The 288,358-nt window shown below is 40.5% G+C and overlaps 4 protein-coding genes and 2 long non-coding RNA genes across 18 annotated transcripts in view; 4 read left to right on the top strand and 2 right to left on the bottom strand.

The window, feature by feature from the left end:
- Positions 1-75,858, top strand: part of usp43a (ubiquitin specific peptidase 43a) — a 379,969-nt gene extending 304,111 nt beyond the window's left edge. The window contains exons 8-17 of one of the 4 annotated variants that reach the window (XM_069929601.1): positions 18,510-18,621; positions 31,248-31,351; positions 32,111-32,143; positions 50,281-50,358; positions 56,688-56,829; positions 59,369-59,488; positions 61,856-62,084; positions 69,318-69,476; positions 70,261-70,419; positions 71,780-75,858. In XM_069929601.1, the coding sequence (XP_069785702.1) occupies positions 18,510-18,621; positions 31,248-31,351; positions 32,111-32,143; positions 50,281-50,358; positions 56,688-56,829; positions 59,369-59,488; positions 61,856-62,084; positions 69,318-69,476; positions 70,261-70,419; positions 71,780-73,038 (2,395 nt within the window). In that variant the 3' untranslated portion in view covers positions 73,039-75,858. The remainder of the gene's footprint in view (positions 1-18,509; positions 18,622-31,247; positions 31,352-32,110; positions 32,144-50,280; positions 50,359-56,687; positions 56,830-59,368; positions 59,489-61,855; positions 62,085-69,317; positions 69,477-70,260; positions 70,420-71,779) is intronic. The other 3 variants (XM_069929602.1, XM_069929603.1, XM_069929604.1) reach the window with 3 other exon arrangements.
- Positions 75,859-87,039: 11,181 nt separating this feature from the next.
- On the top strand, positions 87,040-177,728 carry pik3r5 (phosphoinositide-3-kinase, regulatory subunit 5). 4 transcript variants are annotated; one of them, XR_011354803.1, is made up of 20 exons: positions 87,040-87,244; positions 101,930-102,036; positions 115,605-115,705; positions 120,249-120,317; positions 121,776-121,914; positions 130,259-130,328; positions 134,175-134,349; positions 137,546-137,699; positions 144,258-144,341; positions 147,048-147,741; positions 148,975-149,119; positions 151,878-152,009; positions 162,935-163,063; positions 164,865-164,958; positions 165,428-165,504; positions 168,281-168,374; positions 168,672-168,754; positions 171,028-171,143; positions 172,555-173,272; positions 175,267-177,728. XR_011354803.1 is itself a non-coding variant. In XM_069929589.1 (20 exons), exons 3-20 carry the CDS (start codon positions 101,943-101,945, stop codon positions 172,700-172,702), a joined length of 2,598 nt encoding a protein of 865 aa, XP_069785690.1. In that variant the 5' UTR covers positions 87,040-87,244; positions 99,876-99,979; positions 101,930-101,942; the 3' UTR covers positions 172,703-177,728. The 4 variants fall into 4 exon arrangements, 3 of the variants coding, with proteins under 3 accessions (XP_069785690.1, XP_069785689.1, XP_069785691.1); XM_069929589.1 differs by adding an exon at positions 99,876-99,979 and having other exon boundaries at positions 172,555-177,728; XM_069929588.1 differs by having other exon boundaries at positions 172,555-177,728.
- Positions 148,948-157,503, bottom strand: LOC138759361 (uncharacterized). The gene is made up of 4 exons (XR_011354805.1): positions 157,407-157,503; positions 152,899-152,988; positions 151,985-152,174; positions 148,948-149,879 (listed from the first exon to the last, which is right to left on the bottom strand). It is a non-coding gene; the product is annotated as an uncharacterized lncRNA (long non-coding RNA).
- Positions 177,729-182,188: 4,460 nt separating the features above from the next.
- On the top strand, positions 182,189-271,676 carry LOC138759359 (phosphoinositide 3-kinase regulatory subunit 6-like). Its single transcript, XM_069929599.1, has 21 exons — positions 182,189-182,588; positions 216,579-216,742; positions 218,643-218,726; positions 221,376-221,483; positions 224,642-224,733; positions 226,618-226,683; positions 231,349-231,481; positions 232,460-232,529; positions 234,106-234,289; positions 235,621-235,777; positions 237,169-237,255; positions 241,246-241,705; positions 241,783-241,885; positions 243,604-243,726; positions 246,042-246,152; positions 246,956-247,049; positions 248,617-248,687; positions 254,123-254,213; positions 259,334-259,404; positions 263,379-263,497; positions 269,620-271,676. Exons 2-21 carry the CDS (start codon positions 216,730-216,732, stop codon positions 269,771-269,773), a joined length of 2,391 nt encoding a protein of 796 aa, XP_069785700.1. The 5' UTR covers positions 182,189-182,588; positions 216,579-216,729; the 3' UTR covers positions 269,774-271,676.
- LOC138759360 (uncharacterized) lies at positions 270,984-273,115 on the bottom strand. Its single transcript, XR_011354804.1, has 2 exons — positions 272,528-273,115; positions 270,984-271,253 (listed from the first exon to the last, which is right to left on the bottom strand). It is a non-coding gene; the product is annotated as an uncharacterized lncRNA (long non-coding RNA).
- On the top strand, positions 272,581-278,240 carry mfsd6l (major facilitator superfamily domain containing 6-like). Of its 7 annotated transcripts, none has more exons than XM_069929594.1 (3): positions 272,848-272,955; positions 275,889-276,028; positions 276,226-278,240. In XM_069929594.1, the coding sequence occupies exon 3, from the start codon at positions 276,268-276,270 to the stop codon at positions 278,188-278,190; it is 1,923 nt and encodes a 640-aa protein (XP_069785695.1). In that variant the 5' UTR covers positions 272,848-272,955; positions 275,889-276,028; positions 276,226-276,267; the 3' UTR covers positions 278,191-278,240. The 7 variants fall into 7 exon arrangements, with proteins under 7 accessions (XP_069785692.1, XP_069785695.1, XP_069785694.1 ...); XM_069929597.1 differs by having other exon boundaries at positions 272,902-272,916; XM_069929595.1 differs by lacking the exon at positions 272,848-272,955 and adding an exon at positions 272,962-273,071.
- Positions 278,241-288,358: the final 10,118 nt, after the last annotated feature.

Genomic DNA, 288,358 nt, shown 5'->3' with positions numbered 1-288,358 from the left:
AACTTTTTATAACTGACTGTGACAGGAGAGAAATGGCATTTGTCACCAGAAAAGAACCTTAGTCCAGGGAAGGTGTTGGTGTGGGGATAGGAGAAATGACTCTCAGTTGAAATGTTGATCATTATCTCCTTTGGGTAATTTTTTTCGGCATAAGACAGTGCTCTGAGACCAGAAAACATGTGTTTGATTTCTGCTTTTGGATAGACCTTGCAATTTATTTATGTTATTTGGACAGTGGTGATGCATTTCATTTTACTGTTGCCCTGGGTATTTCGTGTATTAAACATTGTTTACAGGAGATCTATTTTCACCTCCTTAAATAAATCACTTCTAAAGCCATGTCCTTTCTCGTGAACTTAGTACTACATAGTGGTGTTGGCTGTTAAGATGGTTCAAAATGGAGAACAGTTTTGCTGCTTGAACATCAATTATAAATTAAATCCCATTCATTTGTGTGGTGAAATAAATGCAGATTCATTAAATATAGATTCAGCTTTTATTAGTGTAAGCACTTAAAAGAGATATTCTAAATTAAATATTGCAGACAGATTTTTAACTAAAAGAATTATTACACAGTTCTCTTGAAAGAAGTGAATATTTTTATCCTACACTGAAACAAAGTTCGCCCATACTCAAACATTCAATATCAGATTCCCTTTTGAACATTTAATAATGTAACATTTAACATTTAATAATGTTACAGCCTCGGACGGTGCTTTATAATAAACAGAATGAGGTACAATTTGGTATGGTCCACCAATCTAGTCATTAAGAAATCATCTTGATAAATAAATGAGAGTGAATCAGTAAAATATCATGCAATATTAATCTACCCAGACCAACTATTTTTTGTGATTTTTAAAAAAGTTCTCTTCAGATCTATCTCTTTGTCTGTATAAACTGACTGCAACTTTCTTTCACTTCAATTTTAATGTTTGAGAAATTCATTTTTTTTACTTAAAATACTTATTTTAAAAGCTAATAAGAAGTCCAACTTATGATATATTTCTTGCATTCATTTCTTCTGAAGACTTGATTAGCTGAAAGTTGAATCATAGTCCAATGGTCCAACATTACTTTGAATCTGCTAGATCTGGTAAGGACAGTTCATCAGTTAAACCATTTTTGTTTATGAATTATATTGATCCTGAAAACTTATTAAAAAGAGAAATTAAATTTTCTATGTCATCCATTTAGAACTTTCTTTTTCAATCTTTTTATTATTATTATAATTTATAAACACGTACAGTTCAAAGAGATATAAAAAATACATAGTAAGTAATGAATTAATACAGAGATATTAAACAATAATATTACAGAATAAAAATATATCATAAAAATTTTTTTTTCGATCAGTTTAGGGTGTGAACTATCTCTAAAAAAAAGATATAATTAATAACAATATATGAAAAAAGAGAAAAAAAAATCTCCAAAAAAGAAGAAAAAACAAATCTGAATTAAAAAAACTTTTAAAAAAACTTAAAAAAAAACCTACAGATATAGCTAAACCACGCCGATCACTCCAATCTCATCTTACAGCCCAATTATCATACATAATCATAGAAAGAAAACAGAGCCAGATCAACTCACCACAAATGAAAATATTGAATAAATGGTCACCAGGTTAATTCAAACTTAGAAGGGGATTCATAGACAGAGTTTCTAATTTTCTCTAAATTTAAACATAGTATAGTTTGGGTAAACCATTGGAAAACAGTGGGAGGATTAACCTCTTTCCAGTTCAATAGTATAGATCTTCTAGCCATTAGTGTAAGAAAAGCAATCATACGATCTGCAGGAAGAGATAAATAAGTCAAATCTATCATAGGTAATCCAAAAATTGCAGTAATGGGATGTGGTTGTAAATCAATATTCAAAACAGTAGATATAATGGAAAAAATTTCCTTCCAATAATTCTGTAAAGAGGGACAGGACCAAAACATATGTGTAAGGGAAGCTATTTCCAATTGACCTTTATCACATATAGGATCGATATGAGAATAAAAGCGATGGAGTTTATCTTTAGACATATGAGGTCTATGAACAACTTTAAACTGTATTAGTGAATGTTTTGCACATAGAGAAGAAGAGTTTACCAGTCGCAGAATTTTATTCCAATTTAGAACTTAAATAAGTTTGGAGTTTCTGTACCAATTAGCTGATCTTAAATCTTGAGGAAGAGTTCATGCTATAGTTGACTTCAGCGCCCCTCGACATTAAGAATAATACCACGACGTTCACTCTTGACTCCCTTGTGTTGAAATAAGATAAAGGATTGTGCTCTTTTCTATATTTGTGCAATGATTAAAATAACAATTAAATAACCATTTAGCTCTGTCTAAGTTCACCATGGTGGGACCAGTGGATTCTATCATGTGAGGAAATAGAACCATAACCAAAAGAAAATAGAAACATAGAAAATATGTGTAGGAGTATGCCATTTGGCCCTTCAAGTCTATACCGCTATTCATTTTGATCACGGCTGACATCTACTCAGTACCCAGTACCTGTCTTCTCTCCATAACTCCTGACCCCCTTAGCCACAAGGCCAAATCAAACTCCTTCTTAAATACAGATAAGGAACTGTCTTCAACTATTTCCTCTGGCAAAAAATTCCACAGATTCGCCATTCTCTGAGAGAAAAACATTTTCTCATCTCAGTCCTAAAAGACTTCCCCCTTATCCTTAAACTGTGATCCCCTGGTTCTGGTTTTCCCCAACACTGGGAACAACCTTCCTGCATCTAGACTGTCCAATCCCTTAAGAATTTTATACATTTCTATAAGATCCCTCCTCAATCTTCTAAATTCCAGTGACTATAAGCCGAGTCAATCCAGCCTCTCTTCATATGTCAATCCTGCCATTCTTGGTATCAATCTAGTGAACCTTCTTTGCTCTCCCTCTATGGTACTCTAGCTGTGGTCTCACCAAGGCCCTGTACAATTGCAGTAGAACCTCTCTACTCCTGTACTTGAATCCTCTTGCTATGAATGCCAACATGCCATTCGCTTTCTTCACTGCCTGCTGTACCTGCACGCCCACTTCCAATGACTGGTGCACAGCAACACTCAGGTCTCATTGCATCTCTCCTTTTCCTAATTGGACATCATTTTAGGTAATAATTTTCTCTCCTGTTCTTGCCTCCAAAGGGGATAACCTCACATTTATCCTCATTACATTGGATCTGCTATGCATTAGCCCACTCACCTAACTTGTCCAAGTCACTCTGCATCCTCTTAGAAAATATGTTGCAAAAAAAGAGGGAAATGTAAACCTTTTACAGTGAAGAAAGGAGCTATATCACAGCACATAGGCACACCCGAACATGCATTCTTATCTTATGCAGAAGTCTTTTGTGAGGCACTTTATTGAAAAAACTGTACTCAATGTACACATGTAAATAAATAGAAATGTTAACAAACTGTGCAATATACAGAGGGCAAAAAAATCAATAAATTGCACAACTAAGGGTCCTTAAACGAGTCTCTGATTGAGTTTGTTGTTGAGAACTCTGATGGTGGAGGGGTAGCAGCTGTTCCTGAACCTGGTGGTGTGAGTCTTGTGGGACCTGTACCTCTTTCCTGAGGGTAGCAGCAAGAACAGAGCGTGTGCTGGATGGTGTGGATTCTTGATGATTTTAATCACAAGTAATAAATTCTGATCTGTTTTGTCTCTCCCTTTTGCCCCCTTTCTACCCCATCTCTCTTTCTTGCCCCCTTTTGTCTCTTTTTCTCACCCTTCTCTCTTTCTCCTTTCTCTCAAAGGAATATTTAACAGTAGGGACAGTGCGCCAACACTTTGTCATCTCCAAGTGATCAAGATATTTCTATGTCTTTTCCAATCCTTTTTCTCTTCCAAAGCTTATTCCTACCCAGTACACAAATTTATTAAGGTAAAGAACTGTCCATCTTTGATTAAGGACAGATTAGTTGTAATGGAGAGGGGGTGGGGGTTCCTTGAACATTCAAGCTCTTGAGGGAATTGGCTACTCATAGCTGGATCTAGGTAGGCACCAAGATATTCTGACATTGATAAGGTTACTGATAGATTGGGTGTTAGGGATGGAAAATTGTTAAGTGGACACCAGAGCCTGTAGTTGCTGGACACCAGAGAGAAAGAAAAATCTGCTTCAGGAATTGTATGTGTGGTCGATGTGTTCCAAATGACAATGAGTGCCCAATGCCTTATAAGCAGATAACACAGCTGCCTGCATTCTGAGCCATATGCTCTGACTGCTATTCATGATGCAAATGAAAAGAAAAAAGGCAATTATGGCCTTGAAACAAGCAGGAGGTTTTCTCCACATATAAATAGAGGGCCTAATGCCACTTTGGTATGCTTTCTGAAAGTGAGTTTCCCTGAATACCAGCTGCATTCAGGGGAACCTAGCTGGTAAACCTGCTTATCACCAGTCCTTGAAGGAATCACTGGACGCCTCCTGCAAGGTGATTTGATTTTTGAAATTCTCTTCCTCCTTGTATCTTCCTCTCTATCTAGATACAGTGTTCCCAAACCCCCAGCACCTTGCTGAGGAATGATGCTAGCATGCAGAAATTTAAATCCAATATCAATTCACCATACAGTCCTTTAGAAATTGCCAGCGCACATCTATCTTAATGCACTTTTGTTTAAATGGTGCCCAAGCTGTCACTTCAGACTGCTGTTTGAATGCAGTCCAAATGCCAGGCACATTTGTCTAGCTATTTAAATTCCCATTTGGAAGCAGATTGATAAGATAATTTGTCCTTGTATTATAGATTTTCCAACATTTGAATGTACAGTTTGTTTTGTATGATATTCAAAAAGGTAGTCCATATTGAAGGCAGCTGGACAGTTTCAATGGAAATGTAATCTCATGTAATTATACTGTAACTTTAAACCTTCATATCCTTTGGCTTGGCTTCGCGGATGAAGATTTATGGAGGGGTAATGTCCACGTCAGCTGCAGGCTCGTTTGTGGCTGACAAGTCCGATGCGGGACAGGCAGACACGGTTGCAGCGGTGGCAGGGGAAAATTGGTTGGTTGGGGTTGGGTGTTGGGTTTTTCCTCCTTTGTCTTTTGTCAGTGAGGTGGGCTCTGCGGTCTTCTTCCAAGGAGGTTGCTGCCCGCCGAACTGTGAGGCGCCAAAATGCACGGTTTGAGGCGATATCAGCCCACTGGCGGTGGTCAATGTGGCAGGCACCAAGAGATTTCTTTAGGCAGTCCTTGTACCTCTTCTTTGTACCTCTGTCTTGGTGGCCAGTGAAGAGCTCGCCATATAACACGATCTTGGGAAGGCGATGGTCCTCCATTCTGGAGACGTGATCTACCCAGCGCTTCATATATCTTCATATATCCAGAAACCTTCATATATCCAGAAAAAAATCACCATGTTATACACAAAATTAAAACTCACTCTACTTAAGATTAGGAAATAAAAGAGGGCATTTGCATGTTTTAAATGATGCACATTGTCACCAGGGTGTAGTAACATGCCAGAATCCAACATCCTTTAAAAAAGATGTATTCCATCTTCTTATTGGGAATAGGCTTTGCAAATTGGGCATTGTGAATACAAATTATGAACATGATCAGAAACTGTGGTCATGGGTTTTGAATCTAAACTGTTGTCACAGCACACTGGCGCACATTAAACAGGCCTAGGAAAACAAATTCCAAAGTGAAGATTTAGCAACGTAGTGATTTCCCAAAGGCAGTTTGTCTACTTTCCAAACTATTTATAGCTGAACAGATTTATTTAGATTGGTACTTGAGATGGATAACTATCCCCTTCCAATGAGCCAGATTATGGCTGCATCAACTTCCTCTGGGAATGATATTCACAGACCACTATATCATTGCGTAGTTGTCAACAGTGCATGTCGCTTTTCCTGACAATATTTCCATTTTTTGTTTGGTTGCTTCTTCCAGCTGTTCATTTTCTATTCCATTGTGACTGAGTTAAATTTCTGAACACCAAAATACATTCTGACTTCAGCCTATGATTTTAAGACGAAGTCAATGTGTCCTTGTTGAGCAATCCCATAAGCAATATTACCCTATATTTTCCCATTGCCTTTCAGACAGCTATCCCTCAACTGCCAAGATCATTTCCAATCAAAAGTTCCATTTGACTGTTTCCCTTACCCCCGCAGGCAACGATTTGCAGATTATAACTACTCATAGCTTTTAGCCTCCAAGTCCTTGCCCTGGCACATGGTGCCTAAAGCTCAGTGGAAAACAGAACAAAAGTTCTGTGAGGACAGAAGAGCTACAAGACACCGTGTTCATCTTTGCTTGCGAAGGGATGGGCCACGAGAGAGAGCTTTTAGCATTTTCACTGCCTTATTTCTTTCTGGAGTCTACACACTTCTATTATATCTCCTACTGCTGAGAGCAAGTTTAATTATTTTGGTGGTATATTTCATTTTTAATTAATTTTTACTCATTCCCAATAACAACATCACCGAATTTGATAATGTTAATTTTTAACTCTCAAGTGTGATGGAATTGTGTTGTTATAAATTTTGGTAAAGTTAGTTTTAAGGTGAACAGGGCACACTTGCAGAGATACAATTACACTCAGAGAGAAGCCATTTTGAAAGTTGAAATGTCTGTTAAGCCATTGTTTGGTGGAAACTGGGTAAACAATTATAGAGCTGGAGTGATTGTCCATTCATTTGCTGGAACAATGAATGTTTGCTGGAGAAACAGCTGTATTCGCAAGAAAGCCATCTGTTGGCTGGTCAGCAGACAGAACGGAGTCATATCCACTCATTTTGGAATTTAAATTTCGAAGTCTGCATTGATGTCCTGTCACATGATTAAAGACATTTCAAAAAAGATATTACTGAAGCCAGAGGACGCCTTACCATCCTGTAGGTAACACAGGATTGAAGCAGTTGCTTGGCCATCCTGTAAGTCACACAGGATTGAAATACAGTAACGAGAAATACAGTATCCTGGTCAAAGGATAACACAGAATAAGTGGCTTTCGAAAGAGAATGACCATTTCTAAGAGAGGGCAGTCCTGCTGTGTCCAATACTACATGGCACTTCGTGTATCCCTTGTCTGGGTTTGTCGTGGGAAACACAGACTCTGAAACCTCCATGCAAAAGAGGGGGATTTGTGAAAAATTTCTCATATGAAGAAAAATTGCTCTGAAAGCAAACTCATCAAGAAATTTGTGAGTTTTAAGGAGGTTTGATGACTTGATGTTTCAAAATACTTCGTAGCCACTTTTGAACAACATTTTAAAGAATCTGAGTTCCAAAAGAAAATTGACTGAACTTTAAAATCATCTCTTCAGAATTGAGCTTAAACTGTAATGGTTTTTGTTTTGTATCCATGCATGCATTTGTGCACAACGGGGCTAAGTAAGAAGTGTTATGTTATAAATAATTAATAATAAAACTTTTTTGTAAAATACCATTGTCTTGGTGAATTCCCATTGCTATTGGTTTAGTAGGCAACACAAGACTATCAATTAATGCCTTAAACAACCTATCGGAAGGCATATCCTTGGGAGTGTGTCTGCACTAATCCAAAGTCACGTCGCTTTCTGAATCTTGATCTTGTGCTGAGTTCAAAAGATTAATTTTGATTAGTTGTTTAAACCTGAAATTAGCACGGTTCAGAGCAGGAATAAAACAAAAGTCCTGAAAAAATTCATCAGATCACGCAGCAGCTTGGAGAACAGGTAACATTTCAGCTTGATGATACTTTGAAGGCTTATTGGAACCACTGTCGTGGGCTTGCAGTGGAAATCTTCTGAAATGGGCATTGAGAAGAGAAAGGGAAAAGTCAGATGGAACCAAGTGGAAGTGAGAGCAGAATGGAAATTGGCAGCTTGGTGATATCTTTCTTTCATATGAGAGCAGAAAACAGCACCAAAACTGTATCACTATCCTGGAAATATAGACACCAAGAAGGGAATCCAAGTCACTTTGAAACAAAGACTGTTCCTCATTTCTGCAGATCTGCCTTTGTTTTGCAGGGAGGTAATGGAGAAATTGATCAGGAGAATGAGGGTAGTAGTGGAATAGGGATGTGTTTAGATCTCATTGTAAAGAAGAAATACTGGGCTCTCGGACCAGTAAAGGATGGGACAGAGGTGTAGTTGGATTGGAGTATCTACGGTGAACATAAGTTGAGGAAACCCAGTAGACTGGAAACTGATAAAGAGGTGGGGGGGCAGCAGTAGTATGAAAGCAGGTGTGAAGAGAAGAGGGAAGAAAGAATGTAGTTAAGGTGGAAGCAAAGAGTCTTTACTGACGTGAAGACTGACAATGAAGCACTAGATACGATTTTATGGGTATTTTCAGTGCTTTGCTTTTGCTTTACTATTTCTCCACAAAGTTAACACACACTACTATTAAAATGATCTTTGTCAATGCTCAAACACATGAGGCCAACCCACCTATGTCAGTGTTGGTTGGAGAGCAAGCATGCTACTGCATTGTACCCAGTTAGGCCTCTCCTGTTTTCCAAAATATGAATTACAGAGAAGTACTGTCCAGCAAGACCATCGCAATAGCAAAGCCTTGACAGCAGAGTGCTTGGGGGAACGAAAGCTGATGTAGAAGTGTAGCTATTGTCAAATATGTGAAGTCGTTTTAACAATTAATAAATCTTTCCATTCAAATATTAATACAAACATAAAAATGGATTAAAATGTTTTAATTTAATAAATAACTCGTGAAAATAAAAGATGGAACTCAAGTAAAATGCTTAAAAGTCATAACTAACCTTTTCCATTTTTGCTGCTTGAGGCTTCTCAGTGCATTCACAGGGAGTCCAGCCAATCAGAAATCATCCTACGGCCAGAGCTAAAATTGTTTTAGCAACTGGCTCTCGTCAATAAAAAAAAACTTTCAATCTCTCAATCTCTCTCTCTCCCTTGGCTTATTGCAACATTGCAGAGAGCCTGCGCTAGTATTGCCACTGGCCTTAATCACAGGGTAACATTCAGGTGCCTCTCTTCGAAGTTCGAAGAATTTACGGTATCAACACACTCATGCATTTTTGTTTTAATTTGGAAAACTGGAGCCTGAAAAAACACTTCTTCCTGCTTGGTCAAAATTTGAATCAGAGACCATTCAGCAAGGACCGGAATGCATTTCTTTGCCTTACTCCTAATGATTTCTTGCTGCTCTTCATCTATGGAGGGGCTTCATCTCGTAGATCCACCAAGAGGATTGGTCAGCCATCAGCTGTTCTTACCGAGTTGTCCAGAAAGTTAGATGCCAGCTCTCCAGTAGAATCGCGATTGAGCCCGTTTCTGGCAACTGTCTGAGGATAGAGGCTTGGATGCTCTTTGCGTCTGATCTCTCAAGTTGTGCTCCAGGGAGGGTGTAGAATGGGAGAAGGTGGCAAGTGCAGGTAAATACCAGACTTGCTTTACTTTTATCCTTTAATATGTTTTAATTAAAGTTATCTTTTTTGAATTAAATTTTAATTGTTTTAAATGTCTCTAGTTATTTACTGACATTTAGAAACTGTTAAAAATATGTTTGTATAGGATTTGGTACCCAGATCTCAAAGAACATAGACATTCTGAGAGAAGGCCTAAGGATATGACTCCAGGATCTTAGTCACTGCTCTCAGCAGGGGAAAGTACAGCAAAAATTCCTGGAATGGGGATTGGTAGATGTCCAATAAGTGAATTTTCCAATTGCTTAAGATTGCGTGTTGCTTGATTGGCAAACTAACTGTGAGGGGGGTGCCAATTTTAAACACATATTTTTTGCCGGATGCTTGAATTCTGGATAACTGGGATTTTACTTTAAACACAAACAAATGGAGCCTGGCAGCAAATGCCGTTGGTGCTCGAGGTTTATATTGAACTGTAATGCTGGAAACCAGGCTGTCGTACACTGCAGATGACATTGGTTTGTCCCGTCCATCCTACTGTCAGCCAAGCTGGGCTTTTGTCGTTCAGTCACTCTTTCTTTCTCCCTCACTCAAAGGTGCCAAGCAATTATAAATCTATATTTGAAGCAGTAATACAAATAAAAGGATTTCACTGAACTGAAATGTTCTCATTGGGAAGCATCTGATAATCTCATCTCCACTATGGTTGATCACAACTGTAAAGTCAAGTTTATTGTCTTCTGAATGCACAAGTACAACCTGATGAAACAGCGTTCTCCTGTCCTTGATGCAAAATGCAGACACACAACCAGACGTAACACATATACATACAGACAACCAATACATATGCAAGACAAGTATTCGTATATACAAATAAATAAATATTGTTTCATTATTATGAGACTCTCGAATGGTCAGTGTGAGCAGTTCCTTTGGTTATTCAGTATCTCACTGCCCATGGGAAGAAGCCGTTCCTCAGCCAGGTGGTTCCGGCTCTGATACCTCTGTACCTCCTTCCTGATGGGAGCAGCTGAAAGATGCTGGGTGCAGAGTTGGAAGGGGCGCTCAGTGATTGTGTATGCCCTCTTTAAACAACAATACCGGTAAATCACATCGATGTGCGGGTGGGGGAGGGAGACTCCAGTAATTCTCTCTGCCACTCTTATGGTCCTGTGGATTGACCTCCGATCCATTTCTCTGCAGCAACCGTACCACTCTGATACAGCCAGCCAGGGCACTCTCGATGGAGCTCCTGCAGAAGGCTGACATAATCACTGGCTCCAGCGATTTGAAAATTTTACATAATTGTACATTATTTCACTATGAATCTTGTAACAATAATATATTTGCATTCCCATGAGATGTACCATATTACTTTAATCTCACTGTCAGCTGCATTTGTTTATTTGAAACTGGTGTAGAGAGAGCATTTCTTTGGTTATGCTCACAGCTTTGTGTTGCAATGCACCTACACTGAAGCCACCTTTTTGTCACCCCTTGCTGATTGCCACATTCAGAGCTGTCATAAAAAGATAGTCATTAGTGGTAAGATGTGGCTATTTTTATTCCATTGCCTTTTTTCTCCCCAACTTGTTATTTAATAATAAAAAAAATTCTTCCTTAAGGGAAAAGCTCATTTGTCTTGTATTTCAAGTCATGCATAAATTAATAATTGTTTCAAACTCCTGGTTTGAATAATTGAAATACGAACAAAATAATTTTTTTTATTATTTTGATCTTCTTAAAATACTTTTGTAGTGCATCTTTTGGGAAAATGTGATTCTTTTGGAAATGCAAAGCCAAGCAAGAATAATCCCAATTAGCACAGTGCAAAGGGTAGAGGGGGTAATGGCCTAGATCTTGCAGTTGCGATGTGAGAAAACCTGTCAACAGTGGGTGCATTCACAGGTGGAAATTGTGCGGTTAGTATCGGTGAAACCTTGCTCCTTTACAGAGGGCACTGATGGGTACTTCACATGGCCAATCATTATAGAATTAGTGACATGAACTCCAATATTTTTCTTTTTTATAAAACTTACTTTCTCCTTTGACTCCACGTGCTTGTTCCAGTCTTTTCTGTAAAATGATTAAAATATGGATGACTTACAGTTTTTTTTTGTCATGGGAAGTCTCCTGGTATGATTGGCTGAGCAGCTTGTCCACCGTTGCCACTGAAGAGCACCAAGTCCAAAGTCAGCTCAAAGCAGGAAATCCTCACCATAGAACAAGGGCCCCCAAACTTATTAGACTATCAACCCCCTTCGTGAATCCTTAGTCTCCCTCATTGACCCCCGCCCCCTCCCCAATGGTGGACAGGGTGGGGGGGGGGGAATGCCGCTACAAAGAACACATACCTCTTTCATCTCCGCTCCGTCTGTCCTCCCGTTTACTCTCAACTTATTAAGAAGCCGAAGCCAAATACAACATGGCAGCCACCCAGGCACGCCCTTGCATGAGGTTGGACACCACTGCCATAGGTACTATTTTCCGTAGATATACCCCTGCCTTCAATCACAAAACTTCAATCGATCACCCCCCCCCAAAGTGTTTATCAGCCCCCTTTTGATCCCCAGGCATTTATTGACCCCTTGGATTGTCCCATCAACCCCCCAGGGGTCGATACCAACCACTTTGGAGCCACCTGCTGTAGAATAAAACCTATAGACAGTATTTTTCTCTAGATCAGTGACAAATGCTGATCCTTTGCAATAGATCTCAAAATTGGTTTTTTTTAGTATGGTAATAAATAGCTAACTTAGTTGCTAGCCCTTTTAAATGTGCAGTTGGTATTCTGTGAATGCAAGCTTGACCAAAGAGCCAAGATTCGTTTGATTCACCACTGCCATCTTTTGGAAATGTATAATGCAGTAACACAGTAACAGTACCAAATAGTTCCATGTTTAGGATGGAGAGAGGAATGTGCCAGTGGGCTGGGATTTGCAGCCATCGTGGGGGTTGTCAGCACTTGTTTTCACTTCATTGTAAAATGGAAAGAATGCTTTGTCTCGTACAGAAATCCAGAAGGTTAAACCACTGTTCCTTCTGAGTATAGAATGAGAGAATTGAGAAAGTGGCTTCATTTAAAACAAAGTAGTTTCTGCTTCTGGGAGAAGAAATTTAACTTTAGGTAATTTCTTAACTCTTTCAGTGAACTAATCTCATAAGAACTTGGAGATATTTTTTATTATATTTGGTTTTATAACCTTTCAGTAGCAGGCATGCTGGAAAATATCAACAAATCTGTCGAGCTGTGTGTGAATTTATTTTCCGATACTATATTCTCTCAGAACATCATGAATCAGTTCTTCTTAATAGTCTTGGCCTATTTTTTTTAAAGAAGGCCAGGGCAAAGATTTAAATGCAAACAAGGGAGAATTTATTTTGAATTGAGTTAAGTAAATAATGATTAAGAAAAAAATATATTGTTCAGGGTGTTAAGGGCCCAGAGAGCTCCAAAACCCAGCAGCAATAGGAATTCACCAAGACAAATGGTTACTTAAACAAAAGTCATTTTTAATTTTCTTTAAACATAAAAAAACTTTAACTTATTATTATTAACTTAACCCCCCCTTCTAATTCTGTGTATGTGTATATAATATGTATAAGTTCAGAAAAGTTCTTTAATTCACAATCCAATCTCACTTCTCCAAGTTTACTGGTATCAGGCAATTCTTATACAATGCATAGAATTTAACATTTATGAATTTTCTCCAAGCTCTAGTGCTTAAAGGTCATTGGTTACCACTCAGGAAGGTTCTTGTTGGTTTGAGAGAGAGATTTGTTGCTCATTGGATACAAGCAAACTGATTCCTTCTGATCAGTCACTTCAGTGTCTTGCCGAAGAAATTTGCCCCATTAGGGTTTTTCAAATGATAACCTCTTCTGCAGGTCACCACAGAGTTCCTTTTGTTTCCCTTATTTCAGGAGAAACACTCTAGTCAGCCATTTCCTCTTGTATGGACCACAAGGGTTTTCAACAGGCTGAACTCAGAACTCACAACCATCTTCAAAATGGGGTTTCAACAAGCTGCCAGCTTGCCATGCTGAAGAAACCAGTTCTCTCTCTCTCTCTCTCTCTCTCTTAGAGAAAGCCTGTTCGGTCTCTCTCTCTCTCTCTCTCTCTCTCTCTCTCTCTCTCTCGCAAAATCACATGATCTTCTTAGAACAGCAAGCTACAACCAGACACATTGTGGAACCAGACCCAAACTTCTGAGTCTGTTCATCTGTTGCTTTCAAAACAATAATCCATTACACCACAGCATGTCCAATTAACACCTACTTGTGAAGTCCTTTTAGGCATTCTTCAAAGTTTTTGCAAAGGCACCCGGAGCCTGAACTGTCTGGCTTGAGCAGAGCTCTGGCATTTTAAATCATTTTGTGAAGTGATTGTGTTTGTTTGTGACCTACACTACCCTCACAATCTATCTCCTTCAAAAACATATTTATATATAATATAAAATATAATATCCGTCACAAGGAATCATTTAAAAAAGCAGTATTTGCTCATTTAAGATGGAGATGATTTAAAATCTTTTTGAGATGGTCTTTAGTTTTGGAAATCTTGTGCAAGTGGAGTCATTGAATATTTTTAAGATAATAATGAATCTTATGACAAACCAAGAGTGAAAGTGTACAGTGGTGAGACTGAGTTAAGCAACTGAGGTACAGTCAGATCAGCCATGCTCTCATTGAAGGGCAGAGCAAGCCTTATGTGGCTTTTAATTCTTGTGCATGTTTGAGTACAGTGTAATGATCACTCTTGATTCATACATAAAAGCTCAGGTGGCCAGTCTGAGTGGCTAAGAATTAACGTCACTTTATGTTAAATTCATAGATGAAGAATAATGTTGGCTTGTCGGGTTCTTGTGAGCATTTTATCATTGAACAATTCCAAAATGTGCCGTAAGAAAACAAAGCTGTTTTTGTGAAGTGCCATTCAGACTTTCAGAACACCAGTGAATATTCATAGTGATGAATAAGGAAGTCTGCACCTGCTGGGGTTGAGTGAAATGCTTATTCCTCTGGATGCTGCGTGATCAGTAGAGTTTCACCAGCACGCTTGTGTATCGCAGTTTTCTTGGTGTTCCTTAGTAGGCAAGTGGTTTCCATTGGAAGGGGAGACCAGAACTAGGGGACATAGCCTGAAGATGCAGAGTAGTAGATTTAGGATGGAGATGAGGAGGAACTGCTTTTCCCAGAGGGCGGTGAATCTGTGGTCTTCGTTGCCCATCGAAACAGTGGAGGCCCACCTCAGTAAATATATTTAAGACAAGGTTGCATAGATTTTTACATAGTAGGGCAATTAAGGAGTCTGGGGGAAAGGGATGACGATGAGCCGATCTTGGTGGAGCAGACTTGATGGGCCAGATGGCCAATATACATACAGCACAGCCATTTTGGGCCCTCGAGCCTGAGCTGCCCAACTACACTCAATTAACCTACAATCCCCGATAAGTGTCGAATGAAACTTTTATTATTTCTTTAAATGTAATTTTTATTTTATTCATGTCATAAAATTTTAAATAAAGTTTAAAAAAAAGTGTCGAATGAAACATTACTGCTTCTCCTGTTTCTATGGTCTTTGCTGTGATGAACAATGTAATCAGTCAGTTGTGTTTATAGGGGTTTTTTTTATTTATTTTTCTTTATATATAAATATATATATATAAATAGACATGTATTTGTAAGTTCCGTAACAATGAGATTTATGATTTTATTAATTGTCATACGTGTTGATTTAAAATAAAATATTAAAATACCCCAATGTAATCAGTCCATTTGCACGCAGCGTTCCCAAAAGGAAATGTTCTCGTACTTTCTTTTTTTGTCCTATCGGTTACAGCATAAATGTTTGCCTGTGTGCATTTTTTTTCCCACACTTCTTGAATTGAACAATCCAGGAGTTCTTGTTTTATTGTTGTGTTTGCAAAGAAAGCACAAATAATGGAATGCTGTCTTGTGAAAGGTTTCACGTGAGGGCTTGAATTTTAAATTTAAATTTCAAATTTAGACTTGCAGCACGGTAACAAGCCATTTTGGCCCCTGAGTCCATACCGCCCAATTTTCACACCCAATTAACTTACACCCTGTTGTGAGTGAGGAAACAGGTTTGGTAGGTCTCAAAGGCAAGGACTCTGAACACATTTTTTTTGTAGTGAAGGATTTTATTTACAGAAGACAAGTGTGGGAACACACACACATGCAATTTACAGCAGCCATGGGGAAAAAGGTAGCGGCAGTGAAACAGCATGTACAGTTTATTAGCGATTGTGGGGAAAAAGGTCGGGTTTGTACTGAACAACACGCATATTTAATTAGCAATTGAGAGAAAAAGTCAGTGAGCGATCAAACATACGCAGGCAACTAATAACGAACGTGGGAACAAACGGCTCACAAACAAACAACCAAGGGAAAAGTCAATACGATCCCTACCACCCCTTAACTCAGTGCAGGCACAACTCTATGCTACTTAGGGACAATGTCATAAACGCTCCCAACCCTGTTAGTGCACAGCTCACCAACCATTTCTCCAGCACTGCTCCATGTTCCTCAGCCTGGAGTGAAGCAGGGTGGTCCCTTGAAGATGGCAAAAGAGGGAGAACAGAGAATACATGACACCTTTGTAGTGCTGGAGGGTAGAGCCCAGGTCATTAGCAGGGTCTAATGGCTCGGTGCCAGGAGGGTTAATCCAATTACAACAGCCAATGGCCCAAGACCAAGTGCAGGCAGGCTGGAGAGTCCAGCCCAGGTAATTTACATGGATCCAACAGCGAGATGTACACTAATTGGTGAGGCAGAACTAAACCTTGATGGGCAAATGGTGTGTCCTCTGACTAGGTGACAGCCACGACCCTTCCCAATATGCACCCTCAGTACGATTTGAATGGTGGGAGGAAACTGGAGCCCCCGGAAAAAACCCATGCAGACATGGAGAAAAGGTAAAAACTCCTTGCAGACAGCACAGGATTTAAACCCCGGTCCTGATCGCTGATGCCGTAAAGGCGTTGCGCTAACTGCTATCTGTAAACCTCTGGCTCAGTGGTACAGCCATGTCACCACGTGAATTCCATTTTATTTTTGCAAATTTTGTTTTAAAATGTAAACCTCTCAGATGTAACAACAAAGGTTACCTAACAGCTTTAAGCCTGAGTGGCATTGTTTGGTTCAATTGTAGTCTGAGTTATTGACAGGAAGACTATTCTTAACTCAAGATTGAATAGTCTTTTTACCCTCGTGGAAGGAAGCATGTTTATGGCAACTGGATTTTTTGTTGGTAATATTACATTGAGCTTGTCAAATCTATTGCCATGTGTTTTAATAACTGTCACAAAACAAGGGAAAGGTGTGGAAACCTTTATTTATGCTTGGAAAAAATTGTTCATTTTTCTCTTTTCTCCATTCACTTCAAACTTTGAAGCTATCGCCTTTCACCAACTGCTTGCTCTGAACTCCTTTCTGGCATTGCAGCCTTATTTACTTATGGCTGCCATGTGGGTCACAGTTTTGAAATGTTAAATCGTGCTGATGACTTTTCCTTCATATGGCTCAAAAGCTAAAATAATTCTCGCCATGTAGACCAGGTTGAGTACACAATGATAGGATTCTCAAAAAGTGGCCTCTTACTCTTCGGCTTGGCTACGCGGACGAAGATTTATGGAGGGGTAATGTCCACGTCAGCTGCAGGCTCGTTGGTGGCTGACAAGTCCGATGCGGGACAGGCAGACACAGTTGCAGCGGTTGCAAGGGAAAATTGGTGGGTTGGGGTTGGGTGTTGGGTTTTTCCTCCTTTGTCTTTTGTCAGTGAGGTGGGCTCTGTGTGTGTACTGCGGGAAGAAAGAACCGGCTAGGTTTCTTGTTCATTACTATGCATTGACTGACCCCATAGCGATGGACTTGAATGACAATGAATTTGGGTCAGTTGTGTTCTCACCTCATTCCTGTCCCCTACTGTTAAATAACTCCACAATACTCAGTATCTTTGGATGGGCAGTGACCATGCTGTTGAGCTCTTCACAATCCACTGTCTCTTTGAGAAGGGGAAAATGAAGAACGTGGGCTTAGGTATGTTTTAGCCCATGTTTTAGTTGTCATGGTATGGCTCTGGATTAACATAAACTGTGGAGGTAATTGTACAAAGTATTGGCATGGTTAAATGTCTGGTGTATTTTTGTTTGAAAATGCCCTTTTACAACACATTGGAATGTGTTGTTCTACTAGAGCCATTCTGACAGTGCAAACTATTTTTGCTGTTTCTATAATTGATCAATACACAAAAGACTGAGTTATGTTACACCTACCTGTCTTTCGGCTTTCTTTGCTTTGAGACTGGCATTGAACATATGTCAGCATTTTGAGAAGCTTTTTTCCCAAATAGTTTGGGTGTTACGATCCCTTAAAACAGGCCCAATACAAATGTAAAGAACTCGATCCAAAACAGTAATGCTTTCTTCTATTGCATTTTGAAATGACAAAATCTTTAACAAAACACAAAATTGCCTTGAGATTTATTCATTAGCAAATAAAGCCTCACTTCCAGAGCAAGTTGGACTACACAAATAATTGATTTATTGTCAGATGAAAATATGTACAAAACATACAAAGCAGAGCTAAATTTATTGCTTTTGATATCACTCAGTCATTCTCAGTACTTCTGTTAATTAAAAAAGTGCATTCACAAAATTTGCAATGGAAATGAACAATTCAGTTCTTTGTGCTTTTGTATTGTGGAGAGCATTCATTGAACTCAACTCTGCCACAAAAGATCTTACTGAGGAATCACTCCATGGACAAGTTTACCAAGTCCTATTTAAGCTGTGCTTTATGACAAAGAAAATCCTCTTGCAGTAACAAAACCTGATATGATGATACTGTTGTTTTAGTTGAATTGCAGCACAGTGGAATGGTTAGCGTAATGGTGGCACAGTTAGCGCAACACTGTTACACCGCCAGCCACCGGGGTTTGAATCCTGCGCTGTTTGTAAGGAGTTTGATTAACGGCCTGTATCTGCATGGGTTTCCTCCGAGTGCTCCAGTTTCCTTCCACCATTCAAAACGTACCGGGGTCAATTGGGCAGCATTTCATGTGTTTGGCTTTCTGCAACTCTACTAACCCAGTCACCAGTATTTTACTGAAATAATTTTATGTGATCTTCTCAGGTTTGGTCCACCATTTTTGTTAAGGGAAGATCGCTCGTTGACTTGGGATCAGCTGCATCATTGCATCCTCAACAAAATGTACTATATGATGAAAAATGAGAACTATTCCCAGGTGAGTGGAGTTAAATGCAAACTATGGAACTTGGGCATCTGAAGTCATCTGGTCAAACAAAATATGAAAATAGATATAAGACGCAGAGTAAAATGACAGTACTTCATTCAAATCACAACATAATTGTACTTCACATTTCATTTGATTCAGGTCAAAGCTTATACCTAGACTGTTAGAAGCAGCCAGGGTGAAAGCAACATTGCAAAAATAGACATGTAGAAAGCACAAGCAGATATGTTTCAAAATGGAGAACTGTCCAGGTATAGTGGGACTTGAACATATTCTGTGGTTTCAAAGATAGACATAATGAGCAGGGCTTCAGAGGCAGTTTGAGCTGGATTTTCAAGGTCACTGAATACTAGGGCCATTGTCCTTTCTTAAGCAATGTGTCTGGTAAGCATCATGGTAAGAAATAGGAAATGAGCAGGAGTCGTGATCCGGCTCATCAAGCCTGCTCTGCTATTCAATGAGATCATGGCTGATCTGATGGGCTCATCTCCACCTACCTGCCTTTTCCCCATAACCCCCAATTCCCTTGCTATGTAAAAATCTATCCAACCTTGTCTTAAATATAGTTACTGAGGTCGCCTCCACTGCTTCGATGGGCAGCGAATTTCACACTCTGGGAAAAGCAGTTCCTTGAGATATGACCCTGTCTTTCATCTTTCCATAAAATGATTAAAAACCCATTGCCTCATACCTTGTAAACACCAGGGAGAAGCATGTATTGTACATAATCAATTGTTGATACTATTGGTCTGTAGCCAGCTAGGGATGAACTGGAAAAAGATATAGTAATAATAATAGATGTTTTGTTTTATTTGATGGAGAAGTTGTCTGCAATATATGCAGTTTTTTTCTCAAAAGGCTATAAACAATAAACGTTCGAAGCTTGCCATGGAATGAGGTCTCGAGTAATTCTTCAGCCATTTGATTTTCTCCCTGCTATAGTGGCCGTTATAGGATCTGCTAAACATCACTGCAACGTAGCTACTAGAAGCTGGACCAATGTACAATTTTTATTAAGGTCACACTCCACTTACACACACACACACACACACACACACACACAATGGTTACATTATATTATGTCTTGTTTAAGTTTAGAAAAAATTAGATATGCCATTAAAGATTCAAATGCTAATTTCCTAAAGACATACGGCCCTTTTATGAAGGTCACGTCTCCAGAATGGAGGACCATCGCCTTCCCAAGATCGTGTTATATGGCGAGCTCTCCACTGGCCACTGTGACAGGGGTGCACCAAAGAAGAGGTCCGAGGACTGCCTAAAGAAATCTCTTGGTGCCTGTCACATTGACCACCGCCAGTGGGATGATATCGCCTCAAACCGTGCATCTTGGCGCCTCACAGTTCGGCAGGCAGCACCCTCCTTTGAAGAAGACTGCAGAGCCCACCTCACTGACAAAAGACAAAGGAGGAAAAACCCAACACCCAATCCCAACCAACCAATTTTCCCTTGCAACCGCTGCAACCGTGTCTGCCTGTCCCGCATCAGACTTGTCAGCCACAAACGAGCCTGCAGCTGACGTGGACATTACCCCTCCATAAATCTTCGTCCGCGAAGCCAAGCCAAAGAAGAAAAGACCACAAGCTATAGTTTTAGGGTTGTTATAAGCTTGGATGCTGTGCTGTCTATTTCTGGGTTGTCGCCACTGGATACCCACACATTAGTTTTTTTTTCCAACCTTGTATAGTGGTCGGGGGTTTGAATTACCGGGGGTGTTTTTTTTTCTTTTAATTTGTATTTCAATATATAATTGTATTGTTTAATTTTTGTATTATTGGAAACTTCCATAAAAATAGGTTAAAAAGAAAGACGAAACTGCAATGGTTGCCCAGTTACACAGCTGTATGCATTATTTTAAAATATTCTTCATGCAGCATATTATTTCTAAAACAGTGATTATATTTCCTGAAATTTATTTTCTGAATGTAGTCAATTATTTCCTTACAACATAAAATAAGGTCCTTTCAGCTATCTTTGATGGGAATACCATCCCTCAATAATTTTCCCTGCAAACTTTTCTCTGATGTTTATCAAGTCTGCCAAGATTCTACCACTCACCAACATAGGAGATACAATCTATTGGTGGCTGATGGATTCACCCATTTGCTCCTTTCTTGGGATGCAGAAGAAAATGGGAGCCACAGGGAAAATTCCACACAGACAGCATTGGAGGTCACCATTGATCCTGGGTTGCTCAATGAGCCATGACAATGAACACCCATGAAACCTACTGAGATTTTCCTACAGTCGATGCATCTGCAGATCACTTCATCACTGACCTGCCCAGAAGGTCAGATGATGTATCAGCAACTTTAATCCTTAGAGGTGGCAGCTGAGCTCTGTAATTGGAAATGCTGGCACGGTAAAAAAAATACATTGCATTACCTTGGTAAATAGAAAACTACTCAACAATAGAACTTTCACATGTGAAATGGCCAAGAAACACATTCTAATTATTGAGAATGAAATACAAGATCTGCCCTGGTTCATAACCTAACATCTTATTCCCCGAGTCATTTCATGATGAAAATTTATGTAAATCACCAATTTACATTCACTGCTTCCTATCTAACTTGGGTTATTTTGTACTTTTGGAGTTTAGATGACAAATAATTCAAAAGTGTATTCATGTATTGACTGCTTAATTTTGCTGTAGCTTGTATGGATGTGCATTTGGTTGTAGACTGACATGTTTGAAGTGGAAATGAGTTCTCTAACCTTCTCTCTAAAATATGTGAAGTTTGAAGTATTGCTTCCAGGAAAAAGAACTGAGGTGTCACAGAGATGGTCTAAAATATTCAATGATATGCATTGATTTAAGCATGTTTACTGGAACTTGCATTAGGATGGCACGTGCTCTGCTGTTTTCTGAAAGAAAGGCAGTTCAAATTGCCTGGACATTTTTTGACTCTTATACAATATAATTTGGATTTATTCAAAGCTGCTAAAATAAGATTAATTAATGCCTTTAGGGACCTCTTGGAATAGAGAACTGTAACTGGTCTTTGATAATTGCCTTTAAGTATTTATTTTCAGTGAATCTTAGCAGAAAAACCAATACAATTCTGCAATGGAAGGTATAGGAACAAAAGCTATTCCTGCTGTCAAATATTAGTACATAAGTATATTAACCACATCCTCACTTGGATGGTATAGTTTCCTTGCCAGTGCCTGGGTGCAGAATAAGCTAGGGATTTTTTGTATGTGCTAGGACAAGTACTAAGGTGATCGTAAACGGTCAGTAGCTCTTCCACAGTTTGAAACCTTTATTTTCAAAATCTGCAAAATGGGGAAAATGCTTGCAACAATCTGTTGTTTTTCTTCTCCTCCAATCAATAGTTTCTCATTGCAACTAAGCAAAAGTGCCAGTGATTTGCTGCGGTCCCATCTAATGTTAGAAATTAATTTGGGCTTTTCAAACCCTTGTCAGTGTTGTTTAAAAAAAAAACATTAGGATAAAAATAAAAATTATGGAATCACACAGCAGAGTATAGGCCATTCACCCCACCGTGCTTTTCCACTGTCTGCATAAAAGAGTTCTGTGTCTGCGTCCACCCTTATGTTATTTCCTCATGGTCCTGCAATATTGTTTTTCCGTTTTAAATAGATATCTGCTTCCACTTGGAAAATTACGGTTAAATCAAATTCAACTGCCACTTCACTGCACTGGTTAACAAATTTAAAAATAACATTTATTTCACGTTATGAGCTGTGTTATCTCTGATGCCATTCACCCTATCCAAGTCACAGTTGGATACCACACACATTCTGATGGCTAAGTGGTAATTATGAGGTGCTCAGTTTTCAGTTTATCGAGAGTAGAAGTTGAGCAAGATGATTTTGGCTGATGTATCAATCGTTCTTGTGTAATGAATCTTACAGTGCATGGAACTGCAGTATTCTGCAGGTAGCTGTTTATGCCACAATATGATGACACCAACAGGTTTTTTAATAAGAAATCCAAATCTCAACCATAGAAATGGTGGTTCATATTTTGCCCCAAATTTAGATTCTTCCTGAACATGTTGAACACTAATGGATCACTCTTATTATAAAGATTGAATGCAATTGCTATGGAGATGGGTGGATTTAACTTATTCTGCTGGGAACCCTGTGGTAAGATCAGTTGCATGTTGGAGAGTTCCGATGTCAAAAGTAAGTCCTGAAAATAAGCCATGATTCACACTGTCGTGAAATTGGGAGAGAAAGACCTGAAGGCACACGTGTAAGGCAGATATCATTACCCAGACAGGACCTCAGTCCACGTGGTGCTGTGCATGAGTTTAGAGCATGAACTCAAGTTCAGGGGTTAAGCAAAAGTAGCCAAGATTGGTGCAGGAATTTAATTAAGATTGCTTTTGGAGAGGCATGTGACACATTCACGTATCATGGTTCTTCATGTCCTTGATGACTCTGCCCAGTGCACACTTGAGCATTATTGGGAGTATTTGTCCAATTGGATTATCCCTTTATCAGGTGTGCCAAATATATTTTCCATGTAGAGCTTAATATCCAAACAATGGTCATCAAAAACTTTTAAAAAATTTGGACTGCCAATGGCTTTTTGCTAGAGGAGCTCCAAGCTACAATAATTGAAGTTGCCATCAGGACCAGAGATTGAAGCTTCTGGCACTGACCAGATCAGTGCGCTGGTGCTTTGATCTGCGGTCAGTATGTCTGACAATAATATTTTCATTTCATCTAGACTGCTTAAGTCTGATATATGCCTCCTTTATCCTGACCAAAGTACCTTGTCCTGTGTCAACCAGGGCTCTTTAAATTTACCAGCGTTACCCTTCTCCCTGACAGGAATGTGCTATCTCAGCTTTAAAAACATCCCTTTCTAGCTGCCCCCTTATCTGCAAGCATCTGCTACCAATCAATTTCTGCAAGTTCTTTCATAATTGCTCCAAAATTGATCTTGCTCCAGTTTAGGACGTGGATCAGCCCCATCTTCCTCCATAACTATTTTAAAGGTAATAGAGTTTTGGATATTAATCCCAAGTGATCCCCCACTGCCACTTCAGTCACTTGCCCTATCCCATTCTTTAAGAGGAGGTCCAGTGCTGCTTCCTCTCTCATATGGCATTTTGATATTCTTATTGATTGAAGATGTTAACAAATTCCACACCATAGCTCAATTAATCCAGAATTCTTACCTCTCAGAACTTCTCACAAATAGCAGCAGTTGCTTATTAATGTGTTTTGGAATTCTTCACTGGGGCCGACACAGTTAGCGCAAACCTGTTACAGCGCCAGCGACCGGGATTTGAATCCGGTGATGCCTCTAAGGAGTTTATACGTTCTCCCCATGTCTGCGTGGGTTTCCTCCCACCCTACAAAACGTAGTGGGGGTGTAGATCAATTGGGTGTAATTGGACGGCATAGGCGGCTCATGGGCCAAAAGGGCCCATTTCCGTGCTGTATGTCTCAAAGAAAATATTCGCGGACATTCCTTTGCCATACTCCCGACCAGATAAGCTTATATATCTTCTCTTACTTTCTTGCAATCTTCCCTTATTTTAAAATCTGAATTACTTAATAAAGAGCAAAACGGGTGGAAACAACTGGGGTTGTTTGGAGAAATCAACATGGCGTAAAAATATTACATCTAACTTGTGGAATAAATGTGCAACTTGATTAAATGCAGCTTGATATTATTTGTTGGAGGCAAATAAAAAGGGAAAGAATGAGCAGAACTAATGGACGAATTCAACACCTTTGTCTCAACAGCAGACAAGCTGGAGAATGCATTTTCCTGGAGAACTAGTAACTTAACCTGCTCAATGCTGTACTGAATCTTTTGAAGTGACCTGGGTCCCATACATTAAAATCCCATTTTGTAGATGGCAGCAAAGGTAATAAAATAAATTCCCCCTTGACAGCAAAGCCATTTAGAAAGTTTGAGCACGTTGAAAACTTATCAGGGAGTTAACCCCGGCAGCTTGTGGTGAGTGCCTCCATCGTGAAACACATTGCAGGAGGGAACTCGTACTTTAAATCAAATTCTGATTGTGTGTAAGCTTGTAAACCTGGATTCTTATTGGTGACAGCATGTTTGAAATTGAGGGATGTTCTGTAGATCCCAAGAAAGCAAAATTTACAAACTTTCTTATTGCCTCTGCCACTTTGAATTTGGTTGCTGCAGGTCCTTTCACTGACAATGGTCAGTCTCTGAAGACTCGAGGTTCAAGCATCCTTTATTGTCATGCAATATTACACTGAGTAAATTTGCATCCTTTATTGTCATGCAATAATACACTGAGCAAATCTGCATCCTTTATTGTCATGCAATAATACACTGAGCAAATCTGCATCCTTTATTGTCATGCAATAATACACTGAGCAAATTTGCATCCTTTATTGTCATGCAATATTACACTGAGCAAATCTGCATCCTTTGTTGTCATTGCAATATTACGTTGAACAAATCTGCAGCATTCCCAGCAACATAAACTGTTGAGTTTGTTTTTAATTTAATTTTAACTCATGTCAAACTGCATGAGTTTTTCAAGCTTTGTTGGGACCAAGGAAAACTGCCTCAGGACCTTCGTGATGCCACCATCATCACTCTGTACAAAAACAATGGCGAGAAATCAGACAGCTCAAACTACAGGGGAATCACGCTGCTCTCCATTGCAGGCAAAATCTTCGCTAGGATTCTCCTAAATAGAATAATACCTAGTGTCGCCGAGAATATTCTCCCAGAATCACAGTGCGGCTTTCGCGCAAACAGAGGAACCACTGACATGGTCTTTGCCCTCAGACAGCTCCAAGAAAAGTGCAGAGAACAAAACAAAGGACTCCACATCACCTTTGTTGACCTCACCAAAGCCTTCGACACCGTGAGCAGGAAAGGGCTTTGGCAAATACGAGAGCGCATCGGATGCCCCCCAAAGTTCCTCAACATGATTATCCAACTGCACGAAAACCAACAAGGTCGGGTCAGATACAGCAATGAGCTCTCTGAACCCTTCTCCATTAACAATGGCGGGAAGCAAGGCTGTGTTCTCGCACCAACCCTCTTTTCAATCTTCTTCAGCATGATGCTGAAACAAGCCATGAAAGACCCCAACAATGAAGACGCTGTTTACATCCGGTACCGCACGGATGGCAGTCTCTTCAATCTGAGGCGCCTGCAAGCTCACACCAAGGCACAAGAGAAACTTGTCCATGAACTACTCTTTGCAGACGATGCCGCTTTAGTTGCCCATTCAGAGCCAGCTCTTCAGCGCTTGACGTCCTGTTTTGCGGAAATTGTCAAAATGTTTGGCCTGGAAGTCAGCCTGAAGAAAACTGAGGTCCTCCATCAGCCAGCTCCCCACCATGACTACCAGCCCCCCCACATCTCCATCGGGCACACAAAACTCAAAACGGTCAACCAGTTTACCTATCTCGGCTGCACCATTTCATCAGATGCAAGGATCGACAACGAGATAGACAACAGACTCGCCAAGGCAAATAGCGCCTTTGGAAGACTACACAAAAGAGTCTGGAAAAACTTCACAAAGATAAGCGTATACAGAGCCGTTGTCATACCCACACTCCTGTTCGGCTCCGAATCATGGGTCCTCTACCGGCATCACCTACGGCTCCTAGAACGCTTCCACCAGCGTTGTCTCCGCTCCATCCTCAACATTCATTGGAGCGCTTTCATCCCTAACGTCGAAGTACTCGAGATGGCAGAGGTCGACAGCATCGAGTCCACGCTGGTGAAGATCCAGCTGCGCTGGGTGGGTCACGTCTCCAGAATGGAGGACCATCGCCTTCCCAAGATCGTGTTATATGGCGAGCTCTCCACTGGCCACCGTGACAGAGGTGCACCAAAGAAAAGGTACAAGGACTGCATAAAGAAATCTCTTGGTGCCTGTCACATTGACCACCGCCAGTGGGCTGATATCGCCTCTAACCGTGCATCTTGGCGCCTCACAGTTTGGTGGGCAGCAACCTCCTTTGAAGAAGACCGCAGAGCCCACCTCACTGACAAAGGGCAAAGGAGGAAAAACCCAACACCCAACCCCAACCCACCAATTTTCCCCTGCAACCGCTGCAACTGTGTCTGCCTGTCCCGCATCGAACTTGTCAGCCACAAACGAGCCTGCAGCTGACGTGGACATTTACCCCCTCCATAAATCTTCGTCCGCGAAGCCAAGCCAAAGAAAGAATAGCATGATAACGGGCCATTTTTCCCCACGAGCCCACACTACTCAATTACATCCAATTAACCTACAACCCCCAGTACATTGCGAACTGAGGAACCGGAGGCTCAGGGAAAACCCACGTTGATGCAAGTATACAGTGGCCAACCATTTCAATTCTATGCCCCTCTCCCACACTGACATATCTGCCCATGGCTTCATGCACTGCCAAACCAAGGCCACTGATAATATTCTGTCTGGGCACTCTCCAGCCAGATGGCATTAACATAGGCTTCTCCAGTTTCTGCTAGTCCACTTCCCATTCTCCCTTTCTTCCTATTCGTCTGAAGATGCAGTAGATCTTAAAAGAAACCTCAACTCAGCCCTTACTTGCATCTACTCCATTTCCTGCCCTTCCCCCCCCCTCCCCGTGCTTAGATGCAACAAAAACAAGATTCTGCTTGTCCTCATCAATCTCCCTTCCAGCTTCCATATCCAACATTTATTATACTTTGCAATTTCTGTCACCTACAACATGATCCCACCACCAGATACACCTTATCCTCTCTGCCTTCCATAGGAACCGCTCTCTCTGTAACTCCCTCATCCACTCATCCCTTCCCACTAATCGCCCCCTTGGCACCTTCCCCTGTGACTGCAGGAAGTGCCACACTTGAGGCCACATCTCTTTCCTCAACACCATTTGGAGCCCCAGACAATCCTTCCAAATGAAGCAACACTTGTGAATCTGTGGGAGCCATCTACTGCATCCGACGCTCCCATTGTGGCCTTCTCTTCATCAAAGTGACTGGACGCAGACTGGACTATCACTTTACTGAGTACCTTCGCTCTGTCCACATCAATGAAAGGGATCTCTTAATGGTCAACCATTTCAATTCTATGCCCCACTCCCACACTGACATGTCTGCCCAAACCAAAGCATCTGATAATATTCCATCTGGGCACTCTCCAGCCAGACACCATTAACATCGACTTCTCCGGTTTCTGCTGGACAACTCCCCGTTCTCCCTCCCTATCCCTTTGTCTCCTTTCCTCCAGCTCTCCACCCTCTTCATTCACAGAACTAACTTCCCTCCTCCTGTTGTGCCCTACCTCCCTTATCTCCCTATTACCTCCCACCCTGTGTCCCTATTCCTTCCCCTGCCCCCTCCTCCCCCCACCAACATTCTATTCAGGCACCTGGTTACATTTTGCTCATACCTTGATGAAGAGCTCAAGCACGATTCATTGGTTCTGGGTCTTTATCTTTACGCTATTTGACCTGCTGAGTTTCTCCAGCATCGTGACTTTACTTCAATCACTGCATCTGCAGACTTTAGTGTTTCGCTCCTTAATTATTTCACTAAGCTGATTCGCAGTTAACATTGGCAGACAATATAGAAGGTGGTGTCTGAGACCAAAAGCAATCTTGCTATGCTGACAAGGTAACTGCCAGTTTGTTTCTCAGATTGTCCAGTGTCTGACTGTGTAATTAGGTGCAGGTACACTGAGTCAGAAAGAACTTAGATTGCAAACCACAGACAGGACTGATATTACAGTGAGGAAATAAAATGTGCTCAATGAACAAAACCCATTTGACAGGTTTAATATGACTGTCTGTGTGCCAGGAAATAGATCTCTCATCCCATGAAGTAAAATGCCAAATGTGTCAGGATTTTAACTTGTATAGAGTTGCAGCCATTTTGTTCAAATTATTTGCAGCATTTTGAAAAGCTACAAATTAGAACCACATCACATGTCTTTCTCCTAATTGCAGCTTTTGTTCCCTTATGACCCTTTGGAACACATTGGTAGAGAACTGCATCCTGGTTCTGATAAATGTTCATATTGAATTCCAAAATTGGATTTCATTAAGGAACAAGGAAGTACATTTTTTAAAATGGGTTCAAACATAGCTCAACAACACTCTTTCAGGTGGCCAGAATACCCCAATGTAAAGCTGAATGCTCTACCCCTATGTGGCTCTCGGGGTACCCACCTGAAAGGGCAGGAGGTGCCTCCGAGGCGCACTTTCTAATCCTCCTCCAGGAGGGATAATCGCTGGAGCACTAAAGTCCCCCTAGGCGCCTGAATGCATTTTCCTGAAAGCAGCTGCTAAGGGGTGGGCTGATGACGTCACAGTGACATCGTCTGCCTGAGATGCTTGGCGCAAATTTGGAAAAAGTGTGCAGGCAGGGTATCTTGTTCTGAACACTGAGAATGGCTGAAACCATCATCAGTATTTCTCTTGCCTGCTCTGGGTCCGCTATAATCCTGTGTTCCTTCTGCTACTCCTTTGTCGCGCTTCAAAGGATGTCATGTCAGTGGACGGGAGTACAGCTACAGTGGACAGGAGCCGGAATGCTCTCCCAGGCGCCTCCCGTGCAGCTGTCCCTTTCAGGTGGACAGTGCAGCGCTTTCAGGGCTGCCACCTGAACGACGATTCCAAAGCTCTGCGTCCACTTCTGCAGGCACATTCTTGGTGGAGAATGCACCTGAAAGCGGCTGCAGTGGGACACATTTAGCAAAAGCAACCAAGAACGAATCCCTATCACGTTCACTCCATCACATGGTGCTTTCCCCCAGTCAATCTTTAGTTATCCATGTTAACAATTACCATCCCTGGTCATAGTCTCCACAGACATCTTCATGATCCTTTTTCACAGCATGGATCGCTCAATATACTCTCACCTTAATCCAGTTCACGAGAAATGGGTGCTTAGAGTGTTCTTGTATTCAGTGTGCTTTATTGACACTCAACCATGCAGCTAATGTCAGATTCAACTATATTTTTGGAGGAGAAGAAAATAGTTTTACATCCACAATCCCTAAATATGATCTTCTGCTTGGATTCCCCCGAGATTCCTTCCACTCCATTTATGTTGGTTCTGGGAAGATTAACAAAGCTAATTTAGAAGCTTCGGACTCCACCACAGGTGGAACTGCCTGTAAGGCCAGGCAGCTGTGAAATATATTGGTGCTGCAACATTACAAGATGAAGTTTTAGTGTAATAATCCCAAAGGTATGATTTTTTTTAAAATGTGAGGTTTGTTTTAAAAGTTGGTTAAAGCTTTCTCCAAACTAGGAAGCACTCCCTTCCCTGCACAGATGCAGATCTCAAATTGAACAGTTGCATTAGTGGACATAACTTTCCATAATCTGTATTCAACAAGCTGTCAAGATGGAAACCGGCAACTCTGTGAAGCAGGCTTGCCACGGGCAGGCCTGACTCCAGAGTTATTTTAATCACTGACAGTGATCTAATGGTGCTCAAATTCCCAAAGTCTTATAGCAACATTTCCTGAGGCAGACTATTTTTGGGTATAAAATAACTTCTTTGAAGCAATATATATATGTTTTTGGCTATATTTTAAAAAGTTTTTTTTCTGTTATGGTGACTCTCTGATTGGTCTGGATTGTAGAATTGAAATGTACTTCAGTGATCTGAATTTTATTCTGCACCAAATGTAAAGGACCTGCAGTAAGTAAATGTGGAAATCTGAATCCTGAATGTTGTAAGCTTCCTTTCACAGAATTGAACTATGCCTAATTCATCATTAACACTTTGGGCTCCGTGTCCCAGTTTTCAGAGACGACCAATAAGCGCATATACTCTGTGTCCCGTTTTTCCAGGGCCAATTGGGTTGTACCAGTGTTTGTAACTGTAAAGGTTTACCCATGGACCCAGTCCAGAGTATATATTATAAAAGGTTAAAAATGGCCAGAGTCCAAAGGGTTAATTTGACTTTATTTCCCCAAAAGACTGAATAGTGGATGATGGAAACGAAGATCTGTCATCGTAGAGAAGACCATGTATATTTTATATAGGACATTAAATATTATACAAAAGTATCACGTTGTTAACATTTTCCTCTGAAGAAAATTAGATGGGCTACCATATTTTATGGCATATAAGACCTACTTTTTCCCCCCAAAATTTGGCTAAAAATATCCCCCAGTTCTTATATATGAAGTTGAAATTAAAATGATCCCCCGCTGTCTGCCTGGTATTGCTGCCTGGCCCTGGTATCGGGGAATGAGGGATCCTCCGCTGTCTGCTTGGTCATGCTGCCTGTCCCCAGTATCAGGGAGGGAGGGATTCACACCGAGTGCTGCCGCAGTTGCTGCTATCGCAGACATACAAGGAGCACATACCGTTTTCTTCCACGCTCGGTACTCATCCTTCTTCCTTGCCCTAGCATTTGCTCTCTATTGTACAACGCCAAACATAATATGGCAGCCACAAGGCCAGGTCTCACAAGACCTGCTTACCCGTAAATACACTGAAATATTGTTTTCTTAATACTCCTTGCTGAAATGGGTGACCTTATATGCCTGTGGGGCTTGTATGCCATCAAATATGGTAATTAAAATTATTGTTTTTCACATCATGCAGAAATGCACCAAAAATCTGCATCCACAATATCAAAAGGAGTCACGGAATTTTTTTTTTGCATCAGAACTTTGGACACTGTTTCCGAATACGAGTGGTTGGCGGATTGACAAGCAGCTGTTACCTCACATCCCAGGACACTCAACCACTTTACCAGCCAGCAGCCGACAGGTAAGAACTGTGTGCTTCCCAACCCAGCTGAATACTTCACTTTCCAAGGAAGCGTGATTTAAAATATTTACAATGGTTGTACTTCACCTTGTCGACCTAAAACATCATGAGAAAATGTTGCAAATGCTCAGCAAGTCAGGCGACATCAGTGGAAACTGAGTTCACAGTTTGGATCAAAGACCATTTATTCCACTTTGTCAATCTGAATGCACTCATGCAATTTTTGTTCAGGAGAAAAAAGTGCTGGAGAAAGTTCATTTTTGTTCACAAGTTTTGTTGTGCGTTTTACATCAAATTAATCTGATAATTATCAAGCAAAGAATACTTAAAGAATGAAAATTTTGTAAAAAAAAAATTAAACTCTACAATTCATACAATCTAAATTGAAAGAAGTGGAAACATTTGCTGAACATTTGGTTGTGATGGAATATATTATTTCTTTAAGGGGAGGGGGGGGTGTGGTGATATGTTTCCTCCATTGTATATAGTTATTGTTGGCTACTGTATATATGGAGCTGGCCCGCCCACTGATGACTCATACCCTATGACTCCTCCCCCCCATGGTCTTGGGCCATAAAGGTCGAGCCACCTCTCCCTTCCCTCCTTTCCTATACCTGGATCCGGGCCAGCAAAGTTCTTCTGTATATTAAAGTCTATTGTTCCCTCAGCCTAGTCTTGGTGGTTACTGGTAGTGCACTACAGGGAGGGGGGGGGGGGTGGTTGTTAAGTTTAATACTGTAAACCTATTGTTTGCTTTAGAAATCGAAATGGGCGCTCCTTTGCAGCAATAAGGTAGAGATGCATTCAATTTTTTTTGATGATAAAAACAACCAAGGCCTATCTGATTCAGTTGACCATTAAAAAAAAAATCAGAATTTGTTCTCTCAAATACTTGAATAAAGACTGTCAAGTTAAAAGCTCGTTTAGCCAGAGAAGAGCAAATTTCTGCCGGTTTCCTTCAGTAAATTCAACCTCTTTTTGCCAGGATCATCGATAGCGCAGGAAAAATAATTTGAATGTAAAACTTCCCCTAATGACAGTGCAGTGCCCAATTCTTTACTTCGTTGTTTAATTTAAACGCATTGCGATGTTCATCACAAAACCAGCTTTTATTAACATTGCTTCCCCTGAAGCGATGATACTTCTAGGGTCGACAGTCAAAGTAAGTTTATTGCTAGGCTGTTCCACAGCGTTGCAGCCTCACTGCTTTCTCCGCATGCCATTTATACTTAGCATCGAATTTTTCTTGCATCTGTGATCAGACTGAGCATATCACGCATGCTTGTCCGTTCGTACAAGTTCTTTTGCTGGATGACATAGAGCTGTAACCCAAGTATTGGATTACGTGGGAGGAGACACAAGAGCACTCATTTCCCAAGACCTTACTTGACTTGGACCCATCTCTTGTTGAGATTTCTCTGACAAGTGATGTCTCTAAATGTTCAGTTTTACCAAGAGATCTCATTGAAATCTGTGATATAGCCTCAAACATATGCCTGACTGCTTTCACAGTTGAACCCAAGGTCATAATTGCTCTGAGCTTCCTCAGTATCATTCCGGATTTCTGTCATTGATTACACCACGTCTCATAACTTCCTGTTCATCACTGCTTGAGGGAGGTCACCCAAGCTGCAAGCTCAAGGAGTGAAGAGTTTACCTTTTCTCCCCTTCATATTTAGGAGGCAGACAGAGTGTGTGTGTGAGAGGACAAGAAGAAAAGGTATGAGCACCTATCTCCCCCCCCCCCCAGGCCTGCACTGATCTCCCCCCCATCCCAGGCCTGCCCTGATCTCCCCGCCCAGGCCTTCCTTGATCTCCCCGCCCAGGCCTACCCTGATCTCCCCGCCCAGGCCTGCCCTGATCTCCCCACCCCAGGCCTGCCCTGATCTCCCCGCCCAGGCCTGCCCTGATCTCCCCGCCCAGGCCTGCCCTGATCTCCCCGCCCAGGCCTGCCCTGATCTCCCCGCCCAGGCCTACCCTGATCTCCCCGCCCAGGACTGCCCTGATCTCCCCACCCCAGGCCTGCCCTGATCTCCCCGCCCAGGCCTGCCCTGATCTCCCCACCCCAGGCCTGCCCTGATCTCCCCGCCCAGGCCTGCCCTGATCTCCCCGCCCAGGCCTGCCCTGATCTCCCCGCCCAGGCCTGCCCTGATCTCCCCGCCCAGGCCTGCCCTGATCTCCCCGCCCAGGCCTGCCCTGATCTCCCCGCCCAGGCCTGCCCTGATCTCCCCGCCCAGGCCTGCCCTGATCTCCCCGCCCAGGCCTGCCCTGATCTCCCCGCCCAGGCCTGCCCTGATCTCCCCGCCCAGGCCTGCCCTGATCTCCCCGCCCAGGCCTACCCTGATCTCCCCCCCAAGACTTAATTCCTGCCCTTAATTCTCAGATCTAAAGCATGCCTCTCCTTCCTCCTTAAATACCTCCAAAGATCTGCTCTCCACAACCTTCTGGATTCACTGCATTTAATAGGAGGAATTTCCTTGCACCTTGTTTACATGTCTGCCTCCTTGTCTTGAACCTATTACCCCTCACTCCAGACTCAGTAGAGACAAGAGCAATGCAGCCTTCCCCAAAATAGAGCCTCTGTGAGTGTGTACTCTCATGGCAACCCTCCTCATAGACACTTCCCTGGTACTTTCCTGCCAAGAAAGGTTGTCTCCAGCTCCTGAGGGTGTCTGTGACCACTTGGTACAGGAAACATAAGTAGAACGTGGAACGTAGAATATTATACACAGAACAGGCCCTTCAGCTCGCAACGATCTATGTAAACTTACTACAAAATAATCTAAATTTTCCCAACCTCGCATCTTGATCTTCTACTTTTCTTATATCCATCAGCATAACTCAGAGTTGTTTAAATGTCCCTATTGTATCAGTTTCCACCACCACCACCCCAGGCAATGTATTCGAGGCACCCATCACTCTGTGTTTAAAAAAAAAGTACTTAGTTCTGACATCTCCGCCAAACTTTCTATTCTTATGGATACTTTTCTCACATTGTTGTTTTAATCAAAGAATAAAGTTTGAAAGGAATTTTTCAGTTCAAATTGTCATAATTTTGAAGGGCAAAATAAATTAACTCAGTGCCCTGCCTGATATCTTTTCTTATGCCAATGCATTAAAATGGATTGTCTTGCCATTATCCTATTGCTCTTCAGGGGAGATTTCCATGTGCAAATTGGCTTCTGGGATTCCCGCAGGAAAGTGACGTGGATAAGCAAACAGCCCGAATGAATGCACATTTTTTCTTTAATTGCTTGGCAATCATTACATATGAGCTCCTCTTTGCTTCTTTTCTGGCATATCAGTGAGGATCAACGATAAAATGGTTGAACCAGCTGTGGCCCCAGACCTTGACCAGTAAATCGGGAGATTCTGTGATAGACCTTTCCAGCTCAAAAGCCATCTTTATCCTCTTATATACTGCAGACTGCCCTCTGACACCAAAGCCCTGCCCTGTATAAAAGCTAGTCCTGAATATTGGCAAAGTGCTCCTTTATAAACGGTTGGACAATTGAATTGGAATCCGTTTTCATTGAACATTCCCACATAAATAGCTTTGTGCCTATTCAGAATCTGTAATCTTTATTCCCATTCTGCATTGTTTGTGTATCCGAATTAAGCTTCAGTTAAACAAATCCAACAAGAATAGCTTGGACTAATGAGCCAGAGGAAATATAAATTAATTTAGTTAACATTCCAGGACATTAAGAGGATAGCACAGAAATGGTGACCATGAAACTAACTGACCGTCGTAGGAATCCATCACAGATGGTGTCCAAAGGAGAGTTTCTGTCTTGCTGACCTTGTATGCAACTCCTAACCCACAATGTGGTTAGCTCTGAAATTATCATGAAAGCCGCTTGGATTCTGGAAAGAAGCGTGCCACCAGTCCCTCCAAAGAAGTTAAGAATGGGCGTGATCTATTGGCCTTGCCCAAAAAGACTGGGTGACAAACCAGTTGCTCTGCTGGGTGAAGTGAGAAGAATTCTGGAATGTATTTGAGAGATTGTTCATGATTTATCATGATTAAAATTTTTTTGTAGCATGCTCCTTAAATCATAACGTGAAATGCTTTAATTACACCTGCATGTTGCCACAACGTTGCATGGATGAGAAACTCCCAAAGGTGAAACAGCCCACATTTTAAAGGATGTTATAGTATATTTCTTCCAGTTTTTATACTTCTTTATTTTCAAACAAGTTCTCTTTAATTTTCATCGTCTTTCTGGTCATTTGGTTACCGTGCTTACAACAGATATTTCTCATTTGTAATTCTCAGTCAAGGTTTTATTGCGTTGGAAAAATTTCTGAAACTAAGAAGCCACCAGTGCCTGAAATTGATTCTTTATTGAGAGAAGTGACTGATTCCCAGGAGTTAACAAACAGGCAGAAAGCAGGAACTCTGGTGCAGACGGTCGAGAATGAAAGAGATGCTAAGTTGTGTTGTGCATTGGTTGAAATAATCTTTCAGTACATATTTAAAAAGCTTCTGTCTAGAACAATGTTTGTGTGCACTACAAATGGAAGCATCTAGGTTTAAAGCAGCTCTACATGGATATTGAAATCTAAAAAAGAGAAAGGAAAAATGCTAAATTAGTATGGTAATTGAAGTAGGGGTTCAGATAAGGGGACATTTGAGAAGTCTGTCAATTTTATTGTGATCTGATTGCACAAGTACTACCCGACAAAACAGTCCTCCAGTCCTCGGTGCAAAACAGGCTGACACAAAACCAGACATAACACAGACAGACAAACTATTCATATGCAGGACAAGTATTCATATATTCAAATAAATATTGTTTTGTGAATACAAGAGTCTCGAATGGCTAGTGTGAGCAGTTCCAGTAGCTCGGCCCGTGGGAAGGATCTGTTCCTCAAGCTGTCTCTGATACTCCTATATCTTTTTCCTGACAGGAGCAGCTGAAAGATGCCGTGTGCAGCGTAGAAGGGGTCCTTGATGATTTTGTGCACCCTTTTTAGACAACCATCTCAGTAGATCACATTGATGGGGTGGGGGGGGGGGGGGGGGCGGGGAGGAATGGAGACTCCAGTGAGAGAGTAAAAAGGCAATAATAATCAGAATGAACTGAGACAAACGTACGCCAGCAAAACTCATGGAGACATTGCAGTGAGGCAACTGTGATGAAGGCAAGCGAGCACCTCCATTTTCTTAGAGGTTTGAGAAGATTTGGCATTTCATCGAATATTCTATCCATCTTCTACGCTGCAGAAAGTACACTGACTGGTTTGACAATTGGTGTGCCCATGAATGCAGAAGGTAGCAAACTTAGTCAAGTCCATCACAGTCCCCGACCTCCTATCCATTGAAGTCACCTATGTGAGTTGCTACCTCGAGAAGGCAGCCAACATCACAAAGGATCCCCATCAACCTGGCCACAGCCTCTTCTCACTGATACCTTCATGTAGAAGGTACAAAAGCACGAAGTCCAGCACCCCAAGGTTCAAGAACATTTTTTCTAACAGCTCTTGAACCTCCCCTTGCTACCCTAACTATAAATCACTTCAACACCACAAAAATATCTCAAGATTCCTTTTATTCTCATGTGATAATACAGAAAATATATTAGAAAAGGAAATTTATTTCAGCCTGCCATGAGGCAAACAAAGGGTGGCCATTAGCATTGCCTGGCACCCCTTACAGTCAGAGCACAAGAAGCAAAAGAGGGTCCCTTCAGAGACACTGAGTGTGGATTTGCCTCACATCCTCTGCAGCCGCACAGTCCCTTCCTTGATTCAGTGAAGCTTTTCTTGTCTAAGGCCCTTTGGGAACCCTTCTTTCCCTCAGCACCCTCTCGAATCCAGGTTCTGATTCCTGGTTCCCATGAGCCAGTCTCCAGCAGCCCATACACAGCCTGTGTGGGTTCTACAACTGCAGTCGCCAACAGCCCTGCAGCCTGTGTGGATCTTTCACCAGCTGAACTTCTTGCTGGTCTTCTGCCGTGGTCACCATCCTGTAGGGTTGTCTCCTATGCTTCTTCTCAACTGGGGGTAGAGGGTGCTCTCCCCATTTCCGCTTCGCTTCTCGCCTGGAATCTGCAGCCCTTTGCAGTCTGCTGCCATCTTGGGTGGAGAATCAGTGCTTGCAGGATTCAAAGATAATATGCCATCAGATCATTCAACAGGCAATTTAAAGCTTGTACGAAGCCATTGTTGGCATTGGAACCAGGTGGTAGGACACTGAAGAAAAGCGCTATGTCTCCACCCCCCACTCTCCCGGGTCTGCATCAGCTGCAGCGATGCTCTGGCAGTGGTGTCTTTTTGTTTGACTTGCACTACTTTAACCGTGAATATTCATTATTTTTTGTATTTATCTCTTCCTATACTGTAGTTTAATGTATATGGGTATTTTTTTAGAAAGTACTTGTTTGGCTGCAGCAAGTATGAATTTCAGTGCGCTTTCCATTGTTCATGTGTGTCTGTCTATAAGCTCATTATCAAATAGAATTTGAGTAAAGAAAAATTATAAGATAGAATTCAACTCTTTAAACGAATGCACACAGCATTTATAACAAATGAATTGTTGACACAAATACATACTGGGAACAGAAAATTCAGGGATACCACTCTTTGAAGGAAAAGCAGTGGGGAGGATCTCTTAATGTGGTAAGGATCAGTTCGCAAGAATTAATGGTGGAATCAGTTTGGTGGATTTAAGAAACAGTCATTTTAGGAAGTCGCCTATGGGAGAGCTAGTTAGAATCCCTAATATTGTTGAATGGAGTATAAATCAAGAAATAACATGGGCTTGTAAGAGAGAGGGGAGACAGAAGGCAGGAAACTTGTGGGCCAGCTAGCTTTGCACCTGTCTTGTAAAAAAATGTGAGAGAAACAAATACACTTCAGGATTTGACAGCAAGTTCAGATGGGAAATAAATGCTGTCGTCACCAGCGACATCCAGACCTTGAAAGATGGGTGTAGAAAGAAAAAAGTCCAGACAAGGTGCTGCATTCTGAATGCTTTAGTGTTTCTGAATTGATAAGTTGTGCTCCATGGTAAGGGATAAAAGACAACACTGCCATCCCAGTCCTACATCACCACTGTGTGTGTTTATTTATTTATATATACGTAGCACTAATTTTAAGAAAGAAATACAGCAAACCCTTGGTATAAGCACCTAGAGGAATTGATAGATGCTGGATAAGTGAATTTGCTGGTTGCTTGAGATTGCATGTTATCGAACTGACTGCTAGGGGTGCCAATAATAAACTTCTGTATTTTTTAATCTTTCTTTTCCATGATTACATGAGGCTACTGGTTGCTTGAATTCCAGATAATGGAGATTTTACTGTAATTTCTTCAGCAAGGTTACAAATAGACTTTTGTTTACTTTATATATTAACATAGGATGAGCTTTAAATCCTTTGAATTTGAAGGCATTTCTACACATTGCAATATCCTGTACAATCAGTGTAATTTAATCATTTAAATTTATCTTTAATCTTCTAAATTAATCTTGCCATATTTGGAACAGTGCTCAATTTGTATTTCATCTCCCACTTTCTCAACATCAATCTCATTTTCCTCTCTTGAGTACAACATCTTGATGATATTTACGGTCATATCTAATTGTTGTTACATTTTCTTCAGTCCACCTGTTAACTTTATGACCTAATTATTGTTTTCCAATTTATTTTTCCTCTTTCCCCCTTCCTTTTGCTTCCACCTCCATTATGGTCTTTAAAATTTGTAGATGTAATATTGTTCTCTGCAGGATGGAGAAAATTGTGACATTTTTACGAGGCCACATGAAAGCTCGAGCTACACAAAATGATTTCTGGTAATTACTGGCAAAACAATCAGGCTTCATCAGTTTTGACAGCAAATGAGTTCTTTATTTGAATTCCCAGTCCTATAGCTCCAAGCTCTGGTTCAGCTGTTGATTTGTAATTCATTGCAAATGTGAGGACAAGGTAATTTAGACAATTACATGGCAGATAAAAAGTTAAGAATTTAGAGCCTGGAATAATATCTTGCATTTAATTTCATCATCATGAGCTTTTCTCACTCGTAGCATTGGCAGGCTTGTGATTGCTGCAATTTTCAAGTCTTTTATTAGATTTACAGTAGGGAGTCTGTCTTCATATAGAAGGTCTCTGTTCCCTGAATAAGAGGGCAATATAGTGAAAAATCCAATCCCTACCTGCCATTGTGCAGAAAGTCTCAGTTCCTGCATTCTGGATTCTCATTTACCATCCTTTTTACTTGTTATCTCACTAACATTTGTGGAGGACAGGAATATCTCTCAGTAAGACGGTGCAAAATTAAGAGTACCATGGATAGTCAGTAACCCAAGGTGCAACAGTGATCTTTTATGAAAATCTATAATGTCTTATTCCAGAAATCACAGATGAAGTGAGTCCATTTTTAAAAATGTGATTTTCATTGCCATCGGTCTGGCTTCAGAAAATATCATGACTTATTGGAGACAAGAAAATTAAACGTGATTTCAGAACTGAATTCAAACCTTTTAAAAACCCAATTTCCATTGGCCTAGTACAGGGGTGGCCAACCTTTAAATTTTTAATTTAGACATACAACACGGTAAGAGGCCATTTCAGCCCATGAGTCAATACTGGGGGTGTAGGTTAATTGGGTGGCGTGGACTCATGGGTCGAAATGGCTTGTTACCGTGTTGTATTTCTAAATTAAAAATTAAAAGATTGGCCACCCCTGCTCCAATGGGAACAGACTCTCGTTTTCACGAGCAATATACAGTTAAAGCCCTGGTATCTGGAATTCAAACAGTTGGCAGCCTCAAGCAACTGGGGGAAAAAAAATCAATGAAAATAAATTAAAATAAATAAGAATAAAATAATAAGTTTTAAAAAAATACTAAGGCTTTAAATTGTAAAAGTAATGTTCTCTGAAGTAGCACATAAACCTTTTGTGAAAATGGGAGCTAATATTCAGCCAGTGGAGAGCCTTGGCCATGCTTTGCTTGTAGCAGTTGTTTGAATAAAGTTGTGTTTGAATAAAATGGCATTGCCCAGGATGAAGAGCTGGTCGATGCTGCTTGCTGTTGGGGTGACTCCATTAAAGTGTCTCCTTATCCCTACTTAATAAGAGTCATCCCAATCAGAGGTTTTAACTTAGGGAAGGGGGGTGGTTAATGATCTATAAAGTTATTGTTCATCTTTTATGCAGCTCCACGGAGGGGGAGGAACCTGCAGCTGCAGCAGCGGTTAAATGTTTTCAAGGAATATGACTTAAATAAAGTAAAATGCTTTTGAGGATTATATGTTCGTGTAAGTGAAGTTGTTCAGTGTAAATACAGTAGAGTTTTTTTTCTTTTAAACTGTTTATTCTTAATGCAGGTGTATTAGTTAGGCATTGTAAGAGTGAGTCTCAAGTAACCAGAAAATACACTTATCCAGCATCTACCAATCCCCATAGGTGCTGGATACCAGGAGTTTTACTATATACTGTTTCTGGATTACCTGCTTCTGGCCTGATCTGCTAATTGTGCAGAGCAATTTTGTTTTATCTGATGAGTAATAAAGACTGGGCGAGTGTGTGAAATTGATAATATTGAGTCAACTGTCAATCATCCATTATTCCTTGACTTTGCCTGTGGATGGGCTGCAGCAAAGATTCACCATAGTAATACTAAAGTTATAAATGTGTAGATGAGGAATGTGTTCCTTCAGTAAAGAGGTTTCAAGGATGACCTGCAAAGCTGCTTAGCTCGAGAGATTTATTGGAATAGATGGAAAGAATAAATTCCTCTGGCTAAGAGTTAGAATAGGGAGCATAACCTTAATGTTACAGCACGTCTGTACAGGGTTATGTCAAAAACCATAGAAAGTCTGGTGAAAAATCTGGAACACTGTCCATCAAAAAGCTGTTTGAACGAGGCCAATGAAGAACCACAACTGAGGCTGACAGATTGTAGTCCTGTAGGGACGTGAAGGTTATGCAACTGAAGTGCAGGCTTGAATTCTACTGTGCAACAGGTTCAAAAGAGCCCACACTTGTATCTGTGATCCTCTTCAGTAAAATTTATGTTCTCCTTCCTTCCCCCCCCCCCCCCCCCACAGTCTCTCCTTTGAAACTTCATTTGAGAATTGATGTGAACTTTTATTTTGAAAAGGGAGAAGAAAATTAAATGGAACCTCTGCTTGTCTTGAACTTAATGGTCTGCAGATGCTATGAATGTAGTTAAAACACTTGAAAGACTCAGCCAGTCTTTCAGCATCCAGCATCATAATGTTATCTACCTCATGCTCTGAGTTGTTAAAAATCTGAACCACAATTGGTGTTAGGGTACATTGGCTTCTGTTTTGTACTTTACCTTACTGTATTACTACTCAAACATCGGTCACTTTCAACAGCCTGGAGGGCTCTTGCACTGAATGGATGATGGCGCTTTTACATGACAATGACTGTCCTGACCATAAAACAGTAGTTATTTAATTTGTTTAATTGGTAGACAAATTCATTTGCTTCAGAAATATAATTTTAATAGATGCAAATACAAAGTAAGATTTGAATTTCAATAATGTTTTCCAAAGCCTTGGTTCATCCAAGATCTCATTACAGCCAATGAGGATGGGCACCCGATCTGCTTGCTCAAGGTTTCCGTCTGGTGGCGAATGTTAAAGTTTGTCCCATTTTCTTTCTCAGAATCAGAGTTCATCGTCATGAACATGTCATAAGATTTGTTGATTTTCAGCACTGTTACAGTGCAATTATTGCTATGAAGTACATTTCAAAATAAATGCAAAAAAAAAATTAGGAGATAATGAGGTGGAATCTGTGGTTCATTGTCCATTCAATCTGACGGTAGAGGGGAAGAAGCTGTCCTTGGATGTTCGTCGTCAGGTTCCTGTACTTCCTTCCTGATGGCAGCAGTGTGAAGATGGGTGGTGAGGACCCTTGAGGATAGAGGATGCTTTCTTAAGACATTGCCTCTTGTAGATGTCGTCGATGGAGTGAAGCCTAGTGCCCGTGTTGTCAAGTTAACAGCCCTTTGGAGTTTTTTTCCTGTCCTGTGCATTGGCCAGTCTATACCAGACAGTGATCAACCAGTCGCAATGCTCTCCATGGTACACTTGCAAAAATTTGCAGGAGTATTTGATGGCACATCAAATCTCCTCAAACTCTTCATGAAATATAGCAGCTGGCAAGTCTTCATGATTGCATCGACATGGAGATCCCAGGACAGATCATCAGAGATGTTAATACCCAGGAATTTGAAGCTATCGACCCTCTCCATGACAGACCCCTCAATGAGGACAGGCTTTTGTTCTCCAGATCTTCTCATGACCACAATCATCTCCTTGGTTTTTCTAATGTTGCTGTTGTGATGCCACACATCCAGCCGATCTCTCTACCTCCCATACTCTTCCTCGTTGCCGTCTTTGATTTTGCCGACAACTGTGGTGTCGTCAGCAGAATCATTTATTCTCTTGTCTAACTGTATCCTGCAGTGCTTCGTCCCTCTATCTCTCATTCTTTGTTTCTTGCACCTTTAACAGAATACAATGCATGAGACGACAGCAATTTGGTATATTGGGCTAACTTAGGCACTGCTCTGCAAGTGCATGATCCAAATTCTGGAGGATTCAGCTTGGAGTCTGGTTAAAATGATCAAATTCAACCCCAACCTGTTGAGAAGGATAGAGGCCTTCAAGAATTATTTTTAATATAAATATCAGTTATTCATTGAATTGCAAACTGAAATGCATCTAATTTTAGATTATTATAATTTCAGTTACTGAATGACAGTAATATATTTTATAAAACAACGTCAAATAATTTGAAGAAACAATGGTCTGATTTTATTGAGGCTGTACAGTTTGACACTCTCATTTTAAAAATATTGCCAGTACTCATCACGAGTTTTTAATTGAACTTTATAATACATTCAAATGTAATTTTATTGCCCAGAAAAACATTTTTACTGACATTCTATCAGAGTACTGAGCAGTGCTGCACAGTTGTAGCTGACATCTTTCAAGTAAATTCTTAGTTTCTGCGACGCAGTTTACTCCGATGATCCAATTGCGCTATTTCAAAGACCATGGGGAATTCTTCCCATTTTCAAGGTCAATAAATTTCCTGCAAGAGTGGCTTCGGGTGCTAGAAAACTGAAGAGACACACAAAATGATGGATAAACTCAGCCGGTCAGGCAGCGTCAAGAGAAGGAAAAAGATAGCTGAGGTTTCGGGCCAAGCCCCTTCGACGCTGCCTGTCCGGCTGAGTTCCTCCAGCATTTTGTGTGTGAACCATAGATTACCTGATTGCATACAACTATTTTTTTTTGTGGAAACATGCTGTGCTACTATTTGGCAGCCCCATTATTGACACTGAAGCAGTGATTGAAGTTTGAAAGTATTTCGTTGGCAGAGGAATGTTTTGTAAAATCATGATGTCATGAAAGGCATGATTAAATCTAAGTCATTCTTTTTGTGCAAAAGAGATTGACCAGAATGGTTTCAGAGAGGAGCTCCTGCATCTACATCAACTCTACAGCCACGCATTCAACTGCCACAACTTCCTATTCCTACCCTCACTGACGCGTGGCACAGGCAGCATTCCTGAGATTACCACTCTTGAGGTCCTGCTTTTCAGCTTCCTTCCAAACTGCTTGAATTCCCTCTTCAGGACCTCATCCCTCCCTACTCTTGCCTATGTCATTGGTATCAGCATAGACTTCTACATTTGGCTGCTCATCCTCCTGCTTGAGAATGCTGGGGAATCAATCTGAGGCATCCCTGACCTTGGCACCTGGGAGGCATCATACCATCCCGGAGTCTTGGACATTGTTCACAAAACTTACGGCCTCCCTTCTTAGCCGAAGGGCCATACTCTGTGCCGGAGACCTGACTACTACAACTTGTCCCTGATGCATTCCCCCCCACCCCCCCAACAGTTTCCAAAATGGTATACATTGTTGAGGGGAGCTACCACATAGGTGCTCTGCAATGACTGCCTGTTCTCCCTCTCTTGACAGTCATTCAGCTACCTGCCTCTTGCCTTTTGGGTGTGACTCCCTATAGCTTCTTTCTATCATCCTCTCTGCTTCCTGAATGATCTGCAGTTTATCCAACTCTAGTTCCCTAACTTGAACGATAAGGAGCTGTAGCTGGATGCACCTCTTCCAGGTATAATCATCGGGACAATTGTGTTCTCCCAGATTTCCCACATCCACTGCCCTCATTGTCATCCCATTACCTAGTCTTTGTAGCCATGCAAAGATCTTACCTGATATTCTCATCCTCTAGTCACCAAAGCCTCTGAATCCTCATTCCACTACTTCTATAACTAATTAAATATTACATTTTATGCTGGAATCTTAGCATTAGTATATTCATTGTCCACTTTAGCATGTATTTTATAAATATGTATATGGATACTTAAAATAAAAGACATGCAGATGAACCCTGCAGTGATTTGGGGATCATTTCTACATTTCTCCCCTAATAAATGTATCTAATGTAGGACAAAAATTCAATTTGTTGCATGTATTTTATGCTGCTTTTCTGTGAGATTCTTGTAATGGTTATAATGAGGTCATTGCTAATTTCCTGATAAATGGCGTCAGCACCATCTACTGGCGAAGGAACAATTATGTTAGCATTGTTAAATATGATATAAACAATACACATTTTGCAATTAGGATGAGGGTCACTTCTACAGCTGAGCACTGGTGGGTCCACAAAGCATTTGGCCAATCTGCGCATGCTTTCTCCAATATAGAGGAGGCCACAGGAATCTGCAATGGTGACCCTGAGATTCCTATTGCCTGCCACTTTAATTCATCTTCCCACCTACTCTAACCTTTCTTTTCGGTCTTCGTGCATTGTTAACAGAAGAACCTCTAATAACTCAATGCTGTTACAGCTCTGGTGACCCGGGATCGAATCTGGCGGTCTCTGCAACGAGTACATTCTCTCCATGCCTGTGTGGGGTTCCTCCTGGTGCTCCGGATTCCTCCTACAGGGTTTGTTCATGTAGGGGTAATTGGGCAGCATAGTCTTGGTGGCCAGAAGGGCTTGTTACCATCTAAATTAAACAAAAAGTTTGAGAAACAAAACCTCATGTTCCCTGTGGACTCATTATCCAAATTCTCCAACTTTAGATAACTTGCTTTCAACTTACCATTCCTGCTGGGCATCATTTAGGCTCAGTGCTTTTTTTCCTTTGTTCTTCACTGCTGCGACACATCCCACAGCTTTACCAGTAGCAGCACTTTGCACAACTAAATAAGCTTAATCTGATCTCAGTAAACCACGGTAGGTCATCGGATGCCAGAGATGTATCCTTTGTAACATCCATCTCCTTCCCCATGCCACCTAAACCCTTGCCCAGTTCTGATGAGCAGACCTGGACCTGAAACATAAACTGCTTCTCTTTCTGCTTTTTCGGACCTGCTGAGTGTTTCCAGCATTTTCTTCTTCCAGCACTTGCAGCTCTTTTGATTTTCGAAGATAAGATAAAGTTTGGCTCTTCTTAATTCATTGTAATAACTCTGATCTCTGTTAGAATTTATTAATTCCTCAGGTCAATCAAAGTACTGGATGACCAATGAACTCCCTTTCAAAGGAGGAGCATCGTGTCCCTTGTGGCCATGTGTAGCAAACAGCACGGCTTTGTCAGAAAGGAATCGGTTCTTGTGTCTATATTGCCAGATGTAGAGAGAAGTTGACTCCACCATAAAGAGCCCCACATCTCTGGTTATCTTTTACATCAACTTCTTTTCTCAAGCACCACATGCGTCAAATGGTTTTCATGAGGCCAGGGTGCCTTGCCTTTAATTTGCATGATAGTGGCCTTTCTCCTATCATCAAATTTCAAGTCGATTATTGTCATCTGATGTATAAATACAACTCGATGAAACAGTATTCTCCGGTCTTCGGTGTAAAGCACGCAGACATACATGTGTGCAGGACAAGTAAAAATAAATAAATATTGTTTCATGAATATGGAAGTGTTGGATGGTCAGTGTGAGCAGTTCCTTTGGTTGTTCAGCGTTTTCACTGCCATGGGAAGAAGTTGAAACTCATGTATCTCTTCCCTGATGGGAGCAGTTGAAAGATGCTGTGTGCAGGATGGAAGATGTCCTCAATGATTTTGCACACTCTCTTCAGACAACGATTCCAGAAGATCACGTCGATGAGGAGGGAGATTCCAATGATCCTCTCTGCTACTATTATGGTCCTGTGGATTGAACTCCAATCCATTTTCTCTGCAGCAACCATATCACACTGTGATGCAACCGGCCAGGATGCTCTTGATGGAGCTCCTATAGAAGGTTGACATAATGGTGGCCATTAGCCTTGCCCGCTTCAGCCTTCTCAGGAAGTGCAGTCACTGTTGCACTTCCCTGACAAGTGAGGAGATGTTGAGTGTCCATGATAGGTCACTAGTTAAGTGATCTCCAAGGAGCTTGGTGCTCTCCACTCTCTCTACTACAGAGTTGTTGATGTGTAGTGGAGGGTGGGCATTCCTGAAGTCCACGATCATCTCCTTCGTCTTGTCCACGTTGAGACTCGGGTTGTTACTCTCGTACCATTTCACGAGATTTTCCAGCTCTTCCTTGTAGTGCGACTCATCAATGTTGGTGATGAGGCCAACTACTGTTGGCTTGATGGCACCATTGGAGCTGGATCTGCCGAGGCATTTGTGGGTCAGTATCATGAACAGGAGCGGCCCTGAGGTGCGCCAGTGTTCAGCGCAAAATTTCCTTTCAGTTCTCTCAAATTTTCAAGGGACCTATTGGAGGTGAACTTCACTTGATACATCTACATCCTTACATTGTTTATAATCCCTCCAGACTGGGTAGGGAGAATTATCCACCGTCAAGGAAAAACAAATTATTCGCAGTAGCAAACTTGAGAAACACAAGGAATTGCAGATGCTGGAATCTTTAGCAAACATTGAGAAGCTGGAAAGACCCTTTTTGAGACTAAGGTGGGAAGGGTCCAATTTTTCTTTGTTTAGTAGCAGTGGTGTTACGAGCCCAGAGGACCCCAAATCCCAGCATCAATAGATATTCACCACGACAAATGGTTACTTAAAAAGAAGTTGCTTTTAATTATCTTTAAACATGAAACTAGAATCAAAGTTTAACTTACCTCTAATGACTTACTTAACCCCCTTTTAATTCTAAGTGCACGTGTATGTAATGTGTGTGTAAGTTCAGAAAAGTTCTTTGCTTCACAGTCCAATCTCATTTCTCATTCCTCCAAGTTCACTGGTTGCCGGCAATTCTTATACTGTGCACAGAATTTAACATTTATAAAGCTCACCAGGCTTTGGTGCTTGAAAGGTAAATGGTTACTGCTCAGGAAGGTTCTTGTCGGTTTTCAGAAAGAGATTTGTTGTTCCTTTTCAATCAGCCACTTCAGTGTCTTGCTGACGAAACTTACTCCTTCAGGTTTCTCCGGATGATAACCTCTTTCTTTCAGGTCACCACAGAGTTCCTTTTTGTTTCACTTATTCCAAGTGAAACATTAGACAGCCAGTCCTCTCCTCTTGCATGAACCACAAGGGCTTTGACCAGGCTGTCTTACAACTGGGCTTTCCATAAGCTTGCCAACTTGTCCTGTTCCAGTCCCAGCTGGTGTCTGCTAGCTGTAACACTGTACAAATGATCTCTCTCTCTCTCTCTCTCTCTCTCTCTCTCTGAGAGAAAGCCTGGTTCTCTCTGCTTGCAAAACCACATGACCCTCCCAGAACAGCATGTTCTCTTCCAGACAGCAGCGGCTCCGACATGCTCTTTCATCTGTTGCCTTTTGTAAACAACAATCCATTAGTGAAGTCTTGAGCACTCTTGCAAAAGCTCTGGAGCTGATACGTCTACCATGGGGCAGAGCTCCAGTATTTTAAATAAGATCTGTTTTAAAGTGTTTGTGTATGACCTACTCTAACAAACCTTTCCCAATTTATCTCCCAAAATTATATATATATAGGTATCAAGGATGTATAAACTGAGAGAATAAAACATGATTTTCTCAATCAATGTTATTGCCACATCAGTAAATGCTGGAATATATGACAAAGGCAATAGGGCACTTAGATAATAATAAATTGAGTAGATTTCAGATGGATTAATGAAAGTGAAATCTGCTATTTCCTATTTTAAAAAAATCTTGTAACCCACAAAAGAGGTAAAGGTGAACCAGTTGATGTGATTTGTTTGCATTTTCAGAAGGCTTTTAACAAACAAAATTATCGTAGTTAATACAATAATGTGGATTGAAGATTAGTTGTGGGTAGTAATGAATAAGTAGCATTATACTGGCGTACATAGCTTTGGAAGACTGTGCCCATCTGCAGTATCAATGCTAGGGTTCCAGCTGTTCAAAGACTTGAACACAGAAGAATACACCACAGGAAGAGGTTCTTCGGTCCATCATGTCTGTACCAAACATATTGCCCAAATTAAACTAAAACTCTCCTGCTTGCACATGATTCATATCCCTCTATTCTCTGAATACGCATGTGCCTTTCTGGGACCCTCTTAAATGCTACTGTTGGATCTGCTTCTGCCACTTCCACAAGGAGCCCATTCCAAGCTTGCCTCACATATCTCCTTTAAACTTCCCCCCACCACCCCACCTGAAATGCATATCCTTTGGTATGTGACATAAAGACTAACTGCCTATACCATCTATTCCTTTCAGAATTCGATGGACTTCAATCAGATCTGCCCTCAGCCACCGACACTCCAATTTGTCCAATCTCTTCCCCATCACTCATGCCCTCTAATCCAGCCAGCATCCTGGCAAATCACATGCGCCCTTTCTACAGCCTGCACATTGTTCCTATGATGGGGTGATCAGAATTGTGCAACACTAGTCCAAGTGCAGCAGCCTTCTACGAGATCAAAATGGGAACGTTTGTTGCATATGGATGTAGAGCAAATAGTGATATCATTAAGTACACATCTTTAGGTAGGAACAAGTCCTGGTGGATCATCACCTGACATTTTTGCAATTTACAGGAATTCACTTGGAAATGTTCGCAAAACGGATTTGCTCCAATTAATAGGTAACGCAGCTCTGCACAATTCACTATCTAAGTCTAGGGATTTCAGGATTTTGATTTTTACTTTAAAAAGGCATGAGCTAGCTAATTTCCACATTCTGATACCAATGCTGCCAACGAATGTTCCTTGGTTGTATGAAAGACCTGTCCCTGATCTGTATTCTGCCTAAATTATCAGACAGCCAGTTTCTATTCTGCAGGCAGATCTTTGCACAGATTATTCAAGGCTGTTTTTACCTGCCAAGGTGACATTTTCTGATTTTTTTTTTGGAGCCTTCATTAATTCCAGATGCTGCTGGTCCTTTCTCCATCAGTCATGGCATTGTATTATAAATTGTAAAGAATCAAAAATTCAATTGCACTGCTTGCCACACTTCATTTGGCTCCCTATTTTTTAATAATCAAGTTCAATGTGATCATCTTCATCTCAAATGTACTGACGTTCAAACTTTCCAATCTGCTGAGGCCCATGCACAGATTGATCTTCTCATTTTGAATGTTCTTTTCTTCGTTCCTCTTGCTGGTGAAGACTCCTCATCTATTGTCCCGGGTGCTGATAAATTTCCTCAAGATCCACCAGTTTAATATTGTCAGTCATTCTCCCTAATCTTTCCTCCATAACCTAATTATACGGACTCTCAGAAAGCTTAGAGACATTCTACCACAGGTGTTGATTGATAGCTATTGCAAGAGTACTCCCTGGAGGAACATCAAACAAATATTACTGTACATATTTACATCCAAGTATGGCACCTTTGAGAGATTGGCGAAGGGTCAGCTGTGCATTTCTTTGCAAACTTTTTTAAAACTTTGTATTTATTTGGTGTAAGGAGAATAATTCTTGTTTCCAATGTGAGGGCCATGCATGAAAGATTTGTCAGTAATTCTGATATGTACTTGTTATTTTTCAAGGGCTTTGCATTCCTCTGGTCCAGGTGGGCCCCCACACATAAAGCTCGTCTTAGAGTGGGATCAAAGGATGAAAGACAGGTAAGTCAGAAACTGTAGACACTGAAGAAATGTAGATTGACAATCAACATTTCTGTAGATGCTGCCAATCTGACATTGAATCAAAACATGTTTGACAGGCAATATCTAGTGAAACAGGGTTTATATTCAGGTTGAAGACCCTTCATAAGGATGAACAGAGAGTGATTAAAAAGGTAGTTTTAACGTACTAAGTAAACACTTGGACCCACTACAATTTGCCTACTGCCAAAATCACAATCGCTCCACAGCAGATGCAATCTCGCTGACCCTTCACTCAACCGCGGATCATCTAGATAACAGCAACAGATACATCAAGCTGCTTTTCATTGATTATAGCTCAGCTTTCAACACCATCCTCCCCTCAGTACTGGCCAACAAGCTTTAAAAACTGGAACGTCAATGTCCTAATCAGAAGACCACAGCCAGTGCAGATCGGTCACAATGTCTCCTCCCCACTGATGATCAACACAGGTGCACCTGAAGGATGCATACTTAACCCTCTGCTCCAGTTTCTCTACACCCATGAATGTGTGGCGAGGTACAAGTCAAATGCCAATGAAAAATTTGCCGATGACCGCGGTTGTCAGTAGAATCACAACAGCGATGACAAAGCATTCAGGAGTGAGACAGATTAGTTAGTTGACCGGTTCGACAACAATAACCTTGCACTCAACATGAGCAAAACTAAGGAACTGATTGTGCACTTCAGGAAGGGGAGACCAGGAGAACACAAACCAGTTCTCACTGAGGGGTCAGCAGGGTAAAGAACATCAAATTCCTGGGTGTCAACATCTCTGAAGATCTATCCTGAGGCCTTCATGTCAATGCAACCATGAAGAAGGCTCACCAGTGCCCATATTTCATTAAGAGTCTGAGGACATCTAATATGTCACCAAAAATGCTTCCAAATTTCTACAGGTGTACCGTGGTGAGGATTCAGACTGGTTGCATCACTGTCTGATATGGAGGTACCAATGCACAGGACCAGAAAAGGCTGCAGAGAGTTGTGAACTTGGCCAGTACCATCATAGACATTTCACTGCATTACAGACATCTGCAGGAAGCAGTGCCTCAAGAAAGCAGCCTCTATCCTCAAAGACCCTCACCATACAGACCATGCCCTTTTCACAAGTGCTACCATAAAGAATGAGGTACAGGAGCCTGAAGATGAACATCTACCAATACAAGAACAGCTTCCTCCTCTCTGCCATCAGATTTTTGAAAGGAGAGTGAACCACAAACACTAACTCACTTTTTCCTCTTTCCTTTTGCATCAATTTATTTATTTATAGAGGAGTGTGTTTGTAGAAATGTAATTTATAGCAATTTGTGGACTGTAATGCACAGTACTGCTGCCGCAAAATAACAAATTTCATTACACATGTTCTTGACAATAAACCTGATTCTAATTCTGATTCAGTTGTAGTGAAAGTAAGTGGAGCATAAGACCTAGGAGCAGAAACAGGCTATTCATCCCACCGAGTCTGCCCCACCATTTAATCATGAACTGATCATTTTCCTACAGCCCCACTGCCTGGCCTTCTCCCCCATAACCTTTGATCCCCTCGCTAATCAAGAACCCGTCACCTCTTCCTTAAATAAGCCCAGTGATCTGGCTTCCACAATAACCTGTAGCAACAAATAACAAATTCCACAGATTTACCACCCTCTGAAGAAATTCCTCTGTATCTCTGTTCTATGCAAACACCCTTAAATCCTGAGTTATGCCCACTTGTCCTAGAGTTTTCCCATCATGGGAAACAATATTTCTACATCTACTCTGTCCACACCTTTAAACATTCGAAATATTTCAATGAGATCCACTTCGTTCTCCTGAAATTCCAATAAATACAGGCCAAGAGCTGTCATACACTCCTCATATGATAACCCTTTCATTCCCAGAATCATTGTTGTAAACCACCTCTGAACTCTCTCCAATGTCAGCACATCCTTTCTTAAATGAGAACCCCAAAACTGCTCACAGTCCTCCAAGTTAGGTCTCCCCAGTGCCTTATAAAGCTCCAACATCACACCATTGCTCATATTCTATTCCTCTTTCATTTAACTTGCCGCCTTCTGTGCTTTCAGGGTATCCTGTATGAGGCCTCTCAGGTCCCTTTGCTTCTGGGTATTTTCAATTTTCTCCCCTTTTAAAAATTAGTCTCCCATTTAATTTTTTCTACTAAACTGCATGACTTTACACTTCTGACATTGTATTTCATTTGCTACTTCTTTGCCCATTCTGCAAATCTGTCCAAGTCCTTCTGCAGCCTCTCTCTTTCCTCACCATCTACCTTAGATGATACAAAGCCACAAAGCCATTCATTCCATAATCCAATTCATTAATATACAAAGTAAAAAGAAGCGGCCCCAACAATGACCCCTGTGGAACACCACTAGCAACTGGCATCCAACCAGAACATGATCTCTGTATTCCATTTCTCTACGCACATTTCATATGTTTCCTGTGATGAGCTCTTATCATGTTAATAACTTCATGTACAGCATCTTGTCAAAGGCTTTCTGAAAATCTAAATGCACATCATCCAATGTATCGCCTTTATCCAGCTGCTTGTTCCTTCCTCAAAGAATTCCAATAGGTTGGTCAAGTAGGATTTTTCCTTAAGGAAACCGTACTGGCTTTGGCCTTTCTTGTCACCTGCCCCAAGTTCTCAGTAACCTCATCCTTGACAATGGACTCCATCATCTTCCCAATCACTGACATGAGGCTGTCTAATCTATAATTTCCTTTCTGCTGCCTCCTTCCAGGACCACTCCAGAATTTATTGATTCCAGAAAGATCATTACCAATGTCTTTACAATCTCTACTACTTCTTTTAGAACCCGATAGTGCAATCTGTCTGTTCCGGGAGATGTATCTGCCCTTCTCTCTTGGAAATAGTAACTGAATTCACTTCCCTTCCCTACTACCCTTCGACCATCTGGCACAGTGCTAATGATTTTCACAGGTGAAGACTGATGCAACATACTCATGTAGTTCCTCTGCCATCTCCTTGTCTCCCATTATTATTTCTCCAGCGCTCTTTTCTAATGGTCCTCTCTTTTACTCTTTATAAACTTAAAGAAACTTCTTGAATCCCTTTGCTAACCGACTTTCACACTTCAACTTTTCCCTCTTGAGTTTTTCAGTTACCTTCAAAAAGCTTTTTAAAAAGTTTCCAATTCTCTATCTTCCTACAAATTTTTTGCTACCTTGTATACCCTCTTGTTTGCTTTTACGTTAGCTTTTACTTCTTTTGTCAGTCACAGTTGTGACATTCTTCCATTTGAATATTTCCTCTTTTTGTATTTAGCCTGCACCTTCCTTCTTTCTTGTGGAAATTCCATCCATTGCTGCTCTGCCATCTTTCACACTAGGGCCCCCTCCCAATCTACTTTGGCCAGTTCCTTTCTCATGCCAGCGTAATTCCCTTTAGTCTTTTCAATTACCGACACATCTGACTTTATTTTCTCCTTGTTAAATTTCCAATTGAACTCAGTCATATTGTAATCACTCACCCCCCCCCCCCCCCACCCCATGGTTACTTTACTCTAAGCTCTCTAATTCCATAACACCCAATCGAATACAGCTGATTCCCCTCACGGGCTCATCAACAAGCTGTTCTAAAAAGCCATCTACAAATTCTCTCTCCTGAGATTCAATCGCAATCTAATTTTGAAAGGTGTTGACAGAATAGATGTAGAAAGGTTGTTTCTTAAATCTATTTGCATGTTAAAATCCCCCATGACTTCCCTAACATTGCCCTTCCAGCACAACTTTTCTATTTGCTGTTGTAATTTGTTGTTCACATCCCGGCTACTATTTGGAGGTCTGCATACAACTGCCAACTGTCTTTTTACTCTTGCCATCTCTTAACCCACGATGATACTATATCTTCTGAACTTATGTCACCTCTTTCTAATGATTTAGTGTTATTCACTACCAACAGAGCCACGCCGCCCCTGTCTATCCTTTCAATACACCATGTGTTCAGCTCCCAATGACTTCCATCGTTTAGCCATGACTCCATGATGGGCACACAACACCATATCTTCCAATGTACTGCAAGGTTATCCACTTTATTTCTTATGCTGCATGTATTTAAACCCTCAGCCCTTTATTTATAACCTTTTTTAACTCTGTCTCCTTGTTGCATTGTAACTCATCCCACTGGCTACAATTTTCCCCTGTCTGCCTGCCCCTTCACTCAAACACCAAACCAGCTGTCCCAAGTTGAACGCCAATCACCTTGTCCCCACTTTGGATCCAACCCCCTTGCAAACCTAGTTTAACCATTCCCCCAACTCTATTATCAAATCTCTCTGCTAGGATATTGGTTCCCCTCAAGTTCAGGTGCAACCCATCCCACTTGTATGGGTCACCCCTTCCCCAGAAAAGGTTCCAATGATCCATGAACTTGAAACCCTGCCCCCTGCACCATCTCTTCACCACACATTTGTGTACACTATCTTCATGTTCTGATCTTCCCTTATTTATGTTACTGGAAGTAATCCAGATTACTAACTTGGAGGTCCTGCTCTCCAGCTTCTTTCCTAACTCCCTAAACTTAGTCTGCAGGAGCAGGACCTCTCATCCAATCCTGCTTATGTCATTGGTACCAATACGTACCATAACTTCTGGCTGCTCACGTTCCCCTTTAAGAAGATTTCAGATTTATTATCAGAGTACATACATTGATGTCACATACCAACCCTGAGATACGTTTTTCTGCGGGCGAGGAAGAAATATTCTCCATCTCTCAGACACATCCTGGACCCGAGCATCCAAGAGGCAACACATTATCCTGAAGTTTATTTTGCGACCGCAGAATCTCCTATCGAGTCCCTTATGACTATCACTCTATGTGACTTCACTTTTCCATTTTGAGGCTTAGGGCCAGCCACAGTGCTATCGGTCTGGCTGCTGCCTGGCCCAAATAGGTCAACCCCCTCAGCAGTATCCAAAGGGGTATTCTCACTGCTAAGGGGAATGGTCACAGTGGGGTACCCTGCACTGATTGCCTATTCCCTTTCCCTCTTCTGACTGTCACCAAGCTACTTTTCTTCTGCCTCCTGGGTGTGTCTACATCTTGTCTATCAACCCCCCCCTCCCTCAGTTTCCCAAATGATCTGGAGTTCATCCACCTCTAACTCCAATTCCCTAACAGTCTGTAGGGAGCTGCAGTGGGTGGACTTCTCGCAGATTAAGTCATCAGGGATACTGCTGTCTTCCCTGACTATCCACATTCTGAAAGAGGAGCATCTCCCTACCCTGCCATTCGCACTGGCCTATTAAAAAGGAAAGAGAAAAACCTGTCCTTGCCTTGCCTCAACTATTACACCTTTATTTTAGCCTCTGCTTTCCGAAACCTCTCGAACCAAAGCCTCAAATTCCCACTCCTATACTGGGCCACTCGCACAACGACCCCTCCACCTGACCTTACCTTCCTTTTTAAATTAATGTAGATATACAGCACGGTAATAGGCCCTTTCAGCCCACAAGTCCATACCACTCAATCTACACCCAATTAAACTAACCCCCAGTACATTTCAAATGGCGTGAGGAAACTGGAGCCCCCAAGGAAAACCCACACAGACACAGGGAGAACGCACAAACTCTTTATAGACAGCGAGGGATTTGAACCCCAATCACTGGCACTGTAAAGGGGTTACTCCAGCCACTACACCAACTGTGCCACCCCTTCTTGACAATAGCTAATTTGTCAATGGAGAAATCTCTCTCTCATGCTGCTTTTTAAATGCTTCTCTAGTTCACAGTGCCGTTCTCACAGTCCCTGACGAGACCAGCAAAACGATCTCTTTTAAACTCTTCTACTCGACCTGATTGTGGCTCTCTCGTTCTGCGAATTGATTGGTCTGCTGCAGAACAATAGCAGAGGAAATTTAATCTCGTTAAATACAAAAGGATTATTTTGTTTGGTCAGAAGGATAGGACATGGAAAATAAATGGTAGGGCCCTGGGAGTGTTAAAGTCCAAAGATTCATGAGGGTGTTGGCATAGCTCTCCGGGGTGATAAAGAAGGATATGAGATGCCACCGTTCATTTGCCATTGCATAAGAGTTGGGAAGTTATGGTACAATTTTACAAAACAATAGACTGCATGAAATAGGTTGGCGACAAAGATTGAAGGGCTTACTGCATTTCGGTAAAAGGAATGATCGATAGTTGATAGGGTTTAATGCAATATGGTACTAAATTCTGGCTATTTGGACTGCAATGGTCTTCCAGTCTTGCATATTCCATCGACACTGCTCTGTGGATGCAATTACAGTGTGTAACCATAGTGGAACGTTTCCTTGTTTTTCAGTTTGTTTGGAAGCATTCAGGAAGAAGTAATCCAGGATGCAGAGAGTGTCCGCATGCAGCAGCTGGGACATCAGCAGGCCCACAGCAGTACGTTAGCTGAGTGCTTCGAACTTTATACAAAGGAGGAACAAGTAAGTCAGGAGGTTCGTTTGTCTGATGTGTAGACTATTCATCAGGGCTGTAGGTGAAAAAAAATCCTTAATAGATTGTAATGGCAGTGAAATTGCATTCTGTGTCAGCGACAAGTATCTCTACGAGTCCTGTAAAAACTGCAGATTTTGATTGAGAGGTTTTCAGAACAGCACTGTAAACATGCTGTGGTAATTTCATCATGTGCTATTGTTTGATGTACTGCGAGTTTCTTGTGTTTTTTTTAAAAAAACAGAATAGCTGCTCTCAGTAACTGGCACTTAGATTGCAATGGAATCATTGGATTGTTGTGAAAATGGAGAGGGTCCTGAGGAGATTTACCAGGATGTTGCCTGGACTGGAAAATAAGTCTTCTGAGGCAAGGTTAGCAGAGCTGGGACTTTTCTCTTTGGAGCAAAGTTGGATGAGAGGAGACTTAATAGAGATCTATAAGGCATAGAATGGGTGGACAGCCAGGGCAAGAATAGCAAACACCAGAGGACATACAGTATGTACAAAGTGAAGGAAAGGATGTTTAGGGGAGACATCAGGGTTAAGATCTTTTTAGCCCAGAGAGTTGTGAGGGCCTGGAATGCCTTGCCAGGGTGGTGGTAGAGGCTAAAACATGAGGGGCATTTAAGAGACTCTTCAACAGGCACATGAATGAAAGAAAAATAGAGGCTTATGAGGTAGGGAGGGTTTTGTATTTTTTTTCAAGGAATATATTATTTGGCATCACGTCGAGTGCTGAGCGACCTGTACTGTGCTGTAGAGTTCTTTGTTCTATGATGGCTAACATACTTTACAATATGGAGTTCAGGGGACCTCTGAATGAAGCTGTCAGCAGCTATCTATTGATAGGTCAGCAGACCAGAATGATCCTGAGGCAAGAGAGCTGAGGGTGCCCGGGACAATGATTTTGTCCTCCACAAAATAGTCCAGGTTCGTGGGAGAGACTGCATTTGAAATCACAGGAAGTGACAGTCACAGAAAGGACCAAGAATCGAAGTGCCAGACCTTGAAATAGCATATTTAAGCAAAAGCTCAGTGTGGAAAAACACAGTAATTTTGTCAGGGATCAAGAACTGCTTTTTCTCAGACCACTGAGGTCGAAAGTCATACAGCCAATGACCTGGAAGGAGGGAGGAGGGGGAATGCAGGGGGTAGAAGTAGATAATATTGGAAAAGAGGTGCTGTTCAAATTAAAAATTCTTGGAGGTCAAATTTCTGGCTAGTTACTAAAATGCCCAGAAATGGATGCATTAGTGATTTACATTGTGTTAAGTCAATTTTCAACTGTACAGAATGATTTTTTTTGTTTAGAAATGTGAAAGAATATCTGTAACGCAGTGCACTGTATTACATCAGCTGTACATCTATGGAAATCGAATTTTGTGTCAAATAAATGAAATTCTCAAAAGCATATCTGGAATTAATTGGGTTTAATCTGGCTGCAAGCAGGTCTTCTAATTTACTAATTTCTCTGATACTGTGAAGGGTGCAGTGATTGACCAGGATGACACCTGGATTGGAGAACGTGTCTCTTGATGCTAGGTTTTGGAGTGAAGAAGGACGATGGGCGACTTGATAGAAGTTTAAAGATGATGAAAGGCACCGATAGGGTGGGCAACCAGCTCCTTTTCCCTAGGGCGACAAGAGTAAATACCATAGGATATCTGTTTAAGGTAAGGGATGAAAAGTTTAAGAGAGATGTCAGGCATAAGAGTAGTGGCTGTCTGGAATGCATCGCCAGAGGTGGTGGTGGAGGCTGGTGCCATAGGGACATTTAAAAGACTCAGATAGGCACATGGATGCAAGAAAAATAGAGTGTTTTGGGTGTGAGGTAGGGAAGGTTTAGATTGTTGTGTAAGTTTTTATAGGTCGGCACAACATTGTGGGCTGTAGGGCCTGCACTGTGCTGTAATGTTATATGTACTGTGTTTCTCATAAAGTTAACCATTCCCCATGGAGGTTTGAGTCGGTGTTGGATCTCTCTCATGCACTTCGTTCCACCAGTTTCCTGGCGGTGCATGAGAGTGGACTATCCTTTTGCAGTTGCTTGTGATTTATCATTTACTTTTTGAGTTTTTGGCACCCAGCTTCCAGCAGTGCAGCTAAATCTCAACTTTACCCATTGCTGAACTGCAGCTCATGAACTCTTGGCTGCAGGGCACTGTTGTGAAAAAGCATGTCAATTCACTCACTGTAGAGCTCGTTGAAAGAATCAAAGACTTGTTGATCCAAACCAAGGCTTTTATTAGCAAAAGACAGGAGCTCTTCACAGGTGGCCGACCAGTCCGGAAAGATCCGACCTGGCTAGGGACACAACCCTTTAAGGCCCAGACAATAGGTGTGGCTTAGCTCTCAGCCAATCGCTGTAAGCACAGTCTAGATACAGTAACTATATACACTATGTACATTGGTGATAGTTCTGTACTATCACACTCACGTAGTACGAAGATGGCACTCTCCAAACACTAAAAATTATTTTCTGGTGCAAGCTGTTTCTCAGTAAAAAACAACATGATGATGCGGGTCTTTCTTTCTCTACAGCTAGCCCCCGATGATGCCTGGCGATGCCCCCACTGTAAAAACCTTCAGCAGGGAATGTTCAAGCTTAATCTCTGGACTTTGCCTGACATTCTTATAATTCACCTGAAACGATTTCGCCAGGTAATTAAATGAAAATTTGGGAGTGGTTTATTTAATATTTAATATCTAGCATACATTACCTGATATTGGATGCCATCGTAAACTGTATAGCAGTTAAGTTTCCAGAATGGCTATTTAAAAACAATTTTTCTCTTTTTTTTAGCTGAAACGTGGTTACAAAGTGGTATTTTGCTTATTTCTGTACTTTTGAGTGATTTGATCCAATTCACTGGTAGAATCCCTGGACCGTGGGGATACATGAACTCTTTGGTAACCATTATTAAACACACCATCATCTCAAATGATGTGTGGTGGACTTAAATTATGTTTTTAAAATGAGCAAACAAAGCACTTGTGAACAGGTTTGTGTACGTTTATTAAAATCGCATGCAGTGGAATTAGATTCACTTACATTATTTGCACATGTGGGCTGGATTCAGTCTGCAACCTCATTCGCCACTTGTAGTTCCCATCTACCGAAATGGAGAGGGTCCCCTGAACCTAAGCAATGTCTTGCATGGTGCAGCAGGCCTTGGTGTTTGGAGTATATTTAAATAAATATTAGTTGGAAAAAATAGGTAATAATTTAATTAAATATATTTTAGAATGTTAAGCAATATGAAACATTTTGAATTGAATTGTTCGTTGTTAGATGAACTAGGATGCAGTGAGAAACTTTGTTTTGCATGCTTTCCATGCACGTCAGCCTCCATGTAGTACAGCAGGTTGTGCAAGAATAAAAACATAGTGTGACAATCGAACAGAAGTATATTATCACCGAAGAATAAAGTGCACGGTATGGTGTTGAAGAGAAAAGTGTGGGTAAATAGAGCAAGGCATCATCTTATACTAATGGCAGATCTGAACAAGGATCTGGTAACAGAAGGAAAACAAGTGTCCAGATTCAAGGACCCTGTGCAAATGGACAGGTTTGCTGTTCTGATATCAGCCAGCCCTGGCAAGAAACCCCAGCGGAGTGCATCCAGATCTCTGCTGTATTGTTGTACCACTGGGATTAAAGGAGACTTCAGTGGAGTTGAAAGCCAGAGATGCTAGTGTCTGACCCAAACTCATCTCAGGTTTCCATGTTTGACCATGCATTAGGGTGTGCTGAACGTGGAGTAGAGGCAGGTGGACGTTCTCATTAGCAAGTCCAGTCTGGGCCTCCCTCAAGCAGTGTGACTTTGACAGCGTTTTGTTCATGTTACTTTGAATGCTCAGTTGGTTTCTGAATCAATTTAACAGTTACAGCACCAATCTGGGAAAGTTCAAAAGTGTTCAGAGATCCCTGAAGCTGGCAGTGCAGGTCAATAATGTGGTCGAAAAGGACTATGGCTTATTGGCCCTCATTAGTTCGTAAACTGAATCTTAAAGCAAGGACAAAATACTCCAACTATATTGAACATGGCCAGAACTTAGCTGGAATATGCATCCATTTCTGGTACTGCTCACCACAGAACAGGATGTGATAGTGGTAGAGAGGGAGATTCATCATGGTGATGTCTGGGAGGGAGCAGTTCAGTCATGAGGCCTATTCTCAATAAATGAGATGAGTTTAAGGAGACAGATGATTGTAGTGGCATAAAATGATGGGGTGGGGAGAGAGGGTATGGACACGGTCTACTGGAGGAAGCCTTTGAAAATCAGGAAAAAATACAGAAATCAGAAAAATACCTTGAAGAGGGGCTAAGGCCCGAAACATCAGTCATATATCTTATGGACACTACGAGACCGGCTGAGTTCTTCCAGCATTTCTGTGCAGTTGCTCCACTGCGAAATCTCTTCTAGGGATGTCTACCCTGAGGAAATACAAGACAATGTGTTTGGTTCAAGTTGTAGCCCCAATCACTTCACACCCACACAAAAAGTACAAATACACCCTTCCCCAAACCGATAAATTCTCAATGCATAACAAAACCTGTCAACCAGAATTCACACAACCAGCAAAAAAAAAAATTGCAGAAAATAAATAGGTAAAAAAATACGGAAGTTTAAAATTGCCATTTGTCCGTCAATCACACAACACACAGCCTCAAGCAACCAACACCGTAAAATTCACTTCTTTGGCATCTACCAATCTCTACAGGGGCTGGATACCAGGGGTTTTTACTGCATTGCAATGTTATAGGTTTGTGGGTTCAATAATGTTTCAAAGAATGCAAAATCGTTTTTGCATTGGTATTTTTGTGCAATTAACCAACATAAGGAAGGGTAAGGTTATTTTTTTGCTCTCCCCATAAATTGTGGGCATTTGAGAAGATAATGGAAACCAATAAGCTATTCACAGACATACTGCTAAAATGTTTTATTATGATTTTTTTTAAAACTTTCACTATTTTGGACAAAGCACAGCAACTTAACACTGCGTTCCATCTTTATATGTTTCAGGTAGGAGAGAGAAGAACCAAGCTGTCCACCCTGGTAAAATTTCCACTCCTTGGCATTGACATGGCTCCACATGTAGTGAAAAGGAACCAAAGTACTAAAAGCTTTTTATCCCATTGGTCACCATGGCGCCGACCACGTACTCCCTCTGGGAATAAAGAAGAAAACTTTGTGTACGACTTGTATGCTGTGTGCAACCACCACGGGAGCATGCAAAGAGGTCACTATACAGGTATTGTACTCGCAGTCTGACGTACAGTACGCATGATCAAACCTGGGACATGCAGATGTGTAAATGTCACATAGCCTTAACATCATTAAAAAAAAATACAGAGTCTCACCTAAATCGTTGACCATCCTTTTGTCTGCCGAGATGCACCACAATCCACTGAGATCCTCCAGCAGTTTGTGCTTTGCTCAGCCTTAAGATCATTTTTAGATTGATATCTATCCAGAGTAAATAAGCACATTTCAATTTTTAATCTTTCTGAACTTACAGATGGTCTGATTCTTCATATCTTTTAGCAATTAATGCTGTGGCCTTAAAAGGGTCAACTTACTCCTATTGTCATGAAGCAGAGAACCATTTATTTCAGCTGTCATCCACCCTGCTCAGGTCTGGTTGCTGACACCATGCTCATTTCTGAATTTTTCTGAAGGTTCATTTCTACTCTGCTACACTCAAAGCATTTTTAAATAAAAAAAACCCAAGAGAGTCGATCGTTAGCAAACACTTCGAGCAACCTGTTTGTTTCAGAATCAGAATTTATTGTCATGAACAAGTCAAGAAATTTATTGTTTTGCGGCAGTGTCACATTCATATAATCCACCGTACAAAATAAATAAAAATGACACAAGAAAAAGACAAAGTAAGGTGGTGTCTGTGGTTCATTGTTCATTCTGATGGCAGCGGGAAAGAAACTGTGCTTGTGCCGCTGGGTGCTCGTCTTTAGCCTCCTTTACCTTTTTCCTGATGGTATTAGAGTGAAGAGGGTGGTGGGGGTTCTTCGGGAAAGAGGCTGCTTTCTTAAGGCACCACCTCTTGGAGATCTCCTCAATAGAGTGAAGACTGGTGCCCGTGATGTGGCAGGATGTGTTAATAACCCTGTGGAGTTTTTTCTTGTCCTGAACGTAGGCACCTCCATACCAGGCAGTGATGCAACCGGTCACAACGTTCTCCACAATACACCTATAGAAGTTTCTGAGAGTCTTCGGAGACATACCGAATCTCCTGAAAGTACTGCTGACCCCTCAATGAGGACTGGGTCATGTTCTCCTGATTTTGAATTCCATTTGAATAAGAACTTGCCTAGTGTCCACCTTAAACATAACTACAAAAGCAGATAAGTGTCAGATGACTGAAATGAAGAAGACTTTTGATTCTATAGGAGTGCAGGACCAAATAACAATGAAGAACTCATAACCTGTGCTCATGAATATATCTCAGTACTTTGTGGTTTCGAGAGGGTTCACCTTAACCACAACAAAGATCAGATCTTGTGCACGCACACACGAATTTATATAAAGTGACACATCATGACCAAACACTGGCAATCTGTTCGTGAGCATTGTTTTTAGGATTGTTATTTAGAGCACGCACTTCCGTCAGTCACTCAAAAGGCCACTTCCTTTTTAGCCAGTTTAACCATTACACTTCAGTATATCCTTTAAATCTGGTGGGCAATATCACATTTTAACAATTCCAAGGATCAGTTTCTTAACACTGAGTCCACTTCTGATATAAAACGTCCTTGCGTTCATTGTGACCATCATTTTAAGCAGATTCGCTTCAGGAGTAATACATGATTACCTCTGGTTGTATTTACCTTTAACTGATGTGCTACGATGTCCTGTAGTAAGGAGACAAACAAAGTTGCAGGTGTTGGAACTGAAACTAAACTTACTCTGCTGACCAGCATCAGTAGGAGAAAAAGAATGGTCGATGTCTTGAGCCAAAACCCTTTATCAAGACTGGAGAAATGTAGCAAAGACACCATTGCCAAGAGGGCAGGGTGGGAGGGTCAATTTGGAATTTGGCAAATCAAGTGAAGAGGAAGCATGACAGAGAGAGGCAGGGCATGGTCGACCAAGGGGAAAGAGGCAAGAAAAGTAAAGGGACCAGGTGGAGGAAGGTGAGTCATGTAGGGTGCAGTGATAAGAAGACTCAGGCTGCCAATTCTGGTATCTGATCAGAAGAGAAGGTGGGAATGGTGGTGTAAAGAGAGACCAGATGGAACCAAGTGGTGGGGAGGTGGGTTGGGGGTTGGTGAATGAAGAATCTGATGGGGAGATGGATTATAAGGACGAAAAGGGATGAGAATGGGTAGGGGCTGGGAGGAGATGGGTGAGAAAGTGAACCAAAAAAAAGGAGTGGGGAAGAAGAGAGAGGGCTCATTATCTGAAATTTGAAATGTCTGTTAAAATGGCCACAGCGCTTGCCGGTAATGATTGTGCAGTGCATGCAATTATTGCAGTTCTGTTTCTTGAAGTCCATTTCTGAATTTGACATTGGCATCTTCCCAGCTGTCAGTTAATTAATATCACAGCCTTAAGGCACAGTTTGGACTTCAATTAACACTTTTATTCAATGATAAATACATCTTCATTTCACGGTCCATGGCTTCTCTGACAGCAGGAGAGCAGGCAATTAATTTAATGCCAGCCACTCTCCAAGCATCCTTTTTCAGATCTGTCAAGAGGTTGATAAATACTGACGAATTATGCAAAGTGGGATTAATAAGAAGGCCAAAATTTAGGCTTGGTGACAGCTCCAGATGTGCGGAACCTTGAGGAGAGCATTCAATTGTGTGGAAGGAGGAATTAGTGTAGTATCTGGTAGAGCACACTAAGGACCTCTAGAGAGATTGTACATGTTAAGAAGTGACTTCTCAGGTTTCTAAATGTTGTCTTTCATTTCCTATGTATATTAGATATGTAAGTTAGCCTTGTTTAGAGAGAGGGGTTTGATTAACAGGGCTTTTTATCCCGTTATTTGTTTTTTTTTATTTTGAGATATTTTGACAAAATAGGTTTAATTAAGAATAGCATACACAATTTATACTATGTATGTTTAAGGTACTATTTAAGAAGTAGAATTTATCTGTTCTTATAGTTCATCTCACAGATTGGATTAGTATGTGTGTATGTTTTTTTTAAATTAAACTTAATATTTTAAAAGGAGGAGAAGTGACTTCTCAACAACATATGGCTGATTCTGGTAGTGGAGGGAACTAAATGCAGCGTGAAAAGTTTGTGAGCACTGTCGGACAGCCCCGGGTTCTGGTTGTGGATGGGAAATGGGCAGACACCGTGGTAAAATGCAGAAGAAGTGAAGCTGAGGTTTGAAACAGGAAATGGTCGTTGGCAGAGTTGAGGGACGGGGGAATTCAGAGCACTGGCCGAGAGTGGGCAGAGTTAGCTCTGTTCAGGGGAGACCCATTTGCTGACTATGTTTCAGTTGTCTCCAGAGGGGGGGGATGGTGCACAAAATGACCAACTTGAACAACGAGAACAAAACTCTGCCCTGTTCCCTCAATGTGCTCTTATGACCTTCGCACAAGAGGCTGTGCTGCATATGTAATAAGACATTATTTTGGAGTGGGGCACAATTCCAATGGTTTCTGGGTTTATCTGCAACAGTTTGAAAATTCTCCCTGACCCCTTTGGTTATGCCTTGTGTTGCACAAGTGGTGAGCACACTGCCCATTCAGAGCGTTCACGGGATGCATGCAAAGCTGGTAATGCCCACCTTAATTATTGCAATTTCTCCCAAACTGAAGAGGCATCAAAGATTCACATTGATGGATCTGAAGTCACATTAAGTCCAGACTGGGTGACAGCCAGTGGATTCCTTCCCAAGTGGACGTGAATGAAATGGTCACACTTTATGACAGCCCTGTAATTGTTGGATTCATTCTACTGAAACTAACTCCTTCAATTAAATTCCAGATATATTTGAGGTGAATTTTAATTCTCCAGTTCCCAGCTTGGATGTGAACTTGTGTTCCTGGACTGAGGTGTGTGGCTCAGATATGCTAGAATTTCTAAGCGATGTCTTCACTCAAGCAATTAGTTATTCATCCTGCTTTTAATTATATACCAGCTGTCCACAGCAGAATATAGATTAAATTGTTGAAACAAAATTGGCTGACATTGACAAGAAACTTCATCTCATCTGAGATTCCATATTTGACAGCATATAAAACTCAATTTTTTCCCCCCCAAAAAATTGGCTAAAAAATACCCCTGGGTATTGTATGTGAAGTTGAAATTGAGCAGGTCGCTGGCTACTTGCCCAGCTTCAAGAAGCCCATGGAGGCGCTGCAGCTGTCCAGGAAGCCGGCCCACTGCTTTGCGGACCACCTTCCCTTGGGTGGCCCTTGCTTTCTGGAGCTGCCTTAGCCGCTCACTTCTCCTGGTGAGTCAACCAACCACTGCGGCCCCCGCCAGCAGTGCAAGGCTGTGCTTTCTGGAACCACTGCCGCCGCTCACCTCCCCTGGTGAGTCAACCAACTACGGCGGCCCCCACCAGCAGCCCAAGACCATGCTTTCCAGAACCGCTGCTGCCACTCACCTCCCCTGGTGAGTTGACCAACCACGGTGGCCCCCGCCAGCAGTGCGTGACCATGGTTTCCGGAGCCGCTGCTGCCACTCATTTCCCCCAGAAGGAAGGCTGAGTACAGCGCCCCTTGCCAGAAGTGCTTGAGATGCTGGAGGAACCCATTCGCCAACATACCTGTAACTACACTAAAAGATTTTTGCTTGATATTCCCTGCTGAAATTTGAGGATGGGGGTCTTGTAGCCCGTGGGACTAGTATGCCATCAGATATGGTGGTTCAACATGTTTGGCATGGTTCTTTTGCTTCTGAGTCTTTTGTTGTCAGATGATGGTGTTAAGTCACTTTGCTACTGAGAGAATCCAATCAAAGTGAGATGTGATGGGATTCAAACCCCGTATCCAGCGTGTGCTCATTAAATCACAGCACAATATAATCCCATCGAAGAAATTGCAAGCATTTAATCAAATATAAAAGGCACAATGAGGTTTAGTAGTTTGAGGCTGAACAACATGCTTGTGCACGTCTGGTTTCTGACACTCCACTTGGAAAAATGTTATTTCTTTACAAATAGACAGGATTCCTATGTGAACAATGGAGTCTGCTCTAAATACCATGGATCAGAACATTTTTGGCACCTGCTGCTTAACCACCAGTTAAGCATGATACTGATTATAAACTCTGCAGTGTTCATTAAAAGCAAGTTGAAATAGCTAACTAAATGGCTCTTTACTCATTTCATCAAATATAAAAACTTCACTGCATATGCTATGCTAAACGTAAGGTTGTAATAACAGGAAGTTACCTTATCAGATTGCGTGTGGGAGAGACTGTTATTGACAATTTTCTGATCATATCTGCATTTAACAAACCACACCTCTATCAGTGTTCTTATTTTCTCTGCATAACAAATTATGAAATTGAATTTGGTCGTCTGTCATCAAATCTTAAGCAAGTTTTATTTTTGTTCTGCTTCTCAGAGAGGGAGGGAGGAAACTTGTCACTTAAATGTGGTTGAAGACAGATGTGTGAACATTTTACTTGGACACAAATTAAGACAAAAATGTTGCACAATGGGCTCATCAAGTTTCACAGTGATGTGTGTGACTTTGTCATCCCTCCTTATCCCCTTAAACCACTTTGTCACCTTAAAAACAGCCGATCAGTGCCTTCTGCTTCCTTTCTGAACACACTGTGTGCCCTTTAACTCCAGTTTTACATTTCGAGTTGGGATGAAAATGCCTACAGCATTGGCACTGGGGACCCTTGTGATCATTCCCAAATTCCTTGGCTATTGCAGCCGACTGACAATCTCATCTGAAGTTATTTATTATGCGGTTCTATGTCTGTGTTGGTTTGTCTTCTTGATTCTCACTGCCCTTCTGTCAGATTGCTCACCTGTCATCATCTTGAATGAACAAGCATTCCCTCTGAATTGACTAACAATCACATAAAGTACCAGCAAGAGGGTCTCTTGTAGCACCGTGTATTCAAGCGGTCTATCTGTTTGGTCCTCAGACCTTCTCATCTTTTGAAAAATAGCCTTCAAAAGTTTCTGGTGGCTGAGACAGTCAAGGTTCTCTCGAAAACCGATCAGACTTTGAACACCGAGAACTAGAAGGCCCTTTTTTCAAGTCAGCGATTTTTTTTAAAGCAGAAACTAGCTAGCATCCAATTTTTTTTATATGCCTTTCCCAAGCTCAGCAAGTCCTAAAGTGATTTGTAATCAAATACTTGTAAATGAATTCTGCTTTTCCAGATGGAAACACTAGCTAATCTGTAGGGACTAGTGTTCATTAAACAATAAGCCTTTAGATAACTAAATTTTTTGGAGGCATTAAATGAGTGATAAATTTCTGGTGTCACCTCTGGGGAAATCCCCCTACTTTAAACATTCCCACAACCATTAAGGGGGAAACTGGATCTCACTTTATTATTTCATTTGAAAGGCAGTATGTTTAAAAGGTCACCATTTGCTTATTTGCTTTGATAATGTCCCAGCATTTCTGGAGTTGCACCATTGACCTTCTAACTCTGAGGAAATTAGCTTCCCATCGAGTGAAGATGTCATATATACGCAAAACACTGAATTTCATGACTTGTTCATGACAATAAACTGTGATTCTGAAATGATTAATTTGGCCAATCCACAGCTCAGCTATGAACCACACTTGTATGGGTGTTCCCTGTGCAGTAACTATTCGTAGAATTGCGACCAAATAGAAACCCATATTTAAGTCACACAACCTTTTTTATTGGGTTGAATGATGCTTGGCTCCAAAGTAAAGCAACATTGGTGGTACTTCAATGCACAGTGCCTTGGGCAAGTAGAAGGAGATTGAAAATCAATAAACCAGCCATGGAGAGGCACACTCTAAAGGTAAGGGATTAACTTGCAAATAAAGTTATAAACAAATTGCTGGCTTGTTACATTTTTCTTCGATTCATAAATTTTTTTAATGACCCACTCAGGGAAATGTGGGTGGTAGGAGAGATTTATGAATAGAAGTATCTGAAATGAGTGACATCTCCAACTTAGCTGCACTCAAAGAAAAACTATGATTTTTCTGTTGTCTTGGTTGTATGCATGAGAAAAGGATAAACTCAAATATTCTAAAAGGTGTGTGGGTGGAACTCAAAAATTAACATTTCTAAAATACAAATGACCTATGGATGCCGAAAACTCGGTGACCAATGTCAGTTCAGTGCTTGCCAAGTGATAAAGGCTGGGTAATGGACAACACAGGAGCCCCAAATGCTTCTCTCTCTTCCATTATAGGTCAGCTTTGAGCATGTCGACAGTGAACAACACTTAATGGGCCTGTTGTGTTTATTGAAATAGTTAGGGAAAAAATTGCTTCTGCATAACTATTTGGTTCTGATTGGTTGATTTCATTGTGTTTGCCAGCATACTGCAGAAACTCTGTGGATGGACAATGGTATGGCTACGATGACAGTAACGTAGAATTGATTCCTGAAGAAGAGATCTGCAATTGCAGTGCCTACATACTCTTTTACCAAAAAAGGAACACCATTCCACCCTGGTCAGCCAACAGCTCCGTGACAGGTGTGTGGGATTTGTTACTGTAGTGGCGTGGTCTTCAATGTGCTCCCTTTTCCAGTCAAAGATTGAGGTCAATGCACCTTGAAATGGCACTGTATTGTGTGCAGTTGAGCAGGTGGGATTGATTTGATAAGGACCTGGTATCCGGCATCCTCAGGGAGGGTTGAGATTGCATGTTGCGCGAATGGAAATCTAACAGTGAGGTGCACCAATTTTAAACTTTTTACCCACTTATTTTCCAGGATTTTTTTTTGCCGGTTGCTTGAATTACAGACAACGGGATTTTACTGTATTCCAGTTAAACAAAGTAATTCTGCAGGCACTGTAATTGTGGTTTACACAAAAACACTGGAGAAACTCAGCAAGCCACCCAGTGTTTTTTATGTAGCAACGGTAAAGGTACACAACCAGCGTTTTGTGCCTAAGCCCTTCAAGGTTTTAATCACAGTCATGTCTAATATCAACTGAATAGAAAATTTACATTGGCCTAATTAGAAAGGTGGATAATTAAATTAGAAAAATTAAGTTGTAAAACTGTAAATTTTTTAGTACTTATGAATAATATAATTTGTCACATCTAGGCAACAAATGGATTTTAGGAAGAGTTTTATTTTGGAAAAGTTATTAAGGAAAGTATGAGCATCGAATTGTAATTGCCTTAATGACTTTTCATCAAAAATATAATCAACAAATATAATTCCCTGCATTGCTAGCAGATCTTGAAATCTTTATTGTAGAATTATACTTCAGCCATGTAAATTTTATAGAATTATTTATTTTCATGCAGGTTCTACAAGTTCATCAATTTCTGATCATTGGTTGAACCGACTAACTGGAGACAACAAACGAGGGAGCTTAGTCTCCCGAGGGTCAATGAATTGTACATCCCTTCCTTCATCACCAGACTCTCCTGTCTTCCCAGATAATCCGACCAAGGATAAAAAAGGTAGGATGTGATCAATGTCGGGACTGTGGTCATTATCATTAGGGTCTGGGAGAAGGTGCCCCAATATCATTCAGCAATTAATTGCATCCTGGTGTAGAAGATTTTCAAGGTGAGGTCAGATATGTGGCCAGAACCGGGGAATAGAAATACAGTGTGGTTGGGATAGGGAAAGTGTTGCATATGCAACTGGGCACAGGAGCTAGTCCCCCGATTATAGTGGGAGCATGAACAAGAAAGGGTGCGAAGCCAAGAGGGGAACAGTGTGGAAAGGCCCCTGCATTTGATCCCACTTGCATACAGGAACAAGTGTGCAGGTGCAGGACAGCTTCAGCATCCCTGTGCAGCAGAGCGTGGGCTGCAGTCATCTTGGAACTCCTTACCACTGGTTCAAGATCTTACTCTGTGAAGCCTATGTGACAACTGGTGAGCAACATTAAAAGAAGCCCCACACAGCCACCTTCTGCTCCTCCACATGAGTTTTGGGACCTGCCATCCAAAGTGCTACTCTATCAGTCCCTGGATTAAAAATGTCTGGGTTACGAACAACTCGTACTTACGAACCGGCTGCGCCCCAATTCGCACATGCGTAATATTACCTCATGAACGCTAAATAAAAACCGTAAGTACCGGTGCACCTTGCGTACAAATTCGGCTTATGGACAGGTCCAGGTAATGGAACTTATTTTTAACCTGGGGACTGCCTGTATAATGGGAACCCAAGAAGCTTTAATGTTAATTTTACCTCCTGGAGTGGGACACAACTGGCAAAAGATGACCAGTTCAAAATACTAGATGGTGGTCCTTTTTTCACAGATTATCAAGCTGCTCACCCTATTACCCCTCACCTGCCCCATCTGTGGAAGAATCTGACTTTTTTTGTCATGAACATGTCACAAAACTTTTGTTTTTGGCAGCATCAAAGTGCAAACATTTATATAAATCACCTTACAAAATATATAAAAATAGTGCAAGAAAATTTCAAAGTAAGGCACTGTCATTGGTTCATTGATCATTCAGAAATCCGATAGTAGAGGGGAAGAAGCTGAGTGCTTGTCTTTAAGCTCCTGTACCTCCTTCCCGATGGTAGCAGAGTGGAGGGCATGGCCTGGGTGGTGGGGGTCCTTGAGGACAGAGGTTGCTTTCTGAAGACATTTCCCTCAATGGCCTTGTGAGCCACCTGACAACCCACCAAGCTACCATAATTGGTCATCTTCAACCCTGAGGTTTTGCAAATATGATCTGTCCATCTTTCTTCGTGTGATTTTTCCAAAATACATTGTAGAATTTGAAAATTGTAAAAAGAAAGTTGTTAAAACTCTTCGGAAAAATCCTTTAACTGATGGTCTTCTCATCTTCCTAGGAGGTTTTGAGATTCGTCCATTTGTGCGAGGTATTCAAGGAAGGAGCATTAGTCTGAAAGGGTCGTCTTCTGAGGCTGTACCTAATGAGGCAATTGTGAAAAACACAACTCTACGTTGGTCACTGGGATCCAAGGACAGGCCAAAATCAATGTCTGGTGCCTTGGTTGAATATTTGGAATCTGGTCGTAGACCCAGGTGCACAAAAGAATCCATTGTCCCAATAATGACAGGCTCTGCAGATGTTGATTCGCTGCCAACCACTGACAGACAAACACAGCTTAATTCAGATTGTTACGTTGACAGTGTAAAGCAGACAGGAATGGGATCTTCTGTAGATCACTGCATAACTTCTGCTGGAAACAGGGATGGAAATCCACCCCTTGAACAAACTTCTGACATTTCAAACAGTCTTCGGAGAAGCTGCAGCAAGGAGAATTCCTTCAATGAAAAGACAGGCACACTGAAGAGAAACGGTAAACAAAGAGGCTCTGGTACCATGCAAAGAAAGTCATCTAAAGTAACAGTTGATAAGTCAGAAGGAATAAAAAGTACATCGCTGGTCAAAACAGAAGAACCCTTACAACCACGAGATGACAGAGTAAGTAAGAGTATTAGTGTATATAGTATTGCTTCTCTGAGCAATGTGACTCCAAGTGATACTCTGAAGAGAAGAAAAGGACATCATGGTGTTGAGAAGCTGGTTAAATCTTCCTCTTTAAAGAGTACAGATCTTGAGCCAATTTCATCTCCAATTCTTCAAGAACTGGAGAAGAATTATAAAACAGAAGACGCAAAACTAAATGACAGAAAGTTTTCATTTTTGAAAACAAACTTTTTGAAGAAGGACTTTAAAAGGCAAGGTGAGTTTGACCAATGCCGGACTGTGGAGAATATCAGTGTATGCAGGATATCACTTTCCAATGGAACCTTGAATGGTAAGCACAGGGCAGACTCCATAAATGAGGGCAGGGCAAAACGAGAAGTGAACAGAACCAAAACCTCTGCCAAATACAGGGAGGAATTAAACAATGGCAGGATCAGCATTTCAGGGGAAGAAATTCAGCGATCACAGAGCTCGTCCAACATAGTGTTCAAGGATGACTTGATCTTGAAGAGATCAACTTCTCTTCAGAAGAATGGACCAATTTCTCAGCAGTCCAGAAACCTACACATGGAAAAGTATGGTACAATACAGAGGATGAGATACAGCACTTCATCACTGGGAAGGAAAAAACCTGTGCCTGAATCAAGCTTTTAAACACCTGTGGATTGATTGAGCTTAATGAAGTGGTTGTAGTTTTATAATTAGCTGCACTAGTTTTCTGTTTCTTCTTTTACCATCTTCAATTAATATCCAATATTTGTAAGTAATGTTTGAAATTTTACACCTTATCTAAAGACAAATGTAAGATTATATAGATTTGTTAATTTTCTGTGTTATGACCTCCAACCTTTCCCTTCAAAGAAATTGGTTCAGTTAATCAGAATGCAATAAGATTTCAACGTAACTGAAGCACTCAAGTAATGTTCGGAACCTACAGCAGTCTCATTATCAAATTTTAATCACTAGTTTGTTATAAAAGAATACTTTTGTAAAAAAAAAAATTTGTATTGTAGATAAATTTTAATGGTATAACCAAAAATGTTAATATTGACAGAAAATTGACAGTCTTTTTGCCTCCTCAAATGGAATGTAAGTTGTTGACATCAATTCTGTATTAAATCATCCTTTCTGTACAAGAACATGGCACGGGGGTTTCATATTGATTAATCACTTTCATTGGACTGCAAACTACCTGAGCTGTTCCCTACCCCTGTCATTACCCAGCTTTTTATCTACCTACGACCTCTTGTGCTCCTCCCCTCAGGCTTTTTTCCTCCCACCCCCGGCCCCCCCATCCTTTTATTCAGGCACCTGCCTGCTTTTTTGCACCTGCTTCAATGAAGGGCTCAGGCCTGAAACATTAGTAAATATCTTTGCTTCTATGTACACTGCATGACCTGCTAAGTTTCTCCAACACGTTTGTGTATTAAACTACAATAATCACAGCATCTGCAGACTTTCTTGTTTAACAAGAATTTTCCCCCTCTTTTCTGAATTTGTTCCATTCTGAATTATAAGTCTAATCAAGAAGCTACGACACTATTATCTCTCTCTCTCTCCCTCTGTATAGCTAACAGAGGATTCTGAAAATCCAACTGATTTGATTAAAAAGAAGAAAGAGATATTTGAAAGGTTAACAAATAGGGCAAAATCAATGTAGGTAACTATGCAGATACCATTGTGAACATGCAGACAAGCTTGTCATTTTGGGTGATTCACTTTTAAAGTTTGAGTTGCATTTCCAATCAGGGCAGTGTGCAACTTGGAACTTGCATAAGTGACACAACATGCACCTTTTTCATCATCAGCCAGTGAAATATCAATGTTGCAGCAGAAACCACACACTTGTGCAAACATCCTGCATCCCTAACTCATGATACCTTGGGTGAACTGACGAGATGAAGATCATCTTTTGTGGAAGACGATGATGTTTTGGCTGGGAATTGAGTCGTAATGTGCCTGTGGAACTGATAGCTTATTTTAAGTGTTCAGCAAATGAAAGTTTGCAATTTATAATTTTTTAATTTCAGATCTGTCTGGTTTAGAAGGGCTGTGTCCTGTTTGAGGCTACTCTTTGAATGAGATGTTCTGATTCTTTGATTGGTCTTCTCTACAAGAAATTCATTTATGGAAAGTGACCTTCCTCCTTTGTCAGTGACGACAAGGACTCTACAATAAGCGGGATAAATTCATTTTGGTCCTGTGTGATTTAACAGATAATATTCTCATGGTAATCCACTAGGTGGTATGCTCATCCTAGCTAGTTGATATTCATGGGTGAGAATGTAAGAAATGCAAAATCAGAATTTGGCATTGCAGCCCTCCAAGTTTGGTTGGATATTAAAAAATAATCACAATTTATTTCCCACTCCTTTCATCTGACCCTTCATAAACTTTATAAATGTATTGATCCCAGCCTGAAAGTACTGGACAGTAGAGATTTATTCTGTACAGAATCAATGCTGAAGTTTCATGATGCTTTGAGAAAAGCAATGTCTTTGTACCTTAGGCCTAAATTCCTCTTTATCCGGAGACTTTACCAGCAGCCCAGTGCTACCCCTCCCATCTTCCACTTGGTCCTTTAGCTTGAACAAATTGCTCCTCATTGTCACTTTCACCCTGACTCGTTATTTTTCAATCTTCTAAGCTCCATAAAGTATGCGCACATCTCACCTCACAGGACAATGTTTTTTAAAAAAAAATTTAAGAAAAATTAGACATCCAACCCGTGTCACCTAATTAACCTACAACCCCACTACATTTCGAAAGATGGGAGGAAACCTGAGCCCTGGGGAAAACCCAGACAGATGCGGGGAGAACGTACAAACTCCTTACAGACACCACCGGTTTCGAACCTCGGTCCCGTTTGCTGACGCTGTAACAGCGTTGTGCTGACCGTGCTGCCTTTCTTTGGAGAAATTAACCCTGTCAAACATGGTTGCGTGAAAGCAAGTAGATAGCAACTCTAATAAGATCTCACTGGAACCTTATCCAATTCCAACAAGATCACAAGAAAAAGGAACAGAAGCAGGCCATTTGGCCCATCGAGTCTGCTCCGTGAAACCTCCCTGAGCTAAACTGTTCTTGCATGTAATTCCAAGTTCCAGCCTTGTCCCCATATCCTTTGATACTCTAATTAATCAATTTCCTCTTTAAATTCCCCCAATGATCCTGCCTCCACAGCTGCACATGGCAACAAATTCCACAAATCCACTACCCTCTAGCTAAAGAAATTTCTCCTTGAATTTCCTTTGGAAGGAAGGTTTTCATAAATGATTCGTGTAGATGTGTTAACTATGTGGTTTATAAATGAGGGCATCCAAATCCACCTGAATGCTAACATTTAATAATTTCTCACCATTTCAAGTGGCTCAGTCTTTCTATTTACCAAGGTAAAATAATCATACATTTTTCTGCATTATCCACTTTTGCTACCTAACGATTCTGTAATTAACATCTTAAAAAAATAATGTTTTTCATCATATTTCAATATTCCAATACCTGTATTACTAATTCAATTCTCAATATATTAAAATAGAGTATATTTTGAAATATGAAGGCGATTGCTATTTTGTTTGCATGTTATTTCCATGTGAAATCTAAACAGGTTTCATCATGAAAATCTGTAGACACCTTGATGGAAGTAAAAACACAAAATGCTGGAGGAGCTCAGCTGGTCAAACAGTGTCCTTGACGTAGCAAAGGTAAAAATGTATTTTTATTTATCAGGATCAAATATATCAGAAAAAATATCCTTGTGGTAATTAACTCATTTTACTTAGTGTTGTTCAATTACATCAGGTAATGTCCCTCCCTCGATACATTTTCAGCTGTGGCAGGCTGCACCAAAGGAAAACACAAGCACAATGCAGTTTGGGGCAACACAGCTTTATTCCACTCACAAAAAGATAGTTGGCTGCTAGATGCTTGCAGCAGTGATCCCGGAGAGAGAGAAAGGGACCACATGTCCCGGATCTTGGCTTTATACCATGGGCCCTCTAGGCCCACCGGTGGTTGGATGTCATTAGGCCGGGTGCCGTGTCTCTAGGCCACCTGTTGTCCGAGTGATGTACCACAGCGTATCATTACCAGCAACTTCCTATATTTTGGGCTTCAATGGATAATTTAGGTGCACAACATAAAAACCAAAAGAACCAAGGATGGATGACAAACTTAGAATTTGAAGTTCATTTAATAATTTGACCATTTGTATTATATCTGAGACCAGGTTCCCACAAATTACATCATATTCCTTCTTTTAATACACCAGTTTTTTTTAATGTTTTCTCAGACTTTTATATTGATCTGAATCAAGTTGGAATATGTTTCTCCCGCAGCACCTCTGCTGATCTCTGACTGCATTCCTAGAATTTATTATAGGGGTTGCCACAACACTGTTACAGTGCCAGGGACCCGGTTTTGGATCCCACGCTGTCTGTAAGGAGCTTGCACATTCTCCCCATATCTGCGTGGGTTTCCTCTGGGTGCTCTGGTTTCCTCCCACCCTTCAAAAATGTACTGGGGGTATAGATCAGTCAAGTGTATTTGGGGTGAAAGGGTCTGTTTTCATGCTGTATGCCTAATTTCAAATTTATTAAATTGAGAGGACAATCTCAACATCTCATCATTCTCACATCCTAGATATTTTACAGAATTATATTTAACTGTATCACAACTTTTTCTCACTGCTACCTTTGGGGAGAAGGTACAGAACCTTGAAGACGAGCACGTCTAGATCCAACAGCTATCCACTGTATTTATTATCTCTTTTTAATTTAAAATATGTATTGTTGCCTTTTTTAAATCACATGCACACTGGACAACGTACATGACAATAAACCTGTTATTGTTATGGAGAATTACTGTTTCTCCGAATAACCCAATTTGCCTTTACTCTTTGAGTTAGATAAATATTGCCAAAGCCATTTGGACATTGTGTGTGTGGGGCCCACTCATCTGCTCCACCTTGCCAGATGCTTGTCAGCTCATTCACCTTTCTACATTTTGGATTATTGCCCCAAGTGGACTCATTAAATGAATCACCATTTGTCTTTCTCTTCATGTTATAAGTGCTCTATTATTCTAGGTAAGTATATTTCTATCTGCAGTCAATTTCATGGTATTAATTTGCAACAGTTATTCTGCTTTGGCGCTGCCACTCTTTAGAAATGAAAATCACATCAGGAAATCAATAAATTGATTTCTGTTTGTTTATTAGCCACATAAATGACTAGTTGAGCAAATTAGTTTGGAAAATCAATGTAGATTTATATATTTTATTTTCATGTGTTCAGAGTGATTGACATTTTTTTTTTAGCTCTTGGCAGTACTGCTGTTGATCAGGATTGCCAAAAGCCTTATTTTCTAGGTGGGTGGAGAGCATAAATTGTCCAGAGGATCTTCTTGAAAGTTTATAATTGTTGTAAATCAAGCACAAGTTTAATTTACTTTCAGTCCCAATTTCTATTTGCTTAAGATCACACATGTTAAACTCTGGCCCGCGGGCCAAATTTGGCCCGCGATATAATTATATTTGGCCCGCAAGATCATATTAAATATATATTAGAGTGGCCCGCTGTCCGCCGCGCCAGTATAGCACATGCACAGCATCAGGCACCACCATAGTAGTTTTTAACACTTCCACAGCAGGCACAGCAGGACACCGATATAGTTAACGGGAAAGTTAATTAGATATTCACAGCGGCGCCGATACAACGGACCCACCGCCTAGCTACAACGGACCCGCCGCCTAGCTCCAACGGACCCGCCGCCTAGCTCCAATGTCTCCTTGAGATTCATCTGTGGGTGGGTGCTGCTGGGCATCGGACTTTCCACTGGGGTGGAGGTCGCGGACGAGTTCCACCGCTCTCACGGTATTCCCGGTGAGATGGCGAGACCAGCGGGGACTCCTTGGGTGGTTGGCGGTGGTTGCGGCAGGCGGAGGCGGGGGCGGGGGAGGGAGAGGGGGCGGGGGGGGATGCCGCTCGGGTTTGCTGGCTGGGCTGGGGAGGGCTCCCTGCAGACCTCCGCTCCCTGGCATGCTTCTCGGCAACGTGCGATCCTTGGCTTAAAGGCTAGAGAGAAATATTATTTATTGAATATTTTATTTCTTATTTGTTAATGCTTCTTATGGAAAGAGTTTAACCAAAACTATTATTAAACATTTATTTTAATAAGAAAAAGTTTAACATTACATATGTTGAGAGAAAACATGCAGATGTTGAAAATTTTCAATAAATATTTAGTTCGGCCCTTGACTTAGTCCAAGTTTTTAATTTTGGCCCTCGGTGAATTTGAGTTTGACACCCCTGCTTAAGATGGATCTTAATGATACACTTCTTACGCAAGATGACAGCTCTGGTGAACCTTTTGTTCAATCTTACCAAATTGGCCGCTCTTCATGGGTAGGCTATTCACATTTACTGTTGGCCCCCATCAAAGCTGATTTTCTGCTTCCATGACATAAATACAGCATGTCAATTAGAAACAGTTGTTGGAAAGCAATTACACTGGACAATATTTTTTTTTCAAAAGCTTAGCTTTCTGGGGGGAAAAATTGTGGATTATGATAGACGACTTCAAGCCAAACACAAAGATAATTTCAGATTTGCTGTATCACGTAGGAAGTTGGAGAAATGTTAAATTAATGTTTTATTGAATTTAGCATGTTTAATAGCATACTGATGCTACCATGCTAGTTCAACTGACCTAAAAATGTTTTGCCGCTGATTTTTATTTGTACTCAGCATCTGATGCCTCTCGTGTCAGTATCCAACAATATCCACCCAGCAGTGATGGATTCCAGTTGCCCCGATACCACTTTTCGATGGTTGCAATGCCCTGGTGAAACCTTTCACCATGTTCATCGCTGACTGCACCAAGATCAGCAGGGAAGACGTCCAAGTGCAAATGCAGAAAATGAATTTTCAATGACATGTTGCATTTCATGGTTTTGTCTGCTTAAAGTAGAAGTAAAATATGACAGGAAATCACAAAAATAGGTTATATCTTTAAAAAGGTGAAAATGTTAAGGTGATTTTTGTGGTCATCAGTCCAAAATCCATAAAATACATCCAAGTATGTAGAAGAAACAAAATCTTTGTTGCTCTGTGTTATGGGTCAAGTTTTCTTTCTGCCTACCCCTTTGGGATCACTCAGTTCGAGAAATGCCACCATTTTCAATGAAATTAGCTCACCCTTTACAAAACAGGAAGGACTATTTGGCTCAGCTCTTAAGTTATTCCTAACTAGTGCCCATGATCTTTTTTTCCTTGTTAAAATGCAAAGAAAGCAGTCAGATGGGAACACCACCACCAAATCAAATTATTCTCCGAATTTTCGGTTGAAAATGCAGTATCTTTCACCATTGTCGGATCTAAAATTCAAGGATCAGTGCTGCCAGAGTTACTGTAATGGCAGCACTGGCGTGGACCAAGGAGAGTGGAGACACAGCGCTGCTCGGAAACCCACATCCCACAGCAGACAACTCCATATAAAGGCTTTCAACGGCTTGTTAAAAGATGCACAGGACACTAGAAATGGGGATAACGGAACCATGTTGAGAAGGAGAGGCAGAGGAGACAACCCTATAGGCCGGTGTCCAAGGCAGTGAGGGGCTTAGCGGCTGTGGGCAACTTGCGGTTGAGGGGACATGCACAGGCTGCGTGCTGCTGAAGACTGGCTTATTGGAGCTAGAATTCTAGAGGGTGCTGAGGGGAGGAAAGGCTCTCAAAGGGACTTGATTGTGTTGGAGGTTTGGATCTGGGGCTTGAGTTGCCAATGGATCGAAAAGGGTTCTGTGTGGCTGCAGGGGTCCCTCAGTGACACTATTACTTCTCTTTTATTGTAAGGGGTTCCAGGGAACACTAAAGTTGAATCTTTGCCTTTACACATTCTGTACTATTACATGACAATAAAGAAATCTTGAATCTCCACAATACTGTTAAAATATTTTTATTAGAATGACTAAAATTGTTCTTGATGGCACCTCACTCTCCACCTCCTCATAGGAAATTAGGCCATAGGTACCATCCTTCCAGATAGGCACCCATTCCACAGAAGGCACTCTGTAGCATAGACCAGGATACATAATCAAATATTTTGTAAAGAACTGCTAAAAGAACCAACATTTGGGCAGAACAGTTGCCATAGCGGTTAGCGCAATGCCTTTACAAGTACCAACGATCAGGCCCAGGGTTTGAATCCCGCGCTGTCTGTAAGGAATTTGTAGGTTCTCCCTGAGTCTCTGTGGGTTTTCTCCAGGGGCCCTGGTTTCCTCCCACCTTTTGAAACACACTGGGGGTGTAGGTTAATTGGGTGCAAACTGGGCGGCACGGACAAATGGCCTGTTACTGTAGTGTCTGTTTGAATTAAACAACTTAACATCGATAAGTTCCAGTCCAAAGATTTTACATATGGAAAAGTAATATCCATCAGAGTGCCTTAAAGTCTGTAGAAATTTTCAGAACCAGTCCATTGTGCTCTGTGTTGTCTCTTTTTAACTTTGTGCTATTTTATGTTTTCAAATAGGTAGCAGAAGTTCAGAAATGCACAAAACAGTTGCAAAGGCTTTCTGGTTTCACGTAGCTTCCTGTTTTTTTTAATTTTAATTCTCACTATTCCTGTTTCTGCCCATTAGGTTTGTTCAGGGTACCTTTTTCCCTCAACATATGGGATTGAACATAAACTTCCTGATAAAATGGTTTGCAGATGTTGGCATCGTTAAATAACATATTAATGAAAAAGAATTGGTAAGCCATATGATTGTGTTTCTATTTGAAGGAATCCAGAACATTGTGTTCTACTCATTCAACATGAAACAAATTTGGAAGAAAAAAATGTTTTCTTGTATTTGTGGTGTTCCAGGATAAACTAGTGCTGCAGTTGACTGAATCCTAAATGTAACTGAGGCATTTTTCTCACCACTGAAACAGGAGGATGAACAACATAAATCAGACAAGTTTTGTTTCTTTTTTTTAAGTCATTTTAGAATTGATAAAATAATTTTGAATGTACCTGTGAGAGAATTTATTCCTTGAGGACCAAGATCAATTGAGAACCAAGAATAACAGAAAAGATAATTTATCTCTGGATGTTTGAAGATCTGCTCAAAGACCCAAGTTTGGAGATCCTGATTAAAAAGGGCACAGGCAATGCAAAGATGAGCAGATACGATTAGCTGACGTGGATTCGGAAGGACGATGCTTCCGTGGTTCAGGGAGTGAGGACTCAAGATTTTATAGCATTTAACATTTGAAGTTAAAGCTGAATCTATACAAATCACATGAAGCGCCAACTTTATATTACATCTGCTAGTTTCACTGGTATGGTTAGGCTTGAGAATATATCAATGAGGTTAAATTTTTGACCAATTCTGCCAAAACAAATGTGAAAATCACAATCTTGTACTGTCTGTAAATGACAGCTTTACAACTTGTTATTGGGATGAAGAATTCCTGGTGTGGAACATCGATGTCAATCCTCGATCCGGGTTTTGGGGTGAGGTCCCACTCAGCAGTTTTCTCTCCTTGAGGAATGGAGGGCTCAGACTTTTCTTTTAGTCAATTCCCTTTATTCATTACGCAGGCATGTGGAAGGTCCTTCGCCTCCGTAGAGGATCAAAGAGCTCTCCAAATATAGAAATTTATGTGTTTGTATACCCCGCTGCAATCTGACTTAACCAATCAAAAAAGCAGTATTCTCTCATGTGACAAGCATTACCCTATCAGCATTAAGCTACACACTATTCCTCTCCAAATTGCATCATTTTTTGTGAATCAATCACTTAACCGAGCTCCCCTTTCCTCAGGCATTGCTCTTGTACGTCAGCTCCTCTGGGGAAACTCCAGGCTGATGGTAATTTACTGGCTCGACTTCTCTGAATATTTGCAACTCTGTATTCCTTTTGCAAAGCTGCAAGGCACACCCTTACTTAAGCCCCTTTCACACTTGCATCCCATTAAATTGGCCATTTAGTGTCCTCGGATAGGAATGGGGGTTTGGCTTTTCACACTTGACCACTCCTAACTGAGACCCTGAATGCTTGCACACTTGCAAGGAGCCATCCCCGGGGTTAGGACTATTCTACCTTCTACCGATGATGTCATGACACATTGAGTGATGGTGGACCTGCCCTAAATCCTGATCAATGTATTATGATCTTATAATTTGAACAAAATTAATCATGCCTAATTCTAACTTAATTAAGCTTTATGTTCAGCACAGTATGACCCCTTCAGCCCCTGTTGTTGTTGTGCCGACCTATATAAACCTTTAGAAGGGACCGTGGGAAAGTGCTAGCAATAAATAGCAATAGCAGATAATTTTTAAACGGGATGAGGAAGTTGGTAGCGCTATAATGAATAATGTATACAGAGTGGGAAAGTTAGTAAAACTATTGCATACAATTTATAAATACTGTGGGAAAAAGTGATGGCAGACCTACCCTCGAAGAATGCTGTGTGCCAATGGGAGGGCTGTATACCCAGCTGCATGCACAGAGCATTCATGGAGGGGTTTCTCTGCAGCACAGCATTCTGGGAAGTCACTACCAACTTTCCCAGGGTGCTTAAAAATTGTCCGCTATTGTTATTTATTTCTCTCCTCTCTCTCTCTCCCCCTGCTGTGACTTTTCCACGGCAAAGTTTATACCTTCATTTTAATCTTTTCTTCCTTCACATTCCTGCACTTGTGCAAAAAACTTGGGTCATTTCATCCCACAGTGCAATTGCCCGTTTCACACTTGCATGATTACAACGCCGGCGTCTGCAGACACTGGGGATTGTACTAGGGATCGAGGCCGTCATCTGAGGCTGGTGTTGCGCTGATTTTGTTTTCATACTAGACACTTCAAAGGCCAATTGGCCGTTAATTCCCGGGATCACTTGCAAGTGTGAAAGGGGCTTTAGTAAAGCAGACCCTTACTTCCACACTGAACTGTGACTCCAACCAGATGTCTCATGCATTGCAAAAAGCAGCTGTAGTCCCTAATGACTCAATCAGCAACTAGATTGTACTGGGCTGAGCAGCTACAGAGCATACACAAGGGCAATGATGGAGAAACGGTGATGAGATGCTAAGAGAGGACAATGCTTTCTAGTTCCATGATGCCACTGGCACTGCCCTGGGAAGACCTCTCAAAGGTCTGTGTTCTGGTGTAAACTGTGGCCATCACAAAAAAGATCCAACCATTGCCTCGATCTTGCCAGTCTTCTCTCTGAGAGCAGCATTTCTCTGCTTCAGAAGAACAGCCGTATTCTTCTGGATGGCCACAGCAAAAGCAAGAACTGGAAAGGATTTAGTCTGCAGAAGCATGCTGACATGGGGTGGGACTCCATCAATATCTGATGGGAAGCAGAAACCTGCTGCAGTGGATTCAGAACTGTGGTCACATTAAGGTGCTCACCATTTCCTGATTGGGTCGGATATGCTGCCAGTTCCACAGAACGTCTTCTGGTTAACTAGAGGAATACATGACTGCTAGATTCTAACAGACTTGTGGTTGTAGTCAATGCAGTAAATGTGCCTTCCAACATAACTTCTTATAGTTTTCATCGAAGTCTCCAAAGGCAGTATTTGGACATGATCTTTCCCTCTGGGGAGCTGGCACACCAGCTTAACTAGACCTCCAGTGGCAATGCTATCCCAGTGTGAAATGTGAGCTTTTATTGTGGCTATGTCTGAGAAGCTGCCCATTCATCCAAGTATCAGCATTGACCTCTTCCTCCTCGAGGACATTACTCCTGATTGGGAAGTGGGACAGAATAACTAGTGTATCCTGAGGCAATGAAGCTAAAGGCAAAAAGTCCAAGACATATGGATGGGAAAACTTTCATTGCCATGGGCAGAGGAGTGACCCACGTCCCCATAAGGAGAAGCACTGTCCTTTCCAGTTAGGAAGCATTTGAGTCTTGGAGGGTGTGGTGAATGTCTGCCCAGCTGCCTGCCTCCCCTCTGCCGAGGCTTGCTGTACTAACGTTGGCTGAGCATTAGCTCTACTGTTCAGGACACTCCCCTTGGATATAACTGTATATGCACCTATTATCTTTCATTATTGTACCATGAGTTTCTCCTAATAAAAGCCATAATTATTGTTTGACCACATCATCTTTGTCTACTTCATCAACTGGCACTTCAGAGGGTCCCTTCTGGCTGCTGGAAGAGTGAGCTATTTCTCTTTACGCAACCTGTAAAACACCGGACAGTTCACGAACAGAGCAAGGAGGCGGTCAAACCTTCGGAATGAAGAAACCAGCAATGTGAGCTCAATTTTCACTAGGCTAACTGCAATTCCATTCAATTACGAACATATTTTAGAATAACATAACTCATCTTATGGACCATGGACTGGCCTTTTGGACTGTGGACTGTCATTATAAAGGATGGATTTCTGCGAAGAACTCTTTGCGACGTGGTAGAGCTGACTCACCAATTGCTTGGAACTTTTGAGAACAAAGGGAGAATCCAGCTGTGAGCAGAGAGTGGCCGTTGGAGCTGCAGAATGGCAGTTGGAGTGGCACAGGGCAGCTGGACAGCTATATGAAATGCACATGCCTCAAAAGTGAGGGTTCATAAGTTTACTGCAACACATCAGTCGTTTCTCTCCAACGTTCAATACAATGTCCTTTGTTATCAGTTAAAGAACTGAACTTGGACTTTGAACTTTTTTTTTAAATTAAATTTTTTATTTTTCACACCGTAAATCACAATAGCCATGATATACACTTTTTCTTTTCCACACATTTACAGTGAATTTTTCTCCCCCCCCCTCCCTCCTCCCAAGCCACCCCCCCACCCCCCCCTCTCATCCATCTCTCATCCATTTTAGGTATACAATCTAGGTTGCATTAATTCAGTCAGACAATGTTGTCATTCAACAAAAATACACCAGAAATTCTACTGAGTCCATTCTTTTCTTTTCTTCTCCTTCCATCAACTTAGGTAATGTTTGTTCCCGGTAGGTTTTCGCTATTGTATTTAATGTAAGGCTCCCATACTTGTTCGAATATTTCAATATTATTTCTTAAACTATATGTTATTTTTTCTAATGGAATACATTTATTCATTTCTATATACCATTGTTGTATTTTCAAATTATCTTCCAATTTCCAGGTTGACATAATACATTTTTTTGCTACGGCTAGGGCTATCTTGACAAATCTTTTTTGTGCATCTTCCAAGTCAATTCCAAATTCTTTATTTTTTATGTTACTTAGGAGAAAGATCTCTGGATTCTTTGGTATATTGTTTTCTGTTATTTTGTTTAATATCTGATTGAGATCATCCCAAAATTTTTCTACTCTCTCACATGTCCAGATTGCATGAATTGTTGTTCCCCTTTCTTTTTAAATTGGTACAACATAGAACTTCTCCAGTATTACACCATCTCCTCAATATATGGAAGAAGATTCATGTAGAAAGAAATAAAATAAATTATCAAATACCAAAACTAATATTGACGCAAAATAAGCTACTCCCTTTTACAATAGACAACCTTTCCTTTAGAAAATGGGAAAAAAAAGGGATTAAAAGGACTTTGAACTTTGAGACTGAATTCTGTAGGCTGTTTTTGGACTGATTTATTTGACTGGCCTGGGGTTTTGGGGGACTTTTCCTTTTTGAATATTGGGCATAGACTGTAGTAGTCTGGGTCTTTCACATACACACTGTTTATAAAGATATGATTTCTGTATACTTGCTGTAGATAATTATATTGGGTTAATAGTGTTAAGACATTATATTGTTAATAGCAATACATATAGAGTTAAAATTTACCCCTTTTGAATTGCGTCTTCTGTGGATGCTGGTTTGAGAAGTAACACTAAGAACAACTAACCTTCGCATTGATAACCAGGAAACTGCAAGATTATTGTAGATGCATATCTGTATCACTAACCTACCATCTTTGCTGGGATTGGACTTTCTAGGAGTCTGAATTGGCTCAGCTAGCCACAATACATGCTTTTAGATTAATGGTCACGAACTGGGTGGTAACAAGGGAAGTTACATATTGAAAAGATGCAAATTCATTCGTTGTCAGATCTCAGTTGAATATTCTGTCCCAGTATCCACAAGGATAGGTTCACCATGAATGTAGAGGATTTGCGCTTCTCTTTAAATTTAGACATGCAGCATGGTAACAGGCCCTTTCAGTCCAATACACCAATGAACCCACAGCCTCTTTATGTTCTTGGAGGGTCAGAGGAAATAGAGCACACATAGGAAACCCACACGGACACACAAACTCCTATAGGCAGCACTGGATTCAAACCTGGGTTCCTGGTGCTGTAATAGAGTGCTAACATGCCAGCCCATTGTAATTTATTTAGAATAAATCTTTGACTTCTGATTTAGTAATTTATCAGGAGCTCTTCTGAATGATTCAGGTTTAATTTAAAAAAAGACATTGAAATGTAAAGAAAATATTTAAACACAAGCTTGATTTCACCAGAATTTATCACCTGTACTCTATGTAACGTAATCATCAAATGGTAAAATAGATCCACGGCAAATAAGAAATAATAATGAAAAACAACTGTATGATTGGATTATAGTGATAAACTCCACACCTCCTCCTGCTTTAGTTTCTAGTCTCCACCTCCTATTTCCTGTTCACGAGGCTATATATTTTCTCAGTTCCTGTTTGTTTTAACTGCAAACATATCAGACAAATGACAGACCGTGGATCTTAAATTGTACCAGCACATTTCTTTTACTCAATATCTTCTTCATCAAGGATGTGGTTAAACTCCAGCTCATTGGGTCTAAACATGGGTGTGAAGCTGTACTGCAGACAAAAAAAGAATTAGAGGAAATGATCCGAGTGGGAATGGAAAGTCTCCAGATGTCTTGAAAACTTCAGGTAAGTTTGGAAACTTGGTTGTTCACATTTGCATGTCACTATGAGCTGCTTCAGTATATTCCTGGGTCATTTCTGTCCATTAAAATAATATGAAGCAAATCTCTGAGATTATTCGACTCAATGCAGATTTCTGTAAAGTTCAACTGGCTATCAAACAACAGCATGTCTTATTTGAGATGTTTCTCCTAACAAGAATGAGGGGGTGCAGATATTGGACATGAGATTGAAGGCTGAAATAAGGAGAAATTACTTTCCCAGAGGGGTGAGCCTGTGGAGTTCTTGATCATAATTGCTGAACATATTTAAGGAGGAGGTAGGCATGAAAGAGTGGGAATCTGGTATTGAGGTGTAGTTGAAGCAATAATGACAGCGCAGGTTTGAATGGGCAAATGGTCTACTCCTGCACCAAATATTTGTGCTTTGATGTCTAACCATGCACTGTGACCACAAAGTTTTCAGTGTAGTGTGAATTTAAGACACGAGTCTTTTTAAAAAAAATATAATAGTTGAAATATAATTTTAGATACTCTGCACCCAACAATACTAACCATGCTCAGCCAACCATGCATCAGATACCTTGATGAAGGGCTCAGTCCCAAAACATTAGTTACGCATCTTTATCTTTGCTATATAAAGTACCCTGTTTGACTTGCTGTGTTTCTCCAGCATTGTGTTTACACTCAGACAACATGTACTGCGAGAACCTAAGTAGTTAGCATAATACTTTTGCAATTAATCAGTCTGTGATAGTACAGATTCTATCACCAATGTGTCTATGTACAGATGGTAGTGTAGGATGACTGTGATTGGCTGAGAGTGTAGCCACAACTACTGGCAGGTCTTAAAGGATTGCTCCTAGCCAGACCAGGTCATTCTGGACTGGTCGACCTACTTGTGATATGCTCCAGTCTTTTAGTTAATAAAAGCCTTGGTTTGGATCAATAAGTCTTTGGTTCTTTCGACGTGCACTACATAAAATGTGATAGTACAGATTCTATCACCAGTGTGTATATGTACAGATTATAGTGTAGGATGACTGTGATTGGCTGAGAGTGTAGCCACACCTACTGGCAGGTCTTAAAGGATTGCTCCTAGCCAAACCAGGTCATTCTGGACTGGTTGATCTACATTTGATACGCTCCAGTCTTTTAGTTAATAAAAGCCTTGGTTTGGATCAACAAGTCTTTGGCTCTTTCGACGCGCTCTACACAGTTTACTACACAGGAGTGAGAATAGTTGATGGTAAATGATTCGGTTAAGTGAGACTGTCTTCATTAAAATCTGACTTGGCCTTGGAATTGGGGAAAATGGGCCAGAGCTGAAGCAGCTGTGTTTACATGAATGCAGTTGTATCCATGTCACGAATCCCCAGCGTAAAACTGGCAATAATTGAATCAAAAATGTCAAGCATAATTTGGCAGAGCAATATCCTAAAAACACTTCATGGCCCAACAGAGAATGTCGTTAATTATGTTTTTCCATATGTTTAAAAAAAAGCAAATCATCATAGATTTGATGATTTATGCTTTGAGGATGGAGCAAAATCTTAATGCCTTGGCTCCTTTAATTGAATGCCTATATTTTTTATGCCTGTCAAAAGGCATTTTTGTGGAATTTTAAACAAAAATGTGTGGCTATGTTACTGCTTAAGGTGGTCTGTGAGTGGAAAGAAAAAGTTGGAAAACCACTCGTTATGTGCATGGTTTCATAGCTCCAAGGGAAATGGGCCAATGACAATTTTTCTCAAGCAAAATACTTCAGTAACAATTGGGTCGAGAGCAGTGACTCTCAACCTTCCCTTCCCACTCACATCCCACTAGTAAGCAATCCCTTACTAATCACAGAGCACTCGTGGCACAGGGATGTGAGTGGAAAGAAAAAGTTTGAGAACCACTGAACTAGAGGTAATTAGGTTGAACTCTTGGAAGTGATAACTGTTGCGGTCAACTGAGATTATTTCTTTGATGCTTCAGTGGGGTTAATTATTTTTCTGACAATTTTAAAAGCAAGGCTAAATCTTCCAATGAAATTGTACTGAAGAAGTGGAAAATACAATCTGAGGTCTTTATCAAATCTGATAATTATGTTACGAGATTTGCCAGGTAGATTATTATCAGATACGCCAGAATAAAACATGAAAATTATATTAACAACAGTGGCGTGGACAGTGTTATGAAGTGAAAAGCTTTGCGTGCACTAACTGTGTCCAGAGACTATTTGAATTGCTTAGATTTGTTTTATTTGCTATGCAGTGTAATCATTAAGGTCAGGCTTGTTGACTCATATTTTACACACGATGTGAATTTAAAAAATGCACAAAGTTGAGAAAGGATTGAAGTGCGGTTGGATTTTTGTTTGGGGGATCAAAAGTGGTGTGATGAAAATAATTCATAATGCATTTAAGAAATTAATGGCATTTTAAAAACCTCTTTAGATTTCAAATTTATTGTCAGAGCATCACATACAACCCTGAGATTCTTTTCTCCTGAGAGCACGGCAGAATTACCACTAATTGGGAGTGCAAAAAAAAACTGTACACAGTGTAAACACGTAAACAAACAAGGAACTGTGAACAGATAAACAAACTGACTGTACAATACAGAGAAAAGAAAATCAATAAAGTGCAGAAGTAATGAGTCCCGATTGAGTTTGTCGTTGAGGAATCTGATGGTTGAGGGGGACCAGCTGTTCCTGAACCTGGTGGTGCAAGTCTTGTGGCAAAGTCTATTCAAATATTGCTGGAGAAATTCTTTCACAATCATAGGAACATAGGAAGTAAGAACAGGAGTAGGCCAAAAATGGCCCATCGAGCCTGCTCCGCCATTCAATATGATCATGGCTGATCTAATTTATGACCTAACTCCACCTACCTGCCTTCTCCCCATATCCCCTAATTCCTCTATCATGTAAAAATTTATCTAACCGAATTTGAAATATGTTTAATGAGGCAGCCTCAACCACTTCCCTGGTTAGAGAATTCCAAACATTCACTACTCTCTGGGAAAAACTATTTTTCCTCATCTCTGTCCTAAATCTACTCCCCCGAATCTTGAGACTGTGTCCTCTCATTTTAGTTTCCCCGGCCAGCTCAAAAAACCTTCCTACATCTATCCTATCCATACCCTTCAAAATCCTATATGTTTCTATAAGATCTCCACTCATTGTTCTGAACTCGAGCGAACCCACCTCTTTGACTGAAGTTCAGACTGGTGCCATTTTGACTGAGCTCTGTTATCTCCTCCACCTTCAATGACAATAAATATTTCTTCTATTCTGCTACTTACAAATCAGGTAGAATGATGAACCCAATTCTATGGAAGGGTCAGTGCCGCCATCTTGATTAATTTTACGCTATTCCACAAAGTTAGAATTACCCACTTATCTGTTCCATTTGGATAGCACCCACTGCTGCCCTGTGGTAGTTCTTGCTTCAGCATGTGTCGTGATGCTCATTTAATGGAAGATCTTTCCCAGAAGAGGTGGTGTCTCTTCAGTGATCTATGGGTGGAATGGTTCTGATTCGAGCTATAGTCCATGAGCTTCTGGTGGGTTACTGCCTCAGATTGGTGTCGCTGCATTTTGTGGTCATCAGATCTCTCCTTTTTGGAGTGAATGATTTTTTTTTACATCTATTGCCTGAAGCAGTTCTTCTCCTTGTATGACAAATTTATTGCAAGAGACACTTATTAAATGCTTTTTAAAAAAAAATTTAGATATGCAGCCATTTTGGCCCACAAAACGATGCTGTCCCAATTACACCCAATTAACCTACAACCCCTGGTATGTTTCGAACGGTGGGAGGTAAGTGGAGGCCACAGGGAAACCCCACGCAGAAGCAGGGAGAATGTACCAACTCCTTACAGACAGCGTGGGATTCAAACCCTGGTCTCGAGCTGTGACGCTGTAATGGCGTTGCGCTAACCGCTTCGCCAACCATGTCGACCCAACACTTACAGAGCATCCAGTGAGTGATGTACTGAACGACACCCTGCTGTGGAATTTGCTTAAGTATTCCTAAAGATTGCTACTGAGCTGAGATGGGTTGTATGTAACATTTCCACAGGTGGGATTTTCTATAATTCCTTGCGGCCTTGCTGCAGAGGAGATTCCTTGTCAGCTTTTTATTTGACCATCAACAATGAGAATGGTGGACTGCAGCAAGGTTTGGGAGATGGCTGAAATCTATCTCGTGACCAGTTCATGGTACTGGACAAAGGATGAAAGCCCATTATTGTTGGTAAGATGATAAATAGTCTTGGAACTAGTGAATGGGGACTGTTAAATAGAGTCGTGATTTGTGACCTTGCTGACGCTGTGAAGATGCCTCTGCTTTCAGCTTGAAATGACTTGGCTGAATAGAAATTCAAGGTTGTGATGACCTTATTGATTAGATGAATTGCAAATGTAGCCGTGGTCGTGAACCTGTAGTGGCGTATGTCATATTACAATGAGAATTATAACCTTCTCCAGCATTGCTTCTTATTGAGATTCAGGTAGATTTCTTGGAGTAGTTAAATCTCATAACTAGATTAGAACACACGACAAGAAGTCTTCTTCTTTGTGGGGCCAAATACTGTATATTGAAGTGACAAATAGCACATAATTTGATCCCATGTCTCCCTGGGCCTAATTGTCATTGTTTGTAAGATATCCTAAAAGATGCCATGACTGAGCAAGCTTTTTCTCTTTCCTGATGCTCAAAATTCTATCAGTCTGTATGGGAATAGATTGCCAGAGAAGTGGGTGAGTTCTTGCTGTATTACAAATTTTTTTTAAAACTCAGATGCTGGAAATCTGAAATAAAAGCAGAAAATCCTGGAAAAACTCTATGAAAAGATTCTTTGTCTTGCTCCATTGTGTTACCCAACAAGGTGAATTCAGACAAAACATTGTCACAGGTTCGAGACCAGCTTTATGTGATCAGTCAAGATGTCACAATTTATTCCTGGCTGTAGAATTTCCACGCAACAACGTCTCTGCCGCAGAAGTTGCTAAAGCGATTATACTCGATGGGTCCTCTGGAAACGTGATCAGATAATAACGATTGTGAATTGTGGATGACTTAGTCGCTGAGCTAGAATGTACACGTTGCTTGGTGAATCCTCAAGGATAACAGGAATTATTGTTGCTGAGCTATCAAACTGAATTCGTAGGCAGCCACTGTGTGATTCACATTCTTGGACATAGCTGCTGGATGATTCTAAAACTAAGCCCATAGGTTTAAGGTGAGAGGGCAGAAATTTAAGAAGGACCTGAGGCAACTTTTTCTCTAAGAGGGACATCTGTGTCAGGACCGAGCTGCCAAATGAAGCTACAGATGCAGGCACAGTTGCAATGGTCAAAAGGCATTTGGGCAGATGTATAGATAGGAAGGATTTAGAATGATATGGACTAAATGCAAGCAAATGGGACTTGACCAGAATGCCAACTTGGACAGTTCCATGCCCTATGACTCCATATTAACAGGGCTTTGAGGAAGCTTCATCGACGTGAAACATTTTTGTTGGTCTGTGTAAAATTATCAGTGGTTATATCCACACGTGGAACAATGTAACAAGGAAATCATAGTTCATACTTCAATGCAAATGATGCAGCATCTCATCATGTTAAACCAGCCACTCTTCCTTTATTTTCCCAATTTACTAGCTTGATCAACCAGTAACATACCTTCCAATTTTATGTGAAGCTGTTCTTCCTCACCCACACTCTACGCTTCACCATGGAATCACATCAACAATTTATCCTGTGAAAGTTATACACATCTACAAAATGCACCACTATTACGCTTCTAAACTATTACAACGGCATCTTTTGACCTCTATCATCAAGCAGAACAAGGCAGCAAGTATATGGTAACATCACCACCTGCAGACTCCCCTCCAAGCTATACACCAAACAAACTTGTATATAAATCACTATTCCTTCAGTGCCACTAGGCCCAACTCTTGGAACTCTTTCCCACCATTCTGATGGTACCTTTTCCAGGGGGATTGCAGGAGTTCAAGAAGATGGCTTGCTACCTCTTTAACAAGCAATTAGGGGTGGACAAATCACCTGTTTAGCTTTTCCAGTGATGTCCACACCCTGGAAAAAAAGGTACATATTTATTTTGGTGTTTGCTGCTGGAAGAAGGGGGTATCGTTTCGTTTCTGGTATTTTAAATATCTTGAATATATCATGTCATATAGACATGCATTGAATCTGGAATTGGGATTAGTACATCAGACGTTACTTCTAGCTACAAGTGATAGCTTCTAAATGTGATAGTTATGCAAAATTAGCTTCTGCATTTATGTTCATGATTATTTAAGGCCATCAAACCTGAAGCAAATGGATTTATTACAAATGAATTAACTTTAAGATCTTACTTATTGAGCCAAATTTTAATAACCAAAATAATTAAAAGCAAAAGTGTATGTGTTTTTAGAATATGTCATATCCTTGAAAAAGGAAGTAATTTCAAACTTCCTCTTGGAGCAAGGGTCACTTCCCCTTTTCAATTGGCAGGAGTCCATTGGTTCTTCACTGTTCAAATGGAGAAGTTTGTTACCAAGGCAATTTAACATCATAAATTAGGTGATGATTCATCTTGTTGTCTTGGATCAAACAAGCTGTTTTCATCCAAATTTGGATTTTTCTGGGCCAGGAGATGAATATTAAAAAAAAACGCTGGAAATGTTAAATAAAAAATGAAAATATCAGGAAAGCTCAACCGGTTCAGTGCCATTTGTGTTAATACTTCGCCCCTTTGTCAGACAGGGCCCAATAAAGGGCCTTTGATCTGAAATATTAGCTCAATTTCTCTCTCTCCATAAATACTGCTTAACATGCTGTGTTTCCAGAATTTTCTGCTTTTGGTTGAATTTTCCAACCAATTTTTTTTTAATTTTAATTTTCTGTTGTTGTGGCCCAATGATATATAATCATTACATCTCTTTCGGTTTATCTTGCTTATACTGGTGACACATACATAATTTATTGTGTAAAATCTTATATTAAATGTAGTCATATAGCCTGCCCACCGACCCATGTCTTCTCTCCACTCTTTCTGATCTTTATTGGAATTGATTTATTATCACATGCACCAAGATACGATGAAAAAAGGTTTACAGTGGAAACCCCCATATTTCCATGCACCGATTTAACGTGAATTTGGAGTCATTGGACTCTGGCATTGGGCTCCTGGCAGGAGCAGGGATGTTGGGCTGCTGGCAGGAGTGGGGACATCGGGTTGCCACCATGAGCGGGTTTGCAGGCTGCCGGCACAAGCAGGGTCGTCGAGCTGTAAGCATGAGCAAGTCAACAGCCTCCTGGCGTGAGAAGGCCTCGCTCCTGCCGGGAGCCTGATGTCCATCGGGCTCCCAGATTGATTTAAAATGCATGCAGAATGACTGGAATGTTCCAAATAAAGGAGAAATGGAAAAGATGTAGGTATGTAAATTAAACAGGGAAATAGAGTAAAACCCCGAGTTAGTGCGACCCCACTTTTATTGTGATGAGATTTTATGGACCCCAACATTAGTGTTATAATGTGGTCTCATTTTATTCTGCATGTGGTCCAGGCAAGTCAACAAATTTGTCTGAGTAGTTAGCTGGTTAATGCACCACCATTGCATGCTCAGCAGCCTGGATTCAAAACTTTTGCTGTTTCTAAGGGGTTTTTAACATTCTCCCTGTGTCTGCGCAGGTTTCTTCCCATGTTCCAGAGTCATATGGGGTTAGTTGGTCACATCGCTGTATTTGGGCAGTGCCAGCTTGTAGGCCAGAAGAGCCTGCTACCATGCTGTATTTCTGAATTAAAAAAAATAAACAGTGCAGCAAGTATTATTGCAATTATTCAAATAGTGTAGGGAAAAGTACAAAGATATTGTGCAGGTTATGGAGAAAATTATAGTTAAAAACAGTGCAAGGACATTTTCTTTGGCAGAGATCCAAATCACAGTTGGAAAGAAATTGTCCTTGTATTGGAGATTTGTATATCTTCTGCCCAATGGAAAAGGGAAGGTTGATGAGTGGAATGGGTCTTTTAATAAGTTGGCAGCTTTGCTGAGACAGTGGAGTATAGATGAAGTTAATGGAAGGGAGGGTGATTTACATGGTGGTCTGAGCTATGTTTCTCTCTGCAGTTTGGACAGAGGATCCTTTCTTTGGTGTATCTGTAAGTCAGAGACCGTAGGGACAAGCCACATTTTCTCAGGCGCCTGAGAAAGTAGAGCCTGAGAAACCTTCTCAGGCACCTTCTTGGTCATTGGATCAGTGATATTTACTCTTCAAAACATTAGGGACAAGACAATGTGTTGCAATGTTGGAATCAGCAAGTTCACAAAAGAAATAGGATTTAACAGATGACGATAATGGATCGGTCACTGTTTCTGTTACATGATGCGATGCAACACAGTGATGGTGGGGCATCATGTTCTGATGTGTCTATATAGCCCTTTACAAAGACCTGGCCATATATTTCGTGATTTGTCGAAGTTTTGCTGTTTGCTTTTATCTTATGAACACTGCCCATCAATTAACAAAAATTAAATGAAAGAAAAAACTTACTGTCTCTTTGCAAATGAACAGATGTTCTTCATTGTGAATACTCATGGACACTCATAATGATCAATAAACCCTGACAATGACTCACTTTATTGATGTACAACATAATATTGAGCTGCCTCCTCCACATTCTGGTTCAATTTCCCCTTCTTTAGCCAAGAGATAATCCATTTTAGATACATTGTGCGGGCTCAGTGAAACTTTCGACATCACCTGATCTCAACCATGGTCGGAGACCAGCTGACTCTGACTGTGCCCTGTCGCACTTCATTACCACTGCACGAATTTCACATGTAGCAGAAAAGCTTGATAGATCAACCAAATGTTTATTCCGCAATCATCGTGAAACTGCAGCAGCCGGCGAGGAAACCTGCAGGGTCTGGAAAGACGTATGAAATGGGTTGACAAATGTTCCTTGTTGCAAGATCAAATTGTGCAGAGAACCCAATTACCATTTAGCCTGTCCAGTGATTGCAAGAGCAGTATGAGTGAAAGAATGCAGGTGTATAACAGGTTTTATAGAGATAGGATTTTACACCATGGAAACAGGCCCTTCTGCCAATTTATCTCCGTCAACCAAGCTAGTTCCACTTGCCGACAATGGACCCGTAACCCTGGCACCCTTTCCTACCCAGGTACCTGCTTAAATATCTTTTAAATATTGCACGTGCCCAGCTCTACCACTTCCTCTGGCAGAAAGAATCATTTTCCAGAAATCTGAATCAGTCACTTTTCTTACTTGTACCAATGGTTCTGCCCGGAATAAGCCTTTCCACTCTTTGCACCATTTATCTAATGCAGTGGTTCCCAACCTTTTACTTTCCACTCACATACCACTTTAAGTATTCCCTATGCCATCAGTGTTCTGTGATTAGTAAGGGATTGCTTAAGGAGGGATGTGAGTGGGAAGGGAAGGTTGAGAATCACTGCTCTCGACCCAATTATTACTGAAATATTTTGCTTGAGAAAAATTGTCATTGGCCCATTTCCTTTGGAGTTCTGAAACCGTGCACATAATGAGTCCATTTGAAATGATTAAAACAGGGGTTTTCAACCTTTTTCTTTCCACCCACAGACCACCTTAAGCAATCCCTTATTAATCACAGAACACTTATGGCATAGGGACTATTTAAAGGGGTATGTGAGTGGAAAGTAAAAGGTTGGGAACCACTGCATTAGATAAATGGTGCAAAGAGTGGAAAGGCTTATTCCGGGCAGAACCATTGGTACAAGTAAGAAAAGTGACTGATTCAGATTTCTGGAAAATGATTCTTTCTGCCAGAGGAAGTGGTAGAGCTGGGCACGTGCAATATTTAAAAGATATTTAAGCAGGTACCTGGGTAGGAAAGGGTTCCAGGGTTACGGGTCCATTGTCGGCAAGTGGAACTAGCTTGGTTGACGGAGATAAATTGGCAGAAGGGCCTGTTTCCATGGTGTAAAATCCTATCTCTATAAAACCTGTTATACACCTGCATTCTTTCACTCATACTGCTCTTGCAATCACTGGACAGGCTAAATGGTAATTGGGTTCTCTGCACAATTTGATCTTGCAACAAGGAACATTTGTCAACCCATTTCATACGTCTTTCCAGACCCTGCAGGTTTCCTCGCCGGCTGCTGCAGTTTCACGATGATTGCGGAATAAACATTTGGTTGATCTATCAAGCTTTTCTGCTACATGTGAAATTCGTGCAGTGGTAATGAAGTGCGACAGGGCACAGTCAAAGTCAGCTGGTCTCCGACCATGGTTGAGATCAGGTGATGTCGAAAGTTTCACTGAGCCCGCACAATTCAAAACACTCCTTTTGTGCAAAGAGATATCAAATTATATCATTTTGTTGCCGAAATGGTTAGCCACTTGGGACTTGAGTTCGAATCCCCCGCTGTCTGGAAGGAGTTTGTGCGTTCTCCCCGTGTCTGTGTGGGTTTTCTCCGAGGGCTTCGGTTTCTTCCCACCCTTCAAAAACGTACCGGGGTTGTAGGGTGATGGGATGTAAATTGGGTGGCATGGGCTTGTCAGGCCGAATTTGCCTGTTACTGTGCCGTATGTCTAAATTAGTTTTTTTACCTGAATGTCTTCCCGTTAAGAGAAGATAGTGTTTGTTGAGTGAGACTTAAAAATGTGGATCAAAAGTTCATCTCCTGTGAAAGTTGACTTTTTTTGGGCCCAGAAAATATGGAATTATCCATTTATCTCATGTAAAAGTCGACCCTAGTCTCTCACCTTGGCCCCAGATGCCCAATCCCTTTAACGGGGATTTTCCATCTGATCCCAGCCACCCAGAGACGGAGCCTCTGATGACGCAGATACCTACCTTGATCCTGTCCGCAGCCGTACCAGCATCCACACTGACTTCCTCACCAGTTCCCATCTCTGTTTCTGCAAGGTTGACATTGCTACTGAATCCCACAGGCTCATTCCCCCACACCACTATTCTTTGACCTTCCCTATCCCCTCGCATCTCTCTCTGCTCGACCCTCCTTGAGTTCCCCTTTCTTCTCACTCCCTCATCCCCCCCAACCCTTTGTATTTTTACTTCAGTCACGGAGTGTCTGTAAACTTTCATGTTTTACTCTTATGGCTTTTGTCACTTGCTAGGGTGTGTGTTTTGATCTGCAGACTTTGCATTATTACTTTAATTCAGTGGTTCTCGGCCTTTTTCTTTCCACTCACATGCCACTTGAAATAATCCCTATGCCATCGGTGCTCTGTGATTAGTAAGGCATTGCTTAGGGAGGTATGTGGGTGGGAAGGTTGAGAATCACTGTTCTAGACTCGATTGTTACTGAAATATTTTGAGAAAAATTCATTGGCCCATTTCCTTTGACGTTATGAAACATAACGAATCAATTAGGTACGATTAAAACAGTGGTTTTCAAAGTTTTTCTTTCTACCCACACACCACCTTAAACCATCCCTTACTAATCACAGAGCACCTATAGCATAGGGAATACTTAAATTGGTATGTGAGTGGAAAGAAAACAGTTGAGAACCACTGTTTTAATTCATGGTGCTTTTGTTCTTTATTCATTTAGAGATCATTTGGACTTCAGCTACTGTGGTATTTTGAATTTCATCCCTTCAAAAGTAGGATCCATGTAAATTTAACATTAAAAATGGACTAGAAAATCTGACTTGAGTTTTATTATCAATAAATGGTCATTCTGCCTGGCCCACAGGAAAATTAATCTCAGGTTGTATGTACATACTCTGACAATAAATCTGAAATCTGCATATATGATACTTACCGTTCATCAGATGTTCATTACAAGGGTCACAAAGAAGGTGGTTTCCCTTGTGAAATTAGATGTTCATTGTTTCCACTAATAAATTGCCTTCTTCACTAATTTTTGCTAGGGAATTATCACAGAATTTATCTGTCTTATTGAAGTGGCTGACCCACCCACTTATCTATCAGTCCCTTTGAAAAATCAAACAATATTGTTGCTAATTTACCTTGCAATATTCAAATCAGGACTGACAGGGTAGACCCCTGTTTAATGCTAAAATTCTCTGATTATAAAATCCATGTCTTATCCCTTAGGAAAGAAGAGATTAGTGAGTAACTACAGCATAATCCACCCGTTAATATTATTTTAGGAATTGAATTGTCCAAACGTGGGACTCCTGTCAGTAATATTTATTCATACAGAGTAAATATATTTGTCTGAAATTTCTCTAACCAATGTTTCTACTGAAACAGTGGCCAGAGAAGCATGCCAGGAATGTTCTTCATTTACATGGCCTCTTATTCTGTTAAAGTAAAAGGCAGGAGTGAGCCTTCAGCTAGGTAGTAATGTTCCTACCTCTGAGTCAGCATGCAATAGACTGGAGGCTATGGTGGACCACCCCAGGTCATTGAAACAAAAATATAGTCTCTATGTACTCAGCTGATGTTGAGCCATTGCCAAAAAGAGTGACGACTACTTCAAAATATAATAGTGCACCATATTAACCAAAAATTAAAAAATGGTTTGCCAAAAAAGAATATAATCACCATACACAAAACTAGAACATCTTTCGAAAGCAGGTTATATGGATTTCCTCTATTTATTACATTGGACAACAATTTTTTTTCCCCAGAAGGTTTGTTTCCTGAAAGAAACTTGGTGAATATGACAGCGATTTCAAGATGAACACAAGAATATTCTCAGATTTGCTCTGTCGCCCAGGAAGTTGGAGAAACAGTAAATTAACTTTTGTTGAATTTGGAATGTTTAATCACATAATGTAACTGGGAGTCAAGCTCTTGGGTTCACCACATATGTTGGACAAAAAAAATGGGAGGAGCTCATCAATTTTACAACTGAAGTAGAACTCGTAGACCTTTGAGCCTGAAGCAGATACTTGCCACAAGTGTAATAAGGAGGTATCACATTAATGAGACATTGATGAGACATTTCTGCTGTTATTGAATCTTCCTGAAGGCAATAAATGGTATTGTTAAGTATACTCACTTTGCTATTGCCTGAAGGACCTGTGCATCAGCGTGCATTCAATCTATAATCAGTGTAATGCACAGCACTTGTAAATATGTGGGTTGCTTTTATAGCCTGTCTGCATCTATCCTGACTAAGCATGCCCAGGCCTAAGACAACATTTGCATAGTACCTGCATGGCCAGACATGCTCAGACTGACCAAAACACCTTGCTTTGTGGGGAAATATACTAGTAGACTTAAAATATCACAAAAATATGTTATATCTAACACAAATGGTATGTGATAGGAACATTTTAAGGTGATTTTCGTGATCAGCAGTCCAACACCCATCAAATACCCCCAGAAGCGTCCAGTGTTATTTGGGGAACACAAGCTGATTTTAATGCACGCTGTTAATGTGTTATTTCCTAATCTGTTTTCTGAAAGGAACCTATATCATTCAAAGTTCAGATTCCTCTTGCATTTCACGCATTACATTGGTAGTTTTCAGAGCAAGTTATGGATGCATCAGTAGCAGTGCAACTCAGACAACTTCAACGTTGTCTTTAATTCTGCACATTTAAAAAAATATATACTTTAGTTTAAAACCACACCATGAAACACCTAATTAAAGATAATTCAAGACAATACAAATACATGTGGTATATAAAAGAAAAAGAAAAATAAGACCTCCCCCCAACCCTCATATACCACCCCATTCCCCTACAAAAGAAGAAAAGAAAGGTAAGAATGGGACAAGAGACCCACAACAGGTGCCTATTACTTTAAAGTCTCTAATAATATACTGAGATCTTGAGGAGAAGATCTCATTTAAATATTAACACTCATATTTTGTAAAGAAGGGCTCCATATCTTCCAAAATATATAATTTAATTCTGCACGTTGGGTCACTACTGAAAACTGTACAAGGGCTGAACAGGAATCTGAAATGCACGTTGTGAAAGCATTGCACATGCAGTGACAACAGAGGCTTTAAAATAGGATTGGATAAATATCTGAAGGTAAAATTATTTGCAAAGTAAAAGAAGCATATGACACGCAACTTTAGTTTTTAAGAGATATGACTGGTCTTGATGGGTCCAATTATATTCTTCTATCAATCAATTATAGGATACAACAGGTACTTATTTGGCACCAGGTTGGATGTTCCTGCAGTTTCAACTTTGTTTTGACACTTTTCACACTCTCTTATTTTGTTAGGCATGACTAATCACTCCAAGAAAAAGTAAAGAAAATTGAATTTGGACCCTAAGTATTTTAATGTCCTTGTCCTGATTTGAAAACTGATGATCAGAAATGTCTGCTTTGAGTTTGTTGCATCTCATGATCTAATTCATTTTTGCGTATTAATTTTATTCTTGTCCACATATAAAATGATGACAGCAACATATCCTTGTCACTTTCCTCTTGGACATGTTGACATCGTTTGTTCGTTCTCATGGTGTCGCGGAACTTTCAGGCTTTACCAGAGTTATTTGAGATGATGAAATGAGGAAATAACGTCCTCTTCTCCACAAGAAAACACTCTTTAAAGAATGTGAAAATTGAGAAAGACAAGTCAATAGGCTCAGGCCCTACAGCAGATGCTTTAAGTGGGTTGAATGTCTGCCTTGGATCTTGATTATTTTATGTGTTTTAACCTGAACAGTGATTGAAGCACCAGTGACATTCTTGTAATGTACTTTATCTCTTTAAGGAGATGATATAAAATGCAGCATACCTCCTGCACAGAGGACCGCATCCATCATGCCCTGGAGAGATGTTTGCATGGATTGGACAGAAGAACATTTTCTAATTGGAAAGGTAAATCTCTTTGATATGAAATGCTTTTGCATTGTTTGCTTAACATTTTGAATTTCAACTCATCTATTCAGTGTGGATTTACAGTGCCTGGAGAAAAACAATGAGATAACATAGCTGGTTGAGATTAACATTTAGATTTTCTTCTCAAAGGGAACAGATATTACATTTTCTGTTTGATTTCATGTCAATGAAGGAATCTTGAAAGTATCAAACAGCTATGTTGCAAATATCAGTTCATTGATCATTGGGAACTGTTGACTCTTAATGACTCCTGCATTGTAGGTATGTACCGCCCTCTGGCACACTTCATGTCTGAGTAGGAAATCATGAAGACCTCTGTAACAGAAACCTGGTTAAAGTGGCCATTATCCTTATTGAAATGTATCCAGTCCAGAAATGCACGGAAATGATTTCACAGATAGTATTCATATTGAAACTTGCTGATCTAAAATATATTTATGGTTAAAAACTACGTAATATCCTGAAATGTTTCCACATCTGTTTTTAAAGTTGAGTGTGTAACAAAAATGAGGTCATTCATGAAAATTTACCTGATGCAGCTATTTCAAAATATTTTCCCCCTAATCCTCCCAAGTAAGTTTTTTGTTCATTGAATGTTTCAATGGAATTTGCTTCACCACATTACAGGTGACACTCTTTGTTCTCAATCACAATCTATGCTTTTTAAAATGTCTGCAGTTTTTTTTCACTTACTTTAAATCTTACCTTTAGATCCACTTGCAAGAGAAAATAGCTTCTTCCAAACTATTCAATCCCTTCATAGTTTTGTACAACTTTCTGAAGTTCCTTTAATCTCTACTCAAATGCAATCAATTCCAACTTTTCTCTCATCTCTTGCTAAGACCTCCTTAAAGGTTTTGCCAGAAGTAACCAAAACAGTACTGAGGTTCACCCAATGATTTGTTAAAATTTAACACCGTTCTTCATTTTTTTGTACAAATTGACCCAACTTCTGAAAGCCACATATCATTTATTGTGTACGTTGATGGGGGTTCTGACCTGAAACATCGACCATTCTTTTTCTCCCATTGATGCTTGTTGAATTGCTGTGCTCTTCCAGAAGATTGTTTATTGGCAGCATGTACTGTAATTACTCAATACATAAAGAAATCCATTCCTAGCAAAGACTTTGCTGAGTGAAATGTTGTAAATCCTAAAAGCTGTGCATTGTGGGTATTTTGATAGTGTATTTCCATGTGCAGGCAATGGCATATTTGTTGCCAGATAAAGTAACAATATAGACACAAATACGCAACTTAAAGTCAAAGGAATTATGACGCAAATTTAGAGGTGACATGGTTAGTGTAGCAGTTATCACAATGCTGTTACAGTGCCAGTGACCAGTGTTTGAATCCCACGTTGACTGTAAAGAGTTTGTACCTTCTCCTCATGTCTGTATGGGGTTTTCCCGGGTGTTCCAGTTTCCGCCCATCGTTCAAAAATGTACCGGAGGGTGTAGGTTAATTGGGTGTGACTACGGGCTCGTGGGCCAAAAGGGCCTGTTACCGTGCTGTATGCCTGAATTTAAAGTTAAAATTTGTAAATCACACATTTGTAAATGGTGGAGTTTTTGGAGACATCCTTATCCAATTTTATCAATTTTCTGCAACTGCAAAGATTTCTGAATGTACACACTGAAAAATTGTTGCTCTCTGTACAAAAAAAATGGCACACACGTATATCTTTCATTTTTCTTTCTTTCATTTTAAAATCTATGCCTTATAATATTTGATATTTCTATCCTGGGGAAAAAGAATCTGGCTACACTCACTATATGTCTCTTAAAAATTTGTAAACTTTCATCAAATCATCACTTAGTCTTTATCACGCCATAGAAAACAATCTAAGTTTGTCCAATCTCTCCTTATACAATGGGATGTTACAGCCATAACAGAGACGTGATTGGAGGAGGACCAGGAATGGCAGCTTAATGTTTTGGGGTACTCTAGTTACAAGCGTGATAGGAACAGTGGGAAGAGAGGTGGGGTGGGGGAGGTTTACAATGTTAAGTCAAAGAAGATACTGCAGTAGTAATACATAAATATTTTGGCTGATACCACAGAAATGTGTGCTACGGTGGACGGCAAAGAAGGTATTCTGGGTTTGCAATGGGATCTAGACCAGATGAGGGAATGGGCTAACAAATGGCAGATGCAGTTCAACTCAACTGGAGAAAGTTCCATCAGGTCACCATCCCTCACCCAACTCTTTCCTTCCGGCAGTTGCCTACACTTGTGCTCTGTTTGTGTTTCACTTTTCCATGTACTGCAACAGTAGCCATTCACAGTCAGGTTTAGCAAAGTATCAAACAGTTTGCTGCATACACTTATCAAGCTATTCTCGTTGAGGTCCTTCACATTTTAATGTTCTGCATCAGAACTCTAATGAATGGTCCTTCTGCAACATTTCTTGACTTTGTTCAGTGCCTTCCATTTGAATGAAAAGAGAGCTACTCACTAGACTGAATGAAGATGGAACTTGGATAAATGAAAGTGCCTTTTACAAAATCAGAATAAGGATTGGAATATTGGACAAACTCTTTTGATCATCATATAGTAACTTTGAATCTCTCGTATATTTTGAGAGAAGAATTTATTCTCGTGTCTCAGTTATTCAGAAGTGTTGACCTCTCCCAGAACCAAGCATGCTTCCATTCTGGAGATGGGGCATGAGATTATCAAACATCTAAGCCAAAGGCAATCCTAAGTCTGAAAATACCTTTAATTTGAATTTTAAATTCACACCAGATCGTGGATGCAATTTGGTAGACTAAATGTATTTTATTGACCCACAAACACAGTAGAGTACTTTATAGTTGCCATTTTAATCATATTGAAGGTCCTGCTGAATGTGAGTTACTGTTTGGAATCATTCCAAAGGTCTTCATGTCATTTGGACACAGTAAAAAGTCCTACCACCTGGTCAAATGCTGCCTAATTGTGCTGCGGGAGGGATCGTGTGAGGATTAATCATTGATGAGACTCCTAGGTGAGGCATCAGTTGTCCAGTTCTGCCTCCAGCCCACATAGATGAATGGGTGGGAGCAAGTCTGGCTAAGACCACCTCAGTTTGGTCTATTATTCTTTAAATTCAAACTATTCATAACATTTTTTTCTTTGGCTTGGCTTCGCGGACGAAGATTTATGGAGGGGGTAAAAAGTCCACGTCAGCTGCAGGCTCGTTTGTGGCTGACCAGTCCGATGCGGGACAGGCAGACACGATTGCAGCGGTTGCAAGGGAAAATTGGTTGGTTGGGGTTGGGTGTTGGGTTTTTCCTCCTTTGCCTTTTGTCAGTGAGGTGGGCTCTGCGGTCTTCTTCAAAGGAGGCTGCTGCCCGCCAAACTGTGAGGCGCCAAGATGCACGGTTTGAGGCGTTATCAGCCCACTGGCGGTGGTCAATGTGGCAGGCACCAAGAGATTTCTTTAGGCAGTCCTTGTACCTTTTCTTTGGTGCACCTCTGTCACGGTGGCCAGTGGAGAGCTCGCCATATAATACGATCTTGGGAAGGCGATGGTCCTCCATTCTGGAGACGTGACCCATCCAGCGCAGCTGGATCTTCAGCAGCGTGGACTCGATGCTGTCGACCTCTGCCATCTCGAGTACCTCGACGTTAGGGGTGTGAGCGCTCCAATGGATGTTGAGGATGGAGCGGAGACAACGCTGGTGGAAGCGTTCTAGGAGCCGTAGGTGGTGCCGGTAGAGGACCCATGATTCGGAGCCGAACAGGAGTGTGGGTATGACAACGGCTCTGTATACGCTTATCTTTGTGAGGTTTTTCAGTTGGTTGTTTTTCCAGACTCTTTTGTGTAGTCTTCCAAAGGCGCTATTTGCCTTGGCGAGTCTGTTGTCTATCTCATTGTCGATCCTTGCATCTGATGAAATGGTGCAGCCGAGATAGGTAAACTGGTTGACCGTTTTGAGTTTTGTGTGCCCGATGGAGATGTGGGGGGGCTGGTAGTCATGGTGGGGAGCTGGCTGATGGAGGACCTCAGTTTTCTTCAGGCTGACTTCCAGGCCAAACATTTTGGCAGTTTCCGCAAAGCAGGACGTCAAGCGCTGAAGAGCTGGCTCTGAATGGGCAACTAAAGCGGCATCATCTGCAAAGAGTAGTTCACGGACAAGTTTCTCTTGTGTCTTGGTGTGAGCTTGCAGGCGCCTCAGATTGAAGAGACTGCCATCCGTGCGGTACCGGATGTAAACAGCGTCTTCATTGTTGGGGTCTTTCATGGCTTGGTTCAGCATCATGCTGAAGAAGATTGAAAAGAGGGTTGGTGCGAGAACACAGCCTTGCTTCACGCCATTGTTAATGGAGAAGGGTTCAGAGAGCTCATTGCTGTATCTGACCCGACCTTGTTGGTTTTCGTGCAGTTGGATAATCATGTTGAGGAACTTTGGGGGACATCCGATGCGCTCTAGTATTTGCCAAAGCCCTTTCCTGCTCACGGTGTCGAAGGCTTTGGTGAGGTCAACAAAGGTGATGTAGAGTCCTTTGTTTTGTTCTCTGCACTTTTCTTGGAGCTGTCTGAGGGCAAAGACCATGTCAGTGGTTCCTCTGTTTGCGCGAAAGCCGCACTGTGATTCTGGGAGAATATTCTCAGCGACACTAGGTATTATTCTATTTAGTAGAATCCTAGCGAAGATTTTGCCTGCAATGGAGAGCAACGTGATTCCCCTGTAGTTTGAGCAGTCTGATTTCTCGCCTTTGTTTTTGTACAGGGTGATGATGGTGGCATCACGAAGATCCTGAGGCAGTTTACCTTGGTCCCAACAAAGCTTGAAAAACTCATGCAGTTTGGCATGCAGAGTTTTGCCGCCAGCCTTCCAGACTTCTGGGGGGATTCCATCCATACCTGCTGCTTTGCCACTTTTCAGTTGTTCGATTGCCTTATATGTCTTATATGCCTTATATGCCTTATATGTCTCATCCAGCCCCTAAGGCTAGAGCTGGATGAGGTTCCCACCCTGGATGAGACATATTCATAACATGGAATTGCCATAATGTATTTTATTCATTCTTAGCATCAATAACATAATTTCCATTACTTCTCTCAAAATATTGTTATCTCATAAAAGCAAGTAGCATCTTTCAAATGAGAATTATATTGCAAGTGGAAATGGTGTCATTGCTCATTTCCAGACAGTAAGTTCTGGAGTCATATTTTGAAATATTTGATTTCACAATGTTACAGAATGTTATCAGTGCTCTTACAAATCACTATGTCTCTGTTAATTACTTAAAAAGTGATATACTTTCTCAAAAGTTGAGGAAGTACAAGCTTCAGTGAGCTTGTAGTAAACAACAGGAGGTTGATGAGTGAAAACATGGCAAATGGAGTTTACTGCTGAAATGTATAGATTCGGGCATTCCAGACAGAGGATTCATATCTATATAGAACAAAATTGCAAAAAATGAAGTGCAGAGTGATCTAGGAGTTCTTGTGCATGAATCACAAGAAATGAACAGGCAGTGCAGCTAGAAGGCAGGAAGGCCAATGGCATATTGGCCTTCAATGTGGAGGGGTTGGAGTTTTGAAGCAAGGAAGTACTATCACAATTGTACAGGATACTCATACACCCGAAGAACTGTGTACCATATTGCTTCCCAGATTTAAGAAAAGATGACCACCATTGAAAAAAGTCAAAGAGATTCACTTGGCTAATTCCTGGGATGAAGGGTTAACCTATTTTGAGCTATTAAAGAGGTTAGATCTACATTTTTTGGAGTTTAGAAAAATCTGTGGAGATCGAGGACAGCTTCTCCATCAATCTCTGGGGTATGAGCATATTCTATGAAATTTTCCTCAAGGTTGTGAACCTATCAGAACTTTTCCTTAATGACTTGATTGTTTTATTGTCATCAATAGAGGATGAGCAAATGTAGGTTCTTGGGAGTCACTATCTCGGAAGATCTTTCCTGGAACCAACACACCAATGGCATCATGAAGAAAGCCTCTACTTCCTCAGGAGTTTGAGGAGGAGTTAGTGGAGTTGTTCAAGTGAACCGGTACGGACTTGAAGGGCCGACATGGCCTGTTTCCGTGCTGTAAACGGTTATATGGTTATCTCATAGAAACAGAAAAGAACATAAGGGGCCTGTTAGGGTAGGTGCTTGCGAGGGGAGGTGCTGAAATGTTTCCACTCAAATGAGAAGACATTTTTACAAGATTGGGATACAGTCATTTAAAATTAAGGTGTTAGGAATTTGTTCTTTCAGAGGATGACAAATCTCCGAATCTCTCTGCCATAGGAGGTGGTAGAGGAGGCAAGATCACTGAGGGACTTAAAGAGGAGATGAAAGACAGGAAGATTTGGGATGTGGGGAGCTAAAACAGAGGGGGTCTAGTGTGAATCATGTGCTCCTCCATTTAATGTGACCAGGTTCACGGGACCAGGTGGCCTACTCCTGCTCCTATCTTGTTGTGTTCTATTTCTTTCTTAATTGATTAACTAAGCTTTAAATTGTGCTCTTAACATTGTCTCTTTTGGAGTTAGGTGAAGATAGACATTGAATTTTGATCCTTTTCATAATGCATTGCTATGAGGAAATAGTTTTCTCCAGGTGGATTAAGACATGCTATTTCAATTATAAGGATTTCAGCCACAATGTATTTATTTAATTGTGAATGACGTATTTTTGTTAGACATACAGCATGGTACAAGGACCTTTTGGCCCACAAGCCCGTGCCACCCAATTAAACCCAAGTGACCTACAACCCTGGTACAGTTTGAAAAGTGGGAGGAAACCGGAGTATCTGGAAGAAATCCACGCAGACACGGAGAGAACTTACAAACTCCTTACAGACAGCGCGGGATTTGAACCCTGGTTGCTGGCGCTGTAACACCGTGGTGTTAACTGCTATGCAAACCGTGCCACCTTTTAAAAATGTTTATATGTTTAGACATACAGTATGGTAACAAGCACTTTTGGCCCACAAGCCCATCCTGCCCAATTACACCCAATTAACCTACAATACCCAGTAGGTTTTGAATGGTGGGGGGAAACCAGAGCACCAGGAGGAAACCCATGGAGACATGGGGAGAACGGACAAACTCCTGACAGAAAGTGCAGGATTCGAACCCCACCTGTAACAGCGTTGTGCTAAACACTATGTTAACTGAGACAAATAGATTGAAGCAAAAAAATGGTCAAATATTTCAACTGGTTCTCTCTGTGCTGAGATGTTGGTTGCAATCATGTCTTCAACTACTCAGATGAATGCCCTTAAATGTTCACTGAACAGAGAGACATGTCAACCTGCTGGCACCATGACGCAGACTCTGTTCTTGTGTGGAGCCAGTCCCTGGGTACAGTTCAGAAAACAATGAAAAACATTTGAATTAATTCAATTAAGACAATAGATGAAGAATTTAACTCACTTTTTTCCATGGATGTTTCGTCACATTAAAACCAGTTACCTCTCTGGCAAGTTAACCAGTTGCAGGTTCAGTGGCAGATATCCCAGACTAAGCATGAGCCAGTTGCATTGGAGGAAGGTCGATCTCTATCATACCTCCATCTATATTCCATGTTTTCATAAAACTTAATACCATTAATCTCAATTTTGAAATTGTCAAGTTTTTAAGTATTAATCTGCACTGGACCTGGTGTCAAGATTCCCTCTCCATTCACAGAGCCATCCCTCCTCCCCCTGCTTGCTGGTGTGCCCTCCCTCCCTTATTCACCTGTGGAACTGTGATCTTCCCTCTGCACCCCCTCCCCCACCCCCCACCATTATGTTTGGTTGCCTGCCTACATTCTTTTAGTACTTCAATGGAGGGCTCAAGCCAGAAACATTGGTTATGTATCTTTATTTTTGCTATATAAAGTGCACTGTTTGACCTGCTGAGTTTCTCTAGCATCATATTTTCATTTGTATCAATATTCCTTTGCCCTTGAATTAGCCTCAGTGAAGCTGTGTTGATGAAGTGTTTGCTATGCTCAGCACTGCTGATCTGCCGAGGAATTGCAAATTCTTCCTAATTCCTGAATTAGAAGGGACTTTTAAACCAATTTAAATCAGCCCAATTAAAATCGTATCTTAATCCTTCGTATGCTGGGGTATATTAGTATGGAGCATGTTGAGCCTGTAACGTACCCTGCCAAGGATTATGATTCGTGTCGTGCAATCCTCAGATGAGGCCCAACCAGAGATTTAAATAACTCTAATCTAACATCTGCTCCTTTACATGAAAAAGATTTGAGATAAAGCTTTATATAGGTCTATTTAACTTTTTGTTCCTGTGACAACTGAGCAAGTTGCTATTTATCCAAGTAATCCACTGAATAAAGTTCAACAATATATACGAACAAGTTTATTGCGAAGTGATTTAAAGCTTGTTTATTCTCATAAGTGCAATGATCAGATCATTTAAATATTTAATTAGTTTGCTTTTTTTAATTAGTTGATGATGGTCACAATTTTGGTTTAAAACAGGTTTCAGCGTATGGAAAAGGTCTGGTCTTGAAACTCACCCACATTAACATTTTGAAAATATGAGCCATTCTGTTGTCTATTAGCCTGTCCTGCAGGCAATTAACTGGGAGTTACTCAGAGGCAGTAAAACTCTAACCAAAAGGGATATCAGACTGCTCTGGGATGGCAAGCAAACAGTGAGCTGCTAGAGAAAGTCCATAGGTTGGGTTGTACCCACAGGCAAAAATGGCCAGTCACGCTTTGGGTCGGTACCCTTTATCGAGTCTCAGTAAATGGTCCAAGATATTGACTGAGCACTTCAGCCCATATTGTTCTGCCTGACCCGCTGAGTTCTTCCAGCAGCTCGTTGTCTGCTCAGGATTCCACCACCTGCTGTTCTGGAGTTTTTCGGGTTGGGGATGACACTCTAGTTACCTTTTCTCTCATGTCGGGGAACTACCTAATCTCTACTTCTCATAAATTTCAGACAGCATACGTAAGTCAAAATTTAAAAATCCCCTTGTGATCATGAATGCAAAAATTACATCTTACATCATGGTAAAGAAATGTCAGTCAATATTGTAGCAATAACACAAAAAGATGTGTTGTGGCAGGGCACATCCTCATGTCGAACTGGCTTCGCTTGTATCGCCACAGCCATGGGGAAATGGCGTCGTCAGAGGTTTCTCTCTGACTCCAGCATCCCTTCCAGCGTGCACCCTGGGAGCGATTATGACGTCACAATGCACCAGGTGACTGAGCTCCTGCTGCCCTTATAGGGGTGCGCTGAATTGGAATAAAAACCATCGTTAACGGCCCTCAACGTGGTGGCCGTGTTTCTCCCGCTGCTCGCACTGCCACAGCATTTCATTTATTGTTCTTTGTGCCTTATAATAGTTCATGTAGGAGTTGAGAGGAGATGAAAATAAGACCTGCAGAATTTGATAACTTAATTCAATTTAAAACTTGCGTGGAGTGGAAAGCTGAGCAATGGTTCCTTGTGATGTATCACACATTCTCCATTGAGATAATGGTACTCGTGTTGGGAGCGTGAATTAAAAAGTGTTAACATTGAACAATCACTTCAATTAGTATAGGTCTTGTGTAATGGTAAAGAAAATATTTTTAAAACAACAATTCTTGTAAGATGGCACAATTTTTAAGGAAAGAACATTTGTTAGGTATTGAACCTCTTAGATTTTGGCCAAATATAATGTCCAAGTTATAATTTGACCAGAGCACTCCTGATACTTGTCATTTACTGCTTTGGCAGCATGTTTTTGCATTCTGATTTCACTTTAGGAACTGTCCCATTTTGATTACTTCACTCTCCCATTATCTTTCCATCTCACTCCAGATTTGTTTTCCTCTCCATTTCTCAGATCATATCTCTTCCTATCTGTATCTCCTCTGCCTCTCTGTACTCTTGCTCTTTCCTTTCTTTGCTTAACTCTGATGCCATGAAGAGGTCAGGGCAATGATATTACAGTGCGCTCGTACCCTGGGTTCGAAAACATCGCTGTCTGCAAGTGGCGTCATTCCCCGTGACTGTGCTGGTTTTCCCTGGGTGCTCTGGGGTCCTCCCACCTTCCAAAATGTACGGGGGCTGTTCGTTAATTTGAGTGTAATTGGGCGGCCCAGGTTTAAATGACCGGAATTGGCCTCTTTTTTTTTTTGCTGTAATAAAATAAAAATGTACCAATGGCAGATTCAAAAGAAGTGGCCACACTGAAGGTGTTGCCATGTATAATTGATGGCATAAGCAATATTGATAACCAATCATTAAATTCAGTTGAAATAGTGAAATTAAAAATGTTTGTAAAAGAAATCAACCAATCTTTTTCAGTTAACTGATGTGATTTTCTGCCAAGTTATTGTATTTCTGACAATGAGCAATATTTTGTGAATCTTTCCATGAATAACCATTCATTATATTCTGATCACATAATACTGCTTGTTGGAATAATATTGATACGTGGATGAAATTCATACACTTGCATCATTGAATTTATGTACAATAACCATTATCACATGCTGTTGATAAACAGTGATAAAAGGCATCTTTACCAAATGCTATATGCTTTGCTTATTCATATTTCTATTTTAATATTGACATCCTCTCTAATTCTAAGAACATATATGGCCCTGCAGTATCTCTCACTATCTGTACCTCCTCTGCTACAAGTAGCCTTGAATTGTTTCATGTCAACATCCTCAAAGTGTGGTGACAAACATAAATTTGGTTAGAGAGCAAGTAATAAATGAATCATTTGTTAATTTACAAAATAGCACATTTGATTTATGTGGAAAGTAGACAATTAGGGGATTAATTTTAATGGCACGAATAATGGCATTTAATCCAAAGATACAGTCGTTTTATTCCAAGAAAGTTTTTCATTTTTCAAATTTTCAAATCATTTGCATCAGAATAGCACAAGTTATTAGGTTTTTGTCAGTGGTAGAACATTCATATTTTGGGTCGGAAGGTTGAGTGTTAATGTTCCATTCCGAAGCAGTGAGGGGGTTAACTAACCCCTGACTACAGGAGTAAAAGACTGATGTTGTCAGAAATGCCAGAGTTTGGATGAGGTTAAATTAACAGGTGGATGTAAATGATAAAATGGCATTATTTGAAGAAGGATGGGCAAGTTCTCTTGGTGTGTATGCCATCCTTATTCCCTCATATAATTATTGATCAGCATTTCACCAGTTTACAGATTTGGTTTTTGCTCACATTCTCCACATTGATATGGAGAACATTATAATAATAATAGTGGCAAAAGACTGGTCTATGGTTGCAAAACACTGTTCTTTGAGGTTGTGAAAAACACTTTACAAATTTGTTTTTCTACGCGCAGTAATTTAGATACTAAAACGCACATTTTATTTCTTGTATGTGCTCTCAGGACAGTTAACTATATTGGTTTATTTACCAGAAAAATCCCTCTGCTTCTACACATGATGCCAAATGTTATTTTTAGATTTGCAAGGGAAAATTATCAGCACATTTTCTCTCATAACATTAAAAAATACATTCTGAATTTTTTTAAAAATGTAAATTTGGTTCTAAAACTGATGGTAACGAAGTGTATAAATAGTGCCTTGCTGGTAAATAAGAGTGCTCTGGGGTTATATTAATTACTCAGCAGTGTAATGACTGACACATTTGTGTAGAAAATGGGAACTGGGTTGAAATACAAATTTCAACGTCGTGATACTTTAAAATAAGCAACTTATTAATTCTGGAAGTATTGCATTAAGTCGTTAGTTTCTTCTATTATCCTGAGACAAAACGACCTTTTTCATAAACAATCCTCGAGCACGAGTTTCCTCCACAATGAACAATTTTATAAAATAAGAACACTATGTAGTTCTAAATTAACTTGCTTTTTAGTTTATTTGTTTTCTGCTGCTTCTATTGATTTGATCAAATAGTTTTACTTGAATAGTGAAGCTGAGCATTAAGGAAAAACTGTACTGTTAACTTTATGTGCTTCAGGACTGAATTTCTGTCTGCTTGAGCTGATCTTGGCCTATTCTACCGGCATTAAAATTGGCTGTATTGCTTGGGCATGAATACACAATATATTACCATAGTTAACTTTCCAATGGTGCCACATTTTCATTGAGTTAAAGGTATTTAAATAATATTTTATAAAGGAGTTCGGTTTTCAAGAGGGTCTTGAGAAATAGAGGCAACAATGTTTAGGAAGGGAGCCTGGGTTTAGACACCAGAAGTCCTAATGATTAGTGATAGGAGCATTGAAATTGGGAATGCACAAGAGGCTAGTTTGGCTTCCTCATATTCAGTGGTTGGGAGGGGCTAACTAAAAATGGGAGGAGGTGGGTGGTGAGCAGGATCTCAATAGCCAGTTTAAGGTTGAACATAAGAATGTTGTCTGATACCGAGGTGCCAACACCTAGGACAAGAAAAGACTCCAAAGTGTTGTTAAATCTGCCTGCGGCATCACAGGCACCAAACCACTCCATCGAGGATATCTACAAAAGCCAGTGTCTTACGAAAGCAGCCTCTATCTCAAGGACCCCACCACCCAGGCCACACTTTCTTCATTCTGCTACCATCAGGAAAAAGGTACAGGAGCCTAAAGGCGAGTTCTCAGTGGCACAAGGACAGCTTCTTCCCCACTGCCATTCAGATTTCTGAATGATCAACGAACCAAAGACACTGCCGCACTTTGACTTTTCGTGCACTATTTTTATTTATTTTTGTAAGATGGTTTATATGTTCGCGCTGTGACGCTGCCACAAAACAACTTTGTGACTTGTTCATGACAATAAATTCTGATTTTAAGAACATAAGAAATAGAGCAGAAGTTGGCCATCCAGCCGTTAAACTTGTTCTGCCATTCAATGAGATCATGGCTGATATAATGACAGACTTATCTCCACCTACCTGCCTTTTCCCCATATCTCTTAATTCCCCTAATTAGTAAAAAGGGATCCAGGCTTGACAAATATCTTCACTGGGGTCACCTCCACTGCTTCAATGGGCAGTGAATTCCATAGATTCACTACCCTCTGGGAAAAGCAGGTCCTCTTAATCTCCGTCCTAAATCTACTTCCTGGATCTTGAGGCTATGCTCCCTAGTTCTAGTCTCCTCCCACCAATTGAAACAACTTACCTACTTCAATCTTATCTATTGTGGTGGTACACCACCGGCCGACTGCCGGGGGCAACCTCTGTACCTGCAGGAGTGTAAGGGGACAGGACAACACTTGGCCAGCTGTCAATCAGTTGGCCTGAATGGATCAATCCCCACCCGGTCGGGTGTCAAGCCGGCCTCCCGAGTCCTCACTCAGAGTTGCTGCAGCCACAGCAAGCCTGGCTCTGTGGAAGTCTTTGTGGATTAAACCCTGTTGTACGGTCTTTACCTTCTGTGTGTCTAACAGCACACCACATCTATATAATCATAATTTTATATTTCTATAAGATCCCCTCTGATTCTTCTAAATTCAAGCAAGTACAGTCACAGATGATTCAATCTCTCCTCATGAAGGTGCTCGTGAAGAGAAGCAATCAGGATGCAAAGCAAGCCTCTTCCATTCCACAGGAAATATTACAACTGATCCCACCAAATCAAAAAGTTCCCAAACTTGTTTTTCTTTTTCAGCTGGGCTCTGTGTGAACCATTGGAGCCTGGATGAACTTGTCAGCAGAGACCCCCACAGCTTCGTAATCCTGATTGAAAAGATATTGCTTAAAACTAAAGAGGTAAGCATTAATGAAGCATTCATATCGAGATGGTTGGGGAATTTTCTGACTCTCTGAACTTAGATGATTGACTTGTGAAATTAATGTAAGCGCAAGTATGAAGCTTTGTTCGCACATATCTTCAAAAAGCAGTGTTTCAAATATGGTCACAGGTAGCATTTTCCCAGCTGTATTGAAGTCAATTTTACATTGGAGATGTGGATAGAACATTACCTCAGAGTACATGCTCTTTGGCCCATGATGTTGTACCAACCTATATAAATATACTCAAAAAATGAAACCTTCTCTACCATAAACCTCTGTTTATTTTTCATCCATGTGCCTGTCCAAGAGTCTTTTAAATGTGCCAAATGAACCAGCCTCCACCACCACCCCTGGCAATGCATTCCAGGCACCCACAATTCTCTGTGTAAAAAAAAAAATTGCCCCTGATCTGAGGACTACATATTTATAAATTTTTGGAATACCTGTAGTTCAATGAATTGTTTTTACTTGATACTTGCCAATTGGGGCCAAAATTGGAGTGAAAGAATAAAGAAAAAAAAATCAAAATTTCAACATCATGCGACATTTTGTGATGAGTAATTCAGGGATTTTTTCAGATTGATTCCAGAATGTGTTCCAACAGCTCTTATCACAGGGATGGAAAATAATGGCTTTCAATGTTCAGATATAGGAAATTTCTGCTCATCCCGTGCTTGAGGCCATCTGGCAAACTTGATGTGGTGAATACTACAATGGGTGTGATATACCTGCGCTTGAGACTGGTGTGGTTTTGCGTGATGTTGTCAAGGGACATAGTGATTCACCAGCAGCTGAAAGTTAAATGTTAAATCGCAGAAAATTGTGAAAGGTACCAATTGTTGGGGAGAAAAAAATTCCCATCTTCAATTTGTTGACTTGGCTGTAGTGGTTATTCTCTGCTGTGGTGCACTGCTTGCTGATGTGGTGTTAAGTATTGTCATTTTATGTTTTTGACACAGCTGCTGTGTTCCATGAAATTATTGCCATATTCCCGGAACGTATGCTGTGTAAAAAAGGTTGGAGCAGGAATGAAGGAGCCATTCCCGTTCCAATATTTTACCTCCTTGACCAGAATGCCTGCAGTCTAAAGTTAACTGCAGACATTCTGTGAACAGTGGGCTTATAAATAGCACGACGCGTGTTGCAAGTCCTGCCTCTTTAATTACCGCACTTCCGGTATGCAGACTAAACTCGCGTAAGGAAATGGAGATTTTGAATTTTGGCCGTTCATGTGTGAACGACCAATACCAAAACCTCCGACGTTCTTCAGACCGGTAAAATCACGCAAATTCTATCTAAAAAAAAACACAATTGATGCTGCGGCTACACGCATTTCTGCTGGTGGTGTTATGGCTGCTGACTGTGTTAACGTTGTTGGTGTACCTTTACCAAGAGTCCGTCTTCACAGCTTTACCTCTCATCTCTTGTTTTTCTTGTGGCCACACATGAGATCATCTTTTATCAGCCGTATTGAGTAAAGTTTTATATGCTGAATCGTGCACTGGACCATTTCAGAGACTGTGTAAAAGTTAGAATGCAGAAGCTGATCAATTTAAGACTGTGGATTTCTTTTTTTTAGGCCAATTCATGATTTTCATAGTCACTAATCCAGAAGTTCATTTTTTGGTTCAATTTGAAATTTCCCATTTTCTGTGAACTCTGTCACTAGGCCCTTTCAAACTACTGTGTAAAAAGGGTTATCCGAGCAATTTGCTCAGTTAACGCCCACTCACACAGCAGTTAGAAAGGGTCCAACCCAGTCAGCGTGGTCCTAATCCAACCGGGTCCCTGACCTCCCTCAGAGATAGTCAGGGAGCCCAGTTAAACGTAATTAGGTCGCATCCACCATCAACTTGAACAGGAAAATGGCTGGCCTGGTTACATCAGTGCTGCACACTGGCTGAATTGCCTGCCACGATCGGTGGGGGTGGGGGGGGAGTGGTGGGGGAGTGGTGGGGAGAGAGGAGTCGCTGCCCTGGGGTCCAGGGTGGGTGGGGTGGGAAGAGGTTGCTGCTGCAGTGGGGAGGGGTGGGGAGAGAGGGGGTCACAATCAAGCGGAATGAGGTCGCTGCCATAGAGGGAGAGGTCACTGCCGCAGCGGGGGGGGGGGGGGGGGGTGCCACGATTGGCGGGAGAGAGGTCGCTACTGCTGCGGGGAGAGAGGTTGCTACCTCGGGAGGAGAGGATAGAGGTCACAGCCACAGTGAGGGGAGAGAGGGATGGGGCCGAGCTGCTGCTGTGAACGCCACTCTGGTTCGCAGTGACAGCTCAATGATCGCGGCAGCAGGACGTTGCTGGGAAGGCGTGATTGATGGGGTGGGTGTTAATTGACAGTGGGGGTGGCGACTGACAGGGAAAGGTGACTGACTTGGGGAGGGGGTGGTGATTGATTGGGGGGGTACTGCTGGCCGGTGGGTGGGGGGTGGTGGGAGAGACTTACCAATAGTTCCCATGAGCATGTCATTGCAGGGGTGGGATCTCCCTTAAATTGCTGGGTTGGTGATTTAATGGGTTCATTACCCCTGCAGTTTCAAAGGTGCTTCCAGCACCTTTGCCCCAGTAATGCACATGGGTCCCAGGAGGGCTACCCAGTTGCTGCAGTTTAAAAGAGCCTAATGTCAATGCTTTCCTAATGCCATACATGGCATTCGGTTCAGGTCACAATAACCCAGACTAAATGGTTTCAAATTTTTAAAATAATAGAAATAGTATTAGCATATTTTTCCAAAGTTTGATATTTGATCCAATGCCCATGTGGTGGGGCAGGTATTTTGCATGCATACCAATTGGCTTTTTATCTCAAAATGCAAACCAGTTGCAAATGTGCTGCTCATTTATAAACAACATTTTGAAACAAATATGCTTCTCTGAAAGGAAATGAAAATTCTTGAAAAATGACTTACCAAACAATTGTTACCAGTTGTTCATAGCGTTAGTTGAAGGGAAAACCAACAGAAGTAAAGCATCGCTTTCCCAAGTTCAAGCAAGTTTTGCGCTATCTGCACTTTTCCCGGTGACTTCACAAAATCGTGTGTGTTTCACCAAAACTTTATGATGCTATTTCCCTGCTGGATTTTGTACACAGGATAATGACATCAATAGGGGCAGCATACTTTGTGCAGTTTTTTTGAAAAGTTAGACATACAGCACGGTAACAGAACATTTTGGCCCTACGAGTCCGTGCCGCCCAATTTACACCCCATTAACCTACACACTGATAAGTTTTTGAAGGGTGGGAGGAAACCGGAGACCCCGGAGAAAACCCACGCAGACGTGGGGAGAACTCCTTACAGACAGCGCGGGATTCAAACCCAGGTCCGTAAAGGCTAACTGCTATGCCAACCTTGCTGTCCTTTTACCCTTATTGGTGTAAATTTGATCAAAAGGCTATTGTAGTACAATAATGGATATTTGTAATAGAATAGGCAACGATGGGCATTAATGGTATGTAGCTAGGGCAAAGATTTAAGGATTTCTAATAGCAGCCCCTGACTAATCCCATTCTGATTGCCTTATATTGGGACTCCTGCCTCCTCTCTTAATTTAGTCAGTCTGATCGTGGCATTTGATCCTCCCACCACAGTTAATCTGCCTATTGGCCAACCTTCTCCAACCCACCGATCCCACCCCATCACATCATCCCATGTCCCTGTGTAACTGCTCCATGGCTTGTGGGGCAAGCAGGTATTCCTTTCCCATCACTCACCAATTTCCCATTGTCTTCCCTGATTTACCCTTTCTTCTGTCCATTCCTCATCCGAGCATTTCCTGTCCACAACACCCCTTCCAGCTGTGCTAATCCATATCCCGTGGGCCATTGTAAGAAGGTATCAGTTTTGTGGGGTTTTTTTTGTTCTCTTCAGATTTAGCATTAGGCATTATCATTGACATACATTTATTATACAAAAAAAATGTACGATCCAACTTCAGTGTGTTCATCTGTTATATTTTCCACTTAAATGCTGGAATCATACTTTAGATTCATACTGGACCAACTTAACCTGATCATGTTACTTCTCATGCTACAGTGATGTTTGTTATTCCCGCTAACTTCATGGTAGAAAATCTATTCTCAGGCTTCTCTCCTTAGTTTGATTGATGTAGGTAATTTGAGGACCAACGAATATATTCATACTATGTTTTCCTTCAGTGGATTGGTACGTAGCTGAGGTTGATGGCTGATTACAGCTAATTTCTCCTCTGTTTGCAATTGCCTACATTTCTGAATATAAGTTCACAATAAACCAAGGAAGTTCTCCTCCCATTCTGTGGTCTACGCATTCTTTAAACTGCACCTTACCTGCTTATACCATGGCAGTGTAGCATCCTTTGTTGTTACTTCATATTTCTTAAATAAAAGTTAACATTATCTTCAAACAACTGAAACGCAAATAAATGGCAATTTACCCACAATGGATATTATTATGTGCCCATTTGCCTCTGTTCCATTGCATAAATAAATGATAAATCATCTCTGATGATCGAACACTGGCTTACATGTATGAATAATGTTTTGCAGGTGCAGGAGATGTGCCAATATGACTTATTGGTGCCACTGGCTTTAATGTTCTATTCTTCTGTACTGCGAGTGAGTACGAAAGATACACATCATAGCAGATTATTTATCTTGTGTGATGATATGTCAGAGAATTTAAAATTTTTTAAAAAGACAAAATGTTGGAGAAGCTCAGCAGGCCAAACAGTGTCCTTTAAAAATACATGACCGACGTTTTGGGCTTGACGTCGGTTCTGTATCTTTCCCTTTGCTATATAAAGGACACTGCGCTGGATGGGTCACGTTTCCAGAATGGAGGACCATCGCCTTCCCAAGATCGTGTTATATGGCGAGCTCTCCACTGGACACCGTGACAGAGGTGCACCAAAGAAAAGGTACAAGGACTGCCTAAAGAAATCTCTTGGTGCCTGCCACATTGACCACCGCCAGTGGGCTGATATCGCCACAAACCGTGCATCTTGGCGCCTCACAGTTTGGCGGGCAGCAACCTCCTTTGAAGAAGACCGCAGAGCCCACCTCACTGACAAAAGGCAAAGGAGGAAAAACCCAACACCCAACCCCAACCCACCAATTTTCCCCTGCAGCCGCTGCAACCGTGTCTGCCTGTCCCGCATCGGACTTGTCAGCCACAAACGAGCCTGCAGCTGACGTGGACTTTTACCCCCTCCATAAATCTTCGTCCGCAAAGCCAAGCCAAAGAAAAAAAAAAATAAAGGACACTGTTTGACCTGCTGAATTTCTCCAGTGTTTTGTCTTTTTATTTGAACAGATTTTCACAATTTACTTTTTTAGGATGATTTAGATGGAATCTTCATGAGTTTTGGCTTTTGCTCATGTTTCCTGAAGCGAAACCATTCACATGCACAGGCCGACTTGCACGCCTTCCCACATCCTCTCTGGGTGTGCTTTCAGTGAATTCCTTCTCCTCTTCTCGCAGAATCACAAAGAGAAACTCCGTGGAAACAGCCCCTTTATCTCACTAAGTCCATGTTGACCATCAACGCGAATCCTGTCCTAATTTTTTGGGAGGAAACCAGAGACCACGATAGGAGTGGGGCTGGGCGTGGAGGGCTCCAGGTGAGAGCCACGTGGGTCACAGGGAGAGCATGCACACTCCATGCTAGGAGGCAACATTTCAACCAGCTCCGTCACTGTCCCCTCAAATATTTATAGATCAGAGGATTCTCCATGAGATCCTTCATAAATTGCTTCCCTTTGATCCAACTTAATTTTCGTGCTCTATCAACATCACTTTTTTGTCTCCGGAATACACTGGACTACCTTAACATGCAATATAAAGAGATGACCAAGAGAACAACTGAAGAATTCTGTGGCAGTTTCACATTACAATTATACAAAATAATACTGGATTCAACTTACAAATATATCAATTAATTTAAAAGAAATGTTATGTTATCCTACAAATTTGCATATATTTCTAATTTAATGCTTTAAAACATTACTATTTCAACAGGATTTCTTTTTTGATGGTACCTTTATCTGCTTAATCTGCTCTCTGGTGGTTTGTAGACACCATTTTTCCCCCCAGAATCCAACCTGCTGGCAAGGGCACAGAGCATCTACCATAGTCTCCTGACTTGGCCTGTACCCTACTGTGACATTTGCAAGGACCTTCTAATATTTATCCATGATGAAATGAAAGCACCAGGTAAAAACAGTTTATCATTAAAACTAGACTTGTTTCTTTGTGTGTACAATAATGGAAACATTTCATTTTCAGTTGTAATCCATACTTTATTGGACAGCTGATAGTTTCTTGCTTATTTGCATGATTTAGGATTTTCCTTATGAATGATTGATACCTCATGAGTGGAAGCTGAGGACATGCATGGTAATGAGTAAGATCCAAACCAACAAAGTGAGGACTTAGAGTCATACAGCAGAGAAAAAGAATCCATCAAGTAGGTGCCAGCCATTGAGCACATTAATCTGAATCAAATTCAGTTTGATTCTCCCCACATTCCAGCACACACCAACACACCCTCAGGGCAATTTATAGTCACCAATGAACCTACCAATCAGCAGACCTTTGGAATGTGGGTGGGGGGGTGGGGGAGACGACACGAATAGAGAACATGCAAACTCCACACTGAGAGCAACAGGAGCTGGGATCAACTCGGTTTGCTGGAGGTGCGAGCCAGCAGTTTGGCTATCTGTGCCCCTGAGCCTCGGCCTAGACAAGATTTGCAAGCTTCATTCATGCAAGAGTGACCTGCAGATGACCTGCTGCAGAAGCAGAGCTCATGAACTTGAGGGCTGTATTTGGTCAGAGTAAATTTAACTGCCTGGGAAACAGGAAGGAGAAGGTGGCCATTTACCCCATTAAGGCTGTGTTGCTCTCAGAGGATTTTCATCAATCTCATCATTATTTCTCTGTGATCTTTTTCACATGCCTATTGATTCTGCTCACACCCACTTTCACGTGGGACAATTTAGAGTATCGAATTTACCTGTCAACCAACATATCTTTGGGTGGAAACTGGGCACTTGGCAAGGCCCATGTGGTCACAGGAAGAACTTGCAAACTCCACACAGACAGCACCAGAGATCAGAATTGAACCTGGGTTGTAGGAGCTCTATGGCAGGTGCTGTAATCTCACGAGATTCTCATTGTGTTCGTAGGCAGCAATGAGACCACTTTCCCCTCAATCCCAGCAGCCAATTACATCTCCCACACTGTCCCAAACCAATATGTACCATCTCCTGGCCTGAGAGAGAGAAAAAAAAGGCAACACTGCCAGAGCTGCTGTAAACTGCAGAAATTGTCATTTATATCACAAGAAAATACAAATGATCTGAAATGAATAAGAGGGATTTTGCTACTTGTTTTCAAAGGCCACATGCTATGTGCAGCGACGCAGTCTCAAACACAACTTATTTAACTGCTCTCTGTGAAGTGAGTCCCAAACTCAACTTTAGCTCCTTTAAATGAAGTGATTCACCAAGAAATGTTGAACCTTTGACTAATGGAGAAGAGTCCAGTTTACCTCTTAATGTTGGTACCATAAACAGGATCCACTGCATTGACTCCCCAAGGCGACTTAGACAGCACTTTCCAAATCCACAGCTGCTAGAAGGACTAGGGCAACAAAAGCATGGGTACGTCACCACTTGGAAATTACCCTCATTGTTGGGGCAAATTCTTTGAAACCCCTCCCTCACTGCATTATGATGTACACACACATCAAGAAGGTAGATTACTCTACATTCTCAAGGACAATCAAGGATGGACAAGTAAATGCTTAGTCCGTACCCCTTGAATTAATTCAAAACCAATGATTTCCACCTCCTTTCTCCCCACATCCCTGCAGGTTTCTGCTCTATAAATATTCAGACAGTTCAATTTTATAAGTTATTATTGAATCTACACTTACCAAGCAGGGTGTCTCAATTCATTGTAACTTCCTAAATAAAAATCCAGCAAGGATTAAACACCTTTACCCTTCTCTGCCCTGAGAAGAACAATTGCAGTTGAATCGAATTTCCTCAAGTTCCAATTTCCTGGTACCATTCTCTGAACTCTCTCACACTTTAACATTCACTGAGATGCCCAGAATAGAAAAAAAATTCCAAAAGTGAAACGAATGTGTTCTTTATGCATGTTTGGGCAAACATCCTTGCATTCATTTATGTAGAATGTATTTTCTTTTTCTATGATAGGCATCACCGAGCAAGCAGCAAAGATGTGCTTGCACTTCAGATGCTTCTCATCCTGCTTTTTTTTATAAATCTGCACCTTTTATTTCCTATCCCTACTCCCCATTCTTTTAACCACTTCACCCTTTATTCAGTTAAATTTTACCTTGCTGAGTACCTGACCATTCACCAATTTATCTCTATCCTCTTGGAGGCAAGTATTATCCGGTGTATTCGTGGGTTTGTGTCATCTGTTACTTCAATAGACAATAGACAATAGACAATAGGAGCTGGAGTAGGCCCTTCGGCCCGTCAAGCCAGCACCGCCATTTTACAGATCATGGCTGATCACTACCATCAGTACCCCTTTCCAGCCTTATCCCCATAACCCTTAACTCCTTTGCCCACTAGAGTCTTATCTAACTCTCTTTTGAACATAATCAGCGAATCTGCCTCTACCACCCTCTGTGGCAGAGCGTTCCACAGATTCACACTTCTGCATGTCAGATGCAGATTGTAGACAGCCGCCACCATCGGCTGCTCTGCACCCGCTTCAATCGCGCTGCAAGTGCGCGAGCACCGCGAGGGTGCGTTAGCTGAATTGAGTGCGACCAGGGGGTGGACGCCATGCTGTGGGCTCTCTTTCTCTCTTTCTCTCTCTCTCTCTCTCTCTCCACCCTGTTTATCATGTTTGTTGATGTCGGCCACAGAGGTTGTGTCCTGGAGTAGGTCTATCTTGAACCAGCCTGAGGATATTAGTACTAGGTACTGTTGGCTCTTCCATTCGAAGATGTTGGTAGCCACGGTCAACTAGGGTAGGTCGGGTATCGGGTGTAGCTGCAGTGGCTCTTTCTGCTCGTGTGGCTTGGGACTGTTGCCCACAGAGCAGCATTGTACCTCTTCATCTGTGTTCTCTGTCATGATGGGCCAGAAGAGAATGTCCTTTGCTCTGTGTTTCATCGTTTCTGCGCCAGGGTGCCCTCTGTGCAGGATCTTCATGTATGTATTCTGCAGTGGGCTAGGGATGGTAGTCTTCATGGTTACCCCTTCATCAATAAGTAGCTCATCGCGGTAAGGAAAGAAAGGGTGGCAGGCTGTGCTGCTTGGCCGCCCAGCTGCCCTTGATGAGCGTGCCCAGGGCATTTAGGGTTGCGTCTTCTGCAGTATGCTTTCTTAGTTCATCCAGCTGGGCCAGGGATATATGGGTTACCGTCAACACACTGAAAATGTCGTCTTCCTTGACTTGCTGGACTGTGCATTTTCTGGGAGCCCGTGATAAAGCATCGGCTGAATGCATTTCCTTGCCACATTTGTGTATAAGGGTAATGTGGCATTTCTAATCATTTGCAAACGAAGTAAAAACACTGACCTCTGGGGTCGCCTTTGTACTCCAATCCAAAAAAGTAACAAATCAACAGCTTCCTTCGTTCTGATCCTTCTTTGTAATTGCTCCACAAACTTAATTTGATAACTTTTGAGTGGCTCTTTATTATTAGCTCGCTTTTGCAAATCCATGTACATTGGCTCGGCCTTCATCCAGTTCCTCAGTTACTCCACAAAGAACTCAAATTACTCAAACATGATTTGCCTTTTCAAATTCATTCCCCTTTCATTGATTCACTTGTAGCGGTGGGCACACTGCTCCTGCTATAACACACGCAACCAGATGGGTTGAGCTCAGTGAGCAGACTAGTTTATTCCAAGCTGCTGGGCTGCACTTATACTCCCAGCCTGAACCTGGCTGAGAACCGCACTGGAGGGCGCTGACGTCATCCAGGCGTGACGAGGTCCACAAGCGCGGGTTTCTGAGCCCCGAGCTGGAAGGAAGGGAAACTTCCGACGGCGCCGTTTTGGCCGGCTGCCCTGCCATGTGGCTTACAAGCGGGGCCGGTTCTCCGGCCTTGTGGTGATCCGCCACACACTCATACTTTTTAAGTGTCAATCACTTTTGCCTCAGATTAATATCTCAAGCTTTCTCCGCAAGTGACATTGCCTGACCTGTTGTCATTTGGCTCATCACTTGCTGCTTTGAGTCAAGGGTAACATTTGCAGTTCTCCAGCCACCTGGCATCACTCTTGTATCCAAGGTGTTTTAGAGGTCTATGTCCAGAATCTTCTCATCAAGATAGAAAACATTCCACTATGATCGTGTGACTAGTCTACCTTGAATATTGTCAATCTTTTAAATTACTTCAGTCATGCCCTTTGTTTCAATGAGGTGTCCTCTCTGGTCCCCAGTCAGCCCCACTCATTCCACAGCACAGCATATGATTATGCTTTTAGGTATTCAAAACGGTCAACCAGTTTACCTATCTCAGCTGCACCATTTCATCGGATGCAAGAATCGACAACGAGATAGACAACAGACTCGCCAAGGCAAATAGCGCCTTTGGAAGACTACACAAAAGAGTCTGGAAAAACAACCAACTGAAAAAACTCACAAAGATTAGCGTATACAGAGCCGTTGTCATACCCACACTCCTGTTCGGCTCTGAATCATGGGTCCTTTACCGGCATCACCTATGGCTCCTAGAACGCTTCCACCAGCGTTGTCTCTGCTCCATCCTCAACATTCATTGGAGTGACTTCATCTCCAACATCGAAGTACTCGAGATGGCAGAGGCCGACAGCATCGAATCCACGCTGCTGAAGATCAAACTGCGCTGGGTAGGTCACGTCTCCAGAATGGAGGACCATCGCCTGCCCAAGATCGTGTTATATGGCGAACTCTCCACTGGCCACCGAGACAGAGGTGCACCAAAGAAGAGGTACAAGGACTGCCTAAAGAAAGGTCTTGGTGCCTGCCACATTGACCGCCGCCAGTGGGCTGATATCGCCTCAAACCGTGCATCTTGGCGCCTCACAGTTCGGCGGGCAGCAACCTCCTTTGAAGAAGACCGCAGAGCCCACCTCACTGTCAAAAGACAAAGGAGGAAAATCCCAACACCCAACCCCAACCAACCAATTTTCCCTTGCAACCGCTGCAACCGTGTCTGCCTGTCCCGCATCGGACTTGTCAGCCACAAACGAGCCTGCAGCTGACGTGGACTTTACCCCTCCATAAATCTTCGTCCGCGAAGCCAAGCCAAAGAAGAAGGAAGAAAGATTCATGTGGTTCTTATCAGGCATTTTTCTTACCAATCTATTCTCAAAAGTTTTCCTTGCCTTTATTTTTTGTTTTAATTCGCACACAAACTATTTCTCTTCAGCTTTGTTTCTATCCAGCCACTGAACAATGCCTGAAATTGATCTTCCTGTCTCACCATAATAATTATATATTTAATCCTCTAGGGAAATTTGAATGAATTTCCTTATTCCAAAAATGTGTTTAGTTTTTGCCTGTAAAAAACATAGAAATGCTGGAGGAACGCAGCAGAAAGTCACAGTGTCTGCACCCTGAGCTCTTCTTCAAGGTATGAATTAATACAAGGGCTCAGCCCCCAATGTCTTTACCTCCTATGAACGCTGTGAGACCTGCTGAGATTCTCCAGCATTTCTGTGCTTTACTGCAATCGCAGCGTCTGCAGACTTTTTTGTTTCACTCCTTTTTGCCTGAACTGTATTTTCTTTCAAAGCATCCCACTGCTCATTCACTACACCAATTTTCAAACATTGGTTCCATTTCACAGAGGACTTATCTGTTTGTAAGGTATTGGAATCAGTCATGCCTCAGTTAAATATTTTTACAATCAGTGTTTTCTTTCTTTTCCATATCTGCTCTAATTCTGAAGATCCCTATTTCATGGTACATTCAGATTTCATATTTACTGGTGGGTAATGGGTGGAACCAGAAGAGATATTAAACAGGTGGAACCAGCAGGAAGATGAGAAGGGGAGAGTACAGACAGATGCTGATAGGTGATCGATGGAACTCGATAAGAGAGACATGATGAGCAGATGGAACCAGGTGGAAGATGGGATAACAAGGGAGGTCGCTCCTTATGTCTGCTTAATTTAATTTTTTTTCTTTGGACTTGAAATTATATCTGACCTTCTGACTACTGATGCAGTACTTTAATTTAATACTCAGACCATAACCTCTCCACTCTTAGTGACCTTATCTTTCTATTGTCATCAGGAATATTAAGTGTGCATTATTTGAGTTCTTCTGTCATCCAAAATTGTTACTCGTGTAATTTGTGAACCACAGATATCATGTGCTGAGACTGGGAATTTGTATTGTAAAGCCACTCTACATTATTTCATGTGTATCCCATAACCATCACAATTCACCCTTCTCCCTGAACCATTGATGCCCTTGATCACATCAATGCTATTCACTTCAACTAAGAATGATATTATGATGGATTTATTTATCCAAGGATATTTGGTGGATGAGAGATTAATGCATCCTGGTTGTGGCTCCTCAGACCTGGACTTTTGGAGTCTGAATTGCCTTGGACCTAATCAGAATGTACTCCAAGAAACCGAGATCTCTTCTTCATTGCACATAGTGAGTGGGTGGAGTAATGTAATAATAATCTTTTGAATGCTTAAAATGGGAAGCAGAAGTGAAAATTTCCCGGCAATTGAAATCTGATAATGCAAGCAATCTTTGTCAATGGGCAAATATTGTGGTATTTTTTTTAGGGGAATTTGAAGTCTTTCAAATTAGCCCAAAATTAGTAAATTTGTGCAGACGTATTTGTCTGAATTGTTCTTTGCAACAGATTGCTTAAGGTGGTATGTGGGTGGAAATAAAAAGTTTGAAAACCACTGTTTTAATCATACCTCATTGACTCGTTATGTGCACTGTTTCACAACTCCAAAGGAAATGGGGGTCAATGACAATTTTTCCTCAAGCAAAATATTTCAGTAACAATTGGGTCTAGAGCAGTGATTCTCAACCTTCTTTTCCCACTCACATACCACCCTCAAGCAATCCCTTACTAATCACAGAGCAATAATGGCATCGGGATTACTTAAAGTGGAAAGTGGTAAGTGGAAAGAAAAAGGTTGAGACCCTCCGCTTTAGCCCAAAATTAGTAAATTTGTGCAGACGTATTTGTGATCAACCACCTTGAGGCCATGCACATTAAGCAATTGTGCACGTGAGTGATGAAGTGGTGGACCCTTCAAGAACTTTCTGCCCAACTATCCTATCTGCTGCCCATCTGTGATAGAGATTGCAATTCCCTTATTAGCCTCAACAGCCTTCTCAAATCCCTCAAAAATAAGTGAAGGAAGCAAGTCATCCTCAAACTTGGGGGACAGTCTAAGAAGACATGGAGTGTACAACAGTTTTCATTTACCTGGTTGAAACTGAAATCCTGGAATACTTTGCATAATAGTCAATAGGACTGGCAAGACGTTTTAGGAAGACTTATTTTCTTGTTATTCAATGGATTTTAGACAATAGACAAAGGCTCTTCACCTTTGAAAGGCCTTTGAGGCTCTGATAGCCTTGTAAACCAGGGGTTGTGAGTTCATTGCTCGTGGGGCTTCATTTCTGTGAGGGACGCTGGACAAAGTGGTGACTCTCTGTCTTCCTTATGGTAGACAAAGTTAAAGAATTTCATGTATGTTATATTCTAAATGTAGTATTACATGACAATAAATGGAACCTTTACCTTTTAACTATGCTCAAGTCCTCCATGCTCCCTGCTCTTTCCCATCAGTCAATTTGATCAGCTTTCTGCTCCTGTATTCTTATTGGAATCCATTGGAAAACCTCTGTCTTGCATAATTCCCAATGTTTATCCACATGCATCCTCTACCAGATTCAGATTTCAGGTTTATTGTCAGAGTACATACACCACATCACATACAACCCTGAGAATCATTTTTCTGCGGGCAAGGCAGGATTACCACATATTGGTAGTGCAAAACAAAACTCTATAACCAACATGCACATGTAAGCACATAAAGAAATGTAAATAAACTGAATGTCCAAAAGAGGGAGAAAAAAATTCAATAAAGTACATAAGAATCCTTAAATGAGTCACTGATTGAGTTTGTTGTTGTGGAGTCTGATGGTGGAGGGGTAGCACCTATTCCTGAACCTGGTGGTGCACCTATACCTCTTTCCGGATGACAGCAGTGAGAACAGAGTGTGTCCTCTGTACATGTGTATACCAGTCCAGAATCTCTGTACAATTCATTGTTTTCAATGGATTTGTAAGGTTACAGATTAGGAGTCAGAAAGATGAAGCAGCTAAAATCAGTTTCTTTTGGGGATTGATAAATATCAGTAACGTTAATGGTATTTCAAATCCTGAGAAGTTTTAGAATTTGTTACAGGAACTGGTCTCCCAGAGTTTATATTTCAGAATGAACTGCTGCCTGATATTTCACGTTGTTAATATGTTATTATTTGAAGGATTAATTAGATATTAATTAGATTGTTTCACTTTTAGGAATCTCATTCCAGAGGTTGGTGAGAGCTGAACAAGGATTAACAACCAAAAATCTTCAAAACAAAACAATGTAAGGACCAACTGATTAAATACCTACTTCCAATGTATGGGCAGCACGGTTGGCAAAGCAGTTAGCTCAACGCCTTTAAAGTGCCAGCGATCGGGAACGGACAAGGGTTCGAATCCTGTGCTGTCTGTAAGGAGTTTGTACGTTCTCCCCGTGTCTGCATGGGTTTTCTCCGGGGGAGTGGGGCTTCCGGTTTCCTCCCACTGTTCAAAACGTAATGGGGGTGTAGGTTAATGGGGTGTAAATTGGGCGGCATGGATTAGTGGGCCGAAATGGCCTGTTACCGTGCTGTATGTCTAAATAAATAAATACACCTCATCCAAAGATTTAAAACTGGCCAGATTGTTCCCTATATTTAGCCTTGTCAAATAAAAGTTCTATTGGTGGGATCACAGATTTACAAATTAGCATAAATTACTCTGCAGATTTCTAAACAAGCCTGGCATTGGGTAATTTTCTATCCCTGAACCATAATTGCACACAGCAAGTTCTTGGCGGCAGTGTTCAGGCTGGTTTATAATGTATCACAGACATAGCCTGAACTTATTTAGAAAGGCAAAGTAACTTAGTTCTTTGCAAAGCTCCAGGCTACCTCCCAAAGAAAATTCAAAGCACATCAGGAAAAAAAGAGCAGAAGCAAGATCAAGGCATGCTGTCATCTGGAGCAAAAAGCAAATTATTCATGGAACTTAGTAGGTCAGGCAACATCTGTGGAGGCAGGGAGAGTTTTGATGTCTCGGGCTGAGTTCCTGCATCAAATGAGATCATTGTGGCTACTGTGAACACGATGAGAACCTTGCAGCAATGATTAGAATTTGTCTTGGTATTTTTCTCAATTCTGCCATCTACTGGCACCTGCAAATTTTTTTCTTATTAAATGCAAAACTAATCTTGATAACATTTCACCCTCTGCATAGAAAGATATTACGTTTTATGACCACAAATTGCAGCCAATTGATTGATAAAATCTTTGAGGCTTGACTTGAAAAAGTTTTCCAAAAGATGTTTGTACAGTATCAGTTATTGAGTAATATTTTCATTCATGATGTTTTATTTTAAATGTAATGCACTGATTATGTTAGAAATAAAAGCAGAAAATGATGGAGATACTTGGAAGGTCAGGCAGCATAGAGGGAAAACAAAAATAGTATTTCAGGCCAATGAGAATGGTCACAATCTAAACTTGAACTATGTTTCTCTCCCCACAGACGTTGCCTGGGCTGTTGGCATCTCCAGCAATTTTGTTACAATGCTATAATGCCGGCTTCTTTTGACAACACCGGCAATAGTTTTGTACCTTGGGGAGCCACAGCCCTTTTTGCAACCTGGTTCTCTTGTGTGCAGTGTACTTCAGTAAATTCACCGTGGGTTCTCTGTAGATAATACAGGAAGGAACTAAGATCTGCTGTCAAGGACAATAATGACAAAACAAACGAGTGTTTCAACATTGTAAGCAGAATCGTTCAGTGTATCTAACACTGAAATAGGCCTTATCTAGAGACTTCAGGCCTCCTTCATCATTTGTTAAAGAATTTTCGAATGACTATTACAGATTTTCTGGGGTCCTGCAGGAAAGTTTTCCCAGCATTCATTCTCCCCACCCTTTCATCATATTCCTCTTCACACTTAGTTGATTTATTGATCCCATCTCTACCCCTATTCCTCCCCATCAGTAGTTTGAAGACTTGACCACCATCAACTCCAGCCTCAACGGGTATTGATACTCATTGCTCCTGACACCCTCTCTTGAACCGCCACTTCAAATTCCATTGATCCCACCCAGTCCTTCCTCTAGATCACCTCTGACCAGCTCCACAGTAACAGCCTTCTACACAGCACAACCTCAACACTTCAAAATCTCTAGCCGTTAAATCTCTGGTGAAAATTTGACCACATCAGATCACTCTAGTTGAGAAAAATATGCTAGCTTAAAAGTAGTTATGAAATAAGACCTCTCCAATTTTAATTGTAATCTCGTGGGGGTAAAATGATTTATGTTACCCACTTCAAGCAGAAAACTCAGGAAGGAGAGTTCATGTTTAACAAATTTACTGGAATGAGCAAAGTGGATAGAAGGGAACGGGTAGATGTTGTCTATTTGGCATTCAATAAAAGTTGCTTGCATAAAAGATTTCTCCATAAGATTGGGATGCGTGGAGTAACATATTAGAATGGCTTGAGGATTGGTTACCAATATAAGGCAGATAGCTGGGATAAATGGGTATTTCTCTGGTGGGTAATCAGTGGTGAGTAGTGTTGTAGAAATCTGGACTTGGCCCACAATATACATGAAAGTACTAAATTGAGTAGAAAAGCAAATTGTGTGGAGGACTCAGACTGTGTGTAGAAAGATGTGTAGATGTAGGTAGCTTAAGTGACTGGGCAAGGTCCAGACCTATGGCATACAATGTTGGTACATGAAAGGTCATCCACTTTGGAAAGAAAAATTGACGATCAGATTGTGATTTAAATGGTGAAAGTTTGCAGCATGCTGTTGTTTTACTGTTACTGTTGAGGCTGTGTCCAGACTACTGTGTGCAGTTCTCATCTCCTTATTTGAGAAACAATATCTTGACTTTGGAGGTGGTATAGAGGAGTTTCAGCAGGTTGATTCTGGAGATGAAGAGGTTGGTCTTTGTGGAGAGATTGAATTGCTTTGGACTTCACTCACTGGAATTCAGAAGAATGAGAGGGAGACAAGAAACTCAGGGCCATAGACTTAACATTCAGGTAAGAAAGGGATGAGGAGCAAGTACATTTACCAGAGTTTGGTGGAATTCTGCCCAAGGAAGTATAGGTTATCTCATTAAACATATTCAAAATGTTTGCATAGTAGGGAAATTAAGGGTTATGGGGAAAAATGTACTCAAGAAAGAGAGAAATTTAAATAAGTAGGCATGCAAACAAACTCTGCAATACAGAAAATAAATATTAAATAAATATTAAATAATGTGGAAAGTAAGAATCCTTAAATGAGTCTGTTGTTGAGGAGTCTGATGGTGAAGGGTAGCAACTGTTCCTGAACCTGGTGCTGTGAATCTTGTGGCACCTCGACCTCTTTTCTGATGGCAGCCGCGAAAACAGAGCATGCGCTGGGTGGTGTGGATCCTTGGTGATCGCTGCGGCCCCCTGACGGCAGCGTTCCATACAGATGTTCTCGATGGTGGGAGAGTTTTGCCTGTGATGTGTTGGGCTGAGTCCATGATCCTCTGCCAGGGCTTTTGGTTAGCCCATTTTTCCACTATATATCTGTGGAAGTTTGCCAATGTTTCTGATGTCATTACAAACCTTTGCCACTCCTGAGAAAGTAGAGAAGCTGATGTGCTTTCTTCACAATGTGATGTTCAAGTGTTGGGTCCAGGAATGGTCCTCCAAAAGAGTGACTCCTAGGAATTTGAATATGCTCACCCTCTCCACCTCTGATCCTTCAGTGGTCACAGTACACCTCTAGTTTTCTCCTCTGTCAAATAGTAATCACCCTTAACACACTTTTTGAACTTTTCATAAATTTCTGTTTGATCAGAATCTTTTGACTTCTTGATTACAGCATCTCCTGGATGAGCCATACTCTGGATGCTTCTAATTTAACATAATTATTTATGTTAACGGTTCACAGCTGATGCAGAGTGAATTGTCACGGTTGAATATGAAGCTGTAATTCAACAGTGAAATCACAGAATACCACCTCAGAAGCTTTCTGCTTTTGTCTTGTATAAGAACCTCTGGTGAAATTAGATTTAATGCTGAAAATAAAGATGTCGTCCATATTTTGCTCTTCAAATACTTTATTGTGGTGATAATTGAATGTGTGTTGATGGCCTCTTGGGTATTTTTTTCTATCTCTTGCAGAACAGTCCTTCTGCTTAATTCCTCTGAAGTATCCATTGACTTTATCTCAGTTGCCAATAAGATCAGCAACAAACACCAGTCCCCAGAAGATTCTCACATCACCCTGATTAAGCACGTGTACCAAGCAGTTTTTGGAACTAAATACAATTTGAATGATATTCAAAGTGCCCTTCAGGTAAAGGAGCTTCCTGTTTATCAGAATGTATGTGAAATTATTCAATTATGTGATGATAATTTTTAAAAAGCTCTAATTCTTGACAATAGCAGCAGAATTTTTATTACTATCTATAATCGTGTATTAGCTGATCAGATGTAAAAGTCAACCCCCCCCCCCCACTATTTTTGGCCCTGACCGCCTACCTATTCAAGCTCCCAGTTCCCCGACTGCCTCAACTGCAGATCTTCTCCGTGGCTGCTTGCCTATCTGACTCTCCGACTGCAGATTCTCACCCCAGCCACCCTTCCATCCAAGCTCCTGACACTTTGACCGCCCGCCCATCTAAGCTCCCAACGCCCTGACCATGGAACCTTGCCGCAGCTAATCGTCCACCAGAACTACCGATGCCTTGTCCATGGGCCCTTGTCCTGGCCGCCTACCCATCTGAGCTCTTGTCACCCCGAACAGGATTTTACCACCTGGTCCTGGCCAACCGAGCTTCCAATGCCTTGAACGACACAGTACTTACCATGGTCAGAAGTATGACTGTAAAAGTCGAGCCTCAAATTTGACCAGAAAAATTGGTCCAAAAATTCGACTATTACATGAGTATATGCGAAACTTTAAATAACGTGATCTCATTGACTGTCCATATGCGATCCAGATGGAGAATAATAATGCAAGGCAATTATATGTTAATGCTGAAGACAAATATCTTGCCGATACATTTAATCAAATATAAATAGTGATAATTGAGAAAGAGACAGGCAAGCTTAATGAGCCAATCTGTGTAGTCCTTTGAAAAATAAAATACTGTGACTGATGAAAATATGAAATAAGTACAGAAAATGCTGGAGGTAATCAGCAGGCCAGACAGCGAATGTCCATTATTTGTTGAACATTTACTGTGCCTTATATTTATAAAAGAAGACCAAACAACAATATCCTAAGTAAAGGTCTTCCACTTCTAATGTGGTTGCCTGATATAATTCAGAGAAAGAAATGTGCCAGACTTACCCAACTTGCTCAAGTTTTAACTGTCGTCTAATATGGTCTGAGATGCTTGAGAGGCAATTAGCAATGGGCAGTAAACGCTGTCATCAACCCCCAGCATCCTGCGAATGAGTAATATCTGCTTATTGCTTGCATGCTTCCATCCTGTGGGATGTGCAAATGCTGCTTTTGAGCTCTGGGGAAACAATTTCATTTACGGCATTTCTACTAGTGATGATTCTGAAAAGGTAGCGAGTGCAACAACCGTCAGTGTCAATGTCCGATGGTGTTGGGTGACTCGTGACTTTGTTTAAATCAGTGGCTTCCACAAAAGAATGCCAGAGACTGCTGGCTGTCGTGGTGACACTTACCGACCAACTGCCAATTTCACCACTTGCTCCTGTCATTTCTGGTTTTTCCCTTGAAGAATTTATTTTCCCTTTCACCTAGGTCCTCCAAGCTGAGCTTCAGAAGCCCCCTGATTGAAGGTGCCCCCATACAATTTTTCCTCAGTAGAAGTCCACATTCAATATGATCCCTAAATGGGGCATAGCAGGAGCAAACAATAAAGGCTGATGCCAGCTCAACAAATAAAAATATATAGAATTCTCCTGGTTTCTTGAACAATTTTTATTGTTGGGCCTGCATCAGCCATGTAGATAATTTGGCTATTGTTCACTTTTTGAAAATGATCATAAGAATTAACCATATAACCGTATAACCACTTACAGCACAGAACAGGCCAGTTCGGCCCTACTAGTCCATGCCGTAGCAAATCCCCACCCTCCTAGTCCCACTGACCAGCACCCGGTCCATACCCCTCTAGTCCCCTCCTATCCACGTAACGATCCAGTCTTTCCTTAAATGTAACCAATGATCCCGCCTCGACCACGTCTGCCGGAAGCTCATTCCACATCCCCACCACCCTCTGCGTAAAGAAATTTCCCCTCATGTTTCCCTAATAATTTTCCCCCTTCAATCTTAAACCATGTCCTCTAGTTTGAATCTCCCCCTTTCTTAATTGAAAAAGCCTATCCACATTTACTCTGTCTGTCCCTTTTAAAATCTTAAACACCTCTATCAAGTCCCCTCTCAATCTTCTACGCTCCAGAGAAAAAAGCCCCAGTCTGCACAACCTTTCCCTGGAACTCAGACCCTGAAATCCTGTCAACATTCTCGTGAACCTTCTCTGCACTCTCTCTATTTTGTTTATATCTTTCCTATAATTTGGTGACCAAAACTGTACACAGTACTCCAAATTTGGCCTCACCAATGCCTTGTACAATTTCATCATTACCTCCCTACTCTTGAATTCAATACTCCGATTTATGAAGGCCAACATTCCAAATGCCTTCTTCACCACACCATCTACCTGAGTATCAGCCTTGAGGGTACTATTTACCATAACTCCTAAATCCCTTTGTTGCTCTATTGTTCCTCAATTGTCTACCATTCAATGTATATGACCTATTTAAATTTGCCTTTCCAAAATGCAGCACCTCACATTTATCTGTATTAAATTCCATCAGCCATTTCTCAGCCCACACCTCCAGCCTTCCTAAATCACCTTTTAATGTACGGTAATCTACCTCACTGTCCACAACACCACCAATCTTTGTGTCATCCGCAAACTTGCTTATCCAATTTTCTACCCCTACATCCAGATCATTAATATATATTACAAATAATAGTGGACCCAGGACCGAACCCTGAGGAACTCCACTAGTCACCGGCCTCCAATTGGACAATTTTCTACCACTACTCTCTGACACCTCCCATCCAACCACTGCTGAATCCATTTCACTACCTCCTTATTTATACCTAATGCTTCCACCTTTTTTCCTAACCTCCTGTGGGGAACTTTGTCCCTTTTAAAATCTTAAACACCTCTATCGTCCCCTCTCAATCTTCTACGCTCCAGAGAAAAAAGCCCCAGTCTGTCCAAATAGACAACATCCACAGCTTTCCCTTCATCAACCTGTCTCTTTCTCAATTATCACTATTTATATTTGATTAAATGTATCGGCAAGATATTTGTCTTCAGCATTAACATATAATTGCCTTGCATTATTATTCTCCATCTGGATCGCATATGGACAGTCAATGAATTGTTTTATCCATGCAAAGAGATGGGCACTTCTTGACAAATGATTGCAGTTGCTGTAACTGCTTAGTTGCTGTTAATAATCAATATCCTTAAATTCATTCTTTTTTATTTCAGTTTAAAACTACAAGCGAACTTTTGGAAATTTTCTCGAACTGTTCCGATGCTTTGGAAATTGCAGCAGCTATGAAGGATGTTGCCAAAGCCAAGGAATATCTGGTGACCAAATTACAGGAGATTAAAGAAAGGACCGGGCTCCTTGCAAAATCAGGTACTCAATTTGTACTCACCATCATCAAATATTTACATTTCATGCTCCAAACCTATTTCACACAGAGATTGAAAGAAACACTGAACATAAGGATAGGTCATGTGGGCTCCTCAATCTTATTCAATATTCAATTAATCTTGACCTCAACTTCACTTTCCTGCCCCATGATTGCCTTCTCTACTGTGGAAGAAAAATCTAATTCTGCCTTTCATTTAGTTCTCCCTTGATTAATGAAAGGTTAGGTTGCCAAATGATCCTTTCCCACACACAAACTTTTTCAGACGGAGGTACAATGAACCTTAACTTTCAAGGGGCATATGTTTCAGAAACATTTGTGAGTACAATAACTGCAATGCTCATATTTATGTTTTGTGCTGGTCGTTGCTGGTCACTCTGCTCTTGGTTAGAGCCACAAGCTATCAGCTGCCACGGATGGTGGGAAAGCCAAGAGTTATTCTCTCTCCTTGTAAAGATGCAGTACGTCAAGAACAAACTGTGCTTGGTTTGATAAGCTGTGACATGCAACTCATTCATCAAAAACACAGCGCTGTAGAAACTCAGCAGTGTACTTTATGTAGCAAAGATAAAGACACGTAACTAACATTTCAGACTCAAGCCCTTCGTCAAGGTATGACCAAAATGTAGACAGGTAACCTTTTAACAAAAAAAAATGACCATATTGCCAGATCAAAGAACACAGGTGCTCAAGAGATTTTTCTCCCTATTTTAAAAAGTGTCTTTATTTTACATACTTCTTTCCATTGGCTCAATTAAACAACTGTTAAATATTACTCATGTTTAGGGGCCTGTGTTCTGAAAGTCAGGTCTCCAAATGCTTTTATTGTCCTTCATTGCAATGAAGCAAAACCTCTTTTGTGTGCTAAAATAAATTAAACAAAACCCCTGCTGTAATAAAGATTGATGAAGTGAATGTTAGCTAACTGAGGGGAGCTGTATTGAATGAATCCGCCTCCTCAGCCCTTTGGGGAAGAGAAAAGAAGTTCCTGCTAATGTAAATCAAAATGGAAAATAAAACCCTTGCTCTCAATTCCTTCATGAGTAGAAACATCTTCACAGAATTCTGCCCTTTATAATCTACGATGAGAAAAAAAATGCAATAACTTTATAAGAAAAAGTCTTTCTAAGGAAGAGCTGAGATTTTTTGACTTATGGTATAATAGTGAACAATATTAAAATAACCCAAACCAGAATACCTAGGCTTCAGTCTTTTTCCTTTTAGGCATTTAAGAATTTGTGCTGCTCCTCTGGAATCCATTCCATAACAACTGATTATTATGTCTCTATTGACCAAGAATTGATAATGGATGAGTTACAAGACCATGAAATTAACAAGTTACAAACAATAAAAAGGAAAGTTCCGAGAAAATTCTAGAGTATAACTCCAATTATACAAAATGGTCGAGACCGGGCCTATTTCAGATAAACAGTATTTTCGGTTAACTAGTAATTTTTTTAAAAACAGTCCAGTAGCAACAACAAATCACTTTTAACAGTGTTTAAACCCCCTCCATAAATCTTCGTCCGCGAAGCCAAGCCAAAGAAACAACAAATAACAAGGGAAGGCTTTTAAAGCTTGAAATAATGTTTAATTCCCACCAAAAATCAACCTGAACAAAATTTTAAAGCTTGAAATAATGTTTAATTCCCACCAAAAATCAACCTGAACAAAATAAGACAAATCCAACACCAAAAGCTCAAAATTCTACTCAGAGGTTTTTCCAAAAATTTTCAGAGTGAAATGACATTATTTTTGGCTTTGAATTTTTCAGATAAATGAGGATTTCTGATTTTTTTGAAATCCTCAATTATCCAAAATTTTTGTTTTGGAGCTGAACAGACGTCACTTCTGGGTCCAAAAGAATTTCGGATAACTGAGGATTCTGGATAATCCGATTTTGGATATTCAGAGTTGTACTGTATTTGAACGAATGGAACTGGTTTGATGCTGTCAGATAAATTTCTTGTTTTTTTTAAATCTTCTGGACGTAATCTAATTATTTCCTTCAGTTCTCGGATTCCGCGCTTCATGGTATAATTAACATTTATATATTGTGCTTTTCATTCTCATTGAATAGAAATAAGTCTTTTGGGCCTTTAAACCATTTCAATGTTATCGTCGCACAAGTTTATTGCAAATATTTCTATCACTCAAGGTAACAATTGACTCAGGAGATATTTAATATTGCCTGTAATTCCCGTGTTAACATAATTGGTCAGCCAAAAGATATTATCAAGTAGTAAATGTTAAATATGAATTAATCCCTTTGATCCCTTATCAAGTTCTGTCTCGTGAAATTGGCACAAAGTATGGGTGTTAATATTTAAATGAAGCTCTAACATTCCCTTCTCCTTAAGGTCTCAGTATATTATAAGAGACTTTAAAGTAATAGGCACCCCTGTTGAGGGTCTCTTGTCCCGTTCTTACCTTTTTTTTCTTCTTTTGGAGGGGGATGGGTGGAGAGGGGGGGGGGTTCTTATTTTTCTTTTGTGTACCACATGTATTTTATTGTTTTAAATGATCTTCAATTATGTGTTTTATTGAGTGGTTTTAAACTAATAATTTTTTTAAAAGTTCTGTCTCAGGTGTTCTGAGGCAGCGATGGTCATTGTAAAAATTTCCTTGATCAATAACAGAGCTCCTGTGTATCAGGAGGGAGAGCCCTCTCTACTGATCAATGACAGTTTTAAAATGTAGGACTTTATTCCCTGGAACATAATAGAAAGAGGGGAGATTTGATATTTACAATTATGATGGGTATGGATGGAGTAAATGCAAGCAGACTTCTTCCGCTGAGATTAGGTGAGATAAAAAACATGGATTGAGGATGAAAGGGGAATGATTAAAGGGAACATTAGGGAGAACTTCTTCATACGCAGAGAGTAGAGGGAGTATGGAACAAACTCCCAGATGAATTGGTAAATGCAGGCTCAGTTTTGATATTTAAGAATAATTTGGACGGGTACATAAATGGAAGGGGTAGTTTGGCAGAGACTAGATGGCTGGAAGACCCGTTTCTGTGCAGTAGAGTTCTATGGTTCTATAGTACTCCTGCGTTTAACTGCTCAGGACAGGACCAAGATCATCTGTGATGCCCCACCAGTTGAAGAGTTTCCTAACGTTCAGCTGTCTGAAATCAGCCTCAAAAAATTTATATTTGGGCTGAGTAATGAAGGATACAAACCCATTGTAGGACTAAAGTAATCTTCTGGACAGAAGGAAGAGGCAGCTTTCTTGTGGAAACAACAAAATATTAATCAATTAATTGGTTTCTGTGACGCTATTACCGCACTAGTGACACGAGTTCGAATCCCGCACTGTCTGTTTACCCTGGGTCTGTTTGAGTTTCCTTTGGGTGATCTGGTTTTCTCCCACCCTGTAAAAATGTATGGGGGGGTTGTAGGTTATTTGGCCAGAAGGGCCTGTTACTGAGCTGTATGTCTACATTTAAATTGAAACTTCAGTGGTGGAGGTAATGGTGGGGTTGGAAAGCTTGAGGTTGTGAGAGGTGAATGAAGTTGATTTGATGAGTGGATTTTAGTTGAGCACAATTAATTGAGGGGCAAGGTATGGGATGTAATGAATTGGAGCACACTGCATGAGTTATTGTCATGTGATTCTCCTCTCTTAATATGAGATGGAATTATTGTTGTACATTGAAATGTTATTTCCTTGATTTGCCTCACAGATATGACACTAATCTGGCCTTCTTGCATTCTGTATGAACAAACAGAATTGAGAGTGACATGAGCAAATATTGTTTGAGAGCCTTAGCTCTACAAATCCAAACAACGTCAACATGAGTAGTTCATGAGGTTTCAGAACATAGAAATACAGCACTGTCTTCACGTTCATTGTAACAAATACCAGATTTATATTAAAGAGTGTAAATCTCTCAGCTCTTACCAAGTGTAGCCACTAGGGGTGATGAAGGACTATATGCACAGACAACTCCCATTCTTCAACAGCTTCAGAAATCTTTTGTGTGAAGCATTCAAATCCTGTTCCAACAGGGTGAAAAGGGGACATTGCCTGAAACCAGATATAATTCTAGTGGCTGCAGCAGCAGACAATGTGAGGCTATCGTCCTAAATTGGCTACTTGGATTAGTTCCAGTTAACTCAGGGCAGTGACCAGTTTGCCTGGCCCTAACCAATTTCGGCCATCGCAGAGATGGGCTTTGAATTATTATGTTGACTTACACCTTTTGCCTTCATGGATGCTGTCTGTTTTTATGTCTCACCATTTAATTTATGGGAAAGAAGACCACCAGGTTGGTGCAAGGACAGGCCAGCAGCAGTGCACTTTGGTTTTGTCTGGACTCTTCCTCTTTCTGACAGCCCTGACTCTAAAAATATCACAAAAGCTTTAAGCCCTCATGTTCGTTCCTTTTCTGCCTACTCAAAAAGCTGGAAGTTCTTTGCAAAGTATTTCTTTAACTAATCTAACCCAGTTAATGAATCTGGATCAGAAATGGGTGCAGGAGCCTGGTGTTTGCTTATTTCACCCCATCTCCAGGGAACCCTAAAATAAAGACGCAAATCCATATGGAACAGGTACTAAATTAGTTAATATGCTGTGTAACATGCAAAGGATTTAAATGACTCCTCAATTTATCTGATCTCTGGGTTACACTTTTTAAAATAATTTTTATCATAAAATAATATCCATTCAGACCCAGCTTAGAATTTACGACTCATCAGACACCTTTAAGAGTTGTTGAAATGAAAGTTCCTTTAATGAAACTTTTCATCCTAATCTTTTGGCTTTTGCACGGTAGCCGTAGCAGTTAGTGCAACGCCAGCGGTCGGGGCCGGGGTTTGAATCCCGTGCAGTCAGTAAGGAGTTGGTACATTCTCCCTGTGTCTGTGTGGGTTTTATCCAGTTTTCTCCCGCCGTTCGAAATGTATTGGGGGTTGTAAGTCAATCGGGTGTAAATTGAGCAGCACAGACTTGTGAGCTGAAATGGCCTGTTACCGTGCTGTATGCCTAAATTAAAATTTTTAAATTTAATAGGTATCAGGCAAAACATTTTTGTAATGTTACAAACCCAGAGGACCCCAAAACACAGCAGCAATAGATATTCACCAAGACAAATGGTTACTTTTAATTATCTTTAAACATGAAAACAGAATCAAACTTTAACTTATCACTATTGACTTACTTAACCTAGCTTAACCCCCTTCTAATTCTAAGCACACATGTATGTAATGTGTGTGTAAGTTCAGAAAAGTTCTTTGGTTCACTGTCCAATCTCACTTCTCATTCCTCCAAGTTCACTGGTTGCAGGCAATTCTTATACTGTGCACAGAATTTAACACTTATAAAGTTCACCAGGCTTTGGTGTTTGAAACGTAAATGGTTACCACTTAGGAAGGTTCTTGTTGGTTTTCAGAGAGAGATTTGATGTTCCAGGACATCCACAACTCATTCCTTTTTAATCAGCCGCTCCAGTGTCTTGCTGACGAAACTTGCCTCCTTCAGGGTTCTCCAGATGATAACCTTTTTCTTTCATAAAGGGCCTTTTTGTTTCTCTTATTCCAAGTGAAACATTAGACAGCCAGTCCCCTCCTCTTGCCTGAACCACAAGGCTTTGACCAGGCTGAATAAAGCACATACAAACCCTTCTTCCAAATTGGGCTTTCCAAATTGTCCTGTTCCAGTCCCAGCTGCTTCTACTGGCTGTAACACTGTAGAAGTGATCCCTCTGTGTGTGTGTGTGTGTGTGTGTGTGTGTGTGTGTGTCTCTCTCTCTCTCTCTCTCTCTCTCTCTCTCTGAGAGAAAGCCTGTTTGACTCTCTCTGCTTGCAAAATCATATGACCATCTTAGAACATCTCCAGATAATCTGTGGCTCCAACAAGATCTTTCATCTGTTGCCTTTTGTAAACAACAATCCATTGAAGTCTCTTGGGCACTCTCCAAAGCTCTTGCAAAGACTGGGTTGAGCCGATATGTCTAGCATTAGCAGAGCTCCAGTATTTCAAATTAGGTCTGTTTTAAAATGTTTGTATGTAACCAACTCTAACAAACCTTTCCAAATTTATCTCCCAAAATCGTATCTATATACTCTGTCACAGCAAGGCCTTATTACCAAGGTCTTACTCATAAAGAACAATTTAAAGGTCACTTGACCTCCTTAAAAACTGGCTCTTTGATCAAACTTTTCAATCCATCTCCTAACTCTCCTCTTGTTTTCCTAATATCTATCGGCAAAGCGCAGCAGTATATTTTGCCATTTCAAAGGAACAATGTAATATTGCAATTGTTGTTGTTGATTTGCTGCCCATTCAACATCAGTAAAGGACCACAGAGGGATCACATGCCCTAGTCTCCAGTCTGCTGACACTATTGGGTGGTGAACTTTGTGCAAGATTGTATTTCACGAAGCTCAACGTGAAAAGTTAAACCCAATTTGAAAAGATATCATAAAAAAGATGCTCTTTGTAGGTATATGTGATATGGGAGAGAATTACACAACAATTTATGATTTAATTGTCATTATATTACATTATGTTTAATTTCTTGTTATCTTCAATAGCCCAGAATGGGATGCCTAAATTGCAAACAATCCCACTGCCGGTTGCCAATTGCTACAGTTATCACTGGGACCAGGATAACTTTGGTAAGACATTGTAAAATGATAATATTTATACAATTTTCCATCTTAAAAAGTTATCAAGGGAACAATATGATTAGTTCCAGGACTGAAAAGTGAACTGAATGCAAACACTTGTTACAATCAGCATCCTCCATTGCTTGTTTATATATATTCATCTATTCTTTGGCTTAGCTTCGCGGATGAAGATTTATGGAGGGGTATGTCCACGTCTGCTGCAGGCTCGTTGGTGACTGACAAGTCCGATGCGGGACAGGCAGGCACGGTTGCAAGGGAAAATTGGTTGGTTGGGGTTGGGTGTTGGGTTTTTCCTCCTTTGTCTTTTGTCAGTGAGGTGAGCTCTGCGGTCTTCTTCCAAGGAGGTTGCTGCCCGCCGAACTGTGAGGCGCCAAGATGCACGGTTGGAGGCGAGATCAGCCCACTGGTGGTGGTCAATGGGGCAGGCACCAAGAGATTTCATCTATTAACACTGAATGAATCCTCAAGTTGTTACATTTAATGAAGATGCAAGATTTCTTGATTGTCATATACATAAAATACACAAAACTTGTTTTCCTTTGTTTGTCCTGTCCGGCACACAAAGAGACACCTCTTGTCCAGCACCCCGATCAAGATGAGAAAGAAGTTCCTTCAGGGTGTCCGTGAATCCCACTACCTCTTCCGATGGCACTGCCTCCAGCACTCCCGTAACCTCCGTAGCCACATAGCCTCTTGTCTGGTCCAGTGGTAGATCCGAGCTCAAGTCACCCTCCTCTATCACTTGTTCTGAACACCATTTAAATTAAGTAGCTATCAGTGCCCAAGGCCCTTTGGGAAGTCGCACCTTCACAAATTCTGGGCCCAATACCTGGTTTCCAGAAGCTGGTTGGGTGTCAGACAAGTTTAATTGGGGGGGGGGGGGGGGCGGAGCATTAGGGTATCTGCAGGGGGGCACAATCTGATGTTCGAAAACTCACAGTGGGGGTGGGGAGGGAGTGGGTGTGTGCTGGTGACTACCTGCCATGAATCTTCACTGCTTATATCACATGGAGACTAATGACGCTAGTGTTGCAGGTTGGGCGGGGGTCACAATAACTCCTTTTGGAGGGCAATGCCTGCAAATGACCCACCCTCCCTTCCCCCCTCCCCCCCACCCCAACCAGCACCAGCTGCGCAGCAGTCCCGCAGCCTGGTGTAAGTTGTTTGTCCACTGAGCCCTGCGCTGTTTCACTGCTGTAGTCTCCTATTCTGTGGGGTCTTCTCCTTCTTGGCAGCGGAACCATTCTCTTGCCCTGGTGCCCTGCACTGATCCACTGCTCCCTTGGAACTCACAACCCCCATGATCTGGGCTGCAAATATAGGAGCTGCCATCTTGGGCACAGCTTTCACGGTCTCCGATGTACAAAAAAAAACACACGGCGGAATTAAACTGCAGAGCCTCTGCTACAATTGTATCTTCCCAAGGTAGAGACATGAGATCTGTACATAATATTGAAAAGCAGTCACCATCAGGGCCTACATAATCAAGAAGTAAAATACACCATGGGCTGAAGTAAAAACAAAACGCTGGAGAAACTAAGAAAGTCAAACACTGTACTTTATAGAGCAAAGATCAAGATACATAACCAACATTTCAAGCTTGAGCCCTTCATCAAGGTATACCTACATGATCAAGACTAGACTTTCTAGTATTCAAATCCTCTTAAAATAAAAGCCAACATTAAATTGACCTTCCTGATTGTTTCCTGTCTGTCATCTTTTACTGATTTATGTACTAGGACACGTAGATTTTTCTGAAGCCACACAAAAGCTGCTAGAGGAACTCATTGAGTCAAACAGCATGAGGGAGAAAGAGAATGGCTGAATCTCATCGAAGTGTCAGCCATTCTCTTTCTTCCATTGATGCTGACTGACCCGCTAAGCTTCTGTTTGGTTTCAGGTTCCAGAGTCTGCAGTTTCCCGTTTGTCTCTCAGAACATCACTTTTCAATCTTTTACTATTTAATAAGTATTCTGCCCTTCTACGTTTTTGTTCTACCATGTACCTACCTATTCACTTTACCTGACCATAACCCCTGAAGCCTCTCTGCATCCTCCACACAGCACACCATTACTGTATCGTCAGCCAACTTGAAAAAATTACATTTTTCAGGTTCTGAAATTGCAAGACGCTGCTGGAATAAGTATTAGTGAAAAGATGCCATGAGATTCTGTTGTGGGGCAAAGATGTGATGAATCCTATTCATTTTACTATTTTAATACTGTGTCCAAATCAGTGAATCATAAACATCGGTATTTTAAATCTTTCTAATAGGTTCAAGTCAGATTGATGTAAACGTGATCAGAAAGCTTTTTTTGACACTGAGAGTTGTGGGTGCCTGGAATGCCTGGCCGGGGATGGTGGCAGAGACTGAAACATCGGGGTCATTAGGGACTCTTAGACATATAAATGAAATAAAAATAGAGGGTTATGGGGTAGGGAAGGCTTAGTACTTTTTTTAAGAAAGGAATGTTCAGCACAATATCAAGGACCAAAGGGCCGTTACTGTGTTGCTTTGTTCTATGAGGGGCCTGTTTCTTTGCCTCTCTTTGATTCTGTGGCTCTCTAAGAATAGCAGAAAGTTCTTTAGAGCAGAATGATTTTAGTTTGAATTATGGCAGTCTTGAATCTGTTAAAATTATGGATCAATTTGTATGCCACAATATAATGGAATATCTTTTTTTGAAATTTTAGATATTTTACAGGAGGTTCTCCTGAAAGAGTGTGAGATTCCTGATGCTGTCTTACTTCCTCTATACAATACAAATAAGGAAGGGGAGGAGGAAGAAAGGGATATTGAAGAAGAGGAGGATGTAATTGGAAATGAACGAGATTCTGTACTCTCTACAATATCTCTAACATCCAACGACTACATGAAATCATTTGTCTCAAATCTCTCAGATTATATGGACAGTGGTTATGTAGAAGATGGAGATGAAAGTTCATCTGAAACAACAGGGATGTCAGATCAGAAGGATGAAAAACAAAATACTGTGGGAAAGAAATTGACCAAAAAAATAACTAATTTCTTCAGGCCCAGAAACACCCTGACACTTAAAATGGACCTAAAAGGCAGTCTAGACAATTCGTACTCAAATCTTTGTAAAGGATCATATGTGTCCGGCTCCTTACCACTTCGTCGAGCAGAAAGCTTGGGTTGTACTGAAGTGAAATCCAAGCCGCCAATGAAATCCAGACGCTCAAACTCATTGCCGCAGCATGCTAGCTACAATTGCCGGAATGAAAGATACTTGCAACAGAACACATCCTACAAACGTCGGCCATATCTCAGTTTTGAGGACGATTGTAAGACCATGACACTGCGAATTGTTGTATTTGGTACTGACAGGATTCTAGGAAAAGTTGCAAGAGCCTACAGCAACCTTAGGTAAGAGATCCATAAATCTTTATCTGCAGTTCTTTGGAGATGTATCGCTGATGTGTGATTGTTCAGAAGAGCCTGCTTTCATATTTAAATTCTTTAAATCGAAAATGTGAATGCATTAAATTGGTTCTATTAATTAATAAATAATTTCTTGTCAAGGCCAATATTATGTTGAGATTGTGAACTTTAAATTAAATTTTTAAAATTTAGACATACAGCACGGTAACGAGCCCTTTCGGCCCACGAGCCCATGACACCCAATTACTCCCAATTAACTTACAACCCCAGGTATATCCCACGCAGTCACAGGGAGAATGTATAAACTCTTTTCAGACAGTGCTGGAGTCAAACCCCAGTTGCTGGCGCTGTAACATTGTGGCACTAACTGCTATATTAACGTGCCACCCCATGGTTCTGGTAAACTTCTGGAAATAAACTTTGTTTCATTATGTGAACAGAGTTATATAGAGCTACAGAGTTTTATTTTTGCTTTGATATTTATTATGGACAATTTTACATGTATGGTTTGATACTCAAAATTTTGGAGTTCTTTTATCATGTGCTTTACAAATTCCATATAATTTCTTCTTTGATATTGAGTAGAAAATTAATGGCAGAACTAATGCTTTTGGATTGTGACAAGAACTCATACAAGCTTCTGACTGTGTTTAAATCTGGAAATCACGGGCAGTCAAGTAAATTCAATGGAAATCCCAAAAGTCATCCTGACGGAGAAAAAAAAGCTGTGAAGTACTTATGAATAGGTCTAAAAAAAAGTACTCTGGTCAAAAGAGGTACTTTATTCTGTTCTTGGTCTGAGAATTTCTCCCAAGTCACTTTGCCATTCTGCTCTACACACAAAGTACTGGAGGGAACTCAATCGGTCAAGCAGCATCCGTGCAAAGCGACGGACAGTCGACGTTTCGGGCCGAAAACCCTTCAGGAACAGCAAGAACTGGGGTGGATGCCCGAATTCAATGGTGGGAGGAGGGGAGGAGCACTGGCACTGTCTGGCAAGTGATAGGTGGGAGGGTGAAGGAAAGAAAGGAGCTGAGACATAAGAGGGGGAAGGGGCTGAGAAAGACACACGTGAAGAAGAGAAAGCCAATCTGCTCAGATGTCTCCGGCAGGAGACAGCCACAATAAAATAGGCTAGAAGACTTGGAAAAGGCTAAATTGTTTTGAAACTCCATAAATTTGGTGGATATCTTGTGAAGAATATTTTCTTTATTTCAGATTACAAGAAAGCAAAACTCCCTTTCTGACAAAATACTTCAGGATACAAATTTTTTATATTCCTCTGCAAAGAAATTCACTCAGCAGCCCTGTGAAGATCACAAATTTGCCCACAGACAATCAACACAAAGCATCCATGCAAATGGTAAATAATGTCACCATTGCTCCAATGAACAATAACATTGGATAACATTTTTTTCAAAAGATTTGCTTCCTGAAAACAAATTGGGGAGTATGATAGACAACTTCAAGCTGAGCACAAAGATAATTTCAGATTTGCTATATTATGTAGGAAGTTGGAGAAACATTAAATGAACTTTTATTGAATTTAGCATGTTTAATTACACAATGATTATGTTGCGTTAGTTCAACTGACCTAAAAAATATTTTGCTGCTGATTTTCATTTGTACTCAGCATCTGATGCCTCTCATGTCAGTGTCCAACAAAAGTCGGCCAGCAGTGATGGATTCCAGTTGTCCTGAATCCACTTTTCCCATGGTCACGTTGTCCTGGTGAAACCTTTCACCATGTTCGTCACTGACTGCCCCAAGATCAGCAGGGAAGACGTCCAAGTACGAAGGCAGAAAATGAATTTTCAATGACATGCTGCACTTCATTGTTTGCTTAAACTATGACAGGAAATCACAAAAAATAGGTTATATCTAAAAAAAACAGTATGTGATAGGAATTTTTTAAGGTGATTTTTAAAGTGTTCAGGAAGCAAAGTTTTGTTGTCCAGTGTAATTGGATCGACTTTGGACTTGTTTTTTTAATGTCCAATATTTTGGGCGCATTTATTATGATCTTGTCATTTTATGTTTCATTGAATGCAGGTTTTCTTTTTTTTTTGCCATCAACTGGTGTTAGTGCTCTGTGAAGGACAATTATCTCTCTCTCGCCAGCTCTGTAATGGGACAAAGATGAGATACAAATACAAATCTATCTGTAATATTCTTTATGCACTCAAAGATTAAAATCGAACAGCATCAGTGGGAGAAAAAGAATTATCAACAGTTCAGGTGTGACAGAGTATTTAGAGGTGTTTTGGGAAGGATTATGAGAGCAGGTTGCACGCAAACATTTTAAAACAGAATATTTGCAGGAATTTTGCAGAGTGCTTTTTGCAGAATCCTTCATCAAGATCGTTGTTGAGGGTTTCCAACCCGAAGCATCAACTCAAACTGATGAAAGAAAATGCAATGCAGTGCTTTATATATTTTAATTCCTATTTTTTTCCAAATCTTATGATTTTTAGCTTTTTAAATTGTGTGATTAATATTTGATAGTCTGAGTATTTTCTAATATGGTGAACATGAGAGGCAGAGATATCTGCAGACATACTGGCATGGGATAATCCTGTTTGGTGGGGTGGGTGAACCAGCTGGAAAACATTTAAGAGTTTCACCTGCACTAGGAAACTCCTAGACAAGACATGGTGATGCAGAACTGGAGATAAGTTACCACTGTAAGTGGAGGAGAATTGTGCATGAGGGCCTATTACTCAGTGAGGGAGATTAACTGGCCATCTTTTTACTATGGACTGACTCTGGGAAGTGTTAACTACCATCCCTTGGGATTCAGGATGACTTGCTTTCATACCAGCTCTAAGGGGGCTAATGGGGCTATGTGGAAATTACAGACTCTTCCACAAGTGGGACTTGGAGGTACCCAATGAGCCGGTTAGTTAGTGAACCTGTGCACCCCTTCTGATGCCTACACTGGGCTTTTGTGTACATGCATGGATTTAAGGGTGTTACTACCACTCTGAATGATTTTTTTGGTCCACTTTGGGCCAGCAGTGACCAGGTGTCAATGGGTTATAAAAGATTCTTCATAAAAAAAAGCATTTTTAAAATTTAAAGTTGACATTTTCTACATTATTTAAATGCTCTTCAATTATTTCTACAAGACATGTAGAAACTGTGTAAAGCACAGTCCTTGGGCAGGGCCTAAGCTTTCACTGCCTTGTTTAATGAGCTGTATTTGGGTATTTAATGGTGCACTCAAAAAAATTCAGCATCCCCTGATGAGTCCTCCAATTATATTTGTGGAGTGCACAAGAGAGCACGCAGAGGAGATTCACCAGGATGTGGTCTGGGATGGAGCTTTTCAGCTATAAGAAGAGGGTTGGATCAGCTGACTTTGTTTTCCTTGGTGTTGAGAAAGGTTTGGAGAGATTAGAAAAAAAAAGAAACCTTTACCCTTAGCACTGGTGTCTATAACCAGAGAGCATAGGGTCAAGGCAAGAGGAGGGGGATCTGAGGCAAAATTCTTTATACTCAAGGGAAAATTGAAATTGGGGAACCATTAGCTGAGGAGAGTGCAGATGCATGATATTTAAGGAGGAGTTAAATGAGCACCTGAAAGAGCATGAGAAGGAAGACCATGAGTTGAGGACTGGAAAATGACATTGGTATGTATAAGTACTTGAAGGCCAGTGTGGTCAGTGGATTGAAGGGATGCTCTTTGTGTTGAATGACTAAAAACAAAGAATTGAAACAGCATGTGTAAAAGCACAAAACGCTGGAGAAACTCAGCAGGCCAAACCGTGACCTTTATTTATCTTTCCCTTTGCTACGTAGAGGACACAGTTGGACCTGCTGAGCTTCTCCACAATTTTGTGTTTTTACTTCAAGCACAGTGTCTACAGATTTTTTGAGTTACTTCAACGCAGCAAGTGTGGTAAGCTACCAAGTTCACCTGGAAGGCATCAAGTTTTTTCTTTCAGAATATAAAGGGGAAGGTCCAGCAGAATACGAAATTCATTCGACTATTTGATTTGACATGAATAGAGTGCCCACAGTTCTAGATGTTTTTGACAAAAAGAATAATTCAAAAGTATGTGTGATTATGTGCGAATATTATTCTTCAATAGCTTATTGTGGGTTTATTATCATTTTAGGATTTCAGCTCACCTGAGCCCACAGAAAAAGATAGTACCAATAACATTGCCCAATACATTGGCATGTTGGACTCTTGGTATGAGCGAAATATTCTGAATTTACTGACCTTACCAACAACTCTTCTTTGCCAGGTAAGTGTAAATGAATATGATGGTTACTTGTAATATTTTCAGATTATTTTTGGTTTCTTTTCTCTCTGCATTTGAATTCTTCATCCGTTCCAAGGAGAACCATCACCTTCCTGAACTTTCTCCAAATGAGCTGATAATATTCTTCCTAATTATTCCTTTTTGTTACTTGATGAAGAGAAATTGAGGAACCAATTTAGTCTGCAGTGACAAGGCAATAGATAATGGAACAAACTTAAAACAAACTTTACTTAATATCTCCTCCAGCAGGAAATTCCAGGTGATTATTTTAACATCCACCTTGTCTGGATGCATCTTATAGAAACAAATTGCAGTAATCTGGTTGATTTATCTTGATACCTTAAAACCAGTGGTTGTCAAACTGGTCCCCTAAACTCACATTCCACCTTCAGCAATCCCTATGCCATAAGTGCTCTATGATTAGTAAAGGATTGCTGAAGGTGGTATGTGAGTGGAACAAAAAGGGTTTGCAAAACAGTTTTAATCGTACCTAATTGACTCGTTATGTGCACGGTTTCATAACTCTAAAGGAAATGGGCCAATGACAATTTTTCTCAAGCAAAATATTTTAATAACAATTGGGTCTAGAGCAGTGGTTCTCAGCCTTCCCTTCCACCCACATACCACCTTAAGCAATCCCTTACCAATCACAAAGCACTTATGACATAGGGATTTCTTAAGGCAGAATGTGAGTTTAGGGAGGCAGATTGAAAGCCACTGCTTTAAACTATAATTGCTTTACTGGTCCCATTGTTTTGGCCCTGCTTGAATTTTGGCTTGAGACATGAAAAGATGCATTTGCATGTGCAGTTCACAAGAAATCAATATTGTGCCTTACTGTCTGCCTTTCATTGTTGTATAAATAACTTACCTTTGGGGATCAGAATTTACATACTCCAAACAGTATGAACTCTTCAGCAGTTATCCTGTACCAGCTGAGTAGTTTGGAATCTGAGATTTCCTGTAATATAAAATCATTATTAATTTTTTAAATGGCAGCATTATATCCATAGAATAATTGAGCAGAGAACAGACCCCTCAGCTTCCAATGCCTACTTCAAACATGACGCCCTAATTAAACTACATCTCTGCTGCTTGCTCTTGATACATGTATCTATCTCAAAGCCTCTTAAACTCTACAATTGTACCTGTTTCCACCGGAACCCACCATTCTCTGTGGGGGAATAAAAAACATCCCACACATCCACTTTAAACTTACCCCAGCCCCCAACCTAAATGCATGGTTTCTAGTATATAACAAGTTTATCCTGGCAAAAAAATATTCTTTTTTTTAAATACTTTATTTTTTTATTTTTCATAAGAAAATGAACAATTATAATATTTCAATAAAAATACACCACACAAACACACACGCACACACACACACACACACAAAATGGTATAAAGCTAAAGAAAAAACAAACATATGAGAGTTCTAACTCTACCCCTTTTGTCCCTCCCAACCCCCCCCTTCGTTAAATACCTTTTCGTGCACTGTGCGAGCTCACAGTTTAAATTAACCTCAAGATTCAGGGAGACATCACTTTTGAATTTAGCAGCATTATTGATTGAGCACCAACATAGTTCAAATATGGTTGCCACATTTTAAGAAATATTTCATACTTATTCCTTAAATTGTATATTTTTTCTCCAATGATATACAACTATTCATCTCTGCGATCCACCTCGCCAAGGTAATTGGGGAGTCCAATTTCCATGTGATTGCAATACACTTTTTGGCCACTGCTGGTGCAATTTTAACAAACAAAATTTGAAACTCTGTAAGATCATTACTTATGGCTAGAAAATTCCCTAACAAATGAAATTCTGGATCACCTGAGAAGGTTAATCTTGTAATTCTTGTTAATATTTCAAAATTTTCTTTTGCCAAAAAGGTCTAACCTTCACACATGACCAAGTTGAATGAAAGAATGTTCCTTCCTAAAACACAGTTCTGGTATTTCTGGCTTAGATTTGTGCAAATTCTGTGGAGTGAGATACAGCTGGTGTAGAAAATTATATTGAACCAACCCACATTTCACATTAATAGTTGAAGTTACACTCTCCACACACCATTCAGACCAGGATTGTTTTGTATTGCAACACCTAAGCCAGACTCCCACCTTTTCCCTTGATCTCTGCAGCCAGGCTTAGCACTTTCTAACTTAAGAGCAAAATACATTCTGGTCATGAATTTGGGCATATTGGCCATCCAAAGTGTGTGTTCTATTTCATTATCTCCCAGAGGAATCAGTGCCTGTCCCTATCATTCCCTCAAGAATGCTATCAGTTGTAGAAAACATAGAAATTTTTCTTTAAGTACATCATAGCACTGTCTCATTTGTTCAAATGACATCAAAACATCATCTTCATAACAGTCTGCTATACAGCATATACCCTTTTGTAACCATATATTTATAATTCTGTTACCCATATTCATAAGTAATAATACATAACAGAGCTCTTAGCAAAATACCCAGTTTTTTTTCCCAATATATTCATTAATTTCCTGCCATGTTTTCACCACATATACCAAGATAGGGTGACTTGTCTTCCTTTTTATTGATTTAGCAGGGAGCAGAGTTGGGGCAGGAGCAATGTCTGTCTTTCTTATTCATAATCCCCCCACATCGTTGGAACCGCTCTGGCATTCCAGTGGTATGGGGAATTATAGGTAAGGAAGATGGCCATTGCACACAAGCACTATGTCATTTTCTATCCGGGCAGCCATTGATCACTACAAATTGACCACCAACAGCTACATGGTGCATGTACATGGGTAGACAATCCACCTCTGAGGAGGTTTCCCTACCTGTCCAGTTTTTAAAAAATAAATTCTACCCACCAATTGGCCTGTACATAGGTAAAATTGGCAGGTTAAACTCCTGTTACAATCCAATTTGTAAATGCCTAGTAATGGCATTAACATATCTTTAAATTTTTTATAGAACTCAGGTGGAAACCCATCCTCTCCCAGAGACTTGTTAGCCTGCAACATACTTAATGCTTTGTCAATCTCTTCCCTTGTAAGAGCAGCATTCAGGTCATTTCTATCATTTTCATCCAATCTAGGAAGTTCAACTCCTTCTAGGAATTCAAATATTTTGTTTTGATCCCCTGGTATATCTGATTTATAAAGCTCAGTGTAGTATTGCCGAAAGGCATCGTTTATTTCTTTCAGATTACATGTAACTACGTTATCCTCCTTTTGTATTTCATTTATCACCCTTCTGACTCTTCCACCTATAATTGTCATGCCAGCACCTCGTGAACCAGTTCCCCAGCTCATAATATTTCTGTCTAGTCTTAAGTATTGATTTTTCCACTCTGTACCTTTGTGACATATTATAGCATTATTTTTGTTTTTCATTGTTCTATATTTATTCTGTTCACCTGTTCTTTGATATTCTTTTTCTAGTTCCAATATCTCTCTTTCCAAATTATTTAATTCTGCATTATATTCCCTCTATACATTTTTCGTAAATGAAATAATTTGACCTCTCAAAAAGGCCTTCATTGCATCTCATATTTAAAAGCTGTTATCCATTGAACCCAAATTTATTTCATAAAAGATTTCTATTTGTCACCTAATAAGTTGTTTAAAATCCTCCTGCTTTAACATTATGGGGTTCAAACGCCATCTGTAAACGCCTTCCTGTTTCTCCGCTATTGAAATAGTCAATGTAAGGGGTGAGTGTTCAGAAAGTAACCTCGATAAATATTCTGACTTCATCACCCTATCTTTTAGTCCAGCTGACAGTAAAAATAAATTGATTCTTGTATGTGAATCATATACCCTTGAGTAGAAGGAATAGCCTCTCTCCGTTGGGTTAAGCTGCCTCCAAATATCAAATCAAATTTAGATCTTTCATATAAGATAATGCCATTTTAGTAGCCTCAACCCTAGTTACTGTGCTTGCAGATTTATCCAATATCAGATCCAGAAAAAATATTAAATCTCCTCCTATCAAAATATTTTGTCTTCCCTCAGCAATTTTCAAAAATATATCCTTTATTAAGGCTTTGTTGTCATAGTTTGGTGCATAAATATTCATAAACGTCCATGATTCTGAATATATCTTATAATTTGCCATCACATATCTACCTGCTTGGTCTTTTGATATATTCTCTACAATAAATGCAGGGCATTTTTATTTATTAAAATCATAGCCCCTCTTGCCTTAGAATTGAATGACGAACAGAAGACCTGCCCCAACCCATCCTCATTTTAACTTGTCATGTTCCATCTTAGTAAGATGTGTTTCCCGTAAAAGGACCACATCTGCCTTTCACTTTTTCAAGTGAGCTGAAACCTTGCTCTTGATCATTCGGTTTAAACCGTTAACATTAAAACTTATGAACTTTAATGTCTTATCCATATTGATTTGCAAACAAATATTGCACGGTATTACAGTCACAGTAAATAGTTAAACAATCTCATGATCTCTTCCCTTTTGAAAAAAAAGTGCATGTAAACAAGAAACCCTGGAAACCCGTAAAAAAAAGCCCACAGAATCCTCCAGGGATGAAAAAGAAGAACCCCACCCTAAAGCACCATCTTTGAAACACACATCCCTCCTGACACCATTACTCCCCTTAGACCGGAGTCTACACCCTACTGTTACTTTATTCAATAGTCAACATTTCCCCGAGCTCTCTGCAAAATATAAATAAGGATAACATTACCTAATATATGTCAGACAACTCAAGAAAAAGACATCTTTACTTAGTCATTATTTTCATAAAGGTCTCTTCCAAAGTCATTTTTCTTCTTAAAATCCATGAACAAATTCTTCTGCCTCTTGCTTTGTCTTGAAAAATGACTAGTTGTCTTCTGACACCTCCACCAATAAAAATCACCGGGTAAACCTGGGATTCTTCGCCCGGCGCTGCCACTGACCTCATTGATTTCTTTTCTGTACGACCGCTGGGCTGAAATTTTGGAAAAACATGGACTCTTGTCCATCCCATTTCAGCAAGGTATTATTCACTTTAGAATACTCAAATGATGCTCTTAAGATCACTTCCTGATCTCTGAAGCTCAACAGCCACATAAGGACCAGTCGAGTACGCATATCTGAAAGTCTGAAGATTCAATGGGCTCTCTCAATCCTTACTTGTCTGCCGAGTGACTCAGCACGAAGTACATTAGGAATCCAGGATTCAAAGAATTTAACTGCATCTCTTCCTTCCACACCTTCTTTTAAACCAATTATTCGTACATTATTTTGTCTGCTAAAGTTCTCCATATGATCAATCTTATCATGGAGCATTTGTTTTTCATTCGCCCACAGTTTTCCTTGGTCAATTTCTTATCGTGTTATCCTAAGTCTTTTTCAGCACTGCTCATTCGTTCCATTAAATCAGATATTGACTCACCCATGTTTTTGATCGAGTACCAGGCTCCCAAGCAACTCTTGAACTAAATTCGGTTGGGGAATATCATTAACTAGCAGTCCAGGCAACACATGGACCAAGCTCGGGAAGGGTATATCATTAACCAGAGTCCAGGGCAACTCATGTACCAAACTTGGTTGGGGCAAATCATTAACCAGACTCCCAGGCAACTTGACCAAGCTTGGTTGAGGCATATCATTCACCACACTTCCTGTCCACTCATGAACAACACTTGTGGGAATATCATTAACCAGAAGCGCAGTGAACACATGAACCATGGTAGGGTGTGGCATATCATTAAATCTTTCATCACTCCTTCAACTTTTGAAAACCGCGCTCCTAACTCTTCCATCCCTGAAGGTTTTGAGGTTGAGGCAGCTCCCTTTGGGCTATCAGTCGATGTCTCAGGTGAGCTTGGAGCTTCTTCCGACTTTGGTTTCAATTTTTTTCCAGTCATCTTTGTGAGTTATCAATATAAGTAAACTTTTGTTAAAGAAAAAACTCCAAAAAGTACATTTGAGCCACCTTTTAAAAACTCTTTACAGAAAGTCAGTCAAAGCACATCTGCTCAGTCTCATTATATGCCACCCCACCCCCAACTGGGAAAAATATTCTGACTGTCTACCCTACCCTTTACCTTCCATAATTGTATAAACCTATATCAGATTTCGCCTCAAGCTTCTGATGGTCCAGAGAGACCAACCCAACTTCGTCCAACTTCTTCCTTTTGCTTGTTCCCTCTAATCCAAGCAGAATCTTGACGAATCTATTCTGTACTCTTTATAAAACTGCAACATCCTTCTTGTAATGGGGCAACCAGAAATGCCCACAATATTCATGTGGGCTAATCAAAGTTTTATATAGCTTTTACAAATGTTCATAAAATTTCCCTTCCATTCAAACCGAAGCCATCTGTCAATAAACCACATCCCTGGTCTCGGACTCATTTTTTGCCTCCAATTACTCCACAGGTTATACTTCCTCTTAAATGTTGTAACAGCAACTCCTGCCCAGTGTAAAAGAGACTAGAAGGTAGTCAGCAGAGAATCCAGTTGTATCCCAGCCCCAGCTCTGGGATTATTGAACTCTCTTAAGTTTTGCCCCAAACTTTACCTCTTTCCCTCCTCACTCTTTCACTAACCCGTGACCTGAGAGACAATGTTACAGCATCTTTCACAATGCTCCCCTCCCAACATGTTATTTTTTCTTGTGAATTCACAGTGGCATACTGTAAAAGTCTGAAAATCCAAACTGCTCAGGGGTTGGGTTGGCCCGGATTTTCCAGATTCTCAGGCAGTACTTTTAAAATTCAAATTAAGGAAAATAAACAGGTAAATTTAGATAGTTTATTAGCAACATTTTTTCCATATAAAATACAAAATATAAAAAAACCCAAATAAATATTATTTTCTTTCATTTCACGCACGCACACAAAAACCAAGAGATTTCTCGAAGTCCAGATTTTTGACATCCCGATTTCTGTATTTCTACTGTACCAAGAAAAGTACCATTTGCCAGCTAATCCTTGTGAGAAAAAGAGTAAAAGGAAAAAATGGAGATAAAGAACATGGATTTTTAAAAAAAACTGCAGATCCTGCAAATTTGGAATGAAAACAGAAAATGCTGGAAAAATGTAATTAGAACCATAGAATATTCTTCTTTGGCTTGGCTTCGCGGACGAAGATTTATGGAGGGGGTAAAAAGTCCACGTCAGCTGCAGGCTCGTTTGTGGCTGACAAGTCTGATGCGGGACAGGCAGACATGGTTGCAGCGGTTGCAAGGGAAAATTGGTTGGTTGGGGTTGGGTGTTGGGTTTTTCCTCCTTTGTCTTTTGTCAGTTAGGTGGGCTCTGCGGTCTTCTTCAAAGGAGGTTGCTGTCCGCCGAACTGTGAGGCGCCAAGATGGACGGTTTGAGGCGATATCAGCCCACTGGCGGTGGTCAATGTGGCAGGCACCAAGAGATTTCTTTAGGCAGTCCTTGTACCTCTTCTTTGGTGCACTTCGGTCGTGGTGGCCAGTGGAGAGCTCGCCATATAACACGATCTTGGGAAGGCGATGGTCCTCCATTCTGGAGACGTGACCTACCCAGCGCAGTTGGATCTTCAGCAGCGTGGATTCGATGCTGTCGGCCTCTGCCATCTCGAGTACTTCGATGTTAGGGATGAAGTCGCTCCAATGAATGTTGAGGATGGAGCAGAGACAACGCTGGTGGAAGCGTTCTAGGAGCCGTAGGTGATGCCGGTAGAGGACCCATGATTCGGAGCTGAACAGAAGTGTGGGTATGACAACGGCTCTGTACACGCTAATCTTTGTGAGGTTTTTCAGTAGAAAACAGGCCATTTGACCCTTCCAGTCTGTGCTGACCAATAAAACTAGCTAGTCCCACTGACCTGCTCTCCTATCCATGTATTTATCCAATTTATTTTTAAAATTCAAGATTGAATCTGCATTCCCTACATCAGATGGCAGCTCGCTGAGTGAAAAATTTTCCCCAAATGTTCCCCTTATACCTCTCTCCTTTCAGCCTAAAGCTATGACCTCTCATATTTATTTCCCCCAATCTAACCTCATAATCTAATAAATCTCTATCAAGTCTCCCCTCATTCTTCTTCGTTCCAAGGAGTATAGTTCTAACTTATTAATCTTTCCCAGTAACTAAACTTCTGAAGACCCAGCAACATCTGAGTAAATCTTCTCTGCATGTTTTCTATCTTATTGATATCTTTCTTGCTGCTGGGTGACCAGACTGCACATAATATTCTAAGTGTGGCCTCTCCAATGACTTGAATAACTTCAACATAACATCCCAACTTCTAAATGATAACTAATATATGATTTAAAATAGTAAATAAAATATAAAAAAATACTTTGATTTATAAAGGCTAAGATGCCAAAAGCTTTTTTTACAACCCTGTCCACAAATGACACCACCTTCATAAAATATTATACATTGTTCCCTAACAATGTATAATATTCTAAGATCTCTTTACTCTTCTGCACACCTCAATGGCCTACCATTTACTGTGTATGTCCTACCCTGATTCGCTCTTCCAAAGTGCAACACCTCACACTTATTTGCATTAAACTTCATCAGCCATTTACTGGCCCAATTTTCCAGTTGGTACAGATCCCTCTGCAAGCTTTGAAAATATTCTTCACTGTCCACAACATCTCCGATCTTTGTGTCATCAGTAAACTTGCTGATCCAATTCACCACGTTGTCATCCAGGTCATTTATATAGATAACAAACAATAATGGTCCCAACACAGATCTCTGAGGCACACCACTCGACACAGACTTCCAGTCTGGGAAGTAACCATCCATCACCACTCTCTGTTTTCTTCCACCAAGCCAATTTTGAATCCAGTTTGCAACTCTCTGTGTATACCTAGTGTCCTCACCTTCTGAACCAACCTCTCACATGGAAGGCCATTCAACCCTTCCAGTCAAAAGCCTTACTAAAGTCCATATAACCAACATCCTCAGCCTTTCCCTCATCAACCTTCTTGGTAACTTCCTCAAAAAAACTCTACAAGATCTGTTAAACATGGCACCCTTGCACAAATCCATGCTGACTGTCCTTAATTTACATACTACAGATGTCAGGCTCACTGGCCTATAATTGCCTGGATTACTTTTAGAGCCCTTCTTAAACAGCAGGACAACATGCGTAACTCTCAAAACCTCCGGCACCTCCCCCGTAACTAAGGAGATTTTGAATATATCTGCCAGGGGCCCTGCAATTTCAGCCCTTGTCTCCCTCAGGGCATTGGGAAATATCATATCTGGTCCAGGGGATGTGTCTACCTTTATTCATTACAAGGCAGCAAGCACCTCCTTCTCCTTAAACTCCATATGCTCCATGACACTTCTATTTGCTTCCCTTCCATCCTTATTCACCATGCCAGTTTTCTGCGTAAATATCGATGCAAAAAAAAATTGTTCAACATCTCCCACATTTCGCGAGGCTTCATGCATAGTTGAGCACTCTGATTTTCGAGGGGTCCAATTTTGACCCTTACTATTCTTTTACTTTTAATATATGTAGAAATGCTTTGGATTTACCTTCACATTATCTGCCAAACCACCCCTGTGTCTACTTTTGGCTTCCTTATTTCCTTCTTAAGTATTCCCTTATATTTTCTATTCTCTGCAAGTAGCTAATTTCCTCCTTGTTGCTTATAATGAATATATAACCCCCTCCTTTTCTTAACCAGCTCTCCAATATCCCTTGGAAACCAAGGTTCCCTTTGTCTGTTAACTTTGCCCTAATTCCTGGTAAGAACATGCAATCTCTGCACTCTCAAAATGTCATCCTTGAAAAGGCTTTCAACCAGCTGGATGCATCCTTGTCCAAAAATAACTTATTCCAATTGACTCTTCTAAGATCCTTCCTCATTTCCTCAAAATTGGCCTTTTTCCAACTTGAGGACCAGACCTCTCCTTCTCCATAATTAACTTGAAACTAATGATATTATGGTCACTGGACCCAAAATTCTCACCTACGCATTATTTCTACCACCTGACCAGCCTGGTTCTCCAAAAGAAGATCAAGTATTGCATCTTCTCTTGTTGGTACCTCAACATATTGATGTAGAAAACCTGCCTGTACACATTTGACAAACTGCAACCCATCCAGTCCTTTTATCACATGAGAATCTCGGTCTATGTGCAGAAAGTTAAAATGGTCAGGCAGCAATTTTTATAGAGGTAGATCACTGTAACAGGCCCTTCTATACTATGAGCCTGTGCTGTCCAAATAGACCCGTGTGCCCAACTAACATACTAACACGTATGTCTTTGGAGCATGGGTGGAAAATAGAGCTCTCGGAGGAAACCCATATGGTCATGGGAAGAATGTATAAACTCCTTACAGACAGCACAGGATTTGAACCTGGGTTGCTGGCATTGTAATAGGATTGCGCTAGCCACTAACTAACGTGTTCCTCGTGGAAAGAGAAATAACCTTTCAGGTCTCAGAGTGTTCATCAGAAATGGGAAGGAAGGACAAATTTGCCTCTTAATAGCAGAGAAGGTGGACAGGATTACAGATGGAACAAAAGAAATTTCTCTCTTTGGGTGAAATAGTGGGGGAAGTTGAGATAAGATTATGCTTTCTTGTACAATTGGTTGCTCGTTTAATGAGATTCTAGTTTTCATGTTCCCCATTCGGTAACTGGAGGAACTGTGCCACATTGGCGAAATGCAAGCTATGAAAAGAGAGGGCCTGAGGAATAAGTGGGAAAATGAAAGAGTGACATCAGTTAAAAGCAAATTAAGAACCACAAAGATTTTTTTTAAAAACTATCAGTGGTTTTTTTTGACACAATACTTAAGGGAGCGAGGAAGAAATAATGTGGGACTAAAAAAGAAATACAAATGCTGAATGGAACACTATCTTTGAATGGTTGTAACTATTGCCAGAGTACTATCTTCTGAGTTGCTAACAAACATCGATTTATCTGATGGATTTCCTTGCTACCATTTAAATGTAATGTGTTATCTGTAGGAGGCTTCCAAGCCAGAGAATTGTCCAGCTGAAGAACTACCAGAGAAACTTCCCATCATGGGTGACCTGATCCTCTATTATTGTCGAAATGCTACTCGCTCAGTGTTAATACAGCTTTACCAAGCAGAGGTAAATCTATCATCTGCAATTGTTGCGGCAAGGTCAATTTTGTCTTTTAAGAAAATGTTGGATAGGTGCATGGATGTGAGGGGATTGGAGGATGATGGGCTGGGTGCAGGTAAGTAGGACTAGAGGAGATCACTTAAATTGGTACGGACTAGAGGGGCCGAGATGGACTGTTACTGTACTGTAATTGTTATATGGTTATATGGTTGATTGTCACATTTGCACTGTTTGACTGACAAAATGAAGTGAAATCAGGGATGAAAGTCTGACCATACCAACATTATATTTGTTAATGGAAGCCCTGTCCACAACCTCTCAATTAATTTATTTTGAGTGTTATTTTATATATATATATATATATGTATGTCAAAATAGTTTTGGGATTATATTTTGTTTGTGTTAAATTAAATTTACATTTTTGACAAACAGCACAGTAACAGGCCATTTCAGCCCATGTCCATGCTGCCCAATTTACACTCAATTAACCTACACCCCCAGTACGTTTTGAATGGTGGGAGGAAACCAGAGCTCCCGGGGAAAACCCACACACAACACGGAGAGAATGTACAAACTCCTTACAGACAGCACGGGATTCGAACCTCGATCATTGGTGCTATAAAGGCGTTGCACTAACCGCTATGCCATTACTTTTGGGAAATATTCATGTTTTTATGTGATGTAAAATTATTTTTTCCCATGATTTCTTTTTTATCTTGGATTTTCCTCAAGTAATCAGATAAAATGACCTCTTTTGTGTTTCTTGAAATACTTGCCTGATATGAAGGGTGAGTGTCCAAAGTGGTCCTCTGTTTCACTAATCAAGAGACATACTTGTGGAATAAAATTAATAATGGGGCGTTATGTGAAGAATATAGAAACTGAATGATCACCCATAAGTTACACATTAGAATCTTGCCAAATCTCCCCAATCAAGCCTGTGTGTGAGAATAAGCAGTTGCTCCTTCATGCCCTCTGTGAAATAACTAGGCAGCTTTGTGAGCTACCAATCCAAGATCCATTACTTACCCAAATGCCAAAAATATCAGGGCAGGAGACCAGGTAGGTGTTCTTTGATTCCAATGTGAATATGTAGAGCAGAGCCTTGAACATCTCAATGTATAATCCATTGGCTTAATGGAGCCCTAAATCAAAGGATCACCAGGGACCAAGGTGAATGCTGACAATTCAAGTGAGAACTGAGACTGTGCTGCATTGGTGCTGACCTGAGATATTAAATTGAGCCCACACTTGAGTGGACATAATATATTCCATGGCAATATTCATAGTAGGTCAGAAAGTTCCCCAAGACTTAATATTTACTTCTCAAAATCCCAATTATTATTTTTATTGCACAAGTAAATCTCTTGATGTCCAAAGTAACTTGTCTTCCCCCCCCCCCACCTCCAAACTGAATACTGCAGACACTGAACAGATCTAAAAACTAATGGCATCACTTCCTTTTTCACTTGTTTGACATTGAGCTCTGCAGATAAATGAATTCATAGCAAATGCAACTTCCCCATTTCAAAAATCATAAAATGACTAAATCACTTTATTTTAGCTTATGAAAGTCTGAAAAGCTTTGATACAGCAGGTCTTTATTTCCTGCACAAATTAAGTAGCCATTCAAACCATTGATGTGGTTACTTGATTTAAGATATACATTGCACCTAGGATAAGTTGTTCAGTCCATTTCCAGACAACGTTGGTACTCTTTGAATTTTTACAGACAAACCACAGAAAGCTGCATTTCCAAGAGTCAAATATGAACATAATTAGGATGAACTGCATCTTCTTTTGACAGCTAACTCTGGCTGGAGGCGAAAAGAGATCGGAGGTCTTTGTCTATTCTCTTGAGCTTGGACAATCTGCTGCTACAAGAGCAATTAAAGCTTCAGGTGTTCTTTATTTTTCATGAATTTTAAAGATTTGTCTCTTGTTGTTTATAATTTGTTTTATATAAACATAAATTCTTCAACAGATACATGGTTGAATAGCTGGAAATGTCTAATTGGGATTAAGCCTGGTTCATTCAGTTGAAATATGGTTTGCCTATGATCCAAAGGGAAAAGTTTATGTGGTGTTGAAACAGATCTGTAAGGCAGCTGGGTAGGAAATGATGAGATAATACCACATATTTATCTCATGGGTGTAGGTCCCTGCATTGATTCAATTAGAGAAACTTCCTGAATGTTGAAATACTGGCCTACAGTGGATGAAAGAAATAACATGAGGAGTTCTGTACACTGAACATACTTATATGAACTGTATTGTTACAAACATCTGAAAAACGGCACCCAATTGTTTTGATAGGATTTACTGGCTCCTGTATTTAAATTTATTCTTGTTTATTCCCAAATAATATAGGTCCAGGTTGTAAAAGGCTTGGAATTGATGGTGACAGAGAAGCAGTGCCGTTAGCACTGCAGATTACCTACTGCAAGGTATGCTGCATTAGATACTCTAAAGTTAGAATACCTGGAAAATACTGCCTGAAATGCCAGAATTTCAATAATTTGATTGAGAAACAATTTACATGACTAACTCAGGAGTAGGGTATGATGTCAAATTGGAAAAATAGGCGCACAACATCAAAGGTTGGTGGAAGACTGAAAGATACAGGACATTTTAGAAACCAGCAAAGGATGACTAAATAGAGGGATTGATATTAGTCCATAAACTAAAAAGAAACGTGATCAGAGATACCAGGCACTTCTAGAAGTATATAAAAAGGACGAAGGCACAACAATTTAATATTGGACCCCAGGATAATGATACTAGGGAAGTAATAATAGGAAATAAGTAAATGGAATAGACTTTGAACAAATATTTGCATCTGTGTTCGCAGTAGAAAGCACTAAAAAGCAATCAAATAATAACAGAAAATCAGAGGGTCGAGAAGGAGGAGAGCATTTAAAACAATTACCCTTCTATGGAAAAGTACACGGGACTGATGATTGTCAAGAACCATGGATCAACTGGTCTACATTCTCTGGCCTTCAAGGAAATGATTTGTAATATTCCACAAACGCCGAATTTCTGAAAAGATCACAGCAGATTGTGAGATATAGGAGCTCCAATGAAAAGAGAGGAAAAGAAAATAGGATGCCATTGGCCAATACGATTGAGAAGCTGCTGGGATCTATATCACAGAAATAGTAGCAGGGCATGTTGTGAGAAGCTGTTGATTCATAAGTGAGTCTACACACCCTTGGAGCTTAGATGAATGAGAGGTGATATTTACCTGAGTAGACTTGATGGGACAAATGCTAAGAAGATGTCTCCACTCATGCAAGAGTCTTGAACAAAGGACCACAATTTAATTTCTCCTCTTTGAAATTCTCCAGTCGAGAGAGCTGGCTGACATTAATTAGATCTTAGGTCAAGGCATATTTTGGATTATCGAACAGTCAAGAGCCCATATGAATAAGCAGAAAGTTAAAATTAATCTGATGAGTGGATTCCCTGGATGGTGGAGGAATGTTGGGGAGGCCATACAACCATCTCCTGTACTAATTCTTCAAACCTAAGTAATTATGTTATCAGCAATGTTGTTAGTGTGCATCAGGAAAATAATTTTAATTGCTAATTTCATCTGGCATTAATATTATGTTATTGATTTCTTAAAACAATGGTAAAAGTATAAAAGTCATATCAATGATTTTGTGAACACGATAATTGTTTTGGAAAAAATGTTCCAGAGTTCAAACAAATGGACAGGAAGAGATAGTGGTCACTGAAAGTTGGTTCATGGTAGCAATTCAGACCTTTGGGATGAACAGCCATTGAAATTGGAAATTGGAACTTAGTGTAGTAGCTTAGTGTAGATTTACGGAACAGACTTGATGGGCCTAATGGCCTGCTTCTGTTCCTTTGACTTGTGATCTTGTGAAATTACTGATCCAGGTCTTGCACAGTTGAATGATGGGATGGCAGAGGTGCAGGTCAAGGAAAAATTGCATTTTTTTCAATAAAAATCTCGTGATACTTGTGAATTTAATCTGGAACACAATTTAAATGTGAAATTATATTTTGGGCTGTATTTCTCTCAAGGGAGGAACTGGTTTCAAGGTTTAATTGTTCCCATTTTCATGCAATCCATTTTGTAATGAGCTTGTGCTTACAATGCAGGCTCCTGTTCACTGTAAAGCAAACAGTCTGAACAGCTGAAGAATGCTGACAGAGGCAATGAAGGCTACAAATATTGGTTTAAATACAGAGTGACATTTAAATGTAAAATCATACCAGAGTGCTAAAATGCTCTCACTACCCTGAAAATCATAGGTTATAGCTGAAAAGGATGACTAATGCTGATGCTCTAAAAGGAAAGTTGGAATACAAGTCATATTTTGGTTTAAAAGAATAATCTCTGAAAATCTGCTCTCCTCTTGGAGGGTGGAGCAACAAATGACAGGCAACTGTAGCTTCAACTGAATTAGAAGGTTGAGGTTTCAAGGATGCTACTGTACTTGGAAACTGGAACACTTAAGCAGAAAGAATGTACAACACATGCTCAGCAGGTCAGTCAAATCCATGAAAAGGAGAATGAGAGCCAGTGCTTCAGACTGATGACATTTCATCCGAATTGGGAAAAGTTTGCAATCATGTTAGCGAACATGCTTTAAATTGCAGAGAAATGTGGAGGCAATGATTATAACAGTTTGGAGTTCATAATAGATTAAATGACTTAGACGATTTTGAAACCAACTGAGAAAGAACAGTGTTGACTTACTAATTATGACTGGACTACCTGGTGGTGATGTACATCAGAGGAGTGAATAGAAAGAATATTTTGGGACAGAAGAAGAAAAAGTTGGGATTATGACCAATTGCAGTTGCTGGAAATTTGAAATACAAGAAAATGTCAGAAACACCCAGCAATTCAGGCAGCCTGTGTGGAGGGAGATTAAAATGGACTTAACATTCAACGTTGATGATATTTCTGGTTCACTTACAGAGTGGCTCAGCCCGCCATAGAGGTTCAATTATCTGAAAAGATTTAACTTCCCATTGATCTTATCTAACCTGTTGTATATTCTAAACCTTTTCTGTGCTTATTTTAGGTTTCCAGCAACTGTTTAATTATGATTTTCACATAACATAAATGCTTCTTTAAAACATTAACTCTAAAAATGACATAAATTGGATAAAATATATAATGGCAATGTGACGCCCATCTCACTTTCTAGTAGTTTATAATCAATATTTCTCTTCCACTAGGCAACAGTCAGCAGAAGAAACCACTGGAACAATGTGGAAAAAAACTGCACATCTGTAAATCTATACAAGGCTTGTAAGAATTACGATGAGTTAGGTAATAACTTTAATTGTAACCACGTTACTTTCTTGAAATAAAATAAATCATGACCTGAGGTAACTTTTTCCTGCTTCAGGAAAATATTAAAGTTAATATTAATTGCCTTTAAATCCCTTGATCATGAAATTTGATGCATTCCATCCTAAAACATTTCCTGGAGGTTTAATTAGTACAAATGCTATTATCTGTCACTCAACCACATACACAAGTTAACATTATTTTAAACAAAATTCTATATCTTACAACTTAATTTTATCTGATATATCTTCTAAAATAAATACTTATTTTCCTTAGAATTCAATACAGAATATCTTCATCTTTCCATGACTGAGGTGGTAAAGCGACAGAATTCCAAATCCAGAAAAAGTTATAATCAGGTAAGCACAGGCTTGTTGTGATGCCCAAATACTCAAGAAGAAACGAGGGCTTATCCCCTGCATTGGGTAATTAAAGAAATGAAAAACATACAATTCAAAGATGCTCTTAATCAGTCACTGACCATCATCGTTATGGGTGTAATTTTTGAACTTTGTGCTTCTGCTGAGGTATAATGTTTGCTGAGAACAAAACATGAAAAGCACGTTCAATGCATGGTCCACAGTGCACATGGCACAAAGGTATACGGATTGAAATTGTTTAAATTCTTGCCCTAATGAGATAAATGTAATCTTTATTTAATGAACAGTAAATGATATTTGCAAATTTAACCAAAATAAAAATGCAAATTTAATTGTTTCATGTTATTGACAACAACTAGCCTGCAGTGCTGTGGTTTTAATTGCATTCGTCCTTTAAAGATGAACCAGGTATACACAAAATGGCATGGCCCGGATTGATCAGAACCACCCAGAGAAAACTGAAAAGGGGCAGCTCCATCATTTAACTTTTAACAATGGAACATAGCTGATTTATATTTTTAAAAGTTCTAACTATAAGCTTACTGATCCTCCCAGGTAAATTATATTATTGGAAAATATTAAAATGCCAGGGAACCACCAGAATGTAAATACTCTACAGTACTTTTGTTTCAATAGACTGCTGTCCCAATTACATGAGTGCAAATCCCAACGTTTTGCTGACTGCAAGGCTTCTCTGTGAATGTGTTTCTGCGTGGAACAAGACATTTTCAAGCAATCTGCCAAATAGGACTCAGAGATGAAAAAATGCTTTCGTTCTAATCTATAAGGTCATCTTTCTCTAATCCACTCATTCTCCTCCATTCCTAATAATGTTAACACAATCGCAGAGCCTACGCAGAGCCAATCAATAGCCTACGTCATCCTGCTGCACAGGTGCCTTTATCCATACATTCTGCTTGCCAATAATCACCATGGGCTTATCTGATAGGTGAAGCTCTCAGGACTGCATGGAATTTTAATATTTCCCAATCACCCTATGAGCACTTGCTTGTTTGTCTCGAAGCAGCAGGAAATCCAGCTGATGTTCCCTTCCTAAGTTCAGAAACTTCCTTGAGACTTAATGAACTCAGCACAAACGAGAGAGGTAGAAAAATGTATCCTTTGGCAAATTCAGCCCATAGAGAAAAAAATGTCAACACTGTCCAGTATGATTTATAAATGACCAGAATTAAAGTTTATGCAAGTAAATGTGAGCAATTCTTTTGGAGGAATTAATTAACTGTTAATAGAAACTGCCAAAATGTTTGGCCTGGAAGTCAGCCTGAAGAAAACCGAGGTCCTCCATCAGCCAGCTCCCCACCATGACTACCAGCCCCCCCACATCTCCATCAGGCACACAAAACTCAAAACGGTCAACCAGTTTACCTATCTCGGCTGCACCATTTCATCAGATGCAAGGATCGACAACGAGATAGACCACAGACTCGCCAAGGCAAATAGCGCCTTTGGAAGACTACACAAAAGAGTCTGGAAAAACAACCAACTGAAAAACCTCACAAAGATTAGCGTATACAGAGTCGTTGTCATACCCACACTCCTGTTCGGCTCCAAATCATGGGTCCTCTACCGGCATCACCTACGGCTCCTAGAATGCTTCCACCAGCGTTGTCTCCGCTCCATCCTCAACATTCATTGGAGCGACTTCATCCCTAACATCGAAGTACTCGAGATAGCAGAGGCCGACAGCATCGAATCCACGCTGCTGAAGATCCAACCGCGCTGGGTAGGTCACGTCTCCAGAATGGAGGACCATCGCCTTCCCAAGATCGTGTTATATGGCGAGCTCTCCACTGGCCACCGTGACAGAGGTGCACCAAAGAAGAGGTACAAGGACTGCCTAAAGAAATCTCTTGGTGCCTGCCACATTGACCACCGCCACTGGACTGATATTGCCTCAAACCTTCCATCTTGGCGCCTCACAGTTTGGCGGACAGCAACCTCCTTTGAAGAAGACCGCAGAGCCCACCTCACTGACAAAAGACAAAGGAGGAAAAACCCAACACCCAACCCCAACCCACCAATTTTCCCCTGCAACCACTGCAACCGTGTCTGCCTGTCCCGCATCGGACTTGTCAGCCACAAATGAGCCTGCAGCTGACGTGGACATTACCCCTCCATAAATCTTTGTCCGCGAAGCCAAGCCAAAGAAGAATAGAACGTATGGCAATAAGTACATTTTCCACTGGAAAATGCTGGCATTTATTTAAAATGGATTTCTTCTGTTGTTTCAGCAAATAAATGTAACACAAATCAAGATTGACAAGGTACAGATAGTTGGATTAAATAATACCACATTTGCAGTTTGTCTGGACCAGGATGAAAAAAAGGTTACTCAGAGTGTAACCAGGTGAGAGAATTACTTAATCACTTTCTCTTCTGTTATTTTTGCAAACTTATTTAAATTTTAAAAATGCAGAAACTGTACTCATCTTCTGATGGTTAATTATGACTTTTCAACAAGTATAACCTTTTAATCGTAGTTCAGCTACAGTTTTGTGGGCAACAATGCCCTTTTATATCCCATAAACATAATAAGAGCTAATCAATCCATTTTCTTGGTATTGATTGAAGCCGCCTTGCCTCATATAAGTTCCCATTCTTCCTCGAATGTGTCATGGGATTTTTAAAATGTGTCTGTAAATTGGTTTAGCATTCTGTCGAGAGGATCTCTTCAGCAATGCAATAACCATTTCCGTGCAATAACCATTTCCCCATTTATATTCAGTGAGACTTGCATCTTTAGCCTTCTGACCCAAAGACCAGACTGATGACCACTGAGATGTGACCAAAATCATCCTTCAAGGCTGCATAAATTACTGAGGCAGTTTTTACACTTTATTCCAGAATTTCACCTGATCTTCAGACTTTACATTGTGTTTAACTTAATACACTGCAGTTCTCCACTGATCAAAATCAATAAAATGTTTAGGCGTAGACATGTGAGGTTATTTTTTTGCAGCTTAAAGATTAAATAATAGTGAGAATTGATGAGATCTGCACATATTCAAGATAAATAACTGACACTTGTGAGTAACTCAAAGTGAGAAGCTATAATTATAATTTGGTCACTAATATATACAATAGAATTTAGAAAATGTTATTAAAGAATGTTTTAGTGATCTGATTCTGCAATGCCATAAAGCAATTCATTACATATAAATTGGCATTTATTTAAAAAAAACAAGTACCAGTAGTTAGAACTGACATTTATTTCGGGCACATGAATTTTTCTTCATTCACCTCATTTTGTCCCAAACGGAGAAGGGTTTACTGCGATCATTAAATGTATGATCACAATAAGTACATAGATTTAAAAAAAGGTAAACTAGTTGTTGGCCGGCTATTTTTTCAACATCATGAAAGACCTGAATTTTGAAAGACCTACTGGTCTCTGTTAAATTCAATAAATGCATTGGTACCCTGCATCGGATTGAAACATTAATAAATATATGGACATCTACCCTATCCTGGAAATTTTGTATAACACAATATTTACTTTCTAGTCCTCCAAACATCATGAGATATGTTAATGCGTTGCCACATATGAGCAACTTCAAAACAAGTTAAATGTTGTTGGATGGTCGATTTGTTAAATAGTATTCATTTAAGAGAGCAGTAAAATATGTAGCATATTAATTTGATATACGCCGGGCATCAAGTTGTCCTCCTTTAAATGGGTTGTCTCGAACGTACACTTTTTCCATTTTGGATCCTTCATTGGAAATGAAATGTTATGATTCGTTTTTTGTTTTGCTTAGATGTGAAGTGTCTGTGTGTTATAAACCTGAAGATAGGATGCCCCAGAAACTGAGCAAACACACTTCAATCCAGAAGTGGCAGCGTGCATCAGAGTCCTATTCGCTTCTTTGTCTTCCAATTGTAACCTTCAGTGGAGCTTTACCGTAGTGATGGCAGATGATGCCTCATTGCCTCTACAGACTGAAGACACTGCTGAAACAATGGACTTGATTTTACATTCTGTTCTTCCACACCAACCATTTATTGCATACAAAATGTATCCATTCTCTTTGGCCTCTACAAAAGGTGTCAAGTGAAATAGAAAGGCACTGCTAATTCAAGTTGAGATCCAGTAGGTGGAAACGGTGCAACACAGGCCATTTAATCGCCACTGCTCGGTGAGAGAGAGAGGGAGAGGAAAATCGTTCCTTGTTGAGTGATGGCTGTCTGTTTTTGCAACTGTTTCAGAAAATGGAACCTGAAGTATCATGGGAAAATCTTGCTTTGCCTAATCTTAAATTCTTGCTGCAAATCAGAGTGATTCTTCCAATTTAGTCTGTAATACTTGGAAGCCAATGGTGGATATAAATCAAAATCAAGTAGAGAAATCTGAAAGGAAATTATGACTTAAATATCATAAGAATGGAAGGGAAAAGTACCAAACTGCTTTTCACAATACACGACAATTTCCATCAACATCCCCTCCGCTGAGGTAAATTCCTGGAACCAATGATACTGGTAGGTGGTTGGTTATTGAGTAAAACAGATTTATCTAAAGATTTATAAAACAGGTTTATTAATATAAGTAAACATGAAGAAATTTATTTTTCTTTGGGGTGAATATCAAAATTGCACATGGTATTCCAGGTGTCGTCGACAATTGTGGCCACTTTTTCTCACTTTTGTTCCCTGCATTAAATGTCAATGAATCGGAGTAGATTCAGAGCAATCACTCTTTCATTGCATTTGTAATATTGTCAGCAAAAACAATAGGCTGACCGTGAGGACCCATTGAATCAAATGATCAAAGAATATAAAGTGGTGAGATATTGCTACAACACATACAGTACATTTAAGACAAATAAAGAAGGGAATGAAATCTAAATGATGAGAACAAATAAGATTCTATACAAAGATAGTGAGATGTAAGGAGCATTAAGTAATCACTAGGCTTCAGTATTTGTCCTGGGCACAGCACATGTTCGTTATGATATTGGAAAGTAATATTAGAATTGATATAATTGCATTTTATAGTATAATATGTGTTATACAGTATTTGATCAAAAATGTACGTCTGGAGACGCAGATAACAAGCATATGGGTATCAAGAGGAAATTCTTATCAATTCTAATGAATTAATCAAATGATGGACAGAAGAAATACATAATGATAGTGTGGTAAATATAACATGAATATTCCCCAAAGGCTTCAAAGTTTGATATAATAGATTGACATGTAGGATCAAGACATCCATATTAGATTTTGGAATTAAAAATTTGTGGATGTGTTGGACATAACAGCAGTAGTGGAATAATAGAAAGTAGTGGGTTGGGAAACCACTGTTACTGAAGAAATAATGATAAATTACAAATTTGCAGACTGGGAATATTAATTATTCAATTATTCATCAGTTAAGGTAAATAAGGAAGTGACGTGTAATTTGGAAAATTAGCACTTGGTTGTGAATCTGAGGAACATAAACAGAAAATCACTCAATGTAGCAATTCTTTTATTAGACCTATGAAAAGCACCAAATTAGTTTGTTTTTGTTTCTCAATGGATATCACATTAGAGATCAAAAAGTTGTGCTATGCATGTATCATACCTGGTTAGATTTCACCTAGAGTATCTATCATACACAGTTCTGGTCGCAACATCACAGAATGAATATGGAGGCACTGGAAAGGATGAATAAAAATATCACAAATATAAGGTTATTATCATGACAGAACAAACATCCTGGTCTCTCTTTACTTGAAAAGAGAAAGATGAAGAGCTGCCTAATAAAGGTCTTTTAAAATTATATAAAATTTTAACAGAGCAAACACGGAGCGTTTCCACTTTACGGAAAAGAACAAAACTAGATCAAATATGAAACACACTGGAAGCTTCTTAAGGCAAAGAATGTTTAGTATGTGAAACTCATTTCCACACAGTGTATTCTAATCAAGAAATGCAGATGTAAGGGGAGGCTTATAGCTTTAAGGTGAGAAAAGGGAAGTTTAAAGATATGTGGGCATTGCCCACCCCCCCCACAGAGTGGTGGGTGCCTGAACTGTGCTGCTGGGGATGGGCAAGGAGGATGAGGGAAGCAGATGTGAGAATCATAATGAAGAGGTATTTACTCAGGCACAGGCAATGGAAGAATATAGATCACATGCAGGCACATCGTGGTCAGCACTGACATTCTGATCTAGAGGGCCTACTCTCAAGCTGCCTGACTCAGTAGGTCAGGCAGCATCCATGGAGTGAAGTGGTCAGTCCATGATTTGGGTCAGAATCCTGTTTTCAGACTTCTTTGAGTACTGCTCTTTGTTCTATGTTCTAATAAGCAAATAGAAGATGGAGGTTAGAGGGGGCATGAATCAAGCGCGCGCGCGCGCACACACGCACGCACGCACGCACAGGCACTCTGTGTTTCAAAATAATCATATTTTTTATATAAGATTTAAACGGTATTGCAAAAATGCACTGTACATATATGGTAACCTATAACCATGTCCTCCTTTTAGAATGGCCACCCTAGCTGGTGCACTCTTTATTCAGAGATAAATCATATGAAGCACATTCGAGACTAATTCCTCGCATTGGCAGCATACAGAGGAATAATTAAAGTAACGTGACAACATCCTGTATGGCCCTTATAAAAGCGATGACGTTATTGCTTTGGTGAGGTGGGAAATTCCTGGAATACTTTTTGCCCTTCTGATTCGAGAATGAAATGTAAAGGCGGAATGATGAGAGCAGGAGCTTAAAATAATGAATCCAACTACTTTCCTCAATAAAGAGCACCTGCTTATATAATGCAAATAATGCTCAATAAACAGCCAAATACCATTAAATTTTCAGCTGGGTTAATACATGGAATTAATTTGAGGTAGACAAACACCCAGAACAAAACCTCTTCATATTGATTTAAAGTCATAATTTAAACAAAGAATACTGCAGGTAATTTGTACTGTACAATCAAAGTCCTGTGAAAGGCATTTTTTATTGAAGACTGGTCTTGGACTTTGTACAATAACAAATTCAGTGAAAGCAAATCTGCAACATATTGAATATTTCTCATTTTCATTTACATCCAAACCATTGGGCTTCTAATTGTGATCTAAATGAACTGAGGATAATTAATACAGGTTCTTGTTTCAAAGATTTAATTTCGGCCACAGATGCTGACATAGATTTAAATATTTGGGGGACTAATGAAGTAGTTATGAGGATTCACCAGCTTTAGCAAGTAAAACTGACCAATATTCTCTCCTAATACATTTCATTTTTACTTTTTTGCATTCCTGCTGTATAAATGTTATTGAGGATGGGTCAAAATGACATCAATATCCTTGCAAACAAAAGTTAATGCTTTGAAATAAGTTACTACCTGTATTGAAACTGGTGCTATACTGAGGAATTGTGTAAACATACATACTGCTTAGCAGCATTATCCTATCATGTAAGAGAAAATCAACTGGTTCCACAATGGAGAGCATTAAAAGGGGTGAGGGTGCAGTAAGAGGGTTAGGGAGAATCAGTGTGGAAAAGGCTCTTTGGTTTAACTCTTCCCTGGCATTCTGGGCTATTCCCATTTACCTGCATTTGGTCCACATCCTTCCAAGCCCTTCCTATCCATATATCTCCCCAAATGTCTTTTGAACATTGCATTTTTACCTGCTTCTATAGCTTTCTCAGGAATCTTGTTCCAGATATGTTCTACCTTCCGTGAAAAAGTTGCCCCTCGAGTCCTCTTAAAATTCTCCTCTCTCATCTCAAACCTCTGCCCTCTAGTTCCAGAATAAGTTACCCTGGGTAAAAAAAGACTGAGAGCAATCACTTAATTGTCTAGTTCGACAATCATACAGTTGGTGGAAGTGGAGCTGAGAGAGCATTAGAGTACGGGTATCAAAGGAAGGGGCAAGGAAGAAAAGGGGAGCAGGTGAGGTTGGAGAGAGGTGGATTTGTGATCAGACAGAATTGAATTAGTTGGAGCATCTGGGGAGGGGAAAGGGAGCCAAGAACTCAGTTGGAGGATCAATTGACATTGGCTGAAAGAGACGAGTGAAAATGAGTTAACATTTTTCAGGAGGGTGATGAACGACACCAATTTCCTTTCTTCAGGTTGAATAAACCTTAAGTCATATAAAAATAAAAAATCCTGTAAGAACCAGAATAATTATTTGAAATCATGAGAGCCGCAATTGAATTTTGGATTAAATTCTATTGTGTAGCACAAAAGATCTTCATGCCCTACAAAATAATCTCTAGCCCAATTTGTTTTATGTCAAGAGAAATGAATTTTAATACATGGGAGAAATTTCTGTGCAGCAACATGGAGAAAGCATACTTTAAATATACAACAAACAAAAAAATCTTCCCTCATTGTTTCTAAAGCTTTGCACCTTCCTCACTTTTTATTCCCCATAAATTTTTAAAAAACTGATTGTATGGGAGTGATGGATGTAAAATTGCACCGCTGTGCATTTTGAATATGAATGTTACTCGAGAAATTATTTTTAAATGTTTTTTATATATATATTGTATTCTTTAGCCTGTAGTATGAAGCTTCCAAAAAGCAGCCACAGCGTTGCTGTGGCCAAGGTGATCGTGGTCCACTGCCAATGCAATCAGAAAGTAGACTGGGGAATAGCTGACCTCTTTTGAATTGACCAAATTAATGTAATGGTTATAAACCAGTGGTCTTATGGTTTCAGTTCCTATCTTCTGAGAGATCATGTAAAATGTGCAATAATAGTATTCCTGCTTGGACTTCTGTTTTCTCCAGAGCTGCTGAGAATGCATTGGCAGTTTATTTTTTTCCCCTCATTGTAGGGCTGTACATAAAATATACAGTGATTCAGATGCATTGTATTGTCTATATGTTAATGAAATGCACACTAAACTGTCGATATTTGTATAATTAAGGTACACTGGATAAAAATACAATTCTGCAGCATTGATTTGATAAAGCTTATTAAAATTTGCCATGTGTTTGATTGCTTTTGTTAAAATAAGATAAAATGAGTCATTAGATTTTAATTTCACAAACACAAGTACAACATACAAACATACTGAGGCTTTTCTTGCTTCAACCAAGTAGGTTCATTAGACACACCAAACTACAATAGTATACATTAAACTACCAAACTATGCCAAGAGAGAGAAAATGATAATATCTGAAATCCGAAATAATCCAAAACTTGTCCGTGGTTCCATAAGGTAATACGAAATATGTAATAGAGTTTAAAAATCCTGATCAGAGAACGGGACGTAGCGGACGCAAGTAGTGCATTATTGAGTGTAGAGTTTTCAATATATATCAGTTACTTATGCATATGTAAATATTTGTATTGTAATGTGAATGCATGTAACTTTACGACTCAATGAGTGATTTTTTAAAATGGTGTTCCAAAATCAAAAAAAATACAAAATCCAAGTCCCATTTTGGATAAGAGGCACTGGATCTGTAATAGGAAAGATCGATAAGTATTGACAGTTGCAGTAATTGCAAGAAAAAAATGTGACATCTCAATGGTGAAAACAAGTATTTTGATAGTCCTGGACTATGATGAGAGTTTAGTTAGTATGTGGAGGTTCTGGAGTCTGATCACCGATGGCAAAAACTGTTCTCGAGCTTTGCGGTTGGAGACTTCGGGCGTCTGTATCTTCTGCACGAAGGTAGCAGCGAGAAGGGCTTATGACCAGGGTGATGGTGTTCTTTGTGATATTGGCTGCCTTCTTGAGTCAGAGTCTCACAAAGTTGGCTTCAATGGATGGGAGCTCAGTGCCCCTAATGTGCCACTCTGTGGCAAGAAATGAGTCAACCAACATTAGGTCAGATTCAACTTCATTTGTCTTTGTGCCAAGTAAAATACAAAGCCAATGAAATACAATTAGAATCCAACCAGGTTAAAAAATCGTGTTATATACAATTAATTACGTCCAAATGAAAACAAGCTTATTCAGTAAGCAAAGCAATTCTAAAAGTATTGACAGTACAACGTGAGTGCAGTACCATTCAGTGCTGTGATTTAAGGTTCAACCAGGTCACAGCCTTGGGGGGAATAAAAGCTTACCTTGAGCAAGGTAAGACTGAAAGCTCCTGTAGCACCTACCAGATGGGAGAAGAGTAAGAAGTCCATAGTTTGGGTGTGATGCCTCCTTGACGATGCTCTTCATCCTGCCCAGACAGCGTTCCTGATAAATGTTCTCAATGATGGGCAATTGGATGCCAATACTCAGCTGGGCAGTTTTCACCACCCGCTGAAGCGCTTTATCGTCCAATATGAGACAATTGCCATACCACACGAGATGCCATGGGTGAGTATGAAACAGCAGTAAAAATCCATCGATGTCCTGGGACAGAGGTGCACTTTCTTCATGCAGAAAATAAAGGCGCTGTGGCATCTTTTTGATCAGGATGGAGGAGTTCAGGGACCAGGTGAGATCATCAGAAATGTGGACACCAAGGAATTAAAGCTTGATACACATTCCACCACAACTCCATTGATGTAAATAGGGACACGAGTGTGGCTTCCAGCACGCTTGAAGTCCACGATGATCTCCTTGGTCTTCTGAGTGTTAAGTGCCAAGTTATTATTGGCACACTACACGACCAGGTGCTGGGCCTCATCTCTATAGGCCATCTCATCAGGCGAACCACTGTGGTGTCATCTCCAAATTTGATTATGGAATTAGAACCATACACAGTGATAGGGGAAGAAGGAATACATGAGAGGGCTCAGCACACAGCCCTGGGACATGCCGGTGTTCAAGGTGAGAATGGAAGATTGCTTAACCTAACAGACTAGGTTAGTCAGAAAGTCCAAGATCCAACTACAGAGGGATGAGCTAATTCCAAGCTGACAAAGTTTAGCGATCAGTTTGGAGGGAATCATCGTATTGAATGCCAAACTAAAGTCAATGAACAGCATTCCGACGTAAGAGTTGGAGCTGCCCAAGTGGGTCAAGGCAGAGTGAAGTGCCGTGGAAATGGCATCCTCAGTCGGTCTGTTGATAGGATAGGCAAATTGATGAGAGTCTAGGAGATAGGCGAACAGGATTCAAATGTGATAAAACCAGTTTCTCAAAGAACTTTGCAATGATGGGGTAAGTGCAACTGGATGGAAGTCATTCAGACTCATGTTGGTGGGACGCTTGGGCACTAGCACGAGGTGGCAATCTTGAAGCTCATGGGAACAACTGCCTGGGACAGGGACAGACTGAAAATATCTGTGAAGACCCTGGCCATCCCTTCCCCAGAAAAGATTCCAATGATTCAAGAATTTAATACCCTGTCTTCTGCACCATCTCTTCAGCCACACACTTGTCTGCACTATCTTCCTGCTCTGATCTTCCCTTGATCGTAGCACTGGGAGATGACCACCTCGGAGATGCTGCACTTCAGCCTCTTTCCTAACTCCCTAAACTTACTTTGCAGGACTTCTACCCCACTTCTGCCTCTGTCATTGGTGCTGATATGTACCATGATCTTAGGCTGCTCACCCACCTCCTTAAGAATATTCTGGACCCGGCCAGAGACATCATGGACCTGAGCACCCGGGAGGCAACACGCTATCCTGGAGTCTCATTTATGGCTGCAGAATGTTCCCTTGCCTATCAAGTCCCCTATGACTATTGCTCTTCCTGTCCGGCTCAGATCCGACCATGGTGCTATTGGACTGGCTGCTGCCTGGCCCAGACAGCAGCAACCCCTCAGCAGTATCTAAAGGGTATAGTTTTTCCTGAGGGGAATTGCCAAGGAAGTTCCCTGCACTGCCTGGCTATTCCCTTTCCCTCTCCTGACTGTCACCCAGCTACCTCCCTCCTGTCTCTTAGGTGTATAGTGTCCCTGTAACTCCTCTCTGTTACCTCCTCAGCATCTCAAATTATCTGGAGTTCATCCAGTTCCAATTCCCTAACACGATTTGCAAGAAGCTGCAGTTAGATGCACTTCTCGTAGATGAAGTCATCAGGAATACTGTTGGCTTCCCTGACTAATACATGTCCCTAAGGAGCATGTCCCTGCCCTGATTCCACACTGACCTATCTATCTGTGGCCTTCTGTATTATTATAAATATGCCCAACATCAGTTTGAGAAACAGATCCATCTCCTGCTCCCATATGTTGTAACGTTCTTCACTCTCATTCACATTCATCAATAATATTTTTGCAAGTTCTGTTCAGTAGCACACCCTGACTTTTTGGGATGCCCTATAACTTTTCCTTTTCAAAACTTTTGCATTCCTTTGTTTTCTATTTCTTTCTTGCCCTCATTGTTATCTACTTCATATCTGAATAACTTTTTCGACATTTCATGCACACAGTAACCATTATCTCACCATCTATTTTATTCTCTATGACCTTTTCACTACTTATTAAGTCAAGTCACCTTTATTTATTGTTCATACCGTGTTTGCACAGTAAAGGCAGGATAGCGTTTTTCCAGGACCATGGAGCATATTTACATAAATATAAGTTAGAATGGAAGTTAAGCACTTTGAAATATTAAAATATTAAGACATTTACTGTACAGTAAAAGTCCACGTACTCTATCCACATATGTTCTGGGAATTCAGGAGCTGTCAGCTTGTTGGGGGAAAAAAAGCTGTTGCCCAATGGGGACTTAACGACCTGAGTGCCTTGGTACCTTCTAACAGATGGCAGAAGGGAGAACAGTTAACGTGAGGGGCGTGTGAAGTCCTTCACAATGTTCATTTCCCTTTTGCCTGCATCGTGGGAGGAAGAGAGCCCCTCGTCTTCTTTTCCGCTGACTTCACTACCTTCTGCAGAATCCTGTGGTCCGAGGAAGTACAGGTTCCAAACCAGGCAGTGAGGCAGTTGCACAGGATGCTCTCGATACATCCTCTGTGGAATGCAGTGAGGATGGAGGGTGGGGAGATGAACCAAGCCTTCTCCCCACCGCACACACCCTCTGGGCAACTTGAAAATAACTTTCTATCTCATTTCCAGCTCTGACCAAGGGTCTTTAAACTGAAACGTTCGCTCCATCTCTCTTTCCACAAAGCACCGCGGACCTGCCAAGTGTTTTCCTGCACGGTCTGATTTCCAGCAATCTACATTTTGCTCTCGCTTTTCAGATAGGGATAACTAATTATCAGTTTCTACCGGGCATGTGTATAAATTGAAGTTAAACTTATGCTATCGATGGATTTTTTTGTTGGTAACTTTGAACAAAATCTCCAGACATTTCCAACGGAACAAGTGCTACATTCCCATCGATCGCCCTGTTCAGGCTCAACGCCTCTGGGACCTGGGATTGCCTGGAGAAATGCAAAGAGGGCGGCGCGGGACCCGGTCAAAGGTACCGACCAACTCTCACCCTGTCAAACTTTCCAAAAGTTACTTCCTGGAATGGTTTCGACTGGCGCCCGACGGAACCAATGAGAAGCTGCAGTTGGATTCACTGCCATCCTTAAAGCACCGGTTCGTTCTGCTTTATCGCCCATCACAAGTTGAGATGAGTGTTGGGGCTTTCATTAACTTCGGAGCTCGCTTGTCCAAGAGGCCACGTTCACAGTGGGAACTGGGGAAAGAACCAAAGACTATTGCAGTCTGTTGACCTGCGGGTCCCAACTCGACTTTTCATGTGGAGTCATTGCCTTTTGCTGGTCACTTTTTGAATTTGCTTTAAATCTAGTGGCCACTTGAGGAAGTTGAACAAGAAGAGCTGCCGGCTTGAGGAATCTACTGGGAAACATAAACCTGTAAAGAGAAGCTGTCCACTCGCCCAGCCATTTGGACTGGGTTGGCTGCGCTGTCCAGTTGCACGGTCCCTGGATGTGCCCCACGGCTGTGTGCAGAAGACGGGCTGGAGTGGAGGTAAAAGAGTTCTCTTGTGATCGGCAGCCCACCCGATTTCTTGAAGCGCCGTTTGACTGTTAAACTGGCATTATTATCGGGGGTGGGGTATGTTTTAAAACAGCGCAAAATATTTCCATTGGCCACGTTAAAAACAATTTTGAACTTTCCTGTACTTGAAATCTGCACCCTTGTTACAGCTGACTTTATAACGGTGGCAACGTTCTTTCTGCCCACTCTCTTTCTTGCCTTCTCTCAATTTGGTTGAGATGATAAAAACTGGCATTTCCATTGGGAAATGTGGCACACTTTTTTTTATGTTTCGATTCCAATGTAATCAAATGGCTCAGGGTCCTTAAACAGTAAGTAACGGAAGCTACACTATGGAATCCAGGAACGTCGGAGGCTTGCCTCCCTGCAACTGATTACTTTAGGTCAGGGGTGTCAAACTCAAATTCACGGAGGGCCAAAATTAAAAACTTGGACTAAGTCGAGGGCCGAACTAAATATTTATTGAAAATTTTCAACAACATCTGCATGTTTTCTCTTCTTTCAACATATGTAATGTTAAAAATTTTCTTATTAAAATAAATGTTTAATAATAGTTTTGGATAAACTCTTTCATTGTCATTGGCCCATTTCCTTTTGCGTTCTGAAACGTGCACATGACGAGTCAATGAGGGATGATTAAAGCAGTGGTCTTCAAACTTCCACCCACAGACCACCTTAAGCAATCCCTTACTAATCACAGAGCACCAATGGCACAGGGACGCGAGTGGAAAGAAAAAGGTTGAGAACTGTTGTATTGTGGTAACTCCACATCTGATTAGGTTAATTGTTAGGCAAGTGGTCAGAGAAGGACCCCTCCCCCCCCACCCCAAAAAAGGCTTAAATCACAGGAACAAAATAAGCTTCCGTCTCACTGCTCCCAATCTTACACACAGTCCTGATGTGGAATGTGGGGTCGGAGCTCCACGTTCACCCGAGTTCAGGTGCTGTCTGTGTGGAGTTTGTATGCTCTCCCCTTGTCTTGGACCAACAGGTCGGTCGCCTGACGAAGGCACCCGAAACCCCCCGTTGAAACGCCGGCGTCCGGGGCGGTGGAGGAATTGGCTGAGAAGAGTGCGTTGCGCCCACCCCCCTCCCATGGTTGGAGAAGGATTAAACTGCGATCTCACGGCGCCGGGCTCGTCTCCAACAAAAGGAGCGGGAGGCAGGGTCCGCTGCGCACGGAGCGAGGGGGAAGGCATCGCCAACGAGACGTTCAGTCCGGTGTCGCCGCTGAAGCGCAGACCCAGCGAGGATGGTCCCCAACTCCAACCGCGTCTGTGTGTCCGGGAGCCGGGCGGTCTGAGTGCGGCGCTCCGATCCCCGGGATTCGGGACTCTGAGATCCCTCCACACCTCTGGCGTCTTCATTTTTACCTTCAGTGTGCATGCGCTATACTGGCGCGGCAGACAGCGGGCCACTCTAATATATATTTAATATGATCTTGCGGGCCAAATATAATTATATCGCGGGCCAAATCTGGCCCGCGGGCCAGAGTTTGACATGTGTGCTTTAGGTATATGTCAGGAGTTACAATTGGTTGCAGCGACTTTGGGAGACACATGGATCTAAATTTCTACTACTTCTGATGTCTGCACAGAGAAGGATTTGTGTGTATGAGAAAGAGAGAGGACATTAGGTGAATCCATATATAAGCTCAACACCCCTCAAGTTGATATTATTCACGTGGGCCTGTTGTCCTGCAGCAGTGAAAGATATTGGCCAGTTCCTGTTGGTTCTCCAGAGAGGGGTTATGTGATCCATCTGAAAGTGAGCTCATGGATCTCAATTTTGAACCTTACTTTAATCTTATGGTAACCTTGTTTTACTTCAACAAAAATACCCTATTTCAGTAGAAATTACCCACAGGATACTATGTCAACAATGGGCTGTAAAGACCGTAAAATCTGCTCTATAACAAAGATTGATTGAGATTCCCAGCAAAGACATAAGATGTATACATCAGGAAACTTCAGATGCTGGGAATCTGAAAAGATAAAATTTGGAAACATTCAGGTAGCATCTGTGGAAAGAGAAGGAGTTAATATTTCGGGTCAGCAAAGGGCCACCTCATCCAAGGGTTTCCACAGATGCTACCGGACCTCGCATTTTACTTTTAATTTAAGGTGTATGTTATGGTGAGTGAAAAGCTTATTCAAAGATTTTGGGTAATTTTATATGATTTAAAGTCTTTCTCATTGTTCAATGCTGCACATTGTCAGAAATTGCTTATTATAAAATATAATAATATCAATATCGGAATAGTAGTGATTGCACTTCAACAACAACTAGTTCATTGAGTGATAATCACAAGGTTATGTCTTGGCTGCAGATTGCAATGAATCATCTTGTACCACTGAACATAAATGTTAAGAATTTCCATGTCTTATCCTAGGAATAAACTTTTATAGGTGGAATCTTGGTTGAAATTTGTTTCTCGAAAAATGTGTTTCACAATGAATTTGAAACATGGTTCTAATTATTAAAATATAATTACAATAATTCTACTTCCCTTAATAGCATGAGCAGTCCAATGGTTCTGCTAGTAAAGTTCCTTCCTCACAGCTCCAGAGACCCATGTTAAACCCACCTGGAGCTATATGTATGGAGCTTGTATGTTCTATATAGATCAAACTATATGGATACTCCAATTAAACCTGTGAGTTGATGGGATAATTGACGACTGTACGTTTCCCCCAGTTTATGGGTGAGAGATAGAATTTGGGGGTGGGGGATGAATGGGAGTGTGGGAAAAGTTAACATGGGTTCATGATGGCCCCTATCGACTCAGTCTCATTTCCATAGTCAAAACTATATCATTCTAATCTAACCTCAAAGTTGAATTTAAGGTGAAAGAAAAATTACAAAGGTGTGTTTCTGAATATACATTCGTGATCTTCTGAGAAGATATTAATCTTACCATTGATTATACAGTAGTAGAAAATAAGATAAGTACATCTAACTACATACACTATTAAAGTGAAACATGAAAGTCTGCAGATGCTAGAAATGTAGTGAAAACACAGAAATGCTGAAGGAACTCAGCTGGTCTCGTAGTGTCCATAGGAGGTAAAGATATATTACAGATCTGAAATTTCAGACCTGAGCCTTTTGTCAAGGCATTGACCCTTGTTTAAATCCAATATATTATTTGGCATCTTAATATTAACCTTATAAAAACTCCATGGCATATATGTAGAAACTCTGTTTTTTAAAATGAACTTTTATGTTTAACATTAGCCTTTGGAAAACAATAATAGATTTTTAGTTGATATTTCCAATGTCCTTTCATGAGAATTGAGATAACCTATAAATTTTGACTTTTAATTTTTCTCATTTTCTGGTAAAGGACCGTTGTCTTGAAGTATCTGTGGATGCCGTCTGACTTGCTGAGGACCCCTTATATTTTCTATTGTTAATTCAGGTTTCCAGCATTGTCAGATTTTTTTTTCACCTTTTTGATAAATTGCCTTGAACTTGCCAAACTTCTAGCCTTTCTAAATTTTCAATTACAGTATAATTATTATGCACCTGTATATGCAGTAGATTCTGGGTATGAAATTGTTCAGTAACATTGAATGAACTTGTAGTTAGGATATCACAACTGAGGTGCAGTTATTTAGTTTACATTCAACATGTTTGTATATGGTTTAATGGTGTTGCAAAACCTGATACTGAATTAAAGAAAGTAGAACGTTCATTTGCACTGATGATGAAAAACAATCACTCAGTCTTCTTCCCCCTTCTTGGAATGTTTTCATGCCTCTCTGGCCTTAAATCTTACAATCGTATAGGTTCATGAGTAAGCTCTTCAGCCCTTCAAGCCTGCACCACCATTCAACATGATCATCCAACCTCAGCGTCCTATTCTTTCTTTCTTTCCATATTCTTTACAACCCTCTGGAACCTTTTTCTGTCCTGTGCATTGGCACCTCCATACCAGACAGGATTGCACAAGTCAGAATGCTCTCCATAGTCTTCTTCTTCTTTGGCTTGGCTTCGCGGACGAAGATTTATGGAGGGGGTAAAAAGTCCACGTCAGCTGCAGGCTCGTTTGTGGCTGACCAGTCCGATGCGGGACAGGCAGACACGATTGCAGCGGTTGCAAGGGAAAATTGGTTGGTTGGGGTTGGGTGTTGGGTTTTTCCTCCTTTGCCTTTTGTCAGTGAGGTGGGCTCTGCGGTCTTCTTCAAAGGAGGCTGCTGCCCGCCAAACTGTGAGGCGCCAAGATGCACGGTTTGAGGTGTTATCAGCCCACTGGCGGTGGTCAATGTGGCAGGCACCAAGAGATTTCTTTAGGCAGTCCTTGTACCTTTTCTTTGGTGCACCTCTGTCACGGTGGCCAGTGGAGAGCTCGCCATATAATACGATCTTGGGAAGGCGATGGTCCTCCATTCTGGAGACGTGGCCCATCCAGCGCAGCTGGATCTTCAGCAGCGTGGACTCGATGCTGTCGACCTCTGCCATCTCGAGTACCTCGACGTTAGGGGTGTGAGCGCTCCAATGGATGTTGAGGATGGAGCGGAGACAACGCTGGTGGAAGCGTTCTAGGAGCCGTAGGTGGTGCCGGTAGAGGACCCATGATTCGGAGCCGAACCTCTCCATAGTACACCTGTTGAAATTTGCATGAGTCTTAGGTGACAGACCAAATCTCCTCAAACCCCTTTCATGATTGCATTGACACGATGGCCCCAGGAGAGATCCTCAGAGACGTCGCCACCCAGGAATTTGAAGTCTTTACCCTCTCCTCTGCTGACCCCCTCATTGAACAGTGGTTTGTATTCTCCTAATTTACCCTTCTTGAAGTCCACAATCAATTCCTTAGTTTTGCTAATGTTGAGTGCAAGGTTGTTGTCATGACGACACTCAATTAGCTGATCTCTCTCCCTCCAGTACACTTCTTCATGGCTGTCTGCGATTCTGCCAACAACCATGGTGGGGTGTAAAATATATACAAACTACGCTATTTTAAAAAAAAATACTAACCAAAAACACATCTGAGCTGCTTATGAGGGTTACATATATTTTGTAGTTTCTCTCCCTCTATCTCTCTCCTTATCACTCCTTGCCTGCAGCTCTGCATTCACAGAGGTAACCCCATTCCCCGATCAATTCTCCGCTTTTCACTCCTGCCCTCCTATTCATGTCCACCTATGGCCCGGTGCTCCTCCCCTGCCTTTTTATTCAGGCATATGCCTGCTTTTTGCTCATACCTTGATGAAGGGTTCAGGCCCAAAATGTTGCTGCAGGACCTGTTGAGTTTCTTCAGCACTTTAACCTTGACCTGTGACTTTGTTCTGCACTTCACCAACATCAGGAACATTCTTCTTGCATCTAACCTATCTAGTCCTGCAGCAACATTAATGATATGTTTCTGCTTCTTCTAAGTTCCATCGAGTCTTTCTTAATGTGTCAGTCTTTCCATCCCAGGAATCAATCTGGTGAACCTTTAATCCCTTAATGGCAAGTATGTTCTTTCTTAAATTAGAAGACCAAAATTACACAGGTTATACCCTGGTTTACGAAGGTAGAGCGTTTCTGAGAAACCATTTGTTAATTGAAAATTCGTAAAGCGAAGACCCACTGACTTCTACTGGAAACAATTTTAGTAAAAATCAAAAACCCATTATAATTTCTTCATAAAAGCGAACACGTGTTTCTTTGTTAAAGCAAATTATCATTAAGCGAGTATTCGTAAAGCCGGGTTTACCTGCACATATTACTCAACATTGAAAACCACTTGCAATAAAGGTAAACATGCTCTTTGCTTTCTTCGCTGCCTGCTGTACCAACATTCCAACCTTTAATAACTGATGCACCTGACACCCAGCTCTTTTCTTAACTTGTCACAATTCAGCTAACCTGCCTGTCTGTTATTGTGTCCGTGGATAAGTTCTCATTTGTCTCACTGATACCGCCTCTGCCATGCATTTACCCATTTTCCTAACCTGTCCAAGTCACCCTGCAGCCTTCCTGAATCTTCCTCACAGTTCACACAGCCAATCAGCTCATCTGTAAATTTAGTGGTACTACATTCCATTCCATTGTATACTGTAAATAGCTGGGGTACCAGCACTGAACCTTATGGTGCCCCACTAGTAACTGACTGCCCATCTTAAAAGGACCCACTTATAACCACTTTCACTTCCTGCTTGCCAACTAGTTATCTATCCAAATCAATACATTCACCTCCTATACCCAGTTCCCCAGTTTTAAACACTAATCTTTTGTGTGGAACTTTATCAAAAATCTTTTGAAAGTCCAAATGCACTACATGGAACAGTACAGCGCAGTACAGACCCCTCAGCCCCTGACATAGTGGCAATCGTAATAAACAATCTATATCTAACTCTTTCCCCCTCACAGCTAATAACCCCTAATAATCCATGTGCCAATCTAAAAGTATTTTAAATGTCTGTCTTCTATCTGACTCTACCACCAGCCCTGGCAATACATTCCAGGCACTCACCACTCTCTGCATGTATGTATAAAAAAAAAGTCTACCTCTGACATTTCTCCTAAACTTTCCTCCACTCACCTTGAAAGGATGTTCTCTGGTATTGGCCATTGTTACCTTGGGAGGGACAAAGGGCATTACATCAACTAGTTCACCATTGTCAACTCCACTGATTATATCCTCAAAAAAAATTCAAAAAATCTTTCAAGTCTGATTTTCCCTTTTGTAAATTCATGCTGAGTTGGACTCTTCCTATCACTCCTCTCCAAATGTGCACCAATTACATCTTTAACCATTGATTCCAGCATTTTTGCCATGGCTGAAGTAAGGCAAACTGAGCGATAATTCCTGAGTTTCTCTCTTCCTCCTTTCTATTAAAAAGGTTGGGGTCATATTTGCATCCTCCGATCCAAAGGAATTGATCCAGAGTGCAGAGATGATTAGAAAATTGTCATTCGTGCATGCACCATCTCGCAACCACTCTCTAAGTGAAATGCGGAGGCATGCTCAGACATAAAAGTAAGATCTGATCTGACAATGAATAAACTAAAGCTAACACTACCTCGATGTTCCAAAATATTTTTGACAGCTGAACTGTCCTGAATTTGGTACATACTATTTTGTCAGGTTTGGGTTGGATAGCCAGATCCTGGTGAAGTGGGACTAAGGAGATGCTTGGCAACATTCACTGGATAGCCTTGTACAGTAAAAGCTCTATTATCCAGAATTCAAGCAACTGGCAACAACAAAAAATAAGAAATAAACAAAAATTTTAAATGAATTTTAAAATTATAAAAGTAAATGTTCTCTCATAAACCTTGGTGAAGATAGGAGCAAATATTCAGCCGGCAGAGTGCCTTCGTCATGCTTTGCTCATAGCAGCTGTTTGAAAAAGTTTGAATAAAGTTGAGCTTGAATAAAATGGCATCACCCAGGATGAAGAGCTGGCTGATGCCACTCACCATTGGGTTGACACACTTAAAGTGTCTCCTTATCTCTGCTTAATAAGAGTCTTTATCTTTAATAGCATATTTTATTAAGTATATTAGTAAGGGTTCATCTGTAAACTTGGGGGAAGGGATGCTGTTCATTATGATGTTATTGTTCATCTGTGACCAGGAGGAACCTGCAGATGCAGCCAGAGTTAAATGTTTTCAAAGGACGTGACTGAAAAATAAAATAAAATGTGTTAAGGTTTATATACTCATGTAGTGCCTGCTTAGCCTCCCATTCAGGGTCACGTGAACCCATGGATTGTAGATGCTGGATGGTTTTTATAAGCAAATTGGAATTTATGGTTGTAAAACTAAAAACGCTGGGCAGATGAATCTGATGATCAATGGCTAGTATTACCCATCCAGTGTGGACAGTGTACTGAAGAAGCCAACAGGAAACCACTTCAGTATTTTTCCCTTGTATAATGATGAATGTAACCTCGACTACGATCTCAGTTCAAAGATGGAGCCTTTACTGAAGGAGAAGAGGCAACCATTACAATTCAGAGGGTCAGAGATTGTGCTGGATGGAGAGACATGATCGCCGATGCTGAATGAATGATATTAATGAAAGTGAAATTTGTTCACTGGAAGTATTGTATAGTATTTTTGTCTTTTAAACTGTTTATTCTTAATGCAGGTATATTAGATAGGCATTATAAGAGTGAGCCTCAAACTTCTGGAAAACTTACTTATCCAGCATCGATCAATGCCCATATGTGTCAGATACCAGGGGTTTTACGAGGTTGGAAAAAGTCTTTTTGGACTGTGAACGTTTACCTTTATGTTAGACATATTTGTGAGTGCTATGAAGTCTTGAATATGGGAATGTGGATATGGAAGGTGGCTTTGTAGCTCAGGGATTAGAGTTCTGGCTCAATAAATCAGAGGTTCTGAGCCCAAATTTAGAGAATTGCACATAGGGTTGCAGTCATTTCTTGAACAATGGTTATGGGGCTGTCAAAGTTAAAGAGGAATGTACTTGCTTTGGAAGATGTTCAAAGAAAATTCACCAATAATAATGAATTTGTTTGTATAGATAATGCATTTGTGCAAGCAGAATCCTTATTTGCTGCAGTCAAACGTGTATGCGGAATACATCAACTACACTAGTAACCATCAAATTATCCCAGTATGGAAAGAGATAAATAAATATTCACAGTTAGTGTGTGTGTGTTTTTTAAAGTTTCAACAGTTCATACAGGATTTTGAATGGTTCCAGTGCAGTTTATGGTTAGGGCAGTGAGGGGATGTTCAAAAGGCAGATCGCCATTGGATTCTTGAACTTGGAGGTGCTTGATTTCAGATTTCAGATTTCTGTACCTTCTTTCCAAAGGTTGCATGAGAAGAGGCTGTGACAAAAACACACAAAATCTTAGCATGGCAGCTTAAGACAGAGCAAACTAAGAAAATGGTATTGGCAACAAGGAAAAAAGACAAACAAATTACATATAATCCAAAAGAAATTAAGGAAAACTTCAGAGAATTCTATGAACAATTATACCGAACTGAAAACGAAGGGAAAGAAGGGAAAATAGATGAATTTTTGACTAAAATTGAACTACCAAAACTACAAATAGAGGAACAAAATAAATTAACAGAACCATTTGGAACAGTAGAAATACAAGAGATAATAAAAAAATTACCAAATAATAAGACACCAGGAGAGGATGGACTCCCAATAGAATTCTACAAAACATTTAAAGACTTATTAATACCGCCCCTCCTGGATGTAATCAACCAGATTGATGAGACACAAAACTTACCAGATTCATGTAAAACAGCAATAATTACAGTTACTAAAACAAGGGAAAGATCCACTCTCACCAGCGTCATATAGACCAATATCTTTGCTAAACACAGATTATAAGATAATAGCTAAACTATTAGCAAACAGATTAGCAGAACAGGTACCGAAAATGGTAAATTTAGACCAAACTGGATTTATCAAAAAAAGACGCACAACAGACAATATTTGTAAAGTTATTAACTTAATTCATGCAGTAGAAGGAAATAAAGCACCTGCAGTAGCAGTTGCTTTAGACGCAGAGAAGGCCTTCGACAGAGTAGAATGGAATTATTTGTTCAAAGTATTGCAAAAATTCAGTTTACCGGAGAAGTATATTAATTGGATTAAAGCATTATATAAGGGACCGTTAGCAAAAGTGACAGTAAATGGACATGTATCAAAGCAATTTAACTTAAGCAGGTCAACGCGGCAGGGATGCCCACTATCACCGTTATTGTTTGCGCTAGCTATAGAACCACTAGCAGAATTGATAAGAATAGATAATAATATAAAAGGAATAAAAATAAAAGACAGGGAATATAAAATCAGTCTATTTGCGGATGATGTGATAGTGTACTTAACAGAACCAGAACTATCAATAAAAGAATTATATAAGAAATTGAAGGAATATGGAGAAGTGTCGGGATACAAGATAAACGTAAATAAAAGTGAAGCAATGTCTATGAATAACGTGGATTTCTCAAAATTTAAGAAGGAATCCCCATTCAGATGGCAAATGCAGGCAATAAGATACCTAGGTGTACAAATAAACAAAAATCTAGGCCAATTATATAAACTCAATTACAATCCACTAATGAAAAAATTACAGGACGATTTAGAGCATTGGAAAGAGCTACCACTAACACTGATAGGAAGGATAAACTGTATTAAAATGAACATTTTTCCAAGGATACTATACTTATTTCAGGCATTGCCAATACAACTGACAGAAAAATTCTTCAAAGAGTTAAAGAAAATAATAAGGAAATTTTTATGGAGAGGGGGGAAACCGAGGATAGCACTAGATAAATTAACAGAATGGTATAAACAAGGAGGCTTACAATTGCCAAACTTCAAAAATTATTATAGAGCCGCACAATTAAGATACCTATCAGATTTTTATCAAACAAGGGAAAAACCAGACTGGACGAGACTAGAATTAGATAAAATAGGGGAAAAGATACCTGAACACATATTATATAAATGGGACGAAAAATTGGTACAACATAGAACTTCTCCAATATTACATCATCTCCTCAATATTTGGAAGAAGATTCATGTAGAAAGAAATAAAGCAAATTATCAATTACCAAAACTAATATTGACGCAAAATAAGCTACTCCCTTTTACAATAGACAACCTTTCCTTTAGAAAATGGGAAAAAAAAGGGATTAAAAGAATAGAAAATTGTTTTTCAGGAAGTAGATTCTTATCCTTTGAACAAATGAGAGATAAGTACAATATAACTGGAGATACAGCGCTGGCATATTACCAACTGAGATCCTACTTGAAAGAGAAATTAGGAAGCAATTTGAGTTTACCAGAGGGAAGTAACCTTGAATATGTGATTACAGATACAATGTTAATCAAAAGATTTATAACAAATATGTATATTAAACTGCAAGAAAAAGAGAATGAGGAAACAAATGGTAAAACTAAACAAAAATGGGAACAAGATTTAAATATAAAGATAAAAAAGGAAACATGGGAGAAATTATGTTCTGGAACGATGAGAAATACAATAAATACGAGGCTACGTATGATACAATATAATTGGTTACACAGATAATACATTACACCGCAAAAGTTAAATAAATGGGACCCAACAGTATCTGATAGATGTTTTCGATGTAAAAAAGAAAGGGGAACAACAATTCATGCAATCTGGACATGTGAGAGAGTAGAAAAATTTTGGGATGATCTCAATCAGATATTAAATAAAATAACAGAAAACAATATACCAAAGAATCCAGAGATCTTTCTCCTAAGTAACATAAAAAATAAAGAATTTGGAATTGACTTGGAGGATGCACAAAAAAGATTTGTTAAGATAGCCCTAGCCGTAGCAAAAAAATGTATTATGTCAACCTGGAAATTGGAAGATAATTTGAAAATACAACAATGGTATATAGAAATGAATAAATGTATTCCATTAGAAAAAATAACATATAGTTTAAGAAATAATATTGAAATATTCGAACAAGTATGGGAGCCTTACATTAAATACAATAGCGAAAACCTACCGGGAACAAACATTACCTAAATTGATGGAAGGAGAAGAAAAGAAAAGAATGGACTCAGTAGAATTTCTGGTGTATTTTTGTTGAATGACAACATTGTCTGACTGGCTTAATGCAACCTAGATTGTATACCTAAAATGGATGAGAGGGGGGGTGGGGGTGTGGCTTGGGAGGAGGGGGGGGGGAGAAAAAGACAATGTATATGTGTGAAAAAGAAAAAGTGTATATCATGGCTAACGTGATTTATGGTGTGAAAAATAAAAAATTTAAAAAAATAAAAAAAAAAGAAGAGGCTGTGACCAGGGTGATGGGGGTGGGGGGCATTTGTTTTGTTTATGATGATGGCTGCCTTCTTGAAGATGTCTTTAATAGGTGGGAGGTGAAAGCCTGTGATGGACTAGGATGTGGTTGGTAATTTCTACAGCCTTCTGCATTCCAGAGCACTTGAATGACCAAACCAGGTCCCAATTCAATTAGTTAGTATACATCTTATAGTGCACCTGTAGAAGTTTAGACTATTCAATGACCTGCCAAATTTTCTCAGACTTCATAGAAAATAGACATTGGTGTGCTCTCTTCAGAGATGCCTCGATGTACTGGATCCAGGAGAGGTCCTCTGATATGTGGATGCCCAGGATCTTGAAGCTACTAATCCTCTCTCCACCGCTGTCCCATGATGAAGAAGGTTTGTGGTTCCTGTGCTTCCCCTTAGAGCAAAGATTGTTGTTCTGTCATGACCCAAACAAATCTTCATCTCCATTCAGTATTCTGACTCATCATTTCCAGTTATTTGGCCAACATTGTGGTCTCAGTAAATTTATAGATTGAGTTGGAACTGCACTTGGTCTTGGGGTGCCCTGTGTTGACGGTAAATGAGGGGGAGGTGATGTTGCCAATCTGCATTGATTGGGGTCTACTGATGAGGAAGTTGAAAGTCTGATTGCATAGGATCCAAAATCCCTGAGTTTAATTATGTCTTGCTGGTATGATGCTGTTAAACGCCAAACTGTCGTTAATGAACAACAATCTGATGTAGGCGTTCTTGTGATCCAGATCATGTAACACTGAGTGAAGGGCTAGCAAGATGGCATCTGAGATGTTGCGATGATAGGTGGACTGAAGTGGGTCTCAGCCCTTCCTGAGACACAAGTTGATTTGCTTCATAACCAACCCCTCAAGGAATGTCTTTCTGCTTGATTGAAGTGCAACCAGCTCTTCTTCAACATCTATTATGGAGGTGGCATCATGTAATGAAGGTGTTGCCTTGAGGTGGAATCATGTAATGAAGGTGTTGCCTTGAGGTGGAATCATGTAATGAAGGTGTTGCCTTGTAAGAAAAGCTAGAACAGATTTGACTTGCATTTATTGATACTTTGAAAATGGGGAGATGATTTTATTGAAATATGGAAGGTTTGCAGAGGACTTGGCAAAATAGATTGTCAGAGACTGTAGGATAACCTAGAATTTCTACAGCTATGTGGTGGAAAGTGTGCTAACTGGCTGTATCACAGTTTGATAGGAGGTCACCAATACCCCTGAGCGTAAAGCCCTGCAAAAGGTAGTGGACGCAGCTCAGGACATCATAGGCAAAACCCTCCCCACCATTGATAACATCTGCAGTCGGAGAGCAGCAGCAATCATTAAGGATCCACATCACTCAGCACACACTCTGATCTCACTGCTACCATCAGGAAAGAGGTATAGATGCCACAAGACTCGCACCACCAGGTTCAGGAACAGCTGCAACCCCTCTGCCACCAGAATCTTAAATGACAAACTCAACCAAGGACTCGTTTAAGGACTCTTACTTTTGCACTTCATTGATTTTATTTTCTTTCTGTATTGCTGTCAGTTTGTCTACATGTGTACATTGAGTATAGGTTTTTTGCACTAGCAATAAGTGGAAATTCTGCCTCACTGCATGAAAAAGAATCCCAGGGTTGTATGTGATGTCATGGAAGTTCTCTGAAAATAACTCTGAAACTGAATCTGAATTGTGGAGCAAAATCTTCAAGTAGACCATTCATGTTGATCAGAATTAATGAGGAGTTTTCTTTTGCTCTTCGTGTTGACATTGTTTCGAATTGTTTACCCCAATGACTATGGCCATTAAATCACTAAATAAAGTTAAACTCAGATGGACACATTTTAGACTCAGGGCAAAAGTGAATAGACAGGAAGGTTGGATTAAGATCAAAGTGAGGTCCACTACGCTCTTGCTGAACACTAAAGTTGGCTGAAGAGACCTTGTGACCTACACTGAGGCCAGCTTTTATTCCTTGTATTTTCCATCCTTTTGATAAGAGTGAGTTATCTCTCTTTTGTTGCTGCTTTTTTCAAATGTTCATTTGTTTAAAATAGCACTCTATGCATTTCTTGGATAATTGCAGATGGTATATAGCTCTGAATGGCCATTATAAATAGTGCAAATTATTAATAATCAAATATAGTATAGATCAATTCTCCTTGAAATATTAACATTGCTTTCAAATGATCATGACCATAAAATTAAAAATACATTTTGCTAAAATAATGACACATTAAAGGGATTACTGATGCAAAATCTTGATCCAAAACATTGACAATACCCATCCCTCCACAGATGCAGCTTGACCCCGAATTCTTCCAGCAGTTTGTTATTTGCAAAATAATTATCCATTTAGATATGTATTTGCTTCATTTACCAATTGCTATCAAGGTTCTTGAAGACAAATAAACCAATGTATTTTTATCAAGATCACTACAAATTCCATTTAAATCCTTGTCTACATGGCACATCTAATGGATATATACCAAATTAAAATGATATATTTGTGCACACTTTCTGAAAACAATGTAAATTCCCACAGACTTTTTATTTTCTGATGGAAGCTGCCTTTTGGATTTGTTTAGCTGTAATTACATCCTTTTTTTTCCATACCATTATCATTTGAACACTGATGCAGAATCATTGAAGATTATAGTCAAGTTTATTGTCATCTGATTACACTAGTACAACCTGACAAAGCAGTGTTCTCCGGTCTTCGGAGCAAAACATGCAGACACACAACCAGATATAACACACACATACAGACAAACAATATATATGCAGAATGAGTATTCATATATTCAAATAAATAATTTTGTTTTTTGGGAATATGAGTTTTATCTCATCTCCAGTCTTGTTCTCACAGTTCTGTTCAGTTTCGCAAAGTGAAATGTTATCTGCACAACTAAACCTGTATTTTATACCTTAGCTGGATAATTATATATGATAAGGCAGATCAAATGATCTGGCATCCCCATTTGGGATAAATTCATGTTGTTTTCATATTTCAAATGGCATCTCTGTGACTCCCTTTTTAGGATTAATACTTAATCTGCATTCCATGCCTCTCACATGGTCTTGCTGCAGCTTTGTCAGCACAATTTTCTGTTTGTTTCGGAGTTGGAAGTTGGAATGAAAATATATTTTCTTTTGGCTGTTTTCTATTATCAAAAACCGCTCAGGAGAAATTTGAGAAAGGAAGCATCCACAGAATAGTTACAGTTAGATTTGCAGTGATATGTCTCTTCTGTAGTTATTTGATTCATTATCTGAGTGCAGTGAATAGCTTTGATGAGCAAACTTAATGATCTTTCCTACTGTAAATGGAAAATGCAATTATATCACCAAAGGGCCAAAGAAAAGAAATATGTCTGTCACAGTTTTAAGCTCTAGTTCTCTTTCTTATCTTGGAAGTCCTGTTTGGTGGTATCAATTTTAATTGCTTGGCTTCCTCGTTAATTTGAAGTCCAGACCACAACTACCACCACTGCTTTTCTTGTAGTTGTTTTCTGCATGCTCCTTCTAATATTGTTTATGTATTCCATTTATGACTGCTCCAGATGCAAGGCTCCATTCCTAAAGCCAGCCTTAATCCATTTTCACCCAATATCCAGTCTCTGTATTCTTAAGCTCAAACCTCAGTTTTTATTTCCTTTTATTTGCATGAGTTGAGCTAGCTGATACTATCTCCTCCGAGCCCAGTTTTAACACTAGCTCATGATCTGATGGTCACTAGCTGTCATTTCGAAACAAAAGCAATTACTTGTATCAGATATGAATCATTCAGACATATTTGGAAACCTACTCTTCAGAGCTTGGTCGGGGTGACAAAAGACTTGATGAACAGCATTAAAAGAAGAAACAGAAATGAACTTTTGCCCTTGGGTTGGTATGGTTACCGTAGCAGTTAGCACAACACTATTCTGGTGCCTGTGACCTGGTTACAATCTACTGCAGTTAGTAAGGAGTTTGTCCATTCTCTCTGTGTTGGTTTCCTCCCACCTTTCAAAATCATACGGGGGGGGGTTTGTAGATTAATTGGTGTATTTGTGGGCAGCACGGGTTCATGGGCCAGAAGAGCCTGTTATTTGTAAACCATGTGGCATAAAGTGCAGCCATCTCACGGCTGTGACCGATATCAATCCTGAGCTCTGGTGCTCTCTGTGGGGAGTTTGCACATTCTTCCTGTGTTTCTCCTGGATGCTCTGCTTTCCTTTGGCATCCCAAAAAAGCATTGGTTGGTGAGTTAATTATTATTGTAAATTGGTTTCAGTGCAGGTGGGAGAAATCGGTGGAAAGGACGTTGTTAGACATGCGTGAAGGGAATGGGATAGAGGTAAATATTAGGGGATGGGAATACTTTGAGATAGTCCTGATGGCCAGAATGTTCTCCTTTCATTAAATAAAATGAAAGGTCCTTGGTGTCAGTGGCAGGAAAGAATATCTTGGGGTGGTCATGTCAATGGGAATGTGTGAGTGAATAAGTTGTGGTGAAACAAATGGGGAATGGGATTGTTCTGAGAACTAGCATAGGCTTGATGGGCTGAATGGACCACTATCATAATGAAGCTCATGAAAATACAAGAATAAATAATATTATGTCATAATAGTAATCAAGGAACTGAATAACAGTATCCAAACATTCCCTCAAAACTCCCTTAAACAGTGGACCATCATCATGCCATGCCAATGTGATAAGATGGTCTGGCAAATAGAACAGCTGCTTCATAGTTCCAGTCTAAAAACACAGAGATGCTGGAGGAACTCGGTGGGTTTTGCAGCATCCATATGAAATAAAGGTGTGTTTATGGACATTTTGGAACTGAGCCCTTCCTCAGGAGCCTTTGAGAGAGGACGGGCCTGCAACGTCAGTAATATATATGTTTACCATCTCTGGATGCTGACATCCTCCAGCACCTCTATTTTTACTACAGTGTCTGCAGACTTTCATGTTTTTGTCCCTCATAGCTTCAGTCACCCAGGTTCAGTCCAGGGTTCTTTGTATGGAGTTTGCTTGTTCTCCCTTTGACCATATGTGTTTTCTCTAACTGCTGTGGTTGATTGTCTAAGGTTCTGTGAGTTGGTAGGTTAACAGGTCACTAAATAGGTTGCAGTATTTAGGTACGTGGTAGAATCCAAATGTGAACAGAGGGAATGTGGAAGTATAAAGATGGGATTGGTATTAGAACATAACATAAGAAGTAGGAGCAGGAGTGGGCCATCTGGCATGTCGAGCCTGTTCTGCCATTCAATAACATTATGACTGATCATTATCATGGACTAAGTTCCACTTACCCACCTGTTTCCCATAACCCCTAATTCTTCTGTTGTTCAAAAATATACATCTTAAATAGATCTACAGAGGCCATCTCAACTGCTTTCTTGGGCAGAGAGTTCCACAGATTCATTATTCAAGAAGAACTAGTTTCTCCTAATTTCTGACTTTTAAATCTACTTTCTCGAATTTTGAAGCTAGTCTCTAGCCTCTCAACTAGTGGAAACCACCTTCCTGCTTTTGTCTATTCCTTTCATAATTTTATGTGTCCATAAGATCCCTCCTAATCCTTCTAAACTCTAATGAATATAATCTCAGGCTACATCATGTATCTTCAAGTTAATCACCTCATTTCTGGAATCTCCTCTGCACTGCCCTAAGTTTATCCTTTCTTAATTAAACCCAACAGAACTGCACACCGTACTCCAGGTACTGCCTCACCAGTGCCATCCAGCAGAGAATCTCCTTGCTCTTAAATTCAATCCCTCTAGCAATGAAGGCCAACCTCCCATTTGGCCCCTTGATTTTCTGTTTAACCCGCAAATGAACATTTTATGCTTTGTGTGCAAATACCCAAGGTCTCTCTGCACAACGATGTGCTGCAATCCTTAAATAATAGTCCAATTTATTATTTTTTTCTTCCAAAGTTGTTGACCTTGCATTTATCAATGTTGTACTCCATCTGTCAAATCAATGCCCGCTCCCTTAACTGATGTCCATCTCTCTGCAGTCTCTGTGTCCTCTGCACAAGTTGCTTTCCTATTCAATTTAGTGTCAACTGCAAATTTCAATAAGTGTAAATGGATGTTTGGTGGTCAATGTGGATTTGGTGAGGTAAAGAAGCAGTTTCTATCTTCTGAGACTCAGATTTTACTCATTTGGGATTAATCTGTAAATTTTCAATAATCCAGCCCAGATGCCATTCCTGAATTCCATTGTTCAAAGTGCAGAATAATAGCTATCATTCAAATGAGAACTGTATGTTGTTTTGAAAGACTTTGATGGGAAGAGTTGCTGGTAATAGCACTGTTGGAAGGACTGTTGAAGGATTGTTGTACAGGCAATTAAAAGGTTAAGTACAGTAAAATCCCTATTATCTGGAATTCAAGCAACTGGCAGCCTCAAGCAACCAGCAAAAATAATTGCGGAAAATAAATAGGTAAAAAAATAAGAACATTTAAAATTGGCTTCCTTAGCAGTTAGTTCGCCAATCATACAAGACACAATCTCAAGCAACCAGCAAATTCACTTATCTGGCATCTACCAATTCTCATTAGTACTGAATACCGGGGTTTTACTGTTGTACGAAATTTAAAACTGGAGTGCTGCATGATAAACCAGGCAAGCTGAGGAAGATTGCTCACATGTTCAAAAAATTGTGCAGGAGGGGACCTAATTTCGGCACTGTGACCTGTTTTAGAATGATGCAAAAGAGCTACTCCACAAACCTCTCATTGCTACAGACAGAGGTTCCCACCTGCTTCAAAAGGGCATCAATCATCCTGGTGCCCAAGAAGAGTAGGGTGAGCTGCCTCAGTGACTATTGCCCAGTAGCACTAATTTCTACTGTGATAAAATGATTTGAGAGGCTGCTCATGGCCAGAATTAATACATACCTAAGCAAAGATCTGGACCCACTGCAATTTGCCTATTGTCACAATCACTCCACAACAGATGCAATATCACTGGCTCTCCACTCAGCTTTGGAACACCTTGAGGAGATTTAGTCCATCACTTAAGACTCTCAAACATCTACAGGTGTACCGTGGAGAACATTCTGGCTGATTGCATCACTGTCTGGTATGGAGGAGACAAATTTCAGGACAAGAAAAAAAATCCAGAGGGTTCTTAACTTTGGCACCTCGCAAAGTATAGCCACTGGCGGGCCTTCTTTATGATTGCATCAACATGGAGGCTCCAGGACTGATCCTCGGAGATGTTGATACCCAAGAATGTGAAGTTCTTGACCCTCTCCACTCCTGAGCCTTCGATGAGGTCATGTTCCCCTGACTTCCTCTGGAAGTCCTCAATCATCTCCTTGGTTTTGTTAACATTGAGTGCAACGTTGTTGATGTGACGCCACTCAAAGAGCTGATCTACCTCTCTCCTGTACATCACAGGCACCAGACCTCACTCCATCGAGGACATCTTTTTGAACAAAAGAGCAGTCTCTATTCTCAAAGACCCCCACCACCCAGGTCATGTCCTCTTCCCTCATTTACCATTGGGAAGGGGGGTACAGGAGCCTAAAGACGAGAACTCAGTGGCACAATGACAGCTTCTTCTGCATTGCCATCAGGTTCCTGAATGATCAATGCACTTACTTTTTGTGTACTATTTTAATTTTTTTATATTATTGTTGTAAGATGGTTCATAATATGAATGTGTGGTCTATGAAGCTACTGTAAAACACCGAATTTTCTTGACTTGTTCAAGGCATAAATTCTGCTTCTGGTTCTGAAACTGAATCACTGACAAGGAAACTGAAAATGAATAATAAATGCCCAACACATATTCCTGAAATCATTTTGAAAAGATCATGAAAGTGAAACAAATCCATCGCTGCAACACATTTCACGAGCAACTACTTTTGAAATTATCGCGCAAAGAAAGAAAAGAGAAATCATGTTCAAATGGTATGTTTGCAAACTGTAAACATTAAACTCCCACATAAATGACCAGGTAATCCATTTGGTTTAAGGGAATGAAATTTGCCAGGTCATTGGGAACAATCTAGAGTTGTGTTTGCATCAAATAGTGACCTGGGATTATTTACGTTGAGTTGAAATAGAAGATATAGTCAGTTTAACCTCTTCGCAGTGTACTTCCTCAGTTGAAGGTTGGAGTAAAAGCTTAGGTCATATGCTGAATCACCTGGAGGGACGACTAAACCCTTAATCCTGAGATTCAGCGGTGGAATTGCTTTTGAAGCTGTGACAGTTTGTTGTGAATTTAAACCAGTGAACTAAGGTGGATTGGAGTGCCATACCTGAGCGCATTAAGGAAAGGGGTTATGAATAAATACTGCAGACAAAAAAATTAAATTGGAACAAGGAACGCAGAGGGACAACTTGTAATAGGTTGGAAAAAGATTAATTGAAGAATAATGAATTAAGAAAAGATAGTAAAAAAAAAAGTTTAGAAAAAGTTGGATGTGTACGTGGAGGAGAGGGGGTTAGAGGGTTATTGGCGGAGAGCAGGAGGTTTGAGCTAGTGGAGTTGTTCTAGTGAACCGGTGCGGACTCGAAAGGCCAACATGGCCTGTTTCCGCTCCGTAAATGGTGATATGGTTATGATTGGTCACTGTGTTCATGCATGAATTTGCAATGCATCAGAAATAAGCAGGAAGTTTAAAAATTGTGGGTTTTTTGTTTACAGAATACTTTATCGCTACAGGTCATTTTGAAATGCTTATTGATAAAGTGTTTTTGAACTGTGACTGGAGGTACAAATTAAAAAGGAGGGATTTTAGTTATTGTGGGAGAATGTTCATGTTTTCAGAGTCCTTCTCTCATTGGCAATTATTGAGGCTTTATTACTTCAATAACAGTTATAGCTGACTTTGAAATACTTAATTCTAATATTGTAACCCTGCCTGACTGGAAAAATAATTTTAAAATAGTTCCAGTGATATCCTGCTCCAGCTGAAAATGGTTCAGCAGGTGAGGCCAATGTCATCAAGCTAAACAGGGCAGTCAAACTCTGATGCTTAGATCAGAGATCAGCCACGATTTTGACCAAAACCAACACAGTGATATCGGAGTGACGTTGATACAAGGCACAGATCCAAGCCCACAGATGTAGGAACAATAACCATTTATTTAAATGCGTTTAAAAAAAAAAAAAAAAAAAAAAAAAAAAAAAAAAAAAACCTTCCTCGTGAACCAGAATTTGATCTATTGGTGACCAACATGGGAGCACAACTAATGGAAATTAGGAGGCAAGTTTAGGAACTTCTAGTGTTCATACTGGGAACTAAATGTGCTGATAACTAAGGGATAGTTATGTGCCAGCTGTTTCACATGGAACTGCTGCATTTCCCACCAAGAACCAACTTATAGAAAAAAAATGTCAGAAACATAAAATGTATCCAATATTTCATGGAATGTAGAGCAATAAAAAAATCTTGCCATGAACATTTAATCTTTCCCCTCTCACCTTGAAGGAATGCCCTCTGGTATTTGTCATTTCCACCTGAGGAAAAGGACTCTGACTGTGTGCATCTCATAATTTAATAAACTTTGATCAGGTCACCCCTCAGCCTCTGAAGACCATCCAAGTTTATCCAATATCTTCTTGTAGCTACTACTCTCTAATCCAGGCAACATCCTGACAAGCCTCATTCTGCATGGTCTCCATCTTTCTTGTAATGAGACAATGAGAACTGCGCACAATATTTCAAATGTGGCCCATCCAAATCAATAGGACTTCCCTACTTTTATGCTCAATAGCCTGACTGATGAAGGCAAGTATACCTTAAGCCTTCTTTACCACCCTATCAGTGTTGCCACTGAATTCAGCCAGTGGAACACACTGGTCATGCTCCACCCGCAGCAGCTGTTGGAATAAAGTTGAATAAAATAGCCTGACTGATGAAGGCAAGTATACCTTAAGCCTTCTTTACCACCCTATCAGTGTTGCCACTGAATTCAGCCAGTGGAACACACTGGTCATGCTCCACCCGCAGCAGCTGTTGGAATAAAGTTGAATAAAATAGTGAGATCCAGGACAAAGAGCCGGCCAATGCTACTGGAATGACTCTGGCAAAGTGTCTCCCTATCCCTGCCTAGTAAGAGTCTTTTATCTTTACTAATGTTAAGCATATGAGCAAGGCTTTTTCTGTAAACCTGGAGACACTGGCACAGTTAGTGCCGTGACCGGGGCTTGAATTTAGTAATGGGAATTACTTGATCAAAGTAAACTAGTTAAGACCTCAAATTACATTTTGCCCTTTTGCATTGTCTTTTAAATTGTGTGTTCGTTATGTGGGTCCATTAGTTAGACATTGTAAGAGTGTGCCTCAGTTAACCAGAAAATGCGCATATCCGTGATTCCCATCGATGCCGGATACTACAGATTTTACTGTGTCTTCATTTGTTCAAGTGGTTGAGGAACCTGCTGAGGAGCTACACACCCTTTTAATATTCTGAGCAGATGTTGGAGGGGACAGTTGGGATGTGGTTTAAAATGTCAATGTTTTTACTAACACTTTAGGAAGTGCCAGGCTCAAATGTTAATAATTTTGCTTGTATTGAGAGGAAAGGAAAGGTTTTGAGTTAAGGTTGATGAATTTTGCATCTGAATAGTGGGTTTGGATTATCCTTTCCAGGTAACTGAACAGTTGGGAATGGGAAAAGTAATATTGATGTACAGATTCCAATAACTTGGAATAAAGGATCACTTTGTGCTTTAGATATTTACAAAGACGTTAATAATGAATCCTTAATTGAAGCCTCACAGTTCGGCGGGCAGCAACCTCCTTTGAAGAAGACCGCAGACCCCACCTCACTGACAAAAGACAAAGGAGGAAAAACCCAACACCCAACCCCAACCAACCAATTTTCCCTTGCAACCGCTGCAACCGTGTCTGCCTGTCCCGCATCGGACTTGTCAGCCACAAACAAGCCTGCAGCTGACGTGGACGTTACCCCTCCATAAATCTTCGTCCGCGAAGCCAAGACAAAGAAAAGAAATTGAAGGGAGCTTTCAAAAATATTTGAACTACACCTGTATATCTGTATCTTCAAGAATCATTTTATGAATCCCATGTTTCTTGCAGGCTCTCATAATCGGAATAAATGACTAAACTTCACAGTAATGTTTCACCAAAACTTGATACTGCCCTCTTGGCTACTAAGTCGAGAGAATTTTTGTATTTTCTGGTACACAACTATTGCAAAGACCCTAATCTCAGAAACGCTGCTCTCTTAATTCCATTCCCCTGACTTTTGGCCATAGTTTCTTTTCAAATTTTCCTTTTATTTAAATATTTATTGAGATTTTTTGTGTTTTTTAAAAGCTATAATGGACTTTGCTTCCACAATCATTTTCTAGGAGGCCTCTATAATTCCAAAAAAGCAACCTTCAAAACATTCACTCCCTGGACCTAGTGAGCAGATTACAGAGCAGCAAAGATCCAGCAAAACCTGTGAATGAATGAAAAGTTTGCACAAAGCCAGTTATTAACTACTGTGCTCACTTTTCCAACCTCGTCACCATTGCCCAAATAATCGGTCCTTGTGCATTAATGAGAACATTACTTTACATCCTGAATTTGTGGTAAATGATTGTAACAATTTTAGCAAATGCAGATGAATATAGGTGCAAGTTGAGCAATCTCTTTTCTGCTGTGACTAAATTCTCAACTTCAACCTTACCAAAATGAGGGCGATCTTGTTCATGAATAGTTACATACATAAGGCATTTTAAAATTCAAGAATGTTTAAAGTTTGTCAAGTATACTGAAACTCCTTTCAGTTAATCTTGAGGCTTGTATGAATTATGTAGCAAAGGTACAGGCTTTCACTCAACTGTTCCTCCTTCCTCATTGAATCCCATCAACATTGCCCTTTTCCCTTATGTGCTTGTGAAGCTTCTCTTGAAAGCCCTCAGTACCATTTCCCCAGACCATTGCCTGTGGTAATGAATTCCACATTCCCAGCACTCACATGGAAGATCTTTCACAATCAAAAAGTTTGCAGAATAGGAGAACAACTAATGCTTGTGTTTCTGTTGTCTACTTGGTCGAATTATTTGATTGTTTCCACGCCATCTGCTTCTTCCATGTGATTCTGTACATGATCAATTTATTTACTTATGATTTTAAACATAGGATTGACTTGCATTACCCTTTACAAAACATGAAAAATTATTGTTTCCTTTGGCAATCATCTTTATTCCACTGCCTCTGTGACATAAACATCTGTTACTGAAAATAGTTTCCCTTACTGATTTAATCAGTGTGATCAATGATTGTGATCATTTAATTTCCTGTCATCCATATTTCTGTCTCTTTGCGTGTTCTAAGTCTTTCATCAGTGGGAGTAAACTGACTTCATTTAATGTGTTTTACATAGAACGTTACAGCACAGGAAACACACCCTTCAGCCCTTCGAGTCTGTGTTAAAATATTATTTTGCCTAGTCCCACTGACCATGTCCCTCCACACCCCTTCCATCCATGTACCTGTCCAAAATATCTGAAAAAAACCACAATGCTTGGGCAGCATCTGAGGTGAGGAACATAGAGGTCAATTAATTTTCTTTAGAAACGAGACAATTAGAAAAAGCGTATGTTTAAAATTTCAGGATAAGGGGTTAGACAGAATAGCAGAATATCTAGAATAGGTGGAGATCAAAGTAGACGATATCAATTGGTCAGTGTCATACAACTCAGAAATAGACCCTCTGGCCCATGGTCTATGTTGGCCATCAACCCCCAATGTACACTAATCCTGTTTTATTTTCCATACATTTCCATCAATTCCCACAAAAATCTTTCACTTGCGTACAAATCAGGGTAATTTTACACTGGCTAATTAACTTGGCAAGCAGCATAAATCTGGTTATGCGAGCGCCTGCAGGAAATTCACACAGATGTAGGGAGATCAATGCAGACTCCTCATTGACAGCACTAGAGACCAGGATTGAACTCTGGTCACTAGAATTGGAAGGCACCAGCTCCGTTAATTGGTCTACTGTACCACCCATATGGCATTGACTAGGAGAGAATGGTGAAGGCTTGTTCATGGCAGTAAATCCCTCTGAGGGAAGGTGGAAATGGAGAGAAAAAAACCCTGCTAATCCTAACCCTGCAGAGGAACAGACTGGGCAGCTGCTGGCTATCTGAAATAAAGGGGGGTTCAGGGAAAAGCCAGTAGATCAGGCAGCAGCTATGGAAAGAGAAACTATTTTATTGGAACTGACCAGCGATTAGAAAACAAAAAAAAAACTGAAGGCTTTGGAAATCTGAAAGAAAAAGCATCAAATTGCTGGAAGCACTGAGCAGGTCAGGCAAATTCCACAGAAAGCAAAGTAATTCACAAAATTCTGTAGACACTGTGGTTGAAGTAAAAACACAAAATGCTGGAGAAGCTCAGCAGGTCCAACTGTGTCCTCTACATAGCAAAGGGAAAGATGCATCACTGAGATTTTGGGCTTGAGCCCTTCATCAAAGTATGAGAAAATGCAGGCAAGTGTCTGAACAAAAGAGTATGGGGGGGAGGTGGCAAGGCAGGAGATGGAAGGTGTGGGCAGCAGCAATGGGGGAGGAGGGGGAATGGCTGAAAGAACTGAAAGCAAAGTAGTTCCTATCAACTGCTGGTTTCTTCCCCTCTCCTCACCTTCTGCTTTCTCAGCCTTGAAGAAAACTATTACCTGAACTGTTGATTGTCCACTTCCCCTCTATGGAAGCTATCTGACCTGTTGAGTACTCCGGCAATTTTTATATTTTGGCTCTTTATTTCGGCATCTGCATCTCTTGTGTCTTCACCAGATGGATTCCTGGGATGGTGGGTTGGCCAGATGAGGAGAGATGCAGTAGAATAGGCCTGTAGAGCTTGGAGAAATGACAGGTGACTTTTTTAGTGAAACTTATTTTTATAGAACTTAATAGACTGGGTGGAGAGAAGATGTGTGTACTGGTAGTAGAGTTCGTCAGCACATGATCTCAGAATAAGGGTGGACCATTCAGGACTGGGTTTGAATCCCATGCTGTCTGTAAGGAGTTTTTATGTCCTCCCTGTGTCTGCGTGGGTTTCAACCAGGTGCTCTTGTTTCCTCCCACTGTTCAAAATGTAGGGGGATTGTAGATTAATTGGCATATTGGAAGGGGGGGGGGAGGTGCCAGAAAGGCCTGTTACTGTATGTATGTCTGTGCTGTATGTCTATTTTTTAAAAATTGTTGTGTTGTTTCAGCCAATGGAGTGCATTTTCTGCATTTAAGTTCAAAATCCAGTAGATGCAAGATGTTCTCTGACTCCTATTGTTAGGCTGACAACAAGCAGATTATTTGGCCAGCAAGCCATAACAAGCTGGAGGAACCTAATGGGTTCTATTCAAGAAATAAAAAAAAATATATCATGGACAAAACAATCATTAATCAGCTGGTGGAGTTTACACAAAAAGTGCTGGAGAAACTCAGTAAACCATGCAGCATTCTTTATGTAAGTAAAGATAAAGATGCATAACTGTTTTGGGCCTTCATCAAGGTGTTTGCAAAAAGCACCTGAATAAAATGATGAGGAGAGGGGCAGCCCCACAGGCAAGCGGTCATATTGGATATGGGTGGGAGGGCACAGGAGAACAAAGCTGAGAAGTGAAAAGGGGAAGGGATTGGTGAGGGAAAGGGGTGGAGAGCTGGAGGAAAGGAGACACGAACGCTGAAAAGAGAGGGAGACAGGGGAATGGTCTAATGGAAACCGGAGAAGTTGATGTTAATGCCTCTCAGTTGGAGAGTGCCCAGACAGAATATTTTGTGTTGCTCCTCCAATTTGCAGGTGGCCTTGGTTTGGCAGGGCACAAGGCCTTGGACAGACACTTGGGCACATGAGTGGGGCAGGAAATTGAAATAGTTGGTTGGCCACTGGGAGATCCTCACCATTGCTACGGACGGAGCGGAGGTGCTCAGCAAAACAATCTCCCGGTCTGCGTCCTGTCTCTCTGATGTTAAAGAGACCACAACAGGAACACTAGATGCAGACTGGGAGATTGTTTTGCTTCACTTGGAAGGACTGTTTGGGACTGCAAATGGGGGTTGGCCAGTCTTCTAGATGTTACTCGGGCCTTTTTACATACAAAGCTGCAATGTCCCCAGAGAAAATCATTGGGCAGTAAAGTACTTTCTTGTCTGAGGATATAAATTTTATATGAAGACAAACTCGCCTTCCTTTCTGAGGGGGGAAGTTTCAAGAAACAATATAATGGAAACTTAGCAATTTTTGGAATGAATAATATAAGTTATGAGGAGTTCAGTCTTGTGTTCAGGATAATTACATTGCCTTGTTTAAATTGCTCATATTTTTCTGCATTTTCGGCATCCTTTAATTTGTCAGATCTTTCCTCTGAAACAAATTCAAAGCCAAGTATAAATAAATAAAATGGGTAGCTCAGTGAGTTGCAGTTCGAAGTGTGGAGGGGTTGGTGCTAGCTAGTTCTGCACCAAATTGCAAGTGAGGGTGCTGCAAGGTAACCAAGTGATGTGAAGCCTTACAAATAGAAGTTGCAACAGAAAAATGAGCTGCACCACTTGCCTAGTCCCAGATGGTAGATGTCCTCCTTGTGGCCAAATAACATAAGGAAGGGGGATTATAAATTCTCCAGTTGATAAAGATGGGATCCTGTACTGGAGGGTTAGGTCAGTACTGGGCAGTATCTGTGCATGTGTGCATTGGATAAGTTTTCACGGAGACTGGAAGCCTTGCATTGGACATTGGACATTGAAATCTAGAGATAACCAAAATGTGAATGGGAGTCATGCTGGTGGAAGTGAACAGCATTAGGAAGCTAGCAGACCCCCTGATGGGAAGAAGTGTGAATCCCCATTTCAGTTTAGCACACTTCTGATTCAGAGCATCCCTGGGGAGTGAGAGGTAGACAAAAGCATTGCATGACAATGCAATGACAAACAAAAAAATATTTTTTTAAAAGTGTCCAAGTTCCCAAGTGCTTGTGAATTTAAGAAAGTGCTGAAAAGGTGGAGATAGGGGTGGGTGGGGTGTGTGTGTGTGTGTGTGTGTGTGTGTGTGTGTGTGTGTGTGTGTGTGTGGGTGGTGCGAGGTCCTCCATCAGCCAGCTCCCCACCATGACTACCATCCCCCCCACATCTCCATCGGGCACACAAAACTCAAAACGGTCAACCAGTTTACCTATCTCGGCTGCACCATTTCATCAGATGCAAGGATCGACAACGAGATAGACAACAGACTCGCCAAGGCAAATAGCGCCTTTGGAAGACTACACAAAAGAGTCTGGAAAAACAACCAACTGAAAAACCTCACAAAGATAAGCGTATACAGAGCCGTTGTCATACCCACACTCCTGTTCGGCTCCGAATCATGGGTCCTCTACCGGCATCACCTACGGCTCCTAGAAAGCTTCCACCAGCGTTGTCTCCGCTCCATCCTCAACATTCATTGGAGTGCTTTCATCCTTAACGTCGAAGTACTCGAGATGGCAGAGGTCGACAGCATCGAGTCCATGCTGCTGAAGATCCAGCTGCGCTGGGTGGGTCACGTCTCCAGAATGGAGGACCATCGCCTTCCCAAGATCGTGTTATATGGCGAGCTCTCCACTGGCCACCGTGACAGAGGTGCACCAAAGAAAAGGTATAAGGACTGCCTAAAGAAATCTCTTGGTGCCTGCCCCATTGACCACCGCCAGTGGGCTGATATCGCCTCAAACCGTGCATCTTGGCGCCTCACAGTTCGGCGGGCAGCAACCTCCTTTGAAGAAGACCGCAGAGCCCACCTCACTGACAAAAGGCAAAGGAGGAAAAACCCAACACCCAACCCCAACCCACCAATTTTCCCCTGCAACCGCTGCAACCGTGTCTGCCTGTCCCGCATCGGACTTGTCAGCCACAAACGAGCCTGCAGCTGACGTGGACATTTACCCCTCCATAAATCTTCGTCCGCGAAGCCAAGCCAAAGAATTAGGAAATGAGCTAATGCTTCTGATTCTTGTTGAAGCCTACAAAATTCTTACGGGGCTTGACAATGTTGATGTTTCCCATGGAGAGTGGAGAGAGAGCAGGGGTCACAGTCTCAAAATAAAGGAATAGACCATTTGAGACAAAGACAAAAGCATTTTGAACTCTCGGACATCAGGCATTGAATGGCCCAGTGTTTGTCCCAAAGTATTGAAAAGTAATTACCATATTTGATGGCATATAAGATCAATGGACATATAAGGACCCCCCTCCCCTATTTCAGCAGGGAATATTAAGAATTTTTTAGTGTATTTATGAGTAAGCGTTTAATGTTATTGAAATATGTAGCTACAGTATAGCAGAAAAATAAAATACTTGGACAAAACATGCAACTAGGACATCAGGAAAAATCTTTTTAATAATATTGCTGTAATTTGAATGAGAAAACAAAAGCACCTGAGCTAGAACAGAAAACATTTTATAAAAAACAAACTGCCACTGTTGGTCCCCATGCTGTCCTGCTTCCTTGCTTTCTTCCAGCAAGCTGCTATCCCACTCTCCTGGCAGCCAGCCCACTGTTGGCACACCAGCCCCCACACTGATCCCACCTACCTGCTTCCCCCCTGAAAGCCTGCCACCAGCCCCCAACTGATCCCACCTCCCTGCTCCCCTCGGAAAGCCTGCCACCAGTCCCCACACTGATCCCACCTCCCTGCTCCCCTCGGAAAGCCTGCCTCCAGCCCCCAACTGATCCCACCTCCCTGCTCCCCTCGGAAAGCCTGCCACCAGCCCCCAACTGATCCCACCTCCCTGCTCCCCTCGGAAAGCCTGCCACCAGTCCCCACACTGATCCCACCTCCCTGCTCCCCTCGGAAAGCCTGCCTCCAGCCCCCAACTGATCCCACCTCCCTGCTCCCCTCGGAAAGCCTGCCACCAGCCCCCAACTGATCCCACCTCCCTGCTCCCCTCGGAAAGCCTGCCACCAGTCCCCACACTGATCCCACCTCCCTGCTCCCCTCGGAAAGCCTGCCACCAGTCCCCACGCTGATCCCACCTCCCTGCTCCCCTCGGAAAGCCTGCCACCAGTCCCCACACTGATTCCACCTCCCTGCTCCCCTCGGAAAGCCTGCCTCCAGCCCCCAACTGATCCCACCTCCCTGCTCCCCTCGGAAAGCCTGCCACCAGTCCCCAACTGATCCCACCTCCCTGCTCCCCTCGGAAAACCTGCCACCAGTCCCCACACTGATCCCACCTCCCTGCTCCCCTCGGAAAGCCTGCCTCCAGCCCCCAACTGATCCCACCTCCCTGCTCCCCTCGGAAAGCCTGCCACCAGCCCCCAACTGATCCCACCTCCCTGCTCCCCTCGGAAAGCCTGCCACCAGTCCCCACACTGATCCCACCTCCCTGCTCCCCTCGGAAAGCATGCCACCAGTCCCCACGCTGATCCCACCTCCCTGCTCCCCTCGGAAAGCCTGCCTCCAGCCCCCAACTGATCCCACCTCCCTGCTCCCCTCGGAAAGCCTGCCACCAGTCCCCACGCTGATCCCACCTCCCTGCTCCCCTCGGAAAGCCTGCCACCAGTCCCCACGCTGATCCCACCACCCTGCTCCCCCCGACTGCCCTCCACCAGCCCCCAATGATAGATGGCCATGATGCTAGTGTCAGTGTTACTCACCATTATCACCCGAATCTCAACTTCGCATATAAGACGCGGGGGATATTTTTGAGCCATTTTTAGGGGGGTGGGGGGAAGTGAGTCTTGTATACTATCAAATAATCTTTTGAAAGCCTTTCATATAAACCGTTGTTATTTGCTGAATTTCATGGGTGGCTCTGGAAACTCTCCTTTGATTTGTAAGTGGGAAAATATATCAATCATTGCCTTCCTACCACCCACTCATCATTTCCCACCCCATCAGTTTCAACACGATTCAGTGAGAATGAACAAGTTGTCACCATTCTTCTCAGCCACATGCACTCGCTATTCCTCTAGCTCCCTTGTACCGTGAACCCTTTGGTGTATGCACTGAATCAACTTTATTTATTTATATCTCTTGAAAGTATTTCACCTAGTTCCTGTGAAGGAGAATGAAGATTCCTGGAGAGAAAAATTGTGGGAGAGGTTGGTCCAGTGAGTGGCATATTTAGATAGAGCTAGTTAGAGATATATGTGTGTGTGTGTGTGTGTGTGTGTGTGTGTGTGTGTGTGTAAAAATATATTAAACTCGTAGCATCATCCTCTTCCTCAGGATTTCACTTCCTTCATCTTTCTTTAACACATGAAATGTATCTCCTACGATTCACACGTATCTTAAAACTCCAATATTTCAAAGCCCATATTAGCTGATAGTTATGATGTTTGATCACAACATGCATGAATTGTGTAAGATGTAAAATAAAGTGACGAGCATATCTTTGGAAATAGCAGGGTGCTTAAACTATAGAGAAACCTCCTGAAGTGTTCGAGACAAGCAGGGCAGCAGAGCCCACCAAATCAGCGAACAATGTCAGATGACTATGCTATTGGTCGAGGTCTTCATGTGGATAATTTCATCAGGAGAATTCTCTGCTCTTCTTTCTACTGAGCCAATAATGGCATCCACATGAATATATATATGGGACCTAGGCTTAATATCTAATCTGAAAGATACCATTTCTGACAATGAAGTATTGCCTCAGTGCTGCACAGATGTGTCAGTCCAGATAATGGCTACAGTGGTGATAAAACCACAATTTTCTAACTTCTGAGAATGCAACGACAACTTAGCAAAGCTGACATGTCATTGTGCAGTTTTTCAGTCAATGTTCTGGGGGAAAAAAATTGATACGAGGTGTTTCTCTCCAAAAGTCACTCTGCTCCATGACCCAACAACATCCTGTGCTGAACAGCCATGTCACTTGGACCACTTGAAATTTTTATTTCTTTAATTCATTTTCCTTTTTGAATTATAATCTCTCCTTGGAAACATGCCAAGGATTATTCATGGTTGAAACAAGTTTCTGCTCTGATATAAATGTGGGGGCCTGCTTGGATGGTATCTCAATGAGAGGTAAAAATAGGCACCTTTCCTAATTCTTGAATATGATTGTTAATAAAGAGGAACAAATGAGTGTGGTTAAGGTTTTAGGAGGTGCATTTATTCTGAGCAGGGGGAGAGGCCCTGCCTACATGGTGCTTTGTTGGCAGGCTATTAAAACAATCTTGACTTGTGACCACAGCATCCCAACAATTGTGCATTCCAAGCTATGACCTGGTATAATGAAGCTGTGGAGAAAGCAATTCCAAATTTGTAGATTTCTGGGCCCCAAAATACTGTTTTTATGTTGGCAACGTTTCATGAAATTGGAGGATGTGCAATGGTGTAAAGTTTGAATAAATATAGAAAATGTTAGGGGCACCAGGCAATGCTCAAGGTGACTATGTTTGCTTGTGCATGCAAAAATTGAAGTATATCGTGCATTATTGCATGGCGATAATCAGAGGAATCTTTGAATCTCAGAAAATGCAGCGGACTTGCAATAGATGCAGAGATGAAGCACTGTTGGTTTTCTGCAGAGTTGCCAAATTGAGAATCCGATCTTTGCTGTCCATTTAAAATTGAAATGAGAAAGAATTCTTTCTCGCAGAGGATGGAAATCTTCCAAAATATCCACCCCAGTGAGCTATTGGTGTTGAGTTGTTGGGTGTGTTTGGATGTGAGAATTTGCTTTGGACGATGGATATGGAGAAGGTGAGCATTATGGACAGAGGATGGAAGGTGGAGAACTGGCCAATGAACATATTAGCCATAAAGATTTTGAATGGTGGTGGAGCCTTGAGAGTGATTTGGCACACTCCCACTCCTATTTCTTATATTCTCAAATAAATTGTACAAGGTACTAGACCCATTGATCAGACACAGAAACAGGACATTCAGACAAACTCATCCATACCTGAGACACCTGACAAAGGGTTCTGGCTCGCTACGTTAACAATTCTGTTACTCCCACTGATGCTGCTCAACCCATTGAGTTCTTTCAGTAAATTGAGTGGTCGTCACACTGACCCTAGTTCTGCATTTACCTCATTACTCAGCACATGATTCATATCCCCTCTGCACAACTGATTTAAATGTTTGCGACCCATTGTCTTCAACATGCATTCCAGGTACTTGCCATTCCCTGGGTCAAGGACATCATCGAACGCCCTGCATATCTTCCCCTTACTATAAATTTGTGTCCTCTTGTCTTATCTATCTGTTCCTGGAGTCTACAACAAAGTTTTAAGCATTTGTAAATATTATCATTCTGATAATATATTCTGACAAAAGATTTCTGTTGCAAGGAATATTTCACATAAAAACAGTGTTTCAGTGCAGGCAGGTTGCAAGGATTTGGATCAATGACGGAGAAAGAATCTGTTTATATTCTAAATAATATATTTATTGAAACACCACTCAATTGCATGTATAAATATTGGTGAATCTACACATGAAAATAAAAGTGCTATTAGTGTACTAGAGCAATGATCCTTGTGTCCTTTATATTGCCCGTCAGGAACTCCACACAACCAGCAGCTTGGGAGTGCTTGACATCGATTGTGATCCAATCCAAGCAGAAATCTGATGGGGTAGCATAGAGCCCACACTTTTATCATTAAAAGTACAAACAAGACCCTGAGACCTTTCTTTTTTTCCTAATCTCTAGAGACAATTATCAGTCACACACCAAAGCTTAACTAGCTTCTGAAGACAGGGAAAAGATTTATGTAATCACAATAAGACACTCAACCCCAGCGCCTCATCCAATTTCTCCTCTATATGTCTCAAGCCCCAGGGCTTCAAGATGTACTGGTATTTTCTATACAGATCTGTACTTTTCAGGCAAGTTGTTATCTTCTATGAGCAGATCTGTTCTCGAGGCCTGAGTTCTACATCACAGTTACTTTTAGCCCTTCCATTACACTACTGACCCTAAAATATGTAGGTTAACAGCTCATTACCTTAGTTGGGCAGCACGGTTGGCATAGCGGTTAGGGAAACGCCTTTACAGTGCCTGCCAGCGGTTCGAATCCTGCACTGTCTCTAAGGAATTTATATGTTCTCCCCATGTCTGTTTTCCCCAGGGGCTCCAGTTTCCTTCTACTGTTCAAAATGTACAGGGGGGTGAGGGTTAATTGGGTGACATGGAGGGCCAAAATAGCTTATTACTGTACTGTATGTCTAAAATTTAAATTGGAAGAATGCTGCTAAATTATGTATTTTTTATTTTGTAGGTTCACATGTTGACAAAAGAAACTAAATATTGACATAATCAGGATCCACAATCGCTAATGACATAATAATCATAATTGGAAAACCAAGCATTTAAACCCCTTCGTCTATGTTGCTACTTGATCGCACTGAAGACACGAGCAGCATCTTTACATGGAGTCAAAAGGTTTGTTGAAGTGAAGTTTGCCTCTCATAAACTGTTAATTGCTGTGTGAAGGTAAGCAAGAAATATGCATATGCTGGGTCTAGTACAATGTACATTCTCATCTGATTGCACAAATACAACCTGATGAAACCGCGTTCTCCAGTCCTCAGTGCAAAACACGCAGACAGACAAACAAGTATTTCATCCTTACCAGTGGTTTTCAAACTTTTTCTTTCTACTCACATACTACCTTAAGTAATCCCTATGCCATCGATGCTCTGTGATTAATAAGGGATTGCTTAAGGTGGGATGTGAGAGGGAAGGGAAGGTTGAGAATCACTGCTCTAGACACAATTGTTACAGAATATTTTGCTTGAGAAAAATTGTCACTGGCCCATTTCCTTTGGAGTTATGAAACGGTGCACATAATGAGTCCATTAGGTATGATTAAAACAGTGGTTTGCAACCTTTTCCTTTCCACTCACATCCCACCTTAAGCAATCCCATAATAATCACAGAGCTCCTTTGGCATAGGGAATACTTAAAGTGGGATGTGAGTGGAAAGAAAAAGGTTGAAAACCACTGCGCTAAGGGTTAACTTTGTGAGCTTTGCAGGATATATTAAATGTGTTGCTGCAAGGAGTACAGGCAGTCCCCAGGTTACGAATGAATTCCGTTACCTGGATCTGTCTATAAGCCGAATTTGTACGCGAGGTAGAACAAGTACTTACAGTTCTTGTTTAGTGTTTGTGAGGTAACATTATGCACATGCACAAATTGGGAAACAGCCCGTTTGTAAGTATGATTTGTTTGTAGGCCTGATGTTCAAAACCCAGGGACTGCCTGTATAGCAGAATATGGCTGAGATGTGGAACAATTAGTATAGTGGTTAATGCAATGCTCTTACAGCGCCAGCAATTGGGGCCAGGGTTCGAATGTAACACTGTTTGTAAAGAGTTTGTACGTTTTTCCTGTGGCTGCAGGGGACTTCTCTGGGTGCACAGATTTCCTATCACCGTTCAAAACGTACCAGGGTTGTAGGTTTATTGGGTGGCACAGGCTCATGGGCCAAAAGGGCCTGTTACCATCCTGTATGCATGTCTAAATTTAAACTTTAATGTAAAGATGCAGGAGATTTGCTAAGATAGCATCATTGCATGAGGGAGTGTTGGTCCAAAACATTTGTGGTACATTGGGTAGCTTTCCATCAAAGAACTGTAAGTGAAGTTATATGAATCTCAAAGATTGGATCTTCTTGTATTGCAATGAACCCGAGGGATCACTCATCAATAGTTGTATCACAGTGGATCTGCAGTATGCTAATGGAATCGCCCAACACTAGACAGGACATGTTCCAAACTTTGTAAAATCCTGTGCAAGGTTAGGACTAGATTCTTCCATGCCCCTTGTGCACACGCTCATTCTGAACATCTTCCTGACACTTCCATTAGTCACTTTCTGTAGTCATATCCATCAAGATCTTCATCACTGCAGTAGAAACCTCATCCTCCTGTGAGGTGGTGCCTATTGCTGCAGGCCATTTATGGTTGGTAACTAGGCAGATGGTACATCACTCTAACCTTAACTTTGCATCATACACGAGCTGAGAGTTTGGAGTATTAAATCCATCAATGGCTACATTTAATCTTCAATCTCTCATTCCCTCTCACTCTTCTGCAGCTGACTGCTCAGGGAAATCAAAATAATGGAGAACACTCTCTTTGACCTGGGATAGCTACATAAAGCAAGAGCTTTCATGGCATCCAGTTTTTTGAGAGGTTTTTTTTTTCCCCTGAGGTTTGAACAATTATATTGAAAAGCTCTGCTTGATTTTGATTATCAGACAGGGTCAAGGGATTAATGATATTTTTCTGCTCTTTATTTCTTTGTTGTGAAATAATCTTCACTGTGTTTGTTGCAGTGAGGAATCCAGTAACGAACACAGAGGCAGTGTGGGAGAAAAATTGTGCAGGTGAAATAAGGGTATTGAAAGAATGTTGTGCAAGTAAGTAACTGGTGTTTTCATTAAATAGTGAGTAAAAGGTTCCATGACTGCCTTTAGACAACAACTTAATCACTAAAGCACAAGTTTGTGCCTGAATGTAGGAAAAACTAATGAAAGATTTGAAGGGCTCCAAACATCCTGTGGCAGTGGTTCTGTGGGAAGGGGTGGGGGTTTGATGTGGACAAATGCAGTGTGCAGACTGAAAGGTACCAGTAAGTGTCAGATAGATGCAATATGAGGCTGTGGGATATAAAGTTAATGATTAAAGGAGAAACTATTCTGAGAACAACGTTGGTTGAAAGAGAGAAGGAAAAAAGTTACTGTAAAATAAGGACAAACATTTTTTATATAATTAAATCACTTTCACAGATATTTATTGAATGAGCTCTTATTGAATATATGATATCACTCTTTCCAAGGACTAACCCTTCAGACCATGTTGCTGATTTAAATGGCACATCCAACTGTACTTGATCTATATCTCTCCATTCCTTGCCTGTTCATATGCCTGTCTAAACATCTCTTAAATGTTGCTATTAGTTTATCCTGGCACCCATATCTTTCGGCGTATAAGATGACCCTTGAAACATGGTAAAAACAGGAGTCGTCTTATAGGCCAAATACAAAAATGTGACCTTAAAATTCTACTCAAAACACCATTTGACTGGTTCCATAGCCCATCCACACCCCACCCTATAACAAATATTAGAAATAAATTTTATTTTAGGAAAAAAACACATCTAAAATTCTTCAAAATCACTATCACCATCACATCTGAGGCAAAGAACTTGACAAGCTCATCCAGAGACTCATTGTTTACAGTGTCATCATACAGATTTCTTGGTAGTTTCTGAGTAAGTTTTGTTTTTTGTCATATTACCAGATTTTTCCTGTTCATGAAATGGCTGCATCAGCCTACTGCACCTTTAAAATCTCGTCTGTGTTTTAGGTTTGACCTTGTCCACTTCAGTGCATATGCTCTGATATTATTTCTTGTGACTATGTAGCAATCTTGCCTCTGTTCGAGTACCCATTCTACAACGTGATTTTCCAACTCTTGGCCCACGAATGATTCTTCTTCTCATCGAACGTTCTTTCTCCACTCTTACCATCTTCTCAGTTATGTCAAACGTACTTGAAGCCGCAGTTGGTAGATTCCTGGGCCACTTCAATTACTTTAAATTTAAAACTTCATACTTCCTTCGTTTTGCTGAAGGCTCCATGATAACACCCGCCTTCTGGCCATGCCCTGACAGCTCAGTCAATGCAACACCAGCTCAGTCAACATGTATTTGGGGGGGGGGGGGGGGGGTGGGTAGGGGGTCGTCTTATACACCCAATATATGTTAAAACCATGAAATTCAGGCTGAAATTGGGTAAGTGACTTATCTGAAGGTTGTTTTATATATATTCAGCCTCTGATTATCCAGAGAAAATAATCCAAGTTTGTCCAAATTTCTTCTTGGCTAATACCCTCAAATCCTGGTGAATTTATTCTGTACACTTTTAAAAGCCCTGAGGCCATTCTTATTAATAGCACATGACTACCACAAATGTGGCCCAATCATAGTTTTATATAGCTGCAACATGACTTCCCAACTTTTATACTCAACATTCCATCATGCTTTCTTTACCTCCATATTTACTTGTGTTACCACTTTCAGAGAGCTATGGACAACCCCGCCCCCACCCCCCCAAGATCTCTCCTTGCATAAATGCTCCTCAAGATTCAATTTACTGTATGTAGGACCTCTTACATTTGACCTCCCAAAATGCAATGCCTCACAATTGTCTGAATATCTCCACTTATATTTCCAACGGATCTGTATCCTGCTGTATCACTCACTCCTCACTATCCAACTCCAATCATTTTTATGTTGTTGTCTGCAACCTTTCTAATCAGCCTGCCTATATTTTTTGTGCAGATCATTAAGAAATGTCCTACACTGATCCTTCCTGCACACCATTGGTCACTGATGTCCAGTCAGAATTGCACCCTTCCACCATTACCCTCTATCTTCAATAGCTAAATCACTTTTGAATCCAATCTGCCATGCCTTTGTGGATCTGATGTGATTTAATCTTCTGGATCAGTGCACTTGAAAGCTTAACTAAAGTCCATGTGTGTATCATCCATTGCCTGTCCTCATCAATCATCCTTAACAAACTAATTTTAAGTTTGTAATAATACCTCCTAGGCATAAAGCCTTCCTCACTATCTCTGTTATAATTATGCATCTCCAGATGTGAGGAGATCCTAAGAATTTTCTAAATTAATTTCCCAACTAACAATGTAAAGTTCACTGACCTATAATTTCCTGGTTTGTCTCTACTGCCCTTCTTAAGAAGAGGAATGACGTTTGCCATTCTCCAGATTTCTTTGACTTCTCCTGTGATTATAATCCTCTGCAATGTTCTCTTTGGCCTCTCTCAGTAACCTGGGATAGATCCTATCAGGCTCTTGGAGACCCAACATCACTTTTGATCTATATATTTAAAATAAAAATTTGCTGGTCCAGAACCTTAATGAAGAGCGTTCATATGTTATGGTATATGGTATTCTCAACATGAACACATTTGCATAGCAACTGGAAACTCCAAGAAAGAGCTCTTAACATGTGGTGTGGAAATGTTTTGTATTCTTTAAAGGTGGAAGCTCCAGTGTAGCAGCCAATGCTGAGGCAGAAATCCAGCGCAGTGTGCAAGCGATAATACGGGAACTGGACCAAGAACATCCAGCGTTCCAGTGGAGTCGAGGTAGGAGATTTGTGGTATCAGATTTTTAAGTAATGAATAACTATTTTGAGGTTAAATATTTTGAGGTTTCAAAATGCTGAAGATTCAATTAAATGTTCAATAATTGCTGCCATTGATATTTGGTTGCATTTTTTTAAAAAAAGAAAACAATTTAATGTGGCGGCGCACATCTTTGTGAGCGAACCGGCCCCGTTTGTACCGCCATGGTGGCGGGGCAGCTGCAGAAGATGGTGCCATCAGGGCTTGCTCACTGCCTCGTGGCTTAGGCCACTACTCGCGCCCTGAGCCACATGATGATGTCACCGCTGGGCAAAATTCAAATAAACAATCCTACTGGAAACCCCACCGAGTCTAGTGGTGTTTTCTGTGTGCAGCAGCTGCTACATTGATGCCAAATTTGAATTGTCATTCAATGTGTAAATTTGTTTTACAAAATTCTCTAAATGCCCTTCAAGCCTATTGTATAACAGGATAGTTAAACAGAAACAGTATATGGAGCAGCTAGAAGGGAAGTTTGCTAACTCTGGTATATCACACTTTGAGGAGGCTGTGTAGTACGGACAGCTTATGGCAGAAGTTAAACAAAAAGCTTGGTGCAGGCAATGTGTGGGCACTCTGGGGAAGTACTACAATCTAGACTCCTCCCATTACTGGCTTTTGAGGAGCTGAGACCGAGCGGAAGCCCCTCAAACAACAGACTGCAGAGAAGGGACAAGGTGCTGCAGGGGTGGTAATGGGGTATTTGGAGAGCAAATGTAGCAGTGACATTGATGGGAATGTATAGATATGATTGAAACTATGGATGTGAAAAGACTTTGGTTTTCTTTTTTGTAAATAATTTATTGTGAATAAAGTTTATTTTTGGAAAAAAAGTGTAATATTACAGCATACGCCGATAAAATTGAAGGCTCTGTGGATGTACAATTTGGAGGAGGTGGGGGCTGTGGGAGGTATTCCGAAGTTTACCAATCCCTTTTCTGTGACTCCCTGCAATGTTTGACAATACACAAGGCTGAGATATTCACAGTGGTGTTATGCCTGTGGATTTCATTGGGCAGAAACTCATCAATTGAAAATGAAGTAACAGTGGATAAAAGTAAGACTTTATTAAACAAGTTGATACTCCAGTAAGGATAGGTGATCTAGTCTGTTGCCACAAGTTATACTTCACTTGATTATCAGTAGATTAACCCCTGAGATGGTTTTGTGTTAAATGGCCTTATCTTGTAGAAGAGAGAGAGGTTTATTATACTGGGGTAACTGCAAACTCTCAAACTTAAGAAAGAGTAGTCTGACACAGAATGTTATTTTTTTCATTATTTACCACAATGAGCATTTTTGCATAAGTAGCAATAATTGGAAGTGTACATAGATGTGTAGAAGGCATGGATCCTTTCCAATCACAAATAAAATATTGGTTTGTATGGATTTCAAGAAGTGTATTTTAAGCTGGTATGAAAGAGAACGCTTAACATATTATTAATTATCTACATAAAGATGTGTTTTCACCTATCTCTACAGCATCCTTGATCATTTAGTAACTCTGAAGGCATTTGTTTCATTATTGCATGCAATTTTAAATGGCCTGCCTTAAAAGAGACAAGGGTTGTTGGCAAGGATGTTGGACAAAGTGATCAGAACCAGAACTTATTGTCATGAACAAGTCATGAAATTCAGTGTTTTGTGGCAGCGTCATAGTGAAAACATTCAAATTATAACCATCTTACAACATTACTATAAATTAAAAAAAAACACTAGTACACTGTGTCTTTGGTTCATTGATATTCAGGAATCTGATGGCAGAGGGGAAGAAGCCGTCCTTGTGGCATTGAGTGCTCATCATTAGGTTCCTGTACCTTTTTCCCAATGGTAGCAGAGTGAAGAGGGTGTGGCCCAGGTGGTGGGAGTCTTTAAGGATAGAGGCTGCTTTTTTAAGACAGTGATGGAACCGGCCAGAATGCTCTCCAGAGTACACCTGTAGAAGTTTTCGAGAGTTTTCGGTGACATACAAATCTCCTCAGGCACCTTACAAAGTATAACTGCTGACAAGCCGCCTTTGTGATTGCATCAACATGGAGGCTCCAGGACGGATCCTCGGAGATGTTAACACCCAGGAATTTGAAGTTCTTGACTCTCTCCACTCTTGAGCCCTCGATGAGGACTGGGTCATGTTCCCCTGACTTCCTCCTGACGTCCATAATAATTTCCTTGGTTTTGCTAACGTTAAGCGCAAGGTTGTTGATGTGACACCCAAGTGCTGATCTATCTCCCTCATTGCCATTTGTGATTTTGCTGTTTGTGGGGTCATTGGCAAACTTGTAGATAGCATTGGAATTGTGCTTAGCCACACAGTCGTGGGTGTATAATGAGTAGAGCAGTGGGCTAAGGATCCAGTAAAGATTTAGCAGGTAGAATATGTTTTAACTGGAATACAAAATGCAGCTGCTAAAGGAAGATATTACCCAATTCATCAAAGTGGTGGCACAAAGTGAATGTAGGGATCATCAGGTTACTTAATTTGATCTTTTTTAACTTGCACCCAGTAGAAATAACCTTGGCTATTTTCAAAATCATATCATGTGGGAGTTAAATTTCTTAAATATTTGTGTTCTGAGGCAAATGTAATTTTAGCATAAATCTAAAACACCCAGATATAAAATATTAGACAAGTATAAAATGCAAATGCTGCACAATTATTTCACTCCTTTATTCCATTCTGACAATCCATTGGCTAATTGTACTGAATCTGCGCTAACAAGTTGTGGGTCAATATCATCATAAAAAATGCCCAGAATTTTTGGAGAAGCAGAACATTCATTCTGCTATGATTTTGTTTGTTTTTGTCATTATAAACCACATTGTTTTTCTAGTTTGTTCCACGCAATTTTGTTAGCACTGCCATACGTCACATGAAAATTTGAAAAGTTTCTGCAGTTGCATGATCTTAAACCAGTTGCATCAAATGAAAAGCAAAATCTAAATTTTCTTCCTTTCAGAGTAAGATTCAGTCCGAGTCACACTTTCTTGGGAATTGGATTGTTTATGCTGACTTCTCCTTTTGAAGATTTTTTACTTCCTGTCTTTTTAACAGAAAATCAGATACATAAACATTTATTTGAATTATGACAGTAATAAGACCACTGCTTTCTTTTACACAGGGATGCTTAGATGGACGCTGCATAAGAAGACAGAACGAGACCCATACTGTAGCAATTTTGTGGTTAAAATTCTCATTAGTGAACTGGAACAGGTGAGAAACTATTTTAAATCAAACCTAATGGTCACGAAGAATAATAACTTCTGGTATTGCATGATATAAATTCTTTAATTGCTTTGCACTGCAGCAACCTATGCTTGCATTGTCTCACAGATCTCTCTACCCATACACAGTCATCAAAAAAACTCAATCGGAGCTGCTTACTTTCAGTGGATTAAAAAGGACCATGTTCCTTGATTAGAAGTTATTGCGTTGTGTACTGTGAATGGGAATTCTCTGATTTAAGTGGTCTTCTGGAGACTATTCCCCAGCAGATACAGAAGAAAGTAAAATGCTTCATGACTAATGCTGTCCACTAATTTCCACAATAATCTCAATATATTTGGGGTTAAGATGGTGGCAGGAGGATATAGCATATTTTGAATAAAGAAAAGGAAAATTTTACACATTTGCTTAAAAAAAAAGGTGTGGACATTTCGGACTCATTAATCACTACATTTAGAGTTTATTGGTCAAATGAGATGCAAGTAAAAAAATAATTAGTCATTACCAGCTTGGAGTGAAGTCAGGTTACCAGTAAGTATACTTACCTGAGTTAGGCCAATGTGCTTAGTAAGATTTAGTCAAGTGGTGTTTTTGCGGCACAATGAATTTTTTGAATGAATGAAATGTGATGCCCTTTACTGTATTAAAATTATATTTATTTATGAATTTTATAAAATACATACAAAACAACTTACTTAAAAATACTATACCCTTTACTACCCCCCTTCCCCCCGCCCTCTTCCCACCCCACCCCCTACACCCCCCCCCCAAGTCGGAGCAAAATGCATATTTCGGGTAATTATTGGTTGCTGTGTGGCGTGCCAGCCCTTTTACATCTTTTATAAAAACGTTTACTTTATATCTACACCCATACATTTCAAGTATAAAGTCAACGTTTTGAAAAAAAGGGATAATTATTTCATAAATTATAAGTTATCTTTTCTAAGTAATGACACGATTTTAGTTCATTATGCCATCTTTGTATAGTCAATTCAATATCATTTTACCATGTAACAGCAAAACATTTTCGAGCTACCGCTAACCCCAGACGTATAAATGCAATTTGGAATTTATCTAATCGTAAACCCGTCGTTAATGTATTAGTATAACCGAATAAACACAATAACGGATCAAGTTGCAATTCGAACTTGAACAAATCTTCCAAAAACTTAATAATTTTTTCCCAAAAGGGATTAACGTTTTCATATGTCCATACTGAATGTAAAAAAAGTCCCCATCTGTCTTCCACAATGAAAACACAAATCTGAAGAACTAAAACCATGTTTTTTCAACTTCTCAGGAGTCAAAATATAACTGATGTAAAAAAAATTATAGTTAACTAAGCTATATCTAACATTAATTAATTTTGTGACACCTGTCTACACACATAGTCGTCCATTCCTCCTGAGATAATATAATAGATGTCCTTCTCCCATTTATCCTTTGTTTTATATAAATCAACCTTGAACATCTTTTCCTGCAACAATGCATACATTTCAGAAATGAACCCTTTCTTCCCATTATCCACAATTAATTTCTCAAATTTAGTTTGTCCAGGTAAAACCAAATCCCTTCCAAAATACTGATAGAAAATAATGCCCAGAATTGATAATAAGCAAATAAAGAGCTTGATGCTATCCCAAATTTTTCTCTAATCCAAGTAAAAGAAAGAAACATAATGGCTTCAAAACAATCTTCGACTAACTTAATACCTTTCGATTCCCAAACTTTCAGATAGGGGTTATTAAGTGAAAACAGAGTTATTTTATTCTGATATAACGGTGTCTTAGCTGAAATTTACCTTTAGTTTCTATTAAAATTATATTTAATAAATTGATTCGTATCAAAATGACTGGTTTTTTTTCTGAACAGGCCAAGAGACACAAAAAGCCCTATATTTTACCTTTACTGAATATCTTAATGTATGCTATTATTCAGGTGGGTACAGAAAGACCAGTGGTGAGCATTTCTTTACAGAATAAGAGAAGCAAAAAATGTTTGACTTGATATTTTGTATTTGGCACAGATGTTTGTTTTAATTATTAGTGGTGAGTCCATACTCCTTGAATTAATAGACCAACATAAACACAAGATACTGTTTTAAAGATTTATTTACTGGTCCATGTCACAACTTGAAATTTGGTCATTTTGGATACAAGTATGGCATGTTTATACTTATGGTTTTACTCACCAATTAAGAATTTATTTTGGAAATAGATAGTAAAATATCATTGGGTTATGCACCATGGAAATGGGCCCCAAGGCCCAACTCATCCATAGTGACCAAATTATCGATTTGAGCTTGTCCCATGCCTGTGTTTGGCCCATATGTACTCACCTCAGAGTGATGCCATGTTAGGTTGTGTAACTCCAATGAATAAAAGAATGGTCTTCTCAATGTATATCTGAAAAACAACATTGAAAGGACCGTCTTCTAGATTTGGGTCCACGACAGAATAGGTCAACAACTTTTCATCAGGCTCAAAGAATAAGTCCTGAAAAACTTAAGCAATATTCCAGAAAGCAATTTGTCTCACTGCTTAGTGGAATCATCAAATTGACAGAAAAACTAAACATATTGAAATTTTGCGCTCAAAAAAATATGAGCAGTATTGAGCTGCTTACAATTCTGCTCCCATGATTCTTTGTACTTTGGAGGACTGAAAAAACTAATTTCCTCCATCATCACCATGGATATATCTGGTGAGGGTTGTCAAGGCTTCAGCAGTGGTAATGCTCAAGTTGGGCAAAACTCTGCAATATTTCTTAAATGAGCCTGATGTTCAAATTGCTTTAGATAATAAAAGAATTGCACAAAATCTGTTAAAATATCTGACAATAAAATGCATTAAAGCATGTAATTCAAAATATTCCCTTGTGTAATACTGGGTATCCCAGATCCGTCAAGGAATTCAGTGATGGGGGTGGAGTCATGGCATCAGGTCATTCAACAAACACCTGACTTAGAATGGGTCTGGGGCTTATTTACCTGGAGGTGATGAAATCGTGTTGGTGCCTTTTGGAACTGCTGACAACACAGTTCAACCCAAAAAGTTATAATACATCAAGGTTCTTCAGTACAAACAGTATTACTGACTATTTTCAAGGTTTGTACTCTTCTCTTGATGTATCATCTGAACAAAGTGAGATTACAGTGGATGAAAAATTGTCATTCATGTAGATATAATGCAAGTTTTCATTTTTTTTAAAAAGTGCCCTAGTTTCCCTGTACAAACAAGTTATGTCTATCGATTCTAAGCTTGTTGGGTTTTGATGTTTATTGGGCTAGAATTACGTTAGAACAAGAAAAAAAGACAGTGCACTTTCAAAACCTACATCACAATATCAGAAACAAGTAAAAGGAAGCTGGCCCTTTGTAAATGTTGATTAAAGCGGGGCAGATACAAATCCTTCATAGAATGGGCAGATTGAAAAAAAATTCTTAACTTTGTCAAAATTGTGGGTGAAAAATCACCACTCATTTTGCTATTTTGAACCAAGCAATTTGATTACACAGGATTGTGTTCAAGTCCTTGTATTTTGGCTTGCGTACACAACCTTTTGACTGGAGGGTAGATGCTACAGTGAAAATTAGCCTTCTGACAATGGAATATGTTCAAGATTAAAGAAAATGTAGTTGTGTTTGGCTATGGTGGATTGGTGACTCTGGAAAAAGTGTGCAGCAGAAACTAAATCAACTCCTTACATTGTTCTTTCTCGGGGGGTGGGGGAAATGGCAGTTGATTTGATATTAAATTTGAAATGCCCATTTTGGTAGAGTGCCAGGAGAATTCTGCCACTCCTCTTGCCATCTGCTGTGGTTGTTGAAACTGAAGGTGTCTAATTTTTCAAAACAAGTAAGCTGATCAAGTGAACCTCCTAAAAATGAATACTGGAGGGCAGAATTTGAAAGTTGAACAAAACATTTCTTAATCTTCTGAAATATTCTCAAACATTTTTTTGATGCTGATGTAGAAATACTAATCCTGTTAGTAATGTGAAGCATTGGTATAGCATATGACAAAAAGCACGTTAGCACTGATGTTCCATATGCATAACTGTGTTATGGAGGCATCTGAGTAGAAACTTTTAAATAAAGCCCTTATTTATGCTCCTTGTGTTTCACGATCATACTCTGCTGTCGACCAATTTAGAGCTCAGAATATGCAAACCTTAAAATAAACGTATTGCGCAATACACAAGTACTAAAGGAACTCAGTAGATCACGCAGCATCTTGAGGAACTAAAGGGTAACCAATATTTTTTTCCCTCAAATATTGATGACCTTCATCAAGGAATGAGCAAAAAATCTGGCAGGTGAGCTTGGAGGGGGGGGGGGGGGGGGTGGGGAGGGGGGAAGGTGGAAGGTGGGAGAGGAGGGAGGAAGGGGCAGGAGCATAGCCAACTGATCATGGGTGGATACAGGTGGGAGTGTATGAGGAAAAAAAGCTGTGAGGTGATAGTGGGGAGGGTAGATCTCTGAGTGGGTGGAAGGTAGAGGGAAGGAGTCTGAGGGATAAGGAGAGAGAGACATGGGAGGAGTTTAAAGAAACTGGAAGTCAATGTTAATGCCATCTGGTTGGAGAGTGCCCAGATAGAATATAAGGTGTTCCGGTTGGGTAGTGCATGAGGCAATAAACAGACATGTTGGTGTAGGAATGATGTGTGGAATTAAAATGATTGATCACTGGGAAGTTTTTGCTATTGCACTAGACAGAGTGAAGGTGGTCAACGGACCAATCTCCTATTCTGCGTCCAGTCTTACTAATGTGGAGAATGGTGGTCAGGGAGGAGGTGCAGACAAAAATGTAGTATTTCTTCCAGTTACTGTTTTGTGGAAACTGCCAAAATGTTTGGCCTGGAAGTCAGCCTGAAGAAAACGGAGGTCCTCCATCAGCCAGCTCCCCACCATGACTACCAGCCCCCCCACATCTCCATTGGGCACACAAAACTCAAAACGGTCAACCAGTTTACCTATCTCGGCTGCACCATTTCATCAGATGCAAGGATCGACAACGAGATAGACAACAGACTCGCCAAGGCAAATAGCGCCTTTGGAAGACTACACAAAAGAGTCTGGAAAAACAACCAACTGAAAACCTCACAAAGATAAGCGTATACAGAGCCGTTGTCATACCCACAATCCTGTTCGGCTCCGAATCATGGGTCCTCTACCGGCATCACCTACGGCTCCTAGAATGCTTCCACCAGCGTTGTCTCCGCTCCATCCTCAACATTCATTGGAGTGACTTCATCCCTAACATCGAAGTACTCGAGATGGCAGAGGCCGACAGCATCGAGTCCATCCTGCTGAAGATCCAGCTGCGCTGGGTGGGTCACGTCTCCAGAATGGAGGACCATCGCCTTCCCAAGATCGTGTTATATGGCGAGCTCTCCACTGGCCACCGTGACAGAGGTGCACCAAAGAAGAGGTACAAGGACTGCCTAAAGAAATCTCTTGGTGCCTGCCACATTGACCACCGCCAGTGGGCTGATATCGCCTCAAACTGTGCATCTTGGCGCCTCACAGTTCGGCGGGCAGCAACCTCCTTTGAAGAAGACCGCAGAGCCCACCTCACTGACAAAAGACAAAGGAGGAAAAACCCAACACCCAACCCCAACCAACCAATTATCCCCTGCAACCGTGTCTGCCTGTCCCGCATCGGACTTGTCAGCCACAATCGAGCCTGCAGCTGACGTGGACATTTACCCCCTCCATAAATCTTCGTCCGCAAAGCCAAGCCAAAGAGAAGAAAGAGGGGTAGGCACGTAGCGGTCGACCAGTGGCAAAGGGATGAGTGGACGAGAGAATCCCAGGTGGAAGTGGAGCGGAGAGATATGATAATATAGATGTAGCATATAAATCACTTCATGTCAATAGCCACCTTTCAATTTCATTATGTTTCCTTTTTTTTAAAACTCTCATGGTTTCACCTTGAGCTTTGCAATGAACTTTGTGGCAGATTGGGTTATTAATGTGTAATAATTATTGGGGAGGGTATAGTTTATTTAGATTACTGATACTGTATTGTAATTTTATTATTTTGTTCTTAATTTTTTTTAATGTAATTCTATATGTTATTCATGTTATAAAATCTTAAATAAAGTTTAAAAAAAAAAGAACTTTGTGGCAGAGATTTTCTATTACATATGAAAATGTCTATGTAAGATAAATTATTGATACACCTTGGGAAAACCATTTCTCAATGCAGTGTAGAATCAACAGTCACAAAGCCTGTGGTTTTGCTTCAGTTTTTACACTCCCACACATGGAGATACCTGGATATTTGCTCTGCTTGCTGGGCTTCCATAAAGGCCCACAAACAGCAGGCTGGTTCTCCTGGAAAGAGTCCCAGTCGATGGAGCTGGGGCTAGGGAGTGACTTCAGCTTTATGCCCTTTTAGAAAGGAACCTTGCAACAGCTCTCTTTTCGGGTAACATTAGGTAACCTCTTGTGTTTACAGTTTACTGGGAACTGTACTGTTGGTGAGTTTAAGTTGCTTCTCATCAAGTATCAAAAGTGGAATGATGCCAAAGAGTTTTTTTTCATAACATTGGTAGGAAATACAGTATTCCATTGTCATGAACTACTTCATTTTCCAGGCTGCATATCTTCCTGATAATCTTTATGAAGAGGCATATCAATTTTGCAAAGGGCTCCTATCATTCCCCAAACCCTACGGCACAATTGGACATCAATGCACAGACATGTTGAAGGCCGAAAGAAAAGCACCGGGTATGTGGATAAATGAATAGTGAACCATGATAATTAATGTTGCAGAATAATGGTCTAGAACCAAGCATCATCACTGCTTTATTAATAACCTTTGCTCCATCTTAAAGGCAATAATGGGTATGTTTGCAGAAGATTGCATGATGTTCAGTTCCATTCACAATTTCCCACATCATGAAGTAATTTACACCCTGTGCAGAAAGACGAAACAGAAGTCATGGCTGGATTAATGGGCAGCAAATAACATGTATGCCACACAATGGCTACCCTTAAAAGCAGTGTGATTTGTTTTTTTTTTCATCATTTGCATCCAAGACTCATCTTTCCCAGAAATCTAACTGGATCAGGCACTTCAGTTCTGTGGTTACAGGAGTATATCCAACTCCTGCATTGAATAATTTACTATCTGCTCCCTCCTGCCTGAATGAATGGACTTATAATAGCAGTCAAGAAACTCCATCTGATCCATGTCAAGATGCATCAATCTTGAATCTCTAGTCTGGATAGTGAAATATACTTTTGCAATGAACTGTGATGTACGAAATGTACCATTTCTTGAAAATTCCAAACACATTCTTCTGATTAGTTTAAAAAAAATTCTAACCATGAATTATGAAAGTACATTTGCTAGAAATGATGACATGATGCAAACAAAATAAGATTGTTTTGTGTCAAGTTTATTGTCATCTGATTGCACAAGTATAATCCAATAATACAGCATTCTACGGTCCTTGGTGAAAAAACATTCAGACACACAACCAGACATAACGCACATAGAGACAAGCAATACACATAAGTTTGGGGATTTTTGAAAAATGATTTGGTTTTATGAAAGATGTTTAAGAATTTATATAGTCTTTAAATATGAAATCACCAGCTGTGATGGGCAGAAAAAAACTGAGTAAAACGAAATTATAATGTATTTCAATGCACCAGCAATAACAATGCTTCGCAATCTAATTAAAGTTCATTACATTGCAGGTTTTTTGTACCAAAGGATAATTATTTCAGAACAAGGGCTAAAAAATGACACCTTTTCACACCGAGAAAAGTAAGTACAATAAAATAACTATGGTGAAAGAGAATCAATTTACTTATGAAATTAAATATCCATGGAGTTCCTGGACTATCGATCTGGAGGCCTGAGATCAAATCCCATCATAGAACTGCGATTTGGAGAACAACTGGTGTTAATAATAATGCCCGCAAAAAAATGACTGGATTTTTGTTATAAAATCCCACTGGTTCATCAATTGTCTTTATGGTAGGAAATCTGCCATCTTTACCTGATTCAGACTACGTAGTGATGCCCTAAACATGAAAAATAAATTAGAAAAACAAGTTACTGGTCCACTGAGCATGGCACTGGTGCTCTGTTTCAGAGGTTTCTGTGCTCATAATAGTCGTGCAACCTTTGTTTAAAACAGTACATACATGTACTGGAGAGTTACAGGCAGAGATTTGGCATTCTCCAGAGAAGAGGCAGAGATGTGCCTAAGAGTAAAGAGTTTACTCCTTCAGTGACTTTGGCGAGGTCACGTTGTTAATAGAACTTTTTGAAGAGCAAAGCATCCAAACCCTTGGGCTTCCAAAAGGGAGTTATTACTGAATATGCAATATCCTCTGGGAAATCTTTTGACTGCATTCTGAGGAAGCATTGCACTTGTTTCTGTATTGCTACTTCTGTGATGAAGTCTCTGAGCCTGCCTGCGATCTTTGATATAATAGGCCATCTTTAACTATGCCCTTTAAATGAAAGGAGGGCGCCTTCTGTAAACATTCTGAGAGGAGCTCCAACACCTCCCTATCCCCCAGTTTGAAACCACTTTATTTTACGGCTGAACTAATGAAGGACTGGGGAGAGGTTGGCCCTGTCCTGAGAACCTCCTCTGACATCTTCAGGAGACTGATTCACAATGTACCCACTCGTGCAAATACATCATCCACGTGCCACTAAATTGTCCCAGGATAGCCCAGTCCCTTTCATGATGCGCTAATTGGCATGCAGGCATCAGATCGCCCCGGGGATTATGTACCCTATCTAGGCAGTCCATCTCCAGGGTGATCTAACGTCTGCATGCTGATTGACAAGCATTCACACTGGCACATTAACCGGTGTATTGGCGGTTAATTACTGAGACAAAGTGCCAATGTGAATGGGGCTATTGATTCTCACCTTCCTGACATGCCTGCCATCAGATGTCAACAGATTTTTGATGATTAAGGAAATCTAGAGTGAAGTCTTGCTGAGGTAGAAGAATCGGCCAAGATCTTATTGTATGGCAGACCGGACATTAGGCCTACTCTTGTTCTAACCCTTGCCCTTATAATTTTTTTAAAAATCGAGCAATTTTTTTCGAGTGACATTACCCCATGAAGGAATAGGATCATGGAAGTAAAGAAAACAAGAGCAGGAGCCCCTTGAGTTTCCTCCATCATTTGATATGTCCATGGCTTTTCTTATAATTTCAGCACCCTATTCCTGCTTATTCTTCACACCCCTTGATCCCTTTAACCAACACGGCTATGTCCAGCTCCTTCTGGAATATAGCGAACAAACTGACAAGTAGCTTCTAGCAAACGTCATTGAAATTATTTGATAAACTGTGTCTACTTTTCTTGGTCAGGATTTTCATCTTTGCTGATCCTGATCTTATGTCTGAAGAAGTCATCAAGGCACTTTACAATGAGATCCAATCTGTGAGCCAAAATGACACATCTGCCGATAATATGAGTCATGTTGTAAAGCACAGCATCCAAGCAACACTGGGAGAGAACTGTGACGTCAGCAAATTGGATGCAGCCTTGCAGGTAAGTATGGTGGGCAAATAAATCCTGGTATTCAGCTGAGTCATGTTGTAAAGCACAGCATCCAAGCAACACTGGGAGAGAACTGTGACGTCAGCAAATTGGATGCAGCCTTGCAGGTAAGTATGGTGGGCAAATAAATCCTGGTATTCAGCTGATAAATCCCACAGGGGATTTCAAAATACTAGTTCTTTAAACATTATTTAACTGTTAATGTTAACTTAAATATTGGACAATGGAATCATGCAGCCACACAGATAAATAAATCTGATGCAATGGGAAATTTTCATTTGCCCTAATAGTTGTGAAGAGGTGGTCATGTCTTTTGACCAAAAATTTTGTAGCTCTTCTGTCAAAGTTAAATGGCAAGTTTAAAAAAAAACCTCATAAAATGTATATTAATGAATCACTTGTGGTTCTGAACACAAAGAATCAAGTGCAGTCTTCAAATGAAGCAGGATTTTAAAAAATAAAGGAATATTGAACCATGTCATACCCATTTAAAATCTGACCTTTTATGCAGCACAGAGGCCATCTCGGATTAGAATAAAGCTGGCTTCTGCAGGAAAGGCGTTGTGTGTGAGAGAGTGGGGGGCATTTCAAATCATGCATATGTAGAATTGTGTGAATGATGAATTGATGGCAGGCAGCTCAACATTGCCAATGAATTTTGGAGCATTATTTTATTTCTATTGACTCCATAATATGTACAGAATATTTATGAATGTGGCAGTGTTAATTTAAAATGCTGTATAAAGTTTACCAAGATTCACCAAACATTTCCAGACAAAACTTGAGATTTTCTTTTTGGATTAATTGACACTGAAAACTAAATATTTTTCTTTCATTTTGTGGTTTATAATTAAACTTTACAAAATAAATATTTAATTTTACAAGGATTAAACTGTTCATAAAATGCTAATTGACTTGATCCCATTTTAGACCCTCACATCATGTTCTGACTTCTAAGCACATTTAATTGGTTTCTAGTCCTGAAATTAAAAAAAAAATTAAGATATGCTAGATCACTGTACGTCACGAGAATTAAATTTTTATGCTCTGGTGTGGGTTTTTTTCTGAAGGTCATGTACATCAATTACGTTCACACCTCAAACGGTGTGGAACAATTCTGAGTTATTTTCTCCATTTCATGCACCTTGATGATAAGAAGGGAAGCAAACTATGACCTGCACCAGACTTCAAAGCTACATTTCAATCCTTATGACTTGATTGAATCTTAGTGAGTAAGTTCTAGTGCAGTATTAATTAGGTTGTTGTGATTTAAATATTAACATGACTTGACTCCACTGACTATTAATAGCATTGCTTCACAGAATAAACCTTATAAAGAGATTGAGCACTATTTCCAAGAAGTGGTTGCAGTCACCGAACAGTCATATTTTTCTTCAGAGGAAGTTACTACAGCCCACAGGATACACAGTAGCAAGTTGCAACAACTTTACGAGAACATAATTAGCTCTTCACAACAAGGTATGTCAGGATTAATAATTGTTTAGTTACATATCTGAACAGGGGAAGTGTTTAGGGGGAACATTAAAGGGAACCTCTTCACACAGAGAGTGATGGGAGTGTGGAACGAGCGGCCAGCTGAAGTGGTGAATGCAGGCTCAATTTTAACATGTAAGAAGAATTTGATTAGGTACATGGGTGGAAGAGGCATGGAAGGCTTTGGACTGGGTGAAAGTCAGTGGCGCTCTAGACAGAAAACTGGAAGGGTCAAAGGGCTTCTTTCTGTGCTGTAATCTTCTATGGTTCAATGATGTATGCTCTAAATGACAGGATTAATGATTCTGAGACAAGAGGTCATAGCCTTCACTGGCAGCAGGGCCATTTTAATTCAGCTAATTACAATAATCTGGAAGAAAACTTCAATTTAAAAACCATGATTGACTGGATTGTTCTAAAAGCATAACTAGCTGCCCAATGCCCTAAAGAGATTCTTAAAATATGTTTAGATTTGATAGATAGAAACATATTAGTCATGTAATTTTTATATAATGCATACAGAATATCAATCATGTGATTTATACATTGTCTTGTACACAATGCTCGAATAAAGCAGATATTCCCTTATTAAAAACTTTGCCTCATAATCTAATATTGTGGCATATTCATTGTTGAATATTAATTCTAATTGTTCATTCTAATTGAATGAATCTCTTCTACTTATAATGGAAATTTTTTTTTAAATGAAAAAGGACCCCCCCTCCCCCAAATTATAATCCTACCCCTCCCACTAATCATGGTCACCAACGAATAATATGTAAAGAATTGAGTCTCAGCTCCTGGACATTGAACAGGAAATCCCCAGAGCACCCCTGCCTATGTATTCAAATTGTGATAATGGTCCATGTCAAATTCAATCTTGATCTCTTTAATGTTATATCTAATTTTCTCCAAACTCAAGCAAAACATCATGTCCTGTACCCATTGCATATGAATTGGTGCTCGTCTGATGTCAATGAAGTAAAAGCTACTATTCTTTTCTGAATTAAGTTCAAGAAAATATTTTCCTCTAGAGAATAAGATCTGCTATCCTGACTTGGTCCAATATGATTCCAGATTCATAGCTATGTGTTTGTTGCTTAACTGCAGTTAGAAATGGTCCATGGGCCATTCAGTTCAAGAAAAATAAGGAATGAGCATTAAATACTGAGGTTTCCTATAATGTACACATCTTACCCATGGATTAAATGAAGGTCTGTCCATTAAAATGTGTTAAGTTTTTACAATCATTACTCCAAAGAGAGAATTTTATATAATGCAAATCCACAGAACAATTAGTCACACAAAGGTTTTGAAATTTCTTGTCTTGGGACATTGAATACTGAGCAAGTTTTCTTTCAATTGGTGTATTTTAGTGGCTCCTTCAAATGAAAAGCTCCAGAACATTCTCCTGCCAAATCCAGATATGAGTTTTTTTATGTGGAAAGAAGATGACCTCCTTTGTGAGTATAATTTGGCTGAGACCAGAATGTCTTTAATGTACCTTGTAAAAAAGTGATTCATTGCAATAATCAAAAAGAAGCTGTGCCAATTCCAAATGCCACAATACTCAGAGAATAATCCGTAAACAAAAGAAAATGCTTTGGATTTTTTCCCCAGGAGGACATCACTGGCAGACAATATTAGAAATTTGAATAGGATCACATGGCAACCTAATCAGCGATAGGTTGGGATAAATGCAGTAGTAAATTAAATTGTTTTGATCATTGAGTTTTTAAACAGCTCACAGATTGAAATAACCACTATTTCCTGTTACATTGTCTGGTCAGTATTGGAAGAAACCAACTAAATTTAACAGCAAACAACATCAGGAACTCAATCTGATTGGTATATCTTCTTCCCTCTTTAGCCCAAATGAAAAAAAAACTTGTTTCCTCATATTTGAAACAAGAAATTCCAGATTCTGGAAATTCAAAACAAAACAAAAAACACCAACTATATCAACAGTGGGGAGAGAATGAAATGGAGCCTTCACTTTTTATTAACCTAAAATATTTCTCTCACCACACATAGTACTTGATTGCTTCGACAATTTTTGTTTCATTGTTCCTTACAGTGGGCCATTTTCAGACCAATTTTATAAATAGACACATTCACAGTATATATTCGCATATAAGCTAAACTACATGCCAAAAAATTGCACGTACTGTCAGAAGAATTACATATTTATATATAATTTTACCATAGCCCTCAATAAAGCATAAAATCACTTCACAAGCAAGCCTACGATAGTTTGCAAGCTTGATGGTTACTTTCCCTGTAACCAACAGGAAGTTAATGGTTGGTGCAGACTTGGTGAGCCAACAAGCCCTGTTCATGTGCTGTGACTTTATATAGTTGTGCAAGGAAAGCTACGTGTCTGCTAAGTTCTAAAGTCAAGTAAATGAGTGATGACAATAAATTAGAGAACTTGTGCTCTCCTGCATAGAAGAGATATTGAAAGGATGAAACGGTATTTTAGAGTAAAGAAGAAATTTTAATTTACATAAAATAGTGGGTGTTGATCAAAGGAACACAAGGTTCAAGTTGATGAAAAGAATGTCTTGGAGAATTTTCATGAAATCTATGCACACCTATAAACACATGGAACAAATGTCATATATGGTACTGTTTCTTCTGTGTCAAGAAATCATGTGGGGCAAATACTACTAGATGATGCTTTGGGGGAATGTTAGGATATCTCAAGATTGATCATTAAAATGATCTTATCCCCATTAGATGCCTATGTTGTATTTCCTATGGTGCGACTTGTTGAAGTTTCTGAAAATTAACGAACCAATTATATAAACATATTACTTTAATCTACCGATTGTGCCACCTGCTTCGAGACTAAATTTGCGTGATACAAAAAAAATGACTAACACTGGAAAGAAATATGTTTTATCTATTTATCTAAATGATGGCATTGTTCAATGGGCGCTTCTCTCATATTCTAAAACTGTTGGGTTTGAAATACTTAATGAGAGTCCTCTGAGATCAAATTTGTGGAAAGTGATTTCCCACTGGCTCTGCACCTCCAAATGATTCAGAGGCATGGAGGAAATACAACACAGCCATATAATACCCCAACTGCTGCAGCATATTGCAGGAATGGATGCTGCAGAAACATCGCCAATAAGACTAATTTATAGCCCATGCCATATAACCTGACATCCAATGAAGTAAATTAGATTTTGCTCACTGCACAGACGGAAAATCTGGTTTCTTTCTTTGATACCGAAATATTCAATACTACACTGAGGAATTTTTGCCTTTATCTGTTTTCAAAACCTTCATGTAAAGGCATGCTCATTATCCCACTAAAATTAGCTGTCTGAATTGTATAAAAGTTAATCAAGACAACACAGGGTTTCTCCATCTCTTCATTCATGCACTCACTAACGTGTATTGCATTAGCAAACACACATCCTTAACTTTTGTTTTGTATATTGCAGGCCTTTCTTTTGATTGATATAAAACTACCACTTTTGGTCATCTGTCTTTAATAAGGGGATAATGAGACCATGATGCTCTGGTTCCTATGTTCTGGTACTGAAGTAACTGTTTTGCCCCAAAACTGGGTCGTAAGGTGTTATTTTTTCTGTCCTGTCTGAAAGAAAACCAGGGTTTGAATCTGGCGCTGTTATGTAAGGAGCTTGTATTTCTCCATATGCCTGCATCGGTTTCCTTCGGGTAATCTGGTTTCCTCCCACCATTCAAAAACATAGTGCGAGTGTAAATGGGTGGCATGGGCTTGTGGGCCAAAAGGGCCTGTTTCCATGCTATACGTGGGTTTTTATAAAAAAAGAACTTTTGTTCACTGGAAACTTAATTGACTTCTTCATAATGCTGAGATGAAAACCTTAACCTGTTGGACTCCGCAAGAGCATATACTCCGTGTTTATTGGGACTGGTTTTTTTAACCTAATGGATCACCAGCTGGTTCATACTAGTATTCGTACTATAGTTTACCCATGGATCCAGTCTGAAGCACATATTAAGAAAGATTAATAATCGCTGGAGTCCAAAGGGTTTACCATTGGATGTGCAGGAAGTTTCTTTTCTAATGAAGATTAGAATACTGATAAGAGAAATTAGGTCAGATTGAAGTGCAACAATTATTGGCTAGGTTGCCAGTAACCAATATTTTATAATACAGCTTGCTCTGTGGTTGCACAATTTAAAGTGGAATTGACTAAACAGGACACAGCTCAGTGTTGGGAACCTAACGCATTTCCTGCCTCTGACTAATGGCATAGCTCTCGACTTTGCAAACCCCACCGGAGCCACCACTTGCAATCTCCTCCACCATCAATGGCCCACACCAGACTCTTTCTCAAACCTACAATACTCCCCCCACCTTTCCCCTTCACATTCATTTCTAACAATCAACACAGTCCTCTCCTTCACAACTCTCCAAACACTGGAACTCATTGATTTCTTTTGTATTCTTTGCAGTGCTGCATTACATGAATGAAGGATAGCCTTCCTTTATGCGTGAAGCTAATTCAATCTTGAGCGTCATTGAACCTGAGCCGTAGTGATCCATTAATGTGTCCTTCGTGGGACCCTCGACGTGCCCCGAATCAAAATTCCAGACTAAAGGTCAAATTGAAAAATGGCCTCAGCTTTGCTATCTGAGTGCAGAATGCTCTTGGATTAGAAGTTTCTGCCAATCTGTAGGTTAATAATGTTGAAGCTCCTGCTACAGCATTTTACTTTACAGCACCCTGGCAAAAAAAGCCAGATACAATACCAGTTGCGAACCCCTACCAACTCCTCCCAAGATAAAGTATGGACTACATTATTTTGTCTTGAGAAATTCAAAAGCATGCACAAGCTGCACCTGAATCAGAATTTATTGTCACAAACATGTCACAAAATTCATTCTTTTGCAGCAGCTTCACCGTGAAAACCTTTCTACAATTACCAATTTTCAAAATAAATAGAAATAGGGCAAGATAAAGAGAAAAAGTGAGTTAATGTCTGTGGTTCATTGTTCATTCAGAAACCTGATGCTGGAGGGGAAGAAGCTGTCCTTGTGCCACTAAGCGTTCATTTTCAGGCTCCTGTACCTTTTCCCCGATGGTAGCAGAGTGAAGAGGGCATGGCCTGGGGGTGGGGGGGGGGGGGTCCTTGAGGATAGAGGCTGCTTTCTTAAAACACCACCTCTTGTAGAGGTCTGCAATGGAGTGAAAATTAGGCAAACTTTGGGACTCTAGTTGCTGTTATCTCAAATAATTATACTAGTTTTTCAGTTTAAGGAAGTCACCGAAATGAATTTAGTGAGAGTTACATTTGCTTCACTTGTATACAGGTGGTACACACCAATGAAGTTTACTTGCTAGTTATTGAAGTTGATAAAACATATAAAATCTCCTGATAAAAGTAAACGTTTATGAAAGTTTTTTTTTAAAAAAAACTCCTGCTAATGTTGTTTTGTTCCTTTGCAGGGAAGGAACTGGTGCAGTTTGTTAAAAATCAGCTTGATGGAAGCCAGGATTTAATGAACAGTGACTCAGACACTTCTGAGATGAGTGAGACAACAGATGGTCACAATGCTGAGCAAATGAGATTGTCCGTTTTGTCAACAGATAGTGGCATAGTTAGAGACTGTGGGGATCCCACTGTGGGGAATGACACCCCACCTTCGAAGTTCAGCGAAAGAGATCAAACCAAGCTCTGCAGAAAAGGCTGTGTGAAGAAAAGAAGCTGTGATTTAGGAAATGCCTTATTTTTTCCAGAAATTTATGACAATACTGCAACGGGCAACGCTATGAATCTTCATCGGAAGTTTGGTTGCAATGTGATGTCGTTCAGTATAAAACAACAAAAGCCCAATACTGCCCGGGTAGTAGTCATTGGAAATGACTGCATTTTGGGAAGATTAGCAAAGGCTTTTCACTCCTTGAGGTATTTACTGAAATTAATCTTTAATTTCAGTAAATTAATTTTTAATTAATCCATTTTATTTTAATCGTTTTACTCAGGAAAAGAGAAGCAAGAAGAGGTATTCTGACTGCAAAACTAAATCTGCTGTTCTACTACATTCCTGTAACAAATGAGAAGCAGTGCCCTGTGACTGTGGAGCAGGTGTGTCTGCCCGCTATTTCCCAGTACTTCTTGAAATAGTAGTTGTGGGAGAAATAACAATTCTAATCATTGCTAATTAGAAATTATAGGTTCCTCCAAACTGCATGTGAACACTATAGTTAACTCTCAGCAAGTTTAAATGCATTTTGAAGAATTGTTAATTGTTTAATGTTCAGATTCAGTGTATCCCTGGAAAGTCTGGCATTTACTGTCCATTTCTGAATTGGCTGAATGAAGGCAATGGTGAGCAGCTTTCCTAAATTGCTGCAGTCTTTTGGTGAACATGGGTGAGCGAGTTCCCATTTGCTATCGCTTGCCTACACGTTGGTCTACCCTGCTGTATGACAAAGCTAGTTGAGGGGTCACTCACGGAGGCAAAGGGGGCAGGTGGCTAGAATGCTCATGGAAAGCTTGAGCTTCATGAGATGAGGATATTAATAGAGAGGGAATGGTGGTGATTAAAAAGACAACCACAATGAGGAAAGTTAGAGAAGGCACATACCTGTAAGACGATGTCTTTGGATACCCTGTGATGTACTGGGTCTCAATTGTCCAAACAATATCTGCCTCAATTTTTTTTGCAGGTGTGGTAGAATTTTGTGCAAGTGGATGTTAAATGAGAATTTGACATGTTTGACATTAGTGTATGTGCGTGCCAATCCCCATTACAAGCATATTACACAAGTGCCAACTCTAATATTTTGCTTGGAATTTTCTACTGTTATTTGAAAATATTCCCCAAATCACAAATATATTGGACACTCATATATCACTTAAAATAGGTTTAAAAATAGACTCTAATTTTTTTTAAAGCTCTGGAATTTGGAAATAGTTTGGATGTTGGACACCAAATGTCCAGGTCCTTCATTTGGGCCAGAAGGTTTAGCCGTGAATATGCCTTAGTTTTGAATTTTTTTAAATTTAGGCATTCAGCACGGTAAGCAGCCCTTTCGGCCCATGAGCCCATGCCACCCAATTGACCTACAACCCCAGTATGTTTTGAAGGGCTGGAGGAAACCCATGGAGACACGGGGAGAACGTACAAACTCCTTACAGACAGTGCTGGATTCGATCCCTAGTCACTGGTACTGTAACAACATCTGCTGGACTAACCGTGCCATTTGTTGTTCTGTTTAAAATCTCATTTACATACTCAACGAAGCTTAACTCTTTCAAAGGATTTTAAAAGCAAGAATAGGGCATAAGCAGTGTTAATGTTTGCAAATATTCTGTGATTTCTCAAAGATTTTTTTTGGTGTCAGGACCTTAACAGCATAGCCTTTGGACGATCAGAGTATTGCCCTCAGAACCTTTTGAATTTCCATGTTTAACTGGTACATTCAGTGACCAGGCACTGCTAACAGCTTCATCCAAAATGGTGGGGAACATCAATGATTCTGCATATGATTGGGCCAATATTATTACATGCTTATAAATATAAGAACTATCCCAATTTGCATGAAGTATTTTGGCTTTGAAGAAATACGACAGACAGTGCAGAACAGATGATGTGGACTAGAGTTAAAAACACAATACAGAAGAAATGCAGCAGGTGAAACAGTGGGGACTTGCTGAAGATAAAGGGTCACAACCAATGTTTCAGGGCTTGAGTCCTTCAATACCAGATGACCAAGTTACTAATGTCACGTTGAAAATTTAGATGCACTATCAAGCCTTGTTATTGGTAAATAGTGAAAACTTTTGTATTTCATTTTTAGATCAACCATTTACAACAATCTGACCTTTCTTGTGAGCTGTCCAGGTACCTGGGTAGCATGGATCCATGGTACAACAGCAACATCAACAGTCTGCGCAATATGATACCTGAACTGGCGAAAATGGTAAGGAGAGTTAATATTTCATGCCTATTTCATTGCATTGTGAACATAGATAAGTAACAGCAATAGAAAGAAGATTAATAGACAAGGTTTGTGAAAATAATGTCCTCCTCATCCAAATTGGTATCTTCAGAATTTCTTGTTTCCATTGGTACTCAATGTTCTGTTTATAAATTTATAGAAAGATGGCTTGCACACCTTCTCACTCCTTTTATTGTTTATTGGATGGTGAGTTGGTTAATGAGTGAGTCAATAGCATAATGAATCTGTAACCCCAACCCCCAACAATATAAATCTCTGTAAAACATTGTAAATGTATGCAAGTTTTCAGATTTATTATCAGAGTACATGTATGACATCACATACAACCCTGAGATTCTTTTTACTGCGGGCATGGCAGAATTACCACTAATTGGTAGGGCAAAAATAAATTGTGCACAGCGTAAACATGTAAACAAACAAAGAATTGTAGACACTGAATGTAAATGAACTGAGAGAATAAAAAAGAAAAATCAATAAAGTGCACTCGAGTCCTTAAATGAGTCTCTGATTGAGTTTATCATTGAGGAGTCTGATGGTAGAAGGGTAGCAGCTGTTCTTGTACCTGGTAATGTGAAGCTTGTGGCACCTGTCCCTTTTTTCTGATGACAGCAGTGAGAACAGAGGTGACCTGGGTGGTGTGAGTCTTTGACGATCGCTGCTACCATCCAATGGCAGTGTTCCCTGTAGATGTACTCAATAGTGGGGAGGGTTTTGCTTGTGATGTCCTGGGCTGTGTCCACTATCTTTTGGTGTATTGGTGTTCCCATACCACACCGTGATGTAGCCGGTCAGCACACTTTCCCCCACACCTCTGTAGAAATTTGCCAGAGTTTCTAGTGTCATACCAGACCTCTGCAAACTCCTGAGGAAGTAGAGGCACTGACGTGCTTTCTTCACGATGCCATTGGTGTGATGGATCCAGGAAAGGTCCTCCAAGATAGTGACTCCCAAGAACTTAAATTTGCTTACCCTCTCCACCTCCGATCCCCCAATGATCACTGGATTGTACACCCCTGGCTTTCCTTTCTGGAAGTCAAAAGTCATCACTTTAATTTTGGTGACACTGAGTGCAAGGTTGTTGTTGGAGCACCATTCAGCCAAGTTTTGATCAACTAAGTAGGGCATTTTTAAGCAAGTAAGGACCATTGTCACATTTGGTACTTGCTTGTTACTTGGTGACTGGTGTAATTATGATTTTGTGATGACTGTATAGATCAGACAATAATATGTGGCTGTTACAGTAGATAAAGCAGCATTCTTGGGAATTGTATTAGAGTGGCGATGAAATAAAAGCCAGTTTGAGTTGATTACAGTGACAAGCTTGGTACAAATTTATTACAAATGCTCATTACCACGTCATTTATTTTGGTGCACAAAATGGAGGTACATGTCTCAATATAATTCTCAGTAAAACAATACAAAGGAAGCTGAAGAATTCAGTAAAATTCAAGTAAAGAATTCTCACAGGACCCAGAGCTGTTCCAGTTGGGAAACAAAATGGACATAAGACTTACAATGAACCTGTCCAAATTTCAAATTCAATTTGTAATGACTGCATTGGCAATGGCCAGGAAATGCACTGCGGCTACCTGGAAGTCCGACTCCTGCTTGTGCATTGCATGCTGGAGAAATTTACTTAAAATTAAGGAAAAAATACAACATTTTCTTGAAAATTTGGCAACCAATTGTACTTCATAGGAGTACAATTATAATGTGGACCATCGTGCCTCGCCGGCTCTGCCCTCCCCACCTACCCCTCAATTGGTGGAGGGTCCCATCCCATCCCAACCTGGAAAAAGTCAAGAAAAATAAAACCGTCTGAGCGTGGCTGCCATGACGTGACAAACCCATAAACCCCTGATGTATGTTGTGTGTGACTGTGCTTGGTTAAGTGTTTTTCTTAAATGTGGAGGGGATAAGGGGGGGAGGGAAGGGGGATAGAAAAAGCTTGAGCTCTACAGAAAATCCTGTATAGAACTGATAATTGTAAACTGTAATCAATATTGATGTTGTCAACAATAATATTGATAGATTAATAACTGTTTGAGTTTGTTTGGAAAATCATAAATAAAATATTTTTTAAAAATGATGTAATACAAGTAATGGCTAAGTAAGCTTATCTGCAACACCCAAATAGTTCAAACCCCTTCCAATTAACTGGTTAAATATAATTTGGGTGAAATCATTTTGATTTCTAAGCATTAACCCAATCAAATGAAGAATCAGATTTGTATGTCTAGCCAGTTAAGTTAACAAGCTTGAAATGCTTTTCACAGTCAACAACGTCTGGACCAAAATCTAGTACATATCCATTTATTGTGGATGTTTTGTCATATTATATACGAATGGGATGTCAGCCTGTTTGCTTTCAGATCTACAGTGTAAAGGTATGACTTTTAATTTCAAGTGACATATTCCAACCATTGTTATAATGGCAAAATTGCATTTCTGTTAAATTAACCAAAACATTTAACAGTTAAGGTGGATGTAGAATGAGATTTCCAGTCTTATTAAAATGTTGTTTTTAAATGGTTGAGCACTCATTGGAGCGTGGAAATTTGGGTTTGAATTCTGTGAGTTGTTTTAACTCGTGTGAACTTTTGCTCCTATAGTCAAGAAAATGGTGAGGACCGTTAATTGCTGATTACCTTTTGAGGCAGCAGAGCCTCAATTTCAATTGATGTCACCTTTCAAGTTTTGATGAAGAGTCCAAAACATTGGCCATTCTTTATCCCCCACTGATACGACTCAATCTGCTGAGTACATCACAGCAGATTGTTGTCACCTTCCAGACAACTGTTACATAACTATATCTGCTTAAAAAAAAGTCTTCTCAATCACAGGCCTGATCAGAGCATAAAATTACTACACAGCAGGGAGGAAATCAGACTAAGTCTTTTTGGACTTGTGTGATCTTTCCCATTTACAAAGTGGTGAGCCAGAATTCCCATGCTTTCCAGGCAAATTTGAGAGGTTGGTTCAGAGACAACTACTTTGGGACTTAAGGCACACATAGTCCATGCCAAATAAGGATGACTGATTCTTTCTCCAAAGGACATTAGTGAGCTAGCTGAATTTTCAGTAGTTTCACAGGTGCCATTACTGATATCAGTTTAGTTAGTCAAACCCATATGATAAAATCTCAGATAAATGTTATTTGTAATAATTTACTTCTCCTTCTGTGCCACAGCTTACCTTTTCAGATAAAACTGATGAAATTGTGGATGATGTTTTTCTTGTTCAGCTTGAAGCAGAGTTTCCAGAACTCCAGAAGTGTGCAAAAGGTAAGTTACTTGTCTGGGGGGCGGGGAAAGAGTCAGATAATTGGTGTAGTGCAATTATCAAAGTGGATTCATATTACTGAATCATCAAGTGGTAGTTCTAAATTTAGGTACAAGCCATTTTCATTGTGCTTCATAATTAACAACTTTGCTTTAAGTTTGCATTCAAACTTTATCAATTTTTCAAACATTATCAAACTATTGTTTTGTCTGGAGTGCCGGGAAGTGAATAAAACACGTTACACTATTAGGAAATTTACGTAATTTGGTACATCAACTTAAAAGCTGGTGCACTATGAATAAACTTAAAACAGTTCTTTCAAAAATGTTATCAAACTATCTCTTTCACGATTCTATAAGCTAACCACTCAACATGAAGCAACTGCTACTAAATATGTGGCAAATGTTGGTAAAAAGCATACAAAGGGGATTATTCTTTCATGGCTAAATGGTCATTTGCTTGCATATTAAGACACATGCAGAAGCTATTCAGCACAGTGTCCATGCTAGGTCTCTGTTTCATTCCCCCTCTTTGTTTTCCATGTAACTGCGTGTATTCTTTCATATATGCACACCAACTTCATTTAGGTTCTTTTGCCAGTTGTCCACACTAGGATAATTTGTCAATTCATCGACCACCACATCTTTGGGATGTGGAAGTACACCGGAGAATCCCAGAAAAACCTGCACTGCCTTGGGGACAGTATGTGCATGCTTCAAGCAGACGGTGTCAGTAGTCTTGATCACGGATCCTGGGTGATGGGATTAATTCCGGACGACACCCATGGTCAACATGGTCTCTTTCTATGCTGAGTGATTCTATGATAAATCTGGGTCACTGGAGCTGTGAGACTCCAGTGAAGCATCATTTGCAGTTCCACTCACAATGATGGTTCAGTTTTGATCAGAGCCCATTATTTTTTTCATAATTGCAATATAATGTCATCTATAGCTCCAATGGGAATATTCATGCAACTCAGTCAGAGGTACTCATCCCACCCCAGAAATGTGAGCTTGTAAATCACAACGTACATACACAAGTGCGGCACCAAATGGAATGCTACATTGTTTAGGGTGCCAGTATTTGGATGGGATGTTATATCGTAACCTCCTCCACATCATAGACAATGGGTAGGGTGGGGGCTTCTCAAGCACCCTGGCTAGTATTTGGAAAGGCCAGTGCAACGGTTAGGATGTCTTTTAAACAGGATCTGTGTGCTGGGAGTGAAAGAGGAAACTCTGCATAAAGATGCATCATGACAGAAATACCAAAGGAATTCATGTCAAATTAAACCAACTCATTTTTTTCTTCTAATCTTATCTTTATCTTTAGAAATTTAAATCTCAGTATTCCTAAAAAAAATCTTTAATACTTTTAATCGGGTGGGGGAGGGGGGTGGTGAAATTAAATACTTAAAATGTGCTAATTTTCAAATCAAACCTACATTGTAAACAAATGCAAAGTTTGCCAATGTGCTCCTTAGCTGAAAACTCTAAGCATAGTTACCTCTTCAGTGACAGTTCAGTTACATACACTGATAATGAGAAACATTTTACTTTCCTCTTGCAGAAGCCACAATTGTGCGAAAGAGGGGAGTGTATGAAGGAATTGGTGGACAAATTGAGGTTACTTCCCAGAAAGTAAGAGTCAAAATATCCTTGTATCTTGTACTATTTCTGACAGAAAGTGAAATTACCAAAGAAGGATATCTACCAGGTGCAAGCAGCAGATTTTTAGTTTGATTTGCAAAGATAAAAAGGTCAAAGGGTCTGTTCCTAAGCTGTACTGCTTTGATGAAAACCAACAGGGTAGAGATTTGTCCTTGGCTATGTATGCTAAAATATTCGTTCATATTTATGCTGCATCAAGTATATTGCTTCATGTATAAAGGCAGTATCACTAAATTGATGTGAATTCGGTAAAAAGATCGAAATGCAGGAGGAACTCAGCGGGTTTATTCAGCATCTAGAGGAGACAAAAGGCCTCCGCCTTGAGACCAGCTACAGAGCGGATGGAAAAATGGGAACTTACCTTTCACACAGCAGCCTTAAAAGGCTGCTCCAGCATCCTATTCATATCCAGAGGCGCCTCATAGCACCCTCCAGATCTGACGGAGGTGGGGCGACTGGAGCCATAGTGTCACCCATCATAAATACGTGGCAGAGCAATGGCGGTCTTCCCTACCCATAATCCCCCACGCAGCTGAAACCGCTCTATGGTTCTCAGAACAGTTCCAGCTGCATTTTGAGCTGCAGAGAGCGGCCCTGAAGGCCGAAGCAGCCCAGTGTGGCCAGTCCCTGCTGTCCCGACTGCCCCAACAGTCCCCGCTGACAGCTCCCACTGCCCCGAGGGCTCCCCAGGGCCCCTGACTTGGAGGGAGAGGGGTGAGTGGTGAGATGGGTCGCGGGATGATGGCATCATCAGCCCACTCCTAAATAGCCGCTTAGCATGGCTGTACATTCAGATTGATCGACAGAGGGCTGCGCTACGGAGATGATCCCCCTCAGAGAGGGGTTGGAATATGCAGCTCGGAGACAGCCTCCGCACATTCAGAAAGGTAGGTGATTATGCATTTTGGCGGAGTTTATCCACCTTTACCTCAACTTTTGGGCTATCTGAAATAGCCTAAAGATTACAGCATCTGGATTACAGGGAGAGATTAAGGACACTGGGATTCTATTCATTGGAATGTAGACGATTGAGAGGGGACTTGATGGAGTATTTAAAATTATGAAAGGAATAGATAGACTAGACATACACAGACTCATTCCCCTGAGAGCAGGGAAGCTTGGAACAAGAGGCCATGAGTTAAGGGTAAGAGGGCAAAACTTTAGGAGAAATATTAGAGGATGCTTCTTCACTCAGAGAGTGGTGGTAGAATGGAATGTTCTTCCGAAGAGATAGTTGCGGCAGGGTCCCTTCTGTCATTTAAGAGAAGGTTGATGTGTACATGGAGGTGAGGGGGTTGGAGGGATATTGGCGGAGAATGAGAGGATTGATCTAGTGGAGTTGTTCTAGTGAACCGGTGCGGACTCGAAAGGCCGACATGCCCTGTTTCCGCTTTGTAAATGGTTATATGTATTGCTGATATTTTGCCAATGGGCACTTCTTCAAGCAAATAACAGAAAGGCCAGAAGCAAAATCTATCAGAAAGTCTCAGAAATCAAATAGGGGAAAAACCCAAACCAACAAAAGGTGTTAATTGGATGTGATAAGGATCTAGGTGTAATTTATCATGTCCATGCAAAAGGAGGCAGGCACTGGAGAGAGGGGTGGGGTGGAATTTAACAAAAGCCAGAGAAGTTGATATTAATGCCATCTGGTTGGAGGATGTCCAGTCAGAAGATGAGGTGTTGTTCCTCCAATTTATGGGTGGTCTCAGTCTGGCAGTGCTTGAGACCATGGACAGACATGCAAGCAACGGATTGGGATTGAGAAATGAAATGGGTGGTCACTGGGAAATCTACACTATTGTGGCGGACAGAGCCAAGGTGCTCAACAAAGCAACCTTCAAGTCTGTGTCCAGTCTCTCCGATGTAGAGACCACAGCAGGAGCATCAGATGCAGTAGATGACTCCTGCAGATTCACAAGTGAAATGATGCCTCCCAGATTTCAAAAAATATTACCTAGCTGCACAGGCTAAATTTCTTGCAGCTTTCTTCACTAAAGAAAATCCCCCATCTTGGGTTCAAATGGGAATGTACTCAGTGAAGGAGGGGGAAGCAAATAATTTTATCTATAAATGGAGTGTCAAATCACTAAAGAAAAAGATGGATAATCCCATTTTATTAGATAGAAGAAAGTGGCAAGAAATTAATGAATGTATAGGAAAAAAATGTAGGGATATCCATAAAAGCACCACTGTGTAAAAATGTGTTATTGCCTATAAACATAGGCAATAGATTATTAAATTTGTGGTATGACAAAGGCATAAGATATATTAAGGACTTACACAGAAGGAACTCTTATGTCCTTTGAACAATTAAAACGCAAATGAGACAAATGTGACCTTCTTCTCTTTTCTCCCACTTAGATCGTTCTTAAGGGAAAGATGGGGACCAACGCTGACCCCAAATGAAATTAGTGAAACAGAACGATCGGTTTGGATAGGCAATACACCCAAATTCATAACAAAAATGTACTATGCTCTCCAGAGCGCAAGTACAAAACCAGGGTTGCAGAGGTCAAGAGAAAGATGGGAGTCGTACTTGGGGGGGAGTGGCAATTCCAGAAGGAAACTAGTCAAATTGATCTAAGGACAGCATGACATCAATTATATATGCAAGATATGGATTGATTCAGTATAATTTTTTACACCAATTATATCTTACCCTACAAAAAGTTACACAGATCAAAAGCTGGAATTTCAGAGATGTTTCAGATGTGGGATTAAGATAGGAACTTTTCTACTTGCTATGTAGTTGTGCATGAAGGTGAGGCCATTTTGGTAAAAAATTGCAGGATAACAGGAGTGACCTTCACAGGTGACCAAGAACTACACCTATCAGGTAATTTTATGGAAATAAGCAACAAATTGACCAAATATCAAATTTCATTTATAAAAATAGCACTGGCAGTAGCAAAAAAATGTATCACGATCACTTGGAAGTCTGACTCCCTTCTACTTATAGCACGATGAACTATGGAAAAAATTCACATATAATTTAAAGAACAAATATGACAAAGGTCTGGCAGCCATATCTGGATCACATGGAGGCTCAGATACAGTAATAAAAAGGAAAAAAGATAAAATAATTATATATACAAAAACATAGTTTCTCTAATTGTACTCTATAGATCTGATGGTGAACAGATCTCTATGTATGGGGGCGGGGTAGGAAGGGAGGGACAGTTTTGTTTTTGTTTGTGAGAAAAAGTTTAATATATTTAATATTTAAAATGTTACTATGCATCATTTTTGGAAAAAATCAAAAATAAAATATTTTTTTTAAAAAAGTGAAATGTTGCTTCACTTGGTAGGACTGTTTGAGTGCTGAGGAAGGAGGTGTGGGCACATGGATCAACTCTTGCAATCACAGGGATAGGTCCCAAGGGGACAATTGGTGGGAAGGGAGGAGTGGACAAGGGAGTCACAGAGGGAGTGGTCCGTGGAGAGGGGAATATATGGTGGGATCATGTAGTAGGTGGTGGAATTAGTGGAGGAGGATTTGTTGGATGCAGAGGCTGATGAGGTGGTAAGCAAGGACAGGAATCCTGTCCTTGTTGCGCTTGGGGGTGGAGAGGGCCAGGGCAGATGTGCAGGTAAAGGAGGATATCCAGGTGAATGCCAAATTGATAGAGGAAGAGGGAAAGCCACGTTGTTTGAAGGACATCTCTGATGATCTGGCATGGAATTCCTCATCTTGGGTGCAGATGTGATGGAGATGGAGGAATTGAGAGAATGGAATGGATCCTTACAGAGAACAGAGGTGTAGTCGAGGTAGCTGTGGGAGTTGATGGGTTTGAAGATGTCCATGAGAGTTTGTCTCCTGAATTGGAGACAGAGATCGAAGAAAGGTAGAGTGTTGCTAGAGATGGAGCAAGTGAATTTGATTTGGGGGTGGAATTTGGCAGCAAAGTGGATGAAATAATCAAGCTCATCATGGGTACATGAGGTAGCACCAAAGTAGTCATCGATGTAGTGAAGGAAGAGTTGAGGGACCTTGCCTGAATAGGATTGTAGAATGGATTGCTCCATGTAGCCAACAAAAAGGGAGACAGAGCTGGAGCCCATGCGGGTACCCATAGCTTTTCCTTTAACCTGGAGAAAGTTCGATGTGATCTTATGATTTGAAGAAGTTTGAAGATGTGTATAATTAGTGAAATTATGGAACTGCATTACATGTGTTAATAACTCTCAAGAAAGGATCCTGACCCAAAATGTTGACTGACCATTTCACTCCATAGAAACTCCCTGACCAGCTGAGTCACTCCATCCACTGGTTTACTGCATGCCATTACTTTCACCCTTAAATCTCTTCAAACCCTCCTTGTGGTCCTGAAACATATTGACATTACTAAAAGGGAGGTGTAGATTGAGGGCTATTCACCTTTTGTACCTCGTGCCACATAGAGTTGGATAAATTCCCATGGCATGACCAGGTGGATCTAGGAATACTGTGGAAAACAAGGGAAGAAATAGCTAGGGCCTTGGCAGAGATTTTTGTCTCTTACCTAGACATGGATAATGCTTTAGAAGACTGGAGGGTGGCTAAAGTTGTGCCTTAACATGGGTTTACTGGATCACCCTTGGATCTACAGGTCATTGTGGGAAAGTTGCTGTAGGGGATTTTGAGAAATAAGATCTATATTTGGAGAGGCTTGCGTGTCTTGGAAATTATGTGTCATGAATTTGATTGAGTTGTTTCATGATGTGAATAGAAGGATTGAGAGCAGGGTGAAAGATATTTTCTACATGGTCTTTAAAAAAGCTTTTGATGAGGTACCATATGTGAGACTGCCTGTGAGATATTATTACATGGGAACTAGGGTAAACTAGCAAATTGGATACAAAATTGACTTGGTGGAAGAGAATGGCAGTGGAGGTTCATTGATTGGAGCCCTGTGACAAATCAGTGGTGATCCCCTATTGTTATATATATGTTGAATGAGGAAAGTAATTCCTGCGTCCCATATATCGAGGGCAGGAACAGATCGGAATTTGAAATTGAAAGTACAGATTTGAACCATTGTAACTTGGAAAAATCGCAAGTTGGACCATCGTAAATAGGGGAGCGCTTGTAAAAGAATTTTGGAATTCCACAGGTTTTATTCCCTCAGCTTCTGGATTTTAATTTTTTTTAATAAATACTCTTGAGTTAGAATAAAACATTGAAATTATTTAACATTCATAAATAAATTCAATTTGGTATTTTTATTTTTCATATTTATAAATTCATATTTATATTGACAGTGACAACTGAAGTTTCCTTTACAGGTTTTGTAAATGGCTGGCAAACTGATTTTTTTGGTATAGGAAAAAAAATCTTTATTTCATATCCATGGTTGTTATTGCTTATGGAAGGTGTTTATAGTCACTGGACATTCAAAATTGTCTATCTATTGCCATTATAGATTGCATTGAGCAACAGGGAATGCACAAAACAACTTGCAAGTCATTGCATTGGCTTAGTGATAAAAACAATTCCATCAACAAGTACTGAAGGTATGTCATGAATTCTTTAGCAGATGTGATGTCTTGATTTACAGGTAATGAATGTTGTATGTGCAAATAGTTAAGTCCTCGTGCTCCTTTTTTAGATACTCCGAGTATTTCCTTTAGAATTTAGCTTATTTTTAAATGATTGTTTTCTTCAACTACTTCCTAATAATGCCACTTACATTTTGAGTTAAGAGAACAAGATTGAGCTGCATCTTGTTCAATGCCAGTGCCCCACTTGGTACCAAAGAGGAATGCATCCAGTTCAAGGAAATGAAGTAACATTGATACTTAGTGGTTTTGCATTTAAAAAAAAATAGACCTCTGCACTTGTAGTTTACTGTTAAGGTACATGAAACAGTCAGTAGCAGTGAAGCAATAGGTTTGACGATCTGCTACTGAAACATTCTGTATCAACCAACTTCTAAGACGTTATGCTCTTAAGATGAGGACTGACTCTGTCAAAGACCTTCCTTTCTACACTCAGTCAGAGAAACTAAGGGAAACTATAGGTCTGAATATTGGAAAAGCATCACAGGATGGTCAGATGGGAGTGAATGTTCTTAGGATTGGTTGTTAGGAGTAGGCTGAGGTTCAGGCAGCCAGTTCTGATATTAGAAAAGGTAAGTGGCCTATGTCACCCATAGGCCATGTATACATGATCCAAATTTTTGGAAGTGCCATCCTGTTGCACATTACATGTTGTTGGATCTCTGTATATTTCAGGGCTTTTTTGTTTTTTTATAAATTTAGACAGACAGCACGGACACAAGCCCTTCTGATCCATGAGTCCGTACCACCTAAATACACCCAATTAACTACAATCCCCGTATGTTTTGAAGGGTGGGAGGAAACCAATGCACCCAGAGGAAACCCACATGAACATGGGGAGAATGGTGGCAGCTTTGAAGCACGTAGGGACAACAGTGTTTCTCAGGGAGATGTTAAAGATGTTGGTGAGAACATCTGTTAGCTGAGCCACATATCCCCTGAGCACCACTTTGGGGGTGTTATCCTGTCCAGCAGCTTTTCGTGGGTTGACCTTGCCTAACTCTCTCTTCACATTGGCCACTGCAAGACACAGCACCTGATCATTTGGAGAAGAAGTGGTCTTCTTTGCCACCATGTTATTTTTCACCTCAACTGCATATAGAAGTTGTTCAGTCCATCTGGGAGGGAGGCATCACCAGCACAGGCAGATGTAGTTCTGTGGTTAGTGATGTCTTGGATGCCCTTCCACATATGTCGCACCTCCTTGCTGTCCAGGAAGTGATTATGCATGCACTGGGCAGGTGCACACTTTACTTCCTTGATGGCCTTAGACAGCTTGGCTCTTGCAATAGCTAGGCTACCTTGTCATCCACTCTGAAGGCAGCGTCTTAGTTCCTGAGCAGCACACGCACCTTCGCAGTCATCCATGGCTTCTGATTAGAGTAATGATGGTCTTTGGCACAGTGGCATCGTCAGTACACTTAATAATGTAGCTGGTCACTGATACCATATACTCCTCCAGATTGATGCAGTCGCCATCGGTTGCTGGTTCCTTGAACATGAGCCAGTCAGTGTGATCAAAGCAGTCTTGAAGTTGGCTGGCCAAGTTTTAACATGTTTCAGAGTTGGTCTGGAGCATCTGAGAAGCAGACTGTAAGATGGGATTAGCATTATAGTGATGTGGTCCGAGTATCCAATGTGGGGATAGGGCTCTGCCTGATAAGCGTTGGAAATAGATACACAAGGTCCAATGTGTTCGCCCCTCTCATAGTAAAGTCTACATACTGATAGAATTTAGGTAGCCTTGACTTGTGGTTTGTCTGGTTGAAATCCCCAGTGATAATAATCAGCCCGTCAGGCTGTGCGGTCTGCAGTTCATTTATAGCCCCATAAAGTTCCCAGATCACCTCCTTAGCATTAGCGTTGGGGGCGATCTGTTAATATAAGTTAATATTTTGCTTAGTAGGAATCATTAACACTGGACAACAATTTTTTTTTAAAAAAAAAGGTTTGATTCCTGGGGATTATGATAGACAACTTCAAACTGAACACAAAAGATAATTTCAGATTTGCTGTATCACATAGGAAGTTGCAGAAACATTAAATTATTTTTATTGAATATAGTGTATTTAATAGCACAATAATGCTGACACATTGCGTTAGTTCAACTGAACAAAAAATGTTTTGCTGTTGATTTTCATTTGTACTCAGCATATGATGCCTCTCATATCTCCTATCAGTGTGCAACATTCATCGCTAAACATTGATGGATAATAGTTGCCATGGTTGCAATGTCCTGGTAAAATCTTTTGTCATGTTCATCACTGACTGCACCAGGACCAGCAGGGAAGAGGAGAATTTTCAACGACATGTTGCACTTTACAGTTTTGTATGCTGAAGCATATTGTCAATAAGCTGGATGTCGTTTGGTGCTCTGTTGTTGCAAAGAAAATTCTCAACAACATCTTTAAATGCCTTCCATGCTATTTTCTCCAGTCTCACTAGCAGATCTTCGAACCACCTGTCATTAATACCATGTCTGATTTGTGGAGCAACAAAAATTTCTTCCTCAATCTGGCATCAGTTATTCTTGGAAACATCTGTCTCAAATAGCTAAATCCATCACCTTCCTTGTACTTTGCTTTCACAAAATTTGTCAACAATATGAGTTTTACATGAAGAGGCAGAAATATCTTTGTTGGGTTGACAAGTTAATTATGTGTCACACTTTTCTGACCTGGAACCAAATGCTTACAGGATGGGCAGTGCTTTTTAATGTAATGTAATTCCTTAGCATGGCTGTCCCATTCACAAATGAAACAACAGTACTTGGTATATCCAAGCTACATTCCTAGCAGTAGTGCCAATACCTTAAGGACACTAAAATATTTCAATTGTACTTGTACTGTATGTGTTTTAACAACAGTTCCATGTTATCATGTTCTTTCACACGTAGATGTTAATTTACCTTTGAAAATATGAATTTAAATGTAAAACTATACATGTAGTTTGCAATAAAAAATATTTAAAAAAAAAAGTTTTATAGTATTAGGAAACGTTAGAACCGGTGCGGACTCGAAAGGCCAACATGGCCTGTTTCCGCTCCGTAAATGATTATATGGTTATGGTACTGCATAGTCAATATGTATTGAAGGATAAACATTGTCATTGTGTAACAGGACAGCTTTTAGGCTTAACTTTGTTGTATCTGTAAAAAGACGTCATTGTTTTGGGTCATGGCAACAAGTCAATGTCAGTGCAAAAACAGAGGTTGTCAACCTGTGTAAAGAAGTTTGTCAAATGTTCTTGACTGCTCCGAAAGAACTTTCATACCTGGTGACCGCAAACCCTATTCTTGCACTCTTGAACCAAAAGGTTCTGCTTTTGCTTTTGACAAACTTAAGTCCCTGACTAGATCATTTAATTCTGGCAGTGCTCAGGAAGCAAAATTTTTGTTGTCCAGTGTAATCAGTTATTTATAAGGTTAGATTTTGGGTGTCCACTGACCCTCATTAAACTGTGAAATGAAATATTAAATGGCGAGTTATGATTGCTGTATTCCACAAGGTCACAAGTAGGTCCCATCAGCCCACTGAGTCTGCTCTGCCATTCTATCATGAGCTGATCCATCCTTCCACTCAACTCCACTCCCTGGCCTTTCTCCCCTAACACCCCCCCTCCATCCTGGACTAATCAAATACCTGTTAATCTCTGCCTTAAAAACACCAACAACCTTGCTTTCATAGCCGCCAGTGGCAATAAATTCCACAGACTCACGACCCTCGTCTAGCTGAAGAAATTTTTCAACATCTCTGTTTTAAATTGACGGCCTTTTATCTTGAAGTTGTGCCCTCTTGTCGAAGACCCCCCCCCCCGCCCCCTAATGGGAAACAAACTTGCCTTTATCTATTCTGTCCAGGCATTCAAAATGTCTTTTTGAGGTTCCCCCCCTCCCCACATAATCCTTCTGTACTCTGAGTACAGTCCAAGAGCCAATAAATATTTCTCATATGCTAAACCTTTCATTCGTGATAACATTTTAGTAAATCTTCTCTGAACCCTCTACAAAACAAGCACGTCTTTTCTCAAATAAGGCGAAATACACCGTACTGAAGTGAGGTCTCACTAGTGCCTAGAGTCTCAAACTTGTATCCCTGCACTTATATGCCATTCCTCTAGAATGGCACCAACATTGCATTCGGTTCCTTCACTGCCGACAACTTGGAGGTAACCTTCAGGATATGGTATCCTGCATTACAACTCCCAAGTCCATTTGCACTTCAGAATTTTGATTTTTCTCCCCATCTAAAAAATAGAGTTCCCATCTATTGCTTCTACTAATATGTATGTTTGCATGTTTGTACATCTGCCACCTCTTTGCCCATTCCAGTAATTCTCAGGTGAAAGAAATACACTGGTTTGAATGGACAGGTGTAAATACATGTTGGATATGGCAATTGTGACACAAAAAAACTGTCTATGATGGTTTTATTCTGCATTTACCTTTAGAAGAACTATTTACTAGCAAATATATGTTACTTTTGTCATTCTCTGAATAGTCTTGAGCAATGTAAGGACAATAAAAAAAAATACTAAAAAGTGAATGACTATTTAATAATTACAGAGGGAACTTCAGGTACTGGTAGGTTTCCTGGTTCAGGTTGGTTTCTGGTTCAGGTCATGCCAACTTGTGTATGTCTTCCCCCACCATGCAAAGGAGAAAAATATATCTGCTTGATCGAGCTAATGACTGTCTGAGCTTTAGATATGTGATCATAATTTATAACATTAACATCATTTACAAACCTTTAAATTTGGAAATGTGCTTGGAACATCAGAGAAATAAATCAATCTATCATGACATAATGTTGATAAATATTAGGACAGAATTATTAGATTTGGAAGGGCTAATTATTAGTTTAACCAGACTATATGGCCATTGTTCATTGAACGGTATTTGACAAATTTATATCATTACATAAATTGGAAATATTGTAGAATCATGGGATGTCTGGCAGATTGTGTGATACAGTGTTAGAAAAGGAGTTTTGCTGACATATATAACAATCAAAAAAAAAAATTCTGAAGCCATTTAATTTTTTAGCCTCAGTGTGCAATGCACTTTTGTTTTGCAGACCTTGTCTGTCTGGATGTAAGCATATCAGAGGTGACAAGTAAGACAAACCTATCTGGAAAAACATCTTTGGTAAGTGCAAATTATTGCAATGTTATTTACTCAGTGTTATTTAAAAAAAATCAAAATTAACCTATGAGGTGAAAAATAAAATAACTTCATAGTAATATCATAAAATAAAACATGAGGCCAAGCCACATAAGGAGACAGATGGACAGGTAACAAAAAGCTTGGACAAACGGTAAGTTTAAGGAGTAGTAACAGAGGTCAAGCATTGTACTTGATATAGCAAAGATAAAGATATATAACCAATGTTCATCAAGGTATGAGCAGAATGTAGGCAGGTACCTGAATAAAATGGTTGGGGGGGGGGGGGAGGTGCAGGAGGAGGAATAGGCCCACAGTCACGAGATAATGGGTGGATAAGGGAGGGAGGGCACAAGAGAAAACAAGGGGAGGTGGGGGGTGGAGACCTTTCTAAATAAGATGGAAGGGAGTGGAAAGCCAGAAGAAAGAAGAGAGAGGAATAGGGAAGAGAGGGAGTGGTTGAGCAGAAACTAGAGCAGTTGGTTAAAGCATGCGGTTGAAGAGTGCCCATACAGAATATTAGGTGCTGTCCCTCTAACATACAGTTGGCCCTGGTTTGGCAGTGCATGAGTCCACGGACAGACATACAGGCGTGGGAGTAGAGAACAGAATTGAAATGTTTGGTCACTGTGAGATGCCAGTCATAGATGAAGACAGAGTGAAGATGCTTTCACTTTCACGAGGTGTCAGTTGTATATTACTGTAAATTAAAAGATTTCCTTCCTTTGTTTATCACCAAGCTAACTTGAGCCTCATTTTAAACAGCCACATTCAGTATAAAGTGCGTTTGGTGACCTTAATCTCTGGAATTAAATTAATTATTTATCAGGGATTAACGTGAAAGGAATCCTCAGGAAAGAATGACCAACTCAGGAAAAAATATTCGGAAACAATTATGTTCTAGGTTGTGGACAACATTGGCAGAGTATTGTATTCCGGGGTTTTATTTCTGCAAGGGATTACCCTCGTTTCTGGTGTACTGAATTTGTGCATGTCTTGTGAAAACACTCAATTGATGCCCTGGTTTTTTTTTAAATTGACAAATTGGCAATAAGGATGGTTTACATCTTGAAATTAGTAAAACAAATCTTGTGTGATCCCTGACAGAACTGGTGATACTTTGCTGTGCAGCTGCCGTGTAGCTGGATGTGCAGAGAATAACATGAACTTTCTACCTTCTACGAGTATTGTGTACTTCATCATGCCAGGGAACGCAATGTGATTTGTGCTGGGGTTTTAATTAATGGAGACTTCTGAAAATCACCTCTGAGAGAGACCCTTGTTTCTGAAATGGTCAATGCTTGATCCTCTGCTAAACTGAGGATGACAGTGGATGCTGAGCAGACATTCTCTGCCCTTCTTGCTTTTGCTGCCTTCTCAGACTTACCTCATGATCATTTGTTACTTGATTCACTTTTGGCACTGGATTTCGGCTTTAGATTCTAAGATGGTGCACACAACAGTCTCCATGTTTGTATCCTCTTTCTCCCACCAACACACATGCGTATATACACACAGTGTAGGTAAGAACATTTCATCATAAAACTTAATGAGGTTCCCTCTGTCAGGCAGGTACAGTAAAATCCATTTTTTTGAATTCAAGCAACTGGCAATCTCAAGCAATCAGCAAAAAAAAAAATTGAGGAAATACATTAAAAAATTAAAATAAATAAGAATAAAATAATAGGTTAATAAATGTTTAAAATTGTAAAATTAAATGTTCTCTGAAGTAACACAAACTGTTCGTGAAAATGGGAACAAATATTAAGCCAGTGGAGTGCCTTGGTTGTGCTTTGCTCATAGCAGCTGTTTGAATAAAGTTCGGTGAAACAGCAATGACATCATCCAGGATGAAGGGCCGGTTGATACTGCTTGCCACTTGGATGACTCTCTTAAAATGTCTCATTTTCCATACTTAACAAGAGTCACCCCAGTCTGAGACTTTATCTGAAAACTTGAGCAAGGGGCTGGGGGGGGGGGGTAATTATCTATAATGTTGTGGTTCAGGTTTTGGACAGCTCCGTAAAGGGGGAGGAACCTGAAGATGCAGTAATGGTTAAATGTTTCCAAAAAATGTGCGTTAAAATAAGTATTCATGCAGGTGAAGATTGTTCCATGTAAGTACGGTATCGTATTTTTGTCCTTTAAACTGTTTATTCTTAATGCAGGTATGTCTCAAGCAAGCAGAAAAAAGACTTATCCAACATCTATCAATCCCGATAGGTGCCAGATACCAGGGGTTTTACTGTAGATAGCTGTTTTTTCATCTATGCCTAGTGGCCATGGTGTGAGGAAGTAGGAGTAGAGTGTTTTGCTTATTTCCCTTATCCACTTGTCTAGGCATTTCGAGTTGCTAAAAAAATCTGGCAATGCAGGTGTCCCCAAGATGAAGGAGATGAGTATGCATTCCAGAAGCAGAATATTTTCCATGAGAAGATGCATCTGATGACCTGTAATAATCTGCAGATTGTGGGTCTGGAAACCCTTCCTGTTCATCAGAAAATTCATGCAATGAACACGGAATGGTCGATAGCTACCTGCACTCAGAGCCCAAGATGGCATATGTTCCTCTCTCAAATAAAATTAGACAAAATAATGAATGCATTTTTGCAATGAAAAGATATGTCTGATGCAGCAATGAACAGGAAAGTGGGAGAAAAAGCAGAGAATGGGGTGGCTACTGTAAGGTAAAACATCATGAGATGGGAATGTGTAGGGAGTTACCCTGTACAGGGCAGTAACAAGAAGGGGAGGTGTCCTTGTACTCCTGTTAGGTAAAACATCATGAGATGGGACCGGAGAAGGAGTCACCCAGTACTAAGGAGTAACAGAATGCATCCTTGTACTTACAAGATAAGAGAGACATTGATGGATTGAGAGGCAGGAAGCTAGCAGGGAAAGGATAGCAACAGTTTTAGTCATTGGACAAGTAATGATATGATGATGTTCTAAGCATGTATCCAAGGGTATAAAAAATCACCATTTTGCTGATAACGGCAGAATGCATTCTCCGACTAACTTTGTTAGTCGCAAGTGTTACAATCCGGTAATAAAGAACAAATAACCCTGATTTCGACTCAGTCTGGTGTTTGTCTCACTCATTCATGAACAATGCAGACCTAACACTACTTGGAAAGATCCTGCTGCAAGGATGATGAGAATCAACGTGACCTTGGGATCCAAGGGCCTTAGAAAGCTACAGCACAGAAATGATCCTTCAGGCCTTCTAGTCTGTTCTGAACAATTGTTCTGCCTAATCCCACTGACCTGCACCCAGACCATATCCCCTCTATACTCCATGTACCTGTCCAAATTTTTCTTGTATGTCAAAATTCATCCAGTATCTTGGTCCACACTCTCACCACTCTCTGCATGAAGTTCCTCCAAATGTTCCCTTTAAAAAGTTCCCATTTCACCCTTAACCCATGTCCTTTTTTTTTAATCTCTCCGAACCTGAACTTGGCCACAAATTACACCATCAAATGTGTGACTGTGTTAGTTGGCTGTTAACACATTGTTCATCACGATCCAGTAAAATGTGGTGCTCCAGAAGACTTTATAGGAGTAGTTTCTTTGCCAATGGCCATGACTTTGATTTTAATCTGAAGGTCCATGACTGTCTCACATTTGACCTGCAATGTCTGTGTGGAAGCTTCCAAACGATCCCAACAATATCACGACTGAGCTACCCATTGAATGAGCATCTCAGCAGCAAAACTACCCCAAAAAATCCCCTGGTGGCATTAGCACTCCATGTGGACTTTCCAACGTTTCAGAGTGCCCCACAGTAATTCTACCAGTATTCATGAGAGGCAAAAAAGAGCAATAAGCTTCTGTAAGGTACTTCTAGTTTAGTTGAAACTATTCTCTAATAATTATGGTGTCAAGCTTTCAACATTTCTATGCTGATAAACAGGGATTATTTAGCAAATAATACATTGAACAACTATTTGTTACAGATTGGAAATGTCAAGATCAAAGCATCTAATATAAAGATTAAAGTCCAGGATAACTGTGGAAAATCCATGGTGGTTTGTCTAGACAAGGATTCTAGAAGGAAGTACAAGAAAGTCATCAGGTTGGTAGATCTATATGGTTGGAAGATAAACCGATTTCAACAAGGTATTGATAGAACAGTTCCTAAATAATTTCATTCAACTCCCAAAATTTGGATTAGTTGGTATTTCCTTAAATCTTCACAGGGAAGTTTTTTCTTCACTTGACACATGATAAGGTATTATGATAAGAGTGATTATAAATGGTATCAACTGGATCTGGTTAATCAGAGAAAAGGGGTCAGATATACTTCACCTTTATCATATCATTTTCTGGCTCACTCAGATAGGCATGTTCTGACTGCTGTTGTCTCGGCTGCCAGGAAAAACAGCAAAGAGAAGAATAATACGGGGTTCTGGCAGGGGAGGGGGGAAGAAAGTGTAATATATACAGTATTTATGGCATATGACTGGGAGAGTTGGTGTCTTGTTTGATCTGAGACTGGGTGCAAAGGTAAACCCACATAATGCAGCGTTCTAATGAAAGCAATGTGCATTTCTAGAACCTGAACTGATCAGAGGATGGGTGAGAGCATAAAAATAACATGAGTATTTGTTAGGTCATTTACAGGCTGTTCCTTCAAGTGACAATGTGTAATGAAGTACGCCCGTACACTCCTAGTTTTAGTTATTGTTCAGTCTCGCCTTCAAATCAAAGAATCTTCAAAAAGGACAACTAGAGGCTTGTGAGAATGTTGCAAAACTGCTACAAGTCAGAGAACGTACAGCAAGAAAAACAAGCCTTTTGCATACCTTGACCATGCCAACCAAGTTGTCTACCTGAGCTATCCCATTTGCCTGTGTTTGGCCCACATCCTTTTAAACAAGGTACCTGTATCTTGTTCGGTACAGCACAGATTGAACTACCTGATGGGATTACGTGAGTGGAGGCACCAGTGCAACAAAATAAAATGCTGCAAACAGCACCAAATACAGGTTAGGCAACATATTGGCAGAGGAAGAGTTGCTTTTTTTTCCAAGAATATTTATTCACATTAAATTATTTACAAAAAGAAAACTTCACAAAGTCTATTTGTGCCCTTAGCGTCATGTCCATACATTCCCATCATTGTTACATACTCTCTCTAGTCACCCTATATTCACACCATTGCCACCACTGTGGCACCTTATTTTTACTCATTGTTCAGTTATTTGAGGATCTTTTTCACATTCTCAGTCCCTCAATGCCCAGTGATGGAAGGACTCTAGACTGTGGTCCTTCCACACAGTGCCCATGCATTGCCTACACTAAGCCTTCGTTCATCCATCTATGCGTACTCCTGAAGCCTGGAATGTGCCAGTCGGCAGCATTCCCTCACTGACATCTCCATGTAATAGAGATGTTCCGGGCAGACCAAAGTTGATGGTCTTCCAGCAGTTCTGGATGTCTAACTTTGTGAGCATTCAAGGAACAGCCCATAAATCAGAGTCCCCTGTCACAATGTTGCTGGGGATGAACCATGACAAGGACATGGTTCTCCACACACTCTGAACAAATCTACATTGGGCAAATATCTCCACTGCACCATAGTCATATTCGGGACAATGTATGTGGTGGTGATGTTCCTGTTGCATAGGAATGAACTGACCGGGAGGGCTCTTCTCACTGCCATCCAGGCTTCGTCCTGATGCTTGTTTGTGAGCCTTGGTGATGATTCAAGAATTGTGCCAGATGACCTGACTGGTCTGCTCAGGGAACCACCCACTGTATCCATTGAGTCCTCATCTCTGTGACTGCAGGGTGTTCTGTACTAATCAATGCCTGATGTACTTGTGGTCAAAGGTGTTTGTCTGGAAAAACTTTTCCACAAAGTGGGGTGGTGTGGCAAAGTCCAACTGACTGGAACATTGCACTACAACAGAGTCAGGCATATCTTTCACAACACCTGGGACAAATAGAACCACAGCATGTTTCACCCATGGTGGGCTCATACTTTGGTTCCATACACAGCTTGATGCAGCCACACACAAAGATCCTTATCATAATGATGGTCTTGTTGGGTATACCCTTGCCCCTGTTGAACCCTTTCCATCTTGGATCCCCATATAAACCGGAAGACTGCTCTGGTGGCCACCAGAGGTGAAGGGAATAGGCCACACCTGTGCTATGTACAGCAGTTCCGAGAGCACCTCGCATCTGAAGACCAGGTTCTTCCCTGTTATTGAGAGGGAGTAACAGCCCACAAACTCAATTTCTAGTGGACCTTTGCAATACACTCCAACCAATTTTTGTTGCACGCTTTGCCCCCTCCAAACCAGATCTCCAATACCTTCAGGTGATCAGATCTGACTCTGAAGGGATAGTGGACTGGTCAGACCAGTTACCGAAGAGCATTGCCTTGTTCTTCTTCTGGTTTACCTTGATGCCCAATGCAAACTCAAAATGGCCACAGATGCTGTCAGTGTGTGGACTGATTGTCAGAACAGAAGTTGACTATGTTGTCCAAATACAGGGAGGTTTTGACCTGAGTACCTTCCACTGCTTAGCAACGTTACTCCTCTTATGCCCTTGTTCTTCCTGATCAATTCAGCAAAGATTTGATGCCAGACACGATGGCCAACCAATCTGACTGCCACCCATGGATTGGAACCTATGGATGTCCATGTAGAGCTGTTTAATTCAATTTTGGATTCCCTCCCCAAAACCCATTTTCTCCTGGTCAAAGCTTACCAGTCAAGTGTCCACTACCCCCACCCCTGCCCCCATCCTGCATGTAGGCAATGGTATCTCTGAGCAGCAGAGATCTTCCTGCCCAGAACCATGCAGGTCTGATCTGGGAGGGATACCTGCCCCAGGGCAGACAACTCTATTGGCGATGGCTTTGGACAAGATTGTAGTCCTGTTTAACAATGATATGGGCCTCCAATTTGAGACATCGACCTTCTTTCTTTCCCCTTCTGTTTGAAGATGAGGGTGATGATGCCCTTCCTCATTTGAGTCTGATATGCTGCCTGCCAGGAGTATAGCATCATATACTCTCAACCGATCCATGTCCAGCCAGCCCCAGATTCATGGGCAACTCACCCAGGAAGCCGTCGCTTCTGAGACTTTTACTCGACCAAAGGGAACGGATGGAGTCCGTCAGCTGGTCCAGACTCTCCCACTTGCTGTTGTCTAAGACCTCTCTGATAGAGGACAGGAAGTTCTACGAGGCCATTCTGTCTGTTGCCTTAGTGTCATACAGATAGGCATAAAAGGATGTGCTGATCTCTGTATGCCCATCTGCGAGGATGTGAATTAGCCATGCTCTTCCATAAGGCTGTGGATCACAGAGCTTTCTCTATGAACCTTCTGGAAGAAAAAGTGTGAGTACATCTCGCCTGCTCCACTATGCAGACTCTGGATCGGAAGATGATTTCGGAGGACTCTGAGGTGAATAGCACAGCTTGCCAGCTCTTCACCTTTTGGAATTTCTCTCTCATATCCACTACTCTTGATTGCAGGAGGAGTTGCTGTAGGATAGTCTGGAGTGGACGCAGTTCCTTCTGCTTCTATTTGTTCTTTAGTCACATGAGAATAAAGAACTTCTTGATATTCACCTTGGTCGTATCCCACAAGTTCACTGGGGGATTAAAAAAAAAGAGTTTTACAGTTCTCCAATCACCATATTCCTCCTTTAGTTACTCTTATGTTCTCTGGAGTCAGCAATTTCATGTTCAGCTTCCATGTCCCCCTGCCCACCTTCTGGTCCTCCTGTGGTGACAGGAGGTACGAAGGAGGCAATGGTCAGAGAAGAACACTGGCATAATGTCAGTGGTTCTGAAGTGATGGCCTAAGTCTATCCGAGACTCGGTTGAGCCATCTGTTTTCAACCAGCTGGGCTATGGCGATATTTCACCTCCAGAGTTGCTGAAGGTGTCACACAGCTGTGGATCCTTAACAGCCTCCATCAGGAGTCTGGAGATCCAGTCTGCTGTCAGAAATGCCAGATCATCCAGCTGCATCAGTAATGCAGTTGAAGTCCTGGCCAGAGTGATTGGTCTGGATGTGGCCAGCAACAAGTAGGAGCTGCTGGAAGACAGCCAGCCTCTCACTTCACATGGGTGAGGCATACAAATATCTAGCCCAGATACATGACATTCCTTTCCCCCTCCCCAACCATACAGAGAGACAACCTATAGGGCCACCATTGCAACCACCTCTGATAGTTTGTGAGGTGTGGCAGCCCTCATTCCTGCATGAAAGTCATGTCTGCCTTGACTTTGGCAAGGTATTGAAAAGCATTTACACATTGCACAGTGTTTTTGACACGGTGAATGTTTAGGTTTGCTATTTTAATCTTCATTGGGGTTTATTGGAGTTCAGTTCAGTCCTTACAATCTCAGTGTCAATCAGCCTCAGCCCTCAAGCCCACCGCTTTGGTGAATAGGTGATCTTCTTCTGGGAGTGGGGTCTCCTCAGGCACAGAAGGTGGTGTTGCTGAGGGGAGATCCATCAATGCTCCTGCTCTCCGTCTCCTAGAAGGCTTGTATTCTCCATTGTATTCTGCCCTGTTCCTGGTCTCCAGCAGCAGGGGGAGGGGGCGGTGTCAGTCCCTGCATGGCTCCTGGCCTCACGAAGCTGGGGGTGGGGTGGAGGTGATGGGGTGGGTGGCAATGGCCTCTACCCTACTCCTGGTCTCCCAGAGCTGGGGGTACAGGGCTCTATATGGCAACTGATTTCCTGGAACTGGGGCAAGGGGGGGTTGTCGCTGGGAGCTGTACATCCATGGTCAGGTTTGCTCGTAACCCGGTGTTATCCTTTCTTTCCCCACAGTCTTTAAGCTTCCTCTGCTTTCGTCAGATGACAAGGTTGTTGGCTTCTCTTTGCAACTTGCCCTTTTCATCCACCATTTGCAATAGTGGTTGCCAGTTTCTTTCGTGGCACTTTTTGATTTTTCCATTTCTGTTCATGACCTTGTGTCACTTTCCCTTCACAGCTCCCTCCTCCATTGACTGTGCCTCATCAGGAGGGATTTCTGGCCTTGTGAATGGAGTTTGAGGGTTGGAGGTGGATGTGCTTGGAATCACCTTGCTCCTACTGGTCTTGGTCTCTACCAGAGTCTTTGTCACAGTTGAGGTTGAGAGGGTATTGCCCTCGCTAGGACTGATGATGTTGGTCGTTTCCCCTCTTTTTGCCTGTGTACAGGTGGCAACATATTTTGGGCAGGCTCTAGAGGTGGCCTGCTCCCCCACGCAAATTATAGCACTTGCTCTCTGCACAGTCCTTGATCTGGTAGCCTTCCTGTATACAGTTCTTGTAGATGACTGTGCTGCATTGGGCTGTCACATGTCCAGGTGTGTTGCAGTTCCAGCACACCCTGAGCTATCCAGCATCAGCCAAGTACTCGCAGTTCCCACCAATAGCAAAAACTGCAGAGGTGGATGATGGCCCCTTTGCTGTTCTCTCTCAGCTTCACCTTCACATTTGCTGATTCAGATTATTTGACGTAACAGCCCATGAAAGTGACTGGCACGTGTGGGTTGAACATGTGCACTGTTATCACTCATTCCTTCTGCATTGGAAGAGTGAAGAGTGGTGGTGCCTTGAATAACAAGAATGGAGCCACATTCCCCTTCTCCTGGAAGTTCCAGAGTATCCTCTACCATCCTGCCGGACTCCTGAAAGTCATATCAAAGTGACTGATATGTGCAATGTCCTAACGGCAAGATGTTCTCTGCCTCAAATTTGCAGCAGTCCATCAAGGCCTTCCTGATGAAGAGGTCTGAATAAAATGGAGTCCCTTCACTCATGTCTTTTCCCAGGATAGATGATTCAAGAAATTGAGAGAGGAGAGTTGCGGGCCATCTCAGGGTGGTCTGTATCTGGAATGAGCTTTCAGAGGAAACTCCAAGTGGGTACAATTTTGATCTTCAAATGTCATGTGGATAGGAAGGCCGAAGAAGGATATGGTTTGGTTGACAAGGACAAGTTGAGCTGAAGGGCCTGTCTGTGCGCTGTATAGATCTCTAACGTCAGTTCCAAAGTATCTGAGTAAACTTATAGGAAACCATTATCCATGATTTATATGGTTATCTTAAAATATGATATTTATTTACACTTTAATTCAAGTAAACATTAATAATTTGTAAGAAAATAAGACTATTGTTTGAACAAGTTTTAAAAATTGCTCATTAGTTTGTTTTTTTTTAAATTAAACTGCAGCATTGATGTGTCTCCTTGTCTGGAACCTGGATACTGTCTGCATAAAATGAGGACATCAAGATTTTGTCAAAATGAAACTGAAAACATTGGATTAACTAAGTATATGCCAAAATGCCTGCTGTTACCAATCAATACTTTTGCAGGTATCCTGTAAGTTAAGGTAACAGATTCAATATAGTTCATCAATTTCTGGAAGAAACTCATTGTTTGGATCTACTGGAACAGTAAAACAGAGTCACAATAATTTCATTCAATTGTTGGAAGTACCTTCTGGAAAAGGGACAATTATTTATCTAATAAAATCACAATGCTGGAGAAACTCAAACTAAGCAGATCCAATAGTAGCAAATAGCAAAGATAAAGATAAACCAATGTTTTGGGCTTGTGCCTTTATCAAGGTATATGGCTAGAGAAGTGAGATTGGGTGAGAACAAGGCCATAAAGCTTGAGAACACCAGGGATTACAGATGGGAACAGTGAGAGAGATTCCCACAGAATCCCTTCGGAGAGCAAAGGAGAACTTCTTCAGGGTAGGCCTCCCTCAAAGAGATTTCACAGAGTTTTGCAATAGACAGGAGTAAAACAAGAAAAATCTATCGAAACCAAGACTGAAGTAAAATTACACTGCTGGATAAACTCACCAGGTAAACAGTGTACTTTATATAGCAAAGATAAAAATATATAATCAATGTTTCGGGCTTGAGCCTTTCATCAAGGTGATTATTTAACCAGACTTGGATCAGTCCGAAAATTCTGTATCCTGTTATCGGGAGGTCTAGTATGGGTGCCCGGTGAGATGTTATTTGGAAATCAAGTGTTTCAGTTAAAGGAAATTAGAAAAGATTACTATGATGCAAATGCAAACACAATAATGATGGAAATGTTCCTTGAGCTCATGTGAAATAATTTATTGTACGGCTTGTTATTGACTGCTTAATAATTATGCATAATAGCTATTGTCTCCAAATCTAGTGAACATTAGACATCTTTAGAAATACAATGGTATGATTGTACCCTGCAATATGAATTTGGGAAAAAATACAGAATTATTTATGTTAAAAAGATGAGTATTGGATGTACGTATTTATATTACTTCTATTTTAAACATGTTTTCTTTAAATTTGGATTTCATAAACCTCTGATTAGAAAGTTCACTACATGGGTATAAATGTGCTACATATCTCAGGAGGGTAAATAATTTACTCAATCGCTGGTAGAAAATGCACACTCTTTATGCTTAGAACTTTGATTTCACTACAATGAATAAATATCTTTCTCCATGAAATTATGCACTGTTAATTTGTTTATGCTGTTTGATTTACCACTTAGCTATATTTCCAAAATTTAAGTTTATAACACATACCTGTTTTAGATCTATTTATTATCTGGTTGTATGGACATATTTTACATTAAAATATAATTATGCGCATGCAACTAAAAGCCTTATGTTTTTATTATTCACCACCATTTCATTGAAAAATGCAAATTTGGGGGAAAAGTTCCTGCTGATTCAGGACTCAGTTCTTTATTTCTTCATGCCTGAATTTGAATCTCCACTGTGATTCCATTGTGGATGGTGAATTAGCTAAGTAGGCAAAATTCTGGCAAATGTAGTACAGTAAAACCCCTGTTATCTGGAATTAAAAAAGGAAAATAAATAAATTTAAAATTAGAATGAGTAAGAATAAATGAAAATGTAAATAAGCATTTAAAATTTTAAATGTTCTCTGAAGTAACACAAATGTGAAGATGGGAGCAAATATTTAGCCAGTGGAGTGCCTTGGTTGCGCTTTGCTTGCAGCAGCTGTTTGAATAAAGTTGTGTTTTAATAAAATGGCATCACCCAGCAAGAAGAGCTGGTTGATGTTGCTCACCATTGGGGTGTATGGTCTTATCCCTGCTTAATAAGAGACTTTAGTATATCATTAAGTATATTAGTGTGGCTTTATCAGTAAACCTGGTGTTTAACTGGATGTTATTGTTCATCTTTCAGGCGGCTCCTTTGAGGGGGTGGAACCTGCAGGGGGTGGAAATGATTTCAAATTATGTGACTGTTGTTTAATGGGTTTGATGCATTGTATATGTTGAATGTTGAGTGAGTGGGGAGGGGGGGTGAAGGAGGGAGGAAAAATGACGCTGTGTATATTCAAGAGGGAAATGTTTGTGTGTATTTTGGTCAGTATGGTTCATAGTGTGAAAAATAAAAAAATTTAATAAAAAAATTGTGACTGAAAATAAAGTAAAATGCTTTAAGGTTAATATATTCATTGAAATTAAGTTTGTTCTGTGTAAGTATAGTATTTTTTGTCTTTAAAACTGTTTATCCTTAATGCAGTTGTATGAGGCATTGAAAGAATGGGTCTCAAACAACTTGCTTACCCAGCAGCAACCAATCCCGGTAGATGCCGGATACCAGGGGTTTTACTGCATAATGTGGGAAGATGTGAAGTTGTTCATTTTGGAAGAAAGTATAAAAGAACTGGGGTTCATTCAATTGCAGAAAGAATGCCACACAAGGACGTGCATTAATCACAGAAAGTCAGTTTCGAGGGAAACACGAAGACTGCAGACGCTGTAATCTTGAGCAATTAAAGAATTGCTGGAGGAACTCGGGGTCCACGCTCTTGGGTCTGGGCCCTTTACTGAATGAAGGTTAAACTGGTTGGGTCGCCTTTAATTTTGGAAAAAAAATCTTATTTTAACATGCATTATTCTTCAGAGTCCAAAAAGGTTAAATATCGTACAGAACTTGAGAATAAGGAAGAATTTCTCCTCGGGGCATTGAGACTTCCTGCCACAGGTGGTTGCTGGGAGAGAGGTTTAAGGACCAGAAAATATGTAAAGGAGTGAGGTGAAAGGGCAATGATCCCAATGAACAATGTTCAACGCCTCCTGGTCTTGTGGTTACCTGTAGGGCTTGATCACGCCGCCATCAACTCAGTCCCGGCCTTCCGTCGACGACGGGCGGCGCCATGTTGGGTTTGGGGCGTCCATGAGGCGCGTTCTGAGGAACGCGCCCGAAGCCCGAGAGCGCGCGCAAGCGAAGGGTTCAGGGCGGCGGTTGCAAAAACGTCACGGGCGGTCACAGCACGGGCGCGGCGGAAGGGTCCCGCCCGGGTGGCCGGAGCGAGCGCACGCGACGTTCAGGCGATGCGCGGAGTCACAACGAGCCGCGACGCATGCGCGCTGGTTGAGAGGGTCCACGGCTTGAGGCAGCGCAGGTAGCGTAGGGGAGAGTCGTGTGTGGTGACGATCAGCGTGTGTTCGCGACCGGACTGGGAGGAAGCGGCGAATGCTGTATTAGTCGCCGTGAAACGTTGCCTTGGAGAAGATTGGGTGGGGGAGGGAGAGATTGACGAATGTTTCCTGGTTGTTGGGGCCGGGGCTCGTGGCGGCTTCTGTTGGACACCGGGCCGGGTTCCCATTTCCAAAAGCCCTTCCGTATCCCAACAGTAACTGACATTAGTCCAGCCAGACATCCTGGAGCTGGAGTTGGGGGTGGGGGTAGGGAGTGGGAGGGAGGGGGGAGGGAGTGGGAGGGAGGGGGGGAGGAGGGGGGGATGGGGAGTGGGAGGGAGGGGGAGGGGGGATCGGGAGTGGGAGGGAGGGGGGGGAGGGGGAGGGAGGGGGAGGGGGGGAGTGGAAAAGGGAGACAAGGACTGAGGTCATGTCGAATCCATTTGGGCAAGTTTCACGGGAGACTATTGTGTTCCCACTGCTTATGACTGGAGTCCAAAAATACGTTTTAAAATGCATTTTAGACGGCTATTTTGAGTACTTCTGTCGGCATAGACTCCAAGGGCCGAATGGCCTGTTTTCTGTGCTGCAGTGTTCTATGGTTCTATACTGGGTGTAGGTCAATGGGACTAGTGAAATAATGTTTTGGCACAGACCAGAAGGGCTGAATGGCCTATTTTCTGTACTGTAGAATCTTGAAGCAGTTCCTATAATTTTCTTTAGTGGCAGCCAAAACCTGTTTAATTTCATTTCTTACCATATACTTCAGGCAGTTAGGATTGACAGCACCATTTGTTGGGTATCTTTGAATTGTCTTCTGCTCTGTTCTTCCTGTGATGGTTTCAATTTCCACCCTTGAAGGCAATGGATTCCAAAATTACAACCCTTTGACAAAAAAAAATCCTTGATTATCCCTCTCATCATTTGACCTACTGTCAAATTATTAAAATGAAAATTGTTTCAAATAAAGGAGAGATTGCTGGGAACTTGAACAAACTGAAAGAAATCTTTAAATGCTTAACAGTCAGGCAGAGAGAAACTGTTGACTCTTTTTACATAGTAGGGCAATTATGAGATATGGAGAAAAGGCAGATCAGTGGAGATGATATCATCTGATCAACCATGATCTTAATGAATAGCAGAGCAGGCTTGACAGGCTGGATGGACTATTTTTTTGATGTTCTCATGGATGATCATTTTCCAGAGCAAGGAAGTATAAATTGAGGTCCTGGAAAGGCAATAGTCATTCAGAATTTAAGATAGGATTTGGGCATTGGGATTCTGCATGAGCAAACATTTATAGAGATTAACCTGAGGAGCATTAAAACAATTGAACTTGGAGGTTGTTAGGAAGTGAAGGTCGAGGCCTTGAGGAGAGATGTATATGAAAGATCAATTTGAAGCAACAGCAAAATGTAGATGCCAAGCCATGGGGGAGAATGTTGTGTCCGTGGTAAAGCAGCAGAAGGATTGTCAAAACAATATTCCTCACTATATTGTGGCTGTTTGGTGTAGTAAGGGCAAATGTTTGATTGGAACAATCTGAACACTGGATGCACAAAAACTAGAGGTCAAAAGTGTTTTAAGAACATTGGAGAGAGAAAGTTTTGGTAGAGAGTTAGTATTACCTGGTCAAACAAAATTTGAGAAACTAATTGTTGATGAGGTAAAAAGGAGATTTGTTTCAGAAATGTATATGTTATTACACAAAAAGATTATGAAGGTTGATATATACAGGTATAAAAGATAAATGGGAGGACTTATCTATTCCTATATCTTTGGAGGAGTGGTCTGATATGTTTGTTGACAGTGTTACGAAGTTAATTAATGCACGATATAGTTTGGTTGATTATAATTTTTTGCATCAGATATATTTAACCCCTAAAAAATTGAAAAAATATGGATTCAGTTCATCAGACTTGTGTTTTCGGTGTGGTGAACAGACAAGTACTTTTTTGCATTCAGTATGGGAATGTACAAAAGTCAAACCTTTTTGGGAAAAAAATTATTAAATTTTTGCAAAATCTATTCAAGATAGATCTATCTGTTGATCCATGGGTATGTTTATTGAGATATATGAATACATTAATGACAAGTTTGCGATTGGAGAAACCTCAAATTGCATTTATACGTTTAGGGCTGGCAGCAGCCAGAAAATGTATAGCTGTCACTTGGATTATTTTTATTCATATCTTCAGTGGTCTTCAATGTAATGTCCCTTTTCGCAAGGGAACTATTTACTGTATTAAAATGAATATCTAAACTGCCATTTTCCTCTTTGCTATTTTTTAGCAAAGGAAAATGCTTTGTATTTTCTTCTACAGTTCCCACATAGGTAGAATCTTCAGTAGGCAGATTCAGTTTTGACTGAAGATGATCCATATTTTTAGTAATATCAGTTTCTTCCAATTGTTGAGCAGAAATTTCTGAACCCATAATATTCTTGAATGGTCGTTTGGTTAAATTGTTAAGAGGTGGTGCTTGAGTGGTCAACAAGTGAAGCTTCATTTTCATTTCAGTACTGTGTATATTACACAGCTCTGAACTAGGATGACTCATCAAGGCAACTTTTATTCTTGTTGGAAGCATGTTATGTTCAAGTTCATTAATCTCAAAGTCACCATTGTGGTCTTTGGCTTCTGGAGCGTTTTGATTCCAGTTGTTTATTGTATGTTAAATGATGTTAAATTGAGTATACAAAGATGGCATAATGAAATCCAATCATGTATTTACTTGGTAAAGATAACTTATAATTTGTGGAATAATTATTTTTTTGTTAAAATGTGGAGTTTGTATTTGGAGTGTATGGGTTTGGATGTTAAGTAAATGTTTTTTTTATAACAAAAGATGTAAAAAAAAATGGCACACCAAACAGCAACATGTTAAAACCAGATATAATTGTGGGCTTTTTTTAAGAAAAAGCTCCAAGGAGGGTGGGTTAGGTGGGAGGAGGGGGATAGTAGGGGGTAGTTTTTTTAAGGTATTGCATGTTTATTTTGTAAAATTCTTAAATAAATTTTTTTTTTAAAAAGAGCATTGGAGAGAAGTGGCTTAGGTTAAGGTGAATTTTCAAGCATTCAAGGTTCTTGAGGAAGTTAGTATTAATGAAAGATGAATGCAGGAAAATCATTTCCTCAGTCAAGGAAACTGCAGATGATGAAAAGGAAATCAGGTAATCAATTGAGGTAATTGGGTGGGTTTAGGAGATTTGGGAATGTTTTGCTGGTGTAATAGAAAGTCGATCACACAAGATGACAAATTATGTGCATAAGGCTTTAAACTCAATGAGGAACGTTCTATGTGAAATATATCATTCAATTAAATCTTGTACAAGCTATATATTAAATAATCCATGTTTCTGTTTTTTAGATGACTATTTAAGTGTGCTTCTAAGAAGATGAATCTTGAACCATGAAGAGAAATAAACAATGGAACATCAGCAAAGCACTGGCTCTTGCCAGTTCCTATCATTTTCTTTATTGTGCAGCCAAAGCCTGTGTATTGCCATTCCTTACCATATACTTCAGGCAGCTAGGATTGACGGCACCATATGTTGGGATTGTGATTGGAACAAAGTGTTTCATATCTTTGATTTGTGCTCCACTCTGGTCTTACTGTGCTAGGCATCATAACAAAAGAAGAATTCTTGTGTTGGGTTCCTTGTTATCATCAATGGGAATTGGTTTTCTATTTACACTCATTCCACCTGTCAGTAAGGAAATTCAGATTAAATATTGTAACAGAAGTATGTATACAATAAACAACTGGAATCAAAACGCTCCAGAAGCCAAAGACCACAATGGTGACTTTGAGATTAATGAACTTGAACATACCATGCTTCCAACAAGAATAAAAGTTGCCTTGACAAGTCATCCTAGTTCAGAGCTGCGTAATATACACCGTACTGAAATGAAAATGAAGCTTTACTTGTTGACCACTCAAGCACCACCTCTTAACAATTTAACCAAACGACCATTCAAGAATATTATGGGTTCAGAAATTTCTGCTCAACTATTGGAAGAAACTGATATTACTAAAAATATGGATCATCTTCAGTCAAAACTGATTCTGCCTACTGAAGATTCCAGCTATGTGAGAACCACAGAAGAAAATACAAAGCATTTTCCTTTGCTAAAAAATAGCAAAGAGGAAAATGGCAGTTTAGATACTCATTTTAATACAGTAAATATTTCCCTTGCAAAAAGGGACATTACTTTGAAGACCACTGAAGATATGAATAAAATCCAGCAAATCAACTTTAAGCCAGATCATAATCTTAACATCCTCGATAATTGGAACCAGACATTTGTGCTTATTTTACTAGTAGTATTTTTATGGGAGGTTCTGGCATCAACTTTGGAATGGGTTACAGATGATGGGCTTTATGACTACCTGGACTTTGTGGACTCTGTTGATCGCTATGGCAAACAACGGATTTGGGGATACTTGGGTTCTGCTGGTGCAGCTCTTTGTATTGGTATCCTTGTGGACAAGCTGAACTGTTTCCTGAACCCACAGATCTCGAGAACTGCAGTGTACTTTTATGCCTATGCCACACTAGTTTTCTTGACTCTTATTGTTGGAGTATTCTATCCAATACACACTGCTAAAAAAAGTGATGCAATCAGCCGAGCTTTTAAAGGATTGCATCTGTTGGGAAATGATGGAAGAGCTATCTTGTATGTAATTACCGTTTTTATCACTGGAGCTATTGGATCTACAATAAACAACTTCCTCTTTTGGCAAATGCAGGACAATGGAAGCAGTGAGGCATTTATGGGTGCTGCGGTGGCAATTGGTGTTATGGCTGAGCTTTTGTTTTTCCTTCTCAAAGATAGAATGATAAAAGTTCATTCATTCTCGGGAATAGTTGGATTTGGCCTCATTTGTCTTGCAGCTCAGTTGCTCTATTATTCATTCCTATGGTCCTCCTGGGCAGCACTGCCTATTCAAGTTTTGAATGCATTTAGCCATGGTGCCTTGTGGTGGGCTGTTTTGAGTCAGTCTGATGATCTAGCTACCCCTGATATGGAAAGAACACTCTACAAGATCTACCATGGGATATCTTTTGGCCTGGGTGCAAGTTCTGGTAGTTTTTGCAGTGGCTTTGTTGTGGATAGTTTTGGCATGAAAAAGCTTTATCAGACATGCTGTATTATTGTTACCCTTTGGGCAGTGGTTTTTCTCGCTGTTCAGTCGAAAATCCCTCATCAAAAAAGGTTAAACTATTCACGACTATTAGCACCTGATACTAGTGATATGAGTGACTCAGATGAACAAAGTAATGACTGGCTTGTTAAAGCTCTGAAAAATGATAACTTTTTAATGAAGTGACCCATTTACTCGTTCTTGTTCCCTGTTGAATAAACAAGAGATTTACATTATTCTTGTATATCGGTTGTTCCTTTAAGAACACGAGCCAAAATATAGGGATGTGTGGCACAAAATGTTCAGATTTGATAACCTAGTTTAGATTAAAGCATTTTTGTTATTGAAAATCGTATGCTACTTTAACAGGGTTTCATTCAAGGAAGCACTTTTATCAGCAGAATTGCAGGATTATATTTTTATTAAAGCAAATTATGGTAAATTTATAGTTTTTGAGTAACAAGAAAATGTCTTATTGGACTTGCAGTGAATAGTAGGATCAAAAATATTCAGGGCTGAATATGTTATAATCCACAATTTCATTGTTTTAAATTTTAAGGACATACCAATCAAGTTCACTTAAAAATAAATACAAAAGTTTTGTGCTTCAACCCACCAATTCTGGCATCATCCACAAACTTACGAATTATGCCATCTATATTCTCATCCAAATTGATCTCAAAGCAATCAAAAAATACGCCACAGCCAAAAAATTATCATACATTGTCTTTAATCTCTGTTATACTTACTCTGTTATGTGTGCTCGAGCTCATTCCTTTTTTTGTGTGCACTTTTGTATTCTTTATTTTTCAACTTCGCTGCCATTCTTTAGAATACTGGTGAATCTTATCTAAAGCCTATTATCAGGTCCTTGATTAGTTGCTTCCCATCCTTGGTGGTTTGGATCAAATTCTTTGTTTATTCCTTTTTGATGTGGATTGGGCGTGAAGCTGGAGGAACAAAGTTACAGCATATGTTAACAAAATGGGAAATTGAGACAAGTTTTAATTTAAAGTGTGGAGTGGGATGAAATCAGTTCTTTATGTTCTTAAGCCTCTGGCAGGCAATGTTTTTAAAACAACATTCTTGGAAATCTTGGATCAAATAGCAGTTCTGCATAAGTATCACGAGTTTCCATTTAGACACATTGACTTGTGAGAGTTTCTTTTTGTAATTAAACTGGAGTTAGGTTCCAAATATAAATGTACATTGACTAACCAAGGAGCAGATTTGTTTGGGGTGGAAATGTTTGTATTGATGCATGGTGAGGAGGTTCAATGAAGAAGGCACAGATTTAACAAAAAAATGTGATTAGCCCATGATACACAGATGCAATTATTAGCATACACCTATTCAAACTTAAAATATTGGCAAAAGAGGAAATGTTTAGCATTTTCCTGGATTGCATGTCTCTCAAGCATTTAAAGCTAATTTTGCTTCCTAGTTTTGTCCACAGTACATTTTTTTGGAATAAAATATAGCCATAAAATGAAGCTGATTTGGGGGAAATTTCAAAATGTGTCTTCTACCATTTTAAGTTGAGCATATGGAGTATTAATGTTAGTTCAGAAAGAACCCACATTACTAACAAGTTTGCTGGTGGATAACTTGCTGTGTACCAGCCATAAAAATGAGATTTTTTTTTAAATTGGCAGTGAAGTCCTGTTTCCTGTTTGTGATTGGGTCTCAGAGATACCTTGTTGACAAGTGCATGCAAATAATTAATCAAAAGAAGCTTAAGAAACTTGCTGATTCAGGCAGCATCGATGGGGAGAAATGGTCAACGTTTCAATTCTTGACTATCAAGACTTTCCAATTCGGTCTTTGCAATCTTCGTGTTTGTCTAGTTAGTCAATGTTGTAGGTTGAAACCCTTTATTGAGAGTTGATAAAGGGCCCTGGTCCAGATGTTGACTGACCTGCTGAGTTCCTCCTGCTTCTCTTTGTTCCCTTAAGAATCCAGCATCTGCAGCTTTTGTATTCTCTCTTATTCAAATAAGTGTTTGTGTTACTGGAGAAAACTGTTCACTTCCCTGTGTTTTCACCCCACCTTGCTTTACTAATTTGGTTCAAAGATATTCACTGTGTTCCACAAAGGAATGGGGTTTATTTTTTAAAAGAAACTGTACTAGTCAATAGTACGACCACTGAAAAAAAAAAAGAAATCTGCAAATATTGGGATCTAGTGCAGTAAGCAAAAGTGCTGGAGAAACCTGGCATCCAAAGAAAGTAAAAGGCAGTTAGAGTTTCAGGGCTGAGCTCTTCAGGAGTCCTGAAAATCATGTAGAGGATTTACATTGATGAGACTGGACTCAGATTGGGGGTGGTGGGGGAGTGGGGGGGGGGGGGGGGGGAAATCGCTTAGATGAGCACTTTCATTCTGACCATTGCAACAACAAGGACTTCTCTGTGCCCAATCACGTTACACCCCATGGCCATATTGACATGTCTGTCCAATGTTATCATGTACTACCCAGGTTAGGCCACATAAATTGGAAGAATAACACCTTGCATTTCATCTCGGCAGTCTCCTAACCAGACGACATCAATGTTCACTTCCAATCCCCCCCTCCACCAGTCACTCTTTCCCTCATCCTCCTGCATTTTTTTCTCCAACTTCGCAAACCCTGACCTTCCTTTTATCAATTAGCTGTCTTAGCCTTTTTCCCTCTCCCTTATCACCCCCTAGCTCCTTTCTCACCACCCCCCCCCCCATCTGTATCTACCTATGACCACCTGCCAGCCTGAGTCCCACCCCAGTATGTTTGAGCACCTGAATGGCTTTTTGACACTCCTGAAGACCTCAGGCCCAAAACATTGACAGCCCTTGTGCTTTCCCCATGAATCCTGCATTTCTTCCAGAGATTTTTTTGAGCACCTGAATGGCTTTTTGACACTCCTGAAGACCTCAGGCCCAAAACATTGACTGCCCTTGTGCTTTCCCCATGAATCCTGCATTTCTTCCTGAGATTTTTTGCCATCCTGTATGAATTATAAAGCTAATGATGAAATAAAAAGGGCAGAAGAGAGCATTTCATCTCTTTGTGTACCTCACATGGCTTCTCTGCGGAAGAGATATTGCCAGCATTTGGAATTTGAATTGTTTTTTGGTATTTGTCCATTTTATTATTCAACAAACCATTGATAATATTGCAATAGAACAAAATTGAAGCAAAAGGTTTAAGAATTCATGTCAATTTAAAGCCAAAAGTTTGGTACTTCACTGCATTCATTCTAGCTATGAAGACTTACCAAACTATAATGACATTCCATAAAGTTGCTAATAGAGCTTGTTTTTGTGGGGTAAAATGCAACAAAATCATTTTATTAGCTGCTAATGGGAGAGTAGGGAGTTTTCTTGATTAATACTGTATAACTTAATTTCTGAACATTCTGCATGTTTTGATCTGGGGTATTAAAATGACAATCACAACAAAGAAACCCGTGTCTCTGCCAACTGGCAAGTAAAGGTAGGCAGAGGACGATGGGGAACTTGATTCATTCTTCCTCATTTGGCGGCGGGTGGGGGGGAAGCAACTTTGTTTAATGCCTGCTTATGTTTTAAGACAACATTGCTGTATAAGATTCCCCTTTGCAAAGGGAGGGAAGGTCAACGGTGCCTGATAAGGAAGGAAATTCTCGAAAACATATCTTTTGAAATTTAAAATAGTTATAAACCTCTGAGGTTATCCATATTACTTTTGGTCGATTCAAGTCAGGTTTTGCTCCACCCACTCCTGCATTTGTCTCTCATTAGCAGGAGGAAGAAGACAATTGTACTTTTTAAAAAATATAGAATGATTTGAAGGAGGAGTGATTATTTTCAAATTATATTAAAGTGATATACTTCTGTAAACAATGTTATTTGGGTTAAAATGGTGATTTTTGCACTGATAAAATAAAGCTGAATGTGCCTTACTTTGGAAGGGATGCAATATTTCAGTCTTCCATTGTAAATCCTTGAGTGTGCAGTTAAAACTACTTTAGTTGATAACCATTTGGTTATGCATAATATTTGGTTATATACTGATCTTTGAATGTTAAATATTAGTAAATGTGTCAGTAGATTATTTATTTTGCTGGTGACTGGATATACAGATTTTAAATCTAATTTTATTAAACATTTGTCAATCCTATTTGTTGAGTTTGTCAATTTTATTAATTCATTTAATTTCTTTTAAATAAACCTGGTCCAGATTTTGTTTTAGAACATAAATAGGAGTGAGACTGTCGAGCCCTTTCAATGAGATTGTGGCTGATCTGATGATAGGCTCATCTCCACCTACCTGCCTTTTCCCCATATATCTGAAATCCCCTAATTTGTTAAAATCTATCCAACCTTGTCTTTAATGTATTTCTAAAGTAGCCTTCAATGGGCAGGAAATTCACCACCCTTCTGGAAAAGCAGTTCCTCCTCATCTGTTCTAAATCTACTACCCTGTATCTCTGTCTTTGCTACATAAAGGACACTGACCTGCTGAGTTTCTCCAACATTTTGTATTTTTACTGGATCTTGAGGCATAGTTCTAGTCTTCCTCACCAATGGGAACAACTTACCTACCCCTATCTTCTCTAATGCCTTTCATAATTTTATGTTTCTATAAGATCCTCTTTCATTTTTCTAAATTGCAACAAGTACCCCAGTCCCAGGTGACTTAATCTCCCCTCATAGACCTACCCCCTCATCTCTGGAATCAACCTGGTGAACCTCTGGATTGCCTCCAAAATCAGTACATCCTTCCTCAAGTAAGGAGACCAGAACTGCATGCACTACTCCAGATGCAGCCTCATCTGTATCTTGTCCAGTTGCAGCACAACTTCCCTGCTCCTCAATTCAGTCCCTCTAGCAATGAAGGCTAACATTCCATTTGCCTTCTTGATAGCCTGCTGCACCTGCAAACCAACTTTTGGTGATTCATGCACAAACACTCCCAAGTCTTGCATAGTAACTTGCTTCAATGGCTTACCATTTAAATAATCTGATCTTCCATTTTTCCTTCCAAAGTGAAAAACCTCACATTTACTAACATCTATCAGACCATTTCCCACTTACTCAACCTATCAATATCTCTCTAAGGCTCCATATACTCTGCACGATTTGCTTTTCCACTCAATTCTCTGTCATCAGCAAACTTAGATACACTACACCCTGCCCCCTCCGGATTGTGAATATATAGGTAGATCAATGACCAATGTTGAAGGATAAAAGAGAAAGATAATAATTACATCTATCCCCTTAATTTTTTTCAGGTGTTAAACAGGGATTTGGAAGAATAAATGCAGCAGAATTCAAATAACCTTGGGTCAATTTGAGTTATTCCAAATTAACAAAAAGCAACTTTGATTAATACTGTATGTTTGGGTGTAATGATAGAATTTTGAGGACCAATTTTTTTGGGTAAAATTTAGGGAGTTGGCTATTACATACTATTTTTGACAGTGATAAGTACCTGTGCCATTCAGGGCATCAGCAGCTTGAATGGGCATGCAGCCAAGACCGAGTGGTAAGTTTGCATTCACGGTGTCTGGGATGTTTGGAGCTTGGATTGGTAGGTGGCTGGGCCCTAGGCAAGAGTCTGTGGTAGGTCATCAGGAGCACCAATGGGCAGGTAGCTGGGGCCTGGGCAAGGGACAGTAGTTAGGAGCTCAGAAGGACGGGCGGCCAGGACTAAAAATCATGGGGGGGAGGGGTCAACGTGTGTATATACATAACTCTATTTGAGGGCCTACTATATTTTTTTTCTCCAAGACTGGGTTATTCTTTTATTTATTACTTTATTTAAAATAAAACCACTTAGCAAACACAGTATTTCAAACTTCTGATGCTGTCCCTTGACCAGGCTCCAGCCACCTGCCCATCGGTGCTCCTGATGACCAGAAAAAACCATTCTGCTACTTAGTCTGCAAAGAGGTTCTTTGGCTCCATAATCTCAGCAGCATATTAATATTATTCTCCCATTATTTAAGAATAGTAAGGACAACCCAGAAAACTAGACTGGTGAGCTTGATGGCATTAGAGGGAAAACTGCAGGATAGGATTCTGAAGGACAGGACCGACCAGCTTTTGGAAGGAAGGAACTTATTGGAGGTTGTCCGCATGGCTTTGTGTGTGGGAAATCATGTCTCGCAAATCTGATGGTTTTTCTTTGAAGAGGTGACCTAATAGGCTAAGGCTGAGCAGTGAATGTTTTCCCTGTGAACTTCAATAAAACCTTTGATAAGATTCTGCATGGCAACCTAATTCAGTGTTGAAGATTGGATCACATAGGATCCAAGATGAGCTGGTCAATTGGACTCAAAACTGGCTTGGAGTCAAAGAGCAGCAGTGGAGAGTTTCCATTCTGATTGGTGTTTCACAGGGTTCAGTAATATCTTGCTGATGAATTTGCAATGTGCTCTCGTGATCTTCCTACGAACAAAGGAGCTTCCATCAAAATTGTTAACTTTCTCTTTCCACTGATGTTAGCTTGATCTGACTATTTCCAGCATTTTTGGTTTGTTTGGGAGATTGATCGGCTCACTGAATGGTGTAATGACAACAACCTTGCGCTCAATTTCAGCAAAACCAAAGAGATGATTGTGGACTTCAGGAGGAAGACAGGGGAACATGGCCCAGTCCTCATCGAGGGCTCAGTAGTGGAGAAGGTCAAGAACTTCAAATTCATGGGTGTCAACATCTCCAAGATCTGTCCTGGATCCTCCATGTTGATCTGATCACAAAGAAGGCTTTCCAGCAGCTATACATTGTGAGGTGTCTGAGGCAGTTCGGTATGTCACCGAAGACCCTCAAAAACTTCTACAGGTGTCCTGTGGAGAGCATTCTGGCGGCTTGCATCACTGAGTGGTATGAAGGAGTCAAATTTCAAGACAAGAAAAAACTGCAGAGGGTTGTTAACTCAGCCTGCAACATCACAGGCACCAGATTTCACTCCATTGAGGATATCTACATGAGGTGGTGTCTTTAAAAAAAGCAGCCTCTATCCTTAAATCCCCCCACCACCCAGGCCATACCCTCTTCACTCTGCTACCATTGGGGTAAAAAGGTACAGGAGCCTAAAGATGGGCACTCAGCAGCACAAGGACAGCTTCTTCCCTGGTGCCATCAGATTCCCGGATGGTCAATGAACCAAAGATACTGCCTTACTTTACATGCTCTATTATTATTATTTTATTTTTACAGTAATGTCATAAGGTAATTATAAAATGGACGCTTGCACTCTGACGCTACCACAAAGCATCGAATTTCACGACTTGTTCATGACAATAAATCCTGATTCTGATTTATCTGACACCTAAAGAAAATGATGCAATATGGAGATTGCATATTAAAACAAGGCCTAGCATGCCTATATTAGGTGGAAACAATTCCAAACAACATTTGATAGGACAGCGATGATTATATTTAAGAATAGTTTTGTTACAAAATTAATTAGTTGTCTTATGAATTAGTTTATTTCTTCCAGTAAAAGAATTTATTGCCTATTGACATCACAATATTCTGTAAGCATATCCATCCAAATAATTTGAGTTATGCAGCCTGAGGCTAGAATTAATTAATAATTAAATATAATTTTCAATTGGATGTAAATTAGGTTTTAATTCATTCTTTGTTTTGTAATGAATTTCAGATGGATTTTCATATTTTAACTGATATGTAGCAGGCAGTATGCTTAAAAAAATTAAAGATATGAAATGTTTTGTTTTTAATTCTTGACATACAGGGATACTTGTCAGGGTGGCACGGATAAATTCTTTATATATTGAAATAAATTTAGAAAGATGTGAGATATGTGTTTGCAAATTTGTCCTGTCATTTAGATACCTCAGGTATGGTCCAGAAAAAGAGTTTATTTTCAATGCAAACTAAATTGTGATAGATATAAGATATAGATAAAGAGGTAAGGAGAGAGAGAGAGGGTGTGGAGAGAGAGGGGGGTGTGGAGAGGGATGTATATAAATAGATTATGTATATGAATAGATATATAGACATTTGAGTGTACACGCACACAGAATATATGTGTATAACACACCTAATTGGCAGACTGATTCTAACCTACTCTCATCTTGAATTTGTCCTGTTTTGTATATTTTAAAACTACATTATGAACACATTATGTTCTTGATTTTTCACAATGTGACTCTTTTGAAATTATTTCCACTTGGAACATTTCTTCATGCTTCTGTCATACTGAAATGCATTGTACCCCATTACCATCAGTATGACTCATTCACATTTGGGACCGACATCTGAAAATTACTCAGATGTACACTGTATAGTCTTGTTTGGGATTTAACACATGCATATTAGGCTGTTATCTACACTTAGCAGTTTTGTATTTATGCTGACTTCAAACAGTAAGTAACATCCTGTCTGTCAAGTTAGCTTGGCTATTGTGTGCATTACTGCCACAAATGTAAGTGCCCTGTTGGAATTTCAGTTATCAAATTTGGCTACTCTGTGGGGGAAAAAAATCTCAAATTTAATAGGATTTCGTTAACCAATGCATCATTCCTTTCCCCTCCCCTCCCCGCCCCTCTGATTTTAGCATTTCGAAGGGACCATTATCTCCTTGATCCATTCTTCTATCTTCACCGGCCAGTCCCTTTCCCACACAACTGCAGGAGATGCAACACCTCCCAGCATCTAGAGAATGATGTCTTTAGGTTCCAAGTGAAGTAACAATTTATTTGCACTTTTACCAATCTTGAGGACTGCATTCAGTGCTCAAAATGTGGTCAAGGTCAGAATGGGTGAACCGTTTGTAGAACTTCTTCAATTTGAAGCCAGCTGTTGCTTTAATTTCCCATCCCATTGACCGCTCTATGATGTTTCTTACTTTTCTGTAATGCTGTTCAACATGAGTTCAAGGAACAATTCCAACAGGGCTCATTACAATAATGAGAAGCTAATATTGTTTTTAACCAGCCTTTGATATTTTTTATCTCCACAAATATGATTATATATTTCTGTTTCAATTTGCTTCTTTTTCTCTTCCATCTCTTGATTTTAAAGCAATCATTACCATGACTTTATTGCAGACATACCTTTAAACATCCCCTGCAGCCTAATTCAGTATAATTCCCAGTATCTGGCACCTATGGGATTGGTAGATGCCAGATAAGTGAATAGCCAGTTGCTTGAGATTGCACGCTGCATGGATTGGCAAACTAACTGCAGGGATGGGAGCGGGGAGGTTAATTTTAAACTTTGGTTTCTTTTTACTTAGCATATATTTCAACATATGTCAAGTCTTGAAACTCTCAGAAATCTTTCTCTCAAAAAAAATGAGGGTCGACTTGTTCGCCAGATACACTTTTGAGACCTTAAATCCAGCTCAAAATCTGCTGGGCACCGATTCAGCACATAAGTCGACCCGTAAACTGATTTGGCGTATAGGTTGACCCTTGAAAAATCAAAAAATAACCCAACTACAACAAATTTTCATTTAAAATTTTATTGAACATAATTTTTATTGAACAAAAACACATTTAGAACCTTTCAAAATCATTATTATCATCTGAGGCAAAGATGGCAGGAAACACATCCATTCTTTCACTGTTTAAACAGTCATTATACAGGTCCTAGTCTGTATCTTGTCTACCGGCACCACCTACGGCTCCTAGAACGCTTCCACCAGCGTTGTCTCCGCTCCATCCTCAACATCCATTGGAGCACTTTCATCCCTAACGTCGAAGTACTCGAGATGGCAGAGGTCGACAGCATCGAGTCCACGCTGCTGAAGATCCAGCTGCGCTGGATGGGTCACGTCTCCAGAATGGAGGACCATCGCCTTCCCAAGATCGTGTTATATGGCGAGCTCTCCACTGGCCACCGTGACAGAGGTGCACCAAAGAAAAGGTACAAGGACTGCCTAAAGAAATCTCTTGGTGCCTGCCACATTGACCACCGCCAGTGGGCTGATAACGCCTCAAACCGTGCATCTTGGCGCCTCACAGTTCGGCGGGCAGCAACCTCCTTTGAAGAAGACCGCAGAGCCCACCTCACTGACAAACGGCAAAGGAGGAAAAACCCAACACCCAACCCCAACCCACCAATTTTCCGCTGCAACCGTGTCTGCCTGTCCCGCATCGGACTTGTCAGCCACAAATGAGCCTGCAGCTGACGTGGACTTTTTACCCCCTCCATAAATCTTCGTCCGCGAAGCCAAGCCAAAGAGTCTGTATCTGATGAGGCTGCTTCAGCTTCATCATCCATCAGTCCCACATCAAATCCTCTTCTGTGCCATCAATTGCATAAGAGATACCTCACTTATTAAATAATTTTATTAGCCTCTACTTTCACTTTGTCCATGCTTTGAGCACTACGTCACAGAGCACATTGAGTGATGCAGCTC

Source organism: Narcine bancroftii, chromosome 3 (assembly GCF_036971445.1).
Source record: "Narcine bancroftii isolate sNarBan1 chromosome 3, sNarBan1.hap1, whole genome shotgun sequence".
NCBI classification, from domain to species: Eukaryota; Metazoa; Chordata; class Chondrichthyes; order Torpediniformes; family Narcinidae; genus Narcine; species Narcine bancroftii.
Note: the sequence above shows the minus strand (reverse complement) of the source record. Positions and strands in the feature narration are given on the sequence as shown.

Bases quoted from the DNA above. Each gene is read 5' to 3' on its own strand.
- mfsd6l (XM_069929591.1), top strand. From the start codon at position 276,268: ATGAAGAGAAATAAACAATGGAACATCAGCAAAGCACTGGCTCTTGCC.
- pik3r5 (XM_069929588.1), top strand. From the start codon at position 101,943: ATGCAGCATACCTCCTGCACAGAGGACCGCATCCATCATGCCCTGGAG. The intron at 115,706-120,248 runs GTAAGCATTAAT...AATGTTTTGCAG, and splicing joins TATTGCTTAAAACTAAAGAG to GTGCAGGAGATGTGCCAATA. The intron at 164,959-165,427 runs GTGTTCTTTATT...CAAATAATATAG, and splicing joins AAGAGCAATTAAAGCTTCAG to GTCCAGGTTGTAAAAGGCTT.
- LOC138759359 (XM_069929599.1), top strand. The intron at 221,484-224,641 runs GTAGGAGATTTG...TCTTTTACACAG, and splicing joins AGCGTTCCAGTGGAGTCGAG to GGATGCTTAGATGGACGCTG. The intron at 231,482-232,459 runs GTATGTGGATAA...ATTACATTGCAG, and splicing joins GGCCGAAAGAAAAGCACCGG to GTTTTTTGTACCAAAGGATA.